General features: G+C 46.4%; 26 protein-coding genes across 56 annotated transcripts in view; 13 read left to right on the forward strand and 13 right to left on the reverse strand.

Annotated features, from left to right (window-relative positions):
- Positions 1-84,110, forward strand: part of LOC105189772 (irregular chiasm C-roughest protein) — a 175,896-nt gene extending 91,786 nt beyond the window's left edge. Inside the window, exons 3-14 of one of the 3 annotated variants that reach the window (XM_019844462.2) lie at positions 30,320-30,663; positions 52,428-52,660; positions 62,854-63,054; positions 65,188-65,297; positions 69,572-69,723; positions 70,389-70,699; positions 71,916-72,156; positions 76,668-76,823; positions 77,237-77,484; positions 78,366-78,601; positions 81,539-81,668; positions 83,926-84,110. In XM_019844462.2, coding sequence (XP_019700021.2) covers positions 30,320-30,663; positions 52,428-52,660; positions 62,854-63,054; positions 65,188-65,297; positions 69,572-69,723; positions 70,389-70,699; positions 71,916-72,156; positions 76,668-76,823; positions 77,237-77,484; positions 78,366-78,601; positions 81,539-81,668; positions 83,926-84,024 — 2,461 coding nt within the window. In that variant the 3' untranslated portion in view covers positions 84,025-84,110. Of the gene's footprint in view, positions 1-30,319; positions 30,664-52,427; positions 52,661-62,853; positions 63,055-65,187; positions 65,298-69,571; positions 69,724-70,388; positions 70,700-71,915; positions 72,157-76,667; positions 76,824-77,236; positions 77,485-78,365; positions 78,602-81,538; positions 81,687-83,925 lie in introns of all 3 variants that reach the window. The other 2 variants (XM_025305536.1, XM_025305537.1) reach the window with 2 other exon arrangements.
- Positions 84,111-100,405: 16,295 nt separating this feature from the next.
- Positions 100,406-101,864, reverse strand: LOC105189747 (Phosphatidylinositol glycan anchor biosynthesis class M). The gene has a single exon (XM_011152051.3). It carries the CDS (start codon positions 101,816-101,818, stop codon positions 100,640-100,642), a length of 1,179 nt encoding a protein of 392 aa, XP_011150353.1. The 5' UTR covers positions 101,819-101,864; the 3' UTR covers positions 100,406-100,639.
- On the reverse strand, positions 101,851-103,306 carry LOC105189749 (cx9C motif-containing protein 4). 2 transcript variants are annotated; one of them, XM_011152053.3, is made up of 3 exons: positions 102,965-103,306; positions 102,464-102,600; positions 102,094-102,321 (listed from the first exon to the last, which is right to left on the reverse strand). In XM_011152053.3, the coding sequence occupies exons 1-3, from the start codon at positions 103,020-103,022 to the stop codon at positions 102,304-102,306; spliced, it is 213 nt and encodes a 70-aa protein (XP_011150355.1). In that variant the 5' UTR covers positions 103,023-103,306; the 3' UTR covers positions 102,094-102,303. The 2 variants fall into 2 exon arrangements, with proteins under 2 accessions (XP_025161292.1, XP_011150355.1); XM_025305507.1 differs by lacking the exon at positions 102,464-102,600 and having other exon boundaries at positions 101,851-102,321; positions 102,965-103,239.
- Positions 103,307-106,128: 2,822 nt separating this feature from the next.
- On the reverse strand, positions 106,129-108,079 carry LOC105189750 (uncharacterized). 2 transcript variants are annotated; one of them, XM_019844413.2, is made up of 5 exons: positions 107,811-108,076; positions 107,383-107,541; positions 107,020-107,281; positions 106,502-106,945; positions 106,129-106,409 (listed from the first exon to the last, which is right to left on the reverse strand). In XM_019844413.2, the coding sequence occupies exons 1-5, from the start codon at positions 107,949-107,951 to the stop codon at positions 106,156-106,158; spliced, it is 1,260 nt and encodes a 419-aa protein (XP_019699972.1). In that variant the 5' UTR covers positions 107,952-108,076; the 3' UTR covers positions 106,129-106,155. The 2 variants fall into 2 exon arrangements, with proteins under 2 accessions (XP_019699972.1, XP_019699973.1); XM_019844414.2 differs by lacking the exon at positions 106,129-106,409 and having other exon boundaries at positions 106,502-106,627; positions 106,753-106,945; positions 107,811-108,079.
- A 2,674-nt stretch (positions 108,080-110,753) lies between these two features.
- On the forward strand, positions 110,754-112,480 carry wol (Dolichyl-phosphate beta-glucosyltransferase wollknaeuel). The gene is made up of 5 exons (XM_011152055.3): positions 110,754-111,001; positions 111,136-111,310; positions 111,388-111,584; positions 111,668-111,776; positions 111,916-112,480. The coding sequence occupies exons 1-5, from the start codon at positions 110,939-110,941 to the stop codon at positions 112,356-112,358; spliced, it is 987 nt and encodes a 328-aa protein (XP_011150357.1). The 5' UTR covers positions 110,754-110,938; the 3' UTR covers positions 112,359-112,480.
- Positions 112,481-112,714: 234 nt separating this feature from the next.
- Positions 112,715-115,363, forward strand: Alg-2 (Apoptosis-linked gene-2). 2 transcript variants are annotated; one of them, XM_011152057.3, is made up of 4 exons: positions 112,715-112,985; positions 113,333-113,439; positions 113,792-114,099; positions 114,260-115,363. In XM_011152057.3, exons 1-4 carry the CDS (start codon positions 112,930-112,932, stop codon positions 114,359-114,361), a joined length of 573 nt encoding a protein of 190 aa, XP_011150359.1. In that variant the 5' UTR covers positions 112,715-112,929; the 3' UTR covers positions 114,362-115,363. The 2 variants fall into 2 exon arrangements, with proteins under 2 accessions (XP_011150359.1, XP_011150360.1); XM_011152058.2 differs by having other exon boundaries at positions 113,831-114,099.
- LOC105189753 (MICOS complex subunit Mic10) lies at positions 115,360-116,311 on the reverse strand. The gene is made up of 3 exons (XM_011152059.3): positions 116,042-116,311; positions 115,915-115,962; positions 115,360-115,580 (listed from the first exon to the last, which is right to left on the reverse strand). The coding sequence occupies exons 1-3, from the start codon at positions 116,118-116,120 to the stop codon at positions 115,450-115,452; spliced, it is 258 nt and encodes an 85-aa protein (XP_011150361.1). The 5' UTR covers positions 116,121-116,311; the 3' UTR covers positions 115,360-115,449.
- Positions 116,312-117,037: 726 nt separating this feature from the next.
- gish (casein kinase I gish) lies at positions 117,038-163,743 on the forward strand. 9 transcript variants are annotated; one of them, XM_025305549.1, is made up of 12 exons: positions 117,038-119,812; positions 146,346-146,386; positions 146,607-146,676; positions 148,145-148,311; positions 148,998-149,232; positions 149,807-150,126; positions 152,035-152,115; positions 153,784-153,909; positions 154,427-154,447; positions 155,099-155,205; positions 156,818-160,933; positions 161,412-163,743. In XM_025305549.1, the coding sequence occupies exons 1-11, from the start codon at positions 119,578-119,580 to the stop codon at positions 156,885-156,887; spliced, it is 1,473 nt and encodes a 490-aa protein (XP_025161334.1). In that variant the 5' UTR covers positions 117,038-119,577; the 3' UTR covers positions 156,888-160,933; positions 161,412-163,743. The 9 variants fall into 9 exon arrangements, with proteins under 9 accessions (XP_025161334.1, XP_025161335.1, XP_025161336.1 ...); XM_025305550.1 differs by having other exon boundaries at positions 156,836-160,933; XM_025305551.1 differs by lacking the exon at positions 154,427-154,447.
- Positions 163,744-164,913: 1,170 nt separating this feature from the next.
- LOC105189756 (uncharacterized) lies at positions 164,914-166,819 on the reverse strand. The gene is made up of 4 exons (XM_011152065.3): positions 166,286-166,819; positions 166,048-166,216; positions 165,745-165,948; positions 164,914-165,671 (listed from the first exon to the last, which is right to left on the reverse strand). The coding sequence occupies exons 1-4, from the start codon at positions 166,464-166,466 to the stop codon at positions 165,473-165,475; spliced, it is 753 nt and encodes a 250-aa protein (XP_011150367.1). The 5' UTR covers positions 166,467-166,819; the 3' UTR covers positions 164,914-165,472.
- A 1,313-nt stretch (positions 166,820-168,132) lies between these two features.
- On the forward strand, positions 168,133-172,021 carry sra (RRM_RCAN_like domain containing protein Sra). Of its 3 annotated transcripts, none has more exons than XM_011152067.3 (5): positions 168,133-168,488; positions 169,054-169,333; positions 169,408-169,597; positions 169,732-169,884; positions 170,018-172,021. In XM_011152067.3, exons 2-5 carry the CDS (start codon positions 169,076-169,078, stop codon positions 170,140-170,142), a joined length of 726 nt encoding a protein of 241 aa, XP_011150369.1. In that variant the 5' UTR covers positions 168,133-168,488; positions 169,054-169,075; the 3' UTR covers positions 170,143-172,021. The 3 variants fall into 3 exon arrangements, with proteins under 3 accessions (XP_011150369.1, XP_011150368.1, XP_011150370.1); XM_011152066.3 differs by having other exon boundaries at positions 169,065-169,333; XM_011152068.3 differs by having other exon boundaries at positions 169,068-169,333.
- Positions 172,022-172,036: 15 nt separating this feature from the next.
- Positions 172,037-178,095, reverse strand: Cul5 (cullin 5). 3 transcript variants are annotated; one of them, XM_011152069.3, is made up of 11 exons: positions 178,025-178,095; positions 177,403-177,609; positions 177,118-177,297; positions 176,907-177,048; positions 176,487-176,801; positions 175,897-176,372; positions 175,558-175,821; positions 174,105-174,260; positions 173,698-173,978; positions 173,453-173,576; positions 172,037-173,317 (listed from the first exon to the last, which is right to left on the reverse strand). In XM_011152069.3, the coding sequence occupies exons 1-11, from the start codon at positions 178,043-178,045 to the stop codon at positions 173,123-173,125; spliced, it is 2,361 nt and encodes a 786-aa protein (XP_011150371.1). In that variant the 5' UTR covers positions 178,046-178,095; the 3' UTR covers positions 172,037-173,122. The 3 variants fall into 3 exon arrangements, with proteins under 3 accessions (XP_011150371.1, XP_011150372.1, XP_025161301.1); XM_011152070.3 differs by lacking the exon at positions 178,025-178,095 and adding an exon at positions 177,774-177,971; XM_025305516.1 differs by lacking the exon at positions 178,025-178,095 and having other exon boundaries at positions 172,038-173,317; positions 177,118-177,307; positions 177,403-177,582.
- Positions 178,096-179,055: 960 nt separating this feature from the next.
- LOC112590038 (protein ANTAGONIST OF LIKE HETEROCHROMATIN PROTEIN 1-like) lies at positions 179,056-180,212 on the forward strand. 2 transcript variants are annotated; one of them, XM_025305547.1, is made up of 3 exons: positions 179,056-179,609; positions 179,687-179,949; positions 180,060-180,212. In XM_025305547.1, exons 1-3 carry the CDS (start codon positions 179,545-179,547, stop codon positions 180,068-180,070), a joined length of 339 nt encoding a protein of 112 aa, XP_025161332.1. In that variant the 5' UTR covers positions 179,056-179,544; the 3' UTR covers positions 180,071-180,212. The 2 variants fall into 2 exon arrangements, with proteins under 2 accessions (XP_025161332.1, XP_025161333.1); XM_025305548.1 differs by having other exon boundaries at positions 179,687-179,928; positions 180,060-180,123.
- Positions 180,213-180,481: 269 nt separating this feature from the next.
- On the reverse strand, positions 180,482-183,503 carry LOC112590037 (hybrid signal transduction histidine kinase M-like). 4 transcript variants are annotated; one of them, XM_025305544.1, is made up of 4 exons: positions 183,285-183,503; positions 182,965-183,158; positions 182,129-182,796; positions 180,482-180,536 (listed from the first exon to the last, which is right to left on the reverse strand). In XM_025305544.1, the coding sequence occupies exons 2-3, from the start codon at positions 183,077-183,079 to the stop codon at positions 182,138-182,140; spliced, it is 774 nt and encodes a 257-aa protein (XP_025161329.1). In that variant the 5' UTR covers positions 183,080-183,158; positions 183,285-183,503; the 3' UTR covers positions 180,482-180,536; positions 182,129-182,137. The 4 variants fall into 4 exon arrangements, with proteins under 4 accessions (XP_025161329.1, XP_025161331.1, XP_025161330.1 ...); XM_025305546.1 differs by lacking the exon at positions 180,482-180,536 and having other exon boundaries at positions 181,097-182,277; positions 182,368-182,796; positions 183,285-183,501; XM_025305545.1 differs by lacking the exon at positions 180,482-180,536 and having other exon boundaries at positions 181,097-182,769.
- A 1,256-nt stretch (positions 183,504-184,759) lies between these two features.
- Pfdn2 (prefoldin 2) lies at positions 184,760-185,718 on the reverse strand. Its single transcript, XM_011152071.3, has 3 exons — positions 185,482-185,718; positions 185,112-185,235; positions 184,760-185,012 (listed from the first exon to the last, which is right to left on the reverse strand). The coding sequence occupies exons 1-3, from the start codon at positions 185,628-185,630 to the stop codon at positions 184,833-184,835; spliced, it is 453 nt and encodes a 150-aa protein (XP_011150373.1). The 5' UTR covers positions 185,631-185,718; the 3' UTR covers positions 184,760-184,832.
- A 284-nt stretch (positions 185,719-186,002) lies between these two features.
- Positions 186,003-192,790, forward strand: Ubr1 (Ubr1 ubiquitin ligase). Its single transcript, XM_011152072.2, has 3 exons — positions 186,003-186,345; positions 186,759-186,984; positions 187,190-192,790. Exon 3 carries the CDS (start codon positions 187,218-187,220, stop codon positions 192,576-192,578), a length of 5,361 nt encoding a protein of 1,786 aa, XP_011150374.1. The 5' UTR covers positions 186,003-186,345; positions 186,759-186,984; positions 187,190-187,217; the 3' UTR covers positions 192,579-192,790.
- A 3,796-nt stretch (positions 192,791-196,586) lies between these two features.
- On the forward strand, positions 196,587-198,092 carry MCTS1 (malignant T-cell-amplified sequence 1 homolog). Its single transcript, XM_011152073.3, has 6 exons — positions 196,587-196,790; positions 197,037-197,189; positions 197,261-197,361; positions 197,489-197,622; positions 197,804-197,871; positions 197,946-198,092. The coding sequence occupies exons 1-6, from the start codon at positions 196,780-196,782 to the stop codon at positions 198,025-198,027; spliced, it is 549 nt and encodes a 182-aa protein (XP_011150375.1). The 5' UTR covers positions 196,587-196,779; the 3' UTR covers positions 198,028-198,092.
- On the reverse strand, positions 198,086-202,316 carry LOC105189764 (transcription factor SPT20 homolog). 2 transcript variants are annotated; one of them, XM_011152074.3, is made up of 11 exons: positions 201,813-202,316; positions 201,521-201,620; positions 201,386-201,432; positions 201,220-201,300; positions 200,907-201,113; positions 200,737-200,821; positions 200,523-200,645; positions 200,259-200,431; positions 200,084-200,185; positions 199,716-199,904; positions 198,086-199,637 (listed from the first exon to the last, which is right to left on the reverse strand). In XM_011152074.3, the coding sequence occupies exons 2-11, from the start codon at positions 201,582-201,584 to the stop codon at positions 198,375-198,377; spliced, it is 2,334 nt and encodes a 777-aa protein (XP_011150376.1). In that variant the 5' UTR covers positions 201,585-201,620; positions 201,813-202,316; the 3' UTR covers positions 198,086-198,374. The 2 variants fall into 2 exon arrangements, with proteins under 2 accessions (XP_011150376.1, XP_011150377.1); XM_011152075.2 differs by having other exon boundaries at positions 200,523-200,633; positions 201,813-202,315.
- Positions 202,317-209,776: 7,460 nt separating this feature from the next.
- On the forward strand, positions 209,777-216,560 carry LOC105190577 (DNA fragmentation factor subunit alpha). Of its 5 annotated transcripts, none has more exons than XM_025305499.1 (4): positions 209,777-209,868; positions 213,933-214,533; positions 214,984-215,290; positions 215,373-216,560. In XM_025305499.1, the coding sequence occupies exons 2-4, from the start codon at positions 214,356-214,358 to the stop codon at positions 215,488-215,490; spliced, it is 603 nt and encodes a 200-aa protein (XP_025161284.1). In that variant the 5' UTR covers positions 209,777-209,868; positions 213,933-214,355; the 3' UTR covers positions 215,491-216,560. The 5 variants fall into 5 exon arrangements, with proteins under 5 accessions (XP_025161284.1, XP_019700352.1, XP_025161285.1 ...); XM_019844793.2 differs by lacking the exon at positions 209,777-209,868 and adding an exon at positions 211,271-211,454; XM_025305500.1 differs by lacking the exon at positions 209,777-209,868 and having other exon boundaries at positions 213,607-214,188; positions 214,266-214,533.
- LOC105190576 (D-beta-hydroxybutyrate dehydrogenase, mitochondrial) lies at positions 210,035-213,312 on the reverse strand. 3 transcript variants are annotated; one of them, XM_025305496.1, is made up of 7 exons: positions 213,256-213,312; positions 212,393-212,625; positions 211,701-211,784; positions 211,414-211,588; positions 211,215-211,336; positions 211,023-211,127; positions 210,036-210,907 (listed from the first exon to the last, which is right to left on the reverse strand). In XM_025305496.1, the coding sequence occupies exons 2-7, from the start codon at positions 212,609-212,611 to the stop codon at positions 210,509-210,511; spliced, it is 1,104 nt and encodes a 367-aa protein (XP_025161281.1). In that variant the 5' UTR covers positions 212,612-212,625; positions 213,256-213,312; the 3' UTR covers positions 210,036-210,508. The 3 variants fall into 3 exon arrangements, with proteins under 3 accessions (XP_011151671.1, XP_025161281.1, XP_011151670.1); XM_011153368.3 differs by lacking the exon at positions 213,256-213,312 and having other exon boundaries at positions 210,037-210,907; positions 212,393-212,830; XM_011153369.3 differs by lacking the exons at positions 211,701-211,784; positions 213,256-213,312 and having other exon boundaries at positions 210,035-210,907; positions 212,393-212,831.
- Positions 216,561-216,978: 418 nt separating the features above from the next.
- On the reverse strand, positions 216,979-218,815 carry LOC105190578 (uncharacterized). Of its 2 annotated transcripts, XM_011153375.3 has the most exons (5): positions 218,722-218,815; positions 218,343-218,449; positions 218,180-218,258; positions 217,981-218,109; positions 216,979-217,533 (listed from the first exon to the last, which is right to left on the reverse strand). In XM_011153375.3, the coding sequence occupies exons 2-5, from the start codon at positions 218,412-218,414 to the stop codon at positions 217,307-217,309; spliced, it is 507 nt and encodes a 168-aa protein (XP_011151677.1). In that variant the 5' UTR covers positions 218,415-218,449; positions 218,722-218,815; the 3' UTR covers positions 216,979-217,306. The 2 variants fall into 2 exon arrangements, with proteins under 2 accessions (XP_011151677.1, XP_025161287.1); XM_025305502.1 differs by lacking the exon at positions 218,180-218,258 and having other exon boundaries at positions 216,980-217,533; positions 218,363-218,449; positions 218,722-218,813.
- Positions 218,816-218,974: 159 nt separating this feature from the next.
- Positions 218,975-223,311, reverse strand: LOC105190575 (protein NRDE2 homolog). The gene is made up of 10 exons (XM_011153367.3): positions 223,161-223,311; positions 222,369-223,018; positions 221,896-222,259; positions 221,660-221,806; positions 221,102-221,370; positions 220,620-220,948; positions 219,988-220,528; positions 219,762-219,911; positions 219,465-219,640; positions 218,975-219,330 (listed from the first exon to the last, which is right to left on the reverse strand). Exons 1-10 carry the CDS (start codon positions 223,219-223,221, stop codon positions 219,078-219,080), a joined length of 2,940 nt encoding a protein of 979 aa, XP_011151669.1. The 5' UTR covers positions 223,222-223,311; the 3' UTR covers positions 218,975-219,077.
- Positions 223,312-226,272: 2,961 nt separating this feature from the next.
- Positions 226,273-228,232, forward strand: Mocs1 (Molybdenum cofactor synthesis 1). The gene is made up of 7 exons (XM_025305530.1): positions 226,273-226,362; positions 226,478-226,595; positions 226,655-226,822; positions 226,922-227,148; positions 227,226-227,450; positions 227,521-227,755; positions 227,971-228,232. Exons 1-7 carry the CDS (start codon positions 226,273-226,275, stop codon positions 228,024-228,026), a joined length of 1,119 nt encoding a protein of 372 aa, XP_025161315.1. The 3' UTR covers positions 228,027-228,232.
- Positions 228,233-228,300: 68 nt separating this feature from the next.
- Positions 228,301-230,034, forward strand: LOC112590036 (cyclic pyranopterin monophosphate synthase-like). The gene has a single exon (XM_025305532.1). The coding sequence runs from the start codon at positions 228,345-228,347 to the stop codon at positions 228,843-228,845; it is 501 nt and encodes a 166-aa protein (XP_025161317.1). The 5' UTR covers positions 228,301-228,344; the 3' UTR covers positions 228,846-230,034.
- Positions 230,035-230,531: 497 nt separating this feature from the next.
- On the forward strand, positions 230,532-238,857 carry LOC105190573 (contactin-4). 2 transcript variants are annotated; one of them, XM_025305539.1, is made up of 6 exons: positions 230,532-231,260; positions 233,260-233,420; positions 234,252-234,462; positions 234,823-234,973; positions 236,931-237,016; positions 238,225-238,857. In XM_025305539.1, exons 1-6 carry the CDS (start codon positions 231,173-231,175, stop codon positions 238,323-238,325), a joined length of 798 nt encoding a protein of 265 aa, XP_025161324.1. In that variant the 5' UTR covers positions 230,532-231,172; the 3' UTR covers positions 238,326-238,857. The 2 variants fall into 2 exon arrangements, with proteins under 2 accessions (XP_025161324.1, XP_011151666.1); XM_011153364.3 differs by having other exon boundaries at positions 236,931-237,079; positions 238,225-238,856.
- Positions 238,858-245,718: 6,861 nt separating this feature from the next.
- LOC105190587 (tctex1 domain-containing protein 1) lies at positions 245,719-248,188 on the forward strand. Its single transcript, XM_011153385.1, has 3 exons — positions 245,719-245,778; positions 247,566-247,762; positions 248,023-248,188. The coding sequence occupies exons 1-3, from the start codon at positions 245,719-245,721 to the stop codon at positions 248,186-248,188; spliced, it is 423 nt and encodes a 140-aa protein (XP_011151687.1).
- A 26,234-nt stretch (positions 248,189-274,422) lies between these two features.
- The window catches only part of Theg (Testicular haploid expressed gene), a 13,761-nt gene continuing 8,557 nt past the window's right edge, over positions 274,423-279,626 (reverse strand). Inside the window, exon 7 of the mRNA XM_025305538.1 lies at positions 274,423-274,879. Coding sequence (XP_025161323.1) covers positions 274,674-274,879 — 206 coding nt within the window. The 3' untranslated portion in view covers positions 274,423-274,673. The remainder of the gene's footprint in view (positions 274,880-279,626) is intronic.

Here is a 279,626-nt window from a genome sequence, read left to right on the forward strand (position 1 = left end):
TAAGTCTAACGAAAAATAATATATTCAGGGAAAGCTCTGCTGATATCCAGCCGGACAAAAAGTCTGATAAAAGAACCTTTGAGAGCCTGCACGCGGATCTCGTGTGTTAAGCGCACACTTCACTTGTTTTTCTTTCTTTCGATACATTTTTATTACGCTGCAAGATCCACACACACACACACACACACAGCACGCAGGCAGGCGCTCCTAAAGGCGCCTTTTATTGCAGCTCGAGTCCGGCGATTTGCGAAACAACTCGCGAGAAAAATAAGAATCCAAACAATGTCCTTGTTTACCCAGGCATTAGGGTTCAGCGAGTCAACTCGGTCTGTCAGCCAGGCCAAAATCGATTATTCCGATTGTACTCGTCTTCCAAACGGTTGCGGAGAACCGTTCGCCGCATCGGCAAAAAATTTTTGTCGGCCGCGGATGTCGACTCCGGCTCTCCGGTTTTAACGTGGAATTACGGGCGGCGGCGGCGGCGGACGAATAAACGAACGAGAATGGACGAACGAACGAACGAACGAACGAACGAACGAACAACAAAATTCGTCTCGATTTCGCCGGATAGGTGTAACTCGTAACAATTTGCCTTGTTGCCGCGGCGTATCATTCGTAAAGTGTCACGCGTGTACGCTGCATAGTCATGAGTTCCGCGAGCGGGGAAATCGAAACACGCGTAAGATTTGCATGTAACTGAACGCGCGCACACGGCTGTTGCGGAGAGACCGAGAGGGTCGGACGGCGGCGGCAGCAGCAGCAGCAGGAGGAGGAGGACGTGAGGACGTGAGGACGAGGTGGATGAGGACGTGGACGATGGCCACGTTACGCGCGCGCGCGCGCGCGGCGTTTTATCGCCGTTACGCGATATCATCGCGATACGTGAACGTACGTTTGTTTGTCCGGCCCATAAGTGTGCGGCTTTGCATCGCCTCGTCGACAGCGAGGGTAGATCGGCAATCTTGAAGCCGCCATTCCCTCGGTATCTACCTCTCTGCCTCTCTCTCTCTCTCTCTCTGTCTCTCTGTCTCTCTCCCTTGCACACGCGCCCGCTCACGTTCTCGCAACAACAACGGTCCACGCAATCCTCATAGTTCGCATCGCGAGATCCTCGGCATACGGACGGCACACTTCGGCCAACTATTCCCGGTACGAGAATCTCCTTCGCCTAGCCTAGTGACGCATAGCCGAAATCTGATAGTTACCATGGAATATGCGATACGCGCGATCGTCCGTGCTGACGCGTACACGGCGTGCCCGGCAAGTAAATGCCGAGTTTCGGCAAGTGGCTGCGATAACGCGAGAGCGCGCTGATCAAACGGCTGACACGAGTTTTGATTCGAACGCGAAATCCTAGCTAATTAGTGCCGCGTGGCCGTCACTACTAATAGCGCTTAGAGATGCGTGGGATCATCGGGCACCGTGTTCGCGGGGGGAACGATCCCGAAATGTATATACAGCGTGTCCGACGCGACGCGTAAACGTCCGCGCACAGGTGCGACGCGCACGGCAGAAGACATTCTCGCGCGAGTGAATGAGAATCAAATCGGACGCGAAATGATACATCTCTGTCACCGTGATCGAAAGCGTTCGTCGTCGGAACATTCGGCTGTATCAGAACTCGTCTGAGGCAAGTGCGAGCAATTGATTGAGCGCAGCAGCCTCCTGCGGGAATTTTTCTGTTCCTACGACTGGATTGCCCGACCCCAGGTAACGGGAAATTCAGTTACACTAATCGAGTTGTTTTTTCCCGTGTTCGGCTCGACAAACTCGACGGAAAAGCCCGATATTATTTTATTTAAGCCCAACCACGCGATTATTATTAGGAGCGCTTGTATGCATACGATAGAAATAACTTTTCAAGCGACCTCGATTTGTCATGTAAATTACGTTAAATTACGTTATATATTATATTATATTCATATTACATAACACATATTTATATTACATAATCGTATTACATTGTGTATTATTTTCATGATATTGCGTTTCGTTTTATAACACACACACACACATATATATATATATATATATATATGGTATACATGTATATACATAAAAAAATTAATATTATATTGTAAAATTGTACTATATTATATATTATATTCATGTATATTGTATATTTTTTTATGTATTGGGAGTACAAATTAGTTCGGTCCGCTTTTTGTGTTAAAAAGTGTATTTATTTCAGAACAAAATGAATGAACAGATCAATTGAGGTATTTTCCATCGTTGGCTACTACTTTCTCTCATTTCTCAGGCAATTTTCGAATTCCATCTCGAAAAAATGAGTCGTCTTTTGAGGCGATCCAAGTTTGGAGCCAATTTTCGATTTCTGCGAAAGAAGTGAACCGGTGACCTGCCAAATCGTGCTGCGTCCTTCGGAACAACCAGTAATCAGAAGGAGCAATGTCCGGAGAATACGGCGGGTGCGGTAAAACATCCCATTTGAGCGTTTCCAAATATTTTTTTACGACTTTTGCGACACGAGGCCGAGCGTTGTCACGAAGAAGAATAACTTTATCATGTCTTTGCTCGTATTCCGGCCGTTTTTCCGCCGCAATGCACGGCTCAAACGAATCAATTGTAGCCGATACCGATCGCCCGTAATGGGATCTCCAGGTTTCAGCAGCTCATAGTAAACAACACCCTTTTGGTCCCACCAGATACAGAGCATGATCTTCGAACCATGTATTGGTTCGGCTTTGGTGTTGATGTTGAGGTCGATGGCAACAATTGACCGGGCTTGGCGTAGTATTTTTTCTTCTTGGAGTTGTCGTAGAATATCCACTTCTCATCTCCAGTTACAATCCGATGCAAAAAATCTTTTCTTTGTTGCCTTTGAATCAGCTGCTCGCAAATGAAAAATCGCCTTTCAACGTCTCTCGGTTTCACTTCGTAAGGTACCCAACTTCCTTGTTTCTGAATAAATCCCATGTCTCTCAATCGCACGGAAACGGCTTGTTGAGTCACTCCCAATGATTCTGCAAGCTCCTCTTGCGTTTGACTCTGATCTTCTTCGAGTAATGCCTCTAATTCTTTGTCCTCGAGTTTTTTTTGGCTGTCCAGAGCGAGGCTTGTCTTCGACGCTGAAATCTCCATCCTTGAAACGTCGAAACCATTCCCTACATGATTTGTCAGTTGGAGCAGCGTCACCATAAACTTCAACAAGCATTCGATGGGCTTCAGCTGCGCTTTTCTTCCAATTAAAGCAGAAAATTAAAACCTCCCGCAAATGCTGCTTGGTTAACACAAAATTCGACATTTTCAACACACTGTAAAAAGCAAAGTTTTTGTATGAAAGTCAAAGCGATATAAACTGAATATTATTGGCAGATGTCTAACCTCTCTGAAACCGCCAAAATCGGCAGTCACTATGAACCATTCATAACAGCCGGAGCCATCTTTTGGAAACGGACCGAACTAATTTGTACACCCAATAACATGTAACGTATTTGCAAAAAGTAAATATGGTATTAAAAGATGAATCTCTTTTTTATTTCATTTAAACTTCTTTCGATGGTTTTTCTACGACGTTTTAACCCGGAAGATTGAAATTTCTCAATCGCCGAATTCGTCGTTAACTTGTACCACTTGTACGAGAAAATATTTTTTTAGTTTTCTAATTTTTCATATTCGAGTATCAGGATAACGTGACAAGCGAAGAAGAAATCCAGAAATCAAGTCGTGCTACCTCCTACCGTATTATATTCTCCCGATACAAATCTGAAATTTCTGAATCATCAATTTCCCGATTTTGCATTTTGATATCAGGAGAATATAATGACCGAAGAGGTATCCCGGATTTCTAGCGGGAAATTTAAAAGTTCCAGATTTTCTCGACTTCACGTTTTGTATCAGGAGAATGTAATGAGCGAAGAGGTATTCGAGATTCTGGCGGGAGATTTAAAAATTTCCAAATTTTCTCAGTTTTCGGGAATACATAAGGAGAGGTGACGCAAATAAAGCAAAATTGTTAAGAATTCCAGTTCATTTTTATTCTTATTCGTTTCTTGATAGAACATAATATATGTTACAATATGTTATACGATAATAAAATATAATGCAATATACAATTATATAATATAATATACAATATATAATAATAATAATATAATATAATATAATATAATATAATATACAATAATGTATAATATAATATATAAGAGGCAACGCTTTTTTAACCTCGAGGTGACTCGCTACATTAATTCCGTGAATATTTTCTATCTTGGTGAGCCTGGAAAATTGTTTTTCTCTTTGCCGGCTGGTATATTTTAAACCAAGATCGATATCTCAATTCTGTTTCTTGCTCTTAACAGCACCTAAAAGGTATTAAATTGCGGCGCAGTGTTTCAGTTCGGTTGTTTCTTCGAGTAGCGAGAGTGCTGAGTTGACGCAAGCTAGCACCCCCACTTTCAAACGAGAATTCCTGCCAAACTACTCTCGCGCTGTAAAATCGAGAATACGGCGTTAAATTAGTATTTAATTCTACTGTATTTCGAATTAAATCTTTTTTCTCATGTTGTGGAGTGCTAGCTTAACGGAGATAGATTAAAGAGGATCTGTCCGCGCTATCGCGGCGCGCGCATTCATTCGCAAAGTTTCTCCAATTAATATCTCAATAATGATCGCAATTGTTTATAAAGTGATACATTACCATTTCGCTCGGGGGGAATGATCAATTCCATCTACAGCATGGACATCTACGCCAGACGCAACACTTCTGACACGCTTTAACCGCGGTGTCGAGCGGCCCAGCGATCGAACGGGAGATTTGATTCTTATTAAAATGCAAACACGCGGAAAGATGAAAATCGAGCAAACACGGATATATACTGAAAGATGTTTCCTCCTCGGAAAGTCACCGCTAAGAAGCCCCGGCGACACCTGTTACGGCTTTACGACGCTCGTGTTTCAGACGACGCAAACAAGACACTCCGCGAGATTCAAAACGGAAACGCCGCGTGTGTCACGAACGTGTGTATTCGCGATTCGTGCGAAGCGAGTCGAGACGTACTTGATTTTCCGAGTCGATTCTTAGGTTCGCTTCTCGCTCGCGACGCGCTCTCTCAGCGCGTTCGCACTTTCCCTTCCCGCTCCCGTTTGACTTCTATTTTTTCTTCTTCTTTTTATTTAATTTACTCCCTTATTTTCTCTCTCCACTTTTTAAATTTTTATTTTTCGCAACAGAAAGCGAAAGATTGCGCGAGTGGGAAATTGGGAGGACGCGCCGCCGGGGAAAATAATGCGAATTTGTTACAGCCCGACGCGTTTAGCGAGTTAATCCGCTTTAGAAATGAAAATAGATTAAAACGGACTACAAGCGAACAGCGGGGGCGGGTTTAACGACAAGTTTTGCCTGATGAACGCCGAACGGGAAAGTTGCAGCGGCATCGACAAATATTGATCCATTTAATAATGAAACATGACAATTACAAGAGTTTCATTTCCGCATCGGCAAAAACGAATGCGTGCTTGAACAAGAATTAAAAAATCGAAACCCCTCTCCCTCTTCTTCCTCCTCCGTATCCCCCCGTCGCTATCGCCACCGCCGTCGCCGCCACCGCCGCGCCGCACACTCGCCGAAACATCGAGAGCACAATCGCGATTCGCGTCGGCGACCGCCGCTGCTGCCCCGCAAAAAATATGCGCACCCGCAATGCGTCGAATAATGGCGAGAAAAAAGATAGGAAGAAACAAAAAACGAAGTGGAGCGAATGTCATGCTCCGCGAATCGCCGCGAACCCTTCCTCACGCGAATGCATCTCTGTCGAGCATAACGCACGCGTGTGCTATGCGTTCGAATAAATTTGAATGCGAATGAGAGCGCGATAAAAAAAAGAAAGTGCAAAAGGGGGAGAGAGAGAGAGAGAGAGAGAGAGAGAGAGAGGAAAGAACGGGCGACGCAGAGGGACGCGAGAGAAAGGGAGGAAGAGGAGAACGAGACGCGACAAATGAGAGAACAAAAGGAGAGATACAGCGAGCGGTTGATGACGACGAGTCGACACGTCGACGCGAAGAATCGAAACAGATCCGTCGTCGCCATCGTCATCGTCCAAGTCGCGATCCGACCGCCGCCAATTAATCGATCTACGGTCTCGCTCTCCCTCCTCTTCCTCCGTCCGTAGCGGCTCTCCGTAGCGACGCACTTTATCGCCTGGATCCCATCTTTTAATTGGGAGGACAGCGCGCCGGCCGGTTGGATTAGCCGCTTCTCTTGACTCGGAAAGATCAATAAAAGCAGCCCGTGCTACAGTCCAAATTGTGTTGCTGCGACCTTATCGCCGCGTTCTCGTCTCCTCTCGCGCGCGCGCTGCCTCTCTCGCTGGAAAATGGCATCCAGCGTGCGTCAATATTTTTCTATGCCGTCGTTGCGACCAGAAAGACGATGTTCCCAGACGCATCATCCGCTGACCCGCTTTCCACCCGGGGCGGCTCTTCACCCCCGTCGCTGCGCCGCTGCGCCGTCGCGCGGTCGCGCTCGCACAGCCGCTCGCGTCGTTCTTTCAATAGAGGGATCTCGCGATTCGTTACCTGCCCCCGCGATAACGCGATAACCCCGACAAAGCCCGCATGATCGTTCCTCCGCGTGCCTGTAATTCGCTCCGGAAAGCGAACGTTCACGATGTTACTCTCGTTGTGAAACTGCGGTTATGCGCGACGTACACGTAAGTGTCGCGTGCCAATTAAGAGATCGGATTGAGAGCACGGCTGGATGAGGGCACGGGGTGATCGATGGTGAGAGGTGAGAGGAGACAGAGAGGAGGGAGAACGAGAGAAAGGGAGGGAGGGAGGGAGGGAGGAAGTAAGCGAGGGAGAGCAGGCGAGAACGGTGCTAATGCCGAACGTCGCTCGTAGTCAGCCATTGTGTCGAAATGCAAATCGCTCGGTGGCCACCGATGGAAATCACAGACCGTCTCTATGCGGTTCTTCCCGTCGCGGAGAGGGGGAGAGGTTTTCTTTCTGGCGCTGCTGCCTCTCCACTCCGCGCGCTCCGCTAGAGGACTCCGACTCGTCAGACTGGTTTATTAAATTTTCACGGTACGACGGACACGTTTAATTTTACTTTGTATTGATTTTACCGCGGTATGGAATACGGTGGGCTAGCTAGCGGGCGGGAGGGTGGGTGGGCGGATGAACGGACGGACGACGTAATTCTTTTCCACGGTGCGCGCGAGAGCGAGCGGGTCGCGTGACGACGAAGGCCAATCGATGGTGCCCGATGAAAATTGATTCGTCCCGCGTCAATCAATCGATTAATAGCCGAAAAAACCGTTCGCTTGCGGCTGTACCGTCGCGGAAGTATTTACGGTGTCGCAGCGATCGCTCTCTCTCTCTCTCTCTCTCTCTCTCTCTCTCTCTCTCTCTCTCTCTCTCTCTCTCTCTCTCTCTCTCTCTCTCCCCCCCTCTCTCTCTCTCTGTCTGTCTGTCTGTCTCTCGGGTCTAAAAGATCAACCGAGAGGCATCGGCTGTACAGGCAGAGAGAAGACGAGAGGGCGAGAGGAAGGAAAAAAAGAGCGTATCGATAACTAACGAATAGAGGTGGCCGTCTCTGGCGCGCAATCTTCCGTCCGCTGAGCCGTCGTCCACCTCGGTCCTCTTGGAAAAATGTCCAGGCGCATGTGTGCAGCTGAAGTGATTTCGACCGGATGATGGGCTTTCGAAATTAGAAAATGCCAGCACGCTTTGGCCGGGAAACAATTATTTGTTGCGAGCGTCTCATGAAATACGTGCAACGCCTTGATGAAACTGTTGTTGCAGCACCGTCTCTCCTCCTCTCTCCTTCTCCCTCCCTCTCGATCTTTCTCTCTGTCCCTCTTTTTTCTCTCTCTCTGTCTCTCTCTCTCTCTCTCTCTCTCTCTCTCTCTCTCTCTCTCTCTCTCTCTCTACGTACACACACGCCCGCCCGTAAAATGTTGCGCACGTTCCGGTGTTTCAGTTTATCCCGAAGCAAAACTGCCGAGCCGTGAGGGTGAGGGAGAGAGTGGAAAGAGAAAGGGAGAGAGAGAGAGAGAGGGAGGACCTCGCGAACGGACCGCAAGATGAGGATAAAGTTTTTAATAAATATCCTCGAGGATGTATCGGCCGTGAGCCGTTGGCACTTTTTTAAATTATAGCATAACAATAAAATCTGCCCGAACCGCGGAAGAGCGGCACAACAGCGCGAAACGCTTTTCACCCTTCGCCGCTAGCCGAATGAAGGCCGATCGCGCGAACGCGCCTCGTCAGGTTCTCGGAAGCGTGACGAAAATTTAATGGAGCAACGAGGACTGACAAGCACTGCGAGATCATTCGGCGCAGCATCTCGGCCGAATGTAATTAAACTGCATCGCCACCGAAAGGGAGATCGCTCGCCGTGAGAACTCGCGAGAAATCAGAGAGAGAGAGAGAGAGAGAGAGAGAGAGAGAGAGAGAGAGAGAGAGAGAGAGAGAGAGAGAGAGAGAGAGAGAGAGGCTACCGAGGCAAAAATAGAGCGAAACGTCCGGCAACCGGCGCTCTGCCAGCACTCCTGCTGTGAGGATTTTATCAAATATCAGGCCGCATGGGCACTAAAAAAAAATAATAATAAAAAACAATAATCAAACCCGTTGGGCACGGAACAGCGCAACATCGACCGCTCTACATGGCCGGAGAGGTGCTGCGCTGCTAGTTGGATCTCCCTTTCGCGGCAAACTTCATTAAGTCACCGAGATTGGTTACGCAGAACAATGTGTCGCCGACGACAGTGTCAAGATACACGCGCGGCAGCGGCACGGAGAAAAAAGTTTGCTGAAATTAACGCGACGACGAACGAACCGGACGCGTCTCAGCGGAGGGAGACGGAACGGTTCTGTCTCTTAGAAGTGAATTTCACTCACGAGCGCTAGAAGTTGCCTCCGCTGCCTCCGACGAAAACGCGCTCGTGCTCCGTTCACGTGTTGCTCTGTCCACGTCAATTCAACTCGATCTTGTTTCTCTGAAAGCGTGAAACAAGTAAAGGCAGCTGAGCAATGGACTGAAGCGTCTCTGAGGACGCGACGCGACGTTTTCGCTGCCGCGAGTGTATGTATGAAGCGAGTAAATAATTGCCGATTCTCGAGCAGCTCTTGATATTTGGAATTCGCGCAAGGCTGGCGAAAACCGAGGGCGGAGGGGACGAGGCGCGGAGCTGGGCTCTCCTCGTTTCTCATCGGCCACGCTTAACGCGGCACGCGGACGCAACAACGCCGATACGCGCGTTTCCCTCGCGTACGTCACACACACACACACACACGCACGCACATTCATACGGATTATTCTTCGGGCGCGCGCGCAACACGCTCGATGTGCTTATATTTTAATGAGAGTCCGTCCGGTGTAAATCGAAACTTTTCCCGATAACATTGCCGGCGCCGCGCCGGGGCGACGGGGTTATGAAGTAGTTAAGTCAGCCTGTGATTTACGGCTGACACTGCGAGAGAGTCCGTTTCTACCTTGCTAACATTTTTTTATCAATATGAATGAGACGGGGGCATACGCGCGGGCTTCTGATTCCCGGCGCGGTTAATTAACCCTTCAGCGTAGGCGTGTGCGCCTTTTTTGCTACCCCACTTTAGACGTTGTGGTCTACCGCTGCGAACCACAACGTTTCGGTCCCCATAGGTCAAGTTAATTTTATTCTGCTTCCGTATCTCCATATGTGTGTGTGTGTGTGTGTGTGTGTGTGTGTGTGCGTGCAGGGCGATCCATTTTGAATGTCCACCCGGAATATCTCGCAAGAAAGCGAGCGTTACTCGAGAAAATGTTTCAGACAAAAATGTGGACAAGGTCAGGCCGAGGTCACACCGTTGCCAAACGACTGTTGTTGTGCTGTGAAACATTTATGCGAACAATGCGCATCTCTTGCGATTTCTCGTCCGACCAACTCGCTCGCGCGAGTCTTCGCGCCTCTTCGTCTGTCTTTCTTGCGTCTGTCATCCTCACAATGAGCGAGCATGGAGAGAAATCGCGGGGATTAAGCGCGCGAGCGCGTCACCGCTCGAGAAATTCCGCGCCGTCGAATGAAGGGATTTCGTCGCAGCGACGACGGCATTTACAAGCAAGCGCATCAAAATGCAAGGCAGACCCCGCCGAAAGCGACCGAGGCAAAAAATTATTCATACGAAATGTAAGATACGTTTTTTTACTTTATACCCTGTACACACTTCAAAGCGCATACGCGCTGCTCTCGCTCTTCTGACTCGCGCTGAAAAAAGTGCTCGCTCCTCCCTTTCACTTCATCTCCCTCGCGCATATATAACTCAATATTCTCCTCAATATTCACGCGCAAAGTAACGCCGCGCCTCGGACAGTGATACCGAACGCGCGCATTAATGTATTATCGGCTGGAAAAGGGAAAGACAGAGCTTATAGCCTCCGACGTGTATAATAATAACAACAACGCACGATAGAGCGAGCGGCGGGCGCTATCGTCGATCTCCACGCAAATGTGTCTTTACGAAATATAATTCCGAGCTCGCGCTCCGAGGTACACGCGACGCACGGGGCCGCTGATTATCCCGTTGCGTAACACCCTTGTCCTTCGCTTTCCAGTTCTCCCGCAGTAATGAAAGTCGAAACACGGGAAAGAATGTCCCGCGACGCGACACGCGGTAATTCCATTTGGCCGCCGCCACGACGAGAACGCCGCTGATGATTAATAATCCGGCCGAAGAGCGACGCTCCTCGCGACGCCCTTCGCGCTCTTCGCCGATTATCCGCCTCTCGATTGGCGGCGATAAGCAAACACTAATTAAAGTATTCCAAATTGTCCGTCGCACAAAAGCGTCCCCCCGGTCCTCTCTTCCTTCCCTCTCCCCGCCCCCCCCCTCCCCCGCGAGCCACCGTCTCGACGACTCCGACAGATCACTTATTAAATTTCCGGCTCTACTCTGTATACAGGATGTGTCTGAACTTTAGCGACAAGCTTACGGGGGGCAGGAGCCATGTTGAAAAATGAGTGAAAGAGAGTCTTGGCAAGCATGCGAAAGCTTGCTTTTTGAGATAAAGCCATGAGGAAATGACAACGGAAGGAAAGTGCGGCGCGATAAGCGGGTTCGGAATGCCAATGCGATACATTTTTACCTGTGCTTGAAGATAATATCTATCAGTTTTATACATGTGGTGTATTATATATGTGTGTGTACAGGGTGTATATAATTACGGGACTGTAAGATTAATTAGCGGGAGTCCGGGATTTTCGCTTAACTTTCGTCATATTATTATACGCGCTTGTACATGGTGCGTCGCACTTAATTATAAGCGGCAATTAAGGCAGCGCGGAAGAATACGTCGGTTACGCAAACACAGTTATGTCACTAGTTTCAATATATACAGAAAGGCGTTATTATTATTACTCTTTGAAAGATCCTGCCGATGCGTTCCACAAAGGAGGGACTCTAATTAATGGTATTAACTCCGGGCCGTATTATCAGATTAATTAAACGATCTTTCTCTCTCCCTCGCATTTCGGTCCTGAATGAGAGCTACAAACTCGGTAACAAGATGCATCTATGAAAAAGTGTGCAGCGCGACGTCGATAACGCGCATCGTTATTAGCAATTTCCGCGTTTCTACCTGCTATTTTTTTTCTCTTTTTTTTTTTTTTTTTTTCATACGGCAGCGATGAAAATTTGTTATCGCGGTTTACGTAAAATCTGAACTGACGATGATTTCCGCGGTTTCATGTGTGCCGCCGCTCTTGACAAATCGTTTGTGAAACTCCCATTTAATAAAAATAAAAAACAAGAAAGAAAAGAGAGAGAGAGAGAGAGAGAAAGGGCAGCGTAAAGGGAAAAAGTACGAGGAGAATTATGCAAATGGCGGAATGAAACTCCCACGTACGCGCCTATACCAATTACCCTCGGAGAAAATTTGCACTCTTATATTTATCGCGGAATTCTTACTTGGCGCGTACGTGCGTATCTCCGGTAATTTACATCGTCAAGACGAGCGGTAACGAGAGCAACGAGAGTGTGGACTAGAGAGCGCGCGCGCGCGCGCGCGAGAGAGAGAGAGAGAGAGAGAGAGAGAGAGAGAGATCGCACGCGGAAGAATATCGGGGAACCCGCGTTATCATACGGGGTGTAATTTCGCAAACTACGCTTTTTAATTCGCCGCAGCTTCATCGATTATGTCAGGCGATGCTGGTGTATTCGCACATTACTTCTCATTTCCGCGAGATTTATTTGACACCGGCCGTCGGTGAATATCCGCGGCTCCGCTACTCGAAAATAGGTACGTATTTCACGGTACATTTCGCTCCCCCATTTTCGAGGATTATCAAATTTTTGCCTTTTTTATATTCTTCCGCATCTGCTTATTTTGCACTGACGAGCGTATCGCGCCATGTGCCGCGCTCGATAACGTTGTTTTTTCGTCCCTCCCGCCTCGCCGCGTCGGAAGAAATTAATCGAGATATTAACGGCCGGCTAGCGCGAGATTGACAACGAGCCGCTTGTTCGAAAAGTTGATTTTGTTGTTGTTCGCTGCGGCTTTCGCGAGACGGAACACATGCGCGCGCGCGCAGAAATTTCTCCAAATTTTGCCAGTTGCAGGCTAAATCCCGCAATAAATGCTCGAATTTGTACCGAAATGAGTTATCTCGCTGGAGCACCGATTGGGACTTTCCCGCTCTTGTCGCAAGCATGTATTCTCTCGCTCTCTCCCTTCTTCTCGCAGCGATCAGAACAGAATGGTAACGTCGGGGGAGGGAACTGGCGCCTTCTCCTTTAATAAGTCAAACCGGGGTGCTTTAGCGGAATTAGCGCCGCGAATCCCTTTTTTATACTCACTGTGAAATTCAGTCAAATAAATAGTGAAAAAGTTTTAAACACAAAACATCTGCATATCTCTTTTAAATATTTATATTTCTGAATTATAAATACACTTTCGCAACATGTGTTTCCTATATAAAATGGAAGCCGGGGAAGAACTGCTGGTTTTTTATTTATTTCTTTCGGCGGGAAGAGAGCGGAGGGGAGCGTTGGACGGATGAAATGGAATCTGTTTGGGTGTCGCGTATTTAGGAGAAGCGCGTATTTAAAATATCGCACTTCCGAGCCGATTTCGAGCAGATTGCCCGAGCGAGAGAGTCCATCTTCGTTCTGTTTTGGGAAATCGGAACAGAATCCCAATTAGAGGGGAATTTTCACGAGATTCTCCGTGCGAGGCGCGGCCGAATGGCGTATCGCCGAGTTCCTGCCATGTCGTTAAATCTTGCAGCCGTCGCCAGTGAGACGAGACGAGAGAGTAGTTATCGTCCGATCGTCGATAATGCAACGACCGGAGATCGCGCGCGATATCACCATCTCTTTCTTCTTCTTTCCCGCGTGTCGTTTTCTCGGGCATTTACGCCTGAATTTTCCATCATCGTCCTAGCCAACTCCCCCGATGCGCCTGGTGCGAAGTTTGCGCACTCGCCTCCAGAGATTGTAAACAGTATAATAATGGCCGTTCTTATTACAGGCCGGGTACACAATGGGAGTTTCGAGAAAACTTTCCAGATTTGCCGTTCCTCAGCATTCTAATTAGTAATGCTAACGAAACTTCGCGGAATAATGAACGCCGAAGCAGTATTGAATTAAGTGCTGTCGCACGCATTAACGTGTGTCAGTGTCGCTGTTCAGATTTCGCCCGACTGTCAGCCCGACGACGAAGAGAGTTGGTCGTCCCGGCGAGGGGTAGTACGGGGATGAAGGCAAGGGGCGGCAGGAAGGGTAGGCGCAGGAGCGCGAGGTCGTTCTCTCGTGTGTTTGCCTTACTTAAATTAACACGAAATTAACGGAACAGCGACCCGGTGAAACTGAGAATGCACACGCGAGAGTATCATTTGTTACCAACACGGTGATATAATACAAATGATAAAGTTAATTAATCTCTCATACGACATACGACAATACCGCGGCAATTCGGGGGACGACGACGACGCAGCGAATGCGCAGGAGAAGGCGCGACGGCGACGACGAGTCCGTCTTCGGATCTTGCAGATCGGCTTAGCGCGGGCGGAGATTTTATTTATCGAAGACGATAAGTGTATTTACGGTAATCCGTAGAGAGAAATAATATTTCGCTTTTTCCACCAGAGAGAGAGAGAGAGAGAGAGAGAGAGAGAGAGAGAGAGAGAGAGAGAGAGAGAGAGAGAGCGACGAATATTAAAATCGCCGCTCACTCGTAGGGAGATTCCGCGATTTCGCGAGATGTCTACGGCGATCGTAAAATATAAACAAAGATGGCGGCGCGGTGTGTATACAAATAAATACACAGGCGATAGCGGAAGGTCCCTTCCATTCCACCCCCTCCTTCTCTCTCTCTCTCTCTCTCTCTCTCTCTCTCTCTCTCTCTCTCTCTCTCTCTCTGTCTCTCTCTGCTAGCGTCGACTAATAGCGGCGACTATTTACCACCGCCGGGTTCTTGTCGGCGTCGTCATCGTCGTCGTAGTCGTCGTCGTCGAGCATTTTCACCCTACCTGAGTTTGTGTAGGTACACGTTTTTGCCCTTCGACCTCAGGGGATGTGTCAATCTATTACGTCGACATGGTATTAGCTTTCCAAAGTATCACCGAGTGGTAGTCTCCTGCCTTCTTCTCCCTTTCAATGAACGAAGAGGGATCCTCCATCGTCGTCGATGTCCCCCCCCCCCCCCCGCGAGAATCGATACACCGGCGGATAGCGCGTAAGACGAGTGAAAAGCGAACCGCGCGTTCTCGTCCGTCGCGATTTTCCGCGAGAGAGCCACCTGACTCTCTCCCACTTCCCCTCTCTCCTCCTCCTCCTCCTCCTCCTCCTCTCTTCTTGTCGTCCTTACCGACGTACACGCGCGCGACACACGGCTGAAACAATCTCCGCAGTAATGCATGTTGCAACAGCGGCGGCGGCAGCAACAGCGATGACAACAACAACAACAACAACAATTATCGCGCACGTCCCGAGACCGGAAATTCTACGAACAAATAGCATTTATTCGGGGGCGGGGGCGAGGGGCGGAGGAGGGAGCGTGACTTCGGCCGAGCCAATAAACCGTATTTTCGCGGTCTACTCGTCCGCTCGAATCAGATTATCGATACTTCGGTTATTCCACTTACTGTTTTAATGATGTTATTGTTTGTTCAATCAACGACGTTAGCGGAACAATCGCGCCTCCTTCTCCCCTCTCCTGTCTCGGCACAGTTCCGCCACGCGGGATTCTCTTTTCTTATCGCCGTGCATCGCGGCAAACGTATATAAGTAATATGTGGATCGTGGCGCGTGGATTAATGGCGTATTCCCTCGGCGGAGCGCGACTAACGGCGGGGCTTCCGGCCGCTCTGCGGAAACACGGCGGCAGCGTGCGTACGCGTATTTTTAAGCGAACGCCCCGCTGCACATTGCGAAAATTGAAAATCGATGCGACGCGCGTCGTAAACATGTACACTTCAATACAATCGCGTGGGCGCCGTTCGAAACCGTGACCGTTCGCTTTCCCATTATCAGTCGTCGTCGTCGTCGTCGTCGTCGTCGTCGTCGTCGTCGTCGTCGTCTCTTCGTGCGGGCGAACGTCGAAACGAACGCAGCACTCTCGTATTGCACGCGCGGCCGCGATTGATATCGTAATTGCATAACGACGCGCGGCGACGCGCGCGGCAAAGGCAGCGGCTCCGGAAACGCGTGCGCGCCCGCGTTCTCGATTTCGCGAAAAAATCGCGAAGCTGCAATCGAAAATCGATACGACGCGCGTCGTGCGCGGACACAAACACGCGCGCACACACAGAGAGAGAGAGAGAGAGAGAGAGAGAGAGAGAGAGAGAGAAGGGGAAGGAGAGGAGAGGAGAGAAACGCACACTCGGTCGATCGCTTTATGCGCGAAACCGTGAATGTTACGTTAACTCGGTATGGAAATACGGACCGTATTTCTTCGTACGCTTTTCCAAGAGGTTTCCCCCGGAAAATTTGCCAGATGCGGCTCAGGCCGGCTCGCTCGCTCGCTCGCTCGCTCATTCGCTCTCGCGGTATCCGTGGGCATCCGCAAGGTGTATCAAAGGACGTCCTTATATTACGTTCTAAGAGGCTTCCCTCAGTAGATTATGGCAACGTCGCGCGCTATTGCAACTTGCTATAAGGAGCTTATAGTCTCTCTCTCTTTCTCTTCGCTATCAGAGACATTGCCGAGGAAAGCGATCGTGCCTTTTACCTTGACGGACAGTATCCTGCGCGCACGCGCGTTGCCGATGCGAATGCACGGCCGAGTGGGGTCCGTCCCTGCTCTCGCCGTGGACACGCAATTAATCGCGAGTTAATCAAATTAGCGGCTATTGTCCTTGGGAGCCGCTGGGACCGCGATCGAAGTGTCAACCGCAGAAGGGACGACGACTCCGCTCGTCGTCGGCAGCGCCGGCGGCGGCGGCGGTCGCTATACAGGCGACAACGCAAACTGCGCTTCCTATACCGACCGACCGCGACCCTGTCGCCTTTTTTTTGCTCTCTCTCTCTCTCTCTCTCTCTCTCTCTCTCTCTCTCTCCCGGAGCGTTCTCGCTCTTAAACTCGACACTCGTCGAGCTTAATCGCCAGGTCAGTCGCAGCGGACGTTCTACAATGCGGCGATATCGCGGCTCGCGATATCGATCACACGTGTTTGTGTTACGCGGAAGGTGACGAGACCAGGTGAAAGGGCGACCTCTGCTCGTCAGTTATCCGCTCGCGAGATTTCGTGGAAGAGGGAGAGAAAGAGATAGAGAGAGAGAGAGAGAGAGAGAGAGAGAGAGAGAGAGAGAGCTGCTCGAGTGTTTTCGCGCCGTTTGCGCATGCGACGGTCGAACATATTAGGATTAGAATTCTCGAGTCTACGTTATCACACTCCTGAGGATAAATTCAGACGACAATCAGCATAATCAGCTAAAAAGCGAGTGTAATTTCGTGGCGTATCGGTGAAAATTTGTCTGGATTTATCCGCTGGAATCGCACTCTCGGGGACGTTCGTCGAACACGGCCGATTTGGCGCGGTAAGGAGAGAGCGGGCGGCGATTCTCGCGTCGTGACTGCTGTTCGTGATTTAATTTGTCAACCGACCGTCTCTCGTCCGCAGCGTTATCTCGCCGTCGGCGTCGCATCGGTGCGATCTTACGGCGTTTTTGAAACAGGATTGCCGCGGCGATGGCGCGCCGACGCGACGTGCAGCGGTAACGAGGAAATATCGCTCCACGAATCGATCCGCGGCGTGAAAAGGTCACCGAGGAAGGGGTCGTCGCTTGTCGAACGTGGCGGATGCCGTGTCGATTATACCGAGCAATGTGGCCGCATGAATATGCGCCCAAACGAGAAATACCGGGATTTCGCGATGCGCCATGGTACTCGGCGAGATGCACTGACTCGCGTACTTGATCGAACCTGAATACGCAGAGCGACGTACACATTCACGTGAAAGATGATTCCGCAGCGATATCGCGCGCCTCTTTTGTAATACAATATATCTCAATTATACGCAATTTACTGCCGTGGAAATCAGCGCTCCGATCATCAACGCGTCCTCCCACGCGTGTTCCACGTCCCGCGGAATCTTCCCATTGCCGATTTACGGCCTAATAAACGCCAGCGCGCGCGCGCGCGAATATATGACGATTTTATTGACGGGGGAATTAATACTATTCTTATCCCGATGTCTCCGAAGCTGAATGTCGATGTCTGGAAATTCACGAGGGCTCGTTAAAGATTTGTTACGCACGATTGTTTTGCACGAAGATATTGCGCGCGCGCGTGTGTGTGTGTGTGTGTGTGTGTGTGTATTATTGTATATATATATATATATATATATATATATAGATATATAGATAGACGGATATAGATACGGACGCTCCCCACACCGCATCTCATAACTTTTTAATGTCAGATTTCTGATTCAAGGACGAAACTTTGCCGGAGACATCAAAACGTCATAACTTTGAAATGGGTAACGTTCAACTGCGGTGAATTCGGTCGGCGAAAATTCGCGCGCTCAGATCGCGCGGTGTATCGCGCGCATATCGCCGGTATACACGGCGCACCGCACATTGCTCGAAAAGGAAGTGGAAAAAGCCCTCATCTATCGATCGATCCGGCCGCCGATATCGATGTGATTCGCTGCATCATGCGCAACAACGAGTCGGCGACTCTTTCCGACGTATTACACGATTTACATAGGGCGATTACTCAGGCGCGCGAACGTCAACACACGCCAAACACACGCAATATTGTTCTAATTTTGATGCCCGATAAAATGTGTGCCGCACGCGAACGTGACAAATGGCTGAATTCTCGGCAGCGCGCCGCGGCCGGGGAGATCGCGACGGTAAATTAAGAAGGAAAGAACGTTCCTTTCTCCCGGGCCGAATTTAATTAAAGTCGCCGATAAAGTTGGCAAGATTTATCTTGTTTTCTCTAAGGTATTCCATTTCGATTTCAATTAGTATGCGTAACTTGATGCTGCTTCGGCCACTGATTGAAATCCCCAAAATTTCCCAAATTTTCTCGCTGTATGCTTAAATAACTAGACGGACGGGGGGGGGGGGACGACTGGCTTTCGTGTGTACGCACGCGTGCGTGCGTTGCGTTGCGTTGCGTATGCACTCTAGTCGCAGATGTTTATTCAGTGTTTCGAAAATGCCACCTCTTTAGAGAACTCGATTTCCATTCTTTCCCCGCGCGGCCTCGCGAATATACATACAGGGTGTCCGGGATCTTTCGGAAACGAAAAATTCGGAAGATCAATCGGATCAAAGTGAGAAGAAAAGTCAAGTGCCACATCGTACAAATAAGTACGCAAATTTTCAACTTATCGATCGATAGAACTTCCTTTTCAGTCATTGATATCACTTAATAACTATTGCAATGATTTTTGCAAATGGCACATGACTTTTCTTCTCAGTTCGATCCTCAGTTGATCTTCGCATGTTTCGTCTCCGAGAGATCCCATCGCTATTTGCAAATAAATACGCAAGTTTTCAAGTTATCAATTACAAAAGAGCCTCTCAAGTCATCAATTACAAGATGTGGTCTTTTCCGATCATTGATAACTATTGCGATTGTTGCAAATGACTTTTCCTCTCAGTTTGATTCGATTAATCTTTACAATTTTTTGTTGTCTCGAAAGATCCCGGACACCCTGTATATGTATATACACACATACATATATATATATATATATATACATATATCCCGATGTTTTAAATTGTTCAGTTTATTTTCACGTAACGATACATCTATACGTATCGGCCGCTCAACAGCTGCATATGCCGCGCGCGATTTCTTCGCACATGAATAGCGTCTATATCCCGGAGTGGCGGCGGCGGATGGATTGCGAATCCGCGTACGCAGTATCATGGTACAACAATGCCGCATATAACTCCCATTTCGCTCACATCAACGTGCGGTACGTATATTGAGGCGGCGGCGGCGGCGGCGGCTGTATTGTATCCGGTGATACGCGCGCGGCGATACGGATGGAATTGTTGCGCTACTGAAAACTTGGAGCTCCAACTTAATTTTCCTTTTTATCTAACCCCTCTTTTCTTCCCGGTTTACCACGTTAGAACCCCATCCGTCCCTCCCTCCCCCGCCCCTCTCGGGTTACGGCTCTCTTCCGAAATAGATTGTTACCCTCGTGTATACGTAGTGTGATACAGAGAGCGCCCGCGCTCTCCCCGCTCTCTTTCTCCCTCTCTCTCTCTCTCTCTCTCTCTCTCTCTCTCTCTCTCTCTCTCTCTGTATGTACGGAAGGGCTTTAATACCCGGGACCATTTTCTCGTTCGGCCATCTATACGTCTAAGCGTCCTATGATACCGTAGCGCATATGACAATTTAAGCATCTGGGTCAGATAGGCGCGCACACACACACACACACACACACACGCGTAGTTCTCTTGCTTTCTCTCTTTCTCTCTCTCTCTCTCTCTCTCTCTGTCTCTTTCTCTCGTCCCTTCCTTCCACTCTTCGGCATGATCATTCCATCACGGTGCAAATATTGAATTTGCATGGTCGTCTCGTTTCTGCAATGCAGATGTATCCGGAATGTATGTATGTGTTCGGCGCCGGGCGCTCGTACATACACGGCGCGTCGTGTACGACGCGACGACACCGGGGTTTATTGCTCTTTGCGATGAATTCGTACACTCTCTATTGTATCAACTCCCGCCGTCTAATGAAATCTGATTCCGCGGAAAACGAATTTCCCGTCGCGGCGGAAAATATTATCACCTGCGAGATGATTCCCGCGCGCACTCGTGTTCACAGCCCGACTCGCTTCCAGATAGCGGTGTCGGATATCGATACCTTTCCGATACCGGCCACCGTTAAGTATCGATGTCGTAAATTCGGATTTGCGAAACCTAATACTCTCCGCGCGGAAAGACGCGCGCCAATAGACGTTACATCGTTATCCTCGACACACTGCGCCGCGCGATCCCTCTTTTCCTTTCTCGCCCTCATCCCTCCTCCCTCATCTCTCTCTTTTCTCATATCGAGCTCTTCGTACCGTGAAAAGTTGCCCGCGCGGACGCGCGCGGGCGTCTCTCTCTCTCGTCGTTCGGGAACTCCCGCGCGCCCCGCGCGCGCGTTGACTTTCCATTTGGAGCTTTGAGGAATTAAATGCTTTCGCCCCTCCCCCCCTCCCCGCGTGCCCCGCGTCCCTTCACAGCCAACCCGGCTTACTCTCGGCGCCGCGACGAGCGCATTCGAGACTTGAATGATACCGAAGTTGGATAAGATATATAACCCCGCGCGCCGCCAAGCGAGCCGCGAGAGACTGAAACAGAGAGAGAGAGAGAGAGAGAGAGAGAGAGAGAGAGAGAGAGAGAGAGAGACAAAGCGGAAAAAGCGGGCGCCATAGTATGAGCGTTCTCTCTCTCTCGCTCGCGCGCGCGCGCGCGCGCGCTACGCTCTTGACATACATATTCCGCGTCTTTGAAAATATATTTTCATATTACGACGAAAATATGAGACTTCCGCGGATTGCCGGCGTAAAAGCTCGTCTCTGGCACGCACACGAACGCGCTTCTCTCTCCCTCTCCCTTTGAGCAGGAATTTTTATATCATAACGAGAATACTATCCTCCCCAGTCCGCTTCAGTCGCGTGGTGCACTCGCGAAGCGACGTGTTCCCGGCGACTGTGAGATTGTGTGGCGATGGCCGCGCACGTGCGCGCGCACGCACGCAGAGGGATGCGATATTTGCTCCCGGGCCGTGTATACCGATCCTCGGATTACGCGCGATTGTGCGCCGTCGTTACGCCTCGGCGAAATCGACTCGTCGACGTACTCGATACTCGCCTAGTCCGGCTAGATACGCGACGACGCGAGAACTTCTTCTCTACGTGGTTGCGCGGGCGCCCCGAAATTCCGGCTAATTCTCGCGAGCGTCGCTCGCGCGCTCAAGAATTTACAGCGCCGTGTCGAGTGCGGCTCCGACAAATTGGATCATCGGCATACACGCCGGATTCCGGACGAGAGGCACGAGAGAGAGAGAGAGGAGCGAGAGAGACGCGTGAACGCCCTTCACGCTCCACGTCCCGCGGCCATCTCTCGTCTTCTTCTAAGACCGTGTTCGCACGATTTCACGTCTTCGCGAGGGGTCGATATCGCAAATTGATCGCACATACGTAGCATTCACAAACACATACACACACACACACGTATACGCGCGCCCGTAGCGAGAGGACGAATCGATCGCTCTCCGGGAGGCGAGATAGAGGTGGCACCGGCCGAGAGCGCGAGAGAGCTGCTGATCGGGTCAACATCGCCGGAGCGTCGAGCGTTTTCTGATACATTAACGGCGATACCCCGGCTCGCGGAGACAAACAGAAATCGTACGTCGACGCGCTTGTCGCGCGCGCGCGCGCGCGCGCGTCCATTAGTCAATTAATCCCAGTAGGGAATACCGCCGACGCGACGTATTCATTACAATCGATGGCGCGACGGCGGCGGCCGCCGACGCGAGGATTGTTTTCGCCGGCGCGCGGCGACGAGGCAGACGAAATGCAGCGCCGCGCAGGAGGCGCCTCCTGCGAATTTTCGCTCGCGAGCTTACACCGCCGCGCCGCCCGCGCTCGGCGCGTGCATCTCTCTCCGATGCCGACTGCGCGGCCGTGTACACACAGCATTATACACTTGTATATGCAACGGTGCACATAGGCAATGTTGATTGTTGCGTAAGCATACAATGCGACGCGTTACAACAGTTGGTCGTGTCCTGGAAGGGGGGAACGTTTGACAGTCTTCGGCATCCCGTGAATACTGATACGAGCAAACAGGACCGCCAAGTAGATTCCGCGATAATAATCCGATTTTCTCCAAGAATGCGCATTGTCGCGGCGAACGAGCACGAGCGCGACGATCCTTTGGAGCCGATTGTTTGCTGACGTCGTGGCCGAGAGATATACGAGAGAGGGAGAAATAACGCGAGATAACGCGCGAGCGCGCGCGCGAGAGAGGGTGAGGAATAAAAACAGCGTCGACGAAGGCACGTCGCGGGCTTGACCGCGCGCGTGAGAGAATTTCTCCCCGTCGGGGCGATCGGAGGAAAGAAAATGGCCGAGACGGAAATAACAACGAGACACTCGAGACTTTCGCGGCGCAGAGGAGTGTCGCGTTTGATTTATCGGCTCGGTCGCGCGTCCTACGCGTTTTTGTTTTCGCAAACATTCCTGGAGGAGCAACTGTTGATCTACCCGGGAGGGCTTCTCTTTTGTACGAGCATTTTTTTTTTGGGGGGGGGAGATGATTAAAATAATTATATTGTACGCGTACGGCGAATGATTAGTCGCGGTGGAGGGCGGATTAGTTTGATATAGGAAGAGGGAGGAGGGGGCGCCTTTTCGCGGGAAAATAATATCCGATGATATAATAATAATAATATCTGTCGAATCTGTCGCAGAGCCGCGACGTCGGGATTGCGCCGGGTCGTAATTAATTGAGTCACGATAAGCGAAAATGGATGAAACTCGTGTCTCCAACTTGAACTTCATTATGCAAGACTAATGCGCCCTCGTAACTTGACGTCGGCCCGTCGCGCCCTGTTTTTACGTGACAAATATTCCTTCCATTTCGCGATGGCTGGGTCGATTTCGTCGTGCGACTTCGGATGTGTTGGCACAGCCGTTGCGGAGTTAAGGAACTACTAATGGCTTCGTTAATACCGGCCGAATCGACGATGGAATAAGGCTTAAATTCGAGCCCGCACGGTCCCTACAGTATAATCTCGACCTTCTCTCCGTGGATCGAAGGTTAAGCCTCTCTTCCACTTCATCCCCAGAGCCAATCAAAAATTAGGTTGCATCTATCTACATGACCTGCGCACGCTGCGCACGAACGCGAAGGCTCGCGCTATTTGTGCTACTAAAATATACAGGACGTTCCGACAAGGTTGCTGCGCAAATAGAATCCCTGAAAATTACTCCGCGCGCGCTTCTACCAACTAATAAATTCCCTTCCGCTCGCAACTTTCGCGGGGGGAGTCGCGATGAGAAAGATCTTGACATTAGCCGCGAATGCAATAATGACCCGATCTGCGGACGTTAATTCACGTTGTTCATTCACGGAACATTATTGGTTCATTTCCGCGAGGGAAGCAGAAAGGGTGTGAGAGAGAAAGAGGGGAAGCGAGAGAGAGAGAGAGAGAGAGAGAGAGAGAGAGAGAGAGAGAGAGAGAGCCGTATGACGTATTCATATTTCAATGTGAAAAGCCGCGGCAACTCGACGGCGACGACTAAACGACGACTTCTGACCGGCGGAAGATCGAATTCAAACTCATGAAAGAACCTGTGTTCAAGATAAAATACGCTATTGCAGGAACACAGCCCTATACACACACACACACACACACACACACACACGAACAGGCGGGCAGGCGGCAGTAAAGCATACCGCGGTTACAAATCCGATTCTATTCCGCAAATCCGTCACATGGCGTTCAAAATGTGAGAATGTCGTATGGCAAAACGGCAATCCAATAAAATGAAAGAGTCGTTCGATGATGTTTTAGTGTTACGGATAAAATGATAAAATTGTCAGCTTTTTCGAACTCAAACGGACGCGGGACGTGAAAAGAGGCAAAATGTGAAGGGTATTTAACTTGTGCTTATCCCTTTGTCATTTTTCGCGTTTCACCGGGAGAACGTTCGCGATGCCGTGCTCTGCTTGCGCGAATAGAGAAAACGAAAAAAAAGAGGGAGAGAGAGAGAGAGAGAGAGAGAGAGAACGAATCAGGGCGCGTGGGTACACGGGGTGCGCGAGAAATAATTTTCCGTCATTTCTCGTCTCACTCGAATAATATTAAACCGGAGGAAGAGAAAAAGATATTGTAGAGAAAAAGAGTGAAAGAGAGAAGCACACACACACACACACACACAAGACGGGCGTGCGCGCGCACGCACCCAAGTCTTGAAATACAGCGCGCGGATAAATGGAGCGGATGTAGAAAATTGATTCCCGCATTCTTGATTCCGCGCGGCGCCCTCATCACTCTTATCCGGCGCGGTGTCAGCTGCAGCGTGACGAAATATTTTCCGACTTTGTCGGAGTATCGAAAATCGCGATAACCAGTGAATACATCCCATATTCCTGTGTACACGAGCGCGTATAGGACTATATTTAGATAGTCGTGCGACCGAACAAGCACACACGGTGTGTGTATGTCGTCGTCGCCGCCGCCGCTGCTGTGTGCATCGCGGGTGTGTTTGCATATGTGTACACACAGAGCGGCGCCGGCTACACGTGTGTCCGTGTATGTGTCAACGTTCCCAGAAACAGGTTACACTGACCCAGGGGACTCGTATCTTTGATACTGGGTCATCCCATGACAAATTGATCGGTGACGTTGCGCCGTTGAGCTCCGGCGCGAGTCTTCCACGCTCTCTCGGCCGCGGGAGATCCTTTCGAGGGACGTGTACAGCGGCGGATTAACCGCGCCAGGCGCGACAGGTCCTTCGCTTAGCCCTCCTCTCTAACCGGGGATATTTCAAATAGCGTTGATGGAAATTCTCGGCGCGAGGAACGTGGGGAGAGACGGGGCGGAGGGAGACAGAGAAAGAGAGAGAGAGAGAGGGGGGGCGACATCGCGTCGAATAACATTCATGATGGCCAATCGGTAAACAATGGAGAATATATATATATATATATATATATATTACATATATATAATATATATATATATATATGCTTCACCGCCGTATATTTAACTGTGAAATATTTACTCCCGTGCGATCTCTCTTTTTCTCCGTTTTTAATTGATGTAATCAAGAAGGAATGAAGGAAAGGCACGATTTTCTCTCACCCCTTCGCTTTTAACGCGACTGGTCACGAGTTATTATTTATAACGTCGATTCGGGATGTTAATTTATGTAATCGGATCCTCGACAGTGGATTTGACAAGCGTATGCCGCTCGCGCGCCGCTGAAGCTAAAATATCGTAAATTGCTGGTTGAGCATCTATTACACTTACACGGCGATCAATAATTGATTACGAATACGCGAAACAGAGAGAGTGGCTTCATATTCGTGTCTCTCTCTCTCTCTCTCTCTCTCTCTCTCTCTCTGTCTCTCTGTCTCTCTTGCTACCGCCATCTACCTCTCTTCATAACGTGCGTTATCAGCATCTACGTGTACACCGAGCGTAGCGACGTCTATTTCTACGCGACGCAAACTTTCGGAAAGGGCGTTTCTATTCGCGTAGTAAGTAGCGCGCTCGATTAGCACGATTAGGCAAAAATCGAACCTCGACGACCTCGTGGACAGAAGGAACGCACGGGACATTGTGCACGGTAGCATTGTGAAAAATTGATTCCAAAGGTCAAATCGGGTCCCGATCGATTCGACGCGACACGACGCGGCGCGGCGCGGCGCGACGCGACGCGACGCGCTGTACCAAGCGCGATGGGAAAGAGAAAGGAAGAGAGAGGCGAGGAAAGAGAGCGAGAGGCAGCGATTGAATTTCCGGAGTGCTAAAATTTCGAGCGTCGTCGGCAACGCGTGACGTCCGACAGGCGGACGGAACGATACGACGCGACGGCCCGTCTCTCGATTAGTGACTTTATTTAAATTTCAACGCGCACAGCGCGCGCGGTGGGCCGCGGCGCGCTGTGTGTACGCTTTAGTGATTATCGCGACATTCGCTAGTAATTGCTCGGACGACACCGCAATTGATTGCTTTACGCTTCTAGTGGCGTGTTCTATTTTATCGGCTCCCGACATAATCTGTGTCTAGCGCGTGTGCGCACGACATCGGCCGTTTAGTTTGACTCGGGCTCGGGCCCGGAAATTTCGACACTCTGTCTCCCTTCTTCTCCCGCCCCTCTTTCTCTCTCGCTCGCTCGCCCGCGCGCTCTCATTCATTCTCTCCTTCCCCTCGCGAATGATAAAAAGCGAATGGGCGTGATAGGAGCCATTGATGTTACGCGCTCGCGCGAGGGCGTGCGACATTTTCGTGATATACGTTGTACATGTAAAATCACTGTGGTAAAACCGCCTGGGACGTATTCCCGTCCAATTCCGACATGACCCAATTCCGTTTCGTAAGCCCGTGGCCGTGCCTTGTCACGGACACGTCACGGAATATGATAAATGTTTTCCAAAGCAAATGAGTAAATAAATTGCATTCGATGCCGATTTATTTTTTAACTCTCGCCGCGTGAATTACACGCCAATGAGAAGGAGGGAAATCCGCCGCTACCTCCCAGTCCTCCCCCCCCCCCCGTCTTCCCTTGGTGGTAACCCATGGGACCGATGAGATAATCGGTGAAAAAGGGGCGATTTCATCGTGAACGTCGTCGACGAGCGACGAACGCCACGACGACAATGACGAGGAGGTTGCCGCTCGTAACCGTTCACAAGAGCGCCGTCGAAGGTCGTTAACGTGCCGAAAGGAAATACTAATATTGTTCGCATCCATCGAAGAACGGAAGAAAGGCTTAACGAGCGAGTCAAGAAGAAGCGGGCTTTGTGGTCGCGGCCGCTTATGGTCGCGAAATTGTTCCGGGCGTTGTAACGCACCGCGTCGAACGCATCCTCCGCCGTCGCGGAGCGGAGCGGCGACGGCGGAGAGCCGAGGTCGTCCCGAATACGCGCGGCACAAGCGCAATTATTATTACGCTCGTTACTCGTATATTCCATTCAAAGCATTCTGGGCGGCAGCGACTGCCGGGGGGTTATTATCCTATTGAGCTCGTAAGAAGCAGCCCGCGCGCGATGTCGTACGAGCGCGTCTTACGACATCCTCTATCTGCTAACCAACGGAACACGGGCCAACAAGAAACGCTTAGCTCGTAGACCGTACGGTCGAACTTGGCTCTTGCTCGAGAAACAACGCTAGAGAGGGAGATAGACGAGAGGACAAAGACCGGCGGAGGGGAGGAAGGGATGGAAAAGAGGAGAGGGACAGAGGGAGCAAGTCGTAGCCGAGTACAACGAACGGCTTCGACGATAACGGAGAGCGACGCGCGGAGGCGCCGCGTAAGAGAGAGAGAGAGAGAGAGAGAGAGCTCGACAAGACATACGAGAACGATACATCGTCCTCAAGAATCTCTCCTCGAGCGATTTTCAGTTCTATCGATCATTTCACCAGCGACGAATAAGAGAGAGAGAACGCCGGCCGGAGGAAACGTAGATAGATGACGGAGTGGCGGCGCGGCGCGGCGTGAAAACGCTGCGATGGCACAGCAGAAGAAAGAACGGGAAGATCGGCGGGGCGGGGGGGGCGGGGAAGGGAAGGAAACGAAAAGAAGAGAGAAGAATAGAAACGGAGAGAGTGAGTCGTTTCGCTCGCCCGTTATTAGAAGACTGATTGTGGATGATACATGAATATACGAGGTAGCTAGATAGAGAAAGAGAGGGGGGGAGGAGCGGGGGGAGAGAGAAAGCTCGGAGAGAGAGAGAGAGGGAGAGAGCGCTAATTAATTACGCGGCCGGAGCGGGGGAGGGGGGAGGCAGATTGAGCGAGGTCGATTCGGTCGATTGGTGGTGGCGCATTGCGCGCTCGATTTCGTTGAATAATAATAAGGGTTAATAGTCGCGTTAACGAATGCGTACCCTTGAACGACCGTGCACTCTCTCTCTCTCCTCTCTCTCTCTCTCTCTCTCTCAACAATTGAGAGCGTCGGACCTATCGGCGGCGACTTGTGCGCGAACGTGTTCCGAAGTATTCGATGCTGCTTGCTTGCGCGGATGCTCGTTTCGCGTTTCCAGCGGAGCTGTGCGAGCGAAACGCTACACGCTTCCGGACTGAACTCGGTTCAAGCGATCGTTACGTCGAAACAATCCGCTGTGAAATCGACGCGTGTGTGAATCGGCTCATGTAACCAGCCGGGTCGTGCGAAATGGCACAGTCGGCCGATCAAAGCACTTTTTCGATGAGTTTCGTGACGCGTTTCGTTCTTCGTAGAATGAGAGAATTTGTTTTCCAGCGAACCACCCCTCAAGAAGACCCATTTTCCTGCGGAGCTACGGAGTGCTCGTCGAGGAACTCGCCCCGAAGAAAAGCGTTGCAGTCTTCCTCTTAATCAGAGTCCTCTTTTGTCCGTTCACTGCGATACGCGACGCCCAAGACGCGAGAGAGAGAGAGAGAGAGAGAGAGAGAGAGAGAGAGAGAGAGAGAGAGAGAGAGAGAGAGAGAGAGAGAGATTAAAGGTTCCGTGGGAGAAACGTTTGCATGAATCGAATCGATTTCGAAGTCGATTGCTTCCAAAGACTCAGAGCCATGGCGCACGAAGGGACGTAGGCAACAAGAAAATTGCTCAGTCACAGTCGATTATCTCCGCATGATAAGGAAAATGATCAACTGTGGCTGCTGCTGCATTTGCTCTCACTGCTCTCACATTTCTGCCTACGCCACGGCGTCTGCCAGAGGCACGTTCGATCTTGCTCCATCTTCATTCCTATGGAGGAAATCTCAATCAGGAAGCTAGAGACGAAAATGGCATGCCTGTGAGACAGCGGAGGGGGAATATTCTTTACATCTCTCATCTCTCGATAGATCTCATAATAAGGCGCGGTCTACACACACGATGACTGTTTCGGCGTAACGATTACGCGAACTGAATAGAGAAAGACCGAATCTGCTATCACTTCGCACGGTCCCGGCGAGAAAGAGAGAGAGAGAGAGAGAGAGAGAGAGGCGGTTCTCACATCTCGCGAAATATTCGATGAAACGCGCATAAATCGCGCGAGAGACAAAACGCAGCGAAAAACACACAGTAAACAAGCGCGCGACTTATTTATTGCATACAGGCTGAATTATAAATTACCGTAAGTCGCCGGCACCGATGTTTAGGCTGACAAGTTAATCAGCTCTTTTTTAATCCTCTTATACCGTCGCCGAATGAGAGCCGCGGGACGAGAGGAATTCCGTTAAAAAGCGCGCGCGCACGCGACGATCGATTCGAGCGGACGGGAACGGTAATGGCAAGGAACGTTGCTTGACGGCACCGGCTATAAGCGAATTCCTCAATTATTTAGCCGCGAATAAAGATCACGACCGTTCTCTCTTTCAAGCCGCTACGATCGATCCCCTTTAATACTCGTAAAGCGACCGCCGCGATAATTGTTAAGACGCAGTATATTTTCGCTGCAACGACAAAACTACATCGCCGTCGTAAAAGAGGAGGGGAGGGGGCGGTGGGGAAGAAAGGAAAACGCCTCCTTTCATACTGGCGTATCCACATGCGCTCTTGGCGCGTGCATGTGCACACCCGTGTGTGTATGTGTATGTGTGTGTGTGTGTGTGTGTGTGTGTGTGTGTGTGTGTGTGTGTGTGTGTGTGTTTAATGCACTCTTCCACGCCAATACTAAATTGCCGCGCCGGCAATACTTTTATCGCCTCTTTTACGGCGCCGACTCCTTACCCTGTGACTTCGTTTTTGAATCCGATGGGACTATAAAGATAAATTAAGTAAGACGTCGAAGTAAATGGGCAAGAAACCGCATAACGGCCTAGAGGATCGTTAAATAAGTCTGAGCCGGTAGAGAGAGAGAGAGAGAGAGAGAGAGAGAGAGAGAGAGAGAGAGAGAGAGAGAGAGAGGGGCAGAGGAGAGCGAGCGAGCTGAAAATTGCCCGGAGAATTGGAAGAGACCGCGCATTTTCCGCGTGTCTGGTTTCGGCTGCGACCGCAATTCGTACGAAAGCCAACCCTGTCTCTCTCTTTCTCCAAAAAAATTCACGTTCGCGGTGAAGCGTTCTCACGCGGACAAGAGCTTGTCGTCGTCGTCGTCGTCTTTCTCCCGCTGAGGAGGATATCGGATAATTCATCATTTGTCGCCGCGGCGGAAATAATTAAAGTCCTTATTGATCTGATCTGATTGTTAAATGTGTGTGTGTGTGTGTGTGTTGCAGGAACGCGAGTCGAAAAATCGAACAAAGGACGGCGGTGCCGCTCATAATTTGCCTGTCTCTGCTGATGGCGACGGGGGCGAAGACAGTGACCGTCACGAACATGACGAACGTATCGTTCATAACGTCGACGGCGAAGCCGTTTACAACGACGGAAGTAGTTTATCAGCGATTCGCCATCGAGCCGATGGATCAAACCGCGGTGATTGGCAGCCGAGTGACGCTTCCGTGCCGAGTCCTCGATCAGAAGGGACCCATTCAATGGACTAAGGACGATTTCGGCTTGGGAGCGGTCAGGAATCTCACCGGATACGAGCGATACGCCATGATCGGCAGCGACGAAGAAGGTGAGTGAGCGAGCGAGAGAAGGAGAGATTATCCCGGAGATTTGATTTTCACGCTTAAATTAATCCGAACGCGCAATTCGCCCGCCGACATTGTGCAAAACAAGGGGCGGGGGGGGCGGGGGGGGAAGAGCAGGACGAGAGGCGCGATTTGCAGGGATGCGTGTGCGTGTAATCTCCTTCCTTTACTTAAACGTCGTACGACGGAACCCCCCCAACTGCCGCGCTATCGAGAAAATTGGAAAGTCTCGCTCGCGGGACTTCCGATCATTTTCTGCTGCGAGTCAAAAAATGCGCGCGGGGATGATTAAATTTCCCGGTGGGAGCGAGTCTCCCTCTCGCGGGATTTGAATAAGAAAAACGCCGCCGCCAATTTTCCCACGCGCAACGCGAATCCTGCGATTTTCTCGCCGCTCTTGCATATTTCACGCCCTCCTATTCTCGGAAACGTCGATCGGAGGTAATCGCGACCGCGAACTTTCGAGCGCAAAGTCCGCGCTTCTCTCACCGCTGGACGATTATTTTTAAGCACACACGTACCGGGAATCGCGCTCGCGCTCGCGCTCGCGGTATTCACACCCTGTTGACCCTGTGTTTACTCATCCAAATTCAATTTCCCGCCGTGAGGTATTGATTTTCGCCGCTGCGTCGGAAAAAAGACCACGCACCTCCGCCCTTCACAGCTTTCACACTCGCGTGGGTCTTGCGCGCCGCAAGCGGGCGCGCGCTTCACGCCACTTGGAGTGTCTCGCTCCGCGAGATCTCGCGGCAATGATTTTGCCGTAAGATTTGCGGAGACCACGAGGAGACCGAGACGCGTGCGATATCGCATCAGGAGTCAACTCCCTGCTTGAGCGGAAGCTCGCAGCTCAAGCAGTCCGTTGCACTTCGAAGTCGATGCCGTTAATCCCGTGGACGGGAACGGCCGTCCGTAATTCTTGGTGCGACTGTCAGAATGGCGCGGGCCGTCCGATGGGGAAATTGCCCCTTGAGAAAATTCGCCCTTGTTAGGAAAAATTGGCCCCTGACGGATACATCCCGAAAGTCGCGCGAGAAAGTTACGAGCAACTTCGCCTCACGACTTCGCTCGCTAGTCTACTTCGCTGGCAGAAAACGCTGGCGCGTCAATGTACAACGGCTGATTGGTAGCCGTCGAGAAGGGAAAGCTTTCTTGGAAGGAACGGTCGCGTGAACCGACCTCGGGGCCGCTTGTTTCGATGTAACGATTACTCGGGAGCCGAGTTGAGAGCGCGCAATGTCGAGTGCCATTTCGCACCAGGTCTGGACACTAGACGCAGAGGTTTGTATGATGCGTTGGTGCGTGTGTACCCGACCGAGAAATTTATCCCACCTGGTCCTGATCAGGTTAACCTCATTTGGACCTCAGGTCCCAATAATGTAATACTATCCTAGTAAGTGTCATGTAACGCAGCGTGGATATCGGAACCTTAGTAAGGATTCATGGTCGGGTCCTTATTGAGTTACCTTATGGAATCCTTATTACGTTTTTTTTTTCTTTTTCTTCAAATTATGCCTCCTGATTACTTCGCCACGGCTGTATTGGATGATGACATTAGAAATAAGAAATGACACGCTGAGAATCCTTTCATGTCATTTCCAAATGAAAAGATATCTGCATGAAATAATGTTTTATGTAGATCGCTTGAGCATACTTGTAAAATGTTTCGGAAAAGAGAGACAAAATGAATATCACAAGACCATAAAGTATCACAAGGTGACGAGACATAGAGTAGCGTTAAAGAGAAAAGTTGCGTGTCACGTTAATTTTACAACTATTTATTGACTGCTAAAAAGAGGACAGTGTTTCTATATAGCATTTTACAAATATATTCAAGTGATCTGAAGTGTTTTTTTCAATGCAAACGTCTTTCTACTTGGAAATGACAGCCAAAAATTGTTTTGTTGAAACTTGATAATGCAAATGATACTAGATACAATGAATAAGAACCTGATTAACTGAACCATATTATATCATACACTAGGTTGGTAACATTAAGGTCCTAATGTGGACCCGATCATTATAACCTTGTAAAGGTTTTCCTTGCTCATTTGTCGTTAGGACATTATAAGGACTGACTTACTTAGGATTACTTTTCATTCACCCTATTAGGTCCTTATCAGTGTTGGAACCTGATCAAAATTTCTAGTCGGGTACGCGCACTGCGGTGACGGAAATCGGCAGGTGGCGAAGCGCGTATGTAAACGCGCGTAACAAAAATCGCAGCGCGCGCGACGGGAGGCCTCTAAAATACGGCCCGTAATTTCTTCTGTCCGCGGGGAAAGCGCTTCCGACAGTCGTGAAAAATCAGCTGTACCTGTGCGCGGTACCTGTTTTCGCTTCCAGGTCGAATGATCCCCGGTGCTTTTGTCATTCGCAGCCGAGCCGTTTTCAGCCGCGACTATTGAGGCGGTATGATTTAATAAAAAAAAAAAAAAAAAAAAAATAGGGGTGGGGGACAGGAGGAAAAAAAAAAGTATGTAACGTTCTCGCAACGAGGTCAGCTGAAATGACTCGCGCAGTAGGAGAGGTTAATTGCGGAAATCGAGGCGATATCCTCGTTCGCGATTGCGATCGGGGGCAAAAATTTGTCACAGCGTTCCGCGCCGCACTTCGGTGCGGCTGCGGCTTGTGCGGCCGGGGAGGGGAGAGGAGAAATTTATTTCCTACTCTTCGGCGGCTCGATCCTTTTTGCGCGGTGCGACCCTTCAGCCGCGCCGTGATTTCCGCTTATCCGTCGGCGCGTTTCCGCCGAGCGTATCGCTTTTACCGGTGCGCTCTGAAATAAAGATACAAAGACCCGGCCGCGCACCGTTCTTGCGTCGGCCGTGTCGCGTAGCGCCGCCGATGTAGCTCGCGTTAAAACGGCCAGCGCCGCCAAGTTAAATTAGTTTCCTAACGAGTTGCTAAAAAATGCCGCGTACCCACTCGGGCAACGCTCGTCCGCCGCCGTAGGAGTATTTACACGCGTAAACGGTTCCGTGGTATTGTGCGAAAGAGTCTCCGGGACGTGACGCGAGGCTCGAAACGAGGCTCTGGCATTGTGGAATTTTTCATGCGAAACTTCATATCTCGGCCCTCTCTCGGCCGGCTTAATTCGGGGCCGTTAATGGCAAAGGCGGCGGTGAGAGAATTTTCGTCCAATCAGTGAATTGTGTCGACGGCGAGTGAAAGGATAATGTTCAAATAAAGACTCCTCCTCGCGATGCATGCTGCACGCGGCGGACGCTGATGATGTTAGCGTTGCTCGCGAGAATAAACTCGAGAGACAGAAACGCAAATAACAAAGCGCATCCAAATGAAATATTCTTACCACGGGCAGTATATATCGCGACGCGGTGCCGTGACAAAGGCGGACGGCGAAAAAATTAATCTGCAATTGTTGGCGAAGAAAAAAGCGCCCGCGCCACGGCGAATTTTTTTCCCTACGACGGAAGGGAGTGATTTACGCGTTCGATTTCGCAACAAAAGTGCCGGACGTGTATCTCCTCCGTGACAGTAGCGGCGGCGGCGGCGGCGGCGGCGGCGGCGGCGGCGGCAGTGGCGGCGGCGCAGTGTAATAATTTATTTAATTCTGAGGGAGTATTCCGCGCCAAGAGAGCGCACATAAGTGCGATATGTACTCTGGAAATTTCTTCAAGCGCAATCCCACTCAAGACCAGTGGAAATTCACTCGAGACATTCAAGGTAGAGAAAATAGCGCCGTTTATGATTAGAAAAGTGAAGTGCGGCATAACCGTCGCTTACTCCTAGAGTAGAGCAAGGTTTTAATCCACATCAATGTTTCAGTCAATTTGAGTAAATTGGTCCAGCGACGAGGAAGCACGTCAAATTCACTTCTCAATTTCGAGTGAAAATATTTTCACTTGGCCCATTCGGAAATGCAAAATTCGCTTTATACGAGTGAAGTGTCGCACGATTTCGAGTGACTCGGCTGTCGCTCTACATTTTGAGCGGGACCTCGCTGGAAGAAATTTAAAGAGAGAGAGAGAGAGAGAGAGAGAGAGAGAGAGAGAGAGAGAGAGAATACAAGTATAATTAAACAAAATAGTATACAGTAACAGAGCTAACGCGAAAATGAAAAAAAAAAAAAAAGGAAGAAGACCGAAAGCGATAAAGATTATAGATAAAAATAAGGAAAAATAACACAAAGAGAATATAAATGAAAAACGAGTCGAGGATCCTCCACATCAGGTGGAGCAATCGAATGAGAGTCAACGATCTCACGGAGCGACGAGTTCCTCAAGTCGGATGATTCGACTAAGAAGAACTCTCAGCACACATGGACAGAGACCGACTAGAGAGAAAACCGTCAGTCGCGGCCGTCGAGGTCTCTCGCGGAAACTCGTGGATATTTAAATTTGCTGGAAAGATAAGCTGACACGCCGGCGACGGAGAGCAGTTGGTAAACGTGACAGTCCAATAAATAGAGTCTACGTCGCTCGGCTGTGGATCCGAGCAGGAGGCGTGCGCAAGCGAGGGGACGAGAGGGGAAGGAGCGGCCGGAGCAACCACGGCTCATAAAGCAACTAAAGTACGAGAAATGAGCACCATTTGCGGGACGAACAATCGAAATCCGTCTCGCTGTCTCGTCGCGCTTCTCGCCCGCGATCTCGATCGCGCACGGAACGCGAATAAACGAATAAGAACGAATCAGCTGCGGATTGAAGCTGCGGAGGAGCGCGCAACCGAGCGGCGGGCAAGAGCGCTCTGCAGCGCTCGAAAATAGTTCCGATTTCGTTAATGTTGCGATCTAGGCGGGCATGCAGCAGCGCGCACGCGATAAAGCTCTTGGAGTTTTCACGTGGCACGATGCGGGAGGCGGAGCAGCGTGTGCTGGTTTATTTCATCTCCTCTCCCGTAGCCCTCCCGGCAACACGCGCACGCACGCACGCACGCACACACACGTGTAGATTGTCTTTGCGCGAGTCCCCGCACGTATCTTTCCGCGGCCGCTGCGTTCGTCATTTAATTCCACAAAAATCAGCGCGCGGAAAGCGAAACGATCCAACGTTTATTCAATCAAAATTTGTAACGTGTTTCGCGAGAGGCGGCTGTCCCGGTGTGCGTCGGCATATTCGAGCGCCCGTATATACGCGCGCGCGCGCGCGCGAGAGAGCGGCCGGTTTATTTTTCCTATTTCTATTCGTTTTTCGGTTACGGTATGTCGGGGGAGGATTAGTCGCGGGGGTTTGCGAAGATAGACCGATCCGCGCGCGATATCGTAACGCGCGCGCGCGCGCGCGCTTGGTCGCGCATTCGGCGGATATATTCCATTTCCTACGGGTTCACGATATGTTAAAAAATATTACACATTGTGTTCGGCAATATTCCTAATCCGCGAGGGAAAAAGATATTGTATTACATTCATGCGCGGCGGGGGGAGGAGTGCTAATAAAAATCGCGCACGCGCGCTATCGATAAATCGCGCACGCTGCATTCGCACCGAATATCCTCCGCGTTATTCCCGCCGCGGCAAATTGTCCTTTTCGGCATTTTCGAAATTCGAAAATTTCGAACGCCACTTTCCCGGCGCGATTGTCGAAACAGAAATACGAAGTACGCTGTCACGCGGCAAAGTGCGCGATAAAAGAGAAATCTTCTCCCATTCGCTCTTCCCTCGTGTGAGAGCACGAACGTTAGTTCCTCATTTCCGGCGAAGTAAAAAACTCGCCCGTTCTTCCTTTTCTCCGCGTGGCAAGACGCGTTTTTTCGCCTCTAAGAGTACGAACCAAGTTATTTCCTCACGCGGCCAAGTGTGATAGAAAAATAATTTGTCTCTTTTTCATTCTTCCCGTTCTTTCACTTGCAAGACTCGCCCCTTTCCGCTCTCCCCCGCCCCTGAGAACACGCGCGAGCGCGCGCGGCCGTCTCTGCGATCGGCAGGGAGTAATTTGTCGTCGCTCTCATCCTTCAACGAGACATGTTTTTGCCGCGTGCCGCGCTCCTCTCGCGAGGATCGCGCGCGCGCGCGCGCGCGCAAAACTGGCGACAATGGCGCGCGGTTATTCAAAAGTGGGATTAGGTACAGGTGGTACAGCGTGTCCTTAAGCTGAATTCCGTACGTGCCTCGGCGGATGCGTATATACCCATGGCGGACTTGGCCAACAATCACAGTGTGTCGGGACGATAACGCCCGCGCGCGTTCGAGATCCAGTTTAAGCCGAGGTACCATAATATACTTGTAACTATATGCCGTAGCACGATGCCTTGGTCCTCGTTCATTCTCCCTCTCCCGCGCTATAAGCGCTTCCCGTCGTCTGCGTGGCACGTAGCGCGCGAGCGCGCGACCGCGCGACGCGCCTGATTTCCATAAAATTATTACAGGTTCACCAGCGCGCCCTCTCGCCTCGATCGTGTGACTCGCTGTTATTTCTTCGCTCGGCCGCGCGCCGCGCGTCATCGCGAGAATCTAAGCACTCTCGATACGATACGTGACGCCATCTCCGCCATCGCGCATTCCGGTCTCATGGTCGTTTCTAGCGACGTCGATTAAGCCTCGAGCTGTGTGAGCTCAAGTCTTCGGCCGAACGGACATGAAGCTCAGTTTAAGATCCCATCGACGTTGACCCGACACTAATCCTTTTGTCTCAGAGCCGCTCGCCCCGCCTCTGCTGTCCCCAGCTTCTCGCGAACGTTAAAATGCCGGACGGAACACCGAGCGGAAGCGAGCTGATCCTCGCCGGAGATCCGAGCGCACCCGGAAGCGGAATAACAGCGTGTCGCGGCTTTTAATCGCCGGAGAGATTCGCAGATTCGCACACACACACACACACACATACATATGTATCGATGAGCGCTCGCGCAGCGATAGCGCTCTGCCGGAGTCTTTAATTCGACGTCGTGTATGCCGCGGGCGCGGGGAGAAGCGGCTAAGTTTAAATTAGTTCCGAAACATTCGGTGCACGCTCCGATGGTTAATGGTTCCACCATAGATCAATAGGATCGCCGGCAACGGCAGCGGCCGGTGGTCGGCGCAACGGCGAGTTGCTGCGCGAGTTCCGCCGAGCGCGCTGAGAGAGAGAGAGAGAGAGAGAGAGAGAGAGAGTTGCGCTGCGCTGCGTTGCGTTGTCGCGCTTTGCCGCGAGGCATCCAGCTGCGAAACGCGCCAGCCGCTTGACCGGATACCCCCGCTTCTGTTACATGCTCGATATACCTGTTCTCGCGCTCAAGCGCTCGGAAGGAAAAAGGTACACGAGGTCATAATTTCCACCTTCGATAAGGCGGACGCGCGCTCGCTCTCTCTCTCTCTCTCTATCACGCGCGCGCGCGTCGCACGCTCGCGTTCGCGCGATCACGTAGCAACGAACGAGGTCGACCTTGTCGCGCTGTTCGGCTCTTATCCCTAACCCCTTATCCCTCTCTCTCTCTCTCTCTCTCTCTCTCTCTCTCTCTCTCTCTCTCTCTCTCTCTCTCGCGCGCGCGCGCGCACGCTTTAAGCGAGATTCGATGCGCGCTCGTTTACATAAGATCGAAGGTTCATGAGAGGGGGGGGACGAACGCGCCTAATCGCCGGTGTGCGACAGGTATTAGGAATAGATTATCGCGCGGACGAATTTATTGCGATAACAGGTGACTCGCCGAAGGATGCGTCCTCGTGGTCGTCGTTGGCGGCGTACGGCAATCGGCGTTCCGCGCTCACTCCGGATATTATCGATATCGTATCTTTCCACCCCGGGCGAAACGTTACTCACGTGACGGTACGCTCGAATAGATTTTAATCGACGGAGCGATCATGCCTAAAGCGAAGCTAAGCCAGCTTTAAACAAGCTATCAACGTCGAAGATTCCGATCGAGCACATGTGGCGGCTCGCTCTCCGCTTCTTATTTGCGCGATTAAGCAAGCTCACTCCATCTCTCACTCTCTCTCTCTCTCTTTGCCATGACGGGCGTGATTTTATTGGAAACATTCGCGATGTTTAAAAAGGAATTTATAACTTAATTACCTCGTGCTTGTGTCTCGCAAAGCCGAGACATATCCGCCATCGTGATTACGCTTTATCGCGATTGATGACTTCAACCGATGGGGAGAAGGGGCCAAGGAGGAGGGGCAGGAGAGAGAGAGAGAGAGAGAGAGAGAGAGAGAGAGAGAGAGAGAGAGAGAGAGAGAGCTTTAAGAAAATTGTATGAAGTTACATTATACACAATTAACGAACTTCAACGGCGAGCTCGAACGCCCGGGCACTCGCGCGATCCGGCGATGAACCTATTAAGCGAAGCAGGTAGTTGAAGCAAGCTTAATTCGCGACGTTTAAGTGTTCGGGGAAACGTCATTATCTCGTGGAGCGTCGGCGCTAAAAATGTCCGCAGGAATTAGCGGAATCGGCGAGGGGCGACTTGCTCGACCGGATTTCTAGTTTGACCACTGCCTGCTCGATTATTCAGTCGATAAGCCGCGGAGATAGAAGTATCACCTTGCTCGCGATAAAACGCTGCTTTTCTACACGACAAGGACGTTCTCTCTCGAGCAATTCGCACTCGTCGAGCGCTCGTGCTGCGAATACTCGCTGCGGGAGAGTCGTTGCGTGAGAACACGTCTTGAGCGCGAGAGGCCGAGCGAGAGGCCTCGTTTTCTGACCTGACGACGTTTGTCACGATCTCTCCTCGTCGTACGTCCTCGTGGACGACTGACGATTCGGGCCGTCAGTTGTTAAAAGCGTCGAATCGTATTACCGTTCTGGTCCCCTCTCTCGGCTTTCTCTCCTCTCTCCCTCTCTCTCTCTCTCCCCCTTTTCCTTTTCTTCTCATTTGCAAGGTCATTTGCCCCGTATTATTATTATTCGCCGTACGACCTAATGCCGGAAATCCCCCGCGAAATATCCGCGATGCGCTCGCTCGCTCGCTCACTCCGCCGGAAATCCATCGGAAGATTTAGCCGAACGGCTCGCACGAATTTATCTTGGATCAGAGGGCGTTCCACTCCGATAATTAGCGCGGATATCGCCGCCACACAGGCCTGCCGTATTAATCGATGCAATTATAAGCACAACGTAATTCTGCGATATTTCTCCACTCCATTCCGGCAGAATTTTAAGATCGCCTGCAGAAGCAGCGGCTGCGCCTGCGGCAATGGCAGCAATATCGGGGGAGGGGGGAGAGCGCCCCAACCTGCTCGACCGGATCCGGCCGCTCCCGCTGCCGTTGCAGCAACGCGGCCGATTAATCGACCTTACCGGTTCCCGCGGTGTATTTTTCTCACTACCACGGGCCCGCGCGAGAGAGCCCGATAGATATTATATTCTGCCGGGTACACACTTCGAGCGGCGTAATTTAAATGGCAAACCACCACCCGCGCCTCCTATTTCTGCTCGGCAGATATCGCGAATTCTTATTCAGCAGATGTCGCGGCGCCAACGATCTCTAACCCCAGCAGATAATGAAAGTGGGTCCGCGGGCGACGAGAAGGGGGAGGGGGGGGGGGAGAGAAAAAAGAAAGGGAGAGAGGAGAAGAGAGAAAAGAGAGTGGGATTAAGAGGGAGGAGGGGCAGGGGGAGAGCGAGAAAAAGGAAGAAATCTCTAATGAAATTATATACGTACGACACTTGAAAGATCAGCAAGTCGCTCAGCCTTACTATTTTCTCTCTTTCTCTCGCGCTCTCTCTCTCTCTCTCTCTCTCTCTCTCTCTCTCTCTCTCTCTCTCTCTCTCTTACCTTCCCCAAGCTCTCCCTATCTCTTCACTCTACCTGTGTAAAGTAAGCGGTTTATCGGCGTTTCGTTTAATCTTCCGTGAGAAACCGTAACTCGCGCCGGCTCTTAGGACTTCTCCCGCGGCTGCACCACCATAAACGTTAGTAAAAATTATCTGAGGTTTTAATTCATCCGTCTTGTCTTGCCGCGCGGGGAAGCCGGGGGAGACGGAGCAAACGAAGAATTAATTAAATCTCGGTTAAACGTCGGGTAATTTTTATAGGAACGATTCCCGAGATAGTTGGCGATCCGCGAATGGTTAAAACAAATTTGCGCGCGCGCGCCCCCCTTAGTCAAACGTTCATGGATTGTATACGTACGTCAAATACGTTCTTAATTAAGTACGAGTTCATGAACGTCGGTTTTAATTACGGCCCGGCTCCGTTAGAATCGCGCGCACACGCGCAACGAAAATGCCATAAACGTAAAGCGCAAAATCGACCAACTATCTCTCAACGATACCGTCCCTCCCCCCCCCCTCTCCGCCTTGTCCTCCCCCCATGGCCCCCGTCGTTATACAGTTTAATTATCAGCTCGGCTGCATATGCTCATGAAAGCGTAAGTTAATTAAGTATTCCCGTGTACAAAATAATCGATTAGCCGATCCGATCAAACATTAGAAAATCAAAATAATCAAGCCCGGATGAATGATATCGAAATGTGTAATGACCGCTATCGCGTAATGTCCGTTTAATTCGCCGGAATATCATAAACGCATTATTTCGATATGCATGTATACTGCCGTGAGAGAGAGAGAGAGAGAGAGAGAGAGAGAGAGAGAGAGAGAGAGAGCGCGCGCGTGCTCTCTCCTCTCTCTATACACACGCGCCAAAATAATAGCGGGAACGAACGTATGATATTGAAATTTTAGCGAGGCCGAAACCGCAACGAGGAACCACGGCACGTCGGTTGGTTTACGGAATCAATACGATCGTCGACATAGTGGCCAATAGTGTCGATTTGGCCGCTCCGCTGCAGCTAAAAGCTGAGTATAATTTCAAGTCCTGTCGCACCGCCGCCGCCACCGCCGCCGCCATCAGCATAGTGTGATCGTTGTATGTCGTGTATCTTCCTTCTATTTGCCGACTAGCCGGAGAGCGTATCACCCCGATAATTGGCCGAATAATGCGGCGCCGCTGGCCCATCGCGAGCTTTCATTACTCGTCCTCGTGCGTCGTCCTGGTCAGAGGACCCTCCGCCGTGAATCGTGCGCCGCTTTTGCGTGCGCTTGTGGGAGAAAAAAATTAAGGAAAGAAGGGAGAGAAGGAGTGACGGGCAAGCGTAACCGCGTAACTTTGCCTCATATTTCCGTTTCCGTTATTTCTGGAACAATCACTCCGCTCGAGATGATATAACGATGCATTTCTCTCTCTCTCTCTCTCTCTTTCTTTTTCTCGTCGATACTATCGATCATGTCATAAGAATACGACCGAGGACTCTCTCCGCGAGCTCCTATAGCACGCAATGACCGGAGTAAGAAAAGGGGACAGCGGGGGGGGGGGGCGAGGAAGCGGGCCGGGTATTGAACATATCGCGAAACGTCCGAGAGGAGAGTGCTCTCTCTCTCTCTCTCTCTCTCTCTCTCTCTCTCTCTCTCTCTCTCTCTCTCTCTCTCGCGGAGTGTCGCTGCGACGTGGATCATTTCGAGCGCGCTCATCGCATTCACAGGACACGACTGTACTTTCTTCTCTCGGCCGTCCTGCCGGAAATCCTGACCCGAGGCGGCCGGCCGCCGATGCAAAGCGCGCTCTCGCCGCGGCTTCTTAGCGAAATTCGCTTCGTCCGCACGCTAATGATCGTCCCGCGAGGGAAAGCTGCGGGAGCAGTCACAGCGACTCGCGGTGACCCGATGGCGACGGCGAGCGACGGGATATGGCCGGGAAATGGCGGTCGGCTAATTGGCAATTGCTGTTACCTTCGGACGTACGGCTGGGCCGGCGATTAAAGGACAACCGTCCGCGCGCGACGACGCGTTGGCTGGCTGTCGTTCGCCGCCGACGACGCTGCAGGTCGGGAAACGGGGCAAATATTTATCCTCGGCACGGTCTAATCGCGATAGAGCGCGAGCGAATCGATCGGGTAATTCCGCCCGGGAGACGGAGCCGAAGAAGACGTGCCACGGGATCGACGGGGGGAGCGGACGAGGGGAAGGTTTAATTCTCGAGGACGAAGAAGAATTCGAACAAAGATCGGAGCAAGCGCTGCGCTTCGAAAACCGCCCGGTCTTTCCGCTTCAATAACCGCGCGCTCGCTCGGACCCGGCCGTTCTATTCTGCTCCTTGATTTTTCAATCGAGGCGCCATCGTGTTTTAATTTCCACGAGACAGACTTTCGCGTCATTTTAATTCACCCCCCCCCCCGCCCCCGTACCTCGCGTACCTGCCGGCCGTCGGAGCCGATTCCGCGCGGTGTTACGTTAACGTTGAATGCCCGTTGACTGAGCGTTCCTCCTCTCTCTCTCTCTCTCTCTCTGTCTTCTTCTCGCCGCTCGGTCCGCCCTTCCTCAGGGCGCAGCGCTGCAGTAAAGTCTTAAATTTGCCTCGACTCTCCTTTTCTTTCTCTTTCGTTCAATCGCCGCGTATACTGATTACGTCGTTACGTCGGAGGATAATCAACAGCGACGCCGCCGTCGCTTCGCGCCGATGTCGGCCGCTGCCTCGCAGATATCGATTTTCCTCCGATGATCGAACCAACGTCGGGGGGCCCGGTGCGTTAATGCCGTTTGCTCACCTCCCCGCCCCCCCCCCCACACACACATACATACACCTATTCATCCCCCGCGACGAAGCTCGCCGCGTTCCAAGTGCGCAGCTATGCCGGCCGTGCTTTCGTGAAATTTACAGACGCGATTAATGTCACGACTGGCTCGTCCGGCAGGCGTTCGCTTGCCTACCGGCCGTTTGTAGGCCTAACCGTTACTAATTTCGGTGGGAGTTATGGCCGCTATTACATACCTAGCCCAGTCTGGCCCGGCTCTTCGTACGTCCCACGTGTCCCGCCGCGTATTAACCTCGCGCGCGCGCGCGCAGTCGACCGCGGTCGATCGTCTTACGCGAAAGGCTGCCGTATTATTGACGGCGCGCTGATTTATCGCCGCGATAAAGACCGAGTACGCAACCTGCGCAACCGTCAACTCTCTTTCCTTCTAGTCCGTGGGATGTTATCGTTTGCTGCTCCGACCTGCTCGCGAACCATCACCGTCGTCGTCGCCGCCGCCGCCGATATGCCAGAGTAGATAAAGCCGCGCCCCTGATTACACGATTACTTCGTAGCGCGGGACCGAACCTGCTCGTCGGCAGTAAACACAAGCTTTTACGAGATCCGTTCGTTCGTTCGTTCGTTGGTTGGTTGGTTGGTCGGTTGGTCGGTTGGTCGGTCGGTCGGTCGGTCGGTCGGTTGGCTGGCTGGCTGGCTGGTTCGTTCGTTGGTCCGTTAGTTCGTTCGTCGGCCACGCGTATATCAGCTTCGGGAAACCCGTCGGATTACGTTTTCGATATTTTCGCGACTCTCGCGGCCGAGTTATCGGTGTGTTTATTTCGCCCTCTTTTTCGAGAGCTACGGTTTCCGCGGTGTGAAGCCGAACGGCCACCGCGGCGCGGGAGCGAAATTTGCAGCGTAATCGCATCGCGTGTAAAGACAATCCCCGCGTTAGTTAGGCCATGTGTGATTTACTACGTATTGCAATAAAGGCCGGTAACCGCGATGTTATCATCACGCCGTTTGTCTAGTTACAGAACCCGGCTACGAGGAACGAGAGAGAGAGAGAGAGAGAGAAAGAACGGAAGGGAGGGAGAGCGAGAGACGGAGAGAGAGAGAGAGAGAGAGAGAGAGAGAGTGAGAAGAGGGTGCGAAAAGGAGAGACACCGAAACAAGTAGCACCGCGCGCTGCTGGTTAGAGAATTAATGGCCTTATGTTGAGGCTATCTTGATTATGACGCGACGTCCGCGATTTAATCAATTTATTGATGCGCAAGTATCACGCGATCTACGCTCGGGGCGAAGCGCCGGTGAAAATTGTGACGCGAAGTCGGCGAAGAGCCGCGGCTTCTATTATCCTTAAATGCGCGCCGTTCAGCTATTTTCGCAAGCTCGCGCCCGCGCGGATCAGAGATTCGCACCGTGTATATATCGAGAGAGGTTGGGGATTCGATAATTAAATTATTCAGCAGATACTCGCTCTTTCTCTCTCTCTCTCTCTCTCTCTCTCTCTCGTTCGTCTCGGTCTGTCGCGCCAGACGTTTAAACAAGAGGTAAGACACGTAAAAGGAGAAACACGAGGGAAGAGAAAGACCGTTGGGGAAACGTTTGAGTACATCTTATCATGTTCTTCGGGATGAAACCTGATAGCCGCGTATCCGGTGCGCTTCCCAGCATAAAAGTTTCCTGGCTGCGATATTGTTTTTTACCGAGCTGGAGCAACAAATATCGCTCGGCGCGAGACCGCCGCGCGCGCGCGTGCAAGCGACTTTTCTAAAAACGACAATCTCAAACAGCGAGACATAAAATTGCGAACGTCAGAAGTCAACGGGAATTTTTTAAGCCGTCCACCATTTTTATGCCCTTTGAAGCATAAAACGTCCAAGGCTAGCGACGCGGAAAGCCAAGTACCCGCATAAATTATGCAGCCGGAAGGGCGAAACTCTCTGCTGCGCAAACTTTGGCTCGCTGTGTTCTCGGCGTCGAGATCGTATTTGTAAAATTCAACCGGTATTAATGAACAAGACCCAGCCGCGCGCTTAAGACGGATATATTCTGGGGCGGCGTTGTAGCATCTCTCCGCCGAAACAGATCACTGAGTGGCGGCGATACGAGTACGCGTTGTACGTGTCAGCTTCGTCGCTCGTATAATCTCGTGAGATTATTATTGCAATTGCAGTTTAAGCATAATCTCCTTTGATCTGACTGATAGAACATTCATCGCGACGCATTGTACGCCGGCAACTAGATAGCCTTCGTGTCTTCGTACATTAATATCCCCTTGATATATCCTTGATATCCCTACAACCTACAACTTTTTTATACAATGTTAATCACCGATATAACGCAATATTAAAAATTTCACGGATGGAAATTGGCGACGATCCGCGGTGTGTGTGTGTGTCAGGAATTCTAGCCGATTAATCCGCTGCTTAAGCACGCGCGCTCGCGTAGCTCCTCGAGCGTAACGCATCGTAATCGCGACGATTTGTGCGGTCCGAATGTTCGTTTCTCGCCTCGTGTTTTAGTCGAAATTAATTATAGCCGCTCGCTAGCGCACCGGCGCGCGGCGGACATAACGCAAGGGCTAGAACTAATTGCCCGCGATGCATTGTCCCGGCGTATCGAGCGAGTCGTTACGGCTCTTCTCGTGTCTTCGCCGTCAAAAGGTCCTTTCCCCTTTGTGCTATCTCCCCTGCGCGTCGGACCCCACGTCGGAAATGTTCTCAAATTGTAACATGAAGACCAGGATTCTGGCGCGATGTCGCGCCACAATAAAACGCAATATCGGCAAGACGTTTCTCGCGGGAACTGAAAAGCCAGCCGCGATCTATAATTAGCAAAGTTTTTAAATTGCCCGCCTTCGTCACTCTCCTCCGGTCGAACGATTCATTACTCAGAAAATTCGGAGCGAGTGAGAATTTTAATCAATAATCAGGACTGACTTCATTTCTGCCGGGCGTCAAAGTTTCGGGCGGGCATTATAATTTTTCACGCTTAATGCAACAAACTTTACCTGACGCGCAGGTGTGTGGAGAGTATTCGAGGATCTCTTCCATAAAACTTTCCGACCCGGTAACACTGATGTACGTCAACATTTTCTATATAGGAAGTTGTCACCATCATTCATCCAGTCGGCCATTTTCCCTAAGCCCCCCCCTCTCTCTCTGATACGGCGATTACCGAAAGAGAGCAACGGGAAAAGTCGGCCGGCAGCCGCCAGCCGGCAGATGAAAAAATAAACACAAGAAGCGCAGCGGAGAATAATCGAACGCGATAAAGGTAGAGAGAGAGAGAGAGATACGGAGAATTTTACATCCGCGCCTTCCCCAGAGGTGTGTATGTGTGTGTGTGTGTGTGTGTGTGTTTAACCTTTCTCTTCGACAGCGCGGAAAATTTTGTGGAGCGCTGGCGGAGAAGGACATGACGGAGACACGTTTGAAATAAATACACGCGCTCTTACGATGTTTGTGTACGAGCGAACGAGCGACCCCGAATAAACTTAAAATAAAACCGAATAAAATCGGGGAAAAAAGGGGACGCAGGAGGGACGCGGGGAGGATCGTAAAAGGCGGATTCTTCGAGCTTGCAAAGCGCTGATTGAAAAACACTGCTCAGCGATATTGCATTTGCACGAGCCAACCGATGCGCTGCTCCGGCAAACTGTGCCACTTTAACGATAAAACACTATCGTTATATAATGTTCCGAAACAACTGCGCGCGCGCGAGTAAACTTTAGATAACTTAACATAAAAGAAAATTGTAAAATGTACATCTCTCAAGGAAAGTCGCTTTAGTAGCGAGAAGAGTCGCGAGCACGCGCGCGCGCGCGCGATACCGGCTGCGCAAACAATAGCGCGGCCAAGTTTCTCAGCACGAGGAATTACCAAGTTACATTCGTCGAAGTAAATTCAACTGATTATGAGTACATTATAGATGATCACCTCGCGACTGACATCGCGATATATCATGTTGACTATGCCCGACGAAAGTAATTATCGTAGCATTACAGAAGTCTACGGGCGACGTTCTGTGTGTCAGAGTTTCTCTCGAGTTTACTCAACGGTCCTGGAAGGGCCGCTAATTGCAGTTGGCAAGAAAATGTAACGTTCAATTGACTTTTAGCTCGCGCGAATGTGGATAGTCGAAGGGAATAACAGAGAGAGAGAGGGAGAGAGAGAGAGGGAGAGAGAGAGAGAGAAAGGACGTCGGTGCGTTTCATCACGCGCCGCGCCGCGCGAGACTTTGAAACAGCGCGGAGCGGTCGAGATAAAATTCAACATTATGCATGCCTTTTACGTATAAAAGCGTCCTCTTGTCGGAATATTTAGAGAACGGTCGGAAGAAACGATTGAAGATATCCCCGGAAATTCTTCCGAGCTCGCCGCTCGCCGGGGAAATACCAAAGCCGATGAATCGAATCGCTCTCTCTCTCTCTCTCTCTCTCTCTCTCTCTCTCTCTCTCTCTCTCTCTCCCTCATTACGCAATATCGTCCGGTCAAACCGTACATGAGTACATGGGGAAGAAAATAAATCGGTCATCGACCGATTCACACACACACACACACACACACACACACATCGGTGGGAATTGCGAATAAATATGTCGCTGCAGCTCGAAATAAATAAGGGACGAGCGTAAAAACGCTTTATCATTTAATGCGGGAGCGCTCGTCAATTTCGCTGGCGCGAGAGCGCGCCACGGACGGCCGGCTACGCGCAGCTTTTCGCGTCATCCCGCACCCGCACCGAAATTCCCCGGCGAAATTATTTTCGATAACGTCCTGACGTTTAACGGCTGAAATGCACGGTATTACGAACGGCTCATACGTTTCATCGAGCATGAGCCACCGTAGCTCGGACGCGGCGACGCGCCGAGCGTGAATGCAAGGGTTGCACGGCTCTCTCCGCTTCTCCTCCTCCTCCTCCTCCTTCTCCTTTCACCCCCTTCCCCCCGTTCAACGCTCGCCAACGGAAAATGCATAAAAAATATCTCGCGAACGTACGCATCTAGAAAATACAAATATACATACGTACATACGTACGCGAACGCTAAATAACGCTCTCCAACGTCCACGTCAAATCGCACAAATCGCGCGGCAAGGGAGCAATTTTTTCTCCGAACTACGAAAATTAAATTATTATCGCGTTATTCTCCCTCCCCTCCCTGCTCTCCTCCGTTCTCTATCGTCCGCTTGATCTATCTCTCAGGCACCGTACCTCTTCGCTTTCGGTCATCGCGTCGAAGGCTCCTGTTTCGACGACGCTGATTCCATTCCAGACGGACCTGAAGACTATCATTTCTTTCTCGCATACGTCGTCCATCGTCTTGTTTCATCCCTACCCCTCCCCCTGCCATTCACTCTCTTTGTATTCACCTGTGATTGTTTCCGTATCTATACGTGAATCTGCCTCTTCTCCCGCGATTACATCTGTGTCGCGATATTTCGGCGTGCTTCGCGCGGCCTGCGGAAAACCGAGGGAAATTAGAGCCGACACATTCGGACGACGGGCGTCCTTAACGCGTCGCCGCGCCAGGACGACGGCTATTGCCGGCATGCCGGCTGCTTTATCGCGAAGGTGCAATTTATTGTAGGAATTATCCCTCGTCGCACACGCACACACGCTGACTGACAATTACATTTTTCCACTGTCTGACCATGAGCTGTCCCTTCGGCCGCCGCGCCCATTCGCGGAACGTCTCCCTCTCTCTCCCTCCCACCCTCTCTCCCGTCGTGTTCGCTTTGTTCACCTCGCGCCCGATCCGAAGCGTGATGTGTTATAGCATCGGGATGCGTGACATCGATTCGCGCGAGAAGGATCGGACGGGCGGAACGACAGGGAGGAGAAAAAAGTGCCCGTGCGCGAAAGAAGGAAGCTTTGCGCGCAGTAGGCAGGGAGGAGGGGGAGGGGGGGAAGGGATAAATTGCACGCCGACGCGGATTTATTCGAGCGCGATACGTTACCGTTCGTGACGCGACTCGGCGTGAATCGACGCTCGCGATACTTTTGAGCGACGCCACTTTCGCTCGACAGACAATGTGCCAATTCTCGCGATTTGACGAGAGAATCGGCGGTTTTCAACCGCCGGCAAGAGGAGACACGAGAGAGAGAGAGAGAGAGGGGGGGCGGGGGGAGGAGCGAGGAGGAAAGGCAGCAGAGAAACAAGCAGAGAAAGAGAGAGGGGGAGAGCCGGCTCTTTCTCACGGTAGAATGAACTCGCTCTAATTCGTCGATAGCAGTTATCAGGCTGGCTGGCTCCTGACAGTTTGCGTGAATACGCGACGAGTCGAAACGTTTAAAATAAAGAGCGCGCAGCGCGATAAAATTCCACGCTCGCATATACTCGGCGCGACGACATAAACGCCACCGTATTCCGCGGGCGAGCTGAAACAATCGGCCCTTGCTCGTCCAGCTCTCCCGTGTCCCTTTCTTCTCCCTTTCTCTCTGTCTCCCATTCAGAATAGCGTATGCGATATAAAAGTATCGCGAGCTTATCCACCACGTCACATCTCGCGGACTGATCTCGTGTGATCAGCCGGAAGCCGATTTTTCTCAACGAAGCGGCCGCATCGAGGGAATTTTTGCCGCAATTTTTCCGCCAGCGGTGACACGCCTATCGCGTTGAATCGCGACTGAGATCGACATTGGCCCTTGGCCGTTCTACGTAGAATAGTAACCGAGTCGAGATTTTAATTTCACGTTGGCCCCGCAAATTCTGTCCAATTTTAAGGACCGATGAAGAATCCCCCCCGAGGTATAATTACTCCACAAGCTAATACTCTACCTGACGATGATAAAGAAACTGATACTTGCTGCTGCCGTCATGTTGAGTTAAAAAAAGACTACTCTGGAAATTATTTAATATCTGATTATCTCGATATTTCTGCGTTTAACTTTTACCTGCATATTCAGTCATTATCCGTAAATGCAGCAATGTATTTAATTATATTATTAATTATATAATTTATTCAACTGTGCAAATCGAATATATGAAATGAGCAAACATTGAATAATGAAACAAACATTTGATGGGAAAAAGGGGTGAAAGAAATAACACTTTATTCTCATATCTTCCTAATTTTCTTTTCTTTCTTCTTTTTTCATTTTTTTTCCTTTTTTCCTTTTTTTTTTTTTTTTTTTTTACGTTGGAAGGTATGACAAAACTTGAAGCTCTTATCAGAACTGATTAAAAGCTGCAAAACTGGAACGGACAATAGTTATGTGTCTAATAATGCTGTATGCGTATGTTTGCAAATAGAAATTTAAATTTCGTGTATTTCGTGCCATATAAGATTAAACGGAAAGACGGAAATAAAGAAGCACCGGTAAATACAAAGACAGAATCGCACTCGCGGTTCGAGGAGCGTATTACTAGACGTAAAAATCAGTGCTAATGAGATTGAAATTAAATTTCAAGGCCGATATTCATAGCCGTTAATTATTTAGAATATCTAATTACAGGCATTATTAAAAATTCGTATTCATTATATAAAATATGTCACGGACAATCTGCTTGTTTGAATCGATATTTCTTGCATAAAATGACAAACACAGACGTACAGATTGACGAATAATTGAAGATTCATCAAGCTCTAATTACTCGTCGCATAATAACAGACCACCGAATACCGGCCTAAATTTCGACTCGGCTGTCACTCAGTCCTCGAAAATCTCGTCGAAAACACCCGTTGAAAAGGAAAACTTACCATATAATCAACGATTGGGCGTATCTCGAAATATACGACGGCGCGTCCCGCGTCCTCCGTCCTTCCTCGATCCCCTCGCGATTCGTCCTGGCAGCATCCTGGCTGGCCCGTCGTCCGCGCTACTACTGACAGTGACACTCGCGCGGATACGACTCGATCGGAGACACGCGTGTTAATTAACACCCGATACCGAGTCGACGATACCGAGTCCAATTAAACAATTCAAAAACCGGCGAAATATCCTAATCAGTCGACGGGAGTGTTGAGCATACCACCGACACATGTGCGCACCTGGCGGGCGTGCGCAACGCTCTCACCTCTGCGACAACTCGCGACGTAATGAAAACACTCGGAAAAGCGCGCGACGCGCGACACGTTTGACCCCTTTGAAGCTCTGGAATGTTTTGATTCTCGTCACGGCACTCATTGTCGGGCCAGCGACGACGCCGGGCGATTGATGGAGGGGACGAGTTTCCACTTTTGCCCGTTGTTTCGGCATCGTCGCGCGCGCGACACGTGCTTTCCCGTGTTACCGCGAATATGTTACATGCGTTAGGCGAAATATTTCGACAACTGTTGAAGTGTTTAATTGGACTCTCTCGCCGACGCACATCGCGTTAATTAACGCGTGTATTGTTTTTTTTTTTTTTTTATTCTGTTGTCGATAAATTCGTAGCCTACGCGGGCGTCAATGCCATGAGCTGTCCGGAGTGTCATGACAGGCTGGCCGGGACGAAGGATTCAGGACGCCAGCGGCGTCTCATACATCATGTGATTTATTTATTTCCAGATGCATCGAACGACATAGCATTGTCATGTGTAACGTCGATAAATAATTTATATGTATTTTGTACATGTGTATACATGGATATACATATGCATATATTTTCAACGCCACAAATGAATAACATAGAAGTTATAAAGAAGTAAACTTGTTATTTTGCTGACCTAATAATTATATTTTCGTTTCATTAATCGTTGCTGGATTATTTAATGTTTGCATATTCTATTTGCAATTAAATCGCTCGATTAATGCATTGCTCATTGAAACCAAGAGAAGATCAAGCACAAGTAGAATATCGAATATTACAAGTAGATAATCGAATATTAAGTACTTCCGAACTCCTTTTTGAAGGACGAAGGATCGATATGGAGAAAAACTCGCCAATTATCGCATTAAAGTAAATCAATACAGCCTGTATAATGTCCTCCGAGTTTGACGAAATTTCCAGGATGAGCGTGGAATTTCGACTCCGGGTGTCGCATTTGATCATAATCGGTCCGATGAGCCATCCCCATGAACGAGGTGTGCAATATAAATGGTGTTAAATATAACAATATAAAGCATTAAATATAACCTGATATAAATATAATGCTCCAAATGTGTCGTTGCATTAGTCAAGCATCGAAATATCGGAGCCAGAGCGATTTGTCGCGAAACAAATGAATCTCCACGGATCGGTTGATTGCAATTCGCGCGGACTTGGCCGCGAATAGTTAAGATTCCATTCGGGGGAAAAGTTCACCGGCCCGAATCGACCGGGAGTGTAACGCGACTTTGGCGTCAACATGCAGACGAGAGAAGAGAGCAGACGTCCCCAACGCAACGCCATGCTTCCCCGACACTCATTCGTGCGATGTCTTCTGATTTCAGGCGATTTCTCGCTGCACATATATCCGGTGGAGCTCGAGGACGACGGCACGTACCAGTGCCAGGCTTCGCCGACGAACGACGGCCAGCCGTCGTTGCGATCAAGATTCGCCCGGCTGAGCGTCCTGGTGCCGCCGCACAAGCCCAAGATCCTGCAGGGCGACTTTCTCATCACCACCGAGGATCGCGAGCTGGTGATCGAGTGCATAAGTGTCGGCGGAAAACCACCCGCGGAGGTGAGAAGCCTGTCTTTTCGTATAGCCCGTTGCTTTGTCATCGTATATATCGATAGGATTACCCCGAGATTAGTCCGGATTAACCGTCGTGAAAGCAACCCCCGGCGATTGCATCCGGAAACTTGGCGGATATCCTTTGGCGATGGGGGCAGTAGACCGCCTCGAAGATTACGCCCGATCGATTTTACATCATCGAGGCGCGCCTCTCTCTCTCTCTCTCTCTCTCTCTCTCTCTCTTTTTTTTTCTTTTTTTTCTCTCTCTCTCTCTCTCTCTCTTTATCGTTTCATGCATTCCTAAAGAAGTTTATACGCAGCGCAAGCGTACGAGGCATCTTTTGAGGAAAGGATTACGCGAGAGCTCCTTCTCTGTCTTTCTCTTTCTCTCCCTTCTCCCCCTTCTCTTGCGCGGGTATACAACATTCGCTGGAGCAACCCAAACAAGTGAATAGGAGCCTCAACAAATATACGTCGTAAAAGCAGTACCCCTTGAAATACGACGATAATGATGAGACACGACGCTGCGCGCTTCCCGCGGTCGGTTTCCGTGCGAGCGAGCGGAGAGACGTCTTGGCGAATTAATTTTCGTTCATCGAGCCGGGAGAGATGACGCTCAAGTGTTTCAATCGCGAGCGAATAAAATTCTCCCGCCCGGACGAATTACCGATTCATATTATATGTACCGAGACAGAAGGGAGAGGATCCACAAGCTTGCCTTAAGACATGAGCAGTAACAAATTGGCCAATCACAGTCGCTTATTCATAGACCGTGTAAGAAGAATAATGGACTGTGGCTGCTGTGGTTAATTTGCTTACTGCTCACGTCCTAAAGCAAGATTGCAGGCCCAGCCAGAAAGAGAGAGAGAGAGAGAGAGAGAGAGAGAGAGAGAGAGAGAGGGGAGAGGGAGAAAAAGCGGAGAAGAAGAAGAAGAAAGTATCACAGAGTGATACAAAGGACTTGTGGGAAGCGCGCATGTTTCTCTATAACGCGACGCGTAATATGTATACGTTTCTTGTTACGCTTAATATATCTAAGGTTGCATGATACGCGCGACCGGTCGCGGACCTTTTAGCCCCGGGTCCGTCATAAAAAAAGATGAACGTATCACGGATCTCCTTGTCTGTACGAGATCGCGGTCGCCGGGTCTTCGTGCGAAATATGGACTGTGCGTTCCCTCGCACGAGGGTTAGCGGTCTCAAGTCGAGGAGGTAAATCCCGACGACGACGACGACGACGACGACGAAGACGACGATGAGAGAAGGACAATGACGACGAAGGAGCGTGATTCAAGGCTGTTTTTTCTTGCGTGGAGATAAACAGGTTGCTGAGTAGACAATGTCACTCGGTGTCGGAGCAGGCCCATTGCGGACCTGCTTTCGTACGACGCGGAGGCTAACCAGTGGGCGAAGCGTCCCCCCCATTATTATTCCTGATTGGCCGAACGGCGAGCTAGAAACCGAGCGCGGCGTGCCGCGCTCGGTAAATAGCACCGCTGGATCTGGCCTGAAAATCTGACTACTACCGGCGGCGGTGGCGGTGGCGGCGGCGGCCACTGGAGGCCACCACGGGTCACATTTCTTGCTGCAAAGTCCACTCAGCAGAACGCGTGGCTCCACGTAACAAAAACAACTTCGAAGCACGCTCGGTGGCCACCGAGCTTGAGATTTATGTGGGTTAGCCCGTGTACCTAATACATCTAGTCCGTCGGTCGGTAACGCGTACTGATTGCTTCCGCCAAGCCCTTCGCCGCCGTAGACTTATGAAGCGCGAAAATTTGCGAGAGTGCCACGCGATTCTCTCGCACTCTCGGCTGTTTTATTTCCGTCTGGGTCTCGTCCTCCCAGACGAGTGTGCGAGCGAGCGTGTGCGTGTGCGTGTTTCAAGTACACGCGTAAATTAAGGGCGCGCACTCGGGGAAACTCGGGGAAAATTCGGGAAAACCGCGGCGAAACAAGGGCACAAAAACGACGTGTGATTTTGAACGTAACGATAAAAATTGGCCGATAAATTCGGAGAGGCGTGGAGAAAAACGCTGTTAATCCCGCGATATTACTCGATTAATGTACAATCATTACGGCGCAAGGGAGTTGCCGGCATAATTACTTGGTAATTGAACGTCGTTACACAAGGCAGCGTACCAATTTTGAAAACCAGTTTTCACGGTTGCAATCCTTTTAAAATCGTTACACGCGACCAAAAGGAGAGCGAGACAAAACGGAACAAACGCGGACATAACAACGAGTTTTCGCGCCATTAATCATAATTACGTAATGCGTACTGGATTCGTTAGCCACGATGCATTCGTGCGCGCGCGCAACTAAATATTTGTCGGACAAAGTTTGTCAAACTTTGCAAGGAGAGCCGTGTAATTCTGTTTTCTTTCTTCTCTAAGTAAATGAAATGGACACGATACGGGTACAGATATAACACACTGCGGATACTTTTTTACACAGATTAGATTACCGGGCACACACACACACACACGCACAAAATGCAGAAATGTCGGCGGTGAACCTCGAGAAAGCACGTGAAAGGTGATTCTGACTGAAACTGACTTTTTTAAAAAGGTCCTAATAAAGAATAAATTTTTATCAGGGTCTTTTTGTCCCTCGGGAGGATTTTTATTTATATATTTCTCTCCCGATTTTTCCTCTCTCTCCCGCTAAAAATTTCATGTTAATTGAAGAGCGCAGCGCGAGCAAAATATGCACTCGCTCGCGCGCGCGCGCGGGTCGCTCGTCCGTAGATCAAATTATTATTTTGAAAATGTAGAAACGTCAAACCGGCCCGAATCCCTACGATAATGGCCAAGGTAAATGTATCGCGCATTAATCGTAATAATCGCAGCCGTATCTATGGCGCGTCGTGCGCGCGATAGAGTTATCTCGGAATAAAATATCGTTAAAGGAGAGGACGTCGGGATAAATGCTTTGATATATTACTACGTTCAGTTCAAAGTGACTGACTTACGGGTACACGTAAAAAGAATACCGGGAAAAAGTTCTCGTTAGCTCCATCAAGTCGCAAGACACGTTTCCATAATATTCGTGACAAAAGGAAATTTATCCGTGCATGAAAGAGCTTAAACTTAATAACTGCCTCGCAGATAAGAGTTTTCCATTACGCTAATGCACCGCCTACAAATTTCATACGGTGCGCTTTATTTTCATTCATTACTTAGCACAAGTTCGGGGATGCGAGTCTTAACAACATCGGAAGTCGTTACGACGGCGGAACTTTCCGGTACGATTGCTCACTGAGATGTGTTGTGTTTTCTTCCTCTCTTGCCATTTCCCGTTTTCTTTTTTCCTTTCGCGAGACAATACGTGCGGAAGTCTCTAACCTACCGACTCGCGTCTCGCTTATCTACACGCTTTATCCCGCCGTTTCTTCTTTAACAAACTCGCGTCTCGGGCTTGCGGAATTTTACAGACAAAGTATTGTGCCAAAAGTAATGTGCAGTAAATAATCACGGGTTTCACGCACGGGTTATCCGCAAAGTCCGAAATTATACTCGTTCCGTACAATCCGATGTTGACACACATTGAGATTTTTTCCCAACAAGGAGAAGAGATTCCATGGGATACGCTCTATTTAAACAGAAAAAAAAAATGCTCATTTCCCGGCGAAATTTTCAGAAAAGATTCATTTTCCTTGCGCAATCTCATAGCGGTAAATAAGGTACGAGCTAATTTATTGTCACGAACGATCGAGCTATCCGTTACAAGTTACGAAATTTGGAGCGAGCTCCAATACGTTCCGTAAGTATGCAAATATCCCAAGGATAGCGCGGCTAGTGTGATTTTTACTCGAGATAAATATGAATCCCCGCGGTGTCAGTGTCGCTAACGTAAATCCAAGCTAGCGCGAGCAGCTAGTTAATCAGCGACTGGGAAGGATTTAATGAAATTTGTTTCTCGATCGTTTGCGAACGCGTGCTTTTTAATTAAAATTATGCAAATCCCTGATTAATGGCGCGACCGGAGAATCGATGCGCGAGTAATGATCACGGAATATTTAACGAAAAATATCTATTTTGAATATTTCCAGGACAGGCAGAAAAAGAATACATTAAATTACACAGTGACTGGAACAGCCGACTGGAAATGCAATATAATATCGAGCCAGCTGTAATCCTGCAGAAGTTACGTAACTTGAGCGATATACTCACGTGTATGGTGCAGTCGAAATAACGTCGAGATAGTTGGGGAATAATTTGATATGTTTTTTGTGACACTCGCTATTCCGAAAATGCACGTGAATCATTATAATGCATGTACCTTTGCCGGCGATTCGAGCCCGAACGATATTAAATGTCAACTCCGTAATCGCGCAAATCCGCAAAAAGGAAATGTCGTATTTTGCGAGAGCTTAATTTTCGTATTAATCATTATCATGAAATCCCATTTACGCACACATTAATTAAATCGATATTCTCCGACGTTATAAATATTATTATTACGGAAATCGAGCGGAGAGTAACATCCAAATCATTTCGACCTGTTTGAAAGCCTCGTTACATGCGGAATTTCCATCGTACAGTTATTCCGCTTATTTTGTAAAAAATGCCATAAGACGTGTAACAAACATGCTGAATGGACGCACGCTTGCATTTAAATACAACAACAGCAAAAGTACGTCATACCGATACAAAGAAATAAATATTTCGTTTTTCTACCGGAGTCGCGATGTCACGAAAGTTAAATTACTTTTCTAAGTAAAATTACTGTTTATATATTAAATTACAAAATAATAATAATACGCATTCGATCATGGTTAACATAATGCCATTTATCTCTTCAACGGCACTTTATATAACGCATTATAAATGTTCAAAGGTTAATTTGTACATCTTTGATCCCATGTTCGATTTCTATTTCTGCTTCTGATGGCCTTGTCGTTTTACTTTACTTCTGGATACGCTTTTCGATAATAGAATATTTCGGGGATTTCCAAATCGCTATTATTGCGTCCAATTGTGCAATTAAATAACAGGTTACCTTCGTAATCGATCAATGACGTGACTCGACGTTATCCGCTCGGAATAGAGCGGAAAATGGAACGAAAGCTACTCGCAAAATTCCAGAGCATTGTTGGATCAGTGAAAGCGCTATCGCGCGCGCGCGTGCGCACACGAGAACGAGAGAGAGAGAGAGAGAGAGAGAGAGAGAGAGAGAGAGAAATGTGAGGCGCTAATCACGCGATACCGTGCGTGAAGTTCGTGCGGTTTCATCGTTCAACCGCTTTTTTTCTATTTCCGCAGACCGCATGGCATTAGTCTCGGCGCAGTCTGAAAAGTAAAATGTACAGGGTGTGTCGCAACATAATACGCGGAAGCCGGTAATACAGCTGTGCCCGATACACTTCGATTTCCGATATATTTTCAGTGGGGTTTTTCTTAATGGGAACTCTAGCGGAAGTCGCATTTGCGCACTCGTGCGTGTTGCGGAAATAAAAAATCTCACCACTAAACGTCTATCGCGAAAATTCGAAATCTTCGACGAGACGACGAGGGGAAGAAGATTCGTCGGGGTCGAGATCTCTCCTCGTCGGTTCGCCGTAGGCAACGACGAATGCGATCCGGTTACACATAAAATATATTTATATTTGATTTTTTACTCGATCCCGTTATATTTGCCGTTGAAATTTTTTTTTGCAATGCTGGCGACGAGTTAAATGAACACGGCACGATCACGAGATTCACGCGCCTGCCTCTCGCTGAAAATGTCGTATTTACAGAAGCGCCGCTACCAAATGTAGTTATTTCCTCGGGGCAGGGAAAAGCCAGTCCTCTCTCGTAATTTTTCTTGCCGATCAATGCGAAGCGCCGACACTCTGGCGATCCCGCGAAATTTAATGCGACACGACGGCGCAGCGTTAAGGCGTATTAATTGTCCCCCGAACGTATCCGTGAATGAATGAAAAACGCGCATTAGCTGCTTTCTACCCGGCGAAATATATCGGGAAAGAATAGGGGAGTATCTCCCCGTTCTTCTCAAGTCAAGGCAGGAATGGCGGTGTGGTATCGGGAAGATTAATTACATACTCGGTGGACGCCCTTAGAATCCGACTTGCTGCTCACTTCGCATTGAGTTTCTTGCACATCGCGTATCGAAAAGTTCACGGGGGATGAATAAAACAAGAGGAATTTCCGAAATAAAAAAAAAACCCATATCGCCTCGTACAGGCGAGCTGCGAAAGCCGTGCCCCCATCGTACAATACCGGAATTATTAAGTTGAGCAACGTCCGACGATCGCGATCGCGAACAGCCGAACACACGACAGACGTCTGCTCTCGCGCAATTGTTCACATCATTGTATTCCGTCCACTTTCATTCCGACGGCATCTCTTGCCGTCCTCCTTTACTCCTTCGCCTCCTCGTCTTTGCGGCAACTCCAAAGTTACAGAAACTTTCTATCGCCGCGGAAATTCCCCGAGATCCGCCGCGGCCCTCTCCAAGATCCGGATTTTAATATCGCCTTTGTATCGTTCTCTCCGTGTGCGCACTATCTACTATTTATATAACGACACATCGTATGACAAAACGCGTAGCGACGAACTCGCGAAGCATCCGGCAGTTTCGCCGGCCGGCGCGGCAGTGTGTAAAAGCGCCATTGCAAAAGTGCTCCGATTAATTTGCCTCGAAAAATGTGGAGGGCCCTCGCGCGAGAGATAAAACCGAGATGGAAACATTTAATAAATGCAGATCTCTCGATTTTACGACTTAATATACAACCCATCTCGTTCTCTCATTGCAGACGCTCAGTCGAACGACGCTGTTTAAGCCGCCGATATTGCTGAATCTATCGTAGCCTTATCGGCCTTCATTAGGCGAATCGCACGGGAGAGAAAGAGATAGATAGATGGATAGATAGACGGAGGTAGATAGATAGAGAGGAGAAGAGGAGGAAAGAAAAAGATATAGAAAGAAGATAGAAAGGGGGGGGGGAGAGAGAGAGAGAGAGAAGAGAGGGAGAAGAGGGAGAGACGGTGCAATTCCACTAGAAATTCAGAGTCACCACAGTCGAATGCTTCGCAGCTCGCCATAATCCGATTTCGCTTCTCTCTTCTTTCCTCGACCCGCTCTCGCGCGCCCGCGTCTCTCCGTTTGCCTTTCAACTGATAACTAGTAATTAAACAGCTCCAACAACGGGATAGGGCATTTACTCGCGCAATTCCCCTTGCCGCCTTCTTCAGCACCTCTCTCTCCTCGTCCCTCCCTCCCTCCCTCCTTTCCTTTCTCTCGCTCCCTCTCTTTCTCCCTCTCTCCGCTCTCCGCTACTCGCATTCTCTCTTCGCTCCGCCGCGTCGCTTCTACATCCCGCAACTCCACTTTCTGAGCTATTGTCCATCGCGAGTCCGAGGGCTGCCGGGGGGCCCGCGGATGCCCACGGGAAATTATTAGTTGTGAATCTATTCATCTTACGAGAAAACCGCTACGGGATATCCTGATACGATTCTCAATACGTCCCGTAATAAAGCTGGACGCGGCTCGAAATCCCGCGACCCTGCGAGGCATCGGCTCGCATACAATCTGTGTAATATCTGCGGCGTTTTCCGCTCCGCGCCACGTACGACTCGCTCCGGAAACGCCCCCTCCGTGCCCCACGCGCCGCAAAAGGCGTAGAAAATAGATATCGGATGATTAAGCGGGTGGTATGAAGCGGGATGACGGCTCGATAGAGATTAGCCGGAGCCACGCTCGATGGGAGATAAAACGAAGATACGAAATAAAAACGGGCTGAAGCGCCGTAATAACGATCTCGCGATAAGTGATATTTCCATTCGCGAGCTACGCGCGCCGAGATTCGCCCGAGTTTTAATTATCGAGCCTGCGGGGCTTCGAACACTTCGGGACTCGCCGTGAAGGAGAGGCGAGACGCGCGCGCGCGACTCTGACTTTTCCACGGGAGTGCGGGCAGATTTTATGTTTTCATTTTTCATTTTTTTCTTCTACTTTTTAACGAGCATCGATCGCGGGAAAATTACGCGAGTGGAGAGAAGCGGGACACAAAAAAGCGATCTTTGTTCCTGGTCCTTCTAGGCAGATGCACTTTACGCGGTAATGTGATTCGCACTCGTGGCACAATAGTAAATGGTACCGCACCGCGGGACCGCAGAACCCCTAATTAGAGCGGACGAGATCGATTTCCTGCGGAGGCCGCAGTTAGAAAAGCGGCTAAACGAACCCGAGCGAGAGAAGGCGTCAACAAAAAGCATATTCGATGCGCTGATTGAAAGGGAAGCGAGAGCCGCGCCGCGCCGCGCCGCGCCTCGTTGCGAGAGTTCCGATATCTCCAATGCGCGCCAATATATTTTCGCGCGTTTATGGAGAAAAGTGCGCGCGCGCGCCGGAGTATTATGCCGGAGGCCGTAGCACTCGCGGCTCTATGCACCATGATTTCGCCATTACGCCCGTCGTACGTGCAGCCGCGCTCCGGCAATAATATCACACACCTTTGGACGTTCCGTTACGCAATATGGAGCCCACCGCCATTATCGGATTTTTTTCTTCTGTAACGCAAAATGTACTCGAAAGTGTACTAGTTCGCCACGCTGAAAAAGAAGCTACGAGGGGTGTTATTTTGAATAAGTGTTGCTACGTGTGCACCTCCGTGGAAGAGAAAAAGAGCGAAGAATAGAAACAGAGAGAGAGAGAGAGAGAGAGAGAGAGGGCGGGGGAGGGGAGAGAGAGAAATGGAGGGGAAAGAAAAAAACGAGGGCAAAGTGCGTCGCTCGTTAATCACCAAATTATCGGAATAATCACGAGAACGTGCGCGCCAGGAGTGAAGGGCTCTCCCGGGCGACATTTGTTTGCGCGCGCGCACACACGCACGAGAGGAGATAAAACTGAAAAATCGTTAACACAAGCGGAAAAGCGTCGCGAAAGAGCGGATACTAAATCGCTCGATGTTATCGAAGCGCGCGATATCGTGCGCTCTAATCAGTACGACTCGGCGGCTCGGTGGAAATACGATTATTCCGGTGATCCCTAACGTGAACGCGGAAGGACGCTGCGGCACTTGCAGTCCGGAGATCTCATATCGATAACAAACAGCAGGAACTCTCGCATGAGGTGTCTAATTAGAGCCGATAAGCTTGATTTCCGCGACACGCACCGCGCGCGTTCTACGTGCAAGCGTGTGTGCGTGATTCCGTTCGCACAGGTTCCGCGGAACCGCTGGGCGTGCGTTGTACGCGGCATTATGCGCGGAAATTTGCGCGCTCGTGCCTTTTTTCCTCGCTATTTTTCTTCGACCGACCGACCGACCGACCGACCGACCGACTGACCGACCGGCCGATCGATCGAATCGAACGCCGTAGTTTTTGCAAGAGTCACCCTTTACTCGCCATCGGAATACCACGATGAGACCCCAATCGAACGCGATTACGTGATACGAAAGCGCAGGTACATCGAGCTCCACGAACACAGCCCCCCCCCCTTTCCCGTTTCTTGGCACGGTGACTGATTTGAAATGTTCAGCGAGGGGCGCGCAGCGTGTCTGAATATTCGTTTGCCGCGGCTGCAGATTATTCGAACGAATCATAACGAGCGCAGAGGATTTATTATTGATCGGTTATCGAATCGGTATATTAATCGACACGTTGCGCGGGCATTTTGGACTGGAAATCTCAAATGCGTCACAGTGCGGAGGGGAGACGCGAGACTGCGTCTTGGAAATTTTGCTTCGCGAAATTCCTCGCGCTTCGCGTAGAATCGAAATACGCGCGACGACACGACTTGAGAGATATTCGAGCGTCGGCGCGCGTCGTAAGCGCGCGAGATTACTTCCGCCGTGACTTCCGAGTGTCATGCTGCACGCAGTCGTCGTAGTCGGAGTCTGTCTGGCTAGAAACCTAGTCGCGACCGAAAAAGCCGGAGAGAGAGAGAGAGAGAGACAGAGAGAGAGAGAGAGAGAGAGAGAGAGAGAGAGAGAGAGAGAGAGAGGGGGGGGGAGGGAGGAGAGAGAGAGGGGAGAGAGAGAGAGAGAGAGAGAGAGAGAGAGAGAGAGAGAGAGAGAGAGAGAGAGAGAGAGAGAGAGAGAGAGAGAGAGAGAGAGCGTCTCGTCTAAGGGGCACGGGCGCCATTACGGCAAGAAAATCATAAGCATTCCAGTCACGGGTCAATTCCCTGGCGCGCGCGCGGCCGTTTTTCCCGAGCGCCGCTATTTTTAACTGTAACGTTTCTTGCAGATCACGTGGATCGATGGACTGGGCAACGTGCTTCAGCGTGGCATCAAAACCACGAAGGAGATATACGAGAGTGGCCCGCTCTACACGGTGAAGTCCGTCCTCAGGGTAATGCCACGGAAGGAACACGACAACACGACCTTCACGTGCCAAAGCCAGAACGCGGCGGATCGCACGCCGGAGAACGCCAAACTTCGCGTCGAGGTGCGTACGAGTTGCGCGCGAATCAAGAGCCCTCCTTCTCTTTCGCCCTTCTCGAGAGTCTCGAGGTAGAGTTGCGCGAGCGCGCCGAGGATTGCGGGACGTGCAATTTCAAACGAAGTCTCCGCGACTTCGCCCGCGACTTACTTCAAGATTAGCGCAACGATTCGACTGTAATCGAAAATAAAACTTTTTAATAAGACTTTCTGCCGCTCTCCCGCGCGAGAGACAAGCTGCTCCGCGGGGAAAAGGAGAAGTAAATCGCGGGAATCGCGGACGCTAGCGTAGCGTCGAGCCGAGTTTGGCGACTTATTCCTCGCAGGAACCGGCCTGTGTATCATAGTACGCGATATCCTCCTCGGCTCCGTCGATGGCGATTACGGTACGCGTATCGTAAAGAACGAGGTTACAGGATGCGCGCGCGCGCACACACACACCCTTCGTGCCACACGACGGCGATTGGGACCGGTCTTGCCGGCGAGGAAAATCAAAGGAGGCGAAATAAAGCGAAGTGAAATGTGCGAGAGGGCAGGGGAAGGAGATAGAAATCTCGCTTAAAGGGAAATAAAATCACTGCCTTTTGCGCGCTCTTTTTACTTCCCTGACCGGAGACAGAAATTAACGCGAGTCGCGAAAGCGGCCAGGAGGGTAACGAGGGTAACGAGGCGACGTATAATAATTAACGTCGTGTCTTGAGAAGCGGTTAGCGCGGTAATCGCCATCCGCTGGCGCAACTTTCGTGCCGCGAGCGCGAGTACTTTGGCGCTCCGGGTACTTCCGCCCTCTTTTCTTCAGACGTAGACTCCATTATCCGGAGTGGCAAAGGGAACAAATAGTTTCGTGGAAAGGGCAACGAAGCGGGAGCCGAGATTTTTGCCGGGAACATTCGGATTTGCGACGACGGCGCGCGATATTATGAACGCGCCGCGCTGCGCCGTGTCGCCCCGTCTGCAGAAAATTCTTACGAGTTATTACTTAACTCTTTTTACACCGCGCCGGATATATTACGCTTTTCACGACTTCTACATAAGTTCAGCGTTAATATCGTCCTAATTGGAAGCAATTCTTACGCAAGCGTGATCGAGAGTTTTGAGAAGTCATATTTTCGCGCGCGACCGTCGATAAAATAATGTTGAATTCGGGATACACAGAGCAGCGGAGCGTTCTCCAATGTTCACGTTCCCTCCCGCACGTTTCCCGCGACGAGCGACTGCTCGGAAGAGCGTGGCGGGAAGGAAGGAAATTACATTCGCGATGCCAAACAATCGGTCATTAAAATAAAATCGCCTTTCTTTTGATCCGCGGCGCGGATTCTTTAAAGTAATTCGACGGAGCTTCGCCCGGAGCGAATTTAATCAAATGCCGTCTTATGGCGCAATGTTCCAATAACGTTTTAATTCAATATCAGTATCCCGATGTAAAGATTAAATACCTCCGTAATTAATCTTTAAATTAAATTTCCGTTAGAGTAAACCGGAGTTACTGCGAGAGGAATAAAGTTTTGTTATCAATTACAATCCCAGGCGCTGCACTACCGAGATACTCCACGTCGTTATCGCACAAAAGCGCGCTGGCACTTTGACATTTATAAAAAGACTCGCTCCTCCGGAGCCGCGAGCCGATCGAATAATCCGCGAATTAAAAGTCCCACGGCGAATCCGGCCGGGCCCGGCGCGCCAACAAATGGAGCACTAACGATCTTAAAATAACAGAGACCACATCCTGAGCGAGTGGACGCGGGAAAACCGAATTAATGGATCGAATTTTAAAAGGACACGGTAAATAAGCTTCTCGCTATATCGCGAAATATCTCCGATTTCCCTTGTGAAATATATAACGAACGCTTCTCGAAAATTTCAAACGCGAGGTAATGGATATGCAGCATCATTATTCCGGACGTACCACATTCCGGATGAGAGCATGACGGTAATATCGAATGAACCGTATTCGATTCTCGTGTGATAAAGCATAGAGGCAGAGAGAGAGAGAGAGAGAGAGAGAGAAAGAGAGGGAGAGGCGGAGAGGAAGAGGAGCGGAAGAGTGAGAAGAGAAAGAGGAGAAGGAGAAGGAGGAGGAGGGGGTGGAGGAGAAGCAGCAGCAAAAGACCGAGAGCTCGATTTACGCGATACTTTTCAGGTACGCTACGCGCCGAAGGTGTCCCTCTCGAAGATCGATCGCATCGTCGAAGGCTCCGAGCTTAGGTTCCGATGTTGCGCCGAGGCCAATCCAGCCAATGTGGAGTACAGGTGAGTGGACGCGAAGAACAAAAAGTATTCGGTGCTTCAATAATATCCGGGCCTGCGAGCGCGTGGATGTCTTGGCATAATAAATGGTAGAACCCACCCACAGGTCTCTCTCTCTCGAAGGCAGCACCGCGCGCGCCAAGCAGATACAATTGCGAAACTAATTGTTATCGTTTCGGAAGGAGGGGAAGGAGGAAATGGTGAATTTTACGGGCCAGTTTTTCGGCGGTGCAGCCCGCCGAGCTGTGGCTGAAATTGAGGTTGCCCGCCTTGCGCATTAAGCTCGATATAATTGGGCTTGGGTTTCAAAGTGATAATGACTGCTCCCTTTACGCGCTTGCAATTACTGTAACAAATGAAATACCAATGGGAGGCCTCATACGCGAGTCCGGAGCGTTTTAATCGAACTTTCCTCGACGTTGCGTCGACGCGCCGGGCGCGCAGCAGCCAATGGCCAATGGCGTTTGCGAGTCCCGATTTTCGAAATACGCGAAAGCACACTTCGCTCACTTCGGCGGAGTGGCTTCGAAGTCTCGACGAAGCGCGATGTAATTTGACTGCACGGTGATCCGGATCGCGTTAGTCTTCCCTTGCTCTTAAGTGATCTGTCAACTCTGGATCTTAAGCTGCTTAAAGTTTTCAGAATATCGATACTTCCCTTCTCCCTCTCTCTTCGATCCCTCGGTATCGTACGGTATCGCTACAGGTGAGTGACGCCGTCGTCGGCGCAGCGCATGAGAGCGCGTAAGCAACGTGAGTTCACGTTGTACGTACACCGGCTGCGAGCGACAAAGAGAAGGCGGATGATCGATATCCGCCTACAAAGAGGACAATGTCAAATTCAGGACGGTGTTGCGCGCGCACGTGTTAGCGGGGCGCGTTTGCGGGTTTCACCTAGCGGCCCGCTTTGATTGCTTTTAAATTATTCGTTACGCAACGTGCCCGTCGGGAAAAAAAGGAGCAGCGGCGGCGGCGGCGGCGGCGGCGGGGCCAGCGAGGAGGCCGACCGCCCGATGACGCGACGTATTAATTTACGAGATTATCGGATCGTCGCTCGGCTTAAATCGGCTCGCGAAAATGTCACCTCCCGAGGAAATATGTATCGCGCGTCCGGGAAGAGCCGAGCGTCCATCCGGGAAACGAGGCTTTTTTTTCCGAGGGACGTTTTTCCAAACGTCCGACGCGCGTTCTATAACGCGCGTGCGCACGTATGTACGCGACATCGTCCTAGCAGCGCGATACGTTACGCGCGTTACGTTGCGCGAGATTTGGCAGACGCTAATTTGTGAGTGCGCGACGCACGGAGCGGAGTGTCTCGCAGCGGCGATCTCCGCTGCAGCGAGACAGTCTCTCGTCGTGAGTCGAACTTTGTACGATCCGAAAGTTTCTGATCCGGCCGCGGTTTCGCGCACGTGGCCGCACTGAGAATCTCTCATTTGCCGCATTTTTCGAATACCGTGCCGCGGATCCGAACGAACGAACGAAGGGACGGACGAGGGTCGCACACGCTCGTGCGCGAACGCAAAAGTTTGCAAATTTGTCGAAATCTTCTTTTTTCCTTCGACTCTTCGCGCCCGTCTTCGTCCGAACGCGCGACGTGTGCTAAAGCTCGTCGAAAGAGAGCGGAAAAAAGACGAAGAGAGAGAGAGAGAGAGAGAGAGAGAGAGAGAGAGAGAGAGAGAGAGCTTGTCATCGGCTTATGGCGATTCGCGGATAATAGGATAGACGGCGAAACGGAGGGTGAAGCAACGGGGACCACATTGTAGCGCGATAACGAATGTTAGTTGCCAGTCGCTTTAGCAGCTTTTATAGCCTTCACAGCTTTTACAGCTTTTACACCGGTCGTCGCGTGCCGCCCGTAAAAGAGATTCGAACGGAGGTAAAAACTGAGGTAGCATCGACCGCCCGACGTGACTCCCATTTCGCTCTCGCCCGTTGAGTAACAAAGACAGAATCATTATCCGATACATATCAGAATATTAGTTTTTAGATGATGTCGTTACGCCGGCGGAGAACAATTTCCAAAGGGTCGCCCGGATCGTCGCGAGACGCGAGATAAGCCCGGCCCGTCGAGTTAATTAATTTCGGACGCTAATATTAATTCCGCCACCTTACCATAACCGAAAGTACCCCCGGCAAAATTACATGCAAAGGTTGCAGAAAGCGGAACGTACCACGCGTAAAGTACCCCGCCATCGTCGCTAAAACGTAGCGTAACTTGCGCTGAACTTTTCGCCGCTCCGCTCAGATATTACGTACAAATATTTTATGTCCGCGATATCGCGCGGACGCGTGTGCCCGCAAGGAGCCCACAATTGATTCCCACGCGCTGTAAAAGGAATCTCGCGATCGGTACGCACGCCGAAGAGAACGAAGAAAATGAGAGAGAGAGGGAGAGAGAGAGAGAGAGAGAGAGAGAGAGAGAGAGAGAGAGAGAGAGCAGAGAGAGAGAGAGAGCGAGAGAGAGAGAGAGAGAGCGAGAAAGTCGCTCTCAAAATATCCCGTTAGGTGCGAAGTGTCCTGCGAGACACGCGAGAGGGTTGGTCTTTACCGGGAGATACGAGATGACCCCGAGGCACTTTCAATGTTTATCGAGTCGTTATAGCACTCTGTAGTCGCGCGAATGTAGGTAGCGTCGCGCGAGCGGACCAGCACACTTTCCCCGGCATCTTTGCGAGCTAAATTGTCTGTCGGACGGCCCCGATAAAATCGATCGCGACGCGCAGGAGGCGAAAGGCGAAAGGGGATGGCGCGACGGCGATGCACCGGCAGCGGCGGCGGCGGCGGCGGCGACGGCCGCGGTCTCTCTCTCCTAGAGACACACGAGCTCGGTAAGTCGTCGTCCCAGTTCGATTCGGCTCCTCTCTCCTTGCCGTTGATTGTACGCGAAGGCCGTTTCGCCCCCTCCGCCGTGAAAAGCGCAGTCTGCCCTCGGCCGTTTATTACCATTCGAGACGACGCCGGGGCTCTTTTCGTCGATTGTGCGGCCAAACGATGCTCGAGATAAATCGCTCGAGCCCTTCTCGAGGACGCTCCGGGGGCTGGCGCAAGGCAAAGCTACTTCGCGCGCTAAGAAAACGTCACAAGCGCGCGCGCGCGCGCGCGTGTATACAGGACGCTCGGGGAATCGACCTCGCGAAATTTGCAAGCGGGTTTTCATTTCTCCGTCGCGACGCGCTTGACTTGACTTTTCTCGTTGGCGGCGACGTCGAGCGACATCGCCGGCTTTTGGATTATAAATGACTGCGAATGGAAAGCAGGCTAGAGAGAGAGAGAGAGAGAGAGAGAGAGAGAGAGAGAGAGAGAGAGCCCGGTGGGTGGAAGCAAATAAGAAAAAACGCTCGCGTGTGTTTTTCGTCTCGGGCATTCTCCCTCTCCCCTTGATTGGATACAGACGAGACTCGGTTGTTGAGATAGATGACGTTGCAGGGGAATTATTAACAAAAACGTCGCGGCGACGGAATCAAGTCGCCCAAGGATAAGCCTGTGAATCTTGCAACGCCTATTTCAGAGCAACCTGTACACGCAGCGAGAATCCTAGACGGAAGGATCTCGCGCGCGCGCGCCCATTCGCACCGGGATGCAGGGATAATCATTTGACTGTATCGCGCGACTATTAAAAGCCGTATTGATCCGAAGGGAGCGAGGATAGCGGAAGGCGACGCGAGAGTATCGAAAGCGACAGAGGCGGAGAGATACGCGAGTTGTGAAAAATACCTGATAATCTGCGGATTTTCGGCCGTCGATGTCGGAGCCCGCACGCTGCGGGCTTATTACAGCCGCGGATTATTACACGGCGGCAATTTTTTTTTCGATAATACACCCCGTACTGTGTGCGTCTGTGTAGTTAGGATACGTTCGCACCGAAGTATTGCATATATTATAACAATTGATCAGCCGTTGCTTCGCGGGATATTCCCGCAGCCTTACGACGAGCAAATTTATGTCGTACGTGAAGTAATTTCCCAGCGCTACTTTTAAATATTTTTGGATAATACGAGTATACTCTATACCGGACCATAGTGCCTAGGATAACGCAGTCGGTGCTGATTAAAGATTACAAAACACTTTCTCTCGACGAATTTTGCAACGCAATCCGAATCGAATGGGACAACGGATCGCCTGGGAATCGCTGAGAAACAAATTCTCTCTCGTTGGATGCGAGATGCGATATACGAAAGTCGTCGAAAAAAGCTTCGCAGCCCTCAACCAGCCGATACACTCTCCCCCGTCTGCGATTCTAATTTTCTCCTTCTCTTTCTTTCTCTTCTCCACAGTTGGTACATCAACAAGAAAAAGGTGATCGGCGACTACACCACGGAGATGATTATCCACAACGCGACCCGCGAGCTGCACGACGCAACCGTCAAGTGCGAAGTTCACAACGACGTCGGTAAAAGCGAGGAGAGCCAGACCTTGGACATAAGATGTGAGTGGCCCGCGCGGGCTTAATTCCCCATACGAAATAATAAGATTGCAGGGCATACACGCGCACACATGCGCATACAGGTCGCGCAGGATGCGGACTCGCGTCTCGATTCGGCGAGGCGACAGCATCCCGCGCGATTGTCACGCGCGAGACTTCAATCTCATCCACTTATTCCGCCGGTTCTCCTAAGAGCCTCCATTCTAATCTCGCGAACGTCCCCGGGAATAATTTCGCTTCGCCCCGAAAGTATTTCCTTGCTGTGCCGCGCGCACAGTTCCCTCTTCCTGCCCGACACACATATACCGGATTAAAGATACGATCGCTTGAGAAGGTGTAAGATACAGCGCGCGCGCGGCGCCAAAGCTTCGCATGCATGCCGCGCGAGCCGGGACCCGCAGGAGAAAATTTCGTTTTACCGAAAGGCACTTACAAGCGCGGCGTATCAAAGTCGCTCGGGCGCGATCGCGCTCTCGCGCGGAGGGGGGGGGGAGGCCGCGGGGAGTGTCGGGGGTGAGAGCGACGTATATATAAAATAGAACGCATGGCCGCGTCGCGCGCTCTCGCTCTTTCTCTCGAAATAAGTCGTGCTAAAATAGACGGCGGGAAGTAACATTTTTCCGAGTTCATTTCGCGGAACTGACCCGGGTTAAAATTGAATTTCTCAGACGGCCCGCAGTTTCGGCACCCGCCGGTCTCCGTGGAAACGCATTACGGCGCCACGGAAATCTTGCAGTGCGACGTCGACGGGAATCCGACCCCGGAGATCCTATGGTTCCACGAGGACTCGGAGCGAACGGTTGCCACCAGCCCGAATATAAGCGTCTTTGTGAGCCCGGACACCGCCGGACGTTACTACTGCAAGGCCCGCGTGCCCGGTTTTCCCGAATTGACCGGCTACGCTAACATCTATATTCGCGCCCCGCCGAGCATAGTGTCGCAAAGGATTCAGTACGTGCCCGACGAAGGAGTGGTCAAGGTACGGTATATATCTATCTTCGGCCCGGTGTCCTTCGACCGGTTAAATATTATCGATGGCGGTGGACGCGCGAACGCGCGCGCGCGCGCGCGCGCGCACGCGCGTTCTATCGAGCGTAAAGAGACGGCTCGCGTAATTTTCTTGAGTGCCGCCGCCGCCGTGTATCGTGAATTATTGCACGGAACCGCTGGAAAGGTCTTTTAAGGGGGCAGTTATCAGGAGGCACTCAGTATAATTTACTCTGGATAATTCAGCTTTATCCGCGATGAAAACACGCTTGAAGATTTCGCGAGGCGGCGGCGGCGACGGCGGCGTCGACGGGGAAATTACTATAGGCTGCATCGCGCAAAGCCGCATATACGCGGCGAACCGTCGCGAGGCGAGGAGGAAAATCCGCGTCAATCCGGGAGAGGCACGAGCTTTCCACGTGACGTGTATAATCGAAAGGCCGATACCGATGAATGAAATTGGATACAAATAGGTCCGCGACAAATTTGTCTTCGATAAATATCTGATCGCGATTGTCGCGTAACGACGTACGACGAGAATGCGCTTTCCGCAGCGCGCCGCGCCGGTCTGGATCCATAAACGCGCTCGTGTTAAACCGATTTCAATTCCCGCCGCTCGCCGGGAAGCTCGAAGCTCGTCGAGACTGTTCGCGGACGGTACATCGCGCGGCGCGCGAGCCTTTCTGCTTTATTTCGATATGAGGACAGAGCTCGCTTCTCTCTAAAGCTCGTTCAAGCGTTTCGGTAACATCCTATGTACGCGTTTCTCGCTGACACACGGCTCGCGACGATCGTCGCGTGATGCCGCGTCGTCAAAACCCGTTCCCGCATTTTTCTCGCTCTCTCCTACCTCCCTCTTTCTTCTTCGCGCTCATTCTCTCTCTCTCTCTCTCTCTCTCTCTCTCTTTTTCCCTCGTCCTCTCCCCCTCTCTTTTTCTCTTTCTCCCTTCCCTCACCGATGCTTGAAACACTTTCAGAAGAGACAAGCGCAGGTCGACCGGATTGACGAGTACGAGAGACGAGGGGTGGGGAGGGGGGTACGGGGGGGGAGCGAGAGCGGGATCGGGATGAGCGAAAGGCACGATGCATGACTATCGCTCAACCGCGACTCTTCATCTCTGTTTTTTACCCTTCCTTTTTCTATCTTCCTCTCCGCCCTCCCCCCTCTTTTTTTTATTTCACCGCCATTTCGCCCGATTTGTGCCCAGGTTAAGTGCACCGCGATATCTGTGCCAAAAGCGGAGTCGGTGGTGTGGAGCTTCGCCGGTCGCGAGCTCAATTTCACGTCGAACAATACGCCGTTCTACGTGCAAGAGGAATACACGGCCGAGAGGGTAGTCAGCACTGTCACCCTCCTGGATCCCATATCGACGTACTTCGGAGATTACAACTGCACGGTCACGAACAGCTTCGGCACGGATTCCGTCATAATCAAGCTGACAGCACACAGTAAGTTTATGTACCGCTCGTAAACTACTATACTATCCTTCTTAGGACAGCGCGCCTTATCCGCTGCTCTCGAAGGACCCCGCGAGCTCGTTTTGTACAGGACGTTCGGTAATAAATAGTCACCTAGCGAACTAGAGGACGATATATCTCTCGCCGCGAGAGTCAAAGTGACTTGTCCCCGTTATCAGCAGTTTCAATGACCGTTTCAATCGATGCCCCGAAATTAGACGCGTATAATCGCGAAGAGACGAGAGATCCAAATTCATTCTACGAATAATCTCTATTATTCTCGGCTAATCAAAGAATCGAGCTACATCGATCGGCTATACTATAGTATTATTTCAGCAGCAGCTTTCTCAATCAATGCCACTTTGCTTCGTCCGCTTGGAAATTAGGTTATATACGTCCTCTACCGGTTTCCCCCGGATTATAGGAATAAATCGTAGCATTCGTCGCTGAGAGAGAGAGAGAGAGAGAGAGAGAGAGAGAGAGAGAGAGAGAGAGAGAGAGAGAGGTGTCGCCACATGCTTGACATATCCGTGCTCTAATTACCGAACACACATATCTCGCAGCATCCCGACACGCGCATATCTACTATGCGCGCTCGACGTCGAGATTCCGCCGCGCTGCGTTCCTCCGCAGCGACATTACGCGAGATTTCAGCTTTAAACTTGACAAATTACTCACCCACTGTCATCGATGCGCCGAATAAGTGACGATCGCAGCACCGCGGCTAACCGTTAATCGTCACGGCGCTTCCTCGCGACGCCCCCTTGCCGCATGCTCCGCATGCGGAACGCGCGGCGTCGTCAGGTCCGCGAATCGCGCACATCCACAAGTCAACTCCGAGACGCGGTGATTGCGGCCGGGCCGTGCGCGCGCGCGCGCGCGCGACGCTCGCCCGGGCTCGGCAAAAGGGACGAAGTGGGAAATCGACGCGGATCGCGCGAGCCGCCCGCCATGTCGCCACGCTAACTGAAGCGCTGCTCGAACGAGCGATTCGAACGAGCGCGGTCACGCGCGAGCCCTCAATTGGCGCGTAGGAAAATCCGCCGATCCGCGGTCGGCCGATTAAACGCGCGGGCCAATTAATACACCGAAACCGTCATCCGATGCGATTTTCGGCGCTCTCGGCGCGTTCCGCACTCAGCCGGACTCGACGTACGAACGGCTGTGAAATCCGCGCGCGGCTCGCGTGTGATACAGAATATATCTTACCTGCGTATCAACAGCTTCGAGGGGGGAGGGGAGGGGAGGGGAGAAGGACTCGCGCGAGCATCGATCGCGAATCACGGTCGCGGGCGCTGATTAATACGCCGAACGATTACCGAGCGAATAACCGAAAAGCCGAACGATTGGCCGTCGTTGAATTCGGCGTTCCTGGCGCTCCTCGCGGAGCGAACAAGCGGCTGCGAAATCCGTCGGAAGCGCGTTGTACAGGTTAGATCTATCTAACTTTCGCTTGGCGACCAGGGTCGAAGGGCTGGTGGCGACGAGGGCGAGCATCGATCGCGAATATCAACGGAGCGCATTAATCGCGGTCGCGGGCGCTAATTAATATTCAGCCGAAACTAACGGCCGTCTCCGTTGAATTCGGCTGACTCCCGGCGCTCGTTCGTACGCGAAGTTCGCCCGGGGCGGCTAAAAAGACGCGGAAACGCGGAATACGGCTCGGATACGCGCCGATGCGCGGCCCCGTACGACGCCGAGCGACACCGAGCGAACACCGCGAGAGGTTCGATCGAGATACTCGATCACGTGATCGATAAGTCAGGCGAGTTGAGGCGATACACGAAAATCCGCTAGCGCCGCCATTAATCGGCTCGTCGAGCAGCGCGAGGAAGTCTTTTCCTTTTCGGGCGAAGATCGCGGCGGCGTGTCTTCCTCTTACAACAGGTTAGTAATGAGAATAATTAACGCGTCTCGCTCGGGCAGGCCGACTCCCGTGCCGTGCGATATTGTTTACATCAATAAAAGTGGAGTACGCGGCAGCGCTCACGTGTATGCTAATCTCGTCGTGAACAATTACGCTATAACGAAAGGCTGAACTATCGGATATTCGTGCCACTCGATATTCGTCTCCGTGGCGAGTCGCGTATAAGCGTGTTAGTGTTTTTCGCGCGCTAAAAACAAAACACCAACACCTATATCGGCCTCCGGCCGTCTCTCTCCTTTCCTCTCTCCCTCCCTCCCCCCTCTAATAATAGCGACGTAATAAATGGAGTGTAAAATATTCCTCGAAAGAGCAATATACATCGATCGCGCGTTCCGTTTCATGCATTTCTAATTCAAGGACACCGCTATCTTTAACGCTTTCCCGATTGGTCGACTTTAACAATTTAGAATTCCCTACGAAGGACGTCACGGAGACGCGCGATCGTAATTCGCGATCGTGCTACTTTTGCCCGACGCCCGGCGGTCGTTCGGCAAAGAAAGAAAAAGGGTTACGACTGCGAGATGTCACATTAGAAGCGGAAAAGTCTTAATTTTACGAGAACAACCGTCTCTCGTGCGACTGCATACGGCAATATTAACGATTATGAGAAGTCGTGTTTGCCCGCGGAACAGACAAAACGGTTAAGTCGACGAGAACGTATGTACGTAACGCGCACACACAACACACACACACACACATACATACACGTGCAGAACGTTGGAGTCTCGCTGCGTTTTATGGTATTACTTTTTAAGACCACTCGCTCGGACAGGAGCGAAATTATTGTTTCTTTTTATGATTCGACATTTTTCGACATTTTTCACATTCACGTAGAGAACCATCCCAAGTTTACGCGGTTCGCCCACTTTATCGTTGAGAAGTAAAACGGCAAAAGCGGGGGGGGGGAGGGATTCTTGTACTTACGTTGGTACATAATATTTCGAGAAAATCCGTATAAAGAGTTTATTATAACATCACGGCATCGTGATATGGCACAAATTTGCATTCCCTCACTATATACGCTTTATACGGTATTTGCGAAAACGGATATTGGTTCTTCCGACCCAGATATAGCGGCTGTTTAAAAATCGATTCGGCTCTCCCCGAGTACATCTGAAATAAGTGAAGTAGTTTACGGATGATTAGGGGGGCGAAACGTTACCAGAGTATCTTTATCCGTGTATATTCGAGGTAATACCGGTGGGATATACGTAAATATATCGCATATATATGCTTATGCTAAGCCCAAAGTGAGAGAGATACGACTATTTAAATAGTTCGGACAATCCCGATACAGTCGATAGCGGCTCGCATACATGATCCAAGTACAAAATACATTTATTATCGCTCATAATATTGCCGCAATATTTGCAACGTTCCATTTTTTCTCATCGAAAACCGCGCTCAACCGCGGTCCTGCTGAGATTCATCACGTCCGGCTATACGAACGATTGACGACGCTTTTCATGACGCGACGTCCGCGCAATCGCAAATAGATTTTCCGTGCGGGAAACCAAACAAGACGCTTTTTCTCTTCTTCTCTGTTTTTCTTTTTCTTTTTTTTTTTTCTTTTCGTAACAAAGTAATAATTTAAATCCTCTCGCAGCGGAGCTTCTGCGCGCTTTACAGTGCCCCGGGAGATCACAATTTGCAGAAGTAATGCAGCCGTGGCGGAACTCTTTGTCGTTCCTCGCACTTCTAAAAGATCAGAGAGATTCTAGATCAGCTCATTTGCACAGCTGGCTCTCCGGTTAATGATTTGCAAACTACTTTAATCGCCACCGCGATCAAATAATCGCCCTCGATAAATGTCTCGCTGTTAATAACTCCAACGTGCGTTACATCAAACATTACGGCCGGTCCGGACGTTTAATTACAGTCGCTTCACATTATTTAATTCCGGAGAGCGGAGCGATTTATCGTGCCGAATATAAAAGTACGCGTTCTTTTTCCCGTTGGATTTACATCGGCTCGTCTTCGTTAAAGAATTGAAACATGTCGACTCGTCAAGGAGAGGAGGTGGGGGGTCATCGAAATGTGTTTTTTTTTTCCGTATCGCGTCGGCTGATGATTCTACGTAACGTCGCACGTAGCGTCCGCTTGAAAAATGCTCGAATGAACAGGAAATAAGATATCACATGATAATTGAATAAATATTAAAAATAAATATTACATTTATATGTGTGTGCATGTGTGTGTGTGTGTGTGTGTGTGTGTGTGTGTGTGTATGTGTGTGTGTGTGTGTGTGTGTGTGTGTGTGTGTGTGTGTGTGTGTGTGTGTGTGTGTGTGTGTGTGTGTGTGTGTGTGTGTGTGTGTGTGTGTGTGTTTGCGCGCGAGAGAACGTCGCAATGAGAGCGGCGTTTGCATCCGTTGCGGATAATTTTTAATCGAGCAACAATAAATATAAAATGCGCGACTCTCTCTCTCTCTCTCTCTCTCGCGCGCGCGCTTGCTGTGAATCTCCGCCGATTGTTTTTTCGCACTCGTAGCACTTCTGAAGCGGTCGTTAGCGAGTAAGCAGCGCGCGTTGCTCTTCATTTGGCAAACGAGATTTTAACTAGGCGTGACGCTTAGCGTTGATTCCAGTCGATTGGCAGCTGATTTTGATCATCGTTGGACTGGTTGTCTGCGTGGTCCTAATTGGCGTAATAGTCATACTCATTCTGCAATGTCGCGATCGCATTAAGCAGCCACGGCCGCGGACGGCGCAGGCTCAGGAGACCGATATGCGTAAGTAATCAACTTCGATGATTCTAACGTAAATGACGCGCGAATGCTTTGTCAGAGCGCAGAGTTAATTCCAATTAAAATCCCCGTCGCATCGCTCGCTATTTCGCACGATCGTCGTGCTGCATTGACCACCACATGTATTACGCGTTACATTAAATGCGGTACATCGACATCTCTGGACACGTTGGAGCGCTATACGAGCGTATATATACACACAACAACGGAGAAAAAGGTTTGGTTGACAGGAAATGCACGGAATTTCCAATTCTTATTCGGCTGTGAGGACATAAATTTCTCTCAGTCACAAGATGCCTTTGGTTTTCTCTCACTCGTTGTCACATTAATTCAAGCCAACTCTTTTTTTCCGTGCGACGAGCGCATCGATCTCAACTCTTTTCTTCTTGCCCACGTAGAGGAAACCGACTCCAACGCTGATCGATATAGAGAAAGCGATAGGAGCAGCAACCTCTCGGATGTCAAAGCGGACATTCGAGCGGGATCCAGTGTCAGCAATGCAGAAAGTGTCACAGCCCTTGACAGTGAAGGTGAAGGAAGTACCAGAGGAGTGAACGCCTTGGCTCTCGCAGGACCGGTGCCGAATCCGCTGGGTTATCGTTACAGCGCCGACTACACCGAGCCTTCGTTCCCGCCGAAAAATAACGTGAGTGCTTCGCCACCCGCCGGCCTTGTGTGTTCTAGGACACGTTTACTCGATGTTTTCGATGTGATCGGATGTGTTCTTCCATTGAGAGCTTCATATGTTAATACTTTGACGGCCGCGCTTATCGCGGCAAATTTGTCGCTTGCCTCGCCAGCAGACTTCAAACTTTCGCTCTTAAACGATATCTAAGGAGACAAACATCTGTCTCGTGCAAACACGCAAGTCTATCGTTGTCGTATGAAACGAGAAAGGTTACAAAAACGAACGTATTATATTTTACACGTTTTCAAAAAGCACACGGCCCAGCGAAATGGTTGGCTCTTTGATGGCCGTATTTATTCCGGACAAATTTTCGACTGCTGCCAATAGATATTTAACTTGCATCCGGGCGATACACATATATATATATATATATTTATTTATATTGTGCTATATTTATAACGCAGTCGAATAAAGTCGCGAAAGCGAAAATATTCTTTGAAAATGCGTAAAGTATAATACATCTGTTTTTGTACTCTTTTGTTTCTCGTGGAAATACGAAAAGGTGCAAAGTATATAGTCACAAGTCTCAGATACAACAAAATTATTAAAATTAAATATAATATAATATAATATATAATTATTAAAATTATAGCTTCATAAAGCTATAACATTGCAATTGCAAAGCATTGTTATCGAGAAACATCTCTTTACGAGGCTATAACCGCCGGCGCGACAGAATCGCGTACGCGATAGCGGCCCATCAAAGTGTTAAGAGCGAACGCATCAGACGTAGATCCGAAAGTAGATCGCCGATTAGAACGTTCGTCGCGTTTATTTGCGCTTCATCCGTTTGCATTGTTTAGTTGCTGAAGGTAAGACTGTGACATGTGTTTCTGTAGGATGGTAGTAACAACAATGGTTACGTGCCATACGTTGACTATACACGCGATTATATGCCACCAACGACACAGGGCATAGGCGCCTCGCGGGAGTCCTTGAGCAGGATACCGTCGGGCGGTATATTGGCGTCGAAAAAAATCGGCCTCAGCTCGGCCAATCTGGGCACTTCGACCCCGCAAACAACGCCGGTGATCGATCCGCGATTTTCCGCAACGTACGGCAATCCCTACCTCAGGTAAGCTGATATAAGCACAATATCCTTCTGTTGCGATCGCATCGCCCCCGGGCACAACCGATGAAATAAAAAAAAAGAAGCGACCTACCCTGCGACTAAAAACCTGATAAAATCCGATCAATATTAGACATTCCTACTGCGATCCTCAGGCGAGTGTAATATCGCGAAATTTGCCAGGGACCTCCCGCTTTTCATCTTCGACCGTGCATAACTCGGCGGATAATTTGTCGCGCTTTCGCTAAACGGGTCGACTTTGGCAACATGACTTCTAATCGGAAGGGAAGCGCGATAGCTCTTTCTCCCCCCTCTCTCCCTCTCTCTCTCTCTCTCTCTCTCTCTCTCTCTCTCTCTCTCTCTCTCTCTCTCTCTCTCTCTCTCTCTCTCTCACATGTTAGTGTAATAGCGCGTGAATGTAAGCCGAGGGAGGTAACTCCGTCATCGAAGTTCCAAAATTTCTCGTGGTGTCAACATAGTCGCGCTCTGAGAGCGGGAGAAAGAGAAAGAGAGGGAGAAGGGGAGAGCATGTCGGGTGAAGCTCACGTCAGACAGCGCGAGTGCCACGGACTAATTATAATTGGCCCGTGTCATTGATCGGCCGCGGATACCTTAGGCGATGTCACGTTCCGTTTACGTATACTACGAGCGGCCGACGCTTGTCATCCTCGCGCGCGCGCGCTCGAGAATCTCGCGCCGTACGTGCCGAGAATGCGTCGTCTCGAACGACTAAATTAGATATGAGTGGTGCGCGCGGTTTCTCCTCCCCATCGCCGGGGGAGCAGCCGGGGGAAGGGGGGGGGGTGACGCGCTCAGCTCCATCGGAAATACTACGGAGGCGCGACGATTAAAAAACCAAGCCGACGGGATAACGGAAGAGGAAGAGGAGGAAAAAATGGAGAAGAGAGAGAAGCCTCCGTCGGAGAAACAGAGTGCGAATTCAATTCGTCCTGGAAATTCGCGCGCGAATTCCGCCCCGTAACCGCAAATATATCGAGGATTCGCGACTGGTTTCTCTCTCTCTCTCTCTCTCTCTCTCTCTCTCTCTCTCTCTCTCTCCTCTCTCCTCTCTCTCTCTCTCTCTCTCTCTCTCTCTCTCTCTCTCTCTCTCTCTCTCTCTCTCTCTCTCTCTCTCTCTCTCTCTCTCTCCTCTCTCCCTCTCTCTCTCTCTCTCTCTCTCTCTCTCTCTCTCCTCTCTCTTCTCTCTCTCCTCTCTCTCTCTCTCTCTCTCTCTCTCTCTCTCTCTCTCTCTCTTCCCCACTCCCCGAAAGCACTCTGTGCGCGCAGAGTGGCGTTCGAAATTCTCATCCCGTTAAATTCGGAAGAGCCTCGCTTTCGAAAATGTTTATACAACAACGACGGTGCGCAGGACGATCGCGCATAAAGATCGGGAGGTCCTCGCTATTACGTTTAGACACCGCTGTCCGCCGCGTACGTGCCTCCAGCACCTTCTTTTCGTTTATCTTAGCGGGGGATGCAAACAGCGACGATTTCACGTGTTTTGTTTCAATTCGGACGAGCGAGAACGTTTCTCCGATGTCGAGATAGCTCGACGGTCGACGAATCGAGACGACCCGCGACGACTCTTCTAGAATTCGGTTCCGATCGAAGAAGCAGGGCCGGGGGGGGGGGGGGCGAGCTCATTGCGGCTTCGCTTCGGCTGCGCGGTTATAATACAGTTATAGAACAAATCCGCAGAAAGAGAGGTGGAATCTGCGAGAGATTCGGAAGAGACCGGACGATTATTGCGGTACTTTGTCCGACGCCGTTTCCGGCCCCGAAGCGGGAGAAGATGTAGAAATCCGTGCGCGGAGAGAGAAACCTCTCACCGCCCGTATCGAAGCCGGAACTTCGGGAACTACATTGAAATAAATTCGGATTCAGTTTTCGGGCTCTCTTCGCGCGTGTGTCACTTCCCTCCATCGCTCCCTCTCTGCTCGACACCCTCCAGCGAGTCCCTCCGTCGCGCGCAAATGCACCCTCCGCTGAAAGCAGCCTTCTTTAGCATCAGAAGCACCAAAGCGGTGGAAACGAGCGGTTTGTAATTTCTCGTGGAAATTCGTCGGCGGAAATTCCTCATAAAAGTCACTCGAATTCACCGCGTGGCGCGCTTTACGCTGCTAATCGGCGTAGAATAAAAGTACGGAAATAAATCAATACCTTTTCCCCGCCGCGCGCGCTACGTATTTTTTTGTTTTTCTTTTTTTTTTTCAAAAAATCCGTAATTTTCACCGCTCCGGTAGAAATAGATCGTTAATCGTCCGGCGGCTCTAGCGTTAATCCGCTGAACCGTAATTCCTCGCAGCGGTGCGGAGCGTGTTTGCTCTGGGTTCCCAGGTGACAAAGACAAAGATGACATTTGTTGAAGCTTTATCTTCGTTACAAATTATTTCATGAATCATCGGAAGCAAGGCCGACGCGCGCACCGCGATGTTTACCGCGTGAAGTACTCGAGATCCCGCGAATTATGCGCACCTATGCAAATGCGACGAATCCGCGATGAATATCCCGCCGTAGCGGGGCCGACGGGGGGAGGGGAGACTCGAAGGGTGAAAGAACCGAAAGAGCAGCCGGGGCTCGGGACGAAAAATCAGCGCAGGCACACACGTCTCGCCTCGAAAACGATATCCCCGCCTTCGCTCCGAAAATGACCGCCCAGTCGTTCCCCAGGAAGACGCGGCACGCGTCGACAGGCGGTTATTAATCGCGGACCACGCTCGGGTGTATCCGGACCGGAACGACGTCGTTGCGTCCGACGTAACGACGAAGGCGTTAATGACCACACCGTCTGTTGTGCGCGGCCGCCGAGGGGCCAGGTCGAGGGGCTCCGGCGCGCAGTTTGCGCCGCTGTTTGCGTCCCCGTGTATCTCCCATTTAAATTCCGACGCGAGGGAAAAATCCGATTTACCGTCTAACTCCCGGCATTTCTTTGCAAACGAATAGAATGTCAGCGGCCGAACAGCTCCGACACGCGCCGCACACAGCCGTGCCGGGAGTCACGCCAGCACCGCCGCCCTACACGCAGGCAATGAGAATGAATAGCTTGAATACCTTGAACGGCGCGGGCCCGCAGGTTGGTACAATGGTGAATGTATGTCAAATTCCTAAACGTAGTTACACCGCCGCCGCCGCCGCTGCCGTTGCCGCCGCCGCCGCCACCGCCACCGCCGCCGCCGCCGCTGCTGGAGTTGCGGGAGCTTCGTGCAAGTTGGAGTAGGTCGGTCCGGGGAGGAAAGAGGACGGACTGTCAATATTGCAAAGCCATTGCAAGTGCTGCACGCGCTCGCCATACGTTTATTTGCAACGCTAATCCTTTTCTGTACAGTCATATTCCAATTTCGCAGTCGCACGTGCGCCGTTGCAAATTGTTTCCGCCTGTTTCCCGGCTTTCCACGCGTGCTCCTTCGCGCGTAAGGCGCGCCCACGCGCGCCGCGCCGCGACAAAAGGAATTTGACATTTAATAATCGGCCGAGCCGCGCTCGCTCGGTTTTCATCGGGCGGCTCGGATTAATTCCGCGGAGAGGTCCGACGCGGTACGTACGTAAAGAACGCTGCTTTTTATCAGTCGCCCGATACGCGTGTTGCATCGCCGGGGTTTCGGGCGAGATCAAGATGTAGAAATAATAGCGGATCGACGTGCGCTCCTTTAGTCATTTCGAATCGCCCGATCCGAAGCGTTTCGATCGGGCGGCCTGATTACGCGCGATTACAGTCGGCGCGCGGAGTCGCGAGCGGAGGAGCGCGGAGAAAGAAATGAATAATGCGAGGCGTACGCGCGCGCCGTGGCGGCGGAACGGCGGCATTTAAGCCGGCAATAATGAGTCATACATTTCGGCAAGGCGGTGACGCTTAATTATTTCGGCAGCGACGGCGAATTTTCAATTTCTCGCCGCCTAACCGCGAAAAAGTGCCGTAATAACGCGGTTGAAATTTATATCACGCACTTTCGCAGATCCGTTTATTTCCGCAAAATGAAAAAATAAAGGAGAGAGCGAACACACTCATACACGCGCATATACGTGGCTCGGCACAGCGCTCTTTTTTCGCGCTCGTGCATTAGCCGCGCGCTTGACGTTCTCTCGCATTATATAATTCAATCTTTCGTTGTTGTTTAAAGTATAACTTAATGGATATAGATGGAAACATTAGCCGGGGATGTCTATTTTATATTTCAATGGAGTTGTTACAACTAAATGTACGCGGAAACGTTCACGGCACCGCGCGACTTTCGCAAACGCACGAATGTACATGAAACAATGGCGCGCTCAAGATTTCTCAGGAGAGAAGCGACATAAAAGCACCACGCACGAGCGCTCCCCATTATACTATTATTATTATCTCTTATAATTAATATCATTCTGGTAGGGAATGAAAGTTTGTGTAGAACCTGCAACTGATCCTTCCGTGTGAGCAATTTTCGCCGTTCAAACACACCGTCAAGTGCCTCGCTTTCTTCGCTATCGTGTTGATTTCAAATCTTTTGACATTGAAAAAAAGAGAAATATTTAATAACGCCGTTATATGCACGAAAAGAATGCCTCGTAAGCTCCACGGGAACAAAAGACAGCGTTTAAATATAGACAAATATTTAAATATTGGAGATACCTACAAGTGCGTGTAATCGAGTATTTCAAAATTAAACACATTTAAAAATCTACGAAGCTTTTATTTTTTAATCAGTGATTTAATAAACTCAATATTTTGTAGCTAAGATAATAATTGCTTATATTATACGGCTCAAGTGAAAATCGATAAGATTAAGAGTATTGTAAATACAAAGTTAACGTCAAAGGTGCTTGTCGTTTCTCTAAATTAAATTCTCGTAGAAATCTCGAGTATTAAAAAAAAAATATAGTAAGACCTCGTTAGATCTGATATCCTGAAAGATACTACAAGAATGAGTGTTGCCAATTTTACTCGTAAAATAATAATCATCAAGCTTCCAAAATCGCGAATTGTTACATCTTCGTTCTCTGCTCGCTTTTATTTTATTTGATAGTTCCCTTTTCTCTACGTTTCTATTTTGTACATATTTTATTTATATCCAATATTTCATTATCTATGGGTACTGATATATGGGTATACTAGATATATCGATGTATGGGACTATATGCGTATACATGTGTATGAAGAGAGAAAGAGAGAGAGAGAGAGAGAGAGAGAGAAACATATACCTCTCTCTCTCTCTCTCTCTCTCTCTCTCTCTCTCTCTCCCTCTGAACGCAAACACGTGTGTAGATACGTAGCGCGAGCAGCGGCGCAGGGTGAAATCATCGAGAGCGAAACAATGCGAGCCCAACAAAATATCGCGCTTCCCTCACTTTTTCAGGCACCCCTGTCGGCGCACTACATCACCGGCGGGCCGAACGGCGCCATGGCGACGGTGAAGCGCACGTCGGCGGTGGGCACGTTAGCGACGCACGTATGAGGCCAGGGGATCTATCCGAATTAGAGCCGTCGATACTCGGGCCTAACTGAAAGCACCTTCGAGCTTGGCCATGCCCTCGAGACGCCCCGCAGTGATACGCGCGCGTGGCCGACGAGCAGCGCGTCGGGATGGGCGACGCGTCGCGACGCGCGCCTCGCGGCCGAAGCCTCGCAGCGAGCTCGAGATCGTTACGAGAGCCAACACGCTCTCGAGGCGGCGCGTTACGCCGGAGCGGGCGAGGAGAGCGAGCGGCTGCTGCAGGCGAGGCCGCGGCACAGAGGTCACGGCGGGGTCACGGATCGAGCACAACGAATGGCCGAGAACGGCGAGGCGCTCAGGTACATCGAGCTGGTGCTGCGGCAGCTGCGAACGGCCAGCAGGGATCATCGGCGGCTTGTGCGCCAGCGTCACGCGGATTTCCGCTGTGACCTCGGCGAGGAATCGCGCTACGAGGAGTCCTTGAGCCAAGAGCGAGCCTGGGAGCAGCAACGGGACCGACGGCGCAGCAGCCCGGCCATGATGTCGTCCCGTTCGTCGAGCGACCCGTGGCAGTCGAGCTCGAGGGAGGTCGCGGACCGATCGTCAGGCGAGCGTCCGCGGCCGGACGTCACCACGAGGCTGTTGACAAAGAGACGGGATTACGGCGGAACGGCGCAGAGCACGGCCGGGATTGTCGGAGGAGCGGCAGCGCCCGGGCGCGCCTTCGTCCAAGATGGGATTACCGCGACCACTTACCAAGACTTGAGGTACGTTCCCGAGGACGTGGGCTGGGAGAGCGTTGCGCGAGAGATGTTCGCTGCGTGGAGTCTGCCTGAGACTCCGTCGAGTGACGACCGAAGGACGTCCTCCACTCTCGTTTAGCACGCTGAAACGGAACGGACGGGCGAGGCGCTTTCTGAGAGCCAGCGGGAGAAAGGAGCGACGAGAATCTTCGGAGGGAATCTTCGGCGAAGGAGGTATCGATGTAGAAAGCGGGTCTATGCTCTCGTCACGTCTCGTGTTTACGATATGCTTGCGCTACTTGAAATCAAACTAATGCTCGCCGCTCGGTGCTGACACACATACACACACACACACATACACACACACACACACACACACACACACACAGGTGCTCCGAAGAGCGCCACCGGAGGCGGCTATGTGTGGCTAAGGGCGCCGGTATATCAAAGGGGAAAACGAGAAAAAAAACGGACGTACTCTCCTCTTTTTCGGTCAATAAGATTAGATTTAAGAAGAGCGCCGTGTGTGCGAGACAAGTAGTAGTTGTGCTCGGGGATTCGTGAGTACGAAGGGCGATGGTTGGGTTCGTGGATCGAAGGTACTTTCTTCGGTCGGTGCGAAAACAGACCACTCGGTATCGACAATCTTCTATTGACGTACTTTAGATCTTCTATAAGCGTTTAATAAGACTCGTCCCCCCTGCCGTGCGAAAGCGGCGACAGGGGGACGAAGATCCGTATGAAGCACGTCGCGAATCGTCGCCGTCGCGAACAGTGGTGGTGGTCGCCGATGTGGACACTGCATAATAACGGAGAAAGAAAGCGAGCCAACTGGAGCGCGCGCGCGCGATTACACGGGGCTTTTTTTCGGGGCTGACGCCGCGATAAGGTGCCTCATGGTAGATGCCGCTTCCTTGGTAATCCGTAAGAGACGCGAGAGCTAAAGCTGGCTTTGCGCCTGACATTTACAGCGTGACAGTTCTGTCCGACGCTTCTCCCCTCATCAGCGGACGCGCGCGGAGCGACGAGGAGCGAGAGCCGACTCGCGCGCGCGCGCGCGTTTTATTTATTATTTCCTCCTCTCGCTCGAAAACCGATCGTTACCCGACTCGATCTCAACGTCGATCACGACGACGATACCGTATAACTCAAGTCCCGGCGCAAAACAAAACGAATAAACGCGCTGCGAAATCCACATTTAATAAGGACACAGCGACGAGGAGGAGGAAGAAAGAGAGACGGGGGAGACGCGTTTCGCGAGGCAGTTTCGGAGATAATTTTATATGTATATAACATTTATATAGGTATAAAATTATCTCCGTGGGAGCTCGTGCGCGTGCGAGAGAAAGGGAGGGAGAAAGAAAGAAAGGAAGAGAGAGAGAGAGAGAGAGAGAGAGAGAGAGAGAGAGAGAGAGAGTGAGTGAGATGGGGGACTCCCTCGTCGTCCTCATACCTACGAATCCGCGTCGCCATCTCTGCTCATTAGCGTAGCTCCGCTGTAATACATACGACGTCTAAGAAAAAGATCTTTCAGCGTTCGCTCGGTTATACAGCGCGACCGCGTAATACCATCAAACACAACACGCGCACTCTACGGAATGTCAGACGCAAAGCCTACAACGTACCGTAATGAGAACCGTCTCGGCTGCCACTACGACCTCCGCTGTGTCGCGCGAGCGCTCGCGCGAGCACACGCGCGCGCGCGCGCGCGCGCGCGCACGCTGCCTTTTTGTATTTGTAGGGGAAGAAATAGAGGAAAGAGAAAAGATTAGCCTGTAAGAGAGATCTGTCTGTTGGGCGTGCAAGCATCTGCGCGGACGAGCGCGCTGAAAGGACAAAGACGCCGCACACGCGTCGCCCGCGCGCGCGCGCGCGCGCGGCGCGTTGCAACCTCGCGTTCTCCTCCGGCCTCGAGTTCCACGTGCGACGGACAGGTTGGTAGCGCCAGAGTCCGTGTAACAGGGGGGTTCCGACCGTGTGTTTTGCGGTTGTTTGCATTTGTAAAATAGATAGCGAAAAATCATTAGGTATATATATATATATATAAAATATATAAATATATATATATATAAATATAAATATATATTATACACCTGTTGTCAATATGAGCATAGGGCCTATATATAGTTTGACGGCACTAAGAGAAGCGAATTCTATTGAAATAAGCTCGTTCGCGGGATGGGACGGCTTCCTGTAAATAATGATAAATGATGATGATTATTATTATTATTATGTACGTGTATAAGCGTGTAACGATACACGGAACGGCGCGACGTCCTTTCGACGTGTTCGCGGTTTCGTCGCGCATTTTTCCTCCTCTGCTCCTCTTCGGGATATAACGAAACAAGAAAAAGAGAAAAGGAGAAAGCAAAAGGCGCGCGACTAAATCAGCGCGCGCGCAATGTCACTTATAACGCGTTAAGTTGTTGTTCTTGTTTTCCTCGTATCTGTCCTTTTTTGCCTCGACGCGCCGCAGCTCGTTCCCGAGGATTGGTGGTGCGCACGGAGGAAGACGTGACTACGGCCATTCGAACTCGCCGGGGTTTTGAACTCAGTTTTGAAATCTTTTTTTAAGCTTGCTGCCGCGCACGTGCGCGTGCGATATATAACTGCGCGGGATATAAATAAGAAATGATCCGGCAATTCTAAAAGCGTATAACACGTCAAAAGGTATCTCGACTATTATCTCGGAAAAAGGAGTCAGTCCAGAATTCTGTCGGCTGAATCCACAACGAAACCGAAGTGAATATCGTATGACAAACGTCGAATTATCGCTGGCTAAACTCGAGATATCAAGACACGTACAACGATAATCTGGAATAATCGTGTTGGATGAGTCGCAGTTTAAGAAATCACCGCGCTGCGACAAATTTCCAAGAAACACAGAGTGTCTGTTTCTTTTTGCTCCTCCGAGTCCTCCGCTCGTCCTCCTCGGGGACGATTCGCGGCGCGGTCGATCCTCGATTTGCGTAGTGCGACCGAGAGAGAAAAACGTATCCCCTCTGGAAATGCGTCGCGGGAGCGTAGGGGATACCATTCATATATGATAACGAAACAGGGTAGCCTATCAATTATTAAGACAATTTCAAAACGAAGGCTGCACATTACAGACTGGGCCGCGTCTATTCTGCGTCGTCGGAATAAACGATCCGCGCACGCAAGAGAGAGAGAGAGAGGGAGAGAGAGGGAGAGAAAAACTCTTGACGATTTGCGTTGTCGTTGATGGGGAAATTATTGAGACTAACGATACTGATCGTCGCGCGTTGACAAGCTAAAAGCAGACCCCCAGCAGCTGCGAATGCACACACACACACACACACACACACACACACACACACACACACACACACACACACACACACACACACACACACACACACACAAAATATACATACATACACGTATATATATACACACACACACACCCACATCTATGCGTGTACATTCGCATCGCCGGGGGAAAGGCATATCTTTATATCTGTAACATAACTTCTGTACATATCTGGAATTATTGCTCACCGTATCTCGTAAGATTTAGTTAGTTTTGTAACTGTGAACCACACATACATACACACACACACATATACAAACACATTACTATGCATACTTCACTCGGCGAGAGAGGCGAATGTCTCGCGACGAGTGCTTCGCTGCGGAAAGCGTTCGTCCGGAAGAATACGAGCCGCACTTCTCTCTCTTTCTCCCTCTCTCTCTTTCTCTCTCTCCCTCTCTCCCTCTCTCTCTTTCTCTCTTTCTCTCTTTCTCTCTCTCTCTCTCTCTCTCTCTCTCTCTCTTTCCTTCTCTTTCTTCCTCTCTCTCTCTCTCTCTCTCTCTCTCTCTCTCTCTCTCTCTCTCTCTCTCTCTCTCTCTCTCTCTCTCTCTCTCTCTCTCTCTCTCTCTCTCTTTCCTTCTTCTTTCTTCCTCTCTCTCTCTCTCTCTCTTCTCTCTCCTTCTCTTTCTTCCTCTCTCTCTCTCTCTCTCTCTCTCTCTCTCTCTCTCTCTCTTTCTTTCTCTCTCTCCCTTCTTCTCTTTCTCGCTGTAAGATTTCGCAAAATTCGACGACAAATTGTATGGCTCGCATCCGAATCCGGCAATCGCTACCTACTCCTTCCGGACGGGCGAGGTGCAAGACTCTAACTTGTTCGAAGTAACGCACCGACAACTCGACGACACGACTGTCATCCACGCGACGAAACCTCGAGAGATCCGCGTTGCGCTTCCGAACTGAATTGTCAGTCGAAATCAAATGTTTGCCGTTTGCCAAGTCGCGTCGCTCGCTCTCCGCCTTATCGAGCATCCACGCGATGGGCGAATTCTTGCTTCATCAGGAATTCAAATTCAACGAGCGAACGCGGTATCGCTCGGCTGACGAGCACAGGGCTTTTCTTGGCGTGCGATAGCGAAATATTTTTTTCTTACCGCCGGGTGGATGACAGCTGGCCGCGCGATTTCCCGCGGATGCCTCGCACCGTCAGCTCTCAGCGGAAGATTCGCGCGATGCGGCCGTCCGAGATCTCGCCTCTCGTGCGTCACTCGATCATTCTGTACAATGTTCACGCCGATGTTACTGTTAACTATTTAAGATTTCGGAATCTTCACCCGTGCGGGGCGCGCGCACGGTGAATAACGCATATACATGTAAGTATCGTGCTTGCAAGTGGTACTCTCGGGTGCCGAATGCGCGCGCGACGACGAAGGAAAAGCGAGTGAGAGAGAGAGAGAAAGAGAGAGAGAGAATAAAAAACGAGAAAGAAAACACACCGTCAGAGAGAGAGAGAGAGAGAGAAAGAGAGAGAGAGAGAGAGAGAGAGAGAGAGAGAGAGAGAGAGAGAGAGGGAAACGCGCATTCGACAGGAGAAGTTATACATACAGACACACACGATTTCTATTGTATGCAGACAAAGAGAGGGAGAGAGAGAGAGAGAGAGAGAGAGAGAGAGAGAGAGAGAGGAAGAGAAGCGTAGATTAATGAGGTATACCGCGAGAAGTAACTACAATCAATGTACTGGATGGTCCGTGGCGATGTTAAAATTAGAAAAGTTTATGTCGTTTGAATCTTAGGAGTTTACGCCTTCTTGCCGTAGGACCATCCTATACGTATTAATTGGTTATATCTGTCAATTATTAATTGAATTATATCGATTTCTTCGCCTTTAGTCAAGGAAGGGGATCTATTAAATGGGGCGTAAGCGCGGGCGATATCGCGATTGTTGTAAAGTCAAATTCCTAGGCAATGTAAGAGACAGTCCTTAGCGAACGAGCGAGCCGCCGTTTCGCGTTAACGAAAGATGATAATTGCCTAACCGTGGTGGAGCGAGGATTTTTCAAATTTGTTGATACTTTTCATACTTTACGACTTAGGAATTATGGCCTATTACTACTATTACGCAAAGTTTATCCGCCGACCCGGCCGCTTTTCGACTCGTTCTCGTCGAGAGAAGAGCCGCGATCGCTCTCTCTCTTTCTCTCTCTCTCTTTCTCGAGAGAGAGGGAGAGAGCGATCGAGAGCCGCGCTACGAAGAGAGAGAGAGAGAGAGAGAGTGGAAGCTGTAAATAATCCGTCGAGAGTGTGGATCCCGGAAAATAGGTGCGCCGCCACCGCCCGTGAGAGATCCTAAGAAAAATCCCATTCATCTCACACGCCGCCCCACTTGACTCAACCACCCATCTCTTTTCTATGTTTGATAGTCGAGACACACGCATGTACGCATTCCTTGCATTACGATGAACAAGCGCATTCGGTTATGACTCGTCAACAATGCCGCTCGATCCTCCAGCGTCGTCGGGTTCTTGCAATGTCACGGTCAACATTCGGAAAAGGGAGAAACTTCCGTTGTTAACGCGGCGAAAGTAAACCGCAACTTCTACACTCCTCCCCCGCGCGGGCTCTCGTGCAAGAAAGTTACGCCCGATGAGATCGAACGCTGAGCGAGAGGCTCTTGGATTGACTCGGTTACAAATTAGCCCGACGAGCGAACAGACGACGTTCGGGGATGGCATTGAGCGAGTCCGCGAGACTGCGAGAAAACGCGGGAGCCTCCTCGTGGTGGTGGCGGCGCGTCCCTTCGGGGTGGCCAACGAGCCAACGAGAGGTTTTAACCCCCCCCCGTCTTACGACGAGTGAGCGCCGCGAGAAAAGGAAAGAAAAAAAAAAACCGTTGAAAAAGCGGCCGAGTCGGCCAATTCGTGAATGGGAAAGTGACTTTTTAGAGAATGAGCGTTCTCTTTGTGCGTGCTATCGCGCGAGTTGCGTAACGTGGCGCATGAATATAATCTATTTCGAATTCGACTGAACGACACACACATAGGAGATATAATATATACCCCCATATTTTTCTCGATGTTAAGCTTTTTCTCAGAACGTATATGGAGTGTACGGTCTACCGCGAGAATCAATTTGCGAACGAGTCGTCGTCCTCGCGCGTCACACAAGCACACACAAACGACAGCCGTCTCTCTCGCACCGCGCTCGATTCTCGGCTCGCCGAGACTCGCGACGACGGCTGATCGTTTCCGAGAAAATGCGAGTCGCGTGTGTGTGTGTGTGTGTGTGTGTGTGTGTGTGTGCGTGTGTGTGCGTGTGTGTGTGTGTGTGTGTGTGTGTGTGTGTGTGTGTGTGTGTGTGTGTGTGTGTGTGTGTGTGTGTGTGTGATCCCGAGTGCAGGATGATCATTTTCGCTCAATTAACAGGAGGAACGCGTTCATTCCGACGATTTCAGCAGAGGCCCTTTTCCCGACACACGTAGCGACGAGGAAGAGGAAGAAGGCGAACGGAAGGAAGACGAACAACGGCGGAAGAAGGAGGCGCGAGATAACGGGGATAAAGGAAAAACCTGTGAATTTCTTCCGCGGTCTTCCTACGGCCGCCACCGTTGTGCGGATAGAGAGAGAGAGAGAGAGAGAGAGAGAGAGAGAGAGAGAGAGGGGCGGGAAGCGGGAAGCGGGATTGAAAGAAAGAGAAGAGAGGACAAGAAAAAGAGAGAAACGTAGCCATCCGCGAAAAATCTATGTTACGTATCTTCCGTGTGTATGGCGTGTGCGTGTGCGTGTGTGCGTGTGCGTGCGCGTGTGCCGCGATCATTTTTCACGGGAAATCGGATCTACCTGTCAGATTGAGTACGCGTTCGAGATAAATGATTGCATTTTAATACGTTAGGGACGACACTCTCTTGCGTACTTGGGAACAGTAATCGACGTCGATGCATCTGCCGCTCTCGTTTCATTCGCCCGGCGGCGCTCCTCGCGCGCGCGCGCGGAAGTAGGGCAATAACGGGGGAAATTGTTCTGAAAATGGATCGGTCGTTTCAGACGGAGCATTAGTCACGGAAAGCAAACCTCTTCGCGAAAGAAATCGCCTTCTAATTTCATCGGCGTATTTCCTCGCCGGGATAACCGATACGGATACGACGGATACGCCGTTTTCGGCCAACGTTTCACGCTCTGCTCGCAGATTCGCGCGCGCGCGCGCGATATCGTAAATAATCGATGTGCTCGGAATGAAGTATTGAAACCGATGTTGAGCTCTTCCGCATCGAGATGTCGCTCAAGCCGCATTACTCGCGGTAACGAGCGCCTAACGAAATGATCGATTCAGATATATTCTCGCGAGAAGTAAATCACGACGAAAAAATGCACGACCCAATGAAAAAGCAGTAATTCACAAGCGACACGCCTCGCGGCCAGCGCGCGGCACGCGAAGATGCACAGAAGTCAATTAGATTCACACAATTCAACACAGTTCGCTGTGAGAATAGCGTGTTAAAAAGAGAAAGAAAATCTCATCACGCCGCGCGCGATCCGACGCCGATCCTTTCGACTCGAAACGCACACACATGCACGGAGAAAATATTGTAACGAGAAACGCAACCAACTTACCATTGGTAATCTTGGGTCATACAGAAACGTACAGACCGAAATAACTATATATTTGTTTAAAAATGTCACGTACGTTTCATGTTTAACATTAATGTAATCGCTCGAATATTTGTCTTGCTGGTTTGCTTGGTCCCTTGTTGGTATTATTTCGGTAATAATACACGCTGCAAAATGTCGGTACAGCTCAGCTTTACAAAAATATTGAAAAGGGAAATATAATTTTATAATGTAATTTATACTTCAATATTTTCCCCGTGCAACACACACACACACACACACACACACATCTGTGAATCTCATTATTTATACGCCGAGACATATCCATTACCTGATAACTGAACGCTGATCTTAGCGCGCGATATCTACTATAAAACGATATGATTATAACGTAATATTACCGCGCTGATGTGCGCGCGTGGACGGAAGGGGGGGGGGGGCAATCAACGTGACCTACGAAATAGAATTTCGTTGCGAACGCGGAAACATAAGGCTGACTCGCGTGTTTTTACTCCGCCCGACGAGAACGAGAACTTCGTCGGAAGCGCCGCGCGTACACACTAGGAAAAAAAATTTACTATCTCTAACAAAACTGTTTAGTTGAGGCATTTTTTAATAGCAACCAAATATCTTTTTTATATAACAAAATATTTAGTTGTCTCGATAAAATATATTTTTCTGCTTTGTTCTCTGAAATGATTTTGTTCTTTAGACGTCATATATAAGAATTAAGCATTTTATTAGTTACTCTATCCATAAAAATTACATAATAACGAAATATTATTTTACATAAACTAAAATAATGTCCAATGGATACTATTTTGTCTCTCTGTGAACTAAAATTTAGATTTTATATATTAAGAAAAAATTATAGTATTTTTAACAAAATTCATATAGTTAAAGCTTTTTGGTTGCTATAACAAAAGTATTACGTTATACGAACAAAACGTAATCAAACAAGATATTTGTTTACAGGAACTAAACAGTTTTGTTGGGCATATTTTAACCAAATTACTTTGTTGTTGCAACAAAATTTTGGTTCACGCAACAATACATTTTTCCTAGTGCACCCCTCGTATATTCGCGGATAACGAGCGTGCTCCCAACAGTCGATCAACAATCTCTTCTGGATCAAGTTCGCCGAATCAATCTCCGAATGAACCTCCTCGATCACCGATAGCTTTAATTATCGATTAAATTACCGGTCCTTGATTCATCGCTGCACACAGCACGACTTCGCCGCGACTTCCGTTGTCCGAATGTCCGAATCGACGAGTCGCGATGGCGAAAATTGTCGCGTCGAGCGTCCGGAAGTGAAACCGACTCGGGGCCGACGCTCTGTTCCGTTTCTTCTGAATCCCACACCAATTTCCGCGGTATGAATCATACACGAGCGAGCGCGGGCAGGAGGAGGGAACAGGCCGGATTGTTTGCTGTAGCGTTCTTCTTCGGGGCGAAGCCGAAGCCTGCGCGCCCGGCTCTCGGCCAAGCTTCGCCGTCAGAATTACAAGATCGCACAAATGAAATACGTGCCACGTGCGCGAAGCGAGCCGACGGCGGGAGGGACTCGAGGTAAGAAAAACGAGGAGCCATCAATTCGCGAAGAGCGAGGGAAATCTGCTCGACAGCGAACTCGAGCACGCGCGCGTACCGGCTTTCCGCTCCGCCGCGACAGCGAATTCGCGCCACCAAAGTCGCAGGATTTCGCGCGTTCAGCCGCGCGAGGTCGCGTTTCATTTCTCTCTCGCGGTGACGCGCGCTCCAACGATCAAGTCCGACGACCGACGCGCTCCAAACGCGCAACATATCACGTCCATTACTCGTTCGTATCGCGCCAGAGCCTTCATTGCAATTTACCGCTCTATCGATTAAATTAAGATTGAATTCCGAATTCCTCGCATGTACCTGTAGCAGATAAAAGAGAGAGGGAGAGAGAGAGAGAGAGAGAGAAATAAAAAAGGAAAACAGAAGCAGATACAAGAGGCGCCGACAGAAATCACGCAATGTTCGCACAAGATCTTCCGTTAAGACGAGCGGTCGAAGTAAAGAGTGTGAATGAGACGCGCGAATGTGAGAGAGAGAGAGAGAGAGAGAGAGAGAGAGAGAGAGAGACAAGAGAGGACGTCGGTGTGAGAGGAAGAAAGAGCGACGACTTTTTGCAATAACGTGCTTCCGATACGTTAAACGCAAAGATCACGACCGCTATCGTCTCGGCGAGCCCGGCTGCAGGCAGACGTTGCGGGAAAGAGAGAGAAAGAGAGAACGAGAGAGGGTCTTACGCTAATCGTCGCGTTCCCATTGTCACGAGCGGACGTAAGGATCTCGTTCCCGAGTCCTCGCGCAGCGTCGAGATTTGCGCGCTCGCCGAGATCGTAGCGGCGGCCGAATCCACGATTAAAACGACGCGCCTACTGTAAAGAATAGCGTAAGTTTAAGACAAAAGCACGTTGCCACGGCGAAACCTCACGTGACGCTTCACGTATTCGCAGAGTGCGGTATTGCAAAAATCCCCCCTCCCCGCGACGAATGTACGTGTGCGTGCGTGCGTGTATGTGTGAGAAAGTGTCCGAAAACTCGATTACAACGCAAAAGGTGGTCAATCTATTTCGATACGACAGTGTGCCAATAATTCTTCTTCATCCCGCTGTAAGCTACTCTAACTAAACGTACGTCACGTTTTTCTCCTTCGTTTCACGCGCGCGCGCGCGTGAGACGGCCCCGAGACGGGCCCCGGGGCCGTGCAATCTTTCATTTCTGTTCAACACGCACGACATTGTACCGTTAAGAGTGTAAGTACAAAACAGATGTTACGACTTACTGCCCTCCTTCCCACCTTGGCCTCCCTCCCCCGTCTCGTGTTACTTTCGATTTTCTCGTGTTTCTCGCGCGCGGAAGCCGGCCGATATCGTCTGTCTGTCTGTCCATCCATCCATCCATCCATCCATCCATCCATCTATCCGTTCTTGCCGCAACTTATCCGCATTTGTTGCACGCGCAGCGAAATTTTCATCCGGTCAATCTGACTTTACGCACGAGCGACGCAACGCCGTGGACGCGCGAGTCGCGTCGCGAGCGGAGAATGTTCCCTCCCTCTGTTGTTTCCCTCTTGCTTCTTTCTTCGTGTTGCCTTCCCGTTCCGCTGGATGATTAAGCGCTTCGGGAGGTGCGAGCAGGTTCCTCTTTTATCTCCTCGCGCGCGCCACTCGCGGCTCAGGTCGCCAATCCGGCGTGCAGGCCGAGCTTCTCCGGCCGGAAAATCGATCTCGACTTCTTCGCGGGACGGACGAGAATCCTCGATCGCGATTCCTGTACAAAACCGCGAGATGCGACGGTAGGGGTGAACGGACACTACGCAATCTTTTTCGTTTCTCATCAATCGCGCAAAGAGCCAAAGAGACTTTACGTTACGTTGCGTTGTATTATGTGTATTATCTGATTTGCTTTTCCTTTTCTCCTCTTTTTTTTTTTTTTTTCTCTACATTCACCACTTTTCTTCCTTAGCGTGATAGCGTGTACATGTACGCCCGACGAGTGCTTTAATTAATTTTTATTATTATTAACTTCTCCCCCGGACACAGGCGAGAGCGACACACACGTTGCACTTCCGAGCGGGACTGGGCCGACAATTCGGGGTGACCATCAATTTTCTCTCCTCGTGCTTCGCATCGAGCGACGCGAGCATCCTCCGTCACCCGCGCCGAAGGTCGGCCGGAACGTGGCGTTTCACCCGGCGAATTCGCCCGGTGCGTTCGTTTCCCCGCTGTTGACATCTCCGGGAATGATCATTGATCGTCGCGGCGCGACGTAACGGCATCAATTAATCGCGTCGCGATTGAAATACTCACTCTCTTCGTCCGATGCATAATGCACGCCGCGTTAAGCGTTCCTGCGTGCTTTTTCGTCGCCCCAGCCACCCCCCCCCCCTTTGGTCGCGTCAATCGCGCTCGGGAGGCGCAATGTGTACAAATGTGCCGGCCGCAATCTCCATTAGCAATACGATCCCGATCGGTCACAGCTTGAGCAATATATATATTTGCAATATTATTATTATTATTACTATTACCATTATTATTATTATCATGATGTACATTATCGTTTGTAAGTGATCGCACATCCGTGCAAGACAATTATTATGGCAATATGATGATTACACTATTATTATTATTACTAATATATTATTATTATTATTATTGCGTTATTTATAGCTCATTTGCGTACTTATTACGTTAAGCGAATGTAGCGGCGTTTATTTTGTGTTTTCCATAGAACGATAATGCGCACGTCTTGCCGACGTTATTACATTTTATCAAATATCTGCCATGTAATAGCTACACACACACACACACACACACACATACATTAGTCCGACATCCTTCCCTCCCGTCGTTCTTACATCTCTTGTTCTCTTTTCCTTCTTTTCTCTCGTCCTCTCTTCTCCTGTTATTCCTTCACCCCCACCTCGATTCCTCATCACGCACTCCGGATGCTGCAGCGACCTGTTTTTTTTTCCTCCCTCCGCTACTTTATCCGACGGACACAATTAGCGATACGTCGATATATTGGAAATTACGCTGCCGCGCATCTCGCTCCTGCGTGTGACGTGTGCGACGCGTAGGTTTGATTTTGCGCGAGACTCGCCGGGATAAAACGGGAGATAATCCCCGCGCGATCGACGCCGCGTCAGCGCGACGTGGAAATGTGGAGCGGGCGACACCTTGCGAGAGCCGCGCACGCATCGACGCACTATTTAGCTCGCTATTTAGCGCACGACCGAGGGACGCGCAGGGCTGATCGAAGGAAACGCGACGAGACGCGACGCGATGCAGCAAATCGCGACCCGGAGGATGACGATCGTCGCGAGCGAGTCGTCGTGCAAAGTTAAAGGACCTCGCGATTTCCGACGTCATCAGAAAGACGGCAAATTTATCCTTTCCCCTTCCTGGTCCCGCCGCGGTATTTATCGCAGCGTCGCGCTAATAATCGATCATTGTGAGTCGCTCGATGTAGAGAGAAAGAGAGAAAGAGCGAGATACGTTGCGAGATTCTTTATACAAACGCATTACCGCGCGAAATTTTCCGTTCGATCCCGAAGAAAGAGACGCGCGGTGGAGCGCGCAGATGGAACTTCGATCGAGATCGTCGTCCGTGCGCGCACAAAAAAATACAGGCGTCACATTGTTCAGGTACTTCGTTTGTACGCCCGAAGTAGAGCACATTACGAGAATCTCTGTCAGCGAGTCCGAGTTCACTCGAACGAAGAATATCAAATTGAACGAAAAATTCCTTCATCCTCTACGTCGCGAGAGTATAAGTTTCAAAGGTCGCAAGCTGATATTCTTGAGGAGAGAACAAATCGTTCTGTCGACTTCCACGCGACGCGACAATGAGTCCCTCCGATAATTTGTGCGACGAGTGTACGCCTATTGTCGAGAAGACAACGATCTCGCCGAAGAGGACGATCGGCAGAATCGCTTCTCCTTCGCAGCAGAACGATCTTTTTCTCCGCGTAGCGAAGTTACATCGCCGCCGCCGCCGCTTCCACACTCGCGCGTCGACTCGGAGTCGAGTGACGCGGCGCTCAGCTACTTCCCGATGAAAGAGCAATTAATCGGATTAACGGATCGCGGGGGAGTACCGCGGAGAGAGGGGGACCCGACGGATTCTTTTCTTTTCTTTTTCTTCACGCACTTTCCGTGCACGTGCCTCGGCGAGAGTAAATCCGGGGACTTTCGTTTGTGCCGCATATCGTCTGTCCGAGTCTACACACGTACGCAAGTCTTCTTCTTCTTCTTCTTCTTCTTCTTCTTCTTCTTCTTCTTCTATCTCGTGATCGTGCGAACGCGACGCGGTTCCTTTGCGCGAGACACTATCGACGATGATTTTTCAGGGAAGGCTTATTAAGCGACGCGAGGATCGATTTGTGTGAACATAATGTAAAACGTTCCTCGAGGTGCGCGACGCCCGGGCCCCGCAGCCAAAATGGAGTTTATTTATAATTTTTATCGCTTCGATCGGTGGCCTGTACTTTCATTCCCTGCTTGACCCGGGATAGTCTCACCTCGACGTTATCCGACTGATCTCCGTCGAAACGTTCGCATAGACCGTTTGACGGAGATCCAGTGTGTATCCATTTCGAGAGAGAGAGAGAGAGAGAGAGAGAGAGAGAGAGAGAGGGAGAAAGAGAGAGAACAAATAAAATAGATTACTTCATATAGCACACAGTTGAGCAAACTGTAATGAAAGCAATGAAAGAAAATAATGCTATTTTTATATGTTGCACTTCATCATCCGCCGTAAAAACCCGTAGTTATTAAAAAGAGAGGAAAAACGATCTATTTCAGTTCTCGACTCGTATCCATTGGGCCATTTCGTGTCGTGTCACCGAGAGATCTTCGCCGAAAAGCATACAACACCCATACACTTTGTAACCAACGATTCGACGGTGCTGCGTTTAAATCAAATTCTTGCATTGCTCCACGTGAAAATGCGCACAAGTCGTGTGAGATTCGCCCGAGAAAAAAGAAAAGAGAAAAAAGAAAAATCCGCGAACGTCACTCAGTTTCAGTTGATGAGGGGAATTGAAAATCCAGTTAATGAGGAAAATTGAGTATTCAGTCGACGAGAGAAATCCCTGACGAGACGTGCGCTCACCCCCGGGTGAGTTTTTGTCTCACTCATACAAATTCTAACGTGTAAACGCCCACGTGAGCGGGTAATCACTGGCGAACGGACAGCGTAGTGGCGTTGACGGGAAAGAGAAGAAAAAAAAAAGAGAAAAGAAAAAGAGAAATTCCAACACACCAGCGTGCGTTCGCACGTGACAAACATAATCACACTCGTACAATCTGACAAGAAATGACCCAATAACATTACTGTCATAATATTTAGCAGCTTAGAACAATCGAATCGATGAAGAAAATATCTCGGAACGACGATCCAAGAGATGCTCTTGCTCACAGTTAATCTAGATTACTATAGTAAGATTTACTATTATTGTATTATTACTAATATATCTACATTCCTTTTCAGAATCTACCACTATTACTTTACGAAGCTATCTGTAAATAAGTATTTTGTATTCCTGCAAAAAAAAAAATAAAATTAAGAATCATTATAACTCGTCTGATATTTTTACCGCCGATATATAAGTATATTACCGCGTAGAGAACTAATGAAAGTGATACCTTATAAAATAATCAGACTTGTAGATAAAACATGTGCTTTTTTATTAAAACTTAAATAAATTCAAGTTTTTTGAACAATCCGTCGTGTATGTGTGTGTGTGTGTGTGTGTATGTTGCACTGGATGCTTCATTCGAGGGACTACCGCAGCTGGAGTAGCGGCGGAAATTCCCGGAGTGAGAAACTCTCGCGAATGCGCGAATGTCGAAACTGGCTGGGTGTAAAGATACTCGAGGCACCCCGGCGCGAAGTTTCAGCTGCCGGCGGAGAAATCAATTCCGGATCGTCGAAGAGGTCGCCCGCGGCCGCGGCTTTGTGACGCGGCTTGCTATCGACAATCCCCGAACGTCCGACAAACAGCCGAGCGTTCTTTTTTCTCGCGCGCGAGAAGCGCGCGTGTGCTGCGCCTTCGAAATTAATTGCACATACATCGAGCGTATTTATGTTGCATGAATGCCAAATATTTCATATTTGTAACATCACGCGCGCACACACAGGTTGCGCTGATTAAATAGAACTCTCCGACCAGAAACTCCACCTGAAAACCGGTAAATACCAATGTTTCGTCTGTGGAAACATTAATTTGGCGACGCGTGTCAATTTAGCCGGACACTCTTCTTCCGCTGATCCTTCGATCAGTTTCGCACGCGTTCCGTTCTCGAGTTCCGTCTTCACCGCAATGCTTCAATGCGCGCCCCAATGACGCCTGCCAAAATATCAGAGACACTCGTTGCACCTGTCAAGTCGTTCTTTATTTCTCATACTTATATGTACAAAAAAGAACCCTCGGGGAAACTCGAAGCGAGTCTCATCCGGGTATACGCGACATGCGTGTACAGCTAATTTTTATAATGACTAATTATATCTACCAAGACCTTCACGTTAACCGCGAAGAACAACAGGCTCGACAACCAAAGCAAGCTGAACGAATTGAGGCTGCGGAACTCCAACAGGTAAGCCGCCAGTAGCCAAACGGCTTGACTCGCGATCCAAATGCACGTCAGACATACGCATCTGCGCAGATTCATGCCGATGCTTGGCAAGCACAGCGGTAACAAGGACAAGAACCAGAAGAAGTACTGAGAAGTCAAGACCGGATTGTATATCACTGCAATTATTGCCTGGACAAACATGGCGAACGGTAAGTCCGACCTCTTCGAGTAGTAGTACGACGTGATCAGCAGCAGCAGCAATTGCGGCAAGAAGGTGAGGACCTTCTGCAGCATGTCGGGTGGTTGATCGGCGGACAGATAGAGCATGTAGAAGTAGACCGAGAAGTTGTGCCTGGCGTCTTTGCGCGCTAGATGGTACAATAGGCTCTCCTGTAGAAATTTGAAGCCGTACAGGTGGTAACTGGTGGCGGTGAGCGCGGTGATCGACAGCGCGCAACTTGATGCGAATTTCCACTGGCTACTGTTCGGCAAGAAGCGACGACCTTTGCTCAAGGACAAGTACATCGGTAAGCTGAACATCAGCGGGTACAGTCTGAAGTGCACAGACACCCCGTGCAACAGTCCAGCAGATACGAACTGGTCCCTCTGCAGCTGGTCCAACGTAACAGTGACTAAGAGCACCGCCAAGGAGTCCGCGTTGCCCCTCGTCGAGATCACCAACGTCATCGGATTGTAGAGCCATAGCAACGCACAAAAGTCCCTCGTGGTCGCGCTACATTTTTGTTGCGCGAGAATGTTCCTGATCGAGATCGCTATGAGTATATCCGCCGCGGAGAACAACAGCTTGCCAAAGTTTTTGTACAATATAATATTCGGCGTCAACAACCAGGCCAAGAACGGTGAATAGCGATAAGTGTGACGCTCGAAAGGCGACCGGCCCTTCACCACGTGTCTGGCGGCATCGGTGAATACTCTGTAGTCGACGTCCGTGTACGGCACGCTGAAGAGCTCGTCATGAACCTCGGCGTACAGTATCAGGAGCAGTCGTATGATAAACGCCGACAAACAATGCGACGTGAATGACGAATCGCTTATCTTGCGACGTATCGTCTCTATAGTTTTCATTTTGCTGTAGGATTATGGGTGGTGGTGTTTGAACGACAATACATGTGCGTCTACGGATCTATATAACGTTTGACCACTTATAGTCTTGTGTTACCGCTCGCGGCAACTCTCACGAGACATTTCTTGAACTCGTTGAACTCTGCGGCACAAGCGTTCTTCTCCAGATTGGATTTTGCCAAGACGCATGATGCATATTTTGATGCTGACTCGTGACATTTGGCTATCAGAGTGGGATACCGTCTTAATCTTTCCTTAGCCTTTCTGACAGCCTCCATTACTGTCGTGCAAACGAATTCGATTTAAGCTTTATTAGGAGCCTGTATTTTTTTTTCTTGTCTTTTATCACCTACCACAAATATATCATATAATGGTTTACTGAATACTACACTCAAAGCACACAGTAGACCTGTGACGATAAAGAAACGTGGATAACGTTGTGATAAAGATTTCTTCTTCCCTAACACTTCATTTGTGTACCTCATTTTTTATCTTAAAGCTTTCCGCTGAAACAAAATATATTCCAATTGTAACAATCTTGAAATTATAGCAATTTTATAGTTATTTTATAGTTATAGAAGAAGAATTGTATGCAATTTTGCTAAAAAAATATGAGCATATCTCAAATAGAGCAAATATTAAACTTACAAAATCAATAGTATTATGTTGATATTGTCTAGTAATATCTATGCCGTCACAAACTAAAGAGTCTCTAGTATGTTTTTTACAACATATTCTTAATTCCTCAATAACACTTTGACAATGAGATGGCTGGTAAATATTATCTGAAAACAGAACGTTTTATCCCTCATTGTATCATTATATAATCATTATATATATTCGCAAAAAACAAGAGATTATATTGTAATTAAAAAACTTATCTTTTATACATATTATTACTTTACATCACATATGAGTAAAATTTTAAGTATCATTGTTTTATTTTCTGTAACTTACACATACACTTTTAAATACGCACATTGCATCATTTAAGGTAAAAATTTAATTTTTTAATTTTCTATTATAACTTATAGAATTTATAGAAATTTGTTTTTATTTGCTCTATAGAAGAGAGGTTAAAAATATAGATCACGTTTTAGACTTAGCTCTGATAAGTTACATTCACGATAAGATGAATTTAATACAAACCATTTAAGCACTTTTGCAATTTGCATGCAAACTGCTTGCAGGGGTCAACAGTCGTCATAAAGAATCCTCTGTAGATTTAATATATTTTTACGTAAATTTTCCAAGAATCAAACCTCCGGTTCTTCTGCAAGGTTAGTAATGACTTGTAGCGGAGTTTAAAACTAATTTCTAACTCGAGAATCGAACCCTTTTAGCGCAACTTGCACTTAAGGCCTTTTAATGTATAAGATCCAGCGTTACCAGATCGTGAGATTTTTTATCAGCTGATATTCAACAGCGCATGCGCTAGCTAGTGTCACAATCCTCACATGGGTAGCTTTGTCAGTATCGTGTTTAGATGCAACAATAGGCGCTTATGTGAGGTCTATACGAAAACCTGAACAACACGTATTGCATATGCGTATGCAATGTATTATCATATTATATATTAAAACAAGAAACACTCACAAATAATACACGAGCATTGTGCTATCAATAGTCGATTCTTAAAGGTCTTCATCATCGCTGAACGTAAAACTATTACTTATTGTATGGTAATGAAGTAAAATAGCTTGTATTGTAACTAGACAGCATTAACTTAAAAAACGATGCATAAGAAACCTGTAATACGTTTTTTTATACACTTTTGTTATACATCTCTCATTATCCTATACACATTTTTCAATATATCTCATTCTTTTCTTCGAAGGGCCTTAGCGATACCTTATATTCCAACGAAATACGTACGCGACTGGGAATGAGCAGAGTAGCGCTTATTGCGCATGTGCGAAAAAATCTCACGATCTGGTAACGCTAATAAGACCCGTTATTTATATCAGAGTTAATACTTAATACTTATACCTTTTATTTAAATTATATTCGAGAGAGAAAGAGAGAGAGAGAGAGAGAGAGAGAAAGAGAGAAGTACACATTTAGGTCTTCGTATTCTCCATACGTTGGCGCCATGTGAGATGTTTCTCTTGTCACTTCACGTAATTACAAAACGTTTTGTTTTAGATTCATTGGGTGCATTCAGTGGTTGCGTTCAGAAAACAAAGCGCTCACTGAGCGCTTAGTAACTATTGGTCCTTACTGTTAAATCCTTACATTCAGACCAATAACGTTGACGAATTACTCAACCGTTGTGTAACCGTTGTGTTTACTGAACGCAGCCAGTACTACAACCGCTCACTGAGCGCTCAATGAGCTTTTATATTTGATTGGTATATTCTTTTAGATTTAAAAATATATACCAATCAGATGCAAGAGCTCACTTAGCACTCAGTGAGCGGTTGTAGTACTGAATGCACCCAGTGGGTGCGTTCAGCGGAGAAAACCGCTCAGTGAGCAATTAGTGACTATTGGTCCTTACTGTTAGATCCTTACATTCAGACCAATAACGTTGACGAATTACTCAACAGTTGCGGAACTGTTGAGTGTCGTGAACCCAATGGCTGTGTTCAGTAGAACAAAATGATCAGTGAGCGCTTAGTGATTATTGTCTGTGATTGGAGCATTCTTTTAGTTTCTTCATAAACCCAGAAGTATTTACCAATCAGGAACGAGAATCACTAAGCGCTCATTGATCACTTTGGCTGCATTCAGCAGACTCAACAGTTGGACAACATTACTAGATTTTCCACCGAATCTTGCTCCTGATTGGTAAATACTTCTGGGTCTATGAAGAATCTAAAAGAATGCTTCAATCACAGACAATAATCACTAAGCGCTCACTGATCATTTTGTTCTATTGAACGCAGCCTTTGTTCTGCTGAATGCAGCCATTGAAAGCTAAACTATTGGGGACTTGAATAAGTTCTCGCTGTTTCCCGACAGATGGTGTTATCTTAGCCTTTTTGCATCGGGCAATACTACAGTCAACTTTATCGTGAAGCTCCATTAGGCTCGAAACGAGTAACTACGCATTTTTTTTATCGTGGGGACTGCGTGCGCGTTGTCCCTGTTTTTCTTTCTACTTCATACTACTGGGAAATGGCGTATGGACATTGCTGAATACAGTCCAGAGCCATATATCGAATTTAACTGAACTGAAGGCTCGAAATGACAGTATATGTTATTTCGCCGAAGCGTGAACAACATATTTTTTCATAGCGTTAACATGTCGAATTTCGTACCGAAAAAAGAGTATTTGCGGAGAATTTTACTGCATTACTTTTTTCAAAAAAAATCTGCAGTTGAAGCACATAGAATTCTTGTGGAGACTTACGGCGACCATGCTCTGTCGGAAACAACATGCAGAGATTGGTTTAGACGCTTTAAAAATAATGATTTTGATGTTGAAGATAAAGAACGCTCTGGCGCACCGAAAAAGTTTGAAGACGGAGAATTGGAAGCATTACTCGATGAAGACCCATGTCAGACGCAAAATGAACTTGCTGAAACATTAGGAGTTGATCACACAACAGTTGCCAAACGTTTAAAAGCATTAGGAATGATTCAAAAGCAAGGAAATTGGGTGCCGTACGAATTGAAGCCGAAAGCCGTCGAACGGCGAAGGAAAAACGGCCGCAATACGAGGAGAGACACGACAAAGTAATTTTGCAGCATGACAACGCCCGGTCACATGTTGCAAAATCACTGGTCAAAACCTACTTGAAAACGCTCAAATGGGAAATCCTACCCCACCCGCCGTATTCACCGGACATTGCTTCTTCCGATTACCACTCGTTCCGATTGATGACTCATGACCTGGCTGAGCAGCACTTCCATTCTTATGAAGATACCAAAAAATGGGTCGATTCGTGGATAACTTCAAAAGATGAGTCGTTCTTTCGACATGGTATTCGTATGCTGCCAGAAAGATGGGAGAAAGTAGCGGCTAGCGATGGACAATACCTTCAATGACATGTTCTTTACTAATTTTTTTAAATAAAGCATTCATTTTCACGAAAAAACAGCGAGAACTTATTCAAGTCCCCAATATTTCTATGACAAATGCAACGGCAGTCCGAATATATAGGGCAGCGATTCCCGAAAGATTCGACAAACAAAGTTATCTTGTAGGCAATAACAGTTTTCAGATACAGTAAAAATGCTAAAGCTGCGTTGTTGGATCGAAAGACGAAGCCACGCATATATACACACTATATGCAGTCTTCTGTACAACTTATAGAAAATCGTTAGTAGATAATCAGATGACATTTGTGTAAAAATAAATAACTGTCTGTTTTGAAATATATGTATTAAAAGCATCATGATTCTTCAATATCAGTAACAATGTTTCTTATCTTGACAGATGTTGAATGTGGTATTTTCTCTTTACATTGGCCAAGTTTTACTAAATAATTACAAGAATATGCTTTAAATGGAAACATTATTTCTACAATTTCTTCTATGTCAGAGGATTCAATTACCTCTAACCAGTATATATTTGTGACCGATTGAAGTTCGATCAATAATACAGTTGATGTTTGTGGCTTACTACATGTTAAACAGTTATCTAGAACTAGTATATACAAATATATTAGCACAAATGGTATATCATCAGTTAATAGAAATTATTGTAAATTATTTACAATTTAAGATTGAATTATATACCTTTGTCAATGTTGCAGGTTACATGTGCCAAAGAACGTTGCACTTCCAATGGAACTTTGATATTAGAAATACGCCATGTATCCATGATATCTATGATAGTCATTTCAATAAGAGAGATATCTTCCTCTGAAAAACATGCGCATCTCATATATGGTGTCAATAATCTGGTCATAACATTTGTCCATTTTGATTTATCATGAAATGTTAAGTTTATGGAAGATATTTTCTTCGCAATTTTAAATATATACAACCATTTTTCCATAATCTTCAGATCACTGAAGGAATGAACATCTTGCTCTTTTATAATCTCCAGGAAACACTCTAACATTCCAGGTACTAAAGTATCTGGTGAAGTTTGGAAAACTTCTACCAATATATAGGTGGCTTCAAACTCTGCCCAAGCCATATAGTAAAGCAAAGATATTGTTTCTATTAATAAGTTATCTGCAATAAGAATTTCTAAAATTACATAAATTGCACAAAAATAATTATTTTATATATATAGATGATAAACTCACTATAAAATGAACTTTTTAATATAAAAATTATACATTCTCCAAGATATTCACAATTTTTTATGTGATGATACCAAATTGTTTTAGAATTGTTATTGATTCTCCGTACAACAAGTTGCAGAAATCTGATAATTTGAATTAATACCCATAAGTCATAGGATTTTAAGAATCCAAAAATTTTTTCTACAATATTTGTTTTTTCAGCTATCAGATCAATTACTATTTCATCATGGCATAAATTGGCAAGAATACCTATAGTAATTTCCTAAAAAAATATATTGTTAAATGTTAATATAACTCTCAATATTCTGTACTGTCAAAATATAATTTCTTTGGAATAATTGAAAATATAGTAATATATCATACAATAAGGTTAAGAGGTTCATCAAAATAATCTAATAAAGATGTTGCTAGGTTGATGAAGTTATGTAGTATTAGAAAGTTTTTCACATCAGTGTTACTACTAATCTCAAATAGAAGTCTATATTTCTCCTCCAGTTCTCCTGAAAAACCATCTTCGGGTACCTGTGATCAATTATGCTGCATCAATTAGTTTTAATTTGATAGTACCACAAACTTATGTAATATAAACAACTATGAAGTATATCTAAAGATAAATATAAATTTACAAGTATATATACACAATAGAAATCACAATCACAATTAAAATAATATATGGACCATATCTAGATGACTATGCAATCTCTTAACTTGAAACTATATATGCGGCAACATTTCTTTATTTTTCATTTAACAAAATAACCATTAGAAAGAATATGATTGTGAAAAATTACCTTAACTAAACATTTCATGACACCTATTATCCAACGAGCACTGTGAGCACTATTGCCCACAAGATCACTTTGCAGTATTGACAATTCCTCCTGAGTAAGATCTTCCGAATTCATCATAGCGTTTGAACTCATCTCAGACATTTTACTCAAGTCCGTGTTGTTCTTGCATCAGAATTGTAGGTTAGAATATTCATGTAATAACGGCCGTGTTCAGCAGAACAATGGCTGCGTTCAGAAAACACAACGGTTACACAACGGTTGAATAATTCGTCAACGTTATTGGTCTGAATGTAAGGATTGGTCTGAATGTAAGGATCTAACAGTAAGGACCAATAGTTACTAAGCGCTCAGTGAGCGCTTTGTTCTACTGAACGCGGCCAATGTGATCAGTGAGCACTTAGTGATTCTCGCTTCTGATTGGTAAATACTTCTGGGTCTATGAAGAATCTAAAAGAATGCTCCAAACACAGACAATAATCACTAAGCGCTCTCTGATTACTTTGTTCTGCTGAACGCGGCCAATGGTTGCGTTCAGAAAACAAAAGGCCCATCTACAATGGCTGCAAGAATAAAGCCCTAAACACAATGCCAGGCAACAGGCAATAAGAATAAAAATAGAGCAATCACAATCGATTCTTACAAGAATAATCTATTGTGATTGGTCTATTTTTATTCTTATTGCCTGTTGCCTGGTGTTTAGGGCTTCAAGTTCTAAGCGTAAGCAGTAAAGCGTGGTCTACAATGGCCGTAAGCAGTAAGAAGAAAGCGTGAACAGTAAGAAATGGACTAACCACAGTGGATTATTTTTGTCATAATCGACTGTGATTGATTTATTTCTTACCGCTTACGCTTACTTCTTACTGCTTACTGCCATTGTAGACGACGCTTGAGGCTCGTCTACATTAGCTGTAAGAGTAAGGCTGTAAGGTTGCAAGACACGAAATGAAATATTTTCATTTGCTGACAGCGTACGTTACAGCCTTACAGCCTTACTTTTACAGCTAATATAGACGAGCCTTAAGAAATGGGCCAACTACAATCGATTAATATAAGAATAATCAATTACGGTTGGTCCATTTCTTACTACCTACGCTTACAACCTTATTCTTGCAGCCAATGGTTGCGTTCAGAAAACAAAGCGCTCACTGAGCGCTTAATAACTATTGGTCCTTACTGTTAGATCCTTACATTCAGACCAATAACGTTGACGAATTACTCAACCGTTGTGTAACCGTTGTGTTTTCTGAACGCAGCCAATGGGTGCATTCAGTACTACAACCGCTCACTGAATGCTCAATGAACTTTTACATTTGATTGGTATATTCCTTTAGATTTAAAAATATACACCAATCAGATGCAAGAGTTCACTTAGCACTCAGTGAGTGGTTGTAGTACTGAATGCACCCAATGCACCCAATCTTGATCCAAACTTATATTGCTACTCTCAACTTCATTCAAATTGTCTCAATTTGTAGCGTTTCCATCGTCTAAAGCCAGCGGCACACGGTGCTTGTTTTCGTGCTGGGTTGCTTGCTGGATGAAAATACTGCATTCTGATTGGTGTATTTCCATCCATCTTCGGAAATGTACCAATCACAACGCAATATTTTCATCCAGCAAGCAATCCAGCACGAAAACAAACACCGTGTGCCGCTGGCTTTATTAATAGAAACAATATATTTGCTTCACTATATGGCTTGGACAGAGCTTGAAGCCACCTATATATTGGTAGAAGTTTTCAAGATTTACCACTTTAGTACCTGGATTGTTAAACCAGCGGCACACGGTGCTTGTTTTCGTGCTGGATTGCTTGCTGGATGAAAATACTGCGTTCTGATTGGCACATTTCCGAAGATGGATGGAAATGCACCAATCGGAATGCAATATTTTCATCCAGCAAGCAACCCAGCACGAAAACAAGCACCGTGTGCCGCTGGCTTTAGAGTATTTTCTGGAGATTATAAAAAGTAAATGTTGTTCATTCCTCCAGTGATCAGAAGATTATAGAAAAATGGTTGCTCTTATAAACCCAATACTCGATTGACTGTAGATTTTCAGTTTTCTTTATTGTTTCAAAGCTCGCTGTATTTTCTCATGCAATGCTGCGAGATCGGGAGAATTTCCGAGCATGCGCATTGAGTAAACGCTGTGGGAGTCTCAGTGCTGTATTAATTTAAAGGTATTTTAATGCCCGTGTGATACTATGGATTGAAAATTGCAATCGGATAAATCAGGTAATCTAAATCTTGGTCATTTAAGTTGGTCCACTTGTAATTTTCAATATATAGTCTAATATGGGAGTAAGATCCCTCATCTGAAAGAAAATATGAAGGAATTGTAAGGAGAATAGAAAGGATCCTCCATAGATCCTCTGTCATGCGCTTTAAACCGTCAATGGGTTTTGACATTATGTAGCTTACGTCACTTCAGGCATGTACTGTAGCGTGGGAAATTCTCCCAATCTCGCAGCACTGTTCTCACGTTTCCAGTGTTGTAAAGTAAATCTGACAACGATTTCTCTACGTTAGTCTCTTCTATGCAATATCGTTTGTATTGATAGATACATCAATAAACGAAGAATTTAACATGGAAATAAAACTCTTCTCACTGAATTCTTTGTGCACAAGCTAGAATTCATAGGAAAGTCATTGTTAGAAACATATTTATCATATTTATCATATTAGACATGTAAATATATTGATCGTATTGAATTATATATACGTAATATATGTAAAAAGGTATTTACCATTCGTCGATAATATACTATTTTAGTTTTTATAGATATTTATTCAAAATTCGATTCGAATTTTCAATATTTTAATTTGATATAAATTGTATATATATCAAAAAGAATCAACCAATCGCATGTTTAATATATTTAATATAAAAGTAGGCAAGTTTATTTGAAATTGTCAATTGTTGATTGATCGACTTCTTCAGTCCCAGTAGAACCGTACGAATCATAAATGCGGATGAGCCTGAAGTTGATGACGTAGAGAACCGGTGAAAACAAGCATATGTTGCTGCATATCAGTGCAATGGAAGGAGAGTAGAGTTAGAATATGTTCGTTTTTGGATATAATTTTTATCTATCACTTTATAACTGCTAGGTGCATTTTTCTGTCGAAATGATATCACCGGAATGTTTGCTCTGTTACGGGGTACTACTAGCTATATTTGTTCTAATTTTGGTACGTGTTGACATTGTACTGTAAAAATGCAGATGACACATTACATGTCATTGTTTAATATTAATTATCGTTTAATAATAATTGGTTGTAACAATATCAAGCAAATTTCGCATAAATGTAAATACATGTTCCAGCTCTGCGTAATAATATATGTAACGAGCGAACGATATCCTAAAATATGGAGAGATAAGAGTGAGAAATTCTTTCTTAATGTTCAAACAAAAACAAAGGAAGCATTTCCTTCACTGCACGATGCCTGGAGCGTACATCTCAGTGTCATTGTGCCTGCATATAACGAAGAGCATAGATGTAAGATTCATCTTATATATATTGTATATTTATGCCACTTGTATATTTTTCACACAGTTTTATTTTCTGTTTAACAGTACCGCCAATGTTGGATAAATGTTTCCAGTATTTAGAAAACTGTACAAAATCTGGATTCACGTATGAAGTGATAGTAGTCAGTGATGGAAGCACAGATAAAACTATAGATGTTGCGCAGGGTTATGCATTAAAATACAATACTCTGAGAATATTAAATCTTGTCAAAAATAGAGGAAAAGGTGGTGCTGTAAGGCTGGTCAGTAAATCTGTATAGCAAATCTGTATAGTAAATTGAACCTTAATAATTTCAAGTTATTATTACAGTTGTTTTGATTTAAGGGCATGCTGAGTGCAAGAGGCAGTGCTTTGCTATTTGCAGATGCAGATGGTGCCACTAGTTTTAAAGATTTAGAAAAGTTAGATGAAAGTTTGACAAATGTTTTAGGATGTAAGTTGTATTCAATGCTTACAAAATTTGGCATCTTAATATTGTATATTTTTATATATTACATACTCTTAGTAGTAAAGTTTTGTACAAAAATTTTAATATTTTTATCAGTATGCTATATATATTGCTTTTATTTTAGTCAATTACATGGGAGATCCAGAAAAAACAGCATCGTCAGATGCAGTAATATGTGGATCAAGAGCCCATTTAGAGAAAGAAGAGACTGTAAAACGATCATACTTTAGACTATTCCTTATGCATGGATTTCACTTTCTAGTTTGGCTTTTATGTGTAAGAGGAATTAGGGATACACAATGTGGATTTAAGCTTCTAACGAGAAAATCAGCTAGAACATTATTCGAAGCGTTACATATTGAACGCTGGGCCTTTGATGTAGAAATGCTCTATATTGCACAAAGTCTCAACATTCCTATAACTGAAATAGCAGTGAACTGGAAGGAAATCGATGGCTCTAAGATAATACCGTTTTGGAGCTGGCTGCAGATGGGCAAAGATCTAATCTTCATCTGGCTTAGATATAGAATTGGAGCATGGAAGATAAATAAGACCAAAACTGCTTAACATAAACAACACATGAAAAGTCTGCTAAAAAACGATTATCCGAATTGATCTTTTCTCGTCTTTTTGTAAAAATATTTTTACAATAAACTTAGGATTACATTCCTGTGAAGTTTAATCCCAAATTGCGACATATTTTCTATTATTATTTAATTTATGTATTGCTTTAATTTAATTTATATATTATTTAAGGGAGATTAGGTTTTCTTCTAATTTATCTATAAAGAAAACTAAGCTTCTTGAAAAATACGTTTATGGTAAAACTGTTTTCGTCGCAAGGCACAGGATATTTCAAAAATGGCGCACAATAGTAACTGTTCTACACACCTTTGAATTGACGTCACACATCTAACCATAGTCAAGTTACTTACTTTTACGCAACGCAGTAGTAGGGACTAATCAAACCGTGGACAAGTGACGTGTTTCAATATCGTCGCTTCGGGACAATTCAGCGTATAACGATTAGTCATTAGTTGTTCACGCGTTTATCGGTGCAACTTCAAAGTGAAGTATACAGTGTTTTTTCAAGGTATCCGTGGTGTTTTCGCTTATTTCGCGTACGAAGAGTGGAAACATGTCTTTCATTTCGCCTATGCCTAGCCAGCAATTTCTCTGGGATGTGTTCCAAAGGTATATGGACATGTGATTTCTATAAATTGTTTGCGAAATCAAAGCACATTTTTTTATCTCCTAAAATATTTCCGGTCATTTAAAATCATCTTCTCGTGACGAGTATTTTTATTTTTAAAAACTCCATTTGTGCCTTTATTTAGCCTATATAAATCTTATGTTTACTCTTCCAATCTTCCAATAGACATATATGTATACATTTCTTTATGCTCTCATTTATTTCCTTCTTTGCATTGCTGTGTATTATTGAAATTGATATGGAGATCACAATATATAAGAAAGAAATTTAGTCTATAATGTTAACAAATAGTTTGACTGACAGTTATAAATATGGTTTTGTTTATTAGAGTTGACAAAGACAGATCTGGTGCAATCTCTGCAGATGAATTGCAACAAGCTCTTTCAAATGGCACATGGACTCCTTTTAACCCAGAAACTGTTCGTCTAATGATTGGTAAGATAAATATTTTCAAAATATCTTCTCAAATGACCATGTAAATCTAGAACTTATAAACTTTCATCATACATTTATATACAATTAATTATTCTTTGTTGTCCGTTAAGATGCACGTTTATTAATATCCTAAGGAATGAATCATTACCTGGCACTAAATTAGGCCTAGTATCTCACTGGGAGGTGGAAGAAACAATATCCGATATATTATATAAATCCCTCAAAGTTATATACAGCATGTATATGTTCTTAGTTTTCAAAAAATATACTACTGTAATATTATAAGTACTATGTTAATTTGCATGGTCTTTTGATATTGTCATTATTTTGTGTTTCAATTTTGTTGATACAGGTATGTTTGACACTGACAAAAACGATCCTGCTTCTCCAGGTATGTTTGACAAGAAACAAACGGGCACAGTCAGTTTTGAGGAATTTGGAGCACTATGGAAGTATGTTACCGATTGGGAGAATTGTTTCCGATCATTTGATCGCGACAACAGCGGCAACATCGATCGTCACGAATTGAAAACTGCTCTGACAAATTTTGGCTATCGGCTCAGTGATCATACAATCGACATGCTCGTACGAAAGTACGATCGTGCAGGGCACGGTACAATATATTTTGACGACTTCATACAGTGCTGTATAGTTCTATATGTGAGTAACATGCTCATTGGAAATCCTCTTCCTTGTGTTAATATGTTCTTTATTTTCATATATATATCTTTTTACCAAACTGATGGATAATGTTTTTGAAACATATTTGAAATAACTTACTACTTAGATTATAAATTCAAATAATATTTCCTATTTTTAGACTTTAACTTCCGCCTTCAGACGGTTAGATACAGATCTGGATGGTGTTATAACAATCCATTACGAGCAATTTTTGGGCATGGTGTTTAATCTTAAAGTATAAATCATGCACAATATGCTTCCACAAATATTTCCTTATTAGCTGTTGTGGCAACGTGTTTAAGATCTACAGGCATATTGAAGTGCCAAATAAATATAAGAATTATATTACTGTATCTGCAAAAAACTATCAGAATTTTCAATATTAATATTTATATGTACGTCTTGTAGTACAAATGAAATTTGGACAAATTATTAAGTGCTTTACTTGGTGATTATTATTCATTGAAATATATGTTTGTGTTTGCTGAAGTTGCACTTTTTAGTTAGTTATTATTAGAGATTACTTATTAATGGCATTAATGTTCTGTAAGATTAAAAGTTAATGAAACATTCCTCTTATATATTCTTATATATTATTACAATAGTCATTTTCCTCTTATTTCTTAAAAAAGAAAGGACAATGAATGTTTAGCAGAATAGTAATTTTTGAAAATTCTGAAGATTTGGATAACTATGTGATTAACTTACATGGTGAATGTTAAATAATGAACTGTATGTGTCAAATGAGGACAACTACTAAAGCTTATTTGTGAAATGATTGTCACACAGCTTATTAATGTGTCAATTATGATACATCATTTAATATTCATTGTGAAACTCATTATGGAATGTTTGAAAGATATTTTCAAATGCAGCTTTAATGTAAAACTTCCAATTGTATTGTTGTATACAGATTATGTTATTTGATGAAAGAGTTTATCACACAAATGTAAAAATATACCTTGAAATGATCTTACAACATATAAGTTTAAAATTTTCTATATTTCTTCACTATATTATAATTATATATACACACACACACACATATTAATATTTATCAACATATATGTGACATTCATGTAACTCTGTATTTTTCTATCATTATATTAATACTACAAACGACCAAGAAATATACTTCTTTACAAAGCAATCTCATTGCATTTCTTAAAATTGTAACAAATGTATAACAGAATCAAAGTGTTCTATGGAATAAAGGATAAGGATTAAATGATCAATAGATAAATATGATATTTAATTTATTACAACTTTTATGGTGACTTTTACTTTAGAAATAATTTTGACTTTAAGTTTTACAACAGTTCCTAATAATTATTTTTTTTCTTCACGTGTACAACTTGGTGATTTTTGTTGCCTTATCGATGCATTTATATCTTTTTCACAATTGGAATATGCCATACCTAATCCAAAGCCAGCACCGATTATCATAGGCCACTTTCTTCCTGCAAAGTATGAGACGTGCATACATATGTCGTATCAATTCACAAATAATCACATCGATTAAACAATCTGAGAAAATAATACAATTCTTCACAATTTGCTTCACACTTCTACAAGATATTTAATTTAACATAAATGTATATTTATCAGCAATTATATCGTTATTATCCATGAGCAATAACAATCATAAAATTTATTATCGCCAATTGTTAGGTTAGATTGAATGTAAATATTTAACACATTGCTATCGACAATTTACACGGCGACAACCGTTACGATGTAATTTTGATAGTGTCATTGAACCGCTAATAAGATATATCAATAAAGGAATCTTACGTTTGAAGAAAAATAAGGAAAACACTCCACCGAGGGCGACACCGCCACCTGGAAAAAGAATAGATGTTGTCAGTAACGTCTCAGGTGATAGATCGATCGTCGATGATCCTACGGTGAGGATAATTACCCAATTTAAGTATAACATCCGTGAAACAACGGTCCCACTTTTGCCCGACCTCGTCCTCGGTTTTCAAGATGCCGGCCATTTTTCGTGTACAGAGCCGTTACGTCACATACATTCGCACGGCACGTAACGTTTGCCACCGCGTTTCATATCGATCACTAAATTTTTTTTCGTTTCCTCCTGTCTTATATTTGCGCTCGGCGCGATGCGACACGCGAAAAGACCCCGAGACGTGGAAGTAGCCAAGATTTCACTCATCTCCCTCGGAAAGATCGTCAACACCGCAACAAGCACACACTTTCGTAACGCGCGCTCTCTCGATGCGTCATGATTGCCAATAGCGGGCATTTTACGACCGTGTTCCAAAATTCACTGCCCGTACTGAAAATATATAGTTTGTGTCATGCAAACTATTGGTCTGTTCTTTGTAGCTGCACTGTTAAACTGATGCGATAAGTAAAGCCAGCGGCACACGATGCTTGTTTTCGTGCTGGATTGCTTGCTGGATGAAAATACTGCGTTCTGATTGGTACATTTCCGAAGATGAATGGAAACGCATCAATCAGAACGCAGTATTTTCATCCAGCAAGCAATCCAGCACGAAAACAAGCACCGTGTGCCGCTGGCTTTAAAGTGAAACTATTGGTCTGTTCTTTGTAGCTGCACTGCTGAACTGATGCAATAAGCAGCTGGAGTGAGAAAACCTGTATTTGTCTCACTTTAATTTATTGCACCAGTTCAACAGTGCAGCTACAAAGAACAGACCATATATTATAGGTTTTCTCATTCTAACTTATTGCACCAATTCAGCAGTGCAGCTACAAGGAACAGACCATTGGTCTGTTCTTCTCAGCTGCACTGCGGAACTAGTGCAATAAGTTAGAATGAGACAACTATATTTTTTCTCACTTTAACTTATTGCACCAGTTCAGTAGTGCAGCTGAAAAGAACAGACCACATATAACTTTTCAGTGCTGGCAGTGAATTTTGGAATACGGCCTATGTGTGCATCTTCAACTGCCACGCATTGCAATGGCGCGTTATCACGACGAGCAATCAGCTTCTCGTTTCAACCAACACCCCGCGAGCCCAGACGATTGGCTGCCTTGACTGTCCGTCGTCGCGCGCAACGCGTTTCTCTCACGCGCCGAGCCGACACCGTTACAATTTCAGTAAGTGCCATTTTCGGTGTTCGCGAGACTCAACTGACCGCCACGAGTATCGAGTTTCGCTCGATCGCGGCCGAAAGTGAGGAGTCGCCGTCGGTATTTTCAGCCGGGCTCGTGCCGGTCACCGTTTTCGATTTACATGCGCCGTAGGGCGAATCGGACGCGCTCGAATCGCTCGTGTCGCGGGGATTGGCAGACCTGCCGGTGCCCGTAGCAACACGACTCACCCATGATCCTGTGGAGAGACAGGAGCGCCTGTCCCGTCGTCCGCCTGATCGCGGGTGAAACAAGTCCGAGGTTGTCGTGCGTGCGACCGTACGACGCTGCGAGATCGCGCGCGGACGGCTCTATGTAACGCGAGAGCGCCGTGCAGTAGCTGGTCTACCATTGTCCGCGAATTTGGAGTCCTCGGACGTGGAAGGCAAGAGAGGGAAAGAGGAAAAGAGCGTGTGAAGGTGGAGCGTGTTCCGTCACGGAATTCGGCGAGCGTCGTGTCGCGGCGCCAGAGTGACAGACAGGGTAAGAAGCGAGTGAGAGAGAGAGAGAGAGAGAGAGAGAGAGAGAGAGAGAGAGAGAGACAGACAGACAGACAGACAGACAGACAGACAGACAGACAAAGAGAGCGCGTGCCTGTGCCAAAGCCGATCGGGTGTTCCGTTGACACAGTGTGACAGCGGACAGAAGGGAAGAAAGAGTGAGAGATTCTCCGTGCGTGATGAGAGCGCTCGTCGTTGAAGGAAGAGAGGACGAAAGTGGAAAAGTGCGCTTACGCATGAGCGTAGGTGGAGAAAAAGGAGACGTGTGCGCATGGTTCTAGGGGATCTCGCGGTCTCACCGTTGCCTGCCTGAGAATCGACGGACGGACGGACGGACGGGAGGCCCGAGTGCTGCGAATCGAGTCCGCGAGTTGCCGAGTGAAGTTGCGTCGAGTCGTGTCGTATCGTGTCGCGTTGCGCCGCGTCGCGTCGCGTCGCGTCGCGTCGGATCGGTTCGGATCGGATAGCCGGAGTCGAGGCGGAGCAAAGAGAGTGTAAAGTAGGAGCAGTTGGGATTTTGATCGCGCGCGCGCTCGCACGCGGCTTGTTTGTTCGTCGTTTGTACGTACGACACGCGTTCGTTCATTCGTTCGTCGCTCACTCGCTCGCTAGTTAGCTGGCTGGCTGGCTGGCTGGTTGGCGTAATTCGTGTGTGGGTTGGCGGCGCGCGTAATGGAGGTGCCGACGGCCGCGAAATTTGTTCGCGGTACCAGTACCAACACCGGCAGCGACAGCAGTTACATCGCCAACAATAACAACAACAACAACAACAACAACAACAACAACAGCAGCAGTAGGAGCGGCTACAGCACAACCGTGCACGAGAACGACCGCCGCCGCTGTCGCCGCCACGGTAATGCCGTGCGCCGCGTCGTCGCGTGAGCCGCGCGATTCCTGTCGTCGACTGTTCCACCCGGTCGGCCGCCGGGCGAGAGAGGCGGGCCGAAATTGCTATGGGATCGCCCGGACCGACGACGCTCGTCAACGCCGTGACGACCGCTCCGTTCCTTCCGCTGCTGTGACGATCACCACCGGTCGCGCCGGCCGAAGAAGGAGGAGCAGCACCAGCATCGATACGCTTCCTCGACGCGCCGCGACGCACCGCACCCTTCCACGGCGTCCTGCGTATCTATCGTTCCTAAGGTGTAAACATTTGGAGACGGAGTGAGAAAGATAGAAAGGAAAAGAGAGAAAAAGAGACAGAGAGGAAAAGAAAAAGAGAGAGAGAGAGAGAGAGAGAGAACGAGAGCGAGAAGGGGAGAAAGCGAGATTCCGAGCGAGAGAGATAGAGAGAGAGAGAGAGAGAAAGAGGCATAGAGGAAAGAAGAGAGAGAGAGAGAGAAAGAGCGAGAAATAGATCGGCGATAAAGCGAGCGCGGCTCGGCGAGAGGTTAGGCTTGGCACGGGGATTGATCCCCGAGAGATGGCATCGCCCGTCGAACTCTGACAGTCAGCCAGCCCCCTCGGCACATCCCCCGTGCCCCCTCATTCTTCCGCGCCCTACGCGAGTGTACACCGCGTCCGCGCGTGCCCTTTTCCGCTCGCGGAAACTGCGGCGAAGAGTATCGTGTCGTGTCGTGTTCCATCGTGCCGTGCCGTGTCGTGTGTCGTATCATCGTATCCGTCATTTGCGCTTTCCGGAGCACGAGGGTATGCCCTGCACGGAGATCGATGCTCGTCGTTGATATCGAATTGACGTCGTCGTCGTCGTCGTCGTCTAGTCGCGTGGTCGACGCGAGCGTGCAGTGAGGAATCGTGTGACCGCGCCGCGTCTCAGTTGGATCGTATCGATCTCGCGATCGCCGCAACCGTGGATAACAACGGCCGGTACGAGATGCAGAAGCCAGGGCACGTGAGGGATCGTGAGAGCCGCGACAAGGAGCAGCTCGGGGCGCGCAATGACCAAGAGGTCACCAAGAGGCCGTCCAAGGGCAGCGGCAACGCCGGCCGACCGAACGTGCACTCGTCCCGGCACAGCGTCACCTCGTCGTCCGGCGTGCTCATGGTCGGCCCGAACTTCCGGGTCGGCAAGAAAATCGGCTGTGGTAACTTCGGGGAGCTCCGACTCGGTGAGTCGATTCTTCTTCTTTCTTTCTCACACACACACACACACACACACACACACAAAACTCTATACTTAAAAACAGTGTGAACATTGTCTTGGATGTGTTCGACGGCCCGATGAAAATTTAATTTTCGATTTTAATTTCTTCGAATTTAAAATTTGTTTCTGGAAAATTTACAAAAATTCAGTTCTCCCGTCAGGCATTCTCGTCACGTTCCGCATTGCACCGGGAAAAACAATGTTGGAACGGTGTGAAACGCACACGCGTATACAGGTCACCTGTGCACTCTTACTTTTATCATGGGATCGAGCGGAGAATAAACGAGTCGGAGGAACGTTGGTCAGTTTTGTTTATTCAGCGAGGAGAAGAGAGGAGGAAGAGAAGGAGATAGAAAGAGCGAATGTTCCATTTGCGTAAACAGGCATTGACCTTTCGAATTCTCGTATCAGTAGATAACACATCAGCAGCTGCAATTCGAATTCTCATTGACGTTCGATCGCTGCTTCGCGATTGTACGTCCAATTATCGTCCAGGTGTTCGAAAGAATGTTCCTTCTTATTCGGAGGTCCCTCCTTACCGAGAGAGTCAAAGAATTCGTGTTCTATTCTGATAATTGGCGCGTTATCCGACACTGGCGTGGTTCAGCGTGCGACTGAATTTTCGCGACAGACAGTTCTCCGCAGCGATCGCAGTCGTATTTAACGACAATCCAAGCGAAGGTTCATTCGTCGAACGTCAAAGGCGAACGTCTCGTTCCGTCATGACGGAATGTCATTATTTTTCGGGAATCTCGCGGGAGAGCTCGGCGCAAACAATGGTGGAAGAAACCGTGTGGCAGCGTTTTATTATCATCCCCGTTGTAACGTCATTCTTGTATCTACACGAGCAGAAAAAGCCCCGCTCTTGGCTGCGCACAGATAGAGGCGTCCTCGCGGGAAACATCGCGCACCGCGGCGAAAATGCATTTCCGACGTTCCGAGAATGAAGCTGTTTTTCGAGACGAGTGATATTCGCGAGCAATTCCGCGTGGTGGAGCGGCGTGATTCGCTCTCGATGACACGCGACGATATGATTCTTCTCGCGCCCTTCTCTCCGGCTGAAATCCTTTCGACATTTCGCGGGCGGATCTTGCAACGGTGGCGAACGCGCGCGGAATTTTTCCTGCGAATCTCTCGATCAAAGTTTCGGTTCCCGCAAAAATTGGCACGTCGCGCTTGCCGTCGCGCTCCGTTTTCCCGGAAAACCGCTCGGAATCCAACCGTGATTAATCTAACTCTCTCCTACCGTACTACTTGTCGCAATCTCTATTCTTATGAACGTTGTACATGTATATGAAATTAGAAATTATCAGTCCCTCGAGACGCGCGCGATGTCTGCCGCGGGCTGAAAACAATGACTCTAACATCGGCAGGCTAACGCTCTCGATTATCGCGGCAGTGGCATAATACAAAGTGCTTCCACATACTGACGCTACTGTATGTAGGCCGGAAGTCCGCAAATATTGATGCTCCTTCTACGGCTGAGAGTGATCGTTGAGAGAGCACGCGGATCACCCGGCCGAGATGAGGAAAAATCAGCCGCTCCTCCGACTCGTCAGTCGCGCGGCTGATTTTCCACCGAATTTCTCGGAACCAAAGTTAGTATCTCGAGTGGGCGATTTACGCACATTACATATACGTACGCACATAAAAATAAAAAAAATACACACACATCTATATATATATATATATATAATATCCTCGAATGTGCTCGCTCGCGCGCATACGAACAATTTGCGGAAACCTGTTTCGCACTTCCTCGGCATCAAAGGTTGTTTCCTCGCGAAGGCCCTCGTGCTCTCGCTCAGGAAAGATGCCGGTTTCTCAACGGGGAGAAATCTTTTGCCGAGCTGACGAAACGTCAGGCTGACGCGGCGAGAACGCGGCTTCGCAGCTTTGCGATGCGCTTAGATACGTCTCTCCTCGCAACGTTAATATCGCACTCGAAACGAAATGCTCGGGCAGGCATCGCGTTTTCTATGTAATGACCGGCACCGCCGCCGCCACTGTTGCGAGAGCGGCCATGCGGAAAATTCTGCAATGTTGCGCTCTTTGTAGAGTTTACACGAGCCGCGACTTCGCTAACGCGTTATTACTAACCGTGATCGTAACGACGGCGTCGACTTTGTTAGTTGTAAACCGCTCGGGGTGTAACAACCTGCTCGATGTGCTGCCATCGGACGTTCTTTATCGCACTGCCGTTTGTTCATTATTACATCGTTCGCGACAAATTGGTGATTATTTTTGCTCGCCGGCTGGTCTGTTTCCTCGTGTCTGTAAAAATAGCTGAACTCACACATTTTATACACGTATACACACACACACACACACACACACACACACACACACGCGCGCGCGCGCGCGCGCATTGCGAGAGAATAAAAGTAATCGAGCGCCTTAATTACCCGGAGGAATATTTATTTCCCACGGACACGAGGAGGAAACGATTTCGTATTTCTCGATGAAATGCCCCGTGGCATCGAATGAGAGAATTTCCAGAAACTGCTCTTATGATTCATCTTCGAGTGCTCACTCACGGGTGAATACCCGAATACCCGTTCTTTCGCTGGATGGCCTCTTAAAATGCCCCTTGCGACTCGTGAGACTGCAGCTGGCTGGAATTGAAAAATATACCTGAGCCGAAATTTTGGTTCTACATTAACTCTGTTGCTCCCATCGAATTTTAAGCAGTAGCCGAGGGTCTAAAGAGGTACTACCTGACTTTACAGGTCACTGCTCTTTCATGCTAACAGTGCTCATTTCTTTTTCTTTTCTTTTTTTTTTAATTGGAATTAAAAATAAAGATTAAATGCGAGTGGAATATATCGAAGTGATTGGATGTTGAATAATTGATGAATGAATCCAAGTCTCAGCGCGAAGAAAGCGACAGTAAATAATTGATCCCCTCCAGATTTGACAGAATTTGCAGGATCAGCGTGGAACCAACATCTCGACTGTCATTAAAAATATTTGGTCATTTAAAATATTTGGTTGGAGGTAATAAAGTTTAGAGCAAATCCTTCTCGCAGAGAATTTTATTTCGCGCTTTTTCGAACGGCTGTCTATTTACCGAGAGAGGCAGAGAGAGAAAGAGAGAGAGAGAAGGGAAGAGACGGTATTCCGACATATCTATTTCTATAAAGCACGAAAACTGACACTCGCGTAGCGAATTTCGTGACACCTGATACGCCGTTGATAACAACGTGAGTCATTGATAATTTTAAACCGCCTTACCGCGCATCGTTGCATACATCGTATCTCATGCTCACGTTCGCGCCGTCGTTGATAGTGCATTAATCTAGCGCATTAATCTTAAATCAAGCCAAAGTCGACTTCTCCCGTCGACTGTGTGCGCTTACGCGACGTGTACGTTTATTAAACAGTCGCGAGCGCTTCTTCGTCGAGAGGGAGGATTTCACATCAGCACCCGCGCGTCTCTTGATGAGCTTGGCCGCTGCTAGATGAATAATTAAGCGCGGCGTGACGCAACGAGAAGAAAATCGCCGATCGTAACTAGCGATTGCGTCGAATTACGCTCCTCTCTCTCTCTCTCCCTCTCTTTCTCGCGTTTCTTCCTTTTAAACGCTGGAACGAGCGCATCTGTGTCAACAGAAATGCAGAAAGTGCGAGAAATGGCGGGGTGAGACGAGCGGAAACCTGTGTTAAGAGACACGCACACACGGCGACAAGGCGAGCAGTGACGGGAACGCGTTTGTCGAACAACGTGCTCGATACCGAGAGGATGAATCGGAGCCCTTCATCGCGGCTTGACCCCGGGCTGCCTCCCCCCCCCCCCCCCGCGGCTATGAGAGACACGCGTGTGTCGTTAATGTCGTTATGCACGCGTTATCAGTTTATCGCCTATCTTGTACTTGTTTTGTCGCGCTCTCGCGAGGGTCATAAATGCGTTTACCAGAGGGAGAGAGAGAGGGAGAGGAGCGGGCAATTGACTCGCCGCGCGATGGAGTATAAATCCGGCTAAAATTGTCGGTAAATTGCCTTCCGGGCTTGCCGTACGTCGCCTCGGCCGAGACGGCGGCTCGGAATCGTACTTTGGCTGACCTGATTTCGCGGGTCAGCTGTGACCCCGGATTCTTGTAAGACATGTTCAGCGGGAAATGCCGAGGACGCGGGTTGTTTGCCGATAAACCTCTTAAGAACTCGTCGGGAACTTGGTCTCAGCAGCGGGGGCGAATCATCCGAAAACAAACAAAGCGAGAACCAAACGGTACATATGGCCGACAATCGTTTAGCTCCGCGCGTGAGACGCGAAATCGAGTGACTTTTCGGTAGCCAATTTTCGCGCGCGCGTTCTCGTCATATTCGAACGTCGAGCACTTCGGGCAGTTTCTCCGACATTCGCTTTGCTAGCGGAAGAGATGATTTCGTGCGGATTTGAATCTCGTGCCCGTGTCGGTTCTCCCGGTTGCTATATACATTGTTTTTCTCGCTCGTGCAGGCTCGTATATCGATTCGCAGCGCGGCCCGATTAATCTTCAAGGGCTTAAAATGTCGTGCGGTAGGAACGCGACACTTCCTTGGCTGCATGCGAGAAAAAAAGACGCGATTGTATGTGTGATTCGGTGTATAGTAAATTTAAATGTATGATAGGCCTCTCTCTCTCTCTCTCTCCCCCTCTCTCTCTTCCCCACGCTCCTCTCTCCTTGCTGTACGTCACTCCAATCTTCCTGCGTGGCAACCGAGACTACGTGTTCGAGGACAGGAAGTACGAAATTCCAAACCGTAGCCCACAGAACGGCGCACGTAAAGACCGACCTTCCGGTCCTACCTGAGGGGGTCGATCGCACTCTCCCGTCGCTTCGTTCCCACGGTCACGTTCGACGAGAATTGATCGGCTCTTCTGAGAGGAGTGTACTCCGATTCGCCCTTCTCGTCGGTCCTTATTCCCGCAGCCGAGGAGTGCGTTCGCACGGACTGCTGGTCGCGACGTAATCCCAGCCTTTATCGCGATCGGTCGCGGCGAAATTTCGACCGAGTCGCCTTCTGTTCGTCGGCTAATCAGCGCGAATGATAAAGATGGCGCAGATACCACAGGAGGCGAATCTTTTCCGTGCGCAGGATCGAAAGGAAAAGTCCCGAACTCTTCTCCCATGACTCCCGCCATTTGTCTCCCCGAGACGAGCCGCCTTCTTCCTGATTGTACGTATCGCGATAACCTCTCGTATGTCTCGCGACACGCCAAGTTCTCCAGGAAGAGAGCCCGCGAGGCGGAAATAATCCTGTCGTCGGCGCTCACGCGCGGCTCGAGCAATTAGGCGCGACTTCCAACTGCTGTCGGCGAGAATCAGCTGATTCTCCCGAGGGGCGGCCGCCCAGCTGACCCTCGAAATCCCCTTTCACGGCGCAGCTGTCATCGCAGCCGCGGCAATTTTCCAGTCCTTAGCCGCGCTAGACCGGTCCAGCTCTCTCCGTCGTCGGGAGGAGTTCAGCTGTGAGGACAGAGGAGAGGCAATTATCACGTCGCGTGAACTCACGCATCTTACAACGCGCGTCGCGTTATAAATAGCGGCGTCATGGCGATGTTACCGCATCGATTCGTCGATCCCCCGCAATTTATACTGCGCGCCTCCCTCCCTCTCTCTCTCTCTCTCTCTCTCATTTTATTTGTCGCAATTATCGGCCGATAATTCGCGCGCGCCTCGTCTTTGCTCGCAGCCAGCCGACTTTGCATCCGCGGATTCCTCGATTAATTTGGGCGATCGATTTTTCTTTTTATATGGATCGGATAAATCCGACGCAAAGGGGCAAAGCCGCAGGATAGGGAGGGAGGAGGGCGGGCAGGCGCACGACTGCGTGTGTGTATCGAGCCGGACCTTCGGGAAAGCAGGAAGGAAAAGAATCTCGTGCCGAGTCCCGTCACGAACGCGCATTTAAATTTCCATCAGGCCGAGCGCGCGCGCGAGCACCGCCGCGATCGATATTTTAATCCTTAATAATGCACGTGAGTCGAATCGAACGGTGAGACCGAGACTAGACCGGCACATCGGTGTGCTCGCCGCCCTCGTAACCCTCGGCCCGTAATATCTGCCGGCACGGCGCGGCGCGGCGCGGCGAGGCGACGGAAGAACAGCCACTTCCGAGAGGACGGGCCGAACCGCAGGTGTCTCTTGGTGGCACTCAAAGTACTCGACGTTCTTCGGTTCGGGGCTCGGGTAACCCGCTTAACGTAACGTGACGCAGCCCTAATCCCTGTGTGTACCTGAATGTGACAAACACACAAAGAATGACCTCGTTACGGAAAGTATGACCGATAACACCCCGGAAGCCGTTGAAGTCGTGAACGCAAAGCGCGGCGACGCGACTCTCAGGCGCGGAGGAGGCACTCATTGAACAGAGAGAGAGAGAGAGAGAGAGAGAGAGAGACAAGGAGATATTCCCCAGGCTACGCGCGCATCCTCCCGTTCTGCATTGCTTTTGCAAGTAATCAGTGCGTAACTCGATTTGCGTTACCTATCGAAGCAACGTCCTCAGAGGTATTTCCCCACAGCGATGGCAAAAGCATTTGTTTCTCTATCTGCCACGTAACTCCGAAATTTCGTCCGACTGCGTGACTCGCCCATGCGAGAACTCCGCTTCCCCTCGCGGCTTCCTTTCCTCTCCGCCGTTCCGCTTTCATCTCCACGCGCGCGGTATATCGAATCGTTTCTCCATAACGATGAAAACTCCAAGGGTTTATCTCTCGACTCGCGCGGCCGTGTCGAGATGCGAACGTGCGAGCGTCTTCCTTGCCCGCGCTGGCGAGCCACCGCGCCGCGCGTCGAGCGTGAAGGAAAAAAAAGAAAAGAACGGAGGCCGCGCGACTTTGAAGTCCCCGTCGCGACGGTCGCGACTTCATCACGCCACGCCGTACATCCAGGTATACGCACGCGTGGAGAGATCAGCGGACGAAACGCGAGCTCACGTGACGAGAGCGCTCGGTGAACGGCAGCGGCAACGATGACGACGGCGACGGCGGCGGCGGCGTGCCCCCTGTCCCCTCGTGCACGCAGCCTCGCGTGTACGCGTGTGTCTGTACGTGCACACGCGTGTCTCTCGCTACGGCTACGACCACCACCGCCGCCGCACAGGTTCGAGGGCACGTAAAAGCAACCTGTCTGCTCGGCCGACTCGACGTGTTGCGGCGCGACGCGACGCGACGCGACCGCACTCCGGGTGACTCAGGAGGACGGACCGCTGGCTGCGCCGCAGAGTGAAACGAACTAGCCGCGCACCGTGCAACGCCCTTTTAACCGTGCTGCGTTCCGTTCGTTTCCCCTGCAGTGACGCCAGTATTTTCGTTGCGAAAAGATGCATCTCGTATTCTCTCTCTCTCTCTCTCTCCCCCCCTCCCTCCCTCCCTCCCTCTCTGTCTCCTCTTCTTATTATTCGAACTTACGCCGCGGACGATGCGTGAACCGCGAAATTCCGGCTGCGGAATTCGCAGACGAGAAAAAGATGATGGCGGGGGAAGGGAAGCGAAATTTGAGAATGTCAGGGGAGCGAAGACGCTCGTGGAGCCTAGCAGGGGCTGTGTCCTGGACGTGTACACGCAGAGAATTTTTCGCGGAGATGTTAACATTTGTACACGCCGAGAAAGTGCCGTAGTAGCTCGTCCAGCTAGCATAAGGTCATATTATTCAAAATATTTCGGGACAGGGGCCAACCCTGTCCAACCGGCATTCTTTCCTACTCACTGCTCATTTTTGGCATTTTTACGCGCGCATTTTTGGCATTCTGGTTGATCAAATATTAAGAGGTGTTTGGGAATTAGAAATAAATAAGTAATAATTAGTATAAGTATTCGATATAAATATCTATATACATCTTAATATTCCTTATAACTCATGCAACAGCATCGGCTATTGGACATTTTAACAGAATATAGAAAGATGTATGATATAAATTTTCATGTAAAGAGATCCATAAATTATTAATTATTGTCGTGTATAGATTTATACTGCAGTTTGAATATATTTTAGTCGCGTAATAGAGTACGGTAAAAAGTGCCAAGTGCGTTGCACGTATCTGATTTTGAATAATTTTATTAACCTTTAGATTCGATTATTTAAACTTTCAATACAGAGTATATATACATAAATTAAATAAATAAATATATATATATTTTCTGTGTTGAAAGTTTAAATATTCGTATTTGAAGACCAAAGCATTAGAATATCCAGAATTAGATATGTATCCCAATATCGATACTTTCGCTTTGTATTATTCAACAGAAATCTTCTCCAACGAGCGCACTGATATATTTTCTTAATTCCGAACTTAATTTTTCTCATGTGAACGTCTCGTGTTACCTCGGCTCAAATTCAGAATCAGAAAGGCGTATCCAACGTTTGCCGCATGTTTCCAGAATACGGTCTCTGTTCCGCCTTTCGCAATCGAGAGGCCATAATGAGAGGGAACGATCCGGACGATGAAGACGTCTCAGACAAGCGTTTTGATCGATCGGATCTATCGTATCGACGTATGCGCGGCGGATGCGTGGATGTTCGCATCGAGCGAAACCCAATTATTCCAGTCAATATAGTGCTCGTTCATAAATCAACCGTGTCAGCGTTGTACGAATCGATAAATGGCGGAGCGCTACGGCACTGACGTAATACCGACAATTTGTAGAACACTTCTTTCTTTTTCTCTTTTCCTTTGGCCCACTGAGTATTTCGATATTGTGAATGTCACGAGTGACGCGACGTAAAAGACCTCGTCGTTGCGGAAAACACTCTCGTCGCTTACCTCAAGACGAACTCGTTGGCCGTTTTGCCATTTTCCGTGATTTCGCGGAAAAATCCTCCTTATCGAGCGATTCGAGCACATCGCCGCGACTCGCGGCACGTGTGCCGCGCATGCGCGCATTGTGAGTCACCGGATAATATTCTCTTAAATATCGGGCAATTGAAATCGTTTATCAGCGAGTAGGCTGCATAAATTTCATCGGACATGAACGTGCCGTTTGAATAATTCATATTTTCGGTAATGTTTCATAGATCGCCTTTCCCGTCGTTGTTTCCCCACGACAGTGGCTCGGTTTTTCTCGTTCCTTCTTCCCATTTCTCCTTTTTTCCGAAGTACCTTATTTCTCTCTGGATTTGCGACCAATATTTCGCGTCTTCGATATTCTTCCCTCCTTCTTTCCTTCTGCCGTTTCTGCAATTTGCCTCGCTGCCCAAGTGTCTCGCCGCGTTTTGTTCTCAGAGCCGCCGCCGCCGCCCCCCCCACCTTCGCCCTGCCGGCTGCCCCGACCTGCGCGTCTTTGCGGCGTGCGTTGCGTTTGAATAAAAATCGTATCGCGTGCAGCATTGAAAGTATCGCGGCGGTTGCATTATTGTCGGCCGACAGCACACGCGCCCCGGGATGAATGTGTGCGTCGCCAAGGCGCATTCGCGCCGTTGCAAGTGCATCGCCGCCGCTTGTTCCGCGAGTTAAGTCCCGCGTCGCTCTCGAGTTATATGCCACTGCTTGGCAATGACTGAATGCTTGCCCACGCGGATTACCAGCGATTCCACAACGTCGTCGCGGCGGCAAGTAGTAGTCGCCGTCGCCGTCGTCGTCGTCGGCGAGAGATATTCTCGCGCTTCGTGCGCGAAATTCCATTTCATCCGACCACCGCTCGTCGTTTTATACGTAATAATAAAATGTCACCGGCAATTAAATCGAGAAGAGCGTGATGATCGTTTGTAAATCGTAACTTCAAAGGATCATCGATTACATTTAACGGCCGCATTACGGCTACTTTCGTACGTCTCTTTTGGACTTTGTTTACATACCCGAGAGAGTTGCTTGATTGCAAATTACGTGTGTCGTATGTGTGTCACGTTCGATCGTCGGCTCGCCGGTCGATTTTTTTGGTCTCGTCAGACAGACACGAATGACTCTACGATGATTTCTACGCTATTCACGATTAATCTTAATCGCTTGGGATTTATCGTGAATTCCTTGGCGCAAATGTTGCGTGATTTATGACAGAATTGTCGAGGAAATGTCGTGGCGGATTTACGTAGCAGGTCGATTCATCACGCTGACGTCGTCCCCGCGAACATAATGTTCGTTATAGCCGTTGCCGTTTACATCCGCAACAAACTCCAGAAATACCTGCCTATACGCGAAAGTCGATATCCCGTGTGCCGAGATCTAGACGGAATGTGCCCGTGAAATTTTCTCAGCTATAGAACGTACAGGGTGAGGGCGGTTTTAAAGAGCGCGACGAGGAAAGAAATCATATCTCCGAAGATGAAGATTCTAGAAAATCGTCTCGTTTGCCGAAAAAATCGTTCGCGGTATCTCAGACTGTATAAACGTTCGATAATTCTACACGCGAAAGATTGTGTGAAACGTCGTGGAAGAGAACGAAAGGATTTGCAGATAACGGTAGATAGTACGCGCATACGGAAACATACATACTTTATTTATATGAACGATGCTTTCTTCAAGTGTTTCACAAGTTACCGCAAATCTACCACAAGTTCATTAAATATCAGATATTACATGATACTTCAAAATATATTTCGAATTCTGAATTGTAGAATTATATTTAGCATTTCAATCGCATTCACAAGAATATTAAAGAATACCAAGTTATGGGGAATATTGAGGAAAAAAATATCAAGAATATTAAATAAAAATAAAAATATTAAAGTAATGCAAAAATTCGGTTTTTGCTTTCTGCACAGAGTACAAGTTTTGCAATACTCTTGGAAGAAGAATAAATTCTTCTTTTCAGTAGACGACAATAAGCTTTTCTCAAATTTACGACGGGTATATTTCAGGACTATTATCTCAAAAAAATATTCTCTCTCTCTCTCTCTCTCTCTTCTCTCTCTCTCTCTCTCTCTCTCTTTGTTGAAGATAACCATGGCTTGAAAGAAAGAGAGTGAACTGAGCGACCGCTTCTTCTTAACAGTAGAATACTTTTCTCCGTGCAGGTGGCGAAGCGATCATTGCCGCGATTCATCGCAACACCGCGCCAGCGCATTAATGATATTATTGTTAGCCACGATTTTTGTCTCTACATGTAACAAGCCGCTCGTTTTACCTCAAAGTAAAAAGATAACTTTTTGATTATAAATGATACACGGATCGTTCGGTAGCGGGTCGGCTCCACGCGCGAATCCACGTCAAGTGGAAACTCAACGTGCCTGGGGGACAACGTACGCGAGGACTCGAGAGCGCGCGATCTGTGCTCGGTCCTTCGGTTGTTCGAGTGTTCGCGAACAATGGTCGACGACTACGGCGGGGCGAGGCCGGCCGTTTTCGCGCGTCCTCGTTCCGCGATCCGTCACCGAAGGAAACTCTTTCCGCGAGCGTTCACACACAGACCCAGAAGGGCTCGTAGCAACGGGGTCTCCTCGGCGATGGCCTCTTTAACCGAAGACCTATACACGCTATAGCGTACGTCTAGAACGCTATCATCGATCGGACGCCGTGCCAGGATCCTTCATCCTCGAAACTCTCGTTCTCCGTCCCCCACGTCGATGTATTTCCGAAGTAGTACATAGAAGCCAAATTTCCCACGTCAGGTGTCGTCGTCAGGGTCTCAAGTGGTGTGTAGTGACGTTTCTTATTAAAGTGTAACCCACTTGAGATCGAACCGAAAGTGCCATTCCATTGTTTCTCAGGCAGAACATCTCTGCCGGCCGGGAATGAAAACGACCGGCCGAGAAATCCGTAGACGAAAGGAGTGGGTAGTTCTGGGACACCATCTATATGCGGCGCACGACGCGCGACTGCCTCCTCGTTACTAGCCAGCTGATGTTTAATGCGAGCTATGGATACACGGAACGGTACGTTCCTCAAGTGCGAGCGTTACTCTTCGATGATTCAAGCGCGCCGCATCCGCCGAACCAGTCCATTAACCTTTCGTGTCCGGCATACCGACGTTAGAATAGCGACAGTGTCTGCCGAGCTCTCTCCCTCTTTCTCTCGTCCCCCCGCTCTCTCTCTCTCTCTCTCTCTCTTTCTCTCTCTCTCTAAGGCTTAAACGACGTTAAGTCAGAGATTACGGAAACGCGCTCGGGCTGTAATATCACTCGAACGCAAACACTGTTTAAAGCTACACCAACAAAAAGCTTTCAGAGGCCGCTCGACTTGCGGCTTTTATCTTTCTTTTCACGTGCGCGAGTTTTATCGTCCGCGTCCAGAAGCTCGCGTTTCTGGTATCAATTATCCTCCATGTTCCTCCAGCAAAGGGCTTTACGACACTGGCGAAAATAGCGCATTGGATAAACAAGTTCTTTTCGTTTTGCGGTGCGACGTAAGAACCGTGTCGTTTCCATCTTTCCATTCTTACTACAGCAAGCAGCGGGAAAAAATTCTCCGCGATATTTTCTCTGTAAATTCGTCGCAGTGTGCAAAGTGAGAATCGTGTTGCTCTCGTCTTTCGCTCCGCCCTCCGACGGGCAAAGAAAACCCTTTATTTCACAACATAATATATAATAACAAATACACACATCCCCTTCGCCTACCCTTCCTTGCACCAAGCAGCAGAAATTTCTCTGTCCTGTAATATGAAATAAGAAGCACGTTGTTTTCACCTTCCCTTCCTACACCGCGAGCGGAAAAGTTCCTTGTGTCTTGCGATATAACACGAGAGGGATATGTTACGTTTCCACCCTTTTTTCTCACACCGAGCCAAGTTACCCGGCGTGAACGTCCTTTTGCAGCCAGGACTCTTCCATATGTGCGCACCGTGCTGCCGTTCAATGAAAGTTGTCCAAGACATCGATACTCGTCGATATTGGCATCGGTATCGACGCGTCCAGCCGCGGTGTGTTCTTCTCCGTCGCTCGCCGCGATGCGATGCGATGCGATGCGATGCGATCGGCCTGGCTCCGCACGTGCTGGTACCCTGACCTACATTCACACCTACGTGCCCGTGTCTAAGCCTATGTCTATGACGGTCGATCGCGGCATCAGTCGGTCGGTCGGTCGGCTGGCCGGTCGGCCCATCCATCCATCCGCTCGCTCACTACTCGTCGCCAACAAGCGACCTGGCAACCGCGACGGGGCCGGCCCGATTTAATATTTTCGAAATTGCGCCCGGTTGTCTCTAGCCTGTCCTACATTTTCCGCCGCTCTCGCTCTTGTCGCGGGGTTGCTAGCGGTTACCTGTTGCGCACCTCTCTCGCGCGGACGCTTCTTCCCTGGTCGCGGGTCCGCCTGTACAGGTGAGACGTCCTCGCCTCGGGAGAGGCGAGCTGAAGACGCGGCGACAGTGAGAGCGTTTGTTTGAAGTCTCATGTCTCATGTCGTTGCACGCCGCCTTCGGCCCCAGAGTCGCATGACGTCATGCGCTGCAACCGCGACCCGAGACACACTGGGTCATTCATTCCTTCGATTCTCGCGTGTACGCCAAGACAAAAAAAGGAGAACGTCGTTCGTAAACGCGAGCAAGCGCGAGACTTCCTCGAGGGTTGATCGATGAGACGCAGGCCTGTGAAGTTACGGCACCCCCGAGTGCGAATTCTTATGAAGCTCGTGCGCTCGTCCAGTCCATTTTGTGCCGCGCGTTCGCGCGTGTGTCCATCTAATCGAAATGTTGAGAGAACAAACAACTGTGAACAATCGTAATCCAGTATGTAATTTTGTAAAAAACACACACACACAGGGGGGCTATCCAGAGAGAGCGAATTTCTCGCAAAAATTCGCGCTTTGGATACTGCTAACTTCACAGACTTATTAAACGCGAATTCGATTGGTTTTTTTTTTCTTTTCTCGGTAAAGAATGCAAAGGGCGACTAGGTGGTCTACATGGCGACACGCCATGTCGGTCGATACGAGCGTGTGAGTCCAGCAAATTTGCGATCAATTTTTAGTTAATGCTTTCATTATCCGCGCACGGGACGATGAGTGCCTTTCACACTTGACGATGTATCTAGGTCGGTCGCACTTTTTGTTTTGTTCACCGACGCCACCGGACTCGGTGATTTCACTGCGGTGTATTCGCGGATGTGCAGTGCACATATTGCGAGACGTATCGAAAAGGGGGAGATTTCCACCGCGGAAAGAAGTATCCACTTTCGAAGGGAGCGAAGACGATGCCGCTTGCGAAACACGCGCGGCTCGCTCTCGTCGTTTCTCGAAAGTTTCCAGCAATTTGCAGGATCTTGACGCACGCGCTATAATATGCATATAAAATTGCTCCGCTAACTCGCGGCGCAGGCCGGAAGCACTATTTTCGTTCCTAATGAATCTTGGTTATATTTGACGCGGTGAGCGGTTGAGCATGGTTGAAAGAAAGCGGGAAAGAGATAGAGCCGACCGGATAAAATCGCGGGAAACCCGGTATTTCCCTCGAAGCTGAAAGTTGCGCGTAACAATCGAGCGTCGAAACTGTCGGCAGTGCTGGCGTGAAAAAAAAGAATGAAAAGCCGACCTCCGTGAATTTCTCGAACGGAAATACCGTCGGCGCGCCTCGGGCAACACTCGGCGCTTCGCCTCTCCGGATGCTTCCCGAGGAAGACGAGAATTTCCGATGGCTCTCGACGGCCAGTCACGTGGCGGCCGGATGTTGCTACCGGTATCTAATGGACGTAAATGATTGAACAAGGACCGCAATCGGATCGCCAAGTGCAAACACGTACCTCGCGGAAGCCCCGGTTCGTCTTTTTCTTTCGATTTCACGGTGTCCGCGCGGACTGCGAGGAATTGAATTCAATCGTGATATCCTGGGGCATACCGCGACGTCGTGTTTCTCTTCGTTAAGACACAGAGCATGGTGCGAGTCTGAGTGCTAATTACACTCAACTTCCTCCCCGTGTTTTCCTTCGTCCCTGACTGACTTGCGCGAGGGTGGAAATGGGTCGAATCGCGCTATCGCGTGGCACGCTATACAGGGCGTTCCACTTCTACTTCGTGTTATTTTTAATGGCCGACTCTCTGTTCGATTTAAAGTCGATTCTCTATCTTTCGAGAAGCGGAGGGGAATTATATCGCGCGACGCTGTCGATTTTCGAGCGGTTGAGCGATTAAGAAGTAATGAGACCGCCGTTCGGCGAACGAAGTTTCGAAAGAGAAAATAGATCGCACGTGTACGTGTGTGTGTGTGTGTGTGTGTGTGCGCGCGCTTCACGATTAATCTTAAACGAATTTGACGTTAAGTAGAACGTGATAGAAGGGAGAGGCACCCTGTATGCGCAGACAGATACGTGACTGCGGGAACGAAAGAGCGAAGGGAGAGACCGAAGGATCTCCAATGAAGACGAACTCGACGGCTTGCGACACGAATGCAGGATATCGTCTTATATTACTGTTGACGTTGCCTGAATATCAAGTGCAATATGTCGCCTATATTTCACCCGACGCACTGGGTCATGTTTTTTAGGCTTTGATATTTCATTTTATCGATGGCGAGTCTCTCCATCTGTGGGATTTCCTTTCGTGGGCTAACGAGCTTTCGATGAAGCTACCGCTGCAATTTACGTATTCGCAAGAGAAACGGCTGATTCAACGTGTTACAAGTGCACGGGATATCCGTTTGGCGAACGCAACGACGTGCGATCCCGGAGAATTGACTTGACTCTCTCTCTCTCTCTCTCTTTCTCTCTCTCTCTCTCTCTCTCTCTCTCTCTCTCTCTCTCTCCCCCTCTTTCCCTCTCTATTGACCCTTTCCGTACGCGAGTCTTGATATTACAATAGAGATACATCAGGTTATTGCGAAAGGCTTGTGGAATCAAATCGAAAACGAAATTATTCAATTCTAAAGATATAATACTTTTATTTATGAATAAAATTGGCAACGTTGATCTGTATTTTATAAACATCCAATGAGGACTATCCATTTTCTTCTTAATATCCAAACTTGCTACAAGAATTAGGCGGAAAAATGACATATGACCAATCTAATGCATGATGCTCATCGCTGATAAGCATTACGAAAGTCTTCATGAACTCATAAGTGTGCATTCCGAATTATTTGATATACGCCAAAAGTATCTCAATCAGAACCGCGGAGTTGAACTGCCGGGAAAAAATTAATATCGAAGTTATAATTTCCCGCGACTTTGATATCGGGCTCGTCGTAAGTACCAATGCGGGCTCAAACCAACCGGTTTGTAATTTCTCGTGAAAATGACTCAGTTTTATAACGGTACGCTTTATATCGTCAATTAACGTCAAATATAACTGCGGAAGAAAAACTGCGTTTCTCTTCTTTCAGTAAAGGAACGGATCGTCGTTAATTGTCGATGGTCTTGGGCGTTAATTAGCGCCCTTTTCAAGTGGAAATTAGACGAGGGACCCGGTCACATGATTGATCACGTACGAACACAGATAATAGACGTTTGAACCGTGTTCTAATAGCGCTCACCGACGACGTCCGCTCTTTATCGATCCGTTGTTTCCCCTTTTCTTTATCTCGCGGCGTACGTTCTTCCGTGCGCACACCTTCCTCCGCTTCTCACGCCCCCTCGTTATCGTTACACGCAACTCAGAAATAGTCCCTCGGCTGGCGGCTCGTCGAAAATCGTCCGCGCCGGGGTCCTTAAATCAGCGCCGAACTTCCGCATTAATAAATAGGCTGTCCTATTTTCGCTCCACGTACCGCGCACTTGTAATCCATATCATCGGCTCCTCGTATGAGTGTGTGATCCAAATTAATCCAGATTATTCCACTGTTACTACGCGCCATCATCCCGGCTCGGCAACCGGGAAAATAGCTGTTTCCGAATGTGCGAATATGCCATGTCGTATCCTCGCGAGGAAATCCTCGCTCGACGTTGCTCGCCGCGGCGATTCCTTCTCCTTCTTGTCTCTCTCCCTCTCTCCCTTTCTTCCTTTTTGTATTTATAGCCCTAAATACGCGAGGCGACTCTAAAATAGATTCACGAGTTTCTCTCTCTCTCTCTCTCTCTCTCTCTATTTCTCTCGGATAATACAACGAGGCATTCTGCGCGCACATAATACGCGCGACACACTTCGCTCGCGACCGCCTCCTCGACGAAGCGTGTCGCCGTGCTCGTTTCCTTCGAACTCGAATATTACGAGACACACGCACATCCCGATACAGTAACGTAATTTCAAAATAATGTTTTCATCGTGCTCCGTTCGCGAACATTGAGATATTCGAGCGGCGAGACAGCGGCGGCGGCGGCGGCGGCGCTGGCGGTAGCAGTCGCGAGCGATAATTCATATCTTAGCTTAGCTCTTGGCATCGACACGGTCGTCGTGCAATTCGACGACCTTCCGCTCGCAACACCTGCCCGCCGGACTTCTCTCGCTTGCCCGCTCACTCGCTAATGCGTTTTTTCGTTACTTGCCTTAGTGCCCTCGGGAGCCATCGGCCGGTACGTACTTTATAGCATTTCGCTCTTGAAGCTCGCAACGCTACTACGCGCCGTCAGTTTGCGGCATTTCGTCGGGACAGCTGCCCCTGGTAACGGTCGGAAACATATATCGAGGGATTCTCAAGGTCCTTTCCCCTTCCCTCCCCCTATTCTGTCCTTTCTCTCTCCGACGGCTACCGTTTTCTATCGAAATTATTCTTCAGCTTTTCCTCGCGGATGTGTGATAAAGAACACACGTGGCATCGCTTGCGCGGATTAGACAAATTCGACAAATTCGGATGCGTGGAAATTTTTCAATCTCGCGATGGTACGCTATTTATCGAGAATTTCTCAAGAAAAGAGAACAGATGGGGAGAGAAGGGTCAAAATAAGATCACTCACGAAGGATTTAATTTGAGGAAGCCGCAACGCTCGAATCAACGGTGCGATTAAATCTATGAAAGAGAAACGTTAGTTACAGAAAAAAGGATTAATCGAGGAGAGAATGTGTGACGCGTGCGTATGTGTGTGTGTGTGTATGTGTGTGTGTGTGTATGTGTGTAAATTCCCTTATCGATATGTATCAGCGGCGCGGCGGTGATCGTTATTTCATATTAATGACGTCCAGCCCGCAATTCCCTCCCTCCCTCCGCGGCCGGTCGAATTCTCTCGTTAATCCGCTTGATATTCATTTACTCGCGCGCCGGTGGAATTATTATCTCGCATTTTCAATGGCTCTTGTCCGTTCTCGACCTTGGTGACGACACATTGTTGTGAGCGTGCTTTCGCTGCGATTTTGAAGGAGCATCCTCGTGATGCAACGGCACGCGGCGTCTGCGTCAGTGTGTGTCGTTGTCGCGACGAATTTGCTCTTTTCGCTCGCTCCCTTTAACAATCCAGGCCGCGAATATTTCGTCGATGGAATTACCGGGAGCGCATCCCGGAATTTGTCCCGTTTAACGCGTGACGTTACACGTAGGGTACTAACATTTTCTAGCAGATTCAGCGAGGATAGTTCTACCGTCTCCTCCCATAACGCGGGTCGTGCTTCCTTATTTATGACGGATTTTCGGACATGACATGGGGAAGGTAAATAACAGACGCATACAGAAAAATACATACTGTTTTTCAATAAATGTTATTTGTTTCGAGTACTCCGCAAGTTTATAAATATATTGCAGGATCTATCATAAGTCCAGCGTCGAGCTTATTCAAAATATTACACGTTCCAGAGGAATTTTCGCGCGTCATTCGAGATTATTACGTCAAGACAAGAATAGTAAGCAAAATTGCTAAATCGATACGAAAGTTTCGTCGAAGTGTTTCGTACGTGGAATATAAATTTTATTTTATTCTCGTGGAAAGAGAGGGGGGGAGAGAGAATAAATTTTCTTCTTTTGAGCATATGACAACATACGATGAGCTTTTCTGAAATTTGCAACGAGTTTGTCTCTAGAGACTGTCATCAGGAAAATATTTTTTATTCACGTAAGCATTGCTTGAAAGGAGACAAGTGAACGAAGTAAAATCGTTAGTGTGTCCTAGCAGTGTCCTCTGCGAGTATGATCGAGGATGAACGACACCTCGGATTGACTGGCTGTGCGTGGTAATTATAAAACGCTTGTCAGACTCTCTATTTATACGGCGAAAAATTTAACTCCCTCGCGCCGAGGAGACGTACTTGTATCGATTGATTGACGAAACTTAGGATGTCTGTTTCGGGTACTTTCGCGAGTGGCGAGTGGTACTTTTAAAGCGTGCATATTCGATCGGTCGGCGGTCCGAGCCGGGCTGCCGAGTGCGAGCACCGTCAATCAGTCGCCGCGCTATAAATCAGTCTTCATTATCGATCGTGATTTATTCGTGTTAATGCCCGAATTCGTGTTGTCACTGCTGATAAATCCCTGGCTTTTCGTTCCTTCGTACAGCGCGCGACGATGCGCCGTCGCTGCAGTGACGAAACGATGCGACGTTCGATACCGATCCACCTTCCCGGAAACGCGTTATCAGTCTTTGATAGCGGCTCGTGTGACTTGCGAAATCACCTCGTATCGATTTGCAGCACCGGACAGCAGCTGCTGCTTAATCACTTCATAATGGTGCAAAGGCGCTCGCTTTGCGCAACGCTCTCGATACTGTCGTAATTAACGTGTCTTCTTGACTTTTCTCCCCTTCCCTCTCCTCTCTCTCTCTCTCTCTGTCTCTCTCTACGGACGTAACGTAAATACCCGACTAATGAGACTAACGAGTCCGAAATTATCGATCTCGACGTGTACTTATGCGTTGTTGTTAGGAGCGAACTTTATGAGATGAGAAAATGAAGGCAAAAGGTATGTACACCGACGCGATTGGCGTCGCTATTTCTGCCAGCAACGCCGTAAAATTCGCCCGGCTTGACGCGCGATATCGATCCCAGCCGAAAATTTGCGACGGCGGGTATTATTGTAACTGGAGTCATCAGCCGCGGCGTTCTGTAATAATAGAATAAATGGCCACTCCGAAACGAGACGGGCGTGAATTATGGAAGCGCGCGATTATCTCTCGATTGTACGTGTACATGTGTACGTATACATGTACGGTGTTTCTCGTGCGAAATGATTTAATTTTTCCCGTTATAATAAGTTCGTCCCCTCCCTGGATTCTTCGCGAGGGAATTACTCGAAGGAGAATAATCGACGCGAAACGGCAACCGCGCTCGATCGTCGAGGGATAAAAATTCTCGGTCGATCGTGCTGCGGTCTCCTCTGCTCGCAACCCCTTCGTCTAAAAGATTTATCATCCTCTTCCTCGTCTCCGCAATGTACATAGAGAACTTTTTTATTGAATAATACATCACACTATGTATCACATGTAACTCTAGAATCTACTCGCACCAAAATATAAATTTATATATCACAACAGTCGCAATTAATAGTTTGTGTGAACATCTTGTTAATTTTCCACTAAATTTTACTGTACGAAACATGGTAGTCAAAATTGTTGCAATCTTGGACAAAGTTATGACTGAAATTAATACATACTCTTTTTACTACACAATATTGTAATTGTTTAAATATTCTTTGTTGTTTACTATTAGAACATTACAATATCGATGCAAAATCCAGCTTTATACGACAATTGTAAAAAAATATATAATTTTTACCAACAAAATGTATTTCTCGTGTACGATATAAAAATATTGTACAGCGTAATATTATCTTGAAATGTTTTGAAAAAAATATGAGTACATGTTAGCCGTATTATTGTAGCAAGCTAGTATGCTACAACGTCAAAATCTCTTAAAACAATCCTCCGCGTGTGCTCTTCGTGAAGAATCGAAATGACTTGCGGCACTGACGCGGAACCTGTTCCGGGCGACGACGACGGTCACGTCGGCGAAACGCGCGGTGCGCGCTCGCGGCTGTGGGGGGAATCCGTCCGCTGCACGGTGGACGCGTGCCAAACGTCAAGATGAAATACATTGAAGTTTATGTACTCATTGCGCGTGTGATCTGATCCCTCGCTGCAACTACCCGGATTTACCTCGAAGTGTATGATTAATTTTGAAGTTTGGCACGGTCCTCTCTCTCTTTCTCTCTCTCCGTCGGCACGGACATCTTCCAGGTCTCGCCGCGCGTTATCGCTCGACAAACATCTGGCCGGTAATTGTTTCGTAATGCGCTTATCAGCTTAATCAAGAGCATATTAAAAATATATAGAAATTGCGGGGGGAATGTCAAAGAGGAAAAAAAAAGAAGAAGAAAACGAAAGCGAAGAAGGAAGAAAACTCGCGGCGGGACCTCGCGAAAAATGCGCGATGTATTACGCGCGATGAAAATTGCCGGCGAGACAATACGCGTCTCTCTTCCGGCTGCCGCTTCGTTTACGTCGCGTTTCCACAATTCTCTTTTCCCGCCGCTCTGCCCCGCCAGTTTGCGATTCCAGCTTCGGCCGAGTATACAGAACGCGCCACCGGCGGCGGCGGCGCACTTTCTCCCGGCTGTGCGCGGCCGTTTTACCGAGGTGTACACAGTAGCGAAAGGGTTAATCCTCTCGCACGCGTCTCTCCGTGCGTGTGTCTGAGCGTTGCGAGGGTGTACACCCCGCGAAGCCATGCAAGAGGACACACGTGCGTGCGCACGGACGCTCGTTATGGGTGCGCGTGTGTGCGCGCGCGCGTGTATCTGCGCGCTCTGGGACGCACATCCACCCTTCCGCGTCGTGCCTGTCCAACTCAATCCTTTCAGCCTCTCAGTCTCCTCTTTGTCTTTCCCATTGTCTCTGTGTGCTCGTGCGTTAATCACAGGCTGAGCGAAACAGAGGGAGAGGGACAGCGACGGGCTAGAGGCGGCGGGACGGGAAAGGGTGAGATCAGGGTTGGTTTCCCATTAGATCCCGCCGCGACGGCGGTGGCGGCGGCGGCGACGGCGACGACGACGACGACGACGACGATGATGACGGTGGTGGCGTAAAGTGTTTTTATTTTTACGACGCGGAGGGGACGAACGAAAAATACGGCTATACAGGGTGAAGTAATAAATATTTGCCACTTTGCGCATCTGAATTGAAAAACACACGGGTGACCTTGAGAGAACCTAGAAGCTGAACTAATGTCGTCACAAAGCGACTGTTTGTGTGTCATGTAATTTCCATTAGATAAATGTTTCTCTTACTTTCGTCTTTTTTTTTTCGAAGCTGTGCGAGGTGGTGATATTGTAGCAGTTATCGCCTCAGCCTCCATATTAAAGCGTACGAGCGACAGAGAGAGAGAGAGAGAGAGAGAGAGAGAGAGAGAGAGAGAGGGAGGGAAGGAGTGAGGGAGAGAGAGTCGTATATCTAGAGAGATAAATAAAATATCGAGTTATATATCGGGAATCACGTATTGGGTATTGAATATTGAATATGTTTCCATACACGTGTCATTCTTTAAGCCTTTGAGTTCTTCGATCCTCGATTTTTTACTTTGGAAATGTCGTGTTATTTCAACAGAGAAATATCACGCAGATAAATGTAAACAGTGGCTGAAAAATTCGATTCGAAAAGTGATTACAGCGGGGGAAAATTGATGATTTTATCGCGGAAAATGAGAAAATGAGAAAATTGGTGAAAAATGTTTTCAAGATAATTACGCCGTCACTGGACATTTGCAAAACTACATAGTTGTTTACGTGAGCGCAAAAAATCAATCAGAATATTTATATTTAGAGGTACACGCCGTGTATATATCTTTGAGGATACGCGTAGGCTAGCAAAGAGCTAAAGCCAAAGTTGCTTCCAATTTAGTTCGATGACGAACTCGCTGACGTTCCGTTATTCTTTATCGATCGTAAAGCGAGAGCCGTTCCGGCCATTCGTCGCCTGTTCATCCTTTCTTCCCCGGATCCGCGCACGCCGTTTCCGCCTGTCTATGGCCGAAATAAGCTCATTAGAATATTAGAAACCCTGGTAAAATACGAGCAGAGCGCAGGACGTGCGACACGGCACGGAGTCCGTGTATCGCGTCGCTTTTCGTTTCGCCGGGTCTTCGCGTCGCTCCGCACCTTCGTACGGATTCGCGCGCGGTGTGTCAGGTCGATAGTTTTCCACGCTCTCTGTCGTGATGATTTTTGCCCGTCACCGGCGTGGCAGCCGTTCGCACCGGTAAGACTGGTTATATCCGCGGAGAGTGCCGCTCGATAAAAGAATCCTCTCGCGGTAGCTCTTTGCGCAGGCAAGTTCAATCGATCGTTCCCTTTTAGCGCGCGCGCGCGCGCATCCAGCACACACACGCTTGGAAACGTGTCGCTCGGACACGCGAAGCGTGTCTTGTGTGCCATCTTATTTTGCGCGAGATTAATCGCGCGTCTTTTGCGTGTTTTCTTTTTTCTCTCCCTCTCCTTCTCTCCCTCCCGTGTTCTTCCTCTTTCACTCAGTAATTGTTCGCACTGCCGAAGCCACCTCCGGCAAGCTTGACCTTGGCAACTTGACATATATCATTAGGCTCTTGTCTCTGAGTAATATTCCAAAGGTTTTACACGTCCCTTATTGTTTATTAAGAGGTCATTAACGAAAGATGTTTGCAAAGCGTGACAGACGTTAACTTCGGCGCTAAAGGCGGTCGTATTTTGCACGTAGGAGCAGCGTGCACACACACACATACACACACACGCGCTCATCGGAGTTGCCTTCGGTGATGCCGCCGACATTTCCTCTCGGAGCGAGCAGTGGGACGTACTGTTGTATTTAAGAGCGAGAACTCTCTCAAGGAGCGATTCAAGAAAGATACCGCGCGAGCTATCTGGCGGCTAAGCAATATTGACATCCTCGCGATATCGGCATTCGGCCGAGTCATCGGCGCTTCCTGTCGAGGAAGCCACGGTCGCGGTTGACGCAGGGTCGTACGTGGCGGCGGTGCAACAGCTGGTCCTTACGCACAAGGGCGTGGCTACCTTTATCTGAAATAATCGCGCGCGCGCGCGCAACGCGTGCGAGCGAGCGAGCGGCAAAACGCCAAGGAGAAGCGCGTCGCGCTAATTACCGCGAAAGTATCGAACCCGCTAATTGCGCGAGCGCGCGAGTCATTGACCCTCCTGGCCGCCGCGAGGAGTTTCGTGTGCGTTCCGGCCCGCATCCTTTATGTCTCCGTAGGTGCGCAAGCGGCCGCAGGAATGCGCGCCTTGCGCTTTCGCGCGACGTGGCAGCTTCTTCGATGTCCTTTCGCCTTTCGTCGTCCCTCCGTTTTTTCGCCTTCCCCTCCCTTCGACGATGGATTAAACACTTGCTTCACGCCCAAAAAGGCGAAAAGCGCAATCTGTTTCAGCGGGGAAGAACCGATCGCTTGTATTCTCGCCGATTCCATTCTTCACCGGCGCGCCTCCGACTTGTGTCCTACATACACCTTGTGTATAGGCGCGAATAAAGTCAGGCGAAATTATCAGCGAAATTATAGAAATACCTAGAAATAAGACGGAGAGAAGACGATTAGTAGCAATGGGCGGTCACGGTGTCTCGGATTTTCCCACCGCGAAGATCTTTGGCGGCATCTTTGGGAAGATTCGTCACGTCAATTGATCGTGATTCGTCGTGATGTGTCTTGAGATGCACACGAGCAAAGTACATGTGAGCCGAACGGTGATGAACCGAGCTGAATGACTCGAAATACCGTCCGCAACCTCATCCTAAATTAGCGGTGTACTACCCTTGTCTGAATTAACTGTACTTCCCTATCCTGATATACTAAGTCGATGGGCGAAATCATCGCTGCGATTGTTCGTCCTCGCGGGCGTCTTCGCCCGAGATCCTCTTTCGCTTCCTCATTACCATCATTTTCTCGGCGTCTTTACTTCTCTCTGTGTCATCCAATTTCGCTTGCATCACTCGAACGGCGTATTGTACACTCCAGAGGGCTCTACCACTCGCTCCGTTCATGCCTCCTGCGGATTACTCGCGAAGCGAAGAGGAGACACCAAGAGGAGGAAAAACGCGCTACTTGGTGCACGCGCGTTTCATTTATTAGATTCGCGGCTTGAAGCCTCTGCGAACAAAATTGAACCCCGACAAAATTGAATTTTGCGTCTTAGTCGGCTTCTGTTAACGCCCGGCCGGACTAGCCGCCGTCTCTCTCATTTCTCCATAAGTCACGTGTGGAACGGCAGATTATGAGACTCATGTCCTCATGCATATTTATAACGGCATTAGATTAGCATCAAATGATCGACCTCGATTTCGACGGGCACTTTCGGCCGACCGTAAACTTTGCGGCGAATACACCGAGAAATACGCCCGGAATACTTGCGGACTCATTCGCGTTTTAATCGCAAGCGGATGCCGCAGTCAATTCGGAAAATATGATATTACTCATAGCACCATAAATTGGTTTTGGCCGACACGAGCCGCGGGAAGATGTCGGTAGCGAATAATAGTTTCTTGCGAAAGGATAATAATATTATTTGTGTGAGAATTTAATGTTAGCGAGGCCAGCTCGGCGATAGAAGATCGCTAACGCTTCACCTGACCTTTCCAGACCGAAAAGAAATGAAATTTGCATTTGAATGATGCACGGAGGAGAAAGATTCGTTAAATTAACATGACGGAATGACTGAGCCAAACGCTCGAAGAAAATGTTATTCCTGGTCCTTAGTAAGAACTAGAGATTCTATTTTTTTCAGCTTTTCATTTGGTTCGTTCATTCACACTCAACTAATTTTTCTTCTCTTCGTGAAGGACAATTCCCGAAAAATCATGGTACCGAAATTCGAAGAAAATTTCTTGAAATATAACTTTACCAAAATACTGAAATTGTCTTGTTGTACAATCGGAAGCATCAATGTCTGCTCATTCGAGTACAGGAGTGTATACTCAAATAAATAGATATTAATACACGAGTATTCGAATTTCGGCATTACGATTTTCCGGAAAATTGTCCCAGTTTCCGAATTTCGAAAAAATGTCTCGACGTATGCGATGCACATTGTCGACGTTATTATCTTCCCGCAAGAAATTCTTATTCGCTACCAACATCCTTACGCGGCTCCAATTGCGGCCAGAATTAATGCATAGCGATTAAACACCTGAATACACAGTTTCGCTTGGCCGAGCTCGTCCCTCCCAAAACGATACCGATTGTTTTAGCCGTTGCGTGTCGTATCGCCGTGTACACGTTTCATTAATACATTACCGAGCTAGTTGTTAATATTTAACGTCATCTCTCGCAACTTGTGTCCGCTTAATTGACATCGAATTAAATTACAGGTATGATGATTTCACAAACACACATCGGCATCTTCGGTAGCGACTCTGACGTATTACGTTGCGGATAATAGCGCAAATTATCGCGTCGATTGCTTAATACGCGATTATATTGGAATAGAACATACCGGAGAACGCGAGCGTTAATTATCGACAAATGCCGTGATTGTACGGTGACCGCTGATTACTCGACGATCTAATTTTCTCACGTCGCAATCATGCGAGCCGTTTAATTATCACGCGATTATACTATCGTCGAGAATCGTGATTTGATATGTAGCGCGATGACGTTTTTCTCTACTCGTCGTTTTGCGATGTGCCTCGGGGAAGAAACATTTTCATCGAAATGTGCCGTGTGTTCCGCGACGAAAATGTATATTTATTATACGATATCCCCCGATATATATATATATATATATCTTATTTACCAAAATTTCCACGGCGATTTATATCCCTCGCTATATATCTCCTCCGCCAATATTCTATTCATATACTTATCGATTTCTTTCCTTCTCTTTGCAGGGAAGAACCTGTATAATAACGAGCACGTAGCAATTAAAATGGTGAGTACAATGCAGTCTGCACCTTCACAACAAAATTGTTGTTTATCATCGATACGAAAAGCGATAGAATGGCGTTATTTTTATTTTGGCGTTTAATTTTTATTTAATTTTTTGTTTCTTCCTTCGTTTGTAATTTGCGTAATTATGAGATAAGGAGAGATTTCGATTCTCTCTCTCTCTCTCTCTCTCTAACGACTTTTGGTTTTTTACACGGTTGCAGGAACCAATGAAGTCAAAGGCACCACAGCTACATTTAGAGTATAGGTTTTACAAATTATTAGGTTCACATGGTGAGTGTTACGTTATTTATGTATAAATATCTTAGACAAGAGAAAACAAGATGGAACGTAGAGACACGCGTTGAAACGAAATCCACGCGATTATATTGCGCCGTTGAGCATAATTTAGTCGAGTCGAAGGATCGATTCGCGCAACTTAATAGAGACGTTCATAGAGAAGTGACGGTCGTAGATTAATAACTCCGCGGCACTTGGGATAAATCGATAACTACAACCGAACTGTTCTCGATACCCCGATGCCATTAACCCTCCGTCGATGACACGTCGTGCGAAATAGTTTCACAGTCATGCGCGCACGCTTCGCATACGCGCGACACCGCGCGAAATGTGTAATTTTCATGCGATTCGAATTAGCCAAATTGCACGAAATAGCGAAACGGTCGCGCGTGTAATTTCTGCATTCTTGAACAAAGCCCGGCGCGATTAGCGTCACGAGTCGAGATTTTATCGAGAGAGCGAAACGAACGTATCGCGTTTTCATGTAACAGAGGCTGCTCCACATCCACCGCGCATTATTCCCCGGTCAATTTAGCCTTTTCTTGGCGAAAATGTCGAGGTCGTCATTCGTGGCTTTATAACGTTACAGTGTTCTCATGTAGATGTAGATCGATAAATAACACGGCAGCTTGTATTTCCAGTCCTTAACTGTGTCGTCGGAAAAAAATATATTTCTCATTCTCTCCTTTCTCCAATTATCTATCTGAGAAATTTTATATACATTTACAATCCGTCGCCCGATATCGTATTAAGGTATATGAACCTCTTTCTGTCGAATCTCAGCGTAACCTTAAGGCTGCGACATGTATCTTAAAAATAAACATCCAATTAATCTCTCTCGTCTACGTCGTTCAACAGAGCGCTTTCGGAGCTTGTTAATTATTATCCACTTGTTAATTGTTATTTACTCGTCTCTTGAAGAGAGAACAATTAAACATTCATTCCATCGGTGGTACCGGAAAACACCGCTTATCTTATTTCTGATATATTTGTCAGATCAATTATTACTTTTGTTATATATTCTCGATTCTATTAGAGTAACACTAAATTTCCCAAACGGTGGGAAATCAGGCCGGATTACACGATGCAAGAGTTACTCTTCGGCAAAGTCGTTTTTCAAACGCACACCGCGCAACAAAGTCACCGGCGAAGAATTCGCGGGAGGAAGCGCCGCTGATCCCGGGAGCGCGTTTCCGACGCGGCGGAATAATACGTATTCGCATGGACGTCGCTCCACGGGGAGTTAATCGGAAACTTCGAGTTCTCCCGTGCACGTGTATTCTCGATTGTGTTGTCGGCGGCGTCGTCGTCGTCGTCATCGCGGAGTTATTAACTGCCAGAGACCTACATACCGCCGCACGTACGCAAAACTCGAACGAACGATCTTGCGACGCGTGCGTACGTTCTTTTTGTGGGGATGATTTCTGGGGGTGTGATCTACTTTTTGTCGATCTTGCTATAGTTTATAACACACATATAGAGGGTATACCGGAGGTGTACTACTTCGGCCCGTGCGGGAAGTATAACGCCCTGGTGATGGAACTCCTCGGGCCGAGTCTCGAAGATCTCTTCGACATCTGCGGCAGGAGGTTCACCCTCAAGACCGTTCTCAACATTGCCACACAGCTCGTAAGTCGAATTAACGAGACGGCCACGTCTGGCAACGATCGCGCGCGCGCGCCGCCGCGCGGGATTAATTATCGAACATCGCGCGCTCCTCCGAGGAGTCGCTCGGATGAACAGAAGACCCCGCGGGAGTCCAACGAACTCCGCCGCGGCTTCGATCGCCCGTCGCTCCTCCGCGAATCTTTTACTTTCATTTGCGATCTATTTGAGAGACCACGTCTCTCGGGGGCATTAGCGCGCCCAAATAGACGGATGTACGTAAATTTGGCAGCGGTTTTATTATTATTATTTGTCCGCATGTAAAGGTTGTTTCCCTCATGACTGGCATCGCGCGCGGCATTCATATTTATCGGATTGAATGACCGGGCAGAAACACGGAAGGAAACACAGAGATTTATTGAAAATATTCCGGCCTGTAATGTTTGAGTACGAAAATCTTTTAGCGAATCTTTCTTGCTGCTGCTGCATCGATACAACGAGGGATGAATTAAATTTACACGCGCCAGAACGTGCCAGAAAGTTCCCGTCATCGATTGCCTCACGCGGAAAAGAATCGCTCGCGAACGTAGCGACGTAATTCGATTACGTCGGAAGAAGCGGAGCGATAATTTATATATATATTTTTTTCTTCCGGGCACCGAAGAAAGCCGCCGCACGAGTGTTAATATACACTTTTCTCTCTCCCACAGCTCCATAGGATAGAATACGTTCATAGTCGGCATTTGATATACCGCGACATCAAGCCGGAAAATTTTCTGATAGGACGATCTACCACCAAGCGGGAGAAGATCATTCACATAATCGATTTTGGACTAGCCAAAGAATACATAGACTTGGAGACGAACAAACATATTCCCTACCGGGAACACAAGAGTCTCACCGGCACGGCGCGTTACATGAGCATCAACACGCATCTTGGCAAAGGTAACGGCCGTTTACTTTTCTTTCGTTCTGTGTGCGCTGCATGGTAAATCGCGCGCTACGGCGCGGTAACGGCGCGAGAAAGTGTCGGAAACGCTGGAGAATCGTTTAATCCTCTCGGCGCGTACGCGTACGCGAAATATTTATTAGCGTATTTCTTTATCGCGCATCTCTCTCGATTACACCTCGTCCTCTGTGTGCGGAACGAGCGTCCGAACATTTACCGTTGAACGAATATTCTCATTTATCACGTGTACAGGTTTAATAACGATGATCTAATATTATTATTAAGGCTTCCTTCCTCTCCTCTTTACTTACTTTCGCGACTTCACGGTTATTCATTTTGGTTTGTCGGAGCGAAGGGAAAGAGCGCTCGGACATGCGTCGATTTTCGAGTGTCCTTTTATTCCAATGCATTTTGCAAGAATTTGAAATTTCCTCGCTCCTGACGTCAGCAAAAAAAATTCCGCAACTTCAGACGCATTCGTATCTATTCCGCTAATTTATTTTACAACACGGAATATTACGCACGAAGAGTGGAACATTAAATCAACGTCATTGTTCTCCCGACAAACAGAGCAAAGCAGAAGGGACGACCTGGAAGCGCTCGGGCACATGTTCATGTATTTCCTGCGTGGCAGCTTGCCGTGGCAAGGGCTCAAGGCCGACACGTTGAAGGAGCGCTACCAGAAGATCGGCGACACGAAGCGGGCGACGCCGATCGAGGTGCTCTGCGACGGCCATCCCGAAGAGATGGCCACGTACCTTCGCTACGTCCGCAGACTGGACTTCTTCGAGACGCCGGACTACGAATACCTGAGGAAGCTCTTCCACGACCTGTACGAGAGACGCGGTTTCGTCAACGACGGCGAGTTCGATTGGACCGGCAAGCCAATGGTGCGTATCGAGCGCCTCGCGTCTTCCCACTCGCGTTTCAAGCAAACAGCCGTGAAAAGAGAAGCTCTCTCGGGCGGATGTCACCTCTGCATGTTGCTTTGATGCCGCGCACTCGATGAAACCGACGATGTCCGTTCACGGTGTGACATCGCGCTCGCGTTGCGTCAGAGAACCGCGCGCGCTGATAACGGTCATCGTGCTGTCGCAAGAAGAAAGAGAGAAAAAAATACAAGTCGATAAATGTGGCCTCGCGCTGACGTCACGCGTATAATTTTCTTTCCACGATGTAAGAATATATCGGTGGTTTCGCGCTTGTTGTACATACTGCCTGCTTGTGCGCGCGGCTACGATAATGTAATTGGATAATCCGGCTGGTATCGGTTACTAAATTGTTACTCAATGCCCCTCTTCCCGAAGCGAACGTCGTCGTGAATTATTCTCACATTCCGCGATGATAGCGACGTACACACACGCACGCTCGTGCGATACGCACACGGTATATAAAAGAAACGGTTCTCTCGACGCGACGCGACACGACGCGACCGTTACGATTATACCCCGAGGTCCCGTCTCTCTCTCTCTCTCTCTCTCTCTCTCTCTCTCTCTCTCTCTCTCTCTCTCTCTCTCTCTCTCTCTCTGTCTCGACTCTTCGATTATCGTTCGTCCGCGAAAGAGCGCTCGATAAATTCGCATTGGGTAAGTAAGTCGTCCGCCAATGTCCCAACAGACTCGCGACGCGGTATCGGCGAACGCTCTCACATCTGATTTTTAACGTTTGCATGCTGCCCCTCCCCTCTACAATGCACTATCTCTAGCCGCAAAACTTCGAGCAACTGAGAGCGTTGCGGATGGAGGCCCCCTCGCACATCGGCAAAACCAAATCCGATAAGGTTGGTTCACGGCTCGGATAATCTCCGCCGGCAGATATCTCGCTACCGAGTAACTGATCTTTGACATCTTTCTGCGGTGCAATCACATTGCGACATCATTTCCCACGCCTGATCACACCTGTATCGCCACTCGTCATTAGTAATGTTGCCGATTCGACCTCGAAATTCGGGGAATATACTCCTTTTTTTCTCTTCAAGCGTGATTGTTCTTACAACGCAACGCAACGCGATTAACGGTCGTATACACAGAGAAAAATATTTTATACTGCTGAGAAAAGCGAAGTTTACTTTCCTTCTTTCAAGTATATATATATATATATATATATATATATATATATATATATATATGTATGTATGTATATATGTATGTATAATGGTTATCTTCAACAAAGAATATTGATTAGTCTCTTAAAATGTGCTCGTTACAAATCTTGGAAGAATTCATTATCATGTCCAAATCAAAACGCCTGTTATCGCAGGAAAAACCATTATCACTCAAAAGAGAAGCATTTGTTTTCTTCTCAAGAGAGTATTTGGTAAAACTTACATTTTATGTAGGAAGCAAACCGAATTCCGTCTTTAATTTAATATCCTCGATTGAAGAGTATCAAACTCGGTTGAAGAATTCAGAATGTATCTTGAGTAAACTTGTTGTTTACGATGAACTTGCAATAGTTAGATTTACAAATGCGCAAACTCATGAAATACTTGAAACAAGTAACGTTTACTCGAACGCAGTATGTATTTTTTTGTGTGCGCTGTAGTCGCGTAATTGCCGCCCGATTGACCTTATCTACGTAGGAATCTAACGCATTGTGATGTCACAGGTCTTCGGTTAAGAGTAAATTAAAGTGCACAGTCCATCGATAAGTCTGTGCCCGCTTTCCAGCTTCAAGTACGTTACCCCTACACCTCGTACCTTACGTAAAGTACATAGGAGCGTAGTAGAATAGCGACGTTCTCGTTGCCATCTCAACTGATAGCTATCTAAAGCGAAATTTTTTCTGTTTCATTTCAGTCCACGCCCGTCGGGTCCCTCCAAACCGGCCAGGAAATCGTCGTGTCGCCCAATCGTGACCGGCATCCAGCTGCTTACAAGGTATACCTACGTTACCACTGTTTCCACCCGAGCATGAACGTGTGCAGTTTATCTATATTTGTTACTCAAGTTAACCGCATGGATACACGCCTCATTAGCGAAAGACAAAAGACAGAATTTTAACAACGACCTTGATTCAGACCGTTTATAAAAGTCAGAGAGGAGAAGAGAAAGATCACGGGACGAGCGAGATCTCTCTTTTCTCTGAAGGAAGCTGTCAATCGCGTTTTCTCGCGGGGGAGGTTGGTTAGACCGGGTTTAGCAATATATCGAGAGGACGGAAAAACGAAAGAGTAAAACAAACGGCTACATATACACACACACACACACACACACTCGCGGCGAATTGTCACTCTGCACGAAACCAGTACGAATCACGACGTCAATTTGTAGGAGTACGATGATTTTGAGGAGGACGTAGTCCTTATGATGGATGAGGTTCGCTTCGAATTGCAAGGCCAATATGTAAGACATCATTCTAGGTTTGCGCCTCGATGAATCGGCTTCTTCGTGCATGCTTTATCTTATCGGCGAGACGACGATACTGCACTCGCAGGAGATACACCCGCTCGTCGCTCGTTGTATAATAAGCGTTATTAATGAGTTTTCTCCACGAGCTCATAAAGCGAGATTTAACGAGCGCGGGACGCGCAAACTGCCGCGTATTTTCGACGACGCGAGGGGCTCTCGTACACGACGAGCCATAAAGAGCGCTCACGTGTGCGTTTGTCACGTGGTCAATGTACGAAATATGCGATCGCTCGGCGAGCAAGCGATCGCGACGGTGAACGAGAACGACTGAAATCCCGCCGGGCAATAACGATCTCGACCGGAATAATATCGGATATCGGACACGATCAACTCTGTTGTAACCACCTCTTCTGGCCCGCGACGGCGGTGAATTCATGCACGAGGAAGTCGCTTTGACACGATTACTTAGCCCTTGCCGAAGCCCTTGCTTGTAACGAGCTAGAGCCAGAAGATCTCGCCGTCTCCTCGTAGTAATTCGCCCGTACGACATGCGTAAAACACATTAAATATTCTCAAGCAGTGAGATCGCGCGCACAGGTAGTCGTTTGTATTTCACTTTTGTCGTCGAGCAGCGAACTACACACGTATTGTCTCTTCTTTTCATTCTCTCCCTCCCTCCCTCTCTCTCTCTCTCTCTCTCTCTCTCTCTCTCTCTCTCTCTCTCTCTCCCTCTCCCTCTCCCTCTCTCTCTCTCTCTCTCCCTCCCCCCCCTCCCTCCCTCCCTCCCTCCCTCCCTCCCTCCCTCCCCCCCCCCTCTCTCTCTCTCTCTCTCTCTGTCTCTCATTCCCACAGTGTAGATATTAATATCGGATTAGGAATTGTCTCGTGGATCATTTCGACGCGCACACGCGAATTCGTCATCACGGATCGTCACGGTGGTCATCGTCCACGAGAGATGGTTCCCTCTCCTTCCTCCCTTCTCTCTCTCTCTCTCTCTCTCTCTCTCTCTCTCTCTCTCTCTCTCTCTCTCTCTCTCTCTCTCTCTCTCTCTCTCTCTCTCTCTCTCTCTCTCTCTATGTCTCTGTCTCTCTCTGAAACGTTTCCGATACACATTTCTTCACTAACACTGTCCTCCGAAATCCCGCGGAATTGCATAACGCAAAGCAACTGCGATATTTGTCATGCTTGTTCCTTCAGGACGTGGCAGGTGGAGGGGTGGGAGGTGGGGGCGGTAAGGGGGTGGGAGCCACGTGGCCAGATACTGTGAAGCAGTCAGGAGCCGGTGGTACATTGACACCTGCTGACAGGCACGGCTCTGTACAGGTGAGTTTACCTGCGCATCTTCCTTTCTCTCTTTTTCTCTCACTCTCTCTCTCTCTCTCTTTCTCATGTCCTTCTCTCGTTCTCGTCGTCATTCCGTCTCTTAATTTTCCAAAGCGGCTCTCTCCTTTTTCGACTCTTACTTTGCGTCTTTTTTCATCTTTTGTTTCAGTCAACACTCACCATCTCTCTCTTTCTCTCACTCACTCACACTCTGTCAATCGCGGGAGAAACGCGCCATGTTGAAGTTTTCGCAGTTTCTCCGTCTCCGAAAGGTCTAAATTCACTTTCTGCGGGAATCGTAGAGATTTCGAGGGACATTTGATACTGCATCGTCGCGTACATGTGCGTGAGATCATGTGCGTCATCGATCACTCATTGATTAATAGCGAATCGTTCATTGGTTTCTCCTTGTGACTCTTGCCTCCTTCCTTGTCTCTCATTGTCACAACACGTTTCGACTCGCATATAAAAGATGTCTCAGTCTATACCAGGAGTAAACTATTCGCTCTATTTCTAGACGAAGCACCACTGGATTATGGTCAGTTAGAAGTCTGTGCAATTTGACTTGTTGCGGCATGTTGTCTTTGTGTCGATTGTTCGACTACCTTTTATTTATTTGATTGGACGTGAAATACTAATCCGGTATTACTACGGCCGTTTGCCCACACCCTGCACTTTACAGTAACAAGAGTGTCGTCTCGTCACACGTGCAACAAACCGTGTAACTCTCGAAGAAAGATCAGACTACTGTTACTTTTACGCTTCTTTTCTTTAGTCTTTAGAAAATATTGCTTTATCGACCCTACTCGCAATAGTCTCTCTCTTCCCCCCCCCTCTCTCTCTCTCTCTCTCTCTCTCTCTCTCTCTCTCTCTCTCTCTCTTTTCTCAACGTCACCTTCTCACGTCCCTTTGTCACGTATAAGACACTCTTATCTAGTTTTCTCTGTACAACTTGCAAGTAGACCTCTCTCTGAACAAATTGACTTATGATATGTATCACTTCTCGTAGCTGCCCCTCTTGTCGAGTACGAGTAGTAACGATTCTCTTCGTACTCTTGTATCCGATAGCGCCGAGAAGTAAAGTCGTCTATATGGAAATGTAAAAACCCTTTGAGAGTCCTTAAGTGTGAACCCCTTCTGTATCGTCGTTCGCAGATTGATTCGCAATAATGTCGTGTGATCTACACAGGTGGTGTCGTCCACAAACGGGGAGCTGGCTAACGACGACCCGACCGCCGGGCACTCCAACACACCGATCACGGCGCCTCAGGAAGTGGACATGATCGACGAAACCAAGTTAGTAGCAGTTTGTTTTATCACGATTCCTCCCTTTGTCTGCATTGCTCTAAACGCGGTGAACCTTCGAGCTTCACCGTATGCATGCATCGCTTGCAACGTTTCTACACGCGGTACGCTGTTAACTTTGCGAACAGTAGATGATCGTCGAGAAGGAAAGCTTAATTAGATTGGCGTACGAGTGATCTAACAGCATATGCGGACGCGACCGAAGAATCTGAACGCTCGAAGGGAAACGATAGAGACGCGTGCGGGCAAATTGAATGATCGTCGCGATCCTGCTCCCCCCGATCTAAGATCTGCGCTCGTGCTGTTGTTTTCAGAAGACTAACTCCATTGAAACGCGAACACTGTCCTCGATGTGGGAAGTTGTTGTTACGATCCTTACAAGCATATGTTTCCCGCAACAATCCCACCCTCATTTCCGTACTAGCTTCGTTGCACCGACACAAATGGCCGATACAAGATTTTTTGTTGCGTAATATAAGGAGGAAATATAACATTCGTTAATCGGTATTGTTAGATTTATTGTTATTACTTGTAAACATTTTATAGTCATTAGTCTTTTGTACAACGGCCTGCGCGCGCCGTACACGATGATACTGTCTGACCAAATGTATACAAATGTATCTTTTTCCCATCATACAAAGTCTGTTTCTTTTGTTATTTTTGTTGTTCTTGCTCCCTGATCCTCATTGTTCCGCCTCAAGTGCAAGAGCGGTTTGTAAAGAAGGATCAAAGAATTCATGAATGCACAGTACACATAGAAAAGCACACACGTACCGCATTTAAATAAAAAAAAAAAAAAATGTTGCTTAACTCAAGTATCTCATAAATTGGTCATGAGCAACTTTATTCTAAGTACATTCTAGATCTGAGGAAAAATTGAATATTTAAAATTTAGTAATAAGCCAAAATATGAAATTAAAGTACAAATTTAGCTTCCTTTCTGTACATGAGATATAAATTTCATGATATTTTTTCGAAAGGAGAATAAATTCTCTTCGCTTCAGTGACGAGTATAATCTGACACCGTTATCAAGAAAATATTATTTTTTTGAAAATATTCATTACTTAAAATAAAATACAATATTCATTACACTGGAGGAAAAAAAAGACTAGACTAGGCAATGACGTTTCTCCGCAACAGAATATTTTCCTCTGCGCACTCGACAGCAATTTAGCCTCGAGATGATGAGCGTCGAGTAGGCATTGTTTTTGTCTCTGTTTTTGCAGTTGTTACATGTCTCCGTGCTCTCCAGCCCTTTCTCTCACATCCTCACACATGAGTAACCAGAGTCGAGCTTTCACGTGTGATTTCCACGCATCCTTCTACGCGAAGACCTCGAAAGCGCGTAACGGCAGCATGCTAATCACGCGGTAGAATTCGCACGTCGAATTGAGCCGCTAACGAACGCATTCTCTCGCACTCGCGATCGGCGATAACCACCCACGCACCTGGGACACGTTCCCCTCCACCGCGGCCGGCAAGCACGAATTGCTCTCGCACGCCGCGCTCGTGCTCTGAATGCCTCGCACTTTCTGCATCCGCTGCATGTCGGTGTCGACCAACGAGAGACGCTGCAAAGGAGACGACTCTAAGTCCTATTAGTGTTTGCTTCATTTCCAGATGCTGTTGCTTCTTCAAGCGCAAGAAGAAGAAAAGTGGAAGGCAGAAATGACTGTCCGTTATCGTTGGTCTCGGGGGGGCGGTGCAGTGCGCGGTTAATAGTGCCGAAGAGTCCGGGGCGGCGGCCGGGCTCACCGCGGCGACGTCGTCGTCGAGGATGGGAGGCGGTAGACGCGCCGCTGGCGGAGCAGGAACGGCAGGACGAATCGGCGAGCGTGGCGGCAACAGGGACTCCAGCAGCGCCGATCCCGAGAGGGAAGCCGTCACCTTGTTGCGCGTCGGTAGCCGATCGGCGTCCCGGGACTCGGTGCTGCACACCACCGTCACGATGACGCCGACGCCGACGCCGCCGCCGCTGTCGCATTGAGCCCCAGTACCAGCGCACCAGCACCAGCACCCACCGTCACTACCGTCGGAAACATCCTATCCGTCTCTGTCGTTGCTGTTAATCACTTATGATCCGGTGGACGGTCGTCGCGCTCCAAACTCCAGTGTCGAGGATCGAGAGTGAAGCCGCCTTCCCCTCCGGCCGGTCGTGGCGCCGGCTCTGTCGGTAGAAACGAGCGGACTCGACGACGACGACGACGAGGATCATTCGCCTTCCTCCACTGGCCGCTCATATGGTCGTCGCGGCCGATGTCGACTCCTCGGTGTAGTGTCGGAGTTCCGTGGTACTTTGTTTATCACTGCGGTTATAGAATCGTTCTAGGTACTGTTTCTGTGTATAACGAAAAGCGTCTCGCGCGCGACTGATCGGCTCGAGTTCATCGGCGTTTACTTAAGACTCTAGACTCGCTGCTCGAATATCGCTTGAATACCGAAACTTCGTTCAGATTCACGAGAGAGCTGCCGGACCCTTTCCTTCGTTTCTCTTAACTTGTTTCTTTACGTCTACATCGCCGGCCACATGTTGTACATACGGAGGAGGAGCATCATTTTGAACGGATGAGAGATACGATCGCGGTAGCGATGTACTTTGCGACGGATGCGGAGTTGGCTTTCTTCATGGAGGAAATTTGATCACTGGCCTCGAGTGCTGATGAACTCGACGGCGCTTCTTGCAATTTTATCGGCTCAAATTGGACGTAGCGTGGCTCTCTTCTCGCGTCCTAGTGTGATCGCGCGCGTGTCTCGGCGCGTTCTTTTATTGCGATGCGATCTCTCTTTCGATTCCGCGCTTTTTTTTTTTTTATATTCCGTCGAAGTGATAAGTTCGATCGAGGAAATTTTACGGTAATGAGATTCCTGTTGAAATTTCCGCCACGATGAAATCAATGATGAATTCGGCAAATGCATCCTCTGCCATCGACGGCCATCTCTTCAGATATCGTCTCCTGTAATCTGACCCAGCATTACACTTCCTTCCAGCTGTCCTGCCTGTCATCGTCGGACAAGTCGACGAATATCTCGTGTGGCTTCGAGCCACCGATAAGAGTCGACGCGTTTGACGAATCCACCACTTACCGAATCATCCCTCTCGTTTAGCCGAAAAAGGCTGACCTCGTGCTACTATAATTGCTATTATCGTCATGATTACATCTCATCTTGTTGCTACCACTATCCCTACGGATTGCTACTACTACTGCTACTGCTATTACTATTACTATTACTATTACTACTACTACTACTACTACTTTACTAGTGCTACGATATTACTATTATTACAATATATATTTCATTATTATTATTTTATTTTATTTTCCATCATTATTATATTATGCTATTATTATTATTATTATTATTATTATTATTGCATTGATCCTTCGCAGTCATTATCGTGATCACGATTAATATACAAAATCGGTCTGTTCCGACCTTCATTTATCATTAATATCTCATCATTATTGTCCTCATTAATTGCATCGTTATCGATATCGATGTCATCGCAAATACTGACATGTCGCCGTTTGACTGAGAACGGTCATCGGCCGTTGACGGCGGCAGCCGTGACGACGGTTCGGTACCGGTAGCCATCACCACCATCATCATAATCATCATCACCATCATAATCATCATCATCCGCATTACACAGTAGGAGTAAGGAATTGACGTACCGATGTTGAGAGAACTTGTTTGTGCCTACGACTCTCTCCTTGTAACCACGGGGACGCTTTTTAACTAATACGCCGCGTGTATCGCGACGATATTGTTTATACACGTCGCGTGCGACTTCCCGCGCGCGCGGGGCTCGTCGCGACGGCGAACGCACCGCGCGTTATCGTATACTTGAATTGTAAACGAATCGAAGCTACACAGATCTCATTGTACTCACACACGCCCTCCCTCCCCCCGCAGGACGATAATCGAGCGTAGTGTATAATTCCCGCCCCTTCCCTCTCCCAGAGCCTCACCCCGAATTTGTAACCGAGAGATTTCGATTGCCGCGAAGTCCCGATTAGCATGCTGAAAATCTCTGAAAGGCATGAAACCGAAACGACGATCGCGCTCTCCGTCGCCGGCACCCCGGGATGGGATCGAGAAAGAGAAAGGGAGGCTACGGGATTTGTACATACGACACAGGTATTCTCATGTCCTCCCCCAGTCCGTTCCTCGTTTCCCTCTCGTCGTGTTCGCGAGTAAAATCATGTTGCGAATACCGAAGGTGTATGTAGGAATGCACAACTGTGTATAAAACGAAGACCTCTCGCTTTCGTCAGCGTGCATTTTCCTTTTTCCCTTTTACTTCGAATTTCTCCCTCTCGTTTCTTTTCTCCATCCAGAGAAGACGCGCGAGAGATTCGAATATTATATTATTAGAACGTTTCCAGCGTGTCCGAGCATTTTGTGTAGCGAGCGAACGATTTCGTGACGTTAATTCCGGGTTGCTGATCGCAGCGAGAGGTAGGAGGGAAGGGGAAAGGAAAGAGGGTAGCGGTTACCAGCGTTATCACCATGAACGTCGTCGAGACGATTACTGTGGAGAATCGTGTCGCGTGTGTCATTATAGTCCGGAGAGTATCCGAATTGATTGTCCAACGGTTTCTTTCGCGAAGTTTCTTACACTGCCCGTCGTTTGTCCATATACACGCGGACGTGTCGTGGACGTAAGATAATTTCTACTTTCTCAGCGAATCTCATCCGTCGCTCTCGCTCTCCGCCCTTCTCCGCAATCCTTCGTGATAATCCCGACGCTAGTCGCGCCACAGAAGTCCGCGCGCAAACGCGCGGCACTTTCCAAAGCAATATCAGTTTCGGTTTCATGCCTTCCGAGATGAGAAATTATCATGTGAGAGTGATCGTATCGTGAGAACGATTGAAAACAATTACATTTTACATAACATATCGATGAAGTAAGGTTTTTCTGTCTTGTAGACTCTAGCGTATATAATGAAAGTTTAGTAGCATATAAAAATGCGAACAAGTTGAAATTACGTGATACCGCAGTCGATTCGTGCTCCGCCAGTGTGTATATCGGTTATATTATGTAAAAACAAAAAGAAAAAGAACCAAAAAAAAGAAAAAAGGAGGAAAAGACGAGAGAGAGAGAGAGAGAGAGAGAGAGAGAGAGAGATAAAGTAAGAACGCGGAAAAAAGGAGCAAAAAGGAAACACATTTCTTTCGATATGAATTCCCCTCCGCTGAAGAGAGAGAGTGTGCGCTTCTTCGAGGATGATTCTTGCTTCTCGGTCCACACAATGTGTTTATGTCGCGATAATTCTCGATGGACGAGAGATGGAAGAAAGAGGAATCCGTTGCCGATCCGCGGCTGGATCTGTCTTTCGACGATGTTCCTCGACGAAGCGACGAGGACCTGCCGCGTGCGGAAACAAAAGAGAAACTGGAAGACAAGGAGAGAAGGAAGCAACGAAATTGGTCTGGAGGACGAAAGAGAGAAGTGCAAACGCGCGCGAAGAGCAAGAGAAATTCGAGCACGGTGTTGTAATAATGATGCAATAACGTAAAAGATCCACCCAGATAATAACGCGATCTTTGCTGCGAACTTACTCAATCGTTATTCCCCATGGTATCGTGAGGAGAGGAGAACGTTACACGGAGAGAGGGAGAGAGTGACGCCTGCGAATTCCTATGGGAGCGTCGCGACGCAGTCGGGCGAAAGATGGAGAGACACTCGAGACGAAAATACGTGCGAGCGATCAAGTAAGTTCCAAGGAAAATCCGCGAGCTTCGATGTTACGTGGAGACAGACCTTAGCTTGGGGTGACGGTGTCATCCTTCTAGAAAAATAGAGAGTCCAGAAAAGTACCGAGTCGATGTTCGTTTCATTCGTAAAAATTGCTAACCCTTTGAAATCGAGTTTGATGAATCTTTTTTGCATTAAGATTCCAGAATTTTTAGACCCGGATAAAAGATCTTAGATTTTAACATTTACTTTTGGAACGCGAGTTACATATGAAAAAAATTAATAGGAATCTGAGAGATCGGGAGAAACGAAGAAGATTAAGATGTACGAAATTTGAAAATAAGATATGAACGTAGAGAGAGAAATGAAGATTAAAAAAAAACATAATTGTCAAGCCGGAGATAAAATCGAACGTCTCGACTTTTTCCTGGATTTTTTCGCAAAAACCGCCGGAGTCGAGGATCACCTCTCAGACCTGATCGTTTCTTCTTGCAGGAACGCGACGAATAGCTGCGGATCGAACGACAAGGACTCGCTCGCAGAGGCGACGAGCGTGAGACCCGTACATGTTGTGTCCGAAGGTGTCCACACATTTGTGCTAGTCCGGCCGACGAACCTCGTACCGTACATCGTACTCCCGAGAGATGTGTGCGCAAACGTAAACCGTACCGTGTCGAACGTGTCAAGAGCAAAGAAAAGAAAAAAGAAACTTAAAACACCCCTGTGCACGTCGATCACCCGTCGAATAAGCGCGCCCGACGACAGAGTGAGAGAGAGAGAGAGAGAGAGAGAGAGAGAGAGAGAGAGAGAGAGAGAGAGAGAGAGAGAGAGAGAGAGAGAGAGAGAGAGAGAAACCCATGTACTTACGAAGCTGTTGCACGTCGAAAAGCTACTGTATACTCGGCGTCGTGCGTGTGCGACTCGCACGATAAGAACGAATGAACGAACGATCGATCAAACGAACGGAAGAGAGGGAGAGCATATCCGCCGTCGGACGTCTCGAAAAGTGATACGCTTAAAATAGAGATCAGAATCTAGAAAATCTAGAGATCATATTCTGTGAATTCCTCCCTTTTCCCTCTCTCTCTTTTCCCCCTCCCCCCTCTCTCTTTCATTGTCATTGTCATTTTCTTTCTCTCTCTCTCTCTCTCCCTCTCCTCCCTCTCCTCCCTCTCATTATCTGTATCTTCCCACTGGACACACCGAGAGAATATCGTTCCTTTTTGTAAAGCTTGTGCCGCGACAAGCCGATCGTCGAAACAATCGAGACGTCATCATCCTACTTGTACACACATCCTACGTTTATATGTGAACGGCGAAGAAAGAAAGAAAGAGAGTGAGTGGCCAGCGCGGATGCTAATGACGAATGTCTGCTGACGATATGCGATATCCGCGTGTACATGACGCTTGCGTGTGTGGAAAGAGAACGAATCGAGCAAAAATGTTAACTAACTCCGGGGCGCTTTTAACGAGCTGATTCGTAGTTTTCGCGCGTAAGTTGTAATACCGCGTATCCCATTGTACATAAGAGACGAAAAGGGAGGAAAGAAGAAAATGTTAAACCGCGCGACTGTTCATCGCGCGCGCGCGAGAGTGATAGGATTCGTTCCAGCGCGATCCAGCGATGCACGGCCAAAACGCCGGCACATTATTGTAATCCCCCTTCCCCCGATCGTGCAGAGAAAAAGAAGACGTGCGTGCATGCGTGCATGCGTGAAAAGTCCACAGGGAACCGCGAGGAGTCTCCGTATTTATATCACTGTCCTGCCACCGAGTCGTGTTGGCGTAATATAATAAATATTCTGCTGCAACCATGTTGCAAAGTTTAGCCCGTAGTTTTTTAGCCGATTTTTCAAGCGCGAAGTCACACGATTTTTAATATAACACGACTGACTGCTGGTTAAGTATGGTTGTGAGTAAAACCTCGTCTCTCCTCGGATATTGTAGGCAGTATACATACGCGATACACACAACACACATACACATAGCAAACATATATACCTTCCTTTTCATTCCTCCCTAAGTAGAGAGAGACATACACATACTTTGCACAAAGAGAGAAGCGATTGTTGCGTACGCACCTAGGACGGAATTAAAGCTTATTGTAATCTAAACGACCGTCTTCTTCGCTCGGGAATGATGTTTCTTTTCCCTTTTCTTTTCTTTTTTACGTGTTTGTAAATTGGTGCGACAAAAATAGATCGAACCAGGATTGGTGTATTCCCGTGTCTTTCATTCCCCGATCCGATTTCATTCAACATCCGCGGCAACGAGAATGATAATAAATAATTTATCGACACACAACACACGTACACACATATATATACACACACAATAGTCGCGCGTGCATCTGTGGAAAAACGAGGCTGCGTAATCATTATCCCTGTTACACCCGTGATCCAATTCTCGGGAGAAATTGAGCAACACGATGTCTGCGTTTTCCCTCGTCCGTATCGTTGGAAGATTTCGATCAGCGATCGACCAACAGCCGGAGAACTCTTGAGATTAAATTGTAATCAATGAACGCTACGAAGCGACGTCTCATTCGTTTGAGGAGACGAATTGCGTCGCATAGTGAGGCTTACATTGTAGAGTATTTACATTCACGACTTATTATACGTTCGTATTGTTTTAGTGGGTGATTTATTGTTGAAGAATAAAATTGCCGATTCCCACGATGACGATGAATCGCGTGTCTTTTCATGAAATTGGAAATGCTCAAGCGAGAACTGATGCTGCGCGCGCGTGGCTGTGTATGCAGGCGTGTGTTTTAACATTTGGAGAGACATGGAAATTATTTATGAAACGATTACGAGGGGGGGGGGGACACACGAAACCGGATAATAATATAGATAGAAGTACAAAGCGATCGGCGCGTAGAGCCGCGTTGCGAGTTGACATTTTTGTAACCGTAAAACACGCACATACATACACGCGCGTGTGAGGGATCCGAAGCAAAGAATACTCAGTAAATATCAGCTGATTGTAACTTTACATAACGTTACAATTTCTCACTCAACAATGTAACTGTTTGTGTACAACGCATGTTATATTATAGTTAGAGTAAGAAATATGACGCGACTCTCAGTTGGTGTTCACTGTAGGTCTATTCTGTAACTTTCCGCAACAGTATCGTTATTGTCGCATTGTCGTTGCGTAAGTATTATATATAATAATGGAAAAGATGCGCAACGACAATCTGACAATAACCAACACTGTCATTGAGAGTTACAGAATAGACTCACTGGGGAGGTGAATCAACAGACGTGTACGCTTGATTCATTTTCGTGCGCATACACGTGTACGGTTAATCGACATCTCTCAAAACAAACGCAACTTTTATTACGACTTTTATTATTGTCAGAATGAGAGACTGCTATTCTGATGTACATACACACACAGACACACACACACACACACACACACACACACACACACACACACACACACACACACACACACACACACATACACACATATATACACATTTACATATTGAGAGAAACGAATGTGTTCTTTGCGAAGAAGCTGACGGAACAGAGAGGAATGAGATTATATGATTTGTGTATAGATGCGGATTTCTCTAGAGATAATAATACATACGCGTTCCATACGAGATCGTATCTCCCGCCTCGTATTTCATTGGAGAACGTAAAAGTCGATCCGTATCCCGAGGAAAGATCCGTGCATAGATACACTGTCTCCGGTGGGCATGATGCGAAACGCAGTTCCGCTGCGGCTCCTCTTGTGGCACTCAAACGGATTCGTTTTCTTTCCACTCGTCTTGAACTGATCTATCCGAAACCGACAAACTTGTGTAAATAGTATATTAAATTGTTTTAGTACCACTACTGTGAATTATGTGTTTACTATATATATATATATACATATATATATATATATATATATATATATATATATATATATATGGATGATTGTGGAAGAGGAGAGTGGTTTACATAGTAAAAGAAAAAAAAAAAAAGCGAACGTAATGTATAATGAGACTGAACGACATACATACACACCGGACCATGAAAAAAAAACCCGATTGTCTTACAATTTGCATTTTACCGCACGCGGTGGTTACATTATACATATAATACACGAGTTAATCGTGCGAAGAAAGTAGAGCGAGAAAGTCTCTCGATACACTGATTTTAAAACATGAATGTGTACATCTCTCTCCCCTATAGTGAAACTTTACTATATATACGTAAGCTGTGATTACTATATATATATATATATCCTAATTTTTAACTTATATACAATATCGATTATGCTTTATTTAAAGATTAACTCATACAAAAAAAACTGTCTGACAAGGCGGTTGAATAGAGGAACTTAAAGGAAAAAAAGAAAAAAATAAGAAAAAGACATTGAAATTTGCGTGGAAGCTTATTCTTGTAAATATGTGTTGTGTCTATTGCGCTTAGCAAGTAAGAAAAGAGAAAAAAATTCTTAATGAATTCCTGCGTATTTTCTCTTCGGAATTTCCGGTTTTTTAAATATTCTTTTATCTCTTTCTTTCTTTCTCTCTCTCTCTCTCTCTCTTCCTCTCATACAGATTCAATATCTTCCTCATTTTGGGCCATTTTTAATATTGTTTCCACATTAAATAATTCTCTGTGATTTTCCAACATTTCCAATAATAATGGCTTTTTCATTAACATAAAACAGGATGCTGCTATGAAATTTCTAATAAGTTTCTTCATTACATTTATCTTTCTTAAAGTATTTTCCATTCGAGATTTGTTTCTGAAAGAGAAATTTTAAACATTACAAGGGTATATGGCACAAAGTAAACCATTTCATCAGCAAGTTTACTTACTTTACAATATCAGGAGAGGTTTCTTGCAATTTTTTGTTTCGTATTTCCTCCTGTTCCTTGAGGAAATTCTTATAATCGTTCAGAGCCTTTTGACACTCCAATTTTAGATTTAATTGTGTTTGAGAAGCTTTCTCAATAGACTGTTGGACAGATATAATATTGTCATTCAAAGTAAATAACTTACTCACATAAGTGCCGAGTTTCCTGAAGCAAGTAAAATATTAAAGTTTCATTCTATTTCTCAACACATTTATTTACAATATCTAATTTCAGCTAACAACTAAAGATGTATATTTTTCTCACTCTTGTTCCTCCGCAGTGCCTTCCTTATTATTGAGAATAGAAATAATAGTTGTGCTATGAAGACATAACTTAATAGCTTTGGTGTTTATAAGTGTGTCACTTACAACCCTTGAAAGTTCATCTTCAAGTTCTTCCTCAATCCCCCTTGACTTTTCATGATCTGTGTATTCTGCAATGATAAGAGAGATTTTAGATCAACTCTTGAACCCCAACATACTGTCTAAAATCAATCACATACGTTTATATCTTGCTTTAAGTATTAATAACCTGGCATTCAGACGCATCAGTGATTCTCTGCTTATCTGGATCTTCTTCTCAATAGGTATGTAATCGTTCAGTGAAATTGCACCAATCGGAAACTCGTTCACTACCTTGTTTAGACTTTTAACACATTGCTCCAACTGGTCGAACTCCATCATACATATATTATAAATATAAAACGTTTATAAATGAATTATTATTTACATGTATGGCATAACCTTAACATTCAGAAAAGGGCGTCCGAAACTTGGTTAGTACGGAGACCACTACCCGGAAGAGCCAAATTTAAATGCTGTCACATCATGACACATTTTTACGAGTCGTTCTCCTTCGGAAAGCACTGGCAAACCAACCGAGGTACTTTGTCAAAATATTCAGCATGCGTGAGAAAACATGGTCACAAGTTTTTAAAAATATATCACAAATTCTGCACAAGTATCAGAGGTGATACAACATCTTTCAGCCATACGTGTCAGTTACTGATGCTTATATTTTGAATCTGAGCAAGCGTACGCACCTTTCGAATGGAAATTCCCACCATAGTATACCACCATAGTATAAAGAGCGAAATCTAGGAATGAAAATTCATTCCCCCAGTCTTTGGGTGCATTCAGTGGTTGCGTTCAGAAAACAACGGTTACACAACGGAATAATCGTCAACGTTATTGGTCTGAATGTAAAGGTCATTTTACAATACGTGTCGTAAGCCGTAAGAACTGACCAATTATAGCCGATTATTTTTGTAATAATCGACTGTGATTCGCCAATTCTTACGGCTTACAACTTACGACACGTATTGTAGAATGACCTTAAGGATCTAACAGTAAAGACCAATAGTTACTAAGCGCTCAGTGAGCGCTTTGTTTTTTGAACGCAATCAGTACTACAATCGTTCATTGAGCGCTAAGTGAGCTTTTGCATCTGATTGGTATATACTTTTAAATTTAACGGAATTTATCAATTAAATGTAAAAGCTCATTGACTACGTTTAAGGCCCATCTACAATGGCTGCAAGAATAAGGTTCTAAGCGTAAGCAGGAAGAAATAGACCAACCACAATCGATTATTATAAGAATAATCGATTATGGTTGGTCCATTTCTTACTGCTTACGCTTACAACCTTATTCTTGCAGCCATTGTAGATGGGCCTTTAAGCGTGGTCTACAATGGCCGTAAGCAGTAAGAAAGCGTGAACAGTAAAGGCTCGTCTACAATAGCTGTAAGAGTAAGGCTGTAAGGCTGTAACGTAAGCTGTCAGCGAATGAAAATATTTCATTTCGTGTCTTGCAACCTTACAGCCTTACTCTTACAGCTAATGTAGACGAGCCTTTAAAGGAAGTTGTGGAACTGGGCCCTAGTCATAAGCTATAAGCAAATTGATCAATCACAATTAATTATTTCAAAAACAATCGACTGTAGTTGGTCAATTTAGTTACAACTTATGACTAATAGCTTATTGTAGAAGGCCCATAAAAGCGACCCATGACCTCTCCTTCTTCTCTCTGCTGTTATCATCCATGCTTATTTCGAGCTATGTTTCATATTCCGGCCACGGTATTCCTAAAAGGGCGTTAATGCACAGCGAGATTTCTCTGGTACGCTAAATTCCGTAAGACCAACAGTCTTTATAGTATCTCGTCGGTGTCGAGAATTTATCGTGTCTTTTAATTGACTTTTAATTGATAAATAATTGACAAAATTGCTGCGCGAGAATCGTTCAAGATCCTAGAAATTTCCCATTTAATAGCCAATTAGGGCTTAGGATGAAAGTTTTGATACAAGGCGCGCGATGTCGTTCAATTAATCCTTCACAGTTTGCAATCCTGCCAGTTCACCTAACGTAACCTTACCCGTTTCACGGCCATGGCATTCGATCGGACTGGGATACGGATACGACGCGCGAACCGAACGTGTCTGCTGTGCCTGTTGTTATAAGACATAAAGTCAACGACGATGCGTGGCTACCTTATAATAACAGTGATGAAATAGCGAACACGTATCGACGTGGTGGAAGTGAATCTCTCGAGGATGCTAATATCGGAGCGACGAGACGATTAAATTTGTTATGATGGAATAGATGTTACGCACGTAACGAAGTGTCTGTGACTAAACGCGTTAGCCAGCGTTTTATAAACATCCATCGGTGTTTGGTCTCTTTCCCGCTAGAGAGATCGTGTCAGGTGAGAGAAATGTCTCTTATTATCGATGTCTATCGTACCTTTTAATGAATGCTACGATGGAATGCTGCGACGAGATCGTATATACGCATTGATTCGCCTTGCATTGATAGCAATGAACTTGACACGATGACACTTGTATAGTCAATAAGAGGAATCCATACTCGCGCGCTTCGTCTCCGCCGATTGTTAGTATTTAAATGTCAAAGCGTGTTTTGCAAAGTAAATGCCGATGTGCTGAATGGTTGTTTCGCCAATTTATTCATTTTTGGTAAAAATAATTTTGTACGCTTGTGAAGTTTAGTTGCGTGATGCTAGTACACATAAACAGTTTGGTTTTGTAATCTGCAAATCTGTGAATATATATAGATTTTCTATAATGTTCTTTTCCTTATCTTATACATAATTATACTTATAGTAATTGTGTTTATCACATTGAAGTTATTTTAGTATTTTTTTATTTAAATTAATTTTTATGTTAAATGATTACTTTATACAGTATTTAAAAAATTTTTTAAATTAATGCTTTTACAATTTTAGCTTGTACTAAGTTTTATTTTAATATCAGTTTAAACATAGTAGGAAAGAAAATGGAGGAAAAACATGGCACTGGGCTAGTGGAGGAGGAAGAATCAGAAGATTCTGAAAATATAATAATCAATGAAGTGGATGGTCTGCCAAATTTACATCCAAATTTTGCACAACTGGAGCTTGAATTTGATAGAGAAAGACATATTGGTGATACGAGTATCAGATCAATTGATGAATTGGTTCACGATGAAGACCTACCAACTTCTGTAATTGTTACTAATGTGGATCCCCGTGTTTTCAAGGGTGATGAACTAAAGGTAACATAAATAATGTAAAAGAATAATGAACAATGAAAAGATTTAGTTAAATTATTAATATTGTGTTCTTATAGCCAGCCATAGAGAATCTTTTCAAGCAATTTGGGGAAGATGCTACCTTTCAGTACTTCAGATCCTTCAGAAGAATGAGAGTAAACTACAATTCTCCCAGTGCTGCGGCAAATGCAAGATTACAGCTGCATCAGACACATTTTGGGGAAACTGATATTAATTGTTATTTTGCACAACCTGTGACACCCATAGGTTTGTAATTAACTTACTTACCATAAATTACATAGCACATACTCGTGTGTATATATATATGTAGAATACAGAATATAATTTAAAGAGACAAAAGGAATAATTAGTCTTAATAGTGCATCAATTAATTTGTCTAGATATGGAAGATCAGCATCTCCAACCTCCTGCACTCACCAAACAGTTCCTTATATCTCCTCCAGCTTCTCCACCAATTGGTTGGGAGCCACGCGAGGAAGGAGAGCCGCTCGTCAATCACGATCTATTAGCTGCTATAGCCAATTTATCCGCAGGTTACTATTATCTCTTGTTATATTTCATTCCTTCATACGGATTTTACGTACGTAGGAGACGCAACGGCAGAAGTAAGAATCATTTAATTGTATCTCAAGCTACATATGCACAAGTGATGTTTCAATATTGCAGGCGGAAGTCACGAATTACATCCAGCAGGGTCGGGACAGCCAGGCATAGTGGTGCACGTTTGCGAGACCGCGAATCCGGCGAAAAACGCGCCTCGCATTCAGCACACGCGTTGTCCCGAACATTAATTTTACTCCACTCGCTCGCGTCTCAGTTCTTACGCCGTTCTAAAGGCCATCCAGTAATAAGCAACTTCAAATTAGATTGCTATATTATAAAAAGATGAAACAATTTACAACCAATTGCTTGTGGCTGTGGTATCTGAGCGAAAGCAGAAAGCGATGCGTCGTAAAAAGAAAAGATTACAGCTCGCAGACAACGACGCGGTCCAGCAGTAAGTATTTACAAAGCCAGCCGCGGGGGTAGCAGCGATCTATAAATATCACACTTGTTGCTATGTATCGATGAAGATATAGAGTCTCTCGGTTGCGTTCGTCCGTTGAGAATCCCTAAAGTATCCTTGTATACTCTTTATTTCTCACGGTGACAGTTGACTCGACAGATTTGCATAGTTTTTGGCCTACGTTGTTTCCATTGTTGTTTCGTTAACAATAATGGCGTTAACGATTTTATATGGCGAAAGATCATAGCCGAGAGCTGACGATTGAAATTTACAGTCAATGTTGTCAGAAACGAGAATTTATTGTTGGGCGATATACTGAAGGATTTTGCAGTTCTACCTCTCATTATTGGTGTGTTATTTGTACTCTTAAACGGCACGTAATGTTTAACAGTATTGTTGTAAATCCACAGAGATGACTAACTAACGTTTTAGAGGATAATTAATCGACAGAATCAAAAAAGAAAAAAAAGGTCGGAGTTCAACGGCTTCCTCCTCCATATTTATTTTTGGATTGTTCTCTCTCTCTCTCTCTCTCTCTCTCTCTCTCTCTCTCTCTCTCTCTCTCTCTCTCTCTCTCTCTCTCTCTCTCTTAGAAATGCTTCGGAGACTACGTCAATCGAATGTTGAGTTGAGTTTTGCGTGCATGCGAGAAAAAAAACAAAGATAAATCTAGGGAGATATATGACATTAATATGTATGTGATATGTGTGTGTATACGAATGTACTGTTCTAAAAACTCTATCGTTCTCTTCGTTCTGTGTTTTCGGTAGGAAGCTAGTTCACATTAGCTTGAACATTACACGCTATCCTATAAATGGTCTCTTGTTAATGAAGTTACGAAAACACCTATTGTTATTCGCTCTACTCTCTTTGAGAATTGAGTTAGTGAAGATAGGAATAGAAGATCGTGGTACGTATGTGGTGTCATATCAGCGTTACCGATTACACACAGCGGCAGTGGTGATTGTGTATATGTATATAATATTCTCGTGAAAACGTATAATTCTTGTTAATGCAAGATCTGTGACCTAAAAGTAATTGTTGAATATTTATAAATACTTTATATATATATATATATATATAATATATATAGTAACCACCCTTGCTTTATATAGCGCGATACCGTTTACATTCTCCCGTCTGGGCGGGAGGACGGCGTGTAAAAGCCGATTCCGTCTTTCAGTTTCGATTCTTCTTTACCGAAAACCCAAGCAAAGAATACGTACGTAATTACATTACACCGACGGAAGCGATGTACAAATGATTTGTATCGATGAAGAAAATATAAATATAAATTATTTTACGTTAAAAGTTCTATGCATAATCTGATGTAAATGTTACTCGTGTTGCCACGTGAGAGATATGCTATGATTACAGCAGGTAAAAAGTCGAGAGATCGTCGACTCGATAATGACATATTGTACACAGTTATGAAATATTCTGTCGTTTAATTCATTGAAATTTTATATACCATTATTACACTCGTCTGTGTCACTTGTGTGTCAAGTGATATAAAAGCTTTATACATATAACCGCGCGTCACGCGTCTCATTGTTTTGCTTAAGTTACTACTTTCCGACTTAATCCGACGACTCGAACCATCCAAGTGTGACTAATTCAGATGTAGAAATCATACAAATATACGATATCTCTTTATCACCGCTCGAAAATCAAGAGTTTGATGTTGCGAGGTACATGCTTATATATTAAGATATTGTAGGCCATCGTACGATATTATATATTCGTCGGGCTTTTAATGTATACTTTGAAAATCAATTACGAACGTCTTCGCGCGAACGCCGTCCGCAATTCGATTATAAACCATTATAAACTCTAGGACTAAATCAAGAATGTGTTACACGACTCGAAGACGCGGGTAATCCGCGATTGAGGTTTTCCGCGGTAGTTGACATCTATTAGCGACGAGTAAGTTCGTATGCAAAAACATTACAGTATGTATATATTTATTCAAGTATATGCGAATTTTTATTATTTATGATTGAATTTAAGTCAATGTACATATACAAGTGCAAATCTGTCGTTCAGATTTGTGCAAGGATCTATCGACGTTCTTAGTGCCAAATTTCTTGTCAATTACGCTGTAAAATATAAATAATATCTTTTTTCTTCTTTTTTTACTTTTTTTTCTAGGAAATTTACCACGGTATGAACTCAAGGATATATATGTGTGTATGTGTATGCACACATGCACATCTTACAGGAATATTTTTAGTGAAATATAGACAATTGAAACGGCGTTAGTGTCACCCAAAATTTGTCTGCTCTCTCAATTCGATCCATTTCTGATCAATAATCTTTCCATTAGATCAGTATAAATCGTCGAGACAAATGACGAATGCAAGTTTCATCTTTCGTAGTACAATATACCCGCAAGCTGTATACGGTTTCTCATTATTGCGATACTTTCTCCAGTTGAACGTTGTCCGTATAGAATCATACTTTATATTCATACATGATATAATATATCGTCGATCGTTGAATAGGTGCGATATGACGCTTGACCCTATTTAACTTTCACGTTTCTTATCTCGAGAAGTCTAACCGAGAATATTGTTCTCTCTCTTCTTGTCTCATCAGAATATTATGATCTTTAAAACAAGCAGAGAACTTAGTGGCATACGGCGGACTTGAACGTATTATATCCTCGCACATGAGAAAAAATTAAATCCTTGTTTCTTTATAGAAAAATATAATATGAGCCACATAGTTTGAACCCCCCTATGTGTATATGCCATAATTCCGTGTTACGCTACATACACAAATGTATTAATGTCATCGTCGTGCCTGCTAATATACTTGTGTTCAATGAGCCACTCGATCTGTTCCTTTATCATCTTCTTACTCGGTAGAAACATGTTTTTCAGTATATCCACTAGTTCGGTTTGTAGCTGAGCATTGCTGATCGTCTTGCGCATCTTTAAAATCTTGATGATAGCCTCCTGCGGTGACACACGCAAAATTATTGTCTTATTGTAGTGTTTACGACTCAAGATCAAAAGATAAAAAAAAAGATAAATGTTCATTGATATTTTTCTACGTCGCGCTGCTTTATTGTTGAGACTTGTGCGACGTACCTGTACTCGTAGTATTCTGAGCTGCACGATAGATTGGTTGTCCTCTTCCTTGCTACGCTCCGTCGACAACTGGAGGCGTCCTATCAAATTGATCTTCCCTCGCTTTTGTAACTTGCCATTTTTCCTAATATCAAAATATCCCCATATTAAAGAAGAGGGACTTGATTATAAGAGGGACTTTGATTTTAAATTTAAATCGGATATATCGCGTGATGTCTCTTAACAAAGTACAATTTGACACGAACACAATAGCGAATTCCTGATTAACCCAAAATCTCGTGTCGTTCCCGAAATCTTTCGGGGTATGGGCATGCGGTTCCACCAAGAGAAGTTGTCTCTTTAACTTCGGGAAGGCACACAGGGACCACAGAGTCCGTCTCAGTTCAGGATCCGGAAGCTCGGTGGCCAGTCGGAGATTTTCGTACGAAATCTTCTCAAGAGGTCGTTGGTTCCAGGCGAACAGTACCGCCATTTGGAAGGTCGTTACGTCCACGTCGAAACGTCCCACTTGATTGGAAAATGTAATCTGAAGAAACATCGCGCGCGCTTAATACAGACTGAATAAAATTATAAAGTTAGAATTATATTCTCGATTATGATACAAGCCTAAAATTTGAAATGTCTGACAGTGTCTCGTTAATATATGCCGTACCGTGCCGTTAGACATGTGATGATACCACAGCAACTTCCGTCCACTATGTTTCTTTTTATAGAATTCTTCCACTTCTGGGATATAATCTTCTAGTTGAAGCGGTAAACTCACGGTAACGCGCTCGCTACCCCGAGCCCATGCACCTGCGTTGAGTATCTGTAAGGATTACATCACGATGTGTTGCGCATTTGAATGTTAAGTATTCGGAAGAAACGTCTCTGTGCAGCATCGGATATTCCTCCCTTTTATTTTAACTCTGATTCTGAGCACCTCCCAGTGCAGTTTTCTCCATGCAAAATCACGCACGAGAATCACGTTAAAAGTAAAACAAAAAAGAAACCAAGGATTACATCTAACGATTTAGGCCCAGTTCCGCAAAATCAAATTTAAACCGTGATTATCTGAACTGACGTTACATTTAACGGCATGGTTAAACTTATATCGCGTTCCACATCGTGTTTTTACCAGTAATTTATTTAAACCTATAGTCTGTATGAAGAAACTGTCAAAGACTTCTCTTTCTTTTCAAATGTAGAGTATGATTGGTTGTTGCTAAAAGTGAAAAGTGAGAAAATTAAAATAAGCTGGATACTATGACATCTAGTAAAGAATAATATATCTGTTTCGTATCAAATAAACACTAACCAACATTAACATTTGCTGTGTTTGTATATAAGTATCAACTTATTAAAAGGTGGAAGTCCAGTGTTAATAATAATCAATTAGTTTATATTATTGATTTGATTGAATTTATCATATAATAATTGACTTTTATATATAGTTGCTACTCTGTTTTAGAATATAATCTGTTGAAGCAAAAAACTCAATATTTTAAATTATATTTATATACTTACTGTTCTGTTTTATAAAAAATTTCATGCTCGATTTCTGTTAGAACTGCAATAATAGATTCTTTTGATAATCTAAATCGTGCATGAAAATCGATATTATCAAATTCTTCCAAATATGATGGTCGTCTTATTCTTATATTTCTTGTCCGCCGATAAATTAAGTTTTCAAAATCTTCATCTTTAGATGAAGATAATATGTATTCTAAAGCCATATCTTTTTGACGTTCAAAATATTTGTCAACTGAACTCCAAAACCGGGATAGTCATAAATTTGTTTCTCAAATTGATGGTGCTGCAGTGTTAAACTTCGTTTAAATTCATTAAACGCCCAAAGTTTTGGGTTTAACTTTAACTGTGAGAAATCAACGTTAACCATGGTTTAAGGCAGTTGTGGAACGCAATTTTTCGTCTAAACTAAGGTTAACGAGGTAAACTTCGTTTACAGTAAGTTGTGAAACCGGGCCTTAATAGATTTCAAATAAATTTTTTGACAATATACATCCAATAGAGACGCACGGTGTTACTCAGGCACATAAAATGAGTGTATTATTGTCAGGAAAAATTTTCAATTTCAAGTGAAATTGTGCGACAAAACGACTTACCTTGATATTTATGCTATCAGCAAGAGCCGCACGGCATTGCTCTTTGAATTGCTGGTTCAGATCTTGAGATACCTTAATATCTTGGAACATACGGGCTAACTTGTTTACGTAATCTGCGGGCATACCGACTTCCCGAAGCCACTCGACCATATTCTCTTCTTTCTCCGAATCCGAGGACGTGTCCAATATCAACCGTCTGGTCAAATGCGCCTTGTGATAACGCATGAACACGTCCTTGTTTTGAACGTACTTCAACACCAGTAGCTGCAACGAAATGTGACAAAATTAATATCAGACTCCGTACAGAAAAAGAGAGAACATAAATTTTAAGATACCGACCACGTCCTTTAATCTACTCTCGATCTCGTCGGAAGTCAGTTTCTTACTGAGGGGTGTTTTCCTAAGGAGCATATCACAGTAATTGGCGAGGAGTTCCGGACACTTCGACTCTGGCTGTCCGGTATTGTTAACGGGAGGTTTACTATTTAAAACTGTTGAACCACTGAGTCCAGAACTCTGTCGACAAGGCAATTCTAATTTAAATACCGTCGCGTCATTAACAACGAGCTTATAAGCTTTATCTCGTGCTGTAAGAAATCGTGGGTCATCATCGAACGCCTCTTTAACGAGCGTGGAAAATTTACGGAAGAGATCTAACAGTCTTTCCACATATTTCTCTGAGTCTTGGGTAATAATATCTACAGCTGCCATCATGTCTGCTAAACCCGCGCTTGCGATGTGGTCCTCCAAATTTTTCAACATAGGACCGACACCATCGGACACTCTGTCCATTAATTTTAGCATAAGTCGGAGCTCTGCAACCATTTAATTTATATCTAATAACTTCACGACAAACGGTCACACATCTTGTCACAAAAATTAACGTCAACGCAAATTAACGATGCAATACAAGAACGAGCGTTACTCACTATCTGTTTGATGATGTTGAATCATCCGTGGACACTCCGCAAGTATGGCTGATATAAAGGTATCGACTAATACTCTCACGCAACAGTCAGTCAGTCGTTGTATACTCGCGCTATTTGGTTCCAAGTATTTTTGAGCACGTAGCTCTTCCTCCCTCAACTTGGAATCAGCGTAACGCATATAGTTTTCCACACCATGTGCAGACAAGTATTCCGGTGCTTTCACCCAATAAAACGTCTCGCTAGCCTCTATATATGCTGCCTCAAAATTTTCCCTGTATATCTGAAGCTTGTCGTTTGTATTTGAACACAAGTTTACTAAAATAATTACATACATATAATTACATACATATAAATAATAACAAGAGGGAAAGTTACTTTGACATAAATTGAAATAAGCATATGGTATACTTTATTCATTACCATAAGATTCCCTAACGCCAATAACAAGTTGTGAATCAAATGCTTCACCGTTTCTTTCAGCATGTACCAATTTCATGGCAGAATCCTGAAGTCTTTGTTTTATTTCATTGAATATGCTTTGGTTCCAACTATCCAACATCAACTGCAAAGCATAGATGCAATATGTAAAAATAATTAATTATTGCATATGCATAAACAGATTGTTGCTTACCTTCCTAACAATGTCATCTGGCTGATTTCTCTTTTGTATACTCGAGCAAGTCTTTCCCACAAGAGATGTTTCTAATTGCCTAAATGGCGTTGGTAAATAGTTACATTGTGTAAAAAATTTTCTCCATTCTGCTATGTATGCTTTCAACAATGCTTGGTCTTCTTGGTGCGCTAAAACTCTCTGCACAAAACTGTGATTCGTAAAAAGTCGCTATTCTAACAAGACAAATGAAGCAGATATGCCACAAGCATAATTTCCATCTCAGTATAAAACAATATTTCCCACCTGTTGAGCTTGTCTTATAAAATCCATTATATCTTCTCTCAGGGCATCCCGTAATTTGGGAGGCCCTTTGTCGTCCCAAAGGCATACTTGGACTGAGTAAAATAAATCTTGCCATTCAGTTTGTGTCACTGGCTCTTGCTTAAGTAGTTTCAATATGATCGGTCGCATACATGGCCACTTATCCTCGAATACAAATTGTGGTTTATCCTGAATATCAACACATCACGCTTCATTAAATGTATGAATATAAAAAAAAAGAAATAGTAAGCGGAGAGTATATAAACTGCCGACGTTTTCGCTGGAAAGTTACCAAAGCGATATCTTGGAACAAACAAAAACCCAAAATACAAACAGATCGAGGAACGTTATACCATTTGATTAATCGCCTAATTATCGTATCGTTAATATGATTATTAGACGATAAACAAAAGCGAGATCTATCTTTCGAGTTCGATGGCAGATAAGTTTAAATATCGCTGACACGTTTCACCGAGTAATCGCTCATTTTCTTTCAATCCGCGATTAAACTGTAGAAAGATCTTAATAGAGCTTCTATTTCGGCCGGGTCGACGGAGTTTATCATAGTTTTCAGCGGTAATTTGTTTATTTAATGTCGACTAACCTTCAGCATCGCCGCCGCCATCACAAATTTTTGACATCCTCGTTCAGCGAAATTCACACGGATCTACGAGCATTACGCCAATGGGCATGTAAAGTTACGTATTCGCCAGTTATAAAGGCCAATCCAGCAACTCGTGTAGCACGAATGCAAGATAAGTTAACCAATCGTGTGTCTGATATAGAGAGCGATAACGAAAGAATATCCAATAGCTACGTTCGATTTTACAAATTGGAGAAGTCAATATTTCGGTTGCTTTCCAGCAAAAGACAGAGTCATTCCATTAGACAGACATCGGAACGTTTTTTTAAAAGAAATTTAAAAATTTAGAGATTTAGAGAATTTTAACTAGACTTTTTTGTTGTGAAACAACTGTTAACATACCTATTGTGAACCGAAACCAATCTTCAGATGCTAGAGAGATCTTTTATTGGTTTCATAGCATCTTAGGACAAGATAAATGAGTAAGAACGTTTGCTTGTTTAAGAAGTTCCGCTCAAAATATAACGATGAGAGCTCGATTATCGATCGCGTTTGGTCCTTTGCACCAAAACGAATATTTAATGTCATGATATTCAAAATTGCTATATATGTTACATAATTAAAAAAGAAAATCGTTTTTCTATTCTTTCAAACTCAAATTAGAACTTTCGAATCGATTAAAATTCGTTCAGTCGAAAATTCTATGTAAAGAACATAAAGTTATTTCTATGTGAATTATGTATATATGTTCACTTATTTAAAATATAAATATGTAACTTTATGATTGTAGATAATTGAATATATAAATTTTGTTTCACAGAAAATACATACAAAGATCCTCATTTTACTTTCAATGTATATTAGAAATAAAAAATAGTAATGAACATATTAGGAGCGCAAAAAAGTTCTGAGCCCTAGATTTCATACTACTGAAACCACAATTTAAATTGCATTAATTTTCCCGCCCTCTTGCGGTTTTAAAGCAGTGACAATGTAATGTAATGTAATTTTTCAATAATGTCATTTGAAATTTCAACAAAAAGTATTTAGTATAGTGATATTCGGTATTTATTGGAAAGAAATTAGCTAAATTTTTCTATTAGCATATTCGACTGGACTTGGGTTCACTTGGGTTAACCCATGCTGGGTTAAATAAACCCAGCTTATTGGTCGAACATGTACTATATAGTATAGTATAGTATACGTTCGACTAATAAGGCCCAGTTCCACAACTTGCTTTAAATGGAGTTTAAAGCTAAACCGATGGTTAAAAGCAATAGTATATACGCATATACTTTATGGTTAAAACTGCTTTTAACCATCGGTTTAGCTTTAAACTCCGCTTAAAGCAAGTTGTGGAACTGGGCCTAAGTTGAGTTTATGTAACCCAGCATGGATTAACCCAGGTCCAGTCGAATACGCTGTATGTCTGTACTAATTTTAGTTCTACACACTTCTTATCTAGAATATCCAGAGACACTTTTGAGTTTGTACTCTTGATAATTGCCCCAAAACTTAAGAGAAAGTATCCAGGGTTAGGAATGATCTCCCCAGAGAAACAGTTTTTTATTGCTATTTGGCGAATGGCTACACCAGATTCTTATAGGTTAGTACATTATATCTAATAATAAGACCTACTCAAGGTAATGTCGCATTTTTCATTCATAATTTTTTTAATCCTAGATCAATATGTGAAAAGTTTGATGTGAGTCGATCAACAGCCTTATTAACACGTCGAGTTACCAAGATACTTGCAGATTTAGCACCAGTATTAATTAAATGGCCAACAGGCAATGCTATCCAAGAAGTTTGGACAGGATTTGAAGTAATTAGTTCCTTCCCTAAAGTCATAGGAGCTATCGATGGTACTCACATCAATATCCCATCTTCACATATACATCCAGAAGCCTATGTTAATCGGAAAGGTCACCGTTCCATTCAGCTAAGTTTGTAATATGTACAAGTTTGTAATATGTACTTAGTATATTAGGTGGAAGAATTTATCCTTCTCACTATATTGTATATATTGAATATATCGTACTTAATATTCTTCCAGGGGATCTGTGATCACAAAGCTCGTTTCACGCACTGCTATATTGGACATGCAGGTTCTGTGCATGATCAACGCGTTTTTCGTCAGTCAGAAATTCAAGATGCATTGGGTAACCCAGAAAAATTTTCTGATGATTCCCATTTACTTGGTGATGCTGCATATAAAATTCATGATAATTGAATGGTTCCATATTGTGATAATGGTCATTTGACTGAACGACAAAAAAATTATAATTTCTGCCATTCTTCAGCACGAATCGCCATTGAAAGAGCATTTGGTACCTTGAAAGGTCGATTTAGAAGTATATTACACAACCTATCCATGAATCGGACTGACTTAATTGCTCATTATATACTTGCTTGTTGTGTCATGCATAATATTTGTATACTAAGAAATGATGATTTTGACATTGTTTTATTAAATAATGAAGTAGATAATGATATTCCTCGTCAAGTTGCTGCAGATGATACAACAGGTGTTCTGAAGAGACTTAATTAGCCAAAGACTTCCAATAAGACTCATATAAATCTTAAAACAGTTCTAATTTTGCTAGGAATGCAATATATTTTTTATTTTAAAGAAGTTTACAAGTTATTATCTTTTATACTTTTGTAACATAGATATAAACTAATATGTACATGTTTAATAAAATAAAAATAGTATAACATATAAAAGAATTCTTTATTTATTTTTATAATAGTATTATATTTAAAAATTGCCATTTCCGTGTTACTTCTAAAATAATAAGTACATCCTCTTCGTTATTAATTTATTTAGGACAAAAAGTAAAAGAATAAAGTAAAAGTAAAAGAAAAGAAAAAGTAAAAGAATAAAAGAATAAAATGAAAGATACATTTTGTTATTGATATTAATTTTATAATAGTTTATAATTAATTTTTAACACATACAATTACTCCCCTCGACAGAATAAACATAAAATACTTTGTATTGTCTTGAGGTACAATAAAAATAAAAGCAAGTTATATATATGTAATATTGTTGGTTATACATAAAGAACTAATATCACCAACTCTGCTTAACTTAATCGGTCGACCAAGCATTAATATTAATTAATCATTCCCTTCGACAAAATAAAAATGAAATACTTTGTATTGTCTTGAGGTACAATAAAAATAAAAACAAGTTACATATATGTAACACTGTATAAGTAATACTAAGTATAATGTAATACTTAGTTATACATAAAAACTAATATCACTAACTCTGGTTAACTTTTTCGATCGACCAAGCAGCAAAATTAATGAACCAATTTATTTTTCTGATCAATATGATTGATTAATTTTGTTATAATAGACTAATTAAGTTAACTGAATGTAGTAATTCTGTTCCACATAACTTTCATCAGAAATATTTACCAAACATTTTAATTGTTCCAACATAGAAAGAAAAATATTATTTTATATATCAGTGTTCTTAACATTAAGTATCACTTATGCATATAACCATTATTCAATTTATCACAGATATACACAAGAAGTTATTAATCTCTTGCTATTATAACTGTTATTTGTACGATTTTCACAACTTTATGCGTTGCGTCTATGACCATGTTTACGCAACAACTTTATCTAACTAATTAACTATATTATAAAAATATGTATGTATAGGCATAAAGTTGAAAATCGTCAAAATAATTCAAATTATTGGGGGTAACCTAACCTAACCTAACCTAACCTAAACTAACCTAACCTAACCATACTAAAACCTAACCTAACCTAACCTAATTCAAATACAATGGGAAGACATTAGTGAATACTTATGTGTATAAACTTAATATTAATTATTAATATTAAAAAATAAAGCAAATTTTAAGAATATGTTTAAAATATTAAGGAAGACAGAACGCAGTATAATAGATGTACCAGCTACTATACTATATTTTACAAAACTAAATAAAATATTAATTGTACTAAAAAGTAAACAAGAAAATAAATGCTACATGTTTTATCAAAAACAAAGGAAACAATCTTATAATTTGTACTACAGCTTCGTTTTATCTTTGTTGCATGTAAATTAAAATAAAAACATTTATAATTTGTCTAAAATTTTACCCATGAATTCTAGCATTTGCTTTTTAAAGTCCATGTTTTCTTTGTGCCTCTGATCACTGTTGTTCTCAGCCAATTTCTGACTTCGTAAAATTGATTCAGCAATGTTTGATGTACTTTCTTGTGCCTTGCGCTTCCGAGAATTTGAATAGCTAAATTTTTATTATTTGAGTTTGCATTGTTACATATATTTGCATTTGATAAGTTAGATTCTCTATTAGATCTGGAATTAGAACACATACTGCTTGAAGAGGCTATTGCTGGAGGCGACATAAAAGGTCGTTCACTAAGCAAAGATTCCATGACTTCCATATAAGGCCATGTTCTAAGATTATTCCCTGATTTGCTATTGTGATCTTTTATAGATTTATAAGTTCGTTTCATTCCGTGAAATTTTGAAAGATATTCAGGTCCAGTGACATTATAGCCTTTAACAGATAATGCTGATGCAATATTATTCCATACTTTTTTCTGGGACATTTTACCCGATACAATGTTATTTTCTTGTAGCCGATACTTTTCTACCAGCAATAGAATTGCCGCATGAGACCATTTAAACATTGATTCATTATTATCCTCAGAATTGGAAGACTCCATTGAAAGACTTGCTGCATCAAAATCTGAATCTTGTGATTTTGCTCTTTTTAGAAGATAAGTAGCAAATATCGTATCTAAAAGAATAACGAATAATATCTATATATTAAAGGAGACATAAATCAATCACATTCTTTTATTATAATCTAATTTATTAATTTCCATTATATCAACTGATCTATCTTCTATACTTGGATAATTATTAGCATATAGAATACTTATATAACCTCTGTCATCATAATTACCATTTTCTGCACGCGCTGCATCATTTGGCGATACTTTTATTGTGTATGTCACGTCGTTTTCATCTAAAAGATGAATTTCGACATTTTCAGATATTTGACTAAGTGATTGAGCCATTGTGAATACAGTTTCTCACAGTTTAATAAATTGTCTTTATTTGACTTTTGACACAATTGGTTTGTTCTTTCTGGTTGCACTGTTGTAATTGGTTGAAAGAACAGCAGTTAAGAAGAACAGATCATAGACTAACACTTTAAAGCACAATCGAACGTTCGAGGAGAGAATAAGCGCTAATTAGCGCTAATAACATTTGCTGCCCTACCTCGAAAATGATAGCGAAAAATTGCGCGAATAATGACGTCACGCTGCTTTGAGAGTGATGTCATTATCAATTTTATAGCGCCACAAAGCGTCTCCTCGAACGGTCTTAGATACTTATTGTGCGAATAGCGTGCTTCCCGAACGCACCCTTGGTCTTTCAAAACATCGTGCGATTTGGCGTTTGATGCACATAACCTTAAAATCAGCAGTGTTCATGATGGCAATAACAAAAGAGCATATTCGATTTTCCATCCACTTCGCGTTTCATCTGAAGAAAAATGCTGCTGAAGCCACTGAAATGATCTGTGTTGCATATGGAGAGAACGCTGTAAGTTATGCTACGTGTAAAAGGTGGTATCAAAAATTTCGCCAAGGAGATTTCAGTCTTGAAGATGAACCGCGTGCTGGACGCCCTCAAAAGATTGAAACGGACGAACTGCAAGCATTGTTGGATATAAACTCTGCACAAACTGAAGAGAAGCTTGCAGAGCAACTTGGCGTTACGCGACAAGCCATTTCCACACGTTTACATGCAATGGGAAAAGTTCAAAAAGAAGGCAGATGGGTTCCGCATGCACTGTCCGAAGACAACAAAAATCGACGGCGTGACACGGCACTCACTTTGCTTTCAAGGTTCCGGAAAAAGGATTTTCTGCACCAAATCATTACAGGTGATGAAAAGTGGATACTTTATGATAATCCGAAGCGTAAAAATTCATGGGTTGACTCTGGTCAATCTTCGGCATCGACGCCAAAGACCAATATCCACGCCAAGAAGGTTTTGCTTTGCATATGGTGGGATTGGAAAGGTGTATTGTATTACGAGTTGTTACAGCCGGGTGAAACAGTAACGGCAGATCGCTATCAGCAACAATTGAGCAATTTGAGCGATGCGCTTGAAGAAAAGAGGCCATTTACTGGCAAAGGACGTCGTAAAGTGATACTGCTTCATGACAATGCCCGACCACATGTTCCGAAAGTGACTCAGGACCATATCTTTGCGTTAGGCTGGGAACTTCTCCCGCACGCGGCGTATAGCCCAGACATGGCGCCTTCCGATTACTACCTATTCCAGTCTCTGCAGCATTTCTTGACTGATACACATTTTGTGACACTTGAAGAGATACGAAAATGCATTGATGACTTTATCGCCTCGAAGCCGGTGAGCTTCTACCATCAGGGAATTCGCAAGCTGCCCGAAAGATGGCAAAAGGTCATCGATGCAAACGGGGAATATTTCGTTGATTGATATAGTTTTGTTTGTTTTTAAATAAATTTTGAATTTTGCAAAAAAAGGCTCAGAACTTTTTTGCGCTCCTAATATATATCTTTGTTTCCACAGAATTATGGATTATTTTTTTCAGTAAATACAATTATAAGATAGATATCTAACTTTGTAAATTTACCTCAAGGTCTATGCATAAAAATAATATAATAAATAAATTCAGAGGACAATTTAAAGTATAACTCAATAGATAAATTATCGGCCTTGTAGCACATAAATGCCTTAATTTATAATACCAAAAAAAAGAGTAAATATTTATTACACTTAAACTTCAATTGGATTCACAACAATCGCGTTTCTCTTGGCCTCCTTGTTGCTGTCCTCTTCTTGCCGCTGCATATCATCTTGCCCTCTGATTCTGATGTTGTGCTTTTCTTTGTATTCATTAATTTCAATTCCTTTCTTTGTTAATTGGTCATTCAGTGTGTCTATCACTTTCATCAACTGAAAACATACATTTTGACATTGTCATGTATACACCAGAGATACGTTATTTAAATAAGGAAATTAAGTAATATTAACAATAGCAATAATGCAACATACCTGTTCCTTATTTATCACCAGAGCAGGCATTACATCTTCTACTATACGTTCACACAGAACTCCACCAATCATTCTGTAACATTTCTTCTTGGGATCTACATTCTTTAGCGTGTCGATAACAATTCTGAAATACGAATTATATCAATTAAATTATGCTACAAGTTTTCCTTATCATCAATGGGCTACATTGACAAAAAATTATGAGGTTACTATGGGTTATCGTAAAGGTCGATTGGATCACACGAATAATAACGAAATATTATTCGTGTAATTTGTCAAATTTCACGTTGACGAGAGATCTCTTTTGTGTTTACGATGACTGGATTATTCAAATAAAAAATAGCAAACATATAGGTTAGTCAATTCATACTTGTGCTCGTTCAATTCCATTTCCATTTCGGACAGTTTGTTCGCCATCATCCTCTGTTCATTTCGGAGCGTTTGAAACTCCGACAATATTTGTTCGTTAGATTTCGCATCTTTCGACGAAGCTTTCGTCGATTTTTTCTCGCTGGCCATATTAGGAATTTCGATATTACGATTCTACACAACAGTGTCGGACAGCGACGGTGAGAAACAGTTGGGAAGCGTGCGGTAAGTACGGCCACGAACGTTGAGAACCGGATAGTGGCGAACGAGATTCGGAATTCAGTTGCGATTTACAACGAACCTGCTGTGAACAATTTCTCTATACTTCCGGCGTCGTGGTCATCTCAAAAACGCAAATTGCGATCCGATGATCGCACGAAGCGTGCAATCGCGCTTCGTTAAAATCACAGAACGGACTCTTGAGCCAGCCGATCGCGCGTTACAAGAGGAAAAAAGAGAATCTATCTTTCCACATTTCAGTCTTCAAATTCACAAGGAAGAGGATCGATAGATGGCGCTGTGCGAATTTGATTACACCCGGTGCGCTCTGCTAAGTGCGTACTCCCGGCTCGCCGCCGAGTTCACACAAGCCATTTTGTGCATCGTTGGAGCAGCTGTGCGAGAGGAATATTACTTGTCATTTCACCGCAAAATGTCAACGTTCGCGTGCCCGCGATCGACGTAGGTGCGTTGAGCGGCACATCGTAGGCGCGCACGTCGGCGCGTCACGAGCTGGACACGGGACGAAACGTGCTGGGCGCGACTCGAATCTCCTGCATAGACGCGCAGATCGCGGGATTCTGCATGGGAGACAAAGAGAACATCCGCGGCGCCTTTTATTAACCTTGACCCGTTCGCCACAACAGTGAGTATCGTCCTCGGGAACGAAGTTAAAAATAGTCCCGCTGCGCCGAAAAGTCACGCTCGCTCATGTTGTTATATGAAGTCCACCGCGTTGACTAATTCGCGACATATATGATGCCCGTACGTGTATATAAACGCGCAGACGGAGAGATGGATACGCTAGAAGATACAATTCGGGAGTAATGTGTGCTGCGCGATCGTCGCAATGCTTGTTGTCATTGCGCTCCTTGCTTTAAGTGGTAGACATATGCGTTTCTCGTATGTGCTCATATTTGGGTGTACATTTACGCGTCGAGACGTCGGTTCTCCGGTCGAGTCCGAGCGAATATCTGCGCGACGGGATTGGAAAGTGCGCGTACTTCGTTTGAAACTGCCTTGAAGCATCAACTGACGATAGTGAATCGCTATTTTCAGATTGTCAGCCGCCAAAAATGAAGATATTACATGTGTAATAAGGATTTTGTGACATTACAAGAGATTGCACAGCTTCGTAAGAAGACTTATGAGAGATCTTAGTGGTATTTTCTGGTAAAATGTTGGATGAGTCAGCTACATAAGAAGACTAAAATTACTAAAATGCGCATTTGTCTGCCAATAGTGCATTATATCTTCAGTCATTTTGGTTGCGTGTATTCCATTGGTTAGTATTCTCATGTTCCTCCTTTTTTTTAAGTTTGTTTTCTATTGCTGAATTGACTGTATTATCTTTTAATCTTTTTCTTTTCCTTTTTCTCCAGCCTCAAATGTATGTCTATCTGAAGATATACACTAGTTCATCGATAGAAAGCAAACCTTTTTTCTCCTTGTTCTCTGCCATATTTTCTTACTTACACCTGTGGTTTCAGTATACATTGTTTGGACAGTTTAAACAACATGAGCAACGAGAATGTAGAAAATCGGCTGCTGCCTCAGGTGGCAGCCGAAGACTTACCTATATTCCCCGATACAAGTGTATCGTGCGTAGATATATGGATGGAGAAGATGAACAAGGGTATATTGACGAGCTTGAACTTCAGAGAATTTTGGCGAGTATGGGTGCCAAAGATATATAGCCCAGAACGCAATGGCAACTGTCTGGCGTGGTCCATCGACGAGAACAAGGCGCAGAAGATATTGTTCAGTCCTCTGGAGGAGTTCATCTGCAATGGCAATCCACAAGTTGTCGTGAAGGAACTCACCAAGATGGACAATCCACCGTCTATGTGCGGCCGTGTATTCAAGATGGGCGAGCCGACGTACAGCTGCCGGGAATGTGGTGTGGACTCGACATGTGTTTTATGCGTGGGTTGTTTCCAGCAGTCCGCTCACCGGGATCACAAGTATAAAATGGGCACGTCCGGTGGCGGCGGTTGCTGCGATTGCGGCGACACGGAAGCCTGGAAGAGAGACCCATTCTGTGAGATACACATGGTTGGTACCCAGTCGAAGGAGTCGCGCGGCAACAAGCTGCCCGGCGACATCGCCGAGCGGGCGGTGATGGTGTTCGAGGCCATACTGGAATATTGTTACGAACTCTTGACCCTCAAGCACACGTCGGCGCTGCCCGCGAATCTGTGTGAATCTGTGTGCGTCAAGGATCCAATGTGTTTCAACCTGGCCGCGGAGAAAATGGACTCTTTTGACAGTTACTGTACTGTACTTTTTAACGACGAGACTCACACCTTCGACCACGTGATCAATACCCTCACGCGCATCCTAAAGTGCTTGCAACGCGACGCGGTGGAGTATGTGAACAACGTGGACAGAGAGGGCCGAGCCGTGGTGAGATGCTCGGGCTTCCGGCAATGCAACGAGCTGAGAACCGACATCGAGAGGTTTACCTCGAGGCACAACAATCGACCGCTCAAGGTGCTCGTCTTGCACACCCATGTAGTCGCCCATCAGACATTTGCCATGAAACTGCTCAATTGGCTGCAACAGTTCATCAGCCAATGCGAAGGCTTTCGCGTGCTGTTCAGCAACATCGCTTTGAACACCAAGCTGCCCGACATCTCGATCGTCAAAGGCATTCTCACAAGGGACTCGCAACTGTGGAAGTCTGCCAGGACAGCGTGGCATCGCTTGTTCATCACCGGAATGCTCATGGAGTACGAGAGTAAGAAAGCGCTCGCCGTGGTGTTTACTTACAACTACGGTGACGTAATGAAGGACTTCATACGAGACGATCACGATCACTCCTTCTCCATCGTTTCGCTCTCCGTGCAGCTGTTCACAGTGCCAACTTTAGCCCACCATCTCATTGCTCACCATGACGTACTGTTCATCCTGCTAAACACGCTCATCTCTGAGAGCGCCCGGCGGTGTAACGCCGCCGGCAAATTGGAATTCGAGAGGAACACGCCGAACACTTCGTTCAAGAGAGCGCTCTACATATTTTACGACCTACGCTACTTGCTGAGTGCGAAGCCAGACGAATGGACCGACGAGCTTAGGCGAGGTTACTTGCAAGGAGTCTCGTTATTGTTGACACTCTTCTGCAGCATGCAGTGTATGGACGCTGTGCTGAGGCAGGTCGGTCAGCACATGGAATATGAGCCCGAGTGGGAATCCGCAATCACCTTGCACTTCAAATTATCGCCGGTTATCACCATGGCACTAGAGTGGTGCGGATCAGACAAGGTCGTGCTGATCAAGTCGTTCATAATGGTGCTGAGGAAGCTGTACGAGCAATTGGGCAATGAGCCGGCGCCGAGTCAAGTGCGAGAATTGGCGGACCATAGCGCGACGTGCCTGCAGTACGACGTGTCGTCCCAACCGGTTTCCATCCACCTGCCGCTCTCGCGATTCTTGGCCGGCCTGTTCTTACATCTGGAGAAATACAATCTGCATTTCCAGTCGTCGGAGTTTATCAATCAGACGAAACCGACGCCGGAGCAAATCATCGAGCCGGTGCTGACGGCGCAAGTCATGATATCGCAGGTCTACTCTGGCATGTGGCGTCGAAACGGCTATTCCGTGCTCAATCAGCTGTATTTCTACCACAGTGTCAAGTGTCGCCACGAGATGCTGGATCGCGACATTATTCTGCTGCAAGTCGGCGCGTCCTTGATAGAAAGCAACGAGTTCCTTATTCACATTCTGAATAAGTTCAACTTGCTCAACTGGGCACACCCAGACTTCGAGGTGAACGCCCTGAAGAATCCGGAGGAGGACAGCATGAGGCAGACGATCAACTTGGTGGAGGAGTTTCTCGGTTTGCTCATCACGATCATAGGCGAGAGATACGTACCTGGGGTCGGCCAGATCAGCGCGGACGATCGTTTCAAGAAGGAGATCATACAACAGCTATGTATAAAACCGCAGCCACATTCGGAACTCATCAAGCAGCTGGTGGACGACTCACAGCACTTAGAGCCAGATATGGAGACAGTGATATGCGAGGTCGCGGACTTCAAGAAGCCGCCGCAGATGTCTGCAGGAAAAGGAGTCTACGAGCTGAAGCCGCACCTCTACTCAGAGTACAACGTGTTCTTCTACCACTACACGAAGGAAGAGCTGAGCATATCCGAAGAGGCCCAGCGAAAACGCAGGAAGGCCCTGGGCGAGTTGGAGTGCTGCCCGCCGCCGAAACTGCCCAGGCTGACGGAGACGTTCAGTCTGGTGGCGAACTTGCTGCAGTGCGACGTGATGCTGCACATCATGCAGACCGTGTTGGAACGAGCGCAGAACTTTATCGCCCGGAGCTTCTCTGAGCCGCAGGTACACAAGATATTGCATCTCATCGGTTATGCGTTGCAGGAGCAGGAGTCTGGCCACTACCCGTTCCTCGTGTTCCCCGAGAGAGCAGCCAAGTGGAACATTTACAAGCTACTGGAGGATCTATCAAACAGTCCGCGTATCGAGGCGCACAAGGACCTATTGACGTGGATCCTGGCAAAGTACCGTGAGGTCGCTAGCTACGTCGCTATGGATGTCACGCCGACTCCCTTGCAGGTCGAGCAGTCCGCCGACACGGGTGAGACCAACAAGATGGACAAGGAATGGCGCACGAAGATGGCGGCGCAAAAACGCGCCAAGGTCATGGCGCAGATGGCCGCTATGCAGAAGCACTTCATGAAGAAGAATGCCACGTTGTTCGAGGAGGCGGGCCTGGACGTCAACAAGAGCGACGAGCGCGGCTCCGTCATGGACCTGACCGAATCTTCGCAGGAAGCGCCGGTCGCTGTGGGCATCGGCCAAACCAGCAGGATGTGCGAGCAGATGACTTATACTTGTATCCTGTGCCAAGAGGACCAGACCGTGACCGCGGCTGGCCCGGCTATGGTGTTGGCTACCTTCGTGCAACAATCCACCGTGTTGTGTCAGCGCAGGCCCGATAACGACGAAGCCAATCCCTTGTACCTGTCGGCGAAGCTCGGTTCCTCCCCATATACGAGTACCTGCGGCCATGTGATGCATGGCCGCTGTTGGCAGGATTATTTCGACAATGTGCTCGCCAAGGAAAATCGTCGACCATATCGTATGCGACAGCCAGCGAGCTTCGACGCCGAGAATCACGAGTACCTCTGTCCACTGTGCGAATGCCTCAGCAATACTGTTCTATTGCTGGTGCCGCCCTTGGGGATGCTGCAGCCTACTCTTGAGAAGCAGCCGGACATCAGTTTCGAGAAGTGGCTGGAAGCAATGTGGCTTACACTCGAGTGCAAGCCGACTCGCAAGTATGGCAAGAAGAGCATGGAAGTGGAGGATGAGGAGATGCTAGAAGACACGACAATCGTGCCGCCCATGCCTGTGCTACGACGAGAGCTGGACGACGCGGTCGTGGGCGCCTTGGAGTCTGTCTATTCGCAATCCGGACCGCATCTCGCGGACAACATGGAGGGTATGATACATGTCTTCGCCGCGTTATTTACACAGACGACGTACCTGAAGGGTTTCGGCCCGATCGACGATGATCACCGGGTGCCGTTGTGGGCATGGAAGTCTACGGCCTACACGATCCATGCGATCGAGTTCTTGCTGCGCGATATGGAGAAGCCACTGCTGGGCGCTTTGTCGTCCCGACAGCGGGACAGTTTGCAGAACCTCGCGAGGATGTCGGCCCTATTAGGTGCGTCATTTGCGAATCACTCGCACCTCTGGGCGGATCGGGAGATGCTGATGAACCAGGCGATGACGTTGCTGACGATACTGTTGGAGAACTCGCACCAAGAGCCCTGCATCTTCGATTGGGACCCGTTCGGTGTGTTGGTGCCGTTGATCAATCTGCTGCCGTGTCTCTTCCACACGAAGGACGAGGTGTCGCCGCCCATTATCACCGGCGGTGTCTTCGAATCGCATGCGCTCCGGCTCGTGTTCATTTGTCACATCATCAAGATCCTCCTCACCATCGACCTGGGCTCGCTCGAAAGCAGCATGGATGTAGACAGCCGTGAGACGGAAGAGGCCGCAGGCGAGACCGCAGAGTCGGACCTCGCGCTGGTACAGATACTCGGCACGCAAATTAGCAGTCCGAACGTCGCGAATGAGTTGTGGCGACGTGTGGAGGCCGCTTGCCGGCCGTTCCTGCGATGCTGCGCTCTCTACTTTCACTACGTGACGGACGTGCCGGCTCCGGCAGCCTTGACGCAAACACACGGCGACACATATGAGAACATTTGTATATACCTAGGTCTACCAGCCACTTGCCGCGCCTTGATCAACTCCAACTTGAACGTGGTGCTCAAGTTGACGCACGTGTGGAAGAACCACCCTACCGTCTGGCAGCATCTGTTGGGTGTGAAGAAGGTACCGATCGTCAAGGACCCGCTGAGGGTGAACAAGCTGATCGACCTGCCGGAAGACTACAGCGATCTTATCAACTCGATATCCACCTTCACCTGCCCGAACAGCGACCAAGAGGACTCACGCAATCCCACTCTGTGCCTCGTGTGCGGCGAGATGCTGTGCTCGCAGAGCTATTGCTGTCAGACCGAGATCAACAAGATGTCGGTGGGAGCCTGCACATACCACACGAGCAAATGCGGCACCGGGGTCGGTATGTTCCTGCGGGTGCGCGAGTGCGATGTCCTGTTCCTGCGCAGCCCAACTCGCGGCACTCACATGTGCCCGCCGTACCTCGACGAGTACGGGGAAACAGATCAGGGTCTGCGGCGCGGCAACCCGCTGCACCTCTGCCACGAGAAGTATCGGCGGCTCAACTATATCTGGCTAAGTCACGAACTGCACGAGTCCATAGCGAGGGCCATCGAGTCCTCGAGCAGCATGGTGCCGACTCAATGGCAGCACATGTAACCCTGCAACTCTGTTAGGAAGTACTACGCTGGTCCCTGCATTACTTGATGTGGGATACCTTTAGAAGAAAGAGACGGAGAGAAAATGAACAAAAAAAAAGAGATGAAAGGAAAGAGAGAAAAAAAAGGAACGAGAAGATGAAGACAGAGTCGAATACTAATTCTTTTAAACACCTAGCGTAAGCGAGAATGTAGCAACAGCAGCAGCAGCAGCAACAAGCAAGCCTAGGTATCGTGATATCATTGATTGTCCGTTTGAGTCGCAATGACAAAATTAATTTATTGTAAGAGGGGAGCGCGCTCTCGCGGACGTGACATTTGTATATTTAGGATGAATGAGATTGGACGTGTTGTTTCTTTCCCAGCGTTGCGATGTCGTTTTTAGATTGTTTTCAGAGTTTACGAAACCCTCTTTCGCTCCTATGTCTCTCTCTCTCTCTCTCTCTCTCTTTCTCTCTCTCTCTCCCTCTCTCTCTCTCTCTCTATATATATATATATATGTGTGTGTGTGTGTATATATATATATTCTATATATACATATATATGTATATATATATATATATATATATATACATATAAATATCTCGATTGTATATTAAAATACACCTTTGTTTATACGCGTATTAACAAATTGTTGTTTCGGAGAGCTTTGTTGCTTATATTAGAGTTAACAACGACACATTCTTCTATTCGATTGATCCATTAATTTCGCACTCATCTTTTCCTTTCTGTTCCGTGACCTCGGGGAATTTTTCTATGATGTACAAACGGTGGTTCGTGTGCGCACCAACCTGCGTTCCAGATCAGACTCTTCTAGAGGCGACCTAGAGCAACGAGCGACATTTGCACACGCTTACATTTACATTCACACGCAGACACGCGCACACACGTTGCTGTGTCTACCTTTCGGGCTAATTAATTCGCGGAACAACGCACGCGGCTACATTACAAGTCGGCAGACTGACACCCGACTGCGAATGCCGACATCGTCGGGTCCCGTGCGCGTCGCTGAACCGCACGCGAGCGAATCCACTGTGATGCACTTTTGTAAAATAACGACCGCAAATATTGCCCTAGGTCGACGAGAGAGTATCTTTCGTTTCTTTCCCTCGTCGTCACCTCGTCCTCCGAACAGTTCACTAATTAAGGACGTCGTCCTGTTGATGACTATTCCTGCCATCGCTTGGTATTTTTTAGGAGGCTCGATATTTTATGTGTCAAAGAGAAGAAAAGAAAAGAAAGACTGTAGTCTGATCTCGGGCTTTCACCGAGCTTTCGCGATTCGGTTTCCCGAGCTCGGCCACCGGAAGTATCCGCTTCGAGGAGAATGCGGACGCGTATAGATAGAATATAAAAGAAATTTAACCCGGGGGGAGGGGGGCTTATATAATCCGAGAGGGGAGTAATTTTTAAAATCTCAATGGTGAAGAAATAAATCTCATGTGACGTAAAGTCCTGTTTTCTGTTCCTATTATTGTCGATCTTTTAGGTGCTAAATCTCACAGGCAATGATCATCGGACAACGACGCCACAGCATTGTCGCCTGTGTGTCGGCTTTATCGGTTTCATTTCCGGCGTGGATATCCGAAGCTAGGGTGGGTAACTGGATGTCTGCGTAACTGGACGCTGCGTATGCCGCCGTGAACTACTCGATCCGCTGGCTTTGTCTGTTACATTATCTGCCATGAGTACGATAATTAGTGCTGAGGCTCCCAAGCATTCGGACATCTGCAGATTATCCGGTTATCCGAAATCGGTTCCTGTCCGGAAACTTAAAAACGCATTATCCGGATCATCAGGGTGATCCAAGTTTTCGGGTCCAGACGCGAACTGGAACTGAAACCGAATTCTCCGATCGGATTAGCCTAAGTTATTTTAAATTACTGTCGAATATTGATTTGCTGTAAAATTTACTGTTAAATTATTTTCGAATGCGATCGATCAACTTCTTTCTTGCTCGAATTTTACTGCTTATTACCTTTTCCTTTTCACGCTTTATCCGCACACCATGCGCTTTAGATTCACATCCGAATTGGACGTCTCGACTGTTCAGACATCTTGGAAAATCCGTAGTTGCAAAAAAAACTGAATTTAAAGCGTCACGTTTATTTGAATAATCGATATTCGAATAGTGTTAGAGACTCGAGAATAAATCTCGAAGTCTTAATTTAGTATACACCGATTGTACGGGTTGGCAAATTTACCGAGGATCTTTATTGCTCTGCTCGTTTATGTGTGAAGATGAAGATGCCCTGATAAGAGGATGATGAACATCTCTAGCGTATAATACTTTGCTGACCGACAATCTTTGCTTTCCCATCAACGTCGTCATCGCCGTCACCGTCGCCCTTCGCAGAATATCTTCGCAATATAAGTTTTGCAGAACGATACGTCGAATCGACAGAGACTATCACCGGAGCGCGCGCATTCGGAAGACTGCAATGTAACGAAAAACGTATATTATTACGTTGATCGGACATGGATTGTTTAAATAAAATTACAACGCGTATGCCTTGTCGTCCAGTTTTTAGCAATAAGCACGAGACTGTGCTCGCTGTACATTATAGATCGCCTGTAAGAGAACGCGATGATCAGTCGGTGTTTGAGGTACTTGTGAAATACAGAGGAACATTATACAAGAGGTTGCATATCCTGTTTGTTATAAATAATCCTAGGCAGAAAACGGAAAGTCATACGGTGAGGTCGAAGTGACAAGAAGGTGATCGAGTGATGATCGAGAAGCAACTTTCCACATTTTTCTGTCAATGTGACGTCATTGTGATTTTCTGTCTTGCCTGGGATAACATTACACATACATGTAGGATCGGTATACCTTATGCATTGACTCAAATACTTTAATTGATACTGCTGAAAGATCGCGAAATAGAGAGAGACCCCAACAAAGTAGTACGTAACTATTTGCACGATCGTGATGGAATCGTGACAGATAGAAATGTATAATCTATCGTAGTAAGTAAGTATCTTTTCCAGTTTCATTGAAAGATCGTTTATACTCTCGCGCTGAAAGTTCTGATATCTTGCTAGATTATTCTCAACTAGAGACCACCTCGTGCGCGAGATTTTATCCTCCTAGAGGATATAAATTTAAATAGTGTTTGTAATATATAACCGCGTGCGCGCGCGCTTTATGGCATCACGTTTGTTTCGCGACCGTTTGTTTTCCTCGAAAGATTGATTTATACAAATTCACGTTATTTTATATTTCTTAAACAATAAATTGATCTTGAAGAGGATAAGATTACATACGTTAAGATTAATTGCCTCTGAAGAAGTTCAAACCGTTCAATCTTGTATTGGTCCCTCTGGACCTTTTTCAGCTTTTAATTGAAATTTCATTTACATGTCTGCCAGTGAAATGATTGCATACTCAAAGCATACAAAATATAAGATTTTAATAACCCAGACAGCACACGGATGTCCATTGGACGTCCGTTATATGTCCATTTTTTATAAAAGATGTTCATAGGATGTCCGATGGACGTACATCGGACGTCCTACAGGTCCGATGTCCAATAAGGACATCCTTGTTACGTCCAATTTATGTCCACGGACGTAAATCGGACATACGGACATAAATTGGACGTGAAACGTACATCCATTGGATGTCTGGTGCTGTCTGGAAAACAATATTAAAATATTCTATATATTCTCTGATAATTCGAATCGATTAATTTCTTAGCGAAGTGTAACTCTACGATCTCATATTTTTACTCTTTTCTTAAAAAATTAAGGAAATTTAGAGAAATTAAGTCTCAAGTTGGAAAGACAAAATCAATATGTTGGACTCACGAAATTAAATATATAAAATCGATATGTAGGAGAAAGCCGTTTAATTGCTTATAATCCAAATATTTTTTATATAACGAATTTCTATTTTTAATTTTTGTCAAAAAGAAATTAACTTTTCGGATAATAGAAACACGTTTGCAAGAACGATATAGCACTTTTCGTCTTGGACATACGATTGGTTGATTCTTCATGCACACATTTATGCGGCGAAGTAAATCATCTGGACAACATATCCTAACCTTAAACGAATGCTCGGAGCGTAGTCGGAATTGTGAAAAGCGTGTTCAACGCCAAATAACGTTTCGACGTTTAACGACGACCGTTTGATTGAATGCTTCGTTCACGTGCTCGAAAGTGCTCAAAACGGCGGAATATCACAGAAAATCAGAAAGATGTTTAAAAAGTACGTGCTCTATTAGGTATTCAATATCGGTATTCTAACCTCTGAATCAACGGAAAAATGAACAATTTAAATATCTTGCGTTTCGATAAAAAGTTCTTTCTTTGCGTCTCTCAAGAGTGCAAAAATATTCATTCGATATAAATGCTGAAAACAAATTAAAAAATTTCTACTTCAATGTCACAGTGGTCAAACAGTCCAAGTGTATTTTCTTTTCTCACCTTAATTCACACTTTGTCGTTCCGTCAGATTCGATGAGAAGGACAGTGTTTCTGGTATTCAGCAATTAAAATCGTCTGTGCAAAAGGGTATTCGCTCAAAACTCCTGGAACTGTACCCTCATCTGGATAGTTACATAGATGTTATAATACCAAAGAAAGATTCCTTTCGTATTGTAAAATGGTGAGTTATCCTTTGCTCAAGATTTTTCAATAATTCAATAATCCTCATTTTTTTGTTCCTCAATGTGTCAGCCACGATCATATAGAAATCATAGTGAATGCAGCGGGAGACCTGTTATTTTTTCGCCAACGTGAAGGACCCTGGATGCCTACACTGAGACTACTACATAAGTGTAAATTCTTTTTGTAAATAACAAATCAAAATCATTAAGTTATCTTGATTGATAAATCAAGATTGAAGAAAAAAATATGATACTTCTTGTGGCTTACTACTTTTGTACATAAATTGCAAATTTTTAGATCCATTTTTTCTACCAATGCAACAAGTTGACAAAGGTGCCATTAGATTTGTTCTTAGTGGTGCTAATATCATGTGTCCTGGCTTAACGTCAAAAGGTGCAAAGATGATGACAGTGAACAAGGGAACTGTTGTCGTATCCTTTAAACATAATATAAATTAAGCAGATTGTGATATTTCTTAAATAACTTTATTAGCTAAAAATGTGTATATAATTTTAGCTAATATAATTTTAGCTAAGAGCTATTAAAATTTTATATCATATATCAGCAATTAGCATGATTAAATATAAGATATATTCTTAACTCAAGATACAGGCTGTTATGGCAGAGGGCAAGCAGCATGCGTTAGCTGTAGGAGTCACTACACTGTCGACGGAAGACATGTAAGTCTAAACGATTTTTTCTCTTGACATTCTATCCATCGTTTTGCTCATCAGTGTCGTTACATAATTTTCAGTATCAAGGTGAACAAAGGAGTTGGGATCGAGAACTGTCACTATTTGAACGATGGACTCTGGCAAATGAAACCTGTGAAATAAAAGTGATTATATCTTGTACACCACAAGGGTATAATCAAAAAATCGCATTGCATACGGCTAGTTTTCCCAGACACTTTATCTCGCAACTACAAAGTAGAGTCAGCACGTGTTGCCGCTGCCATCGCGTGGAACGATACATCCTCGTGTATACATAAGACGACGTTGCAGGTCACCATAATATTAACGATTACCACTACATCTTTATCATAATAAAGTGACAGAATGCGTTAAGTTCGTAACTTAAGAATATACGTACAAAATAGTGCAGATACAGATCGCAAAGACACATCAACAAAGGTTTCAACTCTACGATAATTTATAAAATAAAAAGAAAAGAGATAGAGTACTTAAGCGGATCCCGATTTAGCATCCACCTGGCCTTCCTGGTTATCCGACGGACCCGAGCGTTCGCCTTCGCAGTGTCCTGCGGACGATGAGTAAGAGGAAGGATTATTGTTATCAGGAGCAGTTGCGGGCACAGTAACGGCGTTCGAGCCGGTGACGTTGGTGTTAGTGTTGCCGCTATCGGCGATTGCGGTGTGCGGCGATTGCGGATGGTAGTGCGGACTGTGCGGGCTGTGTGGGCCGTGGCCATGAGGACGTCCCATCGGGTGAGGCGAATACTGCGAGTACGGCTGATGGTAATACGGATGAGTGTATTGCGGGTAAGGCTGATGGTATGGTTGTTGCTGGGAATAGCTGTAAGAAGGATGCGGCGGTCGCGGAGCCAGCGGAACGTTCTGCGGCTGTTGACCGGGCGCGGTCTGATATTGCTGGCCGTAGCCTTGATTAGGCGGCATCATTTGGGAAGTGTGTGGATTTGTCACCGGTCCTTGCGGCGGCATCACTTGTGTGCCCTGGCTGCCTTGCGCGGTCTGGTGCGGCGGCATCGAGTGATTCGCCAGCATTCCCTGCTGATGGGGGTTGTGCTGGATCGGTATTGCCGGTGGCGCCGACACCGGCGGCATGTTCGGCGGAGTGGAGTTTGCGGTCGCGTTCGCACTGGCAACTACTGCCGCCACCGCGGCTGCTGTTCCAGCTGTTGTGGTCGGCTGCTGTTGGGGCGGTAGCACGGGATTTGGCTGCTGCGGTTGTTGCTGTTGCTGCTGTGATTGCGGCGGCGGCGGCGGCTGGTGCTGTTGCTGAGTGGGTTGTGGCTGGTGTTGTTGCTGTTGCTGTTGTTGTTGTTGCTGTTGCTGAGGCGGTGGCGGCGGAGGTGCTTGATGCTGCTGCTGAGGTGGAGGCAGCTGATGGGATTGTTGAGGAGTTGTTGGTTGATGCTGAGGTGGTGGCTGATGCTGGGGTGGCTGGTGCTGCGGTGGTTGGTGTTGCGGTGGCTGGTGCTGCGGCGGTTGATGCTGTGGCGGCTGGTGTTGCGGTGGTTGGTGCTGCGGTGTCTGTGTCTGTTGCTGATGCGGATGTTGAATAGGGTTGACCACGTTGCAGTACATTCCAGTATTGGGTGCGTGTGGCTGACTGACGTTCGCTTGCACCGTCGGTACTTCCGTCTTGGTTTCGGTATATGGCGGTGACATCTTCTTGCTCATCTCGATGTTGGCTTTGTCGATGCCGCCGACGGTTTTCTTCTCCATTGTATCATTATCGGAAACCTGTAGAAAAAAATGATGTAGACATTCTGTCGTGATATGAATGCTTTGAAATTTTAAGTGTATCTTATATGTTGTTACATCTGGCTGGGCTTCGTCGTTGAGTGACGCTGGAGTCGGAGTGGGAGTGGAATTCGGAGTGGATTCACTCGATGCCGGCCCGTCCGAACGATTTTCTTCCGATCCTTTCTGTCTATCTCGTCTGATGGCTTCGTACTGTCGTTCTACCATTTTATTGAAAGTCTCTTCGTCTACCGCCGGCTTGCAATGCTGAAAGACACGAGGACTGTTTTCTACAGTGCTAATACAATATTTGTTTTGAAATCTTCTTGGATCTTCTTGCATAATAATTACACATTCAAGAAATACTTTCTATAATCAAAGATCGCTTCACTATTAAAACTCTTATGCGATCGTATAAAAAATATTTGTAAAGAATTGCCACTCACTTTTTTTAATTCTTCCTGAAATATCTCGCTGGTTTCTATGAATTTACGTTTCTTTGCTTCAAATTTCTCTTCGATTTGTTGCAACTCAGCCTCAAGTTTTTTCTGGAACACAGAAAAATACACTCTGATTAAGACACATAATGACAAAATACATGTTTGACAGTATATTAATTACCTGATGCATCGTTAACGACTGTACTTGACGGCGAAGAACTTGCATTCTTTGAGTAGTAACAACCGAACGAACATCGGGCACGACAGTATCGCTGAAAATCTCATTAATGAGACGATGATTTCTCGTATAACGCGAATAAGCCACGTGTTTCACGGAGTAGCCATCATCTTGATCTAGAAACCAAGCGGAAAATATGATAAAACATATGACTGGTAATATACATGTGATAATTATCTCTGAGAATAATCATTATCGTCGATGTACCATCGTCATCTTCCGCTGGTAAAATATCGATCCTTCTATCTTGAGCTGCTTGACTTTTACTACTGCCTGACGAACGTTCGTGACTTTCTCGGTCATCGTTGTTTTGTTGTGCTACACACAACACTGCATTAGATATAAGATATTGTGATGTTATTAAATAGTTTTACATCACATTTTTTACCATAAACTTTGAAACTATGCTTGTCACACTTACTCGATTTCCCACGATTCTTAGCTGCAATATAAGCTAGATATGCAGGCGAATTATGATAGGTCTTCAAGCTTTTCTCATATTCCACCTATGTTAAACAATCACACAAGCAACATGCATGAATATATTGTTAAATTGTACAGTGTTAGAGATGTAATAGTATCTTTGTATACCTTCTCAGCTTCGTACTCTTCAATGAATTCTGTCTTATCTTCTTCTGGTAAATCCCTCCACATCTGTCCAATAATCTTGCCAATTTCCCATAATTTTAACTCTGGATTTTGTGCCTTTACCTGATCCCATACTTTCCTGCTATATCTCATATATGGCATGAGAGGTTTCTCTGGTGGTTTAGGTGGTTTTGGTGTACGAGAATCAGCCTGAAAAAATTACATAAATACTCAGATATTCAAGTCTTTTTATAGTTAAATGAATCTATAATTGATTACAACAAATGGAACTTTGAGCAGAAGATATAATACACACGTTAGTATTTTTGCCAACTTTCTGAGGTGTAAATCCTGGATGGCTATGTGGGGTTTGGATAAATGGACTTTGTGTATCTTTCTAAAATGTGAAAAAAGGATTTAAATTAAATCTAATGTCAAATCTAATTATTTAATGAATATATTTTATCACAATATATACTTACATTATTTGTTGAGCTACTTGTACTTCCTCCAGATGCTCTCATTCGTTCTATAAAATACAATGAGTGAGATATTATAGCTCTGATGTTAAACAATAAAAGTTAAATTAAGAAAATTAAACAACTCATTGTACTCACGATTAGAGGCAACAATATTTGATGTAGCTATTGCAACTTGTTTGTAATTCGGTGGTAATGCCATTTTGTATTAAAATGTTTTGTAAATTTTTTTATAAACCTTAAAATACAAAAGAATTAAATATTAATACTGAGATATGACTTTAAACATAACCTACTTCTTATATCGTTATATTTGACTAGGCTAATTTAAATATTTTTAGAAAATGAACAATAGTATTTTATCTAAATCTAAACTAGGAATTCCTTCTCATTTACTGAAATTTAGAACCATTTCTATGCTGAAACTTACTATGAGAGAAAGATCACTGGATGAGCGTCACGTCTTCCTTATTAATTCATGAACATCTAGCTTGGTTTGAGACACAAAACACTTGTTAACTTTATTGCTATTCTTTTCTCAGCTCAATTAATTCAAATTATGATGTTGGAAAAAGCCCAAAGCAGTCCTGTCCTTCAATTCTCAAAGATGTTCTCTATTTTACACGCAGGCGATCGCACAATTTGCTTGAAAGTCAGAAGCCATACATGTACGCTCGTTGTAATTACGATACGCCTCTGTGGCTTCGATTGTAGTGTCGGAGCAAAGTTGTGAGAAACTTGCAAGTGTAACTATAATGTCGCTATCAAATCGGTAATTTGTAACAAAATACACATACTTCACACTCATTCAGCAAATTTCAGGAATAATTGTATCAGAAGTATGAAACTATGATGGCTCGCGTCCATACTCAGTTAATGGCTTGGTTTTCTGCGCGTGCGCAATGCAACACGAAGATGTGATATCAGTAATGTATATGTGTATATATATAATATATATATATAAAAGCCTCGGCTACACTTTACTTACTTCCTTGCAAGTTACTTCTTTCATTTTTCTTCAAGGATCGAATGTGGATTATAGGAAAATCAGATTAAGTAATAAATTAATATTATTTATCACTTTGATTCGGAAGAATGACAAATTTTGTGATAATTTACTTCATATCACTGAACGCACAAGTTCAGTGATATGAAAGCCGGAGATAGTAACCACAGAGAGTAAAGCTAAGATTCCATGCATGCGGTGAGCTCCGACAAACAGCTGCGGTGACCAATCAGGAGACAGACGCATGCCGGAGCTTGCCGCAACCGGACTTGCGCCTCCCTCCTGATTGGTCACCGCAGCATTTGCCGCAGCTCACCGCATGCATGGAGTCTTAGCTTAACCTGAGAGCGGTCAATACAACATTTTCTGCGACACCGATTTTCCGCACTGGGAAAGGACGCCATCTGCATCCATTTTGAGAGGGGAACTGCGATAATACATCCACTTTCAGGTCTCGGTGGTAAAATCTGCATATGGTGGAAGTCCATGCTGCATCCACTTTCAGGCGGTTTATGTCCGTGCTGCAATGACAGTTGCCATCTCTATGCCAGACTATGCCTGGTGGTCTAAAAAGAGCGGGGGAAAGGGGGGGAGGAGCAGAAAAAATAAAAGTACGTATTAAATGTTAAATCTTCGAATATATATTGCCGTATCAAAGTCTCTTCTATAATAAACAATTTGACATGTATGGAGACGCATGATGTATCGTTGTCCGCGTCCCGTTCACTTCGTCTTGTTTTTTAATTCAGCATCCCGTCCGCTCCGGACATTCGCTCGTGGCACTGACAGTGGCCGTCGGTGAGCATTCGATCCGCTCGGAGGAGCACATGTTATTCACGTAATTAACGTGACAAGACTCCGATTATAAATATCCTGCGAGTCGACGAAATATTTGAACTTTTAAAAAAAGCATCAAAGAAAATCACGTTAATGCTGTCATGGATAAAACTCACCCCGGTATATATTTTCTTATTTTCGAAATAAAAAAAGCCAAATGAATGCAATTAAATGTTATTTATCATCATTAAATATTAAATGAAAAGTAGAAGAGTTATTGTCCGCAGCGGATAATCTCCCTGTATAAAATGTCGAACTGAAACATATTAAAAAGTATTGATATTTTGAATACGTCTGAATTCTACTTTCTGATCCGAAGAAAGGGAAAATAAAAAGTATTAGTTCCCATTAAATTTCACTGCGCTAAATGCGAGATGGCAGTAGTGAATGCTTCGCATTAACAAGGATTCAATTCGTTTCAAATATGCCTTGTATTCAATCGCAATCGATAATTTTTAAATGCGAACTTTCGTATTGAAAAGTATTCACTTCTTCTCCTAATCGTTTTCGGATTCAGAGGCATACAAGATTTTCACGTTCTATTCCCCGTCGCATTAAAAAGTATTCACCCGCGATCCAATCTGAGAGCAGAATTCACGACAAAATCTCGTGAATGCGAAACAATACTTTTAAATACGACATTTTATACAGGACTAATATTTAATAAGAGTGCGACTAAATTCGCATAGAATGAAATTCCATTCTTTAACGCTACCATGACCTTTAATTATTCTCTGAAAACGGCGTCACAACAACTTACACTCTGTACAATTAGTTGCTAACACATTTTCTAATCGTATACATTCCTCTTTAATTAACATAAAGCTAACAAATGTCCGATGCTTCGACAGAGTAATTTTCTTTATTTTCAGTAATCAATAAATAGAGTGCATCAATGTCGCGTACAGTTGAAAGGCCTCCTCGCATTCCCCTCGTCGTTCCGAAACCTTCGAGAAAACAAGAGACGCTCAAAGGCAAGTCTCTCTTGCTTTAACCGCCGCCGAGGCCCGCAATGTTTATATCGCGCCGATTGTGTTGATCGGCTCGCGAGCGACGACACTTTTTGCCCTTCGTATTATAATACTCGCGCACCTCATGTATTCGACCTCATTCCATCAGCAGCAGCCGTGCGCGACGCTCTCGTCACTTCCGTCTCGTGTAATTAAAAGAAATATATCTCGTCGGTCCTCGAGATACTCAATCGGCATCGCGTCGGCATCTCATTCATTAACTGCACGGTCGAATCGCGAGTATCGCGAGCATTAGAAGCGTGAGCGAGTGAAATCTGGAGGACTTCAGCAGTCGAGAAGCAGAACGCCGGCAGCGATGCGTCACGTTTCCAGGTATGTGGAATCATTTATTACGCGGGAGGTCTCCGATAACGAGAGCGTACGTTTGACGAATTTTCCGGGAATAAGAAGTCGGAATTTCGCGCTCGGCATTCACAATCCGTCATCATCCGACTAGTAATCATCACTTTATGAATTTGCAATTACTCTCGTCAATCTCTGTCTGTTTATCTATTTATTGCGTTGTTATATACAAAAGATATTGATCCAGACAGAGACCAATATTCTAGACCAATATTCTACACAAGACCAATATTGGTCTTGTGTAGAATATTCAACGTCATATCGCTTCTTAGACTGCGACCTTTTTTGTTTTCGGTCAGCGCTTCTTTCAAGTTTGTTTACTCTTGTTACGGGATCTGAATTTAAATGTCCATCCGTAAAAGAATATTTTCGAGAGCACACAACTGTTGTCTCCGCTTCTTATTGTCATTTTCTTTCGTCAGCTCTTTCAAGAGCTCCTATCTAGACATTCAATGTCAATAAAGAAAAAAAATCGTAACGAATATTCTCCACTCATCCTGACCAACCATTTTTTCTCTACCGCAGCTTACCAACCAAGAACGCTAAATTTTTGTTCCAGACGTTGCGGGAAGCAAGTCCGGCGGACGCGGATGCCGCACTGGAGGATCCGGTTCGGGCAGAGCAGGGTCGACCGGAAGGTAAAGTTTACAAGTTTCCTACACATCTGTGTTCAACTCTTTACGATTTTTGCCTTTGTAACTTGTTCCTCATCAGCTCTCTTGAAAGCTTCAAGTCCCATTTAAATTTTCAATGTTGGAACAAAAATATAAAGATAAAAATTCCGTATCAAAATATATCCGTATTTTCGATTGGTCCCGATCAAAGATATTCTCTCTCTACCGCAGGTTATCAACCGGGAAAATTATTTTTCTGTTTCAGTTGTTGCGGAAAGCAACAGCAATCCGGTAGACGCGGATGCCGCACCGGAGGATCCGGTTCGGGCGAAGCAGAGTCGGCTTGAAGGTAAGTTTACAAGTTTACTATAGTCCTCTGTTTGACTTGGCGATCTAGAGCTGGAATATAATTTCCGCCTCGACTTGAATTACGATCGCAGAGGGTAAACTACTCTTTTACTCGCCCGCACTCGTTGGTCAAATCTGATAAGCAAATGTGAATTTTTTGTTACAGAGTTGAAGCGGAACGTGGCCGGCTCTGACTGCAAGTCGTTTCGGTGAGTCAAAATGAAAAGAGAAACAATATTCTGCATGACGGATGTGGGACTAAAAAATGTCGTTCGAGTCAATGCGAATTGTAAATAGATACTTGCATGTGTGTATTTGTGACGTTGAATAAAATACATTGCTCGAAACAATCAGGGGATTACTTGATCGATAGCCTGCATTACATACAAGATTTAAAATACTGAATGATTCTCTTTTGATGTTCAGTCATCTGAATAAGAGAATATTCATATGTACAAACGCGACGACCGACATCAGCTGCTTTATTTTTATTTTTCAAGCGGGCCGCAGAATTACTTAACGATTTAATTATTTGACAATATTCAATTGTCCGTATAAAATATATTCATAAATAAATGCCGATATCGTTAGCTACTTTTCTTTTATTTGCAAAACAGGCTGTAGAATTATTTGGCAATATTGTCCATTCATCACAATCCCTATTGTCTCGAGTAGCGTATAATGCGCGTAGAAATTGCGCCAGCGCACGCCGAGCTTGAGGTATCCTCGCTCGCGTGCCTTTGAATCGCGACCGCGGTTGTCAATATACGCGTTTTTACTCGCGTTGCTAACAAAGAAAACTTAAATTCTCATTTCGCCAAAGTTTCGCGAACGTAAGCTTCGTCGTGACAGAGCTATAATGCGTGAAAACTTTGCGCCGCTCCTCTCTCTTTGCGCTCCCTAAGAGGGACCGGTTTCTGATTGTCTAATCTTTCCTCGCGTGCATTCGCGTCGCGAATATTTCACTCGTAGATATCGATAATCCCACATTTTCGCGACTTTTCAGACACAATCGCGAAAAGCACCGTAAAAATCAATTGGACGAGTCAATAAATTTTCACACGGTTCTTACTCCTCGCCGATCGAGTTTATAGTCCGTTTCGCAGCGCGCAAAAAGTTTCCACCGATGGCGAGTAAAACGTTCGTTAATTGATGTAAATATCGCCGTTCTAATACCGCGTATCGACCGCGTCGCGGAAGTGTGATGAAAGTGTAGCGATCACCGTGGGACGAGCTGCAAGATGGATGTTGCGCGACATGGAGAGCGGCAGCGGACATGGGCGGACATTGGTGGATCTGGTTGGATGCAACAGAACATCATCAATATCATCATTGGTGAGTGTCTGACTCAAAGCTCGCAGAAAGAACTTTTATTATTACTTTATTATTACTTTTAATATTACATTGTGCATGCCGCAAATTTGCATAGACTCTTGTAACGAAAAATATATTCCATGAATTATTGTCCTATATTATTGCCATATATTGTTGCCACATATTGTTGCCATATATTGTTGCCATATATTGTTGCCATATATTGTTGCCGTATATTATTACCATATATTATTCCCATATATTGCCATGTATTCTCGCCATATATTATGGCCACTTGAAATCGCGCGAGCAATCAAGAAAACTGAATTTATCGGTAATCGCAAAGGCGCGGCAGACGTCACAATTGGATGTTCGCAGCCGGTCTCAGGGTTGACCGATAACAATACTGTTGCTGCAATTTAACTTTAAACAACAGCGGCCTCAGATCGCAAGAAACTTTTTATCGCGGAATAACCTTTCGAACGGAATGTTCCCGAGAAGCGCTATTGAGATAAATGGAAGTTATAAGCGAACCTCATCGATAACATATTTAACCTTCGATATCTACTAAAGATCTCAAGATACAGGAACGCTCCTTTGCAATATAGTTCTATATCAACCCTACTTTGACCATAAAGCTCGATTTTCAATTCACAGTAGAAACGGAGATATTATCATCACAAGTTAACCATTTTAAATTACTATATCTCCTAAAAGGTTCAAGATACAGGAACGGGCTCTTGCCACAATGTAGTCCTATATCAACCCTAATCTTACCATAAACTTCCATTCTCAATTCCCAGTAGAAGCGGAGATATCAAAGGTACAAGTTGGAAAATTTTAACCTTCGATATCACCTAAATGGCTAGAGATACAGGCCTGTTCCTTGCACTAAAATATAGTCCTCTAAAAAACCTACATTTCACCATTAATTACGACTGTCAACTCCCAGTAGAAGCGGAGATATCAACGGAAAAGTAGGAAAATTCTAACTTTCGATATCTCCTAAACGACTAGAGATACAGGCCTGTTTCTTGCACCAAAATGTAGTACTCTAAAAACCATACATTTCACCAATAATTAAGACTCTCAACTCCCAGTAGATGCGGAGATACCAACGGAAAAAGTTGGAAAAATTTAACCTTCGATATCTCCTAAACGGTTAGAGATACAGGCCTGGTTCTGGCACCAAATTAAAGTGCTCTCAAAACCCTACATTTTGCCGTAAGTGGCGACTCTCTACTCCCAGTAGAAGCGGAGATATCAAAGGAGAAAGCTTGGAAAACTTTAACCTTCGATATCTCCTAAACGGTTAGAGATACAGGCCTGGTTCTGGCACCAAATTAAAGTGCTCTCAAAACCCTACATTTTGCCGTAAGTGGCGACTCTCTACTCCCAGTAGAAGCGGAGATATCAAAGGAGAAAGCTTGGAAAACTTTAACCTTCGATATCTCCTAAACGGTTAGAGATACAGGCCTGGTTCTGGCACCAAATTAAAGTGCTCTCAAAACCCTACATTTTGCCGTAAGTGGCGATTCTCTACTCCCAGTAGAAGCGGAGATATCAAAGGAGAAAGCTTGGAAAACTTTAACCTTCGATATCTCCTAAACGGTTAGAGATACAGGCCTGGTTCTGGCACCAAATTAAAGTCCTCTCAAAACCCTACATTTTGCCGTAAGTGACGACTCTCTACTCCCAGTAGAAGCGGAGATATCAACGGAGAAAGCTTGGAAAACTTTAACCTTCGATATCTCCTAAACGGTTAGAGATACAGGCCTGGTTCTGGCACCAAATTAAAGTCCTCTCAAAACCCTACATTTTGCCGTAAGTGACGACTCTCTACTCCCAGTAGAAGCGGAGATATCAAAGGAGAAAGCTTGGAAAATTTTAACCTTCGATATCTCCTAAACGGTTAGAGATACAGGCCTGGTTCTGGCACCAAATTAAAGTCCTCTCAAAACCCTACATTTTGCCGTAAGTGACGACTCTCTACTCCCAGTAGAAGCGGAGATATCGAAGGAGAAAGCTTGGAAAACTTTAACCCTCGATATCTCCTAAACGGTTAGAGATACAGGCCTGGTTCTGGCACCAAATTAAAGTCCTCTCAAAACCCTACATTTTGCCGTAAATGACGACTCTCTACTCCCAGTAGAAGGGGAGATATCATAGAAACGTACGGTAATTGAAAATGTTTAAGCATATATCCTGAGATTCTAACTGTTGGGTATGGCATGTGTGTGTGTGTGTGTGTGTGTGTGTGTGTGTGTGTGTGTGTGTGCGTGTATGTGTGTGGGCGCGTGTGCGTGTGGGAGTGCGTATAAGCACACGTACGTCACGCACACTTTCAATGCAACCCATGCACACGGACACAATTGCGCTAAAAAACGCCTGCCGGAGTATAAATAAATACTAACGTAACGCTGAAATATTTTGGAGAAATAATTTTGGGTACATGCAATATATTATCTTATTATCATACATTTATATATCGATATAAATCGTATATAATCTTCATGATATTAATCATATACAATCTCAATTCTTATTTTTTTTGTGCATGGTAATGTTAATTCATGTTACAAATGCATAACAATGTGCGAGACCGTGCTTGTCAAGTACGCTATTATGGTTGTAGCACGGACATAAACCGCCTGAAAGTGGATGTAGCACGGACAGCCACCAGATGCAGGTTTTACCGTCGAGACCTAAAAGTGGATGTAACATCGTAGTTCCCCTCTCAAAATGGATGAAGATAGCGCCCATTCCCAGTGCGAAAAATCGGTGTCGCCGAAAACGCCGTGTTGGCCGCTCTCAGCTTCCTCTCTGGTAACCAATGGTAGGAAGGATTCAATCGCCGAGCAGTGTTTCTTATCTTAAGCGCTATTGGTTAATGCTGCTTCAACTGTATATTGTAAAAATTTTAAGTTTGACATGTCAGTGCATAAATGAATGTATACTGTTAGTGGTTATTGCCTGATTTCTTGTACGATTATGGTATTTATTTATTTTTCTATTACTATATATTACTATTATTATATATATATATATTACTATTATGTAATTTTTCTAAAGGAAATTGGAAATATCAAAAGGTTATTCAAGCATCATTAATACTATACTATTATTAATACTATTCAAAGCATAGCCAAGCTTTATTAATACTATTATTACTAGAATTGCAAAATCACAACCATAAATTCCGACTATCTTTAACTGCTATTTCTAACGGCTTACCATTTCTAACATAAATATTGGTTCTAAGAATGTTGAAAATATTCACATTTATAAAATAGAAAATAATTATAAGTCACTTAAACATACAAACTAAGTAAATTGCCTTATAGTTTGTTTTGTTGGTAAAGTTTCAGATAATTAAAGTTTATGCTTATGTCTGTGAAGAGTGTAAACTGTAATTTGGTAGAGTAACTTTATTAATTGACACAGTGTCTTTGCAGTTGTTTTACATAGGCAGTGTTTCAAGTGGTTGCACAAACTGCTAAAAAACTTGTTTCTTTGTTTTACATAAATCTCTTTTTACAGTATTATCTATTATTTGTTCAAAAAAGTGTATCTATATAATTATCTCTAATTGTATTCTGAGCATTGATGACATGTCAGTATGTAGGATGTATATTTAATTTGTGTATAATATATCATAAATCGGCTTTGGCAAATAATGATTACACATTGCTTGTATTCTTTCACTACGCAATACAGGCGTGTACCGCCGCATTGGGAAAGTCTTTACCACAGCATCTGTGAGAGTCCTTGTAACTGCAGTTAAATCTGCCTCAGGTCCCTGAGTGTACTTCTCCAGAGCTAACATCTCTGATTGAAACAGTTCCTGGCCATATTCTTTGCGAGTTTGAGGATCCAATTGTGTCCACATATCTCTAGCTTGTTCTAGCAATGCTGTATTATCTTTCAGCCATGCGTTACCAGATATATATTCTCCAGTTTCGACAATTACAACATCCACACCCCATCTTCGCATCTCCAGCCTTAAACATGAACCCCAGGCTTCCACAGCAGCCTAAGATATTTATACAATCCTCTATTGATTTACTCAAGCTTTATTAATACTTCCAGTTACATGATTACACAAATAGACAAGCGACTATATGACGCTGTAACCAAGGAGAGCTTACCTTAAGCGCACAATAGATGCCTCGAACGGGACTCGGTATCCGCGCCAAAAGGCTACTGACCAAAACGATTCGACCCTTTGACCTCCTCACCAAGGGTAGAAATACCTATTTACAGAAAAAGAGGAGAAGAGAGAACATGGTAAATTATGTCATTAGCCCCCTTACTCTTGCCATTTGCAATGCTCAAAGTACCTGAGTTAAGCGTGCCAGACCGATGAAATTGATATCTATACTTCGCTTGAGAACAGATGGGGGAATCCACTCGCATTCTCCGAGAGTCACCCAAGCAGCAGCATGCACCAGTGCCCATAGTCCTGAAATAACGCGTCGATGGATGGAATGATCCGTTATGCAAAAGATTGATAACTTTAAGAGACTTTAAGAGATATACCAGGAGCCCCGTCGGGCAGGTTCTCGTTGACGTAGAGAAAGGTAGAGTGTATATCACGTTCGCTGATGACGTCCAACTGCAGCACGTGCAGCCTGCCCGAAGCGTCATCTTTTAATTTCTGCATGATCTCCTCATTCTCCGCTTTATTGTTAAATCCAGCGAACACAGTGAAGCCCTGAAAGGGAGAGAAGGAGGGAGAGAGAGAGAGAGAGAGAGAAAGAAAGACCAATCGTAGACATTCGCTTGAAATCGTCAAGTTGACTAATTATACTTCAGGCATATATTACCAAGTCGTCCAGTTGTTTAGCCAGAGCATATCCAACTCGCGAATCGCAACCTGTGATTAGTATTGCTTTCCCTGCAGCAGTAACCTGTTGCATCGAGTGATTGTTACGTACATTTAATGAACCAACGCTTATAATTTGAAGAATCACGGCCCGTTGGCGAAGGTTTATGATGCTTTGAAGGTAATTCCGTCATTGATCGAACGATAAGGGTCTTAAAGCTTCTTAAAAAAAAAAACTTAAAAGATATAAAACAGGAAGTACGGTGCATGCAATGAGACGGCTGCGTTATGTCGATATAATGTAAAAAAGGTCAAAGGTTCGGATCCGCCCTGGTGTAAAAATCCGTATCCGCTTCTTTGTAAAGGGCCTTTGAAAACTTCAAATACTCGCAAGTGTCTGACATTATGAGGAATATGAAAGGTTGAGGGGAGCACTGAGTAATTTTGTTACAAAAGCGCGATTCTAGTTTACCAAAGGTTAAGATGAATAACACAAATCTTTTTTGTTGGCCTAAATTTTTTGCAGAAATCCACTGCAAAATAGATCGGCGAAGCAGATAATTGGGGCGTGTAATTCACTGTGTAAGTCACCGTGTGACGGCATGTAATCGTGACTAAAACTGCCGTTGCTCGAGAGTGGGCACATATCGGATTCTTGTAGAGGAGAGCATGGGTAATAGACAAGTGTCTTACCTTTAGATTGTGATAGAATAGCGTGGATCCTACTGATATGATCAACAGTAGTATGAAAAGCACGAAACTAGATGTTTGTGAGATGCCGAAGGTGTTGAGTATAGTCGCCAGGATTACCGCAACTGCGTGTGAAAATGCTATGGGTAGCAGACACCTCTCCGCCAGCTCCCATGTCTGACTATCGTCGGGCTGTTTATTTCCGTTCGATGCTGACGGCATTCTCGATCCAAATTCTGTCGAAATTTTAGACAAATATGATTAACTCCATTCGTACGAATTCTGCGGCTCACCTAGGAGCCCTAACTGGGATATGTCCGAGCTAACTTTAAACAGTGTCTAGTCGCATTGGTCTAAATTTAACCACAGTGCTGTCTCTTAAGTTCAAAGATCCTAGTAAACTTTAAATATTCGCGAACAGGGAGATCTATAATTTTAATAAATATTACGGTATTAAATTTTTCATACGTGTGAATTTCATGTTCATTAAATTACAAATGAAAATATACGTCGTAGTGCCGTGGAAGAAAGTTAGAAGATTTGTCAGGTGTACTAACAACAATTTGGCTATTTTACACGAGGAACTATTGACGATAAATATATTATGCAACATTTTGATATTGCAACAGAGAAATTTATATGTTCAACATTTTCTCAGCAAGTATTGCGTTGATATCTATATCGACCTAATAACTCGTTGTTGAAGCAATAAACAAAAAGACAACGCACAGAATCACGGAATATAAAATTCTTTGTATTAAAATGCGCTGTGACAGCGCTGGAACGTATCAAGAGATTCTCGAGAACCTTTTGTTCTAAATTCTTCCTAGAATCTCTAGAACCTTCTGTATCTGAATTATATATACATTGCTGTAGCATTTTTATCTTCGACTGCGCCTCTCAAGTTCAGAGAAACGGATCGATCCGTCTGTACCGCGAGTCATTTCATCAATTGTGCACGTCCGTGCATCCGGAGGTCGCATTGTCCCGCCCCGCATCTGCGGTGGCCAAGGTGTATCTTCGTAAATTTCTCGTCTGGCGCTGATAAAAAAATGAGCACGGCCGGAGGAAGTGGGGGTAGATTATTGATTTCTCTATGGGATGCGCGGTGGGTCGGGGGTTGGTAGGTGGCTAGGTAGATAGGTGGGGGTGGGGTGCGCCGTGTGTCGACGGGGTGTCTCTCGCTCGTGTATATACCTGCGGGAGAGTCTACAGGGGGTATAAATAGAAGGGGTAGTTGCACCGTTGACCCAGTGTTGGGTTGACACACGGTCAGTTCAGTCACTCAAGGCATTCACTCTCTCTTTCTCTCTCGCTTGCGCCGTTGCCGCCACCGCCTCTCGTTGACTTCTCTTCTCGTTCTCTTTTTTTCTTACTGCGCGCGTGTGAATTGTCGAGCGTGTGCACACGTTCTCGCGAGAATCTCCTGCTCCTCGAGTTGCTCCCCCCGTTAGTTTTACCAGGTCGATTCGTCGACGCAATCCTGAGCACTGCCCTTTTCATACCTTGCGTTCACTCGAACGGTACGATTTCTCATCCGAAGGTGTCGGACAGCGGTGCACCTCGTCTCCTAATGCATTGTCGAGGGGATTCTGCTCACGAATAAGGAGAACGACGACGAAGAAGAAAAGAAAAAAAAGCGTTTGCACATCGTGTTCAAGTGTTACGTCCCTCGCGCAAGGGCGTACTCCTCCAGTTCCGTCTCGCTTCTGTCATCGACGCGGGCCGCTCAAGACCTCGGACACACCGTCAAGGCACCGTGGCAACTAATGTGCAACGAGAATCAGGCCTTAGTAGCAGTCAGTCCTCTGCAAGAAAGTGAATTCTTCCTGACTTAAATCTTTCGCGCTTACCCATTTGGGCGTCGATTCCGCAGCGTCGCGGCGCACCAAGTCGGACTTCGAGCTGATCAGCAGTGATCAACGAAGTCAAGAGATCTTCCTCGAGTTCGCCGTCCGACGTAAGGATGTCAGACGCGCAGGGAATCGCACAGGGAACGGGCAACCCTTACAAGATCGTTGACCACACCAGGGAGCGGAGGAAGGGCATCACCGCCTCGTCGCTTAAGGAGCTGACTAATGTCGCACGTAGTCGTCTGGCGTTCCCCGTGGACGCGGATCTGACAATCGTGCTCGAGCAGGATGGTAAACAAGTGACCTCTTTCTCTCTTCTGCAAATAGACCGATGTCAATGCACTGTAACAATTTTAGTGACGTTAACGTGTTGAATATTGATGTGTCAACATTCAACATTCTTTCAATTAACATACAATTTTTTATAGCTCAACGTAACTTAACAGTTTCTAATTAATTTTTAATCTAATGTAATTCTTGTATTTAACATAATTTAATATTTAATAAAATTTTAAAGTTAAATGCTTAAAATATTAAATTTCAGGCACATAATTAAGTTAAGTGTTATGACAGTTGCTTGTCATGTACCTTTGAAATTTCATCGAGTTGCTCCAATGGTATTATAATAGTATATCATATACCATGTTTTTTATATATATAACAATATTATGTTGTAACAATGTTCTCCTTATAATAGAAAAAACGAAATCCTCTAATCGTTTGATAAATATCGTTTTTCAGGGACAGAGGTAGATGATGAGGAGTATTTCGCCACGTTGGAAAGAAATACAAGCTTGATGGTGCTGCATGGCGACCAGAAATGGGTCGCTGTAGGAAGCAAGAGAGCGTCCCGTTATATCGTCGTGGACGACGTGGACAACGTAGAGGGTAGTTCAAGAACCGATAAGATCCGGCAACGAACGCTCATAGAACCCTTGGTGTCGTCGCTGCATGGTGATCCATCGCATATTTCGCTGCTCGGACCCCACGACTTGGAATTGCTCAGCGATATGGATCCGGATAGTTTAGCCGATATAGTGTCTGACAAGTAAGTCTCTTGCGATTGTGCATTAAAATAATGATTTCATGAGAGACGAGACAGTACCATTAATTCTCGTGCGGTATTACAGACTCTTCCTCGAGCAGCTGAAGGAAGCATCTGGCAGATTCCTGGTGGACAGGCGACAAGTGCAAGAATCTATGATTCTTCTTCAGATGTTTGCAAGCGGTGAGTTGGAGCGAGCGTAGGCCATGTGGGGGGTGGGCGCCCTCACATTGGCTAACATGTATAGAGTGCGACGTCGCATATCCTACAAAGGTCGACAGCTACATCAAACTCTGATCCTATTCTGGAATTGAGCCCATCTCTGATCTTAATTTACACAATAATAGAGTTAAACTCTCTACCGAAAAAACGAGCATGAAAGTTGCTACATTAACAACAATACATACACGTATCAGTGACGAAGATCCCGTATTTTTTCTCGCGCGGAGAACAAACGTAAAAGACAAACGCAGTGACAGAGACATTGTACAGAGACATGAAACGTGAATAATGCGTTTATTACACACTTGACAGATTTAGGTACTGTGTAATAATGTATAGTTTCGTCTTATACATATTATATATATATATATGCATAGAGGAAGTAGTATAGTTTTAAGTTTTTGTAGAATTTTTTTAATCTATATACACTATATTCTGTGGCACAACTATGCTTTGGCAATACTTTACATTTTTAGTGAGCGTATGGAATTGCTTTGATACAACATAAGAACTTGCTATGTAACGACAGGATTATACATACGCGATTTAGCTACTAACTTGTCTGAATATACACAAGGAAGCTGCATAAATAGCAGTCTCACAGTGAATATTCCGTCGCGATATTGTCATATCAAGTATTAGCGAAACGTGTTTTGTTTATGAGATTTTTGTACTTAGATACGTCATACCGAGATTTAGTTCAACGAAGATCGATGGAAATATTTAAGACTGAATTTATAGGGAAAATAAAAGCCATCCCCATTAAAATCACCAACTCATTATACACTAACGTTAGTGACGTAATAGCAAGAAAAAAAGTCGATATCAGCCCTTTGATACCAAGCAAAGTTGTGCATTTGATAAAAAACGAAACCCGCAGAAAAGAAAGAAAATAGACAGGTATTTCTGACAAGATTATGCATACACATGTGTAACTAGGTACTAAATAACTCCAGCTTTACGATTGCAACAAGCAATGTCGTATTTATATCTATGTGATCCTCGAAAGTTGCAAAACCAAGTAATATACACACACATACACACACACACACACATATACGTTGCATTTTTTTAAAAGAGCCGTATTGGAAGTGTATGTCTACTCTCCGCAGAAATACCCTGTTTCAATATCGTGACGTTCTTTGATATATATATCGTAATGTAATTACAACACACCTCTCTGTGCACTAACTACATAGTACATATTTACATTAGAAACTCATACCACCACCGTGTTGGAAAAAAAATTCACGTAACTCGGAAATAAAAAAACGACGCAACGAGACTAGTATTGAGCCGTTTGCTATTAATCGGATGTATCATTAAATCAGGCGCAATATACATTCGATTTCGTGAATCCATCTTAGAATATTAGTTTATAACGAATTGAAGTAAGAGAGAGAGAGAGAGAGAGAGAGAGAGAGAGAGAGAGAGAGAGAGAGAGAGAGAGAGAGAGAGAGAGAGAGAGAGAGAGAGAGAGAGAGAGAGAGAGAGAGAGAGAGAGGAAGAGAAGGAGAGGAAGAGAGAGAGAGATGGACACTTCATCTCTCGAAATGAATTTAAAATGCGCTAGAAAGTACACACGAAATAGTACTGCCAGTTAGGAAAAACGAAAAAGAGGAAGATCGATAGTAATGCTCAACAATGTCCCCAGATGTAAAGCGAATATACATTTTCTAATGTCCGCATTTAATGCGCGATTACCGAGATGGCATTATTACCAAACTCATGCCTGTTACATCACTACAAGTAATATCTCTCTTAAGAGTATAAATACGCACTAATAATTTCTAGAAATTAAGTTTTAATGGAATGTAAGAAGTCGTCGTCTATGAGTTGGTGCAGAGCGTTGGAGGCATCCTTTACCCGGCCAGACGCGTTACGCAATTGACACACAGCCTCTTGTAGAACCAGTTCGCTTCTCAACAATTGTCGATTGACAGCTGACAATTCTTGTACCCCGGTCGTGATGACGCCTTCGGTCATTTGCAGAATGTCTTTGTCCAAGGTTTCATTGCATTCGTCTGTTCAAGTTTAACACATGTCAATTTAAAGTGATGTTCAAAATTCACGCGTAAGCAGTATACATGTATATATCGATTTCCGTTCGTTTCTCGAGATCTAATTTAATGTACTTCCAGAAACGCTGTTTTATAAGAACTTGTAAAAGAAAACATTGTTTGTACAGAGTGAATTAGATAGATACTATAACTGTGCGTGAACAAGTTCTAGATGCAGCAGATCGAAACTCAGTTAGATAGGTGATATAAATTACTGAACAATTAAGTTATCGATATTCCACATACACAACACTTATATAATACTGTTTAGCTGTAGTTATGCACACTGTACTGCTGTAATATTAATAAAAGAATGTTAACAGAAGTAACATTTTATAGTTATTTTTTGTAAATATCTTGTTACTATACAGAAATAAGATCCTAAAATATTGGAATTGTTAAATTACTTACGTAACTTCTTGTGAAGCAAACTATTGTACTTGATGGTACTCTTTTTAGATTTTGGTATCTTGAGGTCGGTATAAGGAGGACATGTCATGGCATCCACTGCTCCACTAATGCTGCTCAAGCTAGTTAGATCTGTAAGTAAAAATAACTATATTATATCAGGTTCCTATTCAAATACAGATATATATATTGATAAATTTACCATCATCAGATTCTGGTGCTTCACCAGAGATGATTGTGCCACAATAGTTTGATGTTCGTACAGCAGGAAATCCTAAACCCTTCATGTGTAACAGAATTTGCAAATATATCTTTTTCTAATTATACTAAGTTCATAATATATAAAACTGAATACAATAACATACAGTGGCAATATTGGAGGTATCATCATCAGATTCTGGAGCTTCTCCAGAAATTACTACAGCTTTTAAATCCATCTTTTGAGGGATATGTGATGCTGGTTACAAAATATCTGTAATATTAACCAAAATATATAACAAATTTACTTAGAATGTCGAGATATTACAAATAATTATTATTCAACATGATTTTTAACTGAGCGTACTTTTATAAAACCATTTCATTTGTTTTGTCATTGTTATTGAAATACACATAACATTTAATACCCTGTCAATTTTTGAGGTTAGCTTTGTTATTGAGAAATATACATATGTACAAAAAATTATTATTATTTTCTTTAATGAGAAAACAATACGTATAACTTAGGACAATGTGTTTGTTTACCTTTTAAATTTTGTTAACTTGTTCGAGAAAAAATGCTTATATAATTTTCTTCACCATATCAGTGGTCTAACCAAACATTTCTAGATCTGAGCGTTCTTTGCAGTTTTCGTTATCGTGTGTGATCAGATGTAATATATTTACAATATTTAAATTTAATATATAAATGGGGTAGTTAATATAAGAATCAATATGTGATATGAACATTTTTTATATTTAAAACAATAATTAAATATCATGATCACTAAAAATTATAAACTGAATAACGTCTTACTTAAGGTCTTACTTAAGGCAGAAAATTTACAAGTAGGGAACAATATATATATATTTTTATATCTTTTCATTTGAGGATCATATAATTATCCACGCAGAATATCTAATTCTTCAGGTGTGACATGCATCCTTAATTCCTTCTCGCGTATCACATCTTGAATTTGTGTAAGAAGTTGAGGAGCTACTTCAGCTGCATCTATGTAAATACTTCGTGTCCACGGGCACTGCATGACACTCTCGTGATAAATCTCTTCTCCCTTTTTCTCGCACAAATTATGCTCCCGTAGGAGCAACATATATAGTCTCCATAACAATGGGCAGCATTTGATACATGATATCCTGAAAACACAATTGTGTCAGTATTACATAACATGTATATCTCAAAGTACAGCAAATTTCAACATCCTGTATATTTGTGAGAATTAAATTTAAGATTTTTTATTAAATTTTAAAGTGATCTATTTATGTCATACTTAGAAAGCGTCATATGAAAGGATAACAGCTTATTCAGTGTAGCTGTCACTGCATCAGAATGGTCATATTTCATCAAGAGACCAATACGTCTACGAGCAGCTAAACACATTGCTACAGCTCTCCACAATTCAATTTCAATGCTTCTGCTGTTGAATCTCCATGTTGGTAATTCGCTCTGTAATCATAATTCTTTTACAATTTAATTACCTAATATAATGAAATTACTTGCTTCCTTTGAGCATGACAATTGTTAATAACAGTTCTAATTAATTACATAACATTAATAAGTGTTTTACCTCTATGATAGCAAATACCGATAAGGCATAAAAGTTGTCCGGGTATACACTCAAAGTTCTGCTCAGTGTTTCTTTCAAAGTATTCTGCAAACTATGCTTCTGTTCGTAATGCAATTGTAAGATTGCAATTTGGCTTTCATACAACATTTCCTACAATCATTTTCAGTCAGTTTATATATTAATCATTTTAATTCGCTCAATAATGTTAACAAAGTTAAATTGACACCTGTAAATAAGGACGATCCTTGGAATGATCGATGCAGCTGCCCAATATTTCAATAGCACTTTGGATACCGTCATTCCTGATATACAGAAAATACGCGTAGCACACAATCGCGTCGCATTCCAGATTCGACAAGAAAAAGGTGTCTTTTCCATTCTCATCGGGCACGTTCTGTAAGAAGTCATGTACGTGTTCATGTAAGTATCTTTCAACCAGCGAGTCTTGATCCGCATTTTCCCCAGGTATCATCCGACCAAAGACTTTCAGTATCCATTGCCTGTGCGAATCGACGTACGTTCTAGCATCAAGCAAGGTCTCGATGAACGTTCTATACACACTGAAAAGCGCTGCCCTCTCGCACACGTTGGCGATCGCGGAAGGGCATGCTCCTTGAGACTGAATGGCGGTTTCGAGTATATTGACACAATTACTGAACCTGCCCATCTCCAATTCTATCAAAGCATACTCTTTATAAAAATATAAGTTATTCCGGTTTTCATCCTTTTTTAAGAACTCCTTCAACGTTGTTCTTAGTTTCTTTCCTCTGTAAAAATGAAGTATGTGATTGGTTGTCCATTTAATTAAACTGGTTAGATCTCATCCTGATTAACAGGTGTGTGTGCCAACAATCTTACTTGCTGTCGTGTTTCAAGGGTTCGTCTTTGCCGAGAGAGACGAGCAACCTTTCCAATCGCAACCACCAGACGTATATACTCGTGCGTTGCAGCGAAGGTAAGCTTTCCGCGATCGTGTGAAAGACTTTACGTACGAAGTCTAAATACGGTTCTTGCGCTGGATGGAATTTGACATATTGAGGGCCCGACGTTAAACGTCCTTCGAGAATATCCTTCAGTAAATCCTTCCTCTGATCATGACCAGCCATTTCACCTACCATAGGATACATAAAGGGAAGCAACGCTTCCAAGGATTCCACTTCCCAGTGAAAATCTTTTAATGATAATTCCTGTAAAAAAAGTATGAAACAACTTTTTTATTTATATATTCTCTATTTTTCTTAATTTCCCCGATATTTTTTTCAATAATCGTCATAATTTTATACTTCAAATATGAAACTATATACTAAAGTTTTTTTTCTTAAAACGAGGCAATAATTTACCTTTAAGTAATAATCTCGACAAGGTAGAAGTGGTACTTTTAGACACAAAAGAGAATAAATGGCCATTTGGAAATTTGAATTACGCGAGAGAATCGGATGTACAAAGTCTGCCACGTCTTCCGGCAAGACGAATCTACGTGAATCTCCAACTAACTCCAACTCGTCTCTATTAACGCTGATCCAGTGATAATTCTCTCTCAATGATTCTGTCCTTTGCCATAGCTGATTAAGTGGTAATCGCGACATCAGTACCATTTCTTCCATCCCAACTAGAAATAAACATTACAAAAAAAATTAGTGACATTAATGGGATATTATTATATCACAGGAGGCTCCTATTAAGTTCTTCTTAAAAAATTATTTAGATATACTTACTTTCACTGACAAGCATGGCATTTTTCATTACAATTGCCTGCTGGAAAAAGTTAATGACTTCGACACTTTTTTATACATTATCTTATAATAATCTGTCACGAACATTTCTAAAAATTTTATTTTTTTTTATAATTTTTGGAAGGCCCTAATAGGAGTCTATCAAATAAGTACTATATTACATACTTAATTTCTTTTCATCTATGGAACCTTGAAAAAACAAACTGGTTTTATCTAAGTTTAGGTTCAAGTTTAGATTTAAACGTATCGTTTCCCACATCTGTTCCCATAATCCTGTATGTCTCAGAAATGTTAAACACTGATGGAGCATTTCTAGATAAAACACAAATGTGAAGGATTAGTCTGTATGAAACAAATATGACAAGAATCCAAATATCAGAGAGAAATATGTATGACAATACGTAGTAATTGTGCATCGTAGAGAGAAGGGTTTGTTCTCGACCGTTGTCTTAAGATGCTGAAGCACCTTGAGTATAAATCCAAGACTTTTGGTACTGTACACATTGCCACTGAACCTTGTGTGGCCATAATAAAATGTTGCCATAACACAATATTTCCTGAATCTTTATTGACTAATATTTCCAACTGATTTGAGAATTCATCAGAGGGTGTTAATTCACTCATAAAACGTAATTTCAATTTCAATAATTCATTGGAATTCCCATTCTTTTCAAGCGCCTTTTCAGCAATAGATAACTTTTTTAATATAGTAGATCGATATGTATCTTTTGACAATTGGTGTCTTTGATAATTAGTTAGAGTATCCTGTGAAATTAACACTGAACTATTACAAGTTTAGTTTTCTACAGAGTACAATGTATGAAAATACAATGTTATGAAGAACCGAAATGTAACAAAGAACAATGTTTAATACCTGAAATTTGATATATTGTATCCAAAGTTCAACATTATATGGATTTTCTGTCAGTTGCTCGTTATATTCTTTAGTTTTAGACTTCTGTTCCTCTTCCAAATGCTTACACCAAGAAGGTAAACTTTCTTCTGCCTTTTCATCATGCTTTGAACTTTCTTTGATATTTGTCTTTTTAATAACTGTATCTTTCTTCTTTAATGCCTCAACAGAATCAATATTTTTAATATAATATCTATGAAATTTGTCTTTCTTTGGTCGTTTATTTTTTACAAAAGAACCAATATATTTCTCACTGATATCATACATTGGTCTGACTCTAGAGCAAAATGTATCAATGTTATTATTTCCTTTATCTCTATGTTTATCTTCAAAACAGATGTTTTCAACATTGTGTTCATATCCTGGCTTATGTTCTTTGCCAACATGTTTGTGCTTTTTTCTTCTGTTTGTTTTTTGTACTTTATCAGTTTTCAATTCTTTGCTTCTTGCATATCTCTTTGCATCTAAAGAAGTGGTTTCACATTGTATTTGTTCTTCAGTATCTTGTAAAGATTCGTCGGATGAAGAATATAGAGATACATCAAATTCTTTTTTAGTTACCACTGGTGTTTGAAAGCTTGAATTTGATAACCATTCAACAGAAGCATTATCTGAAAAGAATGAAAGAAATTTAAAAAATGATCATATACATATTATAATATATTTATATTTATAGGAAAATTAAAGAAATATTTATCTTCAACCTTTATATAATTCATGTAAGGATTAATAAAACCAAAATGAAATAATTACCAGACTTTTCATTATTTGACGATTCAGGTGTATTGTATGAATAAGCTGGAAAAAGAGACATGATTTACTTGCATATCTCTTCACTTCGCAAACAAACAGATTATGAGAGTAAAGCCAGCGGCACACGGTGCTCGTTTTCGTGTTGGATTGCTTGCTGGATGAAAATACTGCGTTCTGATTGGTACATTTTCGAAGATGGATGGAAATGCGCCAATCAAAACGCAGTATTTTCATCCAGCAAGCAATCCAGCACGAAAACCAGCACCGTGTGCCGCTGGCTTAACAGTTATGGCACACAGAGTATTTTTTACTAGATTCAGAGAAGAACCTGAAAGCAGCCAACACGGCGTTTTCGGCGACACCGACTGCACCAACTTTTCGCACTGGAAAGGGCGCCATCTGCATCCATTTTGAGAAGAGAACTACGATGCTACATCCAATTTCAGGTCTCGGCGGTAAAACCTGCATGTGGTGCTACATCCACTTTCAGGCGGTTTATGTCCGTGCTACAACCATAACAGCGTACTTGGGAGAGTTTAATGAATCTTGGGTCTGTTCTTAAAGGTCATTCTACAATACGTGTCGTAAGTTGTAAGTCGTAAGAATTAGCGAATCACAGTCGATTATTACAAAAATAATCGGCTATAATTGGTCAGTTCTTACGGCTTACAACTTACGACACGTATTGTAGAATGACCTATAGGTACGCAGATCGAGATCTCACTCGCTCCACTCTCGTTATCGTAAGCATTCAACTATTTTTTCTCATTCTAACTTATTGCACTAGTTCAGCAGTGCAGCTATAAAGAACAGACCCAAGATTCATTAAATCAGAGAGAAACCTGAGAGCTTCTTGTAAAATGGTATTCCACCTGACTCGCTGCAACTCCTGGTACGGCTGATGCTTTATATATATATATATATATTATAAATTTTGGACGGCCCGATTGCATAATCTGACTGTGTAAGGTCCTCAGGGATAATTCAAGGAAGATGCTATAACAGTTTAGCAATTATACGTATCGTTAACGAGGCGAAATTTTGCATCTCGTAAAATAATTTTTGGAGTGATTCGCAGCGATGCTTGGTACGGCGGACTCATTTATTTTTCATAAACTTTGGACGGCTAGATTGCAAAATCTGGCCCTGTAGGGACCTCGATAATAGTTCACGGAATATTCCATATCAATTTGGCGGTTACATATATCGTCAACGAGGCGGAATATCTCTTCTTGTGAAATTGTATTCGCGTGAACCGCCTTGACGCTTGGTGCATCTTTATTTATTTGTGATAAAAGTTAGACGGCCTGATTGCGAAATCTGGCTTTGTAAAGACCTCGGAAATAGATCGAGAAATATGTTGTAACAATTTGGTGGTAATATATGAGTGCAACGAGGCAAAATATCTTTTCTTGTAACATGGTATTTCGCGGGACTCGCTGCGATGTTTCGTATGACGCTCGCTTTATTAAAATATTATAAATTTTTGACGGCTGAATTGCAAAATCTGGCTCTGTAGGGACTTCGATAATAGTTCAAGGAATATTTCATATATATAAATTTGGCGGTTACATATATCGCCAACGAGGCAGATCTCTTCTTGTAAAATAGTATTGTACGTGATCCGCTCCGACGCGTCATACATCTTTATTTATTTATGATACATTTTTCACGGCCTGACTGCAAAATCTGGCTCTGTAGGTTTCTCGGGGTTAGTTCAAAGAAGATGCTATAACAATTTGGCGGTTAAATATATCAACGAGGTGAAATTTTGCATCTCCTACAATCATTTCTCAACTGATTCGCTTTAACGCCTGGTACGACGGATGGCTTTATTTATATATTATAAACTTTTGACGACCAGATTGCAAAATCCAGCTTTGTACCGATATCGGAAATAGTACGAAGAAGATGCTGCAACAATTTGTTAATAATACGTATCGTCAAAGAGACGAAATATTGCATCTCGTAAAATGATATTTCGAGTGACTCGCAGCGATGCTTGGTACGGCGGACGTTTCATTTCTTTTTCATAAATTATGGACGGCTGGATTGCGAAATCTGACTCTGTAGGGACCTCGATAATAGTTCAAGAAATATTCCATATCAATTTAATGGTTACATATATCGTCAATGTGGCAAAATATCTTTTGTTTTAAAGTGGAGGCTGGAAGGTATTCATACACATACACACGGCAATACTTATGCACTGCTCATATATACGCTAATACTAATGCATTGCTCGCGCGAACGCAAGGCAGGAAGGTTAGGTCATACAGACTGCACTATAGTGCAACTGGGCTACACTTTCCGTGTTATCTACACTTACAAATTTTGCCACGCATACATCATATTTTCTTATCAGACATACATGGACATCTTCCTTATATTAATATCTAGGGTCGTACAGAGCCCGATTTTGCATTTAGGTTCTTGAAAATTTGTAATAAATGAAAATATAGGTTCATGCCGCGGGATGAACGTTCATTCAAATTATTTAATCGATTTTTATTTCGACTTTTTTTCCAAAAAAGCGCTCTGTACGATCCTGCGGACGTTTCTCCTGATTGCAAATATCATACATATAAGGTGATTCTCTTCGTACTTTGTTCATAATTTGCAATATAATTTTGCCTAGTTCGCGGGTCTCCGCGATAGGTCTCTAGTATGGCTCCTGTAGACCTTTAACTAGAAAATGGCGTGTGGACATTGTTTCGGAACAGTCCGGAGTCAAAAATAGAACCAACCAACCAATGAATAAAAAAAAAACGACTTAACGGTATAGGTCAGATTGAACTTTTTCTATTTTCGATAACACAATTGATAACATGTAAGACGGATTTTTATTTGTGTATCTATTGATGAGCAAATTCGTGTCTAATCTGAGACTATAAAAGACAATCTTTGTTATCGTTTATTCAGGTAAACTCAGTGGTGGAAATGACAAGTAGATAAGAATGAAGAAAACGCTGTGACAGCACGAAAAAATTGCTGATTATGTAATTATGTCTACTTTGTAAGACAAAGAACGACACGTGGTACATAATCGCACGGGAGACGTTATTTTTTTTATTTTTTTTTCGCCTTATTATCTACAGTGTATCTCGTATAAATGTTTCGTAAGTGCGGTTTTGTCAGGCATCTTTGTGGTGCTGTGAATGCGTCCACGGAAGCTGCTGTGGTAGCAAATACGTCAACTCGAGTAAGCGTTATCTCATATGTATTATCAGATGCATCTTTTTAGTTTTTAATGTCTGTATATTACCATAAGCTTAAGTTAATTCCAAACTAGTAGTTAATTAAGATGACTGTCACAGTTGCAGCAGTTCAGAACAAGATTACAAAAGGACAAACAAGATGGAATACTCATTGATATATTTGGACGCAAACACACATATCTCAGAATATCAGTTACTGAGCGTTGCAACCTTCGTTGTGAGTTTTCTTCAAAATTGCCTGCTTGCAGCATCATATGAGTTGTCATATAATTGCAGGCACATATTGCATGCCAGCAGAAGGTGTCAAGCTCACAAAGAAAGATGGTATCTTGCAGACAGATGAAATAATACAGATAGCTGATCTATTTGTCAAGGAAGGAGTACGTAAGATACGTCTAACTGGTGGTGAACCTACAGTCCGTAAGGATATCGTGGACATTGTTGGTAATATCTTCTGTCAATATGACTACTATTAATTTCATGGTAATACTACAAGAAATAATATGAGTTTTCAAAGTATCTATTCACAATTTCATCCATCAGCACAACTCAGGCAGTTGAGGAACTTGGAGCAGATTGCAATCACTACAAATGGATTGACCTTGACTCGTCAGTTGCCAGCTCTTCAAAGAGCAGGATTAGATGCATTGAATATATCCTTGGATACTCTTCAGGAGAAGCGCTTTGAAATGTTCACACGCAGGCAGGGCTGGTCAAGAGTTATGGCTGGCATAGATCTTGCAGTTCAGCTTGGCTACAATCCTGTAAAGGTAATATAAAAAGAAATTTGGTATCACAACTAAGTGACTAAGACTATGACTAAGTATATTTATAATTTAATAATCAGGTCAACTGTGTCATAATGAGAGGGAAGAATGATGATGAAATAATTGATTTCATCGATTTCACGAGGGATCGCCCTATCGATGTACGCTTTATAGAATATATGCCATTCCAAGGGAACGAGTGGAAGGAAAATAAGATGGTGCCGTTCGACGAGATGAAAAAAATAATCCGAGATAAATATCCGGATTTCCAGGCTTTACCGAATCAGCCTAACGACACGTCCAAGGTCCAATTCTTGTTGATAATTTAGCCCAATTATTTAAGAATGTACGATACATTGTCGTGTTCTCTTGCAGGCTTACCAGGTGCCAGGATTCGTAGGACAAGTTGGATTTATCACGTCCATGAGCCAACATTTCTGCGATTCGTGCAACCGCTTGAGAATAACAGCGGATGGGAATTTGAAGGTGTGTTTGTTCGAGGGAAAAGGCGAGGTCTCGCTTAGAGACGCTTTGCGAAGCGGCGCGTCAACAGATGCACTTAAAAATCTGATAAGAGGAGCGGTGTCGCGAAAGAAAAAGCAACATGCAGGTACGCGATACATATCGAGATTGGACTTGACAGAACATTACACTTGATGTAACGAAGTATCATCAAGAATATCTTCAACCATCTGCAGAGAGGAATCTCCTTTCTGTTGTTTCCTCCATTTCGTTTCTTTTTCGCATTCCTTCTCATTTCTGATTAATTTTACGTCAACTGCTGCAGTGTCGACAAACCGATAAACCGAGACATTTACATTTCAGGCATGATCAATCTTACTCAGATGGAAAATAGGCCGATGATCTTGATCGGGGGTTAAATTGGTAATCGTTGCGATAATTAGTCGACTGTGTCAAAGTGTTCGGCTTTGTCGAGACGCGCACAGACGTGTTCTAAATTCCGAGAGTTTTGTGTTTATGACCCTCTCAGTGTAAAGACAAAAAGAGAAAGAGAACACAACGACCGCACGGAAGCAACTTTATATAAAACTAAAGTTAACTAACGTAATGTTTGCATTGCAGTGAGTCGTAAGACGAAATTAGCGCAGAAATCACGTAATGTCACGCCGGCTGGGAACGCGTGGCACATATATCCGTCGCACGTGTTCACGTGGCTTCAAAGTAATGCGAATGTTAGAATGTATTCGTCGTTATCGCACATAGACGAGACCGGTAAGGCCAACATGGTGGACGTCGGGCAGAAGAGCGACAGCAAGCGTGCAGCGGTCGCGGTGGGATTCGTGGAGGTTGGTCCCGTTCTCAGTCGTCTGATTGCGGAGAACAACGTGAAGAAGGGTGATGTATTGTCGGTAGCTGAGCTGGCCGGCACCATGGCCGCTAAGCGTACCCCAGACCTCATACCGTTGTGTCATCCTCTCTCCTTGACTTACGTCAAGGTGAGAGCGAGGTTGGCTGAGGACGAGCATCGGGTGGAGATCACGTCGGAAGTGAGATGCGATGGTAAGACCGGCGTCGAGATGGAAGCCTTGACTGCCGTGAGCGTAGCGGCGCTCACGATCTACGATATGTGCAAGAATGCAGCCGCCCCTGGCACGATGAAGATCCACGGTATCGAACTGCTATCGAAGACGGGTGGTACGAAGGGCAACTTCGGAGTAGATAAGGCGAAAAAACGATAAAACTTTTGACATTCGTCGTTGATAACGCGAGAGATCCGCTGGTCTTTTATGTTCTCCGCGGACGATGTGATGCGATAGGATTTAGTACAAAAGGGTCTAAGAACGTCAAGGAATTTAGGAGGATATTCCGTTGTTTAGTTTATTTTATCTCCGTGTTATTGTTATACTATCTTGACACGTGTGTGTACGGATAGTCGTTTTATATACGTACATATATATTCTATGTAAGATTTTATACACACGTTATATATTTGTCACAAATGGTGAGGGAAGATGCGATGAAGGTATAATTATACATATATATTATCGTTATATTTGTGTATATATATATATATATATATATTTAACAAATATATGTTTTTCTTAATTTTTCTGCTATATGGGAGAACTACGCAAGCTTTGCATAATTACTAATTTGTATTTAAGATCGACGACGCTTATCGGGCGTCTCCGCTACGCATAGTATCTTTGTATCTGTTTTTACATTTTTACATGATACCTGACCAGTGCAAAGATGAACGGAGAGAATCTACTTAGGGGAAACTTGTCCATTCCGATACTGCACCGCTTTGCACCTGTTCGAACTGTTCGAACAGGATTCTGTTGTGATATGGTGCATGGCGCGAAAAGAGATCTAAATAAAAGAGGTGCTGGAAACAATGACCTTAGAGTAAGAGAGAAATTCGTTGTAAATAATCGACCGAAGTGCTTACACCTTCGACTTCCATGCGTGTCATTGATCGATTTGACATTTTGTGAGTGAACAATATACTTGAGCACTCGAACAAATACTCGAACAAACTGAAATTATTCGGAAAACTTCATTGTCACATATGAAATAATAGAAACATGCGATAAAATTGTATTAACGTGCGTCTTACTATGTAAGTCTCGCGAAGCAACAGACAGTGCGGCAACGTGTAAAACACGCGTGACACGACGATGCATCTGCAAGGCAGGATTTTCCGAATCGCGTTTCAACAAGCGGCTCAGCATCGTCGCGAGCGTAAACACGCGCGAGCGGAGAGCGGACAAAAACGGCCTTGCCTCTCCCGCAGCAATCGCGTCTTGCCTAAACTTTACCTTTTCTCATGTACATTGTAAGTTACGGAACGACCTACGTCGTACTTGTTAAAGCGTTGTGTTTGGAGAGATTTTATCGCAATATATATCATTTAATATGCATAAAGGAGTCCCCTTATCTTCGCGCCCGTCTCCGTCTGCTCCCTCGCGCTCTCCTCTATTTCCTTATTTATACATAGCGGGAAATTGTCTTGGAAATAGGCGAGTTTGTCCGTAAACCACTTTATACGCGTGGACACTTTCGCGCGAATAAAAGAGGCGAAGAAAACTCGCTCTCTCTCTCTCCCCCTCCCCCCTCTTTCCCTCTTTCTCTCTCTCTCTCTCTCTCTCTTTCTCTCTCTCTCTCTCTCTCCCGGCCCATTCGCGCTAGGTAAAGCGAGTGTGAGTGTTTGTACGTGCATATGTGTGTGTGTATATACGCCGATTGCATCGGTAAATCGCGATAACGTACGACTCTTGCGAGACTCCCCGGCTCGCCGGGATAAACATGTCTCGTCGGTTAAGGGAAATCATATCTGATGCCGACCTTTCGGCGCAATCGCACCTACTCGTGGAATGGGCACGGCGCCACCGGTGCCAGGATTTCAGAGCTTTTTCGTGTCCTCCGCGAGGAGCAAAATTCAGTGCTTGGCCCGCAACCGTATCGCACCGCCCCGTAGCGAGCTTTGACCGGCGCTGCGCGACGAAGCCGGCGGAATCGCGCGAGGGGGATTCGAAGTATTGTGTATCGTCGGGCGCGATTGTCGGCGTTGTCGCGATTAATCGTGATTAATCGTCCCAATTGCGAGCGTCCTCGGAGAGCGCGTGCTCGGAAATCGGGATATCGGGGGAATCGCACGTTCGCCGCTCGTTCGCGCGCCGGAGTGATTTCGAAAGAGGAGAGAAGGAAGTGCGCGACGGGCAAGGGAGATTATTAATTATGTAACGAGACGCGCGCTGTTCGCGTGCGCGCGTGCGGCCGGCGGGAGCGTCAAAGTTTTTCTTTGACGCGGCGAACGCTCTCGTCTCTCCCCGTCTCTCCCGCTTTCTCTCCCTTGCTCTCTCCTCCTCGCCGACGGTGGACGCGAGCGGAGCGAGCGGGAGCGTGTTGTCCGTTATGCCGGCGAGTCGCGGCGCGATCCCGCGGTTACTTTTCGAAGGGCCGACGATGGTGAGTGAGCGTTCGCGTCGGACGGTGGGCAGACGGCAACTCTTGGGCGCGGAGCGGCGCGCATGAATCGGATTGAGAGATGAGTGCGTGAAAAATGGCACCGTTCCACGGCATGGCCCTCCTGCTTCTGGGAATCGGATACCTGTTACACGCGGAACCGTTCTACGGCGTACGCGGCACCGGTAAATGTCCCCCCGCACTTCCGTCCCGCGACGCTTTTAACGGCGTCCGCCGGATACGGGCCGGTCGTCTATTACGCAAGCGAGTGTCTGTCTCTCTCTCTCGCAGTCGCGCGAGTGCCGCCGGACGGTGCGAGTTCGCGCGAGTAATCCTTCCTCTCCCTGCTCGCTGGTTTTTTTCCCGTGCTCCTTCCTTCATCTCGCCTTTTGCTTCTTTTCCGTCTTCGCGGAATAGAACGGGAGAAGATCGATCGGTGATCGGGCGGACGAGCGTATCCGCGGGGAATTCGGAGGCGATCGTAAGTGAAAGAGGAGTGTACACACGTGAAATTTTCGACGGTACCTCTCCCGCGGAGAGATTCCGATTCTCATAATTCAGATCGGACGTGACTCGTCGGCCGGCCACCGATTTTCATTCGTTACTCCCGATGATCCGTGAAATTCATTCGTTTCTCTCTGATTTTCCTCTGTTTTTACTCGCCACGAGGGATATTTAAAATCCGATGGTGACTCGATAATTTCAACTGTAATTTAGCGCGGACAGAGATAGGGAATTAATTAAGCTGGGGTTAGCGTTAATTGATATAAAATCGGCCATTATACTCTCGTTCCCGGCGGTCCGTGTATCTTCCGGTACTACGGACGCGAAATTAAATAACAAAACGGTCAAGGAGTATATGTTCATTACGGGCGGAAATAATGCGCGGAAGGTGGAAAGCAGCACTAGTAAATGTCTTATATGAGATGAAAGCGGCACAAAGAGGTCCCTGATTAAAAGAACGAAGATTACAATCCACACGTGCAATCTTCGCAATTTCTGTTCCAGAAATATCGTCATTATCATGACAGAGAGAAGAAAGAGAGTTAGAGATAGAGTTAGAGTTATATATATTTTACACTCAGAGTTTTCAAACCCCATAGGAAATACAATATTTTCAAACATCCTTTTGAGAAAGAGAGAAAGAGAGAGGAAAAGAGAGAAAGAGAGAGAGAAAGAGAGAGAGAGAGAGAGAGAGAGAGAGAAAGAGAGAGAGAGAGAGAGAGAGAGAGAGAAAGAGAGAGAGAGAGAGAGAGAGAGAGAGAGAGAGAGAGAGGAAAAGGGTAGAATTCGAATCAGAATAGTTGTGTATTATTAATTTTCTTTCGTTTTGCAAAAATATTTTCGGCATTCCTATTTCCATATAAATGCCTCGAGCAAGGGGAAAATGCACAATTAAAATATTCTTTTCCATTAAAATAATATATTTTTGTGGAATGTATTTTTTTCTTTCTCTCTCCCTCTCCCTCCCTCTCTCTCTCTCTCTCTCTCTCTCTCTCTCTTTCCACAGTAAACACGATTATATTATCGAACAAATTGTTGAACATGCAACAACGAAATCTCTCCCTCTCTCTCCCTCCCTCTCTCTCTCTCTCTCTCTCTTTCCACAGTAAACGCGATTGTATTATCGAACAAATTGTCGAACATGCAATAACGAAATCACAAGTGACATTTGAGGTATCGTTATTAATTTGTCTCCCTGTACGACTCCATGAATAATTATCATCTCTCTTTTTGTCTTTCTCTCTCTTTCTCTCTTTCATTCTGTACATACGCGCCCGCATATATAACGTGTAACGTGCAATTTAATACATGTATTCTGTTGCGAGGGGCAAAATGCGGCAAGGAATTTTATTAGGAATGCGAAATTCCGCATTATTCTCCGACAGGACGTGCAATCCCTCCGCCGGGAACATTTTCAAGGATAATAATATATCGGGCGGAGCCAGAAACGATCGCATTGGGATTTTCCCGTCTGCGAATCGGCCTCCGCGCGGAGCATTATTTTTCGTCCAATTCGTCAACTCGATCGGCCCGGCTTATTGATTCCTTCCGCGGCGAGATTCTCCGAGGGATATAAATATTTGCCACCTGCGTGTTGCGCGCGCGAGCACGCGGAAGTTACGCGTATTTATGACTCGACCCGGCCAACATCTTTCTCAGCACGATTTATCTCCATTTCAGCGTTCCTGCACCTCAACGACGACGCGTTTGGCAAGGGAGAGAAGTCGCAGCGTGGCACAAAGAGGACATATTTTTTCAAGGATACGCCGCAAAAGCTGACGGTGGCCATAGGACAGGCCGCTGTGCTGCTGTGTCGGGTTAAGAATTTAGGAAACAGAACTGTGAGTCCTGCGAACTTTCCACCCCGAGATTCGCGCCGATTTCATCGATCGCGCGACGGTGGTCTGAGACGCGCCTGAGATACATCAGATACTTGCGTTAACCCTTTCGCCGTTCGCGAGACGCGAACACGCGCCGACTTTGTCGACAGATTCTTCGCAAGCGAGCATCTCCGCACGGAATTTCGTAAGATCCGCGTCTTGCGAAATTTGCAATCTGCAATTAGTAATTCGTAAAATTTGTAAAATCTCTGCAGAATTCTCCCAGAGAGATTTCAAATTTCCCCTCCTGGGAAGAGCTTCCGAAAAATCTCTAAAAAGTTCTTTTAGAAATTCGCGATTTCTTCCGAGAAGCGTTTGAAGAATCTGTAAAAGAGAATCTTTTTTTGAAGGATTTATTTTCGAGAGAGAGAGAGAGAGAGAGAGAGAGAGAGATTTTCCTCAGCTAATTTGCACGATAATATTTGGTCCATTGTAATTTTCGACGACGAGATATCGCCTCGCCGCAGTGATTGCGATTGTGCGAAACTTCGCGGCGAAGAGTCGCTCGTGTTTCCCGATTCTCGGCCTTCCGCACTTCGAGTTCGCTCTCGGCGACTACCGAACGAGTACTTGGCGAATCTCGGCGCCCGGGCTCCGATGTAACTTATCTCCAAATTCGCGGATTCCCGGCGAGATCTTCGGGAGACTCCTCCTCGTTATAAACGCAAAACACGTTGAGAAACGAGCGAGAGACAGGCGGACAGGCCTTGAAAGGGCCGGCGGCGGCGAAAGGGTTAAAAGCGGTATTGCAGTTACTTGTAGCTCACTCGGGACTCCCGTATGTAACCCCAGGTGTCTTGGATCCGAAAAAGGGACCTACACATCTTAACGTCCATGTTGGCGACTTACACGAGCGACGAGAGATTTACGGTAGTCGGCAATCCGGAGACCGACGACTGGAATCTGCGAATAGATTACGTGCAACCGCGGGATGCCGGCATTTACGAGTGTCAGGTTAATACAGAGCCGAAGATATATAGAGCCGTGGCGCTGAAGGTTTTGGGTGAGTTTCCGCGAGGTAGCCCCTCCGCCCCATAAATCGCGTCTTAAAGACCCCGCACGGACATCCTTCGCGGTCGCAAAACCGATCGCTTTAACTCCCGCCTTCCGGCGATCACGCGTTTGTCTGCCGCGAGCGGGCACGACTCGCCGATCCGTTTCGGAGGAAGTAGCGGCGGAAGTAAGCGGGGCAAAGTGAAGCAAAGTAGAATCGACTCGCCGATAACGACCCGATATTGTCACGACGTAGCCGCTCCTCGTAGAGCAACGAAGCCAATGCGAGCGCGTGCGCGCGCGATGCAGCCGATGTTGCCTCTCACACACGTTTCTCTCCTCTCGGCGTTGTTGTTCTTGTCCTTATCAGACATACAGGCGCGGATCACAGGCCCCCAGGAGCTATACATTAGGAAAGGCAGCACAATCAGCCTGACCTGCATCATCGAGCTGCAGGATCTACCCCCGAGCAACGTGACCTGGTACCATGCCGGCGCGGTGATCGATTTCGACGGGCCAAGGTACGAGTCGGGCAGCGATTAAGCTTCGCGGCGCACAATTAGCCGTGCAATGGAATCATTGTTCAGCGGTATTATTGCGGACGATCACGCGTAAACACGCGCCGGGCAAATCAGCCAATTAGAGATTGAATTAGAACGACCCTTCGGGCCCCGACGTTATTCCCACGCGCGATGTTCTTCGCGGCGCGACCGAACGACCGCGCCGCGCACGCGCGCGATCAATGACCTCATTCCTCGGAGGATCGGCCGATTAAGAAGCCCACGTTTGTGCGATTAATAGAACATCTCCGCGTTCGCGGAGGATAATTTCGCGACCGGGGTGACGTCGTCTTCCCTCTACCTTGTAATCTCGCGACGAAAGTTAAATTCATCTCCGGGGATATATAAAGCGGAAGGAAGCTCTCTTGTTATCGTCTCTGTCTCCTCTTTTATAATTACGCTTTATATTAACGACAGAGCGAATTGTCGTTTTTCACGGCGTTTTATCGAAGTAAGATCTTGCAGCTTCCGACCAATTCGCCACCACGACAATCGATATTTCTCATCGCGGTAATTTAATGCGGACCAATTAACTCATTTCAAAAGACTCCGACCGCCGATGTCTCGGCTTCTTCTTCTCGACCATTTCGGTGTCTCGTTTGCTTTCCTGAAGATTTTCAGGTGTGCGCATGTTGTTATACGTGGAAAAGTGACCTCAACAATATGTCCGTAGAAAATAATTTTTTTAATTCACTGGAAGCGGGAAAAAACTGGTCGAATTAAGGTGGCAATAAACGGGAAACGAAAGTGTGGGAGAATAGTCAGGAGAATTGTTTTTCTAACAGGTATTACTATAGCGTCACAGTAATAAAATAATCTTGCACGCATATATCGCCAACATTTTTTCTTATTAGAGTCACAAGAAGATATAATCGACGCCTATAGTTTTGGCGAAGTTATGCATTTCTTCTCTTCAGCGCAGACATTCCGTTGAGTTCATTCGTTGTCACGTTGATTCGATCAATTCTGTTTTTGCGCGCGGAATACACGCAACAGGATCGATAAGGTTGAGTCACTACGACCTTGAGAAAGCATAACAGCGCGGAAACGCGTCCTGTAAGTTCCCACGTCACGGGACGCGGGTCTTACCCCCACCCCACGGCGCGTCCGTCAGCTGGCTGCCGCCGGGCCACGCGGTCGTTGACCGCGCTCGCGCGTGCGCACTGCGACTTTAAAGCGACCGAGCGAGCACGTGTGGCGCGTCGGAGTTCGCTAGAGCCGAGCGCGTGCAGCGTAAACTTTAAAGAGCCGTAACGTGAGAACGAATAAACGTAGAGACGCGAAACAAAAAGCAATTTTCTCGCCGCGATACTCTCTTCTCACGTCGATTCACAGAATGCTCATGAATGAAAATTTCCCTGCGATGAATTAATTGACAAGATGCCCGTAGATTCTATTTCGTGTTTATATTACGCGATTATGACAATTCCTATTTCGTAACAATATATGATAATGATATGCTTTTTACCTCGTGTTTACAATATGACTATAACGTTGCTTCTATTTCGCAGTTATGATACGATATCATTTCTGCTTGTGCGTTTACGATACGATTATGGCAGTGCTTCTGTTTCGCATTTATAACGTGATTACGACTGAACCTCTGCTTGTTTTAGCGAGTTCAATTAGCCGAAACCCTAGCGTGTTTACCGGTCGCTATGAAACGTCCGCGTGCGCGCGCGCTATCTATGTTTCTATTATTTATACGACGGAAGATAGCTCGCGTGGATAGCGAGTTCATTGCGATCGGAGGGCGGTGAATCGTTGGCGGCGGACTGACGGTAAAACGCGGGTATGCGGGTCCGCGGCGTATACGGCGGCGCGCCGAGGGGAATACGTAAACACGCGATAAAGCACGCCCCCGTGGATTTTGGCAGGAACTTTCGCAAGTCAGCTAATGCTTTTATACGTTCGGCAGGGGCGGCGTATCGCTGGAGACGGAGAAGGGTAAGCGGGGCACCACCAGCAAGCTTCTAATAACGCGCGCCCTCCTTAACGATAGCGGTAATTATACATGCGCGTCGAGCAAAGTCACTCCTGCGAGCGTCATGGTGCACGTGCTAAATGGTGAGCAAAATACCGGGGCGCGTGTGTGCATGTATGTACATGTGTGTGTGTATGTGTGTGTGTGTAGGTATGTGTGTGTAGGTGTGTGTGTGGCGTGTGGAAGCGATAGTTAATTTGGAAATTCTCCGTCGAGCGGCCGAGTGAGCGAGCGAGCGTAACGTTACGAGATTATCCCCGCGGCACTTTGTGATAAGGGAATATTTGTTTTAATTTCGAGCCACGCGCGTCGCGACGCGACGCAACGCGACGCAACGTGACGTACCGAGTAGAGTCCTGCACGATCGGCGCTTTCCAGATTTTAGTTCGTGCTTCATTACACTAATGTATTTGACGTAAATAATGCGGCTGATCGTTCAAATATTAATTGCCTTTGTGATAACTGTTTAACGCGACAGAGGAATAGGAAAGCGATATAGAGAGACAGAAAGAGAGAGAGAGAGAGAGAGAGAGAGAGAGAGAGAGAAAGAGAGAGAGAGAGAGAGAGAGAGAGATGGGGGGGAGGATGGGGGAAAGAGATTGAGGGAAACTATTTGACGTTCAATAGTAATACTCGCTGTTGCCATTGTGTTTGTATATCGGACAGTGAAGCAGCGCGCGCCGTTGTGACATGCGTTATTTAGCCGCGATAATGGAATGTAAACGCGTCGTTTAATAACAATTTCTAGCGACGCCATGTTTGCAGTCGCTTTAATGACGTATATATTACTTCGATATATCATGCGAGTTCGATAACGCATTGGCCGGTTGATCGTGATCAATTGTGTCGACACAGTCGAGTCATCCCGGCAGTGACATTCCTGCGAGTCCCAGGCCGATCATCATCGCAAGGGTGGTCGCCTGCCTTTTCCTCCCTCCCCCGTTTCCCCGTATCATCTCGCCCGCTCTCGTTCTGTCTCGCGCCTCCACTTTCGATGAGTCGTTAATAAATTTAACGTTCGTTAGCGAGCATCCGAGAAAGATCGACGAGAGGCTCTGTCTCCCGCTAATGATCCAGAGGCAGAGCGAGAGAGAGAGATAGAGAGAGAGACAGAGAGAGAAAGAGAGAGAGAGAGAGAGAGAGACAGGGAAAGGGGGAGGGAGAGAAGAACAAGAGGCGACGCAGGACAGCGACGAGTTTCAGCCGTCCGCTGTAATTTTCTTTCCAGGCGAACATCCTGCAGCGATGCAACACGGCGGCACCGGCGACGCAAACAGGAGACTCATTCTGCTCGTCCTGATTTTCCTCGTCGATACGATGTTCCGGTGAACGCCGTCGCCGTAGCGCACTTGGCCCCTTCCGGCGATCTCTCTTCCTCCCGTGTGCGGGAGGCCTCAAGGCCTCTGTTCCTCTGAATTTGCGTTCCGGAGGGACGCTGGCGCGCGAAGAACTCCTCGGCGGCGAAAGAAACCGACGGGACTGTACATAGTGCGCGCGACTCCCACCGCCAGGGAGGAAGCGTACCTCGCCGTTCCCGTCCTCGTCTGGCCTCCACGAGACTGGCCGGAGGTACACTATGTGTTAACGCTAATTTTAGAACCACCGGAACTAGACGCAACGTACGCTCGCGAATCGCAACGTCGTCTTGATCGAACCCCAACTCGCCCGCCGCGATCAACGGATTAACCCCCTCCTCCTTCGCCCTCCCTCGCCCCAGTCGCATTTACTTGTCTGGATTACTCGGATACCTCTCGAATAAGCCGCTCAACTACACGATACCCCTGTTCGAGATGTCGCACAGTACGGATGTAACATGTATGTAATGTAATAAACCTTTTGGAGTTACCATCTATGCCTCTGGGTTTCTATCGATCACTCTCTCCCCCCTCCGACCATGCCCATGTCCTCACTGAGACCAAAATATCCTCTCGCTGTTCCTCTGCTCCTTTCTCGTCCTTTCTCTTCACGATCGTTCAACCGATCAATCGTGCGAAAGCTATGGTTTTTTTTTTCAAGCAGGTCTCCGCGATAATCTTGTCGCCGTGCGGCAATCACGAAGTCGCGCACAGCTGAGGAACATCGCGATTGCGGCACGTCGTTGGGCTCGGGATCGAGCAGCGATTCCTGCCGGGATTACAGCTCTGTACACATCTTCGGTAACGCTCGGAGCGGTAAGTACTCGGGCGACAAAAAGCCTCGTCCTCCAGCAGCTGAACCCCACTCGACTCGCGCATGGATTTCCAGGACCAACGCGAGCCTAGAGATCGATGCTCCTCCGGAGCCACCAACGTCTTCGTGCGCGGGCCACGTGCACGTTGCGAACGTGGGAGTCGAGGTTTACGCCTGCAAGACACCGAGCTCCGTTTATTTAAAGCTCGATCTCGCAAGCCGAGCACGAACGTCTTCGCGCGTTAGGAAATCACGCGAGCAAGGGCGGCCGTGACGTACTCTCGACGAGCTTCGCGAAGGGATCGGCTGGTCCCTTCGCTTCCGTGCTCGGAATTCTCCGCTATTGCGCTCTGATCAAATTAGCGGCTGGCCACACGGCTACACGTGCGCAGTCACTCGCGGATTCACTGCTCGCCGAGAGCGTCGTGCGAGAGCGGAGCACGTAATCTTCGGAGCCAGCTTTTCGCGCGCTGCAATAAATTGCGCGCTGTACAAGTACAAAGTACAGGGTACTTCGCGATACTTGGCCGGCGCCCGCGCGATACGTACGAACCGACGACGCCGCCGATACATCACTGATACACACAGAGGAAGAAGAGAGAAAGAAAGAGAGGAGCGGGGGGAGGGGGAGAGAAAGGGAGAGAGACCCGGGCGCCGTCGGACAGCGTTAACGTGACGGCGTTAAGTGCAGTTAAGGATCGACAGAAAATAATCCTTGAGAGAGCGCGCGCGTGACGTGCCTTCCCGATGCGTCCGTTGCGCGTCCCCAAGAGTGGCCTCGAAAGGTCAGGGCAGCTCATAGAGAACGCGGTCTACCTGGTCTGCACCGAAGCGGCCAGGGAGAATCGCGGCCGGAATCGCCGCCGTTACCGTCCACCTGCCCGGCCCGATAATGGAACGGCGGTTCTGACGTACGGGCGAGCGCAAGTCCTGCGGGAGTTGTGGATCCTGTCCGGTCTCATTTTATGCAAATCGCGCAGGAGCATCTGTTAGGCGATCTCACGGCGGAGTGAAGCCGAGCGGAGCGTCCCGTGTCGCCGCCGATGCAAATTCATGCCGAGCGCGAATTCCGTCGTCGTCGTCGTCGTCGTCGTCGTCGTCGTCGTCGTCGTCGTCGTAATCGTCGTCGTCCTCGTCGTCGAAGAATCTCCATGGCGCGCCAGTGTCCCTCCTGCTGTCGCGATACTCTTTCTCGTCGGGAAACTCGACGCGCAAAGTGAAAAAAAAGCGTGATGAAAAAGGCATAAGATAAAAAAGCTGGATGGAGAGAGAGAGAGAGAGAGAGAGAAAGGGAGAACAGGAGAGAGAAAGAGCACAGACAGGGCGTTACGAGGCTGCCCGAAAATACTACGCGCTCTTGCGAAATTAGGGGTGAAAAATAACAGAGCCCCGGCTCGCAGTTACGAAGGAGCGCACGGGAGGATGCAGCGAGACGCGTCGAGGACGCGTCAAGGACGTAAGTTGATGCACGAAGGATACAAGCTTCGAGAAGGCTTGATTAACGTCACTCAAGGGGAACGTTCGCGAAAGTACCTCCCCTTCCGACGCCCTGTGGTCTTTGTGTTACCCCGCCTACCGTCCCGTGGATGTAAAAAACGGTATCACGGCAGATTCGCGATAAGCGCGAATAATTTTCATCAACAACGTCGGGAAGCTCTCTCGAAGGTATAAATTGTTGCTCTCGTCGGGAGGATATCCGCGACGAGCAGCAATCCGATCTCGCGGTGTACGCGCGAAATATCTCGAAGGAGTTTCCCGGCGGAGCCATTCGTCAGATTTACTCGCCGATATTTTCGCCGCGATACGACTCATTGCTATCACCAGCAGTTTTCTTCTCGTTTGCCCTCTCTCTCTCTCTCTCTCTCTCTCTCTCTTCTTTCACACACCGAAGGAGCAGAGGGATGGGATGCGCCTTGAGAGTTCCGACAGGGGTTGCGCGCGGCCACGAAAGCTCGGTCGGCTCTGATCAAATTTTTCGGCGTGCTCACGTTGTCGCTCGAGCGAGTATCGCCGTAATGAACGAGTTTACGCCGTAATCACGTAAAGCTTTTGAACGCAGAGCAATTTCGCCGAATATCCAACGCGAAAATCCCGGCGTGCGACAGCACCGAAAAGCCACGCCGAAAACTCACCCCCGCCCCTGTCCCGCGTGCCTGCGGCATCCTGTTCATCGCATCCAGCTTCGGACCGCCGATAATATTTACAATATTAATAAGCGATCTGCTTTATTATGCTGTGACAATGCATAGATTAGAGTCCCCCCTCTCTCTCTCTCTCTCTCTCTCTCTCTCTCTCTTCCATCTCTATCTTTGCTCTTTAAAAATTCTGAACTCTCCGACGCGACGGAGATTTTTTCGCATTCTCTCTTTGTCTTTCTCTTTCTCTCTCTCTCCCTCAGGCACGACCTAAGCGAGGGTTTAATCAACAGCAATATCGTTTGACATCGGTCGCGCTGGATTCAGCCCGTGATAAGGATGTGAATCGCGCGACCAGGTCGAATTATTCGCGGAATGCACTATGTACGCAAATGCGGCCTCTGTCAAAAAAGGCTTTCTCTCTCTCTCTCTCTCTCTCTCTCTCTCTCTACGCGGAGCGTACGCGCGTACACTTTTATAAGTGGAAGGACAAACGTACTTGTGTATCCGTAGAATTCGCACAGCAATACGAAAGAATGCGGCGCAAAATACGTGGGCGTTGAGACATGTCTGCAAAAAGGGAAAATCCAAGCCGTCCTCGCGCCGCCCGGCCCGTCCGATTCGCAATTTATCCGCATTTCTTCGCGTGACAGTTGTCCCAAGCCGTTGTCATTGCGAGATAATGGATTATTTTGGAGAATCCGCCGGGGGAAACGACGTTCCGCGACGTGCGGATCCATGAGACTCGCCGCTAAAAATGTCAAATTGTTTCCAATTAAATTGCCGCTCGCGCGTCACCGAGACAAATCGATTCTCCGATTCTCTGGACCTCGACCTCGAGGTACTTCCAAAGAGGAAGCAAATACTTCGAGGACCAGACTAATCTTCGCGCGATCGATTTGAGAGAGAAAAGCGGCGGGTCGAGTCGCCGAAGGTCCAAGTGTCAGCGATGATCTCGTCGAGAGGCGCGGGTTACTCGCCAAGTGTATTTTCCTACGACGCGCTTTTGGGATATTTTATCCCGTATCACTTTGCGATACTACGTACATAACACGTCTAAACGGTCTGATGTCCCGGGGAGGATAAACCCCCTGGTGATGCCCAGGGCGTCACGCCGCCCGCATAGTTCTCTCTATCGGCGCTCTAGCGACGCCTTTTCGGGAGACGAGCCGAACGAGATGATCCCATTATATCAGCCTAAGTCAAATACGAGCGGGACGAAAGTTTCTCGAGGCTCTAGCGAGTCCAAGAATCTCTCGCGCCGGCGCATTAGACGCCTGTAGCGCGGCACTGGGAGTTTTATCAAGTTAGCCGACGAGTTGCCGCGACACGTTCGCGAAAGTTAGCCGTCGTAACAGCTGATCGTTCGGGAAATTCTGTCGATTGTTTACCCAATCGACTCTTCGCTTTTATTGGACTCACGGTCACGAAAAAAATGGGGACACGCGACTTCTTTTTCGACATTTTTTTTATGCTCCCTCCCTTTTTCCCCCGTCTTTTTCCTTCTTTTTCCTCGCGAGCTTTTATCAAGCTCGCCTTTATCACCCGTTCTCCGTACATATGCATATATATGCGCGCGGATAACGGGATTATCTATGGGAGGAAGGAAAGCGGGAGAAAATTACAGTTAACTGTAATGATTGCGGCGGTAAAGTAAAGCACGACGTGAAGTAATAATGACGACGTTACGGTATACTATACGACGCGGTCGTTATACCGCCGTAGTATTATAGCTTCGTTTTACGGCACCGTACGATCATGATAATTGCGTCATGATCATCGCAGCGGCGATGACTCACAATCGCTTTGTTATCCCAGCATCGTCGACAACAAACGCGGCGACGCCGCGGGAAGAGATTGGAGGACGTCTTTCTGTATTCAGGACACGCGAAGACGTCGGATGTGAGGCAAATCCTCACATGCTGTTTCCATTATTGCGACATTCCGAGAGAAGCGCGCGCATACGCGGAATTATTTACCTCTTTTTGCCGTTTTCAATATATCGGACTTGTTGATGTATCGTCGTTCGAGCGGGTGCGTGCTGGCATTGCCGATTGTAATTTCGCGACAGTTATTATTACAGCGATCGCGCCGTTCAGGTTCACAGCCGGCTGTTTTCGGCACAGCCGAGCCGAGAGAGACGGGCAAATTTCCTTCAGTTTGCCAAAGGAAATACTTAACGTTCTATCGTTCAAAGCTCAGCCCGATGCCCGAGGGTGTAACTTGCCTTATATCGATCGTGGTGTTTGCAACAGCAACGCGGGATGAGCGCGGCTCGTTTGTGGCGCAGGATCATCTGCAATTGACAAACCTTGTCAATTCCCGGGATACCCAAACTTGCCCGATGTCGATTTCGATCCGATACTTGATGGTTACGTGCTGCTTGACTCGGAGATACTCGACAAGCAAGACTTACGAGGGATACGTATGCGAGGAAACGACGACTGCGCGCGCCTACGAGTCTACGTTTACTCTTATCGTGGCGCGTGAAGCGGCACGATGTTTCCTTTCCGTCTTTCCGAGCTCCTCGTTCCTTACGGGATACGGGAATATACTATCGGTTGTTATTGTCGTCGTCGTCATTATTACGGTGCGACAACGATAACGGTAATTGTCATTTTGTAACTCGGTCTCGTTTATTTTCCGCGCGTGACCATTGGAGGCACTCTGGTGAGAATAACTTGCGTTATCAAAATTGCGTTTATAACCTTGAAAAGATTGATTTTTCGACCTTTACGTTTTGCACCGAACGCTTTTTATTCAGTACTCGAGGGGTAATTTATGGAGAACGGGCTCCCACGACGTGAATCGGCAAGCCTCGAAAAATTCAACATCAATTTGCACACCCACACATTTGCCGTTAAAATAATTCCCGATTATCCTTCTGCCGTTCTTTATCATCACTGCGAAATGTCTGTTGGAATTGTTAACTTTTCGCTTTTAAATTATACGTACGTTTCTAGAGAGCTTACTCTGGAATGGTTAATAAACGCTCCATCAATCGTTCAAGCAATAACCATTACCGTATCATAATATTCATGTAGTAATAATTAACAATAATAACAAATAAAATAATAAATCATTATCGTTACATAAATTTGCACTGTATTATCATTATTATTATTATTATTATTATTATTATTATTATTATTTTTATTATCTCATTGTCACCGTATACTCCTATAAATTCTATAAATCAAAGCTGTCAGTCATCGGAGACAATCTGGCGATCGCTCACCGACGACTCGGATTTAATATTCCCCTCTCTCTGATGCTCGGTGATGCTGCTGTATATACCGGAAAATTAAATACTCGGGAACAGGAAAAAAGGAGGGACAAACCAAAATATAATTCCGCGCGGAAGAAAGCGCTCAAAGAAATTTTCACCGCGCTCTTCCATTCGGTCGGCGGGACGTTTCCGCGGGGAAAACGGGAAAACGGTTTACCGCAGCGCGCGCGTAATTATTTGCCCAAATTGCTCGCGAACTTCGGACAGAGATTGCAATAATTTCCTCCTTTCAGCGACGCCTGAAATTCTTTTGATGAGCGTCCTTTGTTCCGCGCCGCCGTACGCGGCGGCTTCTCCACTCCCGTTCGCTTGTTCGTCCGCTCGGCCATTCTCAAATTTTCACCTTCGGCCGCGTGAGGGAGTAATTCATTCACGTCACTTGTCACTGGAGGCTACTTGAAATGAGTAAACCCCAGGGTAAACAAGACGATTCGGAGCCGACATCAAAGAGCAGGTTTTCGGCCGCTCCGTCGACAAGGCTGACCAGCAAGTTTCAGCCAAATAACACGCAGGTAAACGCCCGAAAAGTGCACGTCCAAAAAAGAAAGACGCAACGTTAGGTTAACCGTTTTAAGAGAAGGATGCAAAGGTCCTGTGTGTGCGTATAAATGCGCCGAGGAAGATGATTAATCCTTCTCTTTCTCTCCTTCTCTTTTTCTTTCTCTCCTTCTCTTCTAATTAATAGTCAAACGTACGTTTTGCAAATAATCTTTGCCGGCATGTGTTCGCTTTACCCTTCGCGCATATCTGTCTTTTTCCTCTCCCTTTTTTCTCCTCTTTTTATCCTTCGATCTCTGTTATTTTAATCTTTAATATTTTAACGTATGGTGATTCACGTAGTATATATCTAAATCAATCGGAAGGGTTAAAAAATTTACGCTGGGGAAGCTCGTTCGTTTCATCTTCCTCGTTCTCTCTCCTCATCCTCACCCTCTCTCTCTCTCTCTCTCTCTCTCTCTCTCTCTCTCTCTCTCTCTCTCTCTCTCTCTCTCTCTCCTCCTTTTTTCCTCTCCTCTCCCCGCTAGACGTCATATCGAGCGTCAGGAGATATTCCGGGGGGAATCGAAAATGAGACGCGTTTCTTATTTCCGGACATACCCAGAAGAGAAAAACGCTGTCGAAGTTCTCGATGATTGGTATCAATGGCGGCCTCACCATGCTCTTCCACAGGCGCGGGGATCGACTCAAGGTACGTTCTGGCTGTCGGCGCGGCGCGGAACAAATTGGACGGACGCAAATAAATTGTGCGCGCGAGCGCGAAATGAACAAGTTTTAATACCGGCGAATCTCGATGCGCCCCGGAGAATTGTTTCGCTCACTCTTGGAATGAGATTTCCGGGAAAAATTAGAGGAGTGGGTGAAAAAAGTTCCGCGTCATAATTTCCGAGAGATGTACCCGTGCTCGACGCGACGCGACGTGACGCGACGTCCAGGTTAACGCGAGAGACAGCGCGGGACGAGTCGCGCGCCGAGACATTTCGCCGTGGGACTTCGCGTTGCGCTAAAGTTTCACGGGTCCTATTAACCATTTGCGTCTCTTTTCATTTTTTTTTCATCCGACCTCGTTATGCGCCCGTTACTCGCGCGATCTCTCGGCCGTTCGTAACTTGCTCGTAACGACTGCGACACGCATTATCGCCGCTGTCATTATAATCCCCCGCGGTCCTGTCCTCGAGTTTCGTTATACCTCGACACATCGCGTTTCGTTCTCGTTCTGGTGTTCTACAACCAAATATTTTATCCATTAATAATACACTCAGCGCGAATAAATGAATCAATACATATACATATACATATACACCGTAAACGTATTGATATTTTGGCGAGATACTGAAATATTTAGATAAATGCAAACTATGCGCGCAGATGTGTATATATTGTCACGGAGTAGATTAAAAAATAATTCGTCAACGAACGGTTGATATCCACATAATCCCGTTTATCAGGGATAAACGTAAAGGATAAACGTAAAGGGTGTCCCAAAATTCACGCAAGATTTGAATTTTGCGCCATTTGTGCGGTAAAGTGTTGCCAACGAAAAAAAAAAGACAGCGTGACAGCTGACAGTTTAGGGCTTTTAAACTGACCACGCACAGCGAAGAGAGTTCGTTGAATGGATTATGGAACAACAACAAGTGGATGCTGATTCTTCGAACAAAATCATCTTCAGCGATGAGGCTCATTTTCATCTTGATGGCTTGGTTGATCGACAAAATTGTCGCATTTGGGGTTCAGAAGATCCACGAGTGATTGTTGAGAAACAAATGCATCCGCAACGTGTCACTGTTTGGTGCGGATTTTGGCGGCTGGAGGCATCATCGGACCATTCTTCCGAAGAAAATGCGGCTGGTCAGGCAATAACAGTTAATGGTGTTCGCTATCGCGACATGATAATCCAGTTTTTTGTGCCTAAATTGCAAGATATGGATGTGGACGACATGTGGACATTCAACAAGACGGTGCCACGTGCCGTACAGCCCGAGAAACAATTCAATTACTGCATGAGTCATTTCCTGGTCGCCTAATTTCCCATTTTGATGATCAGATCAGGCCGCCCAGATCATGCGATTTAACGCCGTTGGACTTTTTTCTTTGGGGTTTTTTGAAGTCTAAGGTTTATGCCAACAAGCCCACGACAACACCCACGCCTTGAAGGAGGAAACTGAGCGCTGTATCAACGAAATTCAGCCACATTTATGCAAAACGGTCATGGAAAATTTCAACAAAAGAGTGCATATGTGCCAGCAAAGCCGTAGAGGCCATTTACCCGATATGCTATTCCATACATCACCCTATACTGTATACTTTATGAGTCAATAAAAAATTTACAATTTTTAATTATAAACCTGAGTTTTCTATCAAAACTTACTTCTCGCGTGAATTTTGGGACACCCTTTACAATTCCGTCCAATTTGACAGACTCGGCCGACTCGACGATACTCGCACTAACGCGTCGCTTCTCCGTCACTCGGCCAGATACCGAGATACCAGAATACCTTCCGCCTACTGCCGTTTAAAGCCTTTCACGCGTTGACGGTCGACAAGATCGTTCGCGGCGTGATGGAAAGGAAATTATCGGCGATTACGTCCTACGAGCCGGATCAGGCGTCAAAATTGTGTTTGGAGATTGCCGCGGATGTGCTGAAGACCGTCGTGAAGAAGGATTACGACAGGTAGTGAAGAATCAAGGAAATCCATTTCGGTTCGAGTTTCGCCACGAGCGTCTCGTTTGTGCTCCCCTCGCGCGCCTCTCGCGTCGCTGATCCCCCCCGGGTGGCGTAAAAAATATCGTATCCCGCGAGCGTTCGCTCACCGCGGCCTCGGGAGCGATACCAGACGGCTATCGCCTCGAAGACCGAACAGCCCGTCGTCTTCAGCCCGTTCCTACGCTTCGTATGACTCGTGCGATTTTTCTCTCTCTCTCTGCCTGCAGATGCAAGCTGGCGGTGCAGGTGAGCATCGTTCAACGCTGCCGGCAAAGTATCTGCGCGGCCTTCCAGTGTCTCTGGGACGTGGAGCGCGATAATTACTCCTGTCACGTATTGGAGAGCGATCACGTGCACGCGTGGTGCTGCGTGTTCGGTATATATTACGACTAAACGCGACGATTCCGCGCTAATATCGCGCCGTGCAGCGCCGCGCGGTGCATTATGCTCCGGCAACTCATTAGTTTGTACATCGAATTATACATTATTACGCTTGTATACGTATTTACCACGTCATCGTGGAGCCAGACGGTTCGGTATTAATAGTACCAATGATACCGGGACTCAACGCAACGGCACATATCACGGACGATAACGCCGGCGTGCACGCGCGCTCGCGTGAATTTACTGATACATGAGCGGCAATTTATCGGAGCAAATCGCGGATGTACAAATATATGAAAATAACATGGCGCGCGCGCGCGCGCTCGCTCGTCCGCACATGCATGCGTAATGAGAAACGAATCATCTGATAGAAATATTAAACGAGCCGGAACATGAAAGGCGACCGCTCGCTCTCGATGCGAGTCGGTGAAAGGTCGCGGACATGATTTCGAGGACGTTGCCGTGCATTCGGCGAAACAAAGCTTGCGATGCTCCCGCCTCGACGAGTCCCGCGACGCGTCCAAGGAGACGAGGAATCTGACTCTTAGCAGACCCCGGGGGAGGGGGATCCATTTTTCTATCGGACACAGAACGCCCTCCGAGCTTCGTCGTGGCGAAGTCGCTGCTGCTTTTCTCTCACCGCGATTGTAGCAATTTGACATCTTTGCTTCTCGGCGTCGCGCGTTACATCGCAGACGGGCTTTAGATAATGCGCTTTGAGAGAGACAGAGAGAGAGAGAGAGAGAGAGAACACCCCTATCCCCTCTGGTGAAAGAACGCGCGACACGCCGCGGTCGCGTCAAACGAGATAGGCCGCTTAAGTTCTTAACACAGGAAGCATAAGCGCCGCTGATAACGATAATAACAATTATCGCTAACGCGACACTCCCGACTCGCTACGCAGCTAATCGCTTGCAGTAGAATACACCGGCCCGACGTGGGGTGAGGGGCAGGGGGGGTGAGAGGAGGCTAATGCGCGCGAGAGCAATTACTTTACCGCGTACGCATGGCTGCAGCCGTACAAAGCCATTGTTTTTAGCCGACCGGCAAAACGAGGAGCTTCTTGCACCTCTCCCCTGATAATTACGTTTCTTCAAGTACGAGCAATGACCTGGGATCGTGTTAGACCGGAGTGTTTAAAAAGTCCGGTAATTGTTTCTTCCCTGCGGCACAAAATGAACAAAGGCCGACTTGAAAAGCTTTCCCCCGCTATAACTCACTTCTTTGCTTGGCCGTGTACAGATTATTTCAGATCGTCTGCTTTATTTTGCTTGCGCAATTCGTGAAATTTCATCAGCGTCGAACGCCGACGACCTCTCTTCGACGTACTTCTGCAACAGTTCGGTCTCCGTCTAGAACTAGAACTCGCGGGCGATGAACGATCTACCTCCATCGGAGCGCTCGACGCACGACGGGATTTTGAGAAGAAATGCAAGGAGGGAAATGCTTCTTTCCTTCTCTCAGCCTCGTCAATGAGGAATGTGTGAGATGCACCGTTGTGGATTTCTTCCCTTATTTTCCGGAGAGATCGCACACTTTTGGCCGCTTTGGTGCTTTCGGTGTTGACACGTTCGCCATCGCGCTGGAATTGACAGTCGTTCATCGTGGCCGAAGTCACATTTGCAGCATTGTACTTAGCATGTTTGCACCATAAGAGCCACGGAACGTGCCGATTTCACACAATGCATCACACAGGCGCGACATTGTCCTCCAGCGAGAGATCGGTTGCGCGATGTTGTCGGTAGCGAACGCATCAAACTCGATCGCCTTCCCTCGCGATTCGTTTGGAATCGCGCCTTGTTAAACACGCGTCTGCGACTCGCTCGCTCCCGAATCCAAATTCCATTGTGTACGGAAAACATGGAGCTTCGATAAAGACCCCTCTCGAGGATCGTAGTCGCGCGTGCACGTAGGATTGAAAGTTGATAGGACGCGACTTTTGCGAGAGCTCTCGCGAATTTTTAAAGCGCGCATAATTCAAAGATATCCGGCATCTCGACGTTTCCGCGACAGAAGAAAACGCGAGCACGTAAGTCGCTCGTAAGAGAATCCCGCGCGTACCAAAGGACGCTACCGGCAAATCCGGGACATCCGGTGTACCTGCACGTATCCGGCGACTTTATCCCGACCGGCGGAATGACCGGGAAAAGTTCTGATCGATTATGCAGTAACTATTCGCTATTAATATTTATTGCCTTCGCGACTTGGTGTTTCGTTTTTTCTTATATCCCGTCCCGCGATGATTTATCGAGGAACTTTCATGTCGGCTCGCGTCGGCTCGCGTCGGCTCCTCGCTCCTCGGAATAATAGACGGCGATTTAAAGTTTCGGAGACATCGCGAACGTTTTTATGAACATTGGCACGCTCGTCGGGAAGTGTCTCTTTGATTGCCGGCCGGGGCGAGCGACGGCGGTCGCGACGATTACATCGCGATTGCGATCGCACTGCGGCAAAACGCAGATAATTCCGGACGTTTTCGCGAAAGAGGGAGAGCGGACGAGGGGGGAAGAGAGAACGCGCGGAGGAGGAGGCGCATGAGACGAAGAAGAGAGGGAGAGGTTCATCAAGGGATGAAAAATGCAGCATACTTTTCGCGTAGCAAATCTCCAGGGAGGGGGAGGAACGGCGATTTACCATATAATTCCCGCGCTGTGAATTGAAAATATTATCGGCCGGCGGATTCAATCGCAGTCGCGCCGCTGGGAAGTGGGTTAATGTGTAAAGTGAGCTAATTGAAATTATAATACTCGAGGTCCCTCTCGTTGATCCTCGATTGGATGCGCTCGCGACCAATCGATCGCGCGTGTTATGTGCCGCTCGTGACGTTGTCAGACGCAGGCGGCGACCCGCGATCGATCGAACACTTTCAGCATCATTACGTAAAAGGCCTGAGAGGAGAAAAATGGATCGGTGGTGCCTGACACGCTGATAAGCAGAAGACGAAAGGCCCACCGGCGGCCGAGTTATCGGGGCCGCGTAATTTTACATGCGCGCCCCACCGCGCGAATTTTCTATCGGCGGCGAGCCGAAAAGCGCGCAGATAAACAGTCGTATCGCCGGAACCGGCATTTTAATGAGGATTGTTTATTGTTGCTGCTGTTACCGCCAGCGCCGCTGCGCCGTTATTATTATTATTATTGAATATGGAGACACGCGGTATCCCGGTGCAGACAAAATATTACCGAGGCGTAAAATATACACAGCATCCGAAAATGTCAATATTCAGCGGGCAGAAAAAAAATATTTATGACGCAAAGCTTTTACGTTTTCTCGCGACGCTATTAACGACGTTATCGCCAACTCATCATTTAGCGACGCCGCGTTTAGCATTGATACGAGTGATAGCGGGAACAGGAGGTGAAGAAGGAGCAGAGAGAAGGTGTGTGTGTGAGCGAGACAGAGAGAGAGAGAGAGAGAGAGAGAGAGGGTCGGGAAAAAGTAGGGAGAGTTGAATAATAAAATTATCCGATCGGAGCCGGATCGCTGCGCGAATCCTCCGGCTGAAGCTTGTGGGGATGTTTTTTCTTTTGGTTTTTGTATTTAGCAATACTCGGCTGGAAATTACTGAGAAAATGTGCAACGACTTTCTTTTTCTCCCTCCCTCCCTCTCTCTCTCTCTCTCTCTCTTTCTCTCTCCTCGTTAAATTGATGGGACAATTTCAGAGACCTGCCGTGTGATTCAGCCTTCGGTGAATGGTGGCGCGCTGCGCGAGAAATGCAGGACAAATCGGAAACCGGAAACGGACACAAACACATTTAGGAGACACTCGTAAAACAGATTGCAGATGAAATCTCGCGGCAACCTGTATATGTCCGCGACCGCGTGCTGCGCCCTCGCACGCTGTTACGCCCTTTGACCGACTAACTTTATCCGCCTTCATGGCAGCACGCTTTTAAGGGCGCTTTAAGCGTGCCCCCACGCCGCCAAGCTGCAGAGACCACTAATCCGGTGATTTGTTTCCGCAGAAAAATAAAAGAGGAGAAAGGTGACGGAAAATTTTACCGGAAACGAGACGGTGTGGGTTTATTCGTTCAAGCGGACCTGAGAAATTTTACGAAGGTTCTCCTGCTTTTTCTCTCTTTTTTTTTTTTCATTTTTGGTACCATGAGGCTTTTTCGTGCGTCTTCCGGGTGCTTCTCAGTAGGGCTCTCGACGGTTCTCCCGCGCGCCGAAGCTCGCGAAATCGAAATAAATTTGTTCGATAAAACTATGATGTGGCTCTTGTGATATTCTGTCAACTATAAATAAATTATAAGCGATATAATTTTATCATATTCACTTTTTTATTATTTTTCCATCGTTATTACTTTTACTTTATTAACATTATATATATATATATATATATATCTTATTATTATTATTATTGTTCCCTGATTTTCTACATTGTTACATTCTAATTTGTTACATATTATATGCGTAAAAGAGTTAGGTCGTCGTATCAGCTGTAAAGCTATATTCCATTTATAATTAAAATTTCCCCATCTCAATTTAATATTTTATCTCATATCGTAGCATTGCAAAAAATACACGCACACTCTCGCGCAGCTCTTGTAAGCCTTATAGTCAATTTGTGACTGATGAAATAAATTTCAAAGGGCTGACGCGAAAGCCTCACGCGCGGTTCTCTTAAGCCGCGACGCGCGCATCGGTAATAAATACTTTTTCCCCGTAGCGGACCGCGCGCGGAATGGACGGGACATGTTTTTTCGCGGACCATACGGCTGTGACGCGGCGTATACAGCGCCGTTGTAACTCGCGTTGTTTAAAGAGATTATGTGTGTCCCCGCTGGGATTTCCAATTTTGCAAAATTACACTTCATAGAACGACCATGTATACCAGAGGGGTGTGTGGACACGATAGTGCGCGAGAGGGGGAAGGGTACTTTGTTCATTTTAACAAGCCGCGCCGAGATCTCGCCTTCGAAGTTATAATTAAATTTTCCTCGTTAAAAGCAATCCGCAGACAGCGAAGGAGAGAGCGCGTGGCGATCGAATATTGTTCTCAGCGATTCGTTTTATTCAACTTTTAACGAAACGAATTGCCAAGTGCCGTCTAACACGCCGCAGCTGTGGCTGTGGCTGTGGCAGCGGCAGCAGCGACATTTGAAACGTCGCGAGGCCGCGACACGGATCTAAGCCGCATACATCGAAGTGTGTGTAAGCGACCGATGAAGTACTTTATTGGAGAACTTGCTGTACTTTCCGGCCGCGTACTTTGTAACTATTGTTCAAGCAGGGCAGCTGCTCGACCGCGATCGGCAAATTGTTGCAGGTTATTCACTTGAGCGACTCGATCTCTCGGAAAATCCTTTTGGAGTTTCTCAAAGGCATATCCCTCCCCTCTCTTTTGTAGTAGTCCGAATCCACGTAATTTTCAGAAGGTCGGATCAATCCTTCTCCTACATAAATCCCACCTACATAACATGCGCCCTCCAAATTATCGATATTCGCAATATTTATTGCGAACGCTAAATATTATGAAATTTTCGTCGCACTGACTATATTCTGACTATAGGCTGAGTTGCTTTTTAATCAAGTAACGTCAACATTTAACAACACGTCCCTTTCAGTGACCAGAAAGTTATAAAGAGAGTTACACCCGGTGTATGTGCATGCGCGCGTGCGTGCGTACGTGTGTGTGTGTGTGTGTGTGTGTGTGTGTGTGTGTGTGTGTGTGTATGTGTGTATGTGTGCGCACATCTCGTGTGATATAATTTATTTAATATAATTGTTTCGCGAGGCACGCACGGATGCGCGCGCGCACGAAAATTTCTGGAATTTGTAATAGTTAATCCGGGTGGCTCCACAGAAGGGACGCATTTTATGTAAAGGCTCTCGTACAGAGTGGCACACTGGTCACAGGAAATTCCGCAAAGTCATAAACTGTGCACGACTGCGCGCGAGCGCCGAGTTATGCCCGATTTTGCCGATTTGCGAATTTGTAGAATCGCAGATGATCATCCAACGTTATTTCCGATCCCTTCTTTGTCTTCCATCTCTACCACCGGTCCCCACCGCTCGATCATTTTCTGCCGCCTTTAATCGCCGTAATTAGGTTAATTATTTTCTCTAGTAATGAAGGACAAAAATGGCCGAAAGGAAAGGGAAATATTCAACATTGTTATTATTACAACGGGGGTCGGGGGTCATTCATTTCACGGTCTGGAATGATTATTCGCGTTAAAGGATACGGTCTCTCTGATATTTACAAGAGAATAATCGCTGCAACTTAAACGTATATATATATATATATATATGTCTCGTAATTTTCGCAAATACGTGAAAATAATATAAAATATGAAATAATGCGGAGAACACAATGATATTACGTGGTACTTGTCTCGCAATTTTATTCCGTTGATACTCGTTAAACTTTCTCGTTAGACGTTCTTTCGTCACTAATTGTAAGTTGCGCATTTACCGAGCGCAAGGCCGGCGGCATTAAAATGTAAATCTCACTCCGGAGGATGAGCGCGCACGCGACCAAGATATTTCACTCCACGTGAAATTCAATTATTTCGCAATATATTTTAGACGCGCGCGCGCGCGCGCGGGCGCGCGGTTACGCGAGCGTCTGCCTTATCGCTTATTTATTCTACTGGCGCATAACTTTCGATAGGAAACTACAGGAGCCAGTGGCGATATATTTCGATATGGCTGATGCATACGTTGAAAATACGATCGCGGAGTAGTAGACTGAAGAAACTGTTGAAAATTTAACGTCTGAATATACGGATATGCGTTTCTGTCAACGATAACGCTCTTCATTCGATATACACCGTGGCTCTTCATCGTCGTACACGTTTTATAATGCATCGACGACGGGGAAATAATTATGTGAGGGAGACTTCAGATACATTTACGTCAATGAGACGTAAATCTCTCCGTTCCGCCGTGTTCTCCGCCGATTCGACCAGCATCTTCGTGAATTCGACCGCTCGTAATTCAACGCGCGATCCTCATTACTTTACGATTCGTGATATTTTAGGAATATATCGCAAGATCTCTCGGATTTAACAAATCGTATCGTCGCGACCGGTTCGTAGTGAAATGCGAAGGGAACACGCAGATGAATGCGCGCTTCCGGCTATAGAAAATTTATAATTTACTGCAACGACACGTACGCGAATACGAAATTCAACAGGTTTAACTTGTTAGTAAAAGTGGAAGTTTGCCTTAGGCAAACATGCAGAATGAAAGCGGAGAAAAATGTAATATGGTGAGTATAATAAAAAGGACGTATAGAGAGAAAGAGAGGGAGAGCAAAAGAAAGGAGATATAACGTATTTAGCACGGTCAGTAAAAAGTTTGAACACATTGGCTCTGATATGAGAAAGATTATAATTGGGAAGAGGGAGGAAGTGTGCGGTACTCATTTAATGTATTGTATCATAAAATTAGTCTACATGGAAGTTATTGAATATCGCTTGCACCTGCGTATCGATAAAAGTTGCAGTATAAAAACAATAATTGAAGCAACGTATACAAAAACGTATAAAAAAAGATAAAGAGAGAGAGAGAGAGAGAGAGAGAGAGTGTGTGTGTGTGTGTGCGTGTGTGAGAAAAAAAAACACGCGCCAAAATTGTACTTGCTGAAGAGAGAAAGAGGGGGAGAGAGAGAGAGAGAGAGAAACAACACGGAAAAAATCGCTACACGGAATCGCTATCGGAAAAATTAAATCAGAATGCGCGAGCAATTAATTGAAATTAAAGATAATATCGGACGCGCGTGTGCTTTAAACAAACGAGTGCTTCATTATTAGCGGCAATCATCGCGATTGTGCCTGTAATTTCAAAGAAAGCGTTAAAATTTCCCAGTCGGCCGACTTTCCTCCATTCGCTCTTCCTCTCTTTTTCTTTTTGCATCCACTCTGCACTGGTTTCAATTTTCCCAATGAAACGGATGCACGTCACTTTAATTTGCGTCATCGCAAAGCGACGATACATCATGCAGATCGAACCGAATCGAATCGAATCGGATCGACCGCCGTGTAATTAATCTTGTATCCTCCTAGATCGTTCAAGGAGGAGAGGGAACGAGAGGGTATTCGCGAGCTCCTTCTTGTCCTCCTTCCTCCACGCTCGTCGGAAGACTCGCCGGCGCGCTCGCGTTTTATCGCTTTCGCGTTTCTTCAGCCCGATGGCTGTTTATGCCCGCGCGCGGCTTGATTTATAACGCGCACAGAGGAGCGCAGGAGGAGGAGGAGGCAAAGATGAAGGAGAAAGGAAGGAAGGAAGGAAGGAAGTTAAGAACGAAACACCGCGCCACACTGGCTCGCCGCGCGTAGAAATACACCACTTACGCAGTTCATAAACTCCGTTTCCGCGGGCTTTACCGCGGGGTTTACCTTGCGCGAAGAGGCTTGCGAGAAGCAAGGCCGCACGGACAAGGGTTGGAGGAGCAAGAGGAGGAGGAGGAGGAGGAGGAGAACGTTATCGTGGCATCACGCGCGCGCTGACGCATTACTTCGCGCAACGTAATGGACGACCCTTTAGCGGCTGCGAGATCTCGCACGGTGCCCCATGCGGTAAAGGGAGGAGGGCGGCTGGGCTAGGGCACCCTAGCTATTGTCGCTATTGTCGCGAGCGTTAAGTCACGTCCCGACAGGCGCACGACCTCCCGCGACGTCTCGTTCTCCGAAATCCACCTACGTAAGCACGTGCCGTCGGGGAACCGGGAATCGGACTCCCGCCGGGCGTTTGCACGTTGACGCGTCCCGCGTACGGAATGACGTTTGACGGATATGCGCGCGTTCTGGATACCGTCGCCAAACGACGCCACTTTGTCCCCGCAGGAGTGCCGTCGCGACGGCACACGGGGATCGCTTGACGTCCGAGGAATCGCGCTCCGCGACGCTGCTGCGATCGCCGAGCGGTCGAGATGCATGGGAGGTGGGGGGGGGGAGGAGAGAGGATATCGAAGGATCATCGGAGGGCGAAGGTGCGGGGAATTCAGAGGACGCTCTAGAAAATTCGCAACTGTCGAATCTCGCCGCAAGAACGCCGAGAGAGGAATCGCCGACATTGGCCAGAGATTTTCGGCGAATGTTAATTGTCATTAATATCATCGCAACGCTTTTTGAACCGAAAATGGTTCCCCTGGGACTGGGATCCTTTTGCACTGTGCAATTATAGTTTTATCAGGCACTCCTTCCTCGGTCAGCGCGACGCAAGATCGGCAGGCAAACGGGAGCAAGGGGCCGAATGTGTTCATACGTAATTTTCAATCTCGGAAGAATAAAGCCAAGCACGGGCGTGTGTAATGTTTTCTCACCGCACACTCCTCGGCTCCGCCGTCTTCCCCGATTCTTAATTCTCGTGGGTCAATCGTCCTTAATCAACGCCTTCACCGCTGCGCCGAATTCACGCGGAAGTAAACCACCGGTCTCGATAATCTAATCCGTGTCAATTTCAATGATATCTCATTGTCTTTTTATTCGATATTTTCACACGTAATTTTGTCGATCGCTTAATAAAATCATTCCTCAAATTCCTTAGATAAATTGGTCGACTGAACAAATTCTCTTCTTGAATATCCAAAAATGAAACCTTTTCGATTAACCAAATTTAAGCGTAATTTAATAAACAAAATCTAGCTGCTACGTTGATCATCTTTCGATTTACGCGTGGTGTGTCTCATTTTCATCCGATAGCCGTCGCGACCAGCGCGGAGGGTTAAATGTTGATGTTCCGAGACGTAATATGTGTATGCCAGATATGATATTTCATATCATAATGATCGGGTATTTTGGTATCTCATGTATCTCATGTATCGCGAGAGGAGACGCGAGCGGCGTTTTGTGTCACCTCGGCGGTGAACGTCGCGCGGTTTACGTGGCTGCCGACCGGCTCACCGGCGCTTCGCCGACGCAAATCTTCTGCGGGCAGGACGTCCCCGTCCTTTCATTAAGTCCCTCGGCCGGACCCTACGTTCTCATATTTCACAGTTTTACGTCGCGCGCGATTTGTCACGGGCTCGCTCGCTCGCGGGATCGTTCGCCGCTCGTAAATTCGCATTTAATACGACAATTTTCGGTCGCGCGGACGTTTCCTATTTATCGGCGTAATAACGCCGCCCGCGCGAACGCAAATGCGTCTGTTTCACTGTTTCGCTCGTTTTTTCTTCTTTGCTTTTTGTCGCCGCACAGAGGAATCGAGCGCCTACCGTTTCGCTCGACGTTTCGCATCACGGAGGATCCACTCGCGTCCCGTAACGTGACGTCCCGTAAATTCGCGGTAAATTCATAAATGAGTGTTCTCGCGTGACGCTGTCGCGCGGGGTTTTTGCGCGAAATATAAAGCGACATGCGGCGCGTATGCAGGAGAGCACGCGCGCGAGAACGACAAATTGTTTTCGTAGCCGCGGGACACGCAAAAATTATCGGCCGCTGTGTGTGTGTGTGCGAGCGAGGGAGCGCTCTCTCGCACGCGCGGCGAAATATGACGAAGAACGGATTCGCCGGGGAACGGGAATAACACGAGAGTTTCAGAAACGACACGTTAGCCGACGATCGCTCACACTTACGACACGCCGGCTCGCTTCCGCCACGCTGCTGCTGCGCGCCGTGTCGCGCGGCGTTGGGGCCCGCGATGCGCGATGCATCGCGTTGCATTGCGTGGCGCGTTTGCAGCGCTATTTGTCGCTGTCAGATTTCGCGCCTCGAATTCCTCGTGTTTCCTTTGCCACGTCTCGCGCACACCATGTAACAGTTGCGGCGGCGGCGGCGGCGGCGGCGGCTGCGCCGGTGTGTGCTGCGTACGCTCGACGATGACGTTGCAATTTCGGCGTATAGATACGGTATTATGCAGCGCATCGTCACGCGCACTTGATTTGACAAGGGGCGCGCAAATAACGAGCCCGCTGCGCCGCGGAGAGAGACGGCGAGAGGGAGAAGACGAGGGGGAGGGGGCGGGGAGAGACGAAAATAAATAAACAAGGAAAATCAAATCTGCATACAAGACAAATACGGCGTATACCGCGCGCGCGCGCGCGCATCCCCGTCGGCGTTACTCTCTTGTTACGAATGCCGTGCGGATATTATCCGTCCCTTTGTCGGCGAAATTATACGACGGCGAGCGGATTCGCGCGCCCCGCCGTCGCCGCCGTTATGCCAGTTAGCGCGATCCAATTTCTTCGCCGCGCGTAAATATTATTTCCGTCAATCAAGATTTACATTCGCCCACGTCTCGCCGCGCAAAAAGTGCGCGCCAGTCACTAGAGATCGATAACGACGCCGGGATCCCGAGGAGCGATCGCGTGGGCCAGGTTGAACGTCGCTAATTCGACATCGCTAAATAGCCGCGCGTCTCCGGCGCCACCGTCTCGGTGGCGATTAATTCGGCTAAATCGAAGTGATCGCCGATAATCAGGCGCGTGCGAGCGCCGCGTCGGTCCCCCGAAATATCCGCGCGTATTTTCGCTTTTTCGCTCGCTGTCGTACGGGGGGAGGGGGAGGGGGAGGGGGGTGGGATTCGGCAACGCGGCGCGGGCGCGCGGCAAAATGTCCAGAAGCGGACGAAAAGCGCGCGGTTGCGCGCGACGACAGTTTTTTGTTCTAAATAAAGGTTAATAAATCCCTTGCCCTCTTGGAATAAAACGCCATCGGTGCATTTTGCACCGCTCGCGCGGCCGCACAAAGATTAACAGGAAATCCTGCCCGCCGGTGATGTCAACGCGGTGTTTAATCCGCAACGGCCGGCCGGCTGAAAAGGGCTCAGCGCGGAAGGGAGACGCGAAGTAATTAACATTTCATTTTATCGCGAATCCGCTATTGAAAGAGATAGAAATAGAGATGGAGATTGAGAGGCGGTTAAGAGAGAGAGAGAGGGGGAGAGAGAGAGAGAGAGAGAGAGAGAGAGAGAAAGATAAAGCGCGGAGTAAAGAGATGGCCGGGCCGCGAGCCACGCGAATGAAGCGCGAGGGCGATAAAATCCCCGACAATGAATTGCACGCGCGGGAGAGACCAAGGGAGAGAGAGAGAGAGAGAGAGAGAGAGGGAGAGAGAGGGAGAAAGAGAGGGATCGTTCCGCACGGGCAAACACTTCAGGGTCTGGAGCATCCGCTACTCGAAAACTCCGGAGGCAACGATTGCGCGCGCGAAACTTCGGGCCCCCTCCTATATTAGATTATTATCCATTATCTCCTATTACCGCGTTTCGCAGCTCGCCGCAATTTCCTCGTTTGTACGATACACCAGCTCGGCTGGTACAAGGCACTATTTTTCTCTCCCTCTTCCTCTTTTCTTTTCCCTTTCCCTTCCACCGTCGATCCTTCGTTCCCCGTCGCCGTTCATCGCGTCGTCGGGTGTGCTTCTTCCTTCTCCTCCCTCTTCTGTTCCACCGCTTTCGCCCTCCCTTGACCGACGCCAATTAATCCCGCGGAATTTTCGCTGAATATGAATAATAACAGAGCCGGCCGATATGTTACGGCGGAAGAGTTATCTGCGAAGCTTCCGTCCGCCCGTCCGCCCGCCCGCCTGCCAGCTCGCTCGCTCGCGTTTCTCTTTTATTCCGCAGAATTCGCGCGCACGAGCGAGCGAGAGAGCGAGCGACGGCCGCTCCGTATCGAGCGCACTCGCGGCGCGCGATACATTGGCCTCGTTAATTTCGATATTATCCGTTCGACTAGCGCATTGTTTATTTGTAAAATTACTCGGTGACGGCAGCACGCGCGGCGTGGTGAATGGTCATCGGGGGAAATTTTCGAGGCAACAATAGCCGCGATGGAAACGATTGCGCGCAGCGCGCGTTATGATATTGTTATTGTTATTATTTGTATTATCATTAGTGCGTATTATTCGGCAATCTTTTCTTTCATCTCCGGCGTTGGCGCGCTGATTGGAGAAGCGGCGGAATTAGCCGGAGGGGTAGGGGGGAGAGGGGAATGTCAGGGCAAAGGCAAAAAATGTCATAATCGTCTCATTCATCGCGCCAGCGATTTCCGGCGTGAAAATATCAAGACGTCAAATATGAAGACGAGATTTAATGCACGCGTACTCTGGTTTTCTCTCCCGTTGTAATAATTATCTCCCTCCCTCCCTCTCTCTCTCTCTCTCTCTCTCTCTCTCTCTCTCTCTCTCTCTCTACCACTGTGACTTTCGGACTTTTCTCATTGCGGAATCGTCAAAGCGGACGTTACGATGGAGCAACTGGCGCGTTACATTACGCCGGTCTTTACGTTAATGAATCCTCGCAAATCCTCTTGTTTCGCAAAATAAGGAAAACGCGACTTGGCCGCGCGACGCTGCAGCGAGCAACGGGTCATATGTCAGCTTATGCAAATTGTTAAGTCCACCGTGCGTATTCAAAGCGCATCGTCCATTATCAGGCACGGTGTACCGCCTATTGTAACAGCTCGGCCGGGCTCCCGAGTTAAAGTCCGAAATATAATGGAACGGTCGGAATGAGAGATATCCAAGTAAGGCGCGAGTAAAACGTAAAGTATGTTACACACAATCAACTTGCGGGAAGTCTCGCCTGCGCGCGCTGTTTAAAAGCGGAGCAATGCGCGAGAAGGTAATTCGGTTACGGCAAGATCGCGAGAGAGAATCGATTTCTGGTCGAACGGAAAGCAGCCCCGCGAGCATGTTGCTGGCGATTAATTCCTGCGAATAACAATTTCGATCAGAATGCGGCAATGAGGGGAGTTCGAAATATGATATCAGCGGGATGCAGGGTCGGTTCGGCGATCGCCAATTACCGGCCATTGCCGCACGCAGGGCTGAATTTTAAGACTGCAAAAATGCCGCGGTACGTGCGACGCGTGTCGCCGACATTGTTACATTCCCGCGGGAAATCATTAGCTCGCCGTTAACAGTTCCGTACGGCTCTCTCCGGCCAGAAATGAATTCTCAATGTTTGAGTGATCTGACGGTTTCAGTGACATTTCGTACGACTCGAAACTCTCGTCGAGAGTTAGGCTTCCGGAAGAGACTTATCGAGGGTCCGCGAAAGCGCGTGCACATTTACTGCGCGCAAATCTATATTTCGCAAACACGAAAGTACAGATGGATATTGGAAGAACGAAAAAGCGGAGTACACCTCGTGTCGGAGGGACCGAAAGAGACGCAACGGAAATACGCTCTGTCTTCTTCTCCATACGCCGAGAGAATATTACGACTTTTTTCACATATGAATTCTCTTTAATTTTATCACATTTTATAGCAGCGCAGCAGGGACAAAGTGTCACGGTGGATTTGACCGTACTAAGGCATGCGAATGAATTTTTAACAGTACGTTTCAATCATACGTTTGAAAAATATATTATGTTTTTGTACATTTCAGTCTCTGAAATATGAATAGCGCGTATGGAACGGAAGGATAATGAAGTAAAGCAGAATATTCGATGTGTTCCCCGGGGTTTCAGAGAATTCCATAGTAATTTTCGCTACAAAATTCTCTCAGCGTGGAATACAGAGGGAACTCAGAAGAGAGAGAGAGAGAGAGAGAGAGAGAGAGAGAGAGAGTGAGAGACGCGGTAAGATGAGCGATGTACACGACGGATGCACCGCGGTGCGAAGATCCGCAATTCCTTCGGCCTCCGCAACTTTTGGATAATGCCGCTCTCTAAGTTCATTATTCGACGGGAGTTCAAGCAGATCCATCGGAACCCTCGAAAACTTGTGTGCCACCTCCTTGTTACAGATCCCGACTGTTCGATCTTGCGCGACGCACACACACACACACACACACACACACACGTACAGGCACACTTCGACGCAAGGTATACTCGGTAAGGACAACTTGGTCGGTGTAACGCGCGAGAGTCGTTACGAGCACCTGCTACGTCACCCGACTCGGATATCAAGAATGTGTCATTTCCACATCGCCATGGACTGGCGTCTACCTACGCTGCATTATCGCGTCAAGTGCGCGTCGGGAAACGAGCTGCCCTTTAACCTTTGGCGCCCTTTAACCTTCGCGCGATAACTGCAGCGTTACGATATAATCGTGATTACAGAGCCGCGATCGCCTGATTGCGACTGTAAATTGCACTAATGCACGTGATCGCGACGCCCAAAGAAATATAATACGGAGTTCTCTGCAATTTTATATATAGAGAGCTTAAAAAAAGAGGGCTGATCACACGCAGTTGTATCCTTCTCATCGAGACGAGCGAAAAAGTTCCGTTAAACGTAGCGCTTAGTTAAAGGATTCACGTCGAGTCGAGATTGAAAGAATTAATTCGATTTTCGCGTATATGTACAATAATATCCATTAAAATTATTAAATTAACATTTAACTTTTATCTGTGGGGAAATTTGAAGAGAGAAGATGATGGATGTGAAACGATACGAAGAATCCAGTTGCTTCACGAGCGCGATTTAAACATCTCCTTTAATTGCTGCTTCTTATAATTTATGAGATTCGATTTATGAGAACAAATTATTGCATGTATCGCGTTAACATCGACATTAATGCTTTCGATTTTGACCCGACAATATGGCTTTTCAATTAAGCGCTTTATTTCGGCACTGCGTTTACGGAAACTTTTCAATTTGTCTTGGTGAGAAGAACACAACCGCCACTCTATGTAGTCGAACCACCCTTTTTGAAACACTCTATGTGATTATGTTGTAATTATGTAATTGCATGTAATTTGCATGCGGCGTAGCTGTATGGTACACTATACAATTACGATAACTTTGACATACACACATGCGCGCACACGTACGTACAAGCGCGCGCGCGCGCGCAGGGCGGAAAAGTGGAAGAGCGTCGGCACTTCCCGCGGATACGGCGACGCGTTCCCGTTTATATCAGACAATAATTTCGCAATTCACGACGAAAGTTGGGCGTATGAGATATGAAAGTTACATAAATGCAAAATAGAGTACAGGCGTTTCTCACGTAATATAATGTAATGTACAGTCTAATGTAACGTGCGCCGTACGTGCGTCCGATTGTATCTCGTCGTATGGCGACCCGGCGCGAAATAATCCCTCGTTTATGGCGGTGCACGCATACGCGTACGCGCGCGTGTATTTATATTCGAGCCCAATGTAAATAAAAGGCGCGCGCGGAAAGGACAAAACACGCACGGGCGAATATTTTTATTTTTAATTCCCGGTTAAAAATCGTCCGGCCCGGCGTGCGCGAGACGTGCGCGGCCGGCGACGATTCTCAACGCTCGCTGAAATGTATTTGACGTAGTTACTCTCTTACGAACATCGAGCTTGATTTGAGCAAATAAAACTATCGATCATCAACGACCTATTTCCAGCAGTTCAATTCAGACGACAGGCACGTCGGGAAAATAAAGCAAGCAATAATTTTAGTAATTTTCACGAGGAATTACAGCAGAGTTTCTCTCTCTCTCTCTCTCTCCCTCTCTCTCTCTCTCTCTCTCTCTCTCTTTCGGACTCCTTTGCTGTTAATTGGCGAATTCATCGATCTCGGTCAGGCTTACCTTCGCGTCTAGTGGCGTTTGCATCCCGAGAAGACCCATCGAATTAGCAAGAGAGAGAGAGAGAGAGAGAGAGAGAGAGAGACAAATGAATAGATAGATAGATAAATGGAAGCGCTTATTATCGCCTTGGGGTTAATCCCCTAAGAGCGTTGCGATAACAAGCTCGAAGCTCGTGTGTGTGTGTGTGTGTGTGTGTGTGTGTGTGTACATCCTGCAAAAGTTACAGTTGATTTAATCGTTAATATATCAGATTATACCTCGATCAATGCACATCAGGTGCGTTAGATCGTCATTATATATGATATCATGAGAGGCCATGCGCGATGCGTTATGCATACGATTATAACCTGATAACCTGATGACATTCATGATTAGACCTATTAAGAAGAACTCGACGGAACCTTTATCTAAAGCGTCTCGAGCGTCGGTATTTTTTCATGATGACGGGAGGGAGCTCCACGCGATGAGGATTGCCCTAGAGAGTCGACGCAAGAGAGAGAGAGAGAGAGAGAGAGAGAGAGAGAGAGAGAGAGAGAGAACAGTCGGAAGCCACTCCCCGGAAGTTCGGCGGGGGCGAAGCTTGACACCGCTTGACAACCGTGAAACGCCAAAAGTGTGTTTCCCGTCGTCCAGGAATGATCGCGAGGGTTGGGCGGCAGTCAGAGAGACTTAGGGGGGGGCCCAGATTGTTCCGTGAGATTGAATCCGAGCGGAACGGCGGACGTGTTTCTGAGGAAACCGGCCTCGCGTGCCGCGGCCGATAACGATAAGTCCGTGGCTTAGCTTAAGGAAAATAAAGATAAATGGCGGTATTTCGTGAGGGACAAATTGAAAACGGCCGACGCGCGACGGCGGCGGCGGTGGCGGCGGCGGCAAGGGAAAGGGCGGACCCGGGGATGGCGATGGCGGACGCTATATATCGGTATTAGGGCTTTGCGCATTGCCAATAACCGATCGTCCTCTCCCCACATAGCTTCCCCCTCCCCCTCCTCTCCTTCGCTACCTTCCCTCAGCGGGGGTCTTGGAGGATTTCTCCTGCTTAATTGCAACAAGCACGGCTCTCAATCAGCGGGGAAACGGAGCCGCCCTGATGCCAATATCTCGGCGGACGGCGGTGGCGGCGGATGGATTGGCGCGGTGTGTTCTCGCGCGGCTTATGAGCAAACGCCACGATGACGCCGGCGTTTTCGCGTCGTTAGACCGCGTGGAACGATCATCGCGGCGTGCGGGCGTGCGGACGCGATTAATTAAGAGAGCCTGTTTTCGCGCTTTCGATCGATCCGCGAGCACTGCTAATTTCACCGTGTGTAATTTAATCGCCGGTAATTTAAACGACTCGACGATAATCGCGGCCTGGCGAGGGGCGGCGGGAGGGAGGGGAGGGGAGTAGGAGGAGAAGGAGGAGGAGGAGCTCTAGTCGCGAGGCGTTGGTGCGCGCGCGATGCGGAGAGATGTCCCCCTCGCCCTCTGCACCGGCTGCGCGCTTTGTGCATCGCAAATCCGTAATTGTGCAATCCGTATAATGCGCGATCCGCGCGCTTCTTTACGGCCCGATGGAAGCAGCACGGCGTAGCGCGCCGCTTCCGCCACTTACGCATTCTTTCTGCGCCGCGAGCACGTCACCGGAGCTTCTCTGGATTACAGCGCAGCCGGCGGCGGCATTCACTCCCGGCCCGGCGGCAAAACAGAGTGAAATATGATCGCGCGGCTAATTGGTGCGTGATGATTCGCGTTTCGGTGCCGAATATTCGATACACCGCGAGCGAGTCCGTCGTCGTCGTTCCGGACTGCTTGTCCGGAATCCTCGAGTCAAAAGCACACGCGGCCGCGCGAGAGCTCGACGTCAATGGGAATTGGCGAGTCAATCAACTGAAATCCCGCGACTTCATAAGTTCAATCAGTGCGGCGTGCAGTTATTTAATCCGCCCGTTTGTACCGCGCGCACGCCCCCGCGCGCCGCCGATTTTTCCGTCGTATCGCCCGGCGTAATCGGATTTTCTTGCAGCGACTTCAATTAAAACTTTTACCGTAAATGCATGAAATTTCGCATTAGAGTCATTAGAGTTGATCAGGCAATTACGCGAAACTGCCACCGGGGCCGGGGCTTTCGTGCGCGCTGCGCGACAGATACGCGCGTAATATTTTCGGCGTGAATTGCCGCTCTACCCGTTAATCCCTCCGCGCGCTGTTCCGAGCTTCCCGCTTTCCGGGCTTCCGGTGCGTTGGAGCGGCGCATCCGTAGCGCAGCGCAGCGCAGCGCAGCGCAACGCAGCGCAGCGGCACGGCCGGACACGTCGACTCGTCGATCTCAACGCGCGCGCGCGCGCGATTACGGCGTAACATGCGCGCATGATTTTAGCGAACGAGTGTAATGAAGTGCGGAAACAATTAATGACGCATTATCGCTTCGATCATATTAATTGCGATCGCGCGCCCACGCGAAAGCTTCTCTCCCTCTCGCGCGAGAGCGCGTTAACGACGGCTGGAGTCGAGCAAATATCATCCCCTTCGCGTCCTCCTCCTCCTCCTGCCCCGCGCGTGCCTCGACAAATATCGAATTATACTTTTAAAGAGCGCTCGAGCGAAGAGAACGAGCGAGGGAGAAAGAAGTGGATGGTTGGGTAGAGAGAAGGAGCGAAAGATCTACTAAATATCCTCATCTTTATGGGAAAATTATCAGAGAGAGAGAGAGAGAGAGAGAGAGGGAGAGAGAGAGAGGTGGCTCTTCCTTGAAGGGAGAACGCGAGGTTTCAAACTTTCGCGTCCGTGTTCAAAGATCTCGAACTTTTAATTTCCCCTGGCGGAATTATATTACTTAATGTGGCCTCCTTTCCTCACTCACCCGTTCTCGCTCTCTTCCGTCGCTCGAAACTCGATCGTCATCCTAATTGCGTCGTTAATCCCACGAATTAAGGGCCCGGCGTATTTCAGTCTGGGCATTCGCGAGGATACTCCAAACGCGATACTCGAAACGCGCGGTCTGATCGCGCAAAAAGGGCGGCTGCAATCGAGTAAATATCCCCCGGCTTAACCGGAAAACTAGCGGGGTGTCACGAGCAGCGCCTTTACGTCCGCCGGTCCCGGGGGGTAACTTATGTAATTACCTCAGAGCACCCGTTCGCTCTCGACTACGGACGCGCGCACGTGTATGTGTGTGTGTGTGTGTGTGTGTGTGTGTGTGTGTGTGTGTATGAACGCGCGCGCTCACCCTCTCACCCAGTTTTCGCGCGGAGCATTAACAGCTCCGAAATCGAAATTTGTGCAGGTCTCAACCGCAATTCGCGCGAGCGGATCGTAAGTTCCCGCCCTCCCCCCCTCCCTCCCCGCCAGTCGCGTGTACGATTTACCGTGTCGGGCCGGGGGCCGGGGGCCGAGAGGGAGAGAAAGAGAGGAAGCACATTTTTGTCAGCGTCGTGTGTGAATCGCGCACGCGTGTCCGATCAGAGATGGCCAATGGAAAAAAAAAACGTCCCGAGGGAGAAAAATTGAAAAGTCCCGCGAGCGACGGTAAAATAGCGGAGTCTTTGAGTAATAAGGCGGGTTTCAGACGGCCGCGTTCAGACGGCTAATCGCGCCATAAATACGCCGTTCTATTTCCCGCCGCGCGTGAAATACCGTTCCCGCGCCCGACGCGACGGCTATATCGACGGTACGACGGATTAGGATTTACGGGGCAATGTGGGATTTTCAAAATCGGCCGCTTGGATTAATGTTCGCGAAAACATCGATCGTAGGGACGGCCGTTCTCGAGACCCGCCGTAGAGAGTCGGATGTGTCTCGCTATTTTGGTTTACACATCGCGCCGGCAACTTGAATTTATCGTTTAGCCGCTTCTCCTCCTCCCCCTCCCCCTCCCCCTCCTCCTCCTCCTCCTCCTCCCCTCCACCGCGACCAATCGTATATAATTCCGAAAGTAAGTTTGGTACATACGTACGTACGTAAAAGTTCGCGGTAGTTGAGTAAATTTATCTAGAGTCGTTCGCTCGGGGAGAGCAGAACTCTCAACTTTCACAGCGCCCTACCACTCACGCAATTTATCATGTATATCGTAACGATCCACTATGCGGGATAAAGGATCCGCTGGCCGGGCGGAGACGACACAAACGGAACGTATAATCCGCTGCCGGTTATATAAAAATATTCGGAAAGTGCACGAAATGCACGCGCCGGCCCCGACGTACATCGTATTTGTCATTCGGACAATCCGAGTCAGTGTCGCTCAAACTTGCTCGGCCGCGTTTCGCCCACAACTTCTCTCTCGCGTAACTCACAGCCGGCTAAAATTGACCAACTGGCGAGAAAGAGAGAGAGAGAGAGAGAGAGAGAGAGAGGGCGGGGGGAGGGGCAATCGAAATCTCAGCTCGTGTGCGTGAACTCGATGCAAGAACCGCGAAGAAGAAGCCGACCCCGGCGACATCGCACAGTCGAACGACGGACTTTGCCGTTTCTATTGTGCAACGTGACGACGTCGGGAAATAAATTACATAACAAATATATATCTATATATGTTATTTAGTAATAATAAAAAAATTATACGTCATACGGTTACGCAGCAAGCAACCGTTGACAGAGAGTTGTGCCACGAGAGTTCTCAAGCGATTTCCATATAAATTCTTGTTCCAGTTCCCTCGCACTTTTGTCAGCAAAGAGGGGACTCGCGGAGGAAAAATTCCTTTTTGTTAGCATGCATTGAATTTCGCTTCTCGATCGACGGCGAGCAGGTCCCCATCACCCGCTCGCGTATCACTCGAATCGGAAGATAAATCCCGACGATGACGTCGCGTCTTCGTCGCGTCTGCAACTTTGTCGCGCACCCGCGCGAATTAGCGCCCCCATCGAGGCTCCACGGAGGTCGGGGTGAGTGAGGCGGTGAGGTTGAAAATTGATCGCGCGTCGCTTTTCTTCCACGCTCGGTCCTCGGTTTGAGAGGCACTGATTTAGGCGACCGCGAGTAGCTGCCGCGCATAGTTTCGGCTTGCCGAACGCACTCTCTCGCCCTCGATAAGGGGATGCAGGTTTGTGGGCCGGCCGCTGCCGGAGGGGTGAGCAGGGGAGCGGGGTCAAACGCGGACCGCGCGATTCTGGTCGGACGGTGACAGCTCGGGCATAGGAGTGTCAGGACGTGAATGGAATTGCGAGCGAAATCGGCCGCATATTCCGACGTTTACATTTATATTCCACTCGGGGAGCGCGGTCGATCCGCGGAGGATCTGGCCGAGTGTATTTGCAAAGGTTCCCCCCCCCAACCCTCCCCCTGTCTTCCCCGGCCGCCCTGTCCACCGGACTACCGGTGCGAAAGTTCCTATCTTGTCACAATTCGACCGCCGACACCGCGCGTCTGACGTTTGAATCGCTTTAACCCTTTCAGATCCATTTTTCATACTCGCATTTTGCTGTCTCTATTGACGCCAGCGGATTTCGCCGGATCAAACGGCGCTGAGGCGCGCGCGCGCGGCGCAGGGAGGGGAGGACAACAGCAGGACACAGCGACAGGAGGTGGCTGGGGGTGGATATCGACTGCCCTTTGAAACAAAATTTGCCTCCGTACAAAGTTAGAATTTTTAGCGTGAGTCTATAGCCGTGCATTAAAGCCGGCCTCCCGATCCTTTGATTCCCCTTTTGGCCGCGCGATAGAGGGTTTGTTATCAATTGCTTTTCGCTTGATGAAAGGGGACGGCAAAGGAAGGGGCGCACGCGCGCGTCTGCCTCTCGGCGTGTAACATATTTGCCGCGAGCCCGTGCGCCAATTTATATTATTATTCATCGCGTGAGCCTTGTATATGTGTCTGCAGGAACCTTTGACGAACTTCTTTCTTCTTCTTCTTCTTCTTCTTCCGTTCCTTTGATCCGCGGCTTCGAGTTCCCGCTGCGCTGGCCAATTTGACAAATTTCGAGTCGATCTTTCTTCTCGGGAGTATTTCCTTCGGCGCGCCGAGGAAATTGCATTCTCATCTTTAAACCTGCCACTTACGCGTTTAGGATATGTCTCCTCTAAAATAGGCATGAAAAAAGTATTCTCGTAACTCGGGAGAGGCATCTTCTTGTGCTTGTAAGAATGGATCCTTAAGAACCATTTTTAACGTATAAAGTTACGTATGACGGGTTATTCTTCGGCTTACGACGACTACGGTATTACGAACGTAACTTTCGGCGGCACACATTTGGCAGGAGCAAAAAGGTTACGACTCCTAAACTCCGCCGAAGCTCGGTATATTGAGAAACTTAGCCCGGCAGATTAATACAAACATGCGTTAATTAATATCAAATATCTCACGCGCTTTAAACATTCCCACCACGTCGAACGAGTCTTCCCGTTCATCTAATCATTCGGCCATTTTTCGTGACCTTAAATGAGCGCCGTTACTTTTTCTTCGTCGTTGTCGTTTTTCTCTCTCTCTCTCTCTCTCTCTCTCTCTCTCTCTCTCTCTCCCTCTCTCTCTCTCTCTCTCTCTCTCTCTCTCCCTCTCTCTCTCTCTCTCTCTCTCTTTCTTCCTCCCTCTTTCTCCTTCCTTCTTTCTCTGCGTCGCGCAAAACGCGGTCGTCGCGCAAAAACAGCAGAACTAATTAATCGCAGCGCGTGCTAATTAATCGCTATTTATAACTAATTCAACGTGTGTACCGACGTGTCGCGGGGGTCGCGGCAAACTGGCACGCGAACGACGGAGTTCACCGCAGTCGTCGTCACGGTTCGTCACTAACGAAGAACATATTTTTAATTTCCGACGCGAGGTATTCCGGATACATCGACGGCAGGGGGAGAGAGCATTCGTATTTTTGTATCCCCGAATATCTATGAGGAAGATTCAAGAGATGTACGTCCCGTCATTTCGGTATAAAAGGTCCTCTTCCGTGAAAAGCACGATATTCCCGGTGTGAGAATCGTCCTTTCTCGCGAAAGGGACGTCCCAATTCGCGCGGCTCGTTGCGGCCGGATATCTCGGCTTCCGCCGCTCGTCGGCTCGTACGTTCGCGCGTTCGCTCGTTAATGACAATTACAGCGCTAAATCGCTGGAAAAGAACGTCGCGCGATCATTTCAGCCATTCGCGCGGCCTCGCGCGAACAGCGCCGCGGCTCTGTAATATATTAACATCTGGGTAAACGTCGGTGCCGCTCAATTAATCATTTCTCCGGGTCGGCGTTCGCCCCTCCCCCCGCCCCGCCCCCGCGGTCGCTTACCATTAAAACGCGCAGCTGATTGTGCTCGCGGGCGATATGCATTGAACGGCGTGCGCGCGAGCGGAGTTTCCTATAAACTGGAATATAAATGCCGGGCAGGAAACAACGCGGGCGCGCAATAACGGTATGCAATACGGCAGTGGCGAGTTTTCTGCGCGTAGCTTATCACGAGCGAGCGAGCGAGCGAGCGAAGTGTCGCGGCCGATTCGCATCGGCACGAGCGCGATCGGCACGGATCGCGTAAATCGCCGATCGTCGCAATTCGGCGCATCCCCGTGAAACGCGTTTCTCGCGGGGGCGAGACGTGTCGTCGACGTCGCGCTGTCGAAAGTCGGGTCTGTCGAACGCCCGTCGGCTTTTTTCCCCCCCTCTCTCTCTCTTTCTCTCTCTCTCTCTCTCTCTCTCGTTTGCTGTCCCTCGCGTTCTTCCTTCTTTCTCCTCCCTTTATTTTACGCTCCAGAACGCGCGTAGCGGCGTATCGCTCGACCGCTCGTTTCCCAGTCTGTTATTAGTTACGTTAGCCGGGAAACGAGACGTTAATTAGGAAAAGATCGGCTGCGGCGGGAAGGAAAATTCGCTCGGCGGCACGAATTCAAAGAACCATCCACACCCCTTTAATTCCGTCGCGACACGTAAAAGCGCGCGTACGGCGTACTTTTTAATTAAGTAATTTCGCAAAGTCCTATGTTAATACCTGTATCATTTAGAGCGACAGCGGCGACGCGCTATACGGTGGTCGGGGGATGTAAGGAAAAAGGGGGGAATTAAAAAAAAAGGGAGACGAACAAAATGACGGACAAGTCGATGAATAAAATATCAGGTCTATCAGAAAATTCGCGCGCGCACACGAGCGTTCCTTGCTTCCTCTCTCTCTCTCTCTCTCTGTCTCTCTTTCTCTCTATCGCTCTCTTTCTCTCTTTCTCACCGCGTGAACGTACTCGCGCGCGAATAACACGAGAAAGAAAACGAACTTCTCGCGAGATTAATCTAACAAAATCCCTCGAGTGCCGAGAGTATTGTAATACCCGGAATTGCCGCCTCTCTACTTGAATAATTGATTCGGGCAAAAAAGTCGCGCGCGCGCGCTCACACGCTCGTCGAACGTGCTCGCACGACCGCGAATAATTCACCGTCAATTTTGAATAAAACATAAGTAATTATCCGCGCGATGGAGTCTCCGCGCGTACATTCTGCACTCTCTTGTATTCTATATTTCTACGGAGAATATATTTCACGAAATATGCATTCACCCCATGCCACCGCCGTCCTCCCACCCGCCTAACCGTCGCCCTTATCATACATCGGCGCGTCATTTATTATTCATTTTTTTTATTTGTCTATCCGCTATGCAAATACAGCAGCGCACGTTTCTGGCCCACCGCGTGCTGCGAGCGGGTGCGCGCTCGCTCTCTCTCTCTCTCTCTCTCTTTCTCTTTTTCTCTTTGTCTTTCTCATTCTCTCTTTCACCCTTTGTCCGTCTTTTTCTCGGTACCTTCACTGTATAAAAGTCCCTTTAATATCGCCGTACGTTAAGAACGGTGTGTCGTCGTATTTCCCGCATTCCTCTCGCGAATAAGAAAATACCGAACGTTAAAGCGTCCGGCGTGGCGCACTCAACTTTCTCTCTCTCTCTCTCTCTCTCTCTCTCTCTCTCTCTCTTCTCTGTCGGTGATATCGCGCAGCGCGTGGAATGTCTTTACGAAGTTGCGCGACAGCTAGAACGTTCGTTATAACATTACGAAACACTAATCTGTTCCGAGTGCGAGCGGATTGCTGGCCTAATTTATGACGTCGGCGCGGTTACATCCTCGCGCTTTTGCCGCGCGCGTGCTCACAATGCGACGCGACAGACGTGCGCGCTTTTTGATATATCGCACGTGCACTGTCGCGCGACGAAATCGCGCACGTAACGGCATTTGCGAACTGTAACACATCGCGCCCTGCACACACACACACACATACACACACACACACGACTCACAAATGGGCCGAAGCAAAGTGGAATATAATCGGCGAGGGCTGATTGTCTTACATGCGGCAATTACCGTGATCGGTTCGGTCCTTCGGCTGTTCGATGCAGCTTCCGTCGATGGGATTGGGGGATCTTTAAATCCTCTTGGGCGGAAAGTAATTAAATTACACGATATAGTGGTTTGCGAATAAAGCGGTATTAATAGATAAACTAAACTCGAGAGATCAAAAGGGGAAGTGGGAAAATAAGGGATGAAATTAGATACGAAGGGAAATATAAAAATAAGAAAGAAATATAATGTAAAGGAAGATGTAAAATGAAATACAAGATTCGGCGCTCCACAAATAAACCGCTGTTGCTAGGTGAATCGAATCAGGGAAATCGAGAGGAAAGGAAAGTATAATATTGGATGAGAGAGAAAAAATAAGGATGAAGAAGAAATTCAGATTGAGAATAAAAAAAAAGTAATGAGAGGTAAAATGTAAATTACAGATATGAAAGGCAAAGGGTAAAAAGAAGAGGTAAAAACGAGAGATCAACACGAGGGAAATAGAGGGAAAGAAAAACAGAGAGAGAGAGAGAGAGGGGGGGGGGAGAGAAAAAAAGAGACAGAACGTCGAAAGCGCGGTAGTGCGTGCGAGGATTGTCGGATTTCGCGAATGAACGATCGCGCTTTTATCGGCGCGCTAAATATTTATTACGGCGTACACAAAACGGATATACTTTTGTTTTTCATATATCGCAACGTGTGCGCGCGTCACGGCGATGCGATTGAGAGGGGTGGGCAGGAGAGACGACGTGGAATCACGGAGAGGAACGACGGACGTTTTCCGATTTGCGTGCCGGCGTGTCGGCGTGCGGGAAGACAAACGAAATTAACGGCGCGGACTGTGCGGGCTCTCCCCGCCCCTCCCCCTCCCCCCGCAGCGTGTCGCATCACCGTTTGCGGCCGGCGCGCACCCGTTTCGCCATTTTGAAGGTGGCCTTTGGGTAGATCTTCGGCTTGGCGAGCCGCTTGATACGCCTGGAGCATCTCGCCTTTAATGCCATCGGCGACACGGTGAAGGCGTCCTCCCTGAGATCCGTCTCCTTGCCGACCGGACGCGACACCGGCTTCGCCAGAGCGATTATTCTCTCGGAAGCTGTGGCATTAAAGGTTACACCGTCTGAGCCCGCTCGGTCTCACGTTATATTGACATCGTCCTCTAAATCGACTTATTTCTTTATCGGCTGAGGCTTAGCTTCCTCGCAAAATAAGATTAACCGTCGCGCGCGCGCCTACGTGTGTGCGTTACAAAACACGGACGGGTCGTTCCGCGCTGTGCGGCATACGGCCCCGTAATCTCGGTCGAATTTCATTTTGCACGGACACACGTGTACGCGCGATACTTATTTGATTAGTTAGTCGCCGGTTGCGCTACGTAACTGGATAATACGGCAATATGTGGCTCAACTTTCTAAACTAGCGAGCCGTAGCCGAGAGCGCATTTCGGATTACGAGCGTTCATAAATGTCTAAACGGCACGACGATGGAGGGGCTTAAAGAATGTCACACACGTTAGCCCGCACGTTGGAATTATATCTCGCTGTCGTGCGATATATAACGATCGCCGAGGAACGATCGGAATTCGCCGATCGGGCGTTACCACTGGGGAATGTCAACTTCATTCGGATCCGTCCGTCCGATTCGCCGTAATCTGAAAACGCGCGAAACGGTCGATTGTATTTCCTGCGGAGTGATACCGGCAGAATTAAACGCCATTATGATGCGTGCGTGCGGTCACCGGGACGGTTCCGTCGGTACTTCATGTATCAATCCTTTTTCTAGCTTGGGAAAAAGTAAAGGCAGAGAGGAGGAGGAGAGAGGAGGAGGATCGAGAGAAGAAACAAGAGAGAGAGAGAGAGAGAGAGAGATGAAGGATAAGCGGAACATCTCGATTTATGTCTTTTATATCCTCCAGCTTGAAAGATACATTGTAAAAGTTGAGCGCGAGCAAACGTTTCGTCCTGCAGGCATCTCGCGTCTCTCGCATTTTATTAGACAGATTTCAATGGGAGAATGCGCGTCGTACATGCGCGCAACGACTGACACGTCGCGCGCGCGATTATACGCGAAAATTAAAGACGGCCGGCTCGCTTCTCGCCTATCTCTCCCTCCTTCCTCCTGTCGCTCTTTCTCACGTCTTATGTATGCGAGCATACGCCTTCCTATTATCGCGAAAGGCTCGATGGACTTGTACATTTTGTATCAGGCAACGTCTCGGGCGAGCGCGCGCGCGCGCGAAATTAAATTCCACGTCAGCGACGACGTCGGTTACGTCCGACGATAGCGAAGGGAAACTTGAGGCACCCCTTGGAAATATGCTACAGAGAAAGTTGGATACATCGTACGGGCGGGCAAGGGACAGGACGAGCGTGAAGCGCAAGTTGAGTTGAGCCGAGAGAGAGGGGGAGAGAGAGAGAGAGAGAGAGAGAGAGAGAGAGAGAGAGAGAGAGAGAGGGGGAGAGAGAGAGAGATAGATAAAAGGACGACGGAGGGGAAAAGGGTGATGAGAATCGAAAGGGGTTGGCAGCCGGGACACACCGGGTTTTGATCCGATCGGGACGATTCTTCAGAAACATTTGTTTACGTTCCTGTCACGAATTCCCGACCAGACGGGGAATTAATCTACTGCCGTGCGGACGTCGTGACCGCGTGGCTTGCCGATCGATAGTGGAAGAAGACGACGTTTAATCAGACGCGCTCAACTAACGCGCGGCGGGCCACGGCTGTGCGGTAGACGCAGCCGAGAAGCGAAACACGCGACAGACGGATGGCATTTATTTCGTAATCTGGCACTTTCGGCCTGGAGTAAGGTAAGCGAGGGATGATCGGAAAAAATGAGCCCTCTTACGAGGAAGAACCGCGATAATAATATGATTAACACAATAAACGGAGAATAATATAATATTTAGGTGGGGATAATGGAGCAACGTGATTTGGAGCATAATAAATGGGATAACAAATAAATTTATGTATGAATGAGAGAATAAATGCATGACTGGGTTAATAAATTAATAAATAAATATGTAGATATATATACATATATAGATATACATACAGGGTGCTAAATTTCAATCGTAACAGGTAAAGAATCTCGAAAACTGAATGAAAGATACTGAAAGAAGCTAAAACACGTGTCCCATGATTTCGAAGGGGAAAGAGAATGTCATTATCAGTTTTTTATTTGGAGGGCATTTTCAAGGTCAGTTGAAGGTCAACTTCATTTTTTTAAATAGAAAGCCCATTTTTTTATTATATCTTCTTTTTCCACCAATTTTAATCAATTAATTTTAACAACTTTTGTCCGAAACATTTTTTTATTTGCCTAATATTTTTTGAAGTATTTAAGGAAAATTTGGTGACTTTTTCAACATTTAACTTACGATATCTCGCTAACCATTTGTCAGAAGAAAAAGTGGTACTAGACCTTTTTGCTCTATTCAGTCTCAAGAACATATTTTTACAACAGCGCCCTGACTTTTATCAACTTATCGATCTTGAATCGACTTTGAAAATTTCAAAATTATTAAATGAACAAAAGTTAGGGCACTATTATAGTAATATATTTTTGATAGTAAATAAAGTAAAAAAGTCTAGTACTATTTTTTCTTTCCACGAATAGTTGGCAAGATATCGTAAGTTAAATGTTGAAAAAGTTACACCAAGTTTTCCTGAATTATTTAAAAAAATATTAGGCAAATAAGAAAATGTTTCAGACAAAAGTTGTTAAAATTAATTGGTAGAAAAAGAAGATGTGATAAAAAATTGGGCTTTCTATTTTAAAAAATCAAGTTGACCTTCAAGTGACCTTGAAAGTGCCCTCCAAATAAAAAACTGATAATGCCATTCTCTTTCCCCTTCGAAATCGTGGAACACGTGTTTGAGCTTTTTTTAATATCTTTCACAGTTTTCGAGTTTTTTACCTGTTACGTTTGAAATTTAGCATCCTGTACATACGAGATGTTTAACGACGGGTGGAGAACGCTCGTGCGCGTACAGTTTAACTCAAAATTTCATACGGTCGTTTGCAAGATGCGAAAGGACTTTTGCGCACACTCTGACCTGATTTACATATATGTGAACGTTTTCCCATCTACCGCCAGAGACTCCCTCTGTGTCACACATATATTACACTTACGCAGTGTATAAAAAATACCGGCGAAATATCTCGAAAACTAAGCATTTTAGAAAAAAATTCGGACAAAAATCACGTAGTTTCAAGGGGGACGTGAAACAACTGTATCAGATTTGTTTGCAGATGGCGCCACTTTCGATATTCACTGATCATTATACTTTTCTCAAATGGAAATCCCAAGTTTCTATCGTATCATCTAGTTCTACCAATTGATTTCAACAACTTTCTTCTGGAACGTTTTTCCCTAAAACGCTTAGTTTTCGAGATATTTCGTCGTCCCGGTACTTTTTATACACCCTGTATATTTTACACACGTATATTGCACTTGTACAATGCGCGTATTATATTACACATATAATATAATGTGCGTATACGTACATAAGTACATATATACATGTATCGATATTGTTCGTTTGAGAGCACATAGTTTTCATTAAATAATTACGATAGCGACAAGTGTCGCGAGCACAACACACGAAATACCGCTGCAGGCAAAACTGTCTGCTACGAGCGGCACGACGGCACTGCAGGTAGATCGGCAGCAAAACACGTTTCGTGTGCCGCGGGCTTAATGTGTAGACCGTGTCCCGTTTATCTCCACTATGTCTACATCAAATGCTACAAAATCGTTACCCTCCCGGTTATGGTTGAGTGGAAAGATAACGCGAATTCTGCATTATATCACAAGCTCGGTGATACCTAGAACTAATGACGAAGTAAACGATATCGATCGATCGGAGGGGGCGGGTGGCGGCGAGGAACGTGCGATGAAATCGGTCGCTCTCATGAATTTTTGGCCGATGTTTCGAGTTTCGACCGAGGAAAAGTTTCGTCGAAAAAAAAAAAAAAAAAAATGATAAAAACAACAGGAAAGTATGAAGAAAAATTTCATTCCCGTTGTGTCGTTGAAGCGATCATTCGTCCGCGCACGCTTTCCGCGAAGTAATTTTTCATCGTTTGATTAAAAATGTATACGCGTTATGCTCGTGTATATATTTTGCGAAAAGAACGCATCAATTTTTCGCCGAAGTCGCCGCGATGTATAAAAAATGTTCCTTCCGAAGTCTCGACGTTTCCGCATAAGCTATCGAATACGGTCGCGGCGAAGAGCAAATTCGTCGTCTTCTCCGCTACGCCAAGGTGCTCCGAAACCGTCGTGGCCGTGCGATAACGCAAATTTCCAAATAGAAATAACAAAGGATTAAGAAACTCGAATTAAAAGTTATTCCAACGATAGGAGCCTCTCTCATTGTCGCGTATCCGACATTGTCGACGCTCGAGAAAACAGAAAGGCCCGGTCCGGCTGTCGAGTCGACTCGAATCGCAAGCAACTCGGAAAGTGGGAAATTCAAAATACCAGGCTTGATCAAAGAGTAAGGAGAATTTTGAAATTCCGCGCGCTGTATCTTGTCTATTCAGTTGATTCCTTTTTTGTGTGTTGGTAGCACTACCAGTGAGGTACGTGTCAATTTTCAGGCATGTGCGACGCTTAGTTTGTATTTTGCGAGCGAAGACGTACTTCAGTGTGTTTGGCGACTTTTTGTGTGGCGAAATCAATCGGATCAGAGAGCATACCGCTTTGCTTATCCAACAGTTCTTGGCGAGACACAACACCGTTATGATGCCGCGATCACCTTATTCTCCAGACATGGCTCCCTGTGACTTCTTCCTATTTCCCAAACTCAAAAGGACACTCAAAGAACAATGTTTT

This window comes from Harpegnathos saltator, unplaced genomic scaffold (genome assembly GCF_003227715.2).
Source record: "Harpegnathos saltator strain DR-91 unplaced genomic scaffold, Hsal_v8.6 scaffold7, whole genome shotgun sequence".
NCBI lineage: Eukaryota > Metazoa > Arthropoda > Insecta > Hymenoptera > Formicidae > Harpegnathos > Harpegnathos saltator.

Excerpts from the sequence above, each read along its gene's own strand:
- LOC105189747 (XM_011152051.3), bottom strand. The coding sequence starts at position 101,818 with ATGAAAACTATAGAGACGATACGTCGCAAGATAAGCGATTCGTCATTC.
- LOC105189749 (XM_011152053.3), bottom strand. The coding sequence starts at position 103,022 with ATGACGACTGTTGACCCCTGCAAGCAGTTTGCATGCAAATTGCAAAAG. Across the intron at positions 102,601-102,964 it reads ATTGCAAAAGTGCTTAAATG|ATAATATTTACCAGCCATCT; the intron begins GTTTGTATTAAA and ends TTCTGTTTTCAG.
- LOC105189750 (XM_019844413.2), bottom strand. The coding sequence starts at position 107,951 with ATGTCTGAGATGAGTTCAAACGCTATGATGAATTCGGAAGATCTTACT. Across the intron at positions 107,542-107,810 it reads TCATGAAATGTTTAGTTAAG|GTACCCGAAGATGGTTTTTC; the intron begins GTAATTTTTCAC and ends AATTGATCACAG. Across the intron at positions 107,282-107,382 it reads ATGAACCTCTTAACCTTATT|GAAATTACTATAGGTATTCT; the intron begins GTATGATATATT and ends ATATTTTTTTAG.
- wol (XM_011152055.3), top strand. The coding sequence starts at position 110,939 with ATGATATCACCGGAATGTTTGCTCTGTTACGGGGTACTACTAGCTATA. Across the intron at positions 111,002-111,135 it reads CTATATTTGTTCTAATTTTG|CTCTGCGTAATAATATATGT; the intron begins GTACGTGTTGAC and ends TACATGTTCCAG. Across the intron at positions 111,777-111,915 it reads TTTGACAAATGTTTTAGGAT|TCAATTACATGGGAGATCCA; the intron begins GTAAGTTGTATT and ends CTTTTATTTTAG.
- Alg-2 (XM_011152057.3), top strand. The coding sequence starts at position 112,930 with ATGTCTTTCATTTCGCCTATGCCTAGCCAGCAATTTCTCTGGGATGTG. Across the intron at positions 113,440-113,791 it reads AACTGTTCGTCTAATGATTG|GTATGTTTGACACTGACAAA; the intron begins GTAAGATAAATA and ends TTGTTGATACAG. Across the intron at positions 114,100-114,259 it reads AGTGCTGTATAGTTCTATAT|ACTTTAACTTCCGCCTTCAG; the intron begins GTGAGTAACATG and ends TCCTATTTTTAG.
- LOC105189753 (XM_011152059.3), bottom strand. The coding sequence starts at position 116,120 with ATGGCCGGCATCTTGAAAACCGAGGACGAGGTCGGGCAAAAGTGGGAC. Across the intron at positions 115,963-116,041 it reads GGATGTTATACTTAAATTGG|GTGGCGGTGTCGCCCTCGGT; the intron begins GTAATTATCCTC and ends TTCTTTTTCCAG. Across the intron at positions 115,581-115,914 it reads TTCCTTATTTTTCTTCAAAC|GAAGAAAGTGGCCTATGATA; the intron begins GTAAGATTCCTT and ends CATACTTTGCAG.
- gish (XM_011152060.3), top strand. The coding sequence starts at position 119,578 with ATGCAGAAGCCAGGGCACGTGAGGGATCGTGAGAGCCGCGACAAGGAG. Across the intron at positions 146,387-146,606 it reads AGCACGTAGCAATTAAAATG|GAACCAATGAAGTCAAAGGC; the intron begins GTGAGTACAATG and ends ACACGGTTGCAG. Across the intron at positions 150,127-152,034 it reads ATTGGACCGGCAAGCCAATG|TCCACGCCCGTCGGGTCCCT; the intron begins GTGCGTATCGAG and ends GTTTCATTTCAG.
- LOC105189756 (XM_011152065.3), bottom strand. The coding sequence starts at position 166,466 with ATGATGGAGTTCGACCAGTTGGAGCAATGTGTTAAAAGTCTAAACAAG. Across the intron at positions 166,217-166,285 it reads ACTTAAAGCAAGATATAAAC|AATACACAGATCATGAAAAG; the intron begins GTATGTGATTGA and ends TTATCATTGCAG. Across the intron at positions 165,672-165,744 it reads ACCTCTCCTGATATTGTAAA|AAACAAATCTCGAATGGAAA; the intron begins GTAAGTAAACTT and ends TTTCTCTTTCAG.
- sra (XM_011152067.3), top strand. The coding sequence starts at position 169,076 with ATGGAGGAAAAACATGGCACTGGGCTAGTGGAGGAGGAAGAATCAGAA. Across the intron at positions 169,598-169,731 it reads ACAACCTGTGACACCCATAG|ATATGGAAGATCAGCATCTC; the intron begins GTTTGTAATTAA and ends TAATTTGTCTAG. Across the intron at positions 169,885-170,017 it reads TATAGCCAATTTATCCGCAG|GCGGAAGTCACGAATTACAT; the intron begins GTTACTATTATC and ends TCAATATTGCAG.
- Cul5 (XM_011152069.3), bottom strand. The coding sequence starts at position 178,045 with ATGGCGGCGGCGATGCTGAAG. Across the intron at positions 174,261-175,557 it reads CTGATAGCATAAATATCAAG|ATACTCAACGCAGGTGCATG; the intron begins GTAAGTCGTTTT and ends TAATCCTTACAG. Across the intron at positions 173,318-173,452 it reads TCAGAATACTACGAGTACAG|GAGGCTATCATCAAGATTTT; the intron begins GTACGTCGCACA and ends GTGTCACCGCAG.
- LOC112590038 (XM_025305547.1), top strand. The coding sequence starts at position 179,545 with ATGATCTCCCCAGAGAAACAGTTTTTTATTGCTATTTGGCGAATGGCT. Across the intron at positions 179,610-179,686 it reads GCTACACCAGATTCTTATAG|ATCAATATGTGAAAAGTTTG; the intron begins GTTAGTACATTA and ends TTTTAATCCTAG.
- LOC112590037 (XM_025305544.1), bottom strand. The coding sequence starts at position 183,079 with ATGGCTCAATCACTTAGTCAAATATCTGAAAATGTCGAAATTCATCTT. Across the intron at positions 182,797-182,964 it reads TGCAGCGCGTGCAGAAAATG|ATACGATATTTGCTACTTAT; the intron begins GTAATTATGATG and ends TTATTCTTTTAG.
- Pfdn2 (XM_011152071.3), bottom strand. The coding sequence starts at position 185,630 with ATGGCCAGCGAGAAAAAATCGACGAAAGCTTCGTCGAAAGATGCGAAA. Across the intron at positions 185,236-185,481 it reads ATGGAATTGAACGAGCACAA|AATTGTTATCGACACGCTAA; the intron begins GTATGAATTGAC and ends TTCGTATTTCAG. Across the intron at positions 185,013-185,111 it reads TGGTGATAAATAAGGAACAG|TTGATGAAAGTGATAGACAC; the intron begins GTATGTTGCATT and ends GTATGTTTTCAG.
- Ubr1 (XM_011152072.2), top strand. The coding sequence starts at position 187,218 with ATGAGCAACGAGAATGTAGAAAATCGGCTGCTGCCTCAGGTGGCAGCC.
- MCTS1 (XM_011152073.3), top strand. Across the intron at positions 197,362-197,488 it reads ACTGAGACTACTACATAAGT|ATCCATTTTTTCTACCAATG; the intron begins GTAAATTCTTTT and ends GCAAATTTTTAG. Across the intron at positions 197,872-197,945 it reads ACACTGTCGACGGAAGACAT|TATCAAGGTGAACAAAGGAG; the intron begins GTAAGTCTAAAC and ends CATAATTTTCAG.
- LOC105189764 (XM_011152074.3), bottom strand. The coding sequence starts at position 201,584 with ATGGCATTACCACCGAATTACAAACAAGTTGCAATAGCTACATCAAAT. Across the intron at positions 201,301-201,385 it reads CAAGTAGCTCAACAAATAAT|AAAGATACACAAAGTCCATT; the intron begins GTAAGTATATAT and ends TTCACATTTTAG. Across the intron at positions 199,638-199,715 it reads ACGACGAAGCCCAGCCAGAT|GTTTCCGATAATGATACAAT; the intron begins GTAACAACATAT and ends TTTTTTCTACAG.
- LOC105190576 (XM_025305496.1), bottom strand. The coding sequence starts at position 212,611 with ATGCCGTCAGCATCGAACGGAAATAAACAGCCCGACGATAGTCAGACA. Across the intron at positions 211,785-212,392 it reads TATTCTATCACAATCTAAAG|GTTACTGCTGCAGGGAAAGC; the intron begins GTAAGACACTTG and ends TCGATGCAACAG. Across the intron at positions 211,589-211,700 it reads CTAAACAACTGGACGACTTG|GGCTTCACTGTGTTCGCTGG; the intron begins GTAATATATGCC and ends TCTCCCTTTCAG.
- LOC105190577 (XM_025305499.1), top strand. The coding sequence starts at position 214,356 with ATGTCAGACGCGCAGGGAATCGCACAGGGAACGGGCAACCCTTACAAG. Across the intron at positions 214,534-214,983 it reads AATCGTGCTCGAGCAGGATG|GGACAGAGGTAGATGATGAG; the intron begins GTAAACAAGTGA and ends ATCGTTTTTCAG. Across the intron at positions 215,291-215,372 it reads GCCGATATAGTGTCTGACAA|ACTCTTCCTCGAGCAGCTGA; the intron begins GTAAGTCTCTTG and ends GCGGTATTACAG.
- LOC105190578 (XM_011153375.3), bottom strand. The coding sequence starts at position 218,414 with ATGGATTTAAAAGCTGTAGTAATTTCTGGAGAAGCTCCAGAATCTGAT. Across the intron at positions 218,259-218,342 it reads ATACCTCCAATATTGCCACT|GGTTTAGGATTTCCTGCTGT; the intron begins GTATGTTATTGT and ends TTACACATGAAG. Across the intron at positions 217,534-217,980 it reads TTTGCTTCACAAGAAGTTAC|ACGAATGCAATGAAACCTTG; the intron begins GTAAGTAATTTA and ends AAACTTGAACAG.
- LOC105190575 (XM_011153367.3), bottom strand. The coding sequence starts at position 223,221 with ATGTCTCTTTTTCCAGCTTATTCATACAATACACCTGAATCGTCAAAT. Across the intron at positions 221,807-221,895 it reads CTACGATGCACAATTACTAC|AAATGCTCCATCAGTGTTTA; the intron begins GTATTGTCATAC and ends TGTTTTATCTAG. Across the intron at positions 219,912-219,987 it reads AGGATCGTCCTTATTTACAG|GAAATGTTGTATGAAAGCCA; the intron begins GTGTCAATTTAA and ends AAATGATTGTAG.
- Mocs1 (XM_025305530.1), top strand. The coding sequence starts at position 226,273 with ATGTTTCGTAAGTGCGGTTTTGTCAGGCATCTTTGTGGTGCTGTGAAT. Across the intron at positions 226,363-226,477 it reads TAGCAAATACGTCAACTCGA|TTGCAGCAGTTCAGAACAAG; the intron begins GTAAGCGTTATC and ends TGACTGTCACAG. Across the intron at positions 227,149-227,225 it reads TTGGCTACAATCCTGTAAAG|GTCAACTGTGTCATAATGAG; the intron begins GTAATATAAAAA and ends TTTAATAATCAG.
- LOC112590036 (XM_025305532.1), top strand. The coding sequence starts at position 228,345 with ATGTATTCGTCGTTATCGCACATAGACGAGACCGGTAAGGCCAACATG.
- LOC105190573 (XM_011153364.3), top strand. The coding sequence starts at position 231,173 with ATGGCACCGTTCCACGGCATGGCCCTCCTGCTTCTGGGAATCGGATAC. Across the intron at positions 234,463-234,822 it reads CGTGGCGCTGAAGGTTTTGG|ACATACAGGCGCGGATCACA; the intron begins GTGAGTTTCCGC and ends TGTCCTTATCAG. Across the intron at positions 237,080-238,224 it reads CATGGTGCACGTGCTAAATG|GCGAACATCCTGCAGCGATG; the intron begins GTGAGCAAAATA and ends TTTTCTTTCCAG.
- LOC105190587 (XM_011153385.1), top strand. The coding sequence starts at position 245,719 with ATGATTGGTATCAATGGCGGCCTCACCATGCTCTTCCACAGGCGCGGG. Across the intron at positions 245,779-247,565 it reads GGCGCGGGGATCGACTCAAG|ATACCGAGATACCAGAATAC; the intron begins GTACGTTCTGGC and ends TCACTCGGCCAG. Across the intron at positions 247,763-248,022 it reads GTGAAGAAGGATTACGACAG|ATGCAAGCTGGCGGTGCAGG; the intron begins GTAGTGAAGAAT and ends CTCTGCCTGCAG.